The following is a 225472-nucleotide window of genomic DNA, read 5'->3' on the forward strand; positions in this document are numbered from 1 at the left end:
CAAGATACTATATCTATTCAGATAATTACTTTTTTTAAAATCCTTTTTTTTTAAACAAGAACTATAAAAAAATGCCTGAAGCACTACATTACCTTTCCCACTTTCCTAATGGCATCTCCTCAAAGCTCATGGGATGATGGCCTGTAATTCAGTAAACAGGAGAACGTTGTTCTGGCCCCTATATGTACCTGAGTGCTCCTGCAAAAAAGATGCAACTTAATGACTACTTTTCTTTTCTAAAAAAGCACACTGCACATTTTCTTTTGCTTCATAGCTGTAAGAGACCTTTCACAAAGGCAGTTTCTCTCAAGTCATTTATTTCCTTGCAAAATACAACCTACAACATAAAATACAAACCAGCATGTTTTCCTCTAATCCCCTTCAGCTATCTGACTATTTAATACTACTGTAAAGTAGGTGTGAAAATTTCAGATGGAAAACAAGAGTTAGTTGGATCACACCCCCTTCAAATACCTCAATTCTTTTGCCGTAGAAAAACTTAATAGGGATTCAGAGGTTTGGTTTGGTGCGTTTTGTTGGGTTTTTTTAAAGTTCATAGGAACTATAATATCAGAAGACAGAGTAAATGCTCCAACCTAAGATAAGGATCTTCTACGAGCTCCCCCTGGGGAATGCATGACTGCGGAGTTAGTATCATTTGCCAGCAGGACAGTGATCTCATTTCAGTGACCTTGTTCTATCAGCACCAGTGACGACTTACTATGGCAAAGCATCTAATATATAACACGTAAACTCTGTGAAGTGCTTTCTAAAATGTCAAGTGCCCCTCCGCCAATTTACAAGCTATTATTTTATAGATGCTGTATTATAAAAGTGTTATGAAGTTATGTTATAAGCAGTTAATCATGCCTTTGCTACAGGCTGAATCTGTAAGAGGTGACCAAGCAACAGGCTCTTATGGGATGCCTATTTGGGATAGATCAAACTAATTTTTCTAATGCACCTGGCCAGTATTTTATGTCAGAGAAATGACAAGCTGTTGGACTCAACAGCTGTAGTGCTGATGGTTCAAGAGCCAGCTAAGTGGGTAAATTTTCAGACCGGGAGAAGAAAGGGGATGGCAAGAGGAATACAGGCATTACGTACTTGGTTATACTTTGCCTCCTCTTATACTATAATGACCATGGGATGGAGACAGGGTGTTTAAAAGTCTTTTATATTTACTCAACGCATTCATAACTTCCCTGCTGGAAGCGGATAGTCATTGTGGTACTAGAGGAATAACAGCAGAAACGCCATTCAGCATGAAGGGGCTCAGATCTATCTCCAGTAAGTTTCTCTACACACATTTCAACACTTGCTTTACAGGAGGGTGTGATGATTTACACATTATTCTTAAATAGAGGAAGTTTCAATGGCAGATTAGTAACATAAACTGACAAGCTATATGTGCCAGTCAACAATGCACAGCAGAGCTGTTGCTGTCTTTGGACTATAACAGTTGCCATGTAAAAAATACTCCATTTTTCATTATTAAAAAAATGCAGTATCCGAAGTCAGTAAGAGACCATGAGTAGGTATTGTGTAGATTTTACACACTCAGCTGACTTCAACTGTTAACAGCTTTAAAAACAGAAGAATAAAACCCCAAGTTTGTGAATGTCTGACAACAAACTGTGTAATCCCGGCGCATCGTTGTTAGTGTTGCTAAATCTGGTCTTGATACCACAGTGTCAACATCCATCAGGTGCAACCGCCACATGTCGCTTCAGTTGTTCTGTGGCTTTCTGTGGAAGTACGTGCAGATCTTCCTCATGGAAACTGAAGTGGTTGCAGCCTAGGAAGAAAAAAAAACCCAAATCAACAAGAAAAGTTTCTAGGTTAACAGTTCATAGGCTGCAGGAGTCTTACAGTCTCCCCTCCATCATTACTCCAGTTTGTTTAGCTTCCCAAGTAAGATAGTAAATGAAAGGTTCTTTACTGTAGACTGTCTCACAGATAAGAGGCTTACTACCTACAGGAAACACTGGCTAAAACCTAGGGTTGTCTTACTTGCCATAGAACAAGCACTCTGGCTGCAGTTTCAGCTTCCCTACAGCAGATAAGAGCTGCAGATTTCCAAGATGTAGCAGATCAACAAATGCTGCTGGTATTCCAGACACCTCCTCAGGCTTTGAGTACAACACAGGGGTATCCTGAAATCTGAGCTAGAGCATATTGGGCAGGAAAGGTTCTATAGTAATCCCTCTCCAGGGCAAATCTTTGTCTTGTGTTTCAACAAGTACAGCATAAAGCCCAAGTAGTTGTAGGTTTCCTGTAACCAAGATTTCTTGGTGCAACCGCAATATGAAGAGAGAGATCAGCTGCTACGCGCAACTTAAGGACTGGTGGCTTGTCCACTTCATATCTGACAGCAGTGCTGGAAGAGGGGAAATCGGGTAAGAAATGAGATACCAAATAAGCCTTAATGATGGCAAAAAATTCTAGCATCCGATATTCATTTGAGAGTACCACTAAAATTTGATGATTGAAAATTTACTTAACATTTACTGAAACAAGACTCAGTCAAAGACACTGTATGACTTGGAGTCCATCTTCAGAGACGAGTCAAGTTTGGTTTGTTTAAAAAAATGTAATTATCATTTCTCAGTTTGCATGTTAAACCCTCCTGCCCTCATGCCACCTTTTTTGGCTGCTTTATTAGCTTATCTTTCAGATCCTAGGATGAGCTCTGTGCCAGGCTTCTTGCACATCAAAAGTAGGATTATGTAGGTCAAATCCTGCCCTCTGACTCTTTTACAATTCCTTTGTTTTCTGCTAGTTTTCAGTTGAAGGAACTGAAGGCATTATTTAGCCCCATGGTTTTAACATGGGTAACAAATTCTTTTGCTACCTGGGCTAGAATAGAATTTACCTTTTTCTTCCAATGCTAATGTGGCTTTCCAGTAACATAAACAGGCAGATGTGATGGTGAACACATAAACAGTAAATCTGCCAGGAAAGGTGCTGTCATTACTGTGCTTCTCAGAGTAGAGCCGGATTTCAGATGACGGCTACATCCTTCGAACACCCAGCTGGGGACTGCGAGGATCTCTGAGCCGCTGTGTGCCCTAAGTCCCTTTAAAATGAGGGACACTACCATCCTAAAAATTCTGTTCCTGCACGGAGGGTATTAATTGATAACAGCATCAATGTATCTGGCTTATTAGGCCAGAAAGCATCCCTTTTGTCCATAATCAAAGCGATCAGATAATTCTTTGAATGCCCGAGCAGGAGAGAACAAACAAGGGGAGAGTGGCGGCTAGGGATAACTTCTTTCATAACAACTGTCACTGACCATCCTACTTACAGTTTTCGGCGAAGTGGCTGCTGCCACAGCCTCTCGTCGTTTGCCACCAGGACTGCAAGATGATGGGGGGCTGTTTGATGCGCTCTGGCTGCCAGCTCTGCCAGTCCGTAGCTTCTCTCCCAGAGCAGACAACCAATTTTTTCTTTCAGGTGAACTATTCTCTTTATCTACTACCTCAGTGTCTTTCCCACATGGAGATCTAAAAAGATGGGGGGGAGTCTGGACACCTGATGGATTAACATGGTTTCCAGGGAAGGAAGGCTCTTTTGGGCTGCAGCTGGAGCCTTCACGGTCGTTATCCAAGTCAGCCAGGCTGAGAGAGCCTTCATCACAAGCTTTTTGGTCTGCAGCCAAGTGACATAAATTCAGCTTGGATTTCTTAGCTGCATAGTCCAGTTCAGTCACACAGCTACAGTCCTGCAGACAGTTCTGCCCTGCATCGTCCTCCTTGCTGCAGTCAAGCCTTCTCTTGGCACGCTTTTCAAACGGCAAGTGTGGGGCTTTAGGAGAGCAAGCAGCTTCCAGGAGACCTTGGGTGACTTCTGCCAGGGCTTTTCTGGGAGAAGGAGCCTTTTTCCCCACTTCTGGAGGAGAAGAGCACGGAGTCCTTGTAACCCAATGCTTAATGGACATTTTGGAGGAAGGGATCAGTTTGGGAGAAGCGCATGGACTGGCTCCACTCCGCTTGGCTGGGGTGCAGGCTGTGGCCATCTGGGTTTTGAGAGTGCTTGTTGGAGTGTTTGTAGACAGGGGAAGGTCTCCAGAATAAACGGGAGCACAGGCAGCCGGCCGTGGTGAGGAAATGCACGGGCTGCCCACTGTGAAGGCCTTGGCAGGAGTACTCTGTGGGCTGGCTGGCGGTCCTGATAGGGGAGAAACAAGTAGTCTGATGAGGAACACAGAACAGCAGATTAAAGACAGCCCTTTTATAAACACCCCTTCCAACTAGGAGAGGAATTCAGTGCTGACCCTGTTTCTCAGACATACTCTTTTGAAGTAAGAGGTTGTATAAATCCCTCCAATTTCAGTTAAACTGATACAAGTCCTATGTAAAATCCTATATCGTATTGATGAGTATAATACAGCATGTTTGTGTAACGTCTGATGTCTATCCCTTCTTTAATGAGCACTCTTATGTGAGCTACGGCCAAGGGACTGACGGACAGACAAAACAATCTTGAATCTTCCAAGGTTATCTATCCCTGCTGGAAGCCTTGCAGTGGCTCGCTCCAGACAGCTCCGTACGGAGACGCTGCCTGAGAGCAAGGCTGGTCCCCACCTGCACTCCCACCTTTAAGGGTTGCGTAAGTCAGTTGAGGGACAAAGGTACAGTAAGCAAGTCCCACAGCTAATTACAATACCAAGGAAGCCACATGCTATAATGCCCTACCATATGAATAATGCTCCTAGTCAGGTGTTAATAGTTGCATATTTTAAAGATTAAAAAAAAAAAAAGAAAAGAAAAGAGTGAGAACAGGAAAGGACATACTTTCATTCTCTTGCCTTTTTGCTGAATGATTTTCTGCGATGCTATATTAGTATGAAGACGGTAGTTATTTACCACACCCAGGGAAATGTGAGAAATTCTTCACCTCCTGAACAAGGACTTAAATTCCAAACAAAAAATCTGTCACTGTAGTAAGTTATTTCTTTAAAACAAACAATTCCCAAACAGATACTTCACAGTGGCTTTTGAGCTCACTAGCCGAGAGGTAACCTTTAAAAGGTAACCGCTTTTAAAAAAGAGGTTATGAATACCCAGCTTCTTAAAACAGTAGTCACAGGTAGGGGCATAAAGACCTCACTAGTAACAGTGGGAATCATATATAGCAAAGACCTTGCAGCGATATTAGAGGGGGATTTTTAGTTATTTTTTTTTTATTTCTGGCACCCTCCAACAGAGAACACATTAGCAGGTTTGTTAGATGCCTGCTTTCTCATTCATCTAACTTGCGGTGATGCAATTAAATAGGATAGCACCTTAGTTATTCTATGCATTTCCACTGCTGAGCACAAAAGATCTAAATATTTTCTGTATACCAGGGGTTTAATCTGAACTCTTAATTCTCACCGTTAGCACTGTACTATAAAGCACTTCATTAGAACAATGAGAAGTCTAGTGTGCATAACCTGCCATTTTCTTTAGGACGCTGGGCTGTCTCACAAATAACATGTCGAGTGAGTACCTATGTGACTCTGATTATATACCACACTAAGCCTCTTTTGATCCTCCTTTTACTGCATTACCTAGTATCCAAAATACAAGTATTGGTGAATCAGAGCAAAATGAAATAGGATCCTGTATTAACTGATCTCACTACAAATCACTCTAACACACAAAACAGAGTTAAAGGCTCCTTTCCTGATAAAATATGCTACTTCATAACAACTTGCTTCAATCTGGACTAAGAGAGAGTAACGGCCAAGATTGGTTCTCTTAATCTTTACTTTAATGAGCACTCACAAGACAAAAATATCTGAGCAGGGGAATTAGTTGCGCTTAAAAATCCAAGCTCCTAGAGGTAGAAGTAGCAAACTCAGCCATTCTTGATCCCTAATGACCATCTACAAATTCATACAGCAGAAATATTGCATGACTAGCTGGGTATGAACACTCTCAATCTGAGTCCAATCTGAAAGTTACACTGTGGAGACACTGGATACAGGAATAAAAGCTATCCTGAGAGTTGGGTGGGTGTCACAGCAAGAAGCAAACCCAAACTTGAGATAAAGAATACGAAGATTGGGCTTTTTGGTAAGACTCCATGCATTATTCAAGCTTCTACTAAGCCAGTTCCAAGCTGTTTGCATTTATGCTGCCATTGCATGTAGTACAATACCGTAAATACCTGCAGTCAACCTGCATAACACCAAAGCAGGTTATTTCAGATGTTTCCTACCTTCTCTGCTACAAATCTTCTAGACTGATATTATCAGTCTCCAGATTTAAGAGACATAAATTGTCCATGCACAGGCCTGCTCCAGAAATGTGGTTACACAAAAACATAGAGAAAGTAGTGCAACTTAGGGAAACCACAAAAATAATTCCTAAAGAAAAGGAAACTGTGTTTGGTACGCTTGACGATATAGGTCAACAGTCAATACACAATCTCAGTCTCACAATTTGTTCCACATAAATGGGTGGGGAGCTACCTAGATCTCATCCCAGCAGGTCTGAAATAGTACTTAGCTTGCAGCTCTCAATCAGTCTCTGCAGGTAACTCCTACATTCTAACAGCACGTGCTTTGTGTTCAAGAGCCAAGGTCAGCAGGAAGCCTGCTGTTGTGTTTGCAGTGTCTGTGTACTTCCTCTTCCCTCCTGTGTTACTCTAATGCAGCAAGAGCAAGTAGAAGTCACTTATTTTTCTAGTATAATTGCCACAGTTGAATTGTAAAGTTTTGTTGTACAAGCTACTTTAGGTTTCAGGTTTCTGGACTAGACCTATGCTTACTTCTCTTTTCCTGAATCTAGTACACAAAAGTGATTTTTGAGCCCTCTCAGAAGCAGAGTGTGTGCACACACAAACACCATTTACCAGCTACGGAGCAGACCTGGCACTCTCCCTGCTATTGTTCTGCAAACTTCCTGCAAGACTGTTACTCCCTGGCAAAAGGTTAGAGGTAATGTTATCCCATTAGTGGGATTTGCAGACCTTCAGCCTTTCTTTGTGTTAGCCAAGGTGAAATTCATTTGGAGGGTGGCTAGAGAAGATAGGTAGAACACAGGAAGTCACACCAGCAGCTGCTGGGAAGCTATTGTATTCTTAGTTTCGGAGCTACTCTATGGTGAAGCTCATCTTATTTCACTTTTTTGGGGGGGGTGTTCTCCTTTCACCTACTCTACTGCAACAAAATGCAGGTTTCAGACAACTCGAAGTAGTGCTATGATCCGCGGCTCCTTTCTTGTGGTTCTAGGATACTGCCCAGTGAGTAGCTTCTCTACAGAGCCCAGATCTGCTCACTAGCTTGTGAGAGCAAGCTGCATAGCTGGTCTGATTGCCTAGGCTTTATAGAAAGGTATCGCATTTGTTACTAGCCTTAACATGTGAATAGATGAACACTGGTTCATCTGGTTAATTCTGGAACATTATGATCACATCGCGATTGACTACATGCATTTTTGAAGTACTTTCACTACGTGGCATTTGTCTGTATAGACGGTCAGTACCACTGTATGAAGCTGAAGAAAGAGATGTAATATTGATAGCAGCAGCAAAGAAATCTGTGCAGAATTTAACTACTGGGCAGGAGGAAACACTTCAGAGTTCCAAGGCTCTATATGTGCCGTCAGCCCTTTACATCAGCTGCACTAGCAAACTGGAAAAAGCATATGATCTTACTGCTCTCAGTTATTAATTGATATAAAAAAACCTGTGACTTGTTGCTACAGTGCGTGCACACGTGACATCTCCTTTGGCTGTTCAATCATTGAACCCTGCTGGTATCCACTGAAGATCTGGCTGCCCAACAAGCTGTATCAATGAATATTTGCCTTGCAGTCTGGTCACATAGACTTTGGCATCCTCGTAAGGTTTTTCAGCCAGCTTGTCTTGTTGGTGGCAGAAATATTTACAAGTAGAAGTATTTGTCTGGCTATATCAATTATGGCCTAATATGAAAAAAATAGAAGACTAATAAGGCAAGCCAAAGGCTTTTCTTGGTACAGAGAACAGCCAAAATTCAGAAGCCATGCTGCAGAGCAAGGTGTCTCAGCGCAGGGGCCTTACCTACTGCACGTTGTTCTGGTTTCTTCTGAGTGACCCAGCCCACCAAGTTGATTTTGTTGAATGCTGTTTTCTTCTCCTCAGGATGACGCCGTAAGCGCCAAATCCTCACAGTGTTGTCATCAGAGCACGTGGCAATCTACAATATAAATTAGGTTCTTGGAATAACCAGGGCACATCCTGTGGATCACTGGCCACATGAACTGGAACAGCCACACCCGACACTCCACGCCAGTATGAATGAGGGTGCAGCCTGGTTGAGGGGGGACAAGATTTTCCCATAAAACAAACAAAACAACTCAACTCTGATTGATTACTGTGCCAGACAGCAATATTTGCTTTAAAGCGGGCAAGGCTGCCGCCTTCGTGTCTTTCTGCTAGAGAAACCACAGTCACCAGTAACTGTTTGCCTTGCATAGCTCTGTAACAGGCGGCGGTCTGCTCAGGAAGGGCCAGGGCATATTTTGAGATTTCAGTCACTCCATAGACAAAAGCGGCCATGCCGCTTTTTGCACCTGCATCTAGGTCTGTCTCTGTTACTTGGGACTTTTTCTGCTTGGGGACAAACATTTGCAACACACTGAGAAGGTGACATTGGAAGGCTGTTGCATTGGCCTTCAGCGCTATCTCTTCAGAGTCAGATGTCAGCAGTAGCTGGCAGAGAAACCAACTCTGCTAGAAACATTGGAATAGATTCCCGCCGCAGCATCACGCGCTCCTAAAGGATCTGTGGAATCTCATCTGAAGAAGCAGCAGAACCCACCCAGCCCACATTTTATGGCTCTCTCTGGGCAGATTAACTGGTGACTCACGTGGGAATCAGCATCAACAAAAAGGAAATGCTGTGGCCAAAGTTCATAGTAATCTGGATGGGAAAGTGCCTCTATGCTGACCTCTGTGACACCAATATTGTCCCTACAGAAAGCAACTTTGCCTCTCAAATCCCTCCAGGCAGCTTCCTGACCTGTCTTAGCACCGCATTTTCCACTTTTCTTCATGCTTCGGCGTCTGTACAGTGTCTGACTATTTCTTACCTGTGTCAGTAACGATTTTAAAGGCTGTATTGGTCTGCATTTCCAACACAGCATGATCAGGATGCTGGGCTACCTCTAGGTCACAGATTGCATCTAAAATGCTAGTTCTCATATTTTTGTGCATCTTACACAACTAGAACAATTCATCCTGTTTACCTGCAAGACTCCCAGTGTCCTGCACTGCAAAGCTTTTCTGAGACCCAGTGCTGTAGTGCAAGCCAGGGAAAGTGGCTGACATGCTTAATACCGTGGGATGAAAATACTGGCTATTATTAGGACACTGGCTGGGAGTTTTCAGGGTTTTCTCATTTTGAGCTAGGCCAATCATTTGAATCAACCTCCTACTGCAGTTCTCTTCCTTTTAGTGATAGCCGGTGCACTGTATGTTTTTGGGTGAACACACAAATATGTCATAAAACCAGCGCAGATTTTGAAAAAAGGTCACAATGAAAAGAGACCACATGTTTTTTAAAGGGCATTCAAAACTTCTTGCCACTCTGTACAGTAGACTAGCAGATGTATCAATGGTCAGACAGGTAAGGAAGCTGTAAGCATGGAACCACAAAACAAGCTTATGGCTTATGAAAGCCCTGATTAAATGGTTTCACAGTTTTGTCTCTTACAGGTAGTGTCACAAGCCCTCATCAGGAGAGGTTCTTGTTTATTTGCAATTTCTTAGGTCTTATCAAATAGCCTAAAATATTTCAAAATGATGAAAAAGTTCTGATACATTGTACTCATGTGACAAGCATTGGTTTACTGCCCCCCTGAATGAACATTTTTACAAACGATTGACTAAAAATTTCCACCAAAATAAACAAATACTGACACAATTTTGAAAAGCAGATGTCGCTACATCACGTGTATTGTTTCACAGGAAAGAGAATTTTCCAGAAAACAAACCTTAGTGAAGTCTGAAGGAGACCAAGCAATGGAGGTAACTTCTTGAGAGTGACCAACGAGTATCCGTGGAGGAAGGCTGGGCTCAGAAACCTTAAAAATTCCACAAAAAAACATGTATTCAATCAAAAGCCTAATATATCATGAAGACCCCACAGCCCACCTGTGAAGCATCTTCCCTATATGAGATGAATAAATCAAATGCTCTTAGCCTGTTATCATGAGGCAACAACTGATGGAGCCCTAAGAATCAGTTCATGTTTCATTTCTAGAGGTGAAGCAGCTGGTCAGCACTGAGATGAAGTGACTTGCCTGGAAACACTTGTTCAATTCCTGCTATACACAGGATTTCTGCCTCCAGAGTTGTGAGCCCAAAACACGACACAAGCATTTTACTATATTAAGCACCTCTACCTGTTCTAGGTAAGATGCGTAGAAGTTTGGGAAGCTCATACTTTGAATCAGGATAGGCAAATATGTTCTGCTGCTGTTTTACAAACTTCCCATCACAGGTCAATGGTTTATTAAAAAAATAAAACCACCACCACCAAAATCCTATAGATGAACCTTCACTGGCTTCAGAACTGGCATTTGTGTGGCTGTACCTCCTCCAACCAAGCAGCTGGACCAGAGACCCCCTTAAGAGTTCATAAAAAAGCTCCCTAAATCACTCATGCTCAATAAATGATGTCCATTTCTCTTATACGCTTCATAAAAATCTTCCTCCTGTTCTACAGTATTACTACTAATCTTTGATTGCAGCTCACATAAGTGACAGATACAACTGAAGCTAGCAGTAAGTGGCCCAAGGAAGAAAACACACGTGCATACACACATACAGACATTATATCCAAGTTTTGCATGCTTTCAGCAGGCAATCCTTTCTGGAGCTATGAGTCACCGTTGTTGACGTGACATCATAAGGGGGATTTATCAAGGACATTTGCATAAATGACTAAGTGAATGAACAGATCCTTTATGGCATGGGAAAAGGAGTAGCCATTACATATGGATCTCAAAGGAAGATGCAAGACATTGGGGAAGGCTTCTGATCTACACACAAGTTTTTCTCTTGCGGATTACCTCCTACAACAGCCTGCAAAACTGCAATTGAATATTCAGCTTCAGATCTTAAAGTTGTCCTGATACAAACAGGTTCGTCTTAATAGGCTGCTTTTTTTTTTTCCTGGCATAGCAGAGGCAATCACTTGACTAAATATCCACTAAATGCCTCAGCCAGATTATTCCCTTCTTTGCCAAAACATGCAATACCATGGAAACTTAATCCCTATTTAGGGAATAAACAGGAGATCTTGGTGCAGAGAACACCTTTGTCTACATTCAATAACGGTCTTGCTATACACACATAACAGGCACAACAGCGGTCCAGTAGCCACTGATTGATGAAAGGAAGGCAGAGGAAGAGAGTTATTCTTGCTGGTACACAATGGTTTTAACTATACTAATGTAAACTAAACCAACTACACCCAACTTAAATTACTGTGAACTAAAGGAGGATGCATAGTTATAGCTGTGTCCGCTGTGTTTGGCAGAAGACAGTCGGCCAGGCTGCGCATGTTAAGTCGGGATTAGCCACAGCACATGCTGCTTTTTGCCTGATTTGACAGGATATTGGTCGGGAAGTTAGAGCTATTGTGGAAAGGTTAAAAAGAGAAACCTAGGAAATGGGACTTTATTAGTTACTCTACTCACTGAAACAGCTGTTGTATCCATCTTCAAGTTCCGCGTAAAATGGTGTATATAGTTTTACACACCATATGATACAGAAGCACTTAAATTCCAATGCTGGGGCAGACCAAAGGGTGACTTAATACAGTCACCTTGGAGTGGTCCGTACCAAAGGAATAAAAGGGCAATGGAAGTATACGCCTTTAAAGGATTTTTTTTTATTACCAGGAAGGTATCTCAGCTAGGTACCATCTTTGTTGAGAGAAACCTCTCTGCTCTCTGGCTTTTATAATCTTAGCGTTGTTCAAGAGTCAGTTCATTAATCAACGTACTAGTAATTAGAAAAAAACCAAGCAAAACCAACACAATAAAGCAAGTGTTCATTGCCTGGAAGTGCTTTATATAAGGAAACAGACTGAAACAGCATCCTCATCAGCAATAACTTCTAGCCATAGTGTTCCCTGGGAATTGCTGACCCAAACACAGCTTAGCACTGCTGCAAAAGTTTCTCAAAGAAATAATCTGAGTGAACAAGGTCTTGCTCTGCCTTTCATTTCTCAACAAGGTCTTCCTCTGCCTTTCATTCCTCTCGAGATATGGAAAGCTAGCACTCTTCATTATATTCTGTCCAACATTACCTGTTAATTGCTCGTGCAATATCTAACCATGTTTTTTCCACAGCATAATAAGTCCTCATTCCAGGAAAGGTACATATGGTTCAGAGTCAGTAAAATCTGCCAACATTTACAACAAATTAAGAAGCCTCTGGATATGACAGATCTCGAAAGAGACAGTTTTGCTCAAAGTCACACTTTCTAACATGACTATGGGATTAAAATAAAAGTAATCATCGTATGATTTATTTAATAAATATGCAATATGATCTGTCACTCAGATGTGACAGCAACAGAAGCCTTCTGTATCCAAATGCATTTTAAATGTGCTTAGATGCTTAAACTTTGAGATGTCACAACACTCTTGAATGCTCTCAACCCGGTCCCAGCCTATGTTCCAAGAAAGTGTCAAAACACACGAATGCAGGATGCGCAGCTCAAGTTTGCACAGGTATTTTTGCTGAACTCACACAGAACATGAGGAAGGTTAAAATTAAACCACTTGGCATGGGAGCAGCCATGCTACCCCACTCCTGCTACTACTGAGTAAGCAACCTAGCTGCTTACAAGTGTTCTCAAATCAAGGAGACTACATGCTCAAACCACAGCCTCAGCAGGCTGACCCTCCGCTCTGAAACGTTTCTATTTTACTTTCAAACTCATTGTGAATGGGGTAAACAAGTCAGCATTCCCTAAAAATTACCCCAAAACTGAAATATGCAGTCACCTGTGGTTTCTGTCTATTCTACTTCAATAAAAAGTCTACTCTGTTCTCATATGTCTGTCAAGTATGGAGAAGAGAACTTGAAGCATGCCTTATTCTGAGGTCTCTGCTATTAACTTGGTGACATTTGCATTTCCTACACGTCAGTGCAAGATGCCAAGTGACGAAGCCTCTTGGCTGTCAGGCAGTGCTTTGGAATTTTGCTGAAGGCTCTGGCTGAGCCCTCGCTGTAATACAAAGGCTTTAACTACTGTAAATTAAGCATGAGAAAAAGCTATGTCTGAAGCAAGAGCTGGAAAAAGGGGAGGTGGAGGGAGAGAGTGCCCTTTAAAACAATTAAATTATTAGGTTTCTGCTAATGCGCACCATTGCTAAATATGAACTGAGAACTGTCTGTCTACTTGTCATAGCTGGCTGAATCAACAGGATTGAAAGAGGATTTTAATGCCCATTAAAACCAGATTAAGATCAGCAACTTGCAATAAGCAGCAGTGATGAGAGACGTATTGATGGCAGGAGGTTAGCTCTGTTTTACATTAAACAGTTACATCCAGCCTTGACAGCAACAAACACACTCCGGGCACAATGTGCCAGGAGCCAACCCCACGCTGCTCTGAGTAGGAGTGGGAGGTAGGGAGTGTCCTACGCGAACATGAAAAGCAAATGAAACGGAAGAGCGGAGCAGCTCCGGGGTTGCACGCCTGGGTCTCTCCCAGGGGCCTCACCTTCCAGATGTAGGCGTTGCAGTCGCTCGAGCCACTGACCAGGAACTGGTCGTCGGGGCTGGTGCTGGATTTGACGTAAAAGGTTGAATTCTGGTGCCCGCTGAAAACGGCCACTGAGAAGAGAAGGGAGAAGAAAATAAAAAGAAAATAAGAGCCCCACTCAATGCACAGTCAGTTGCGCAAGGAGGGCTGATCCTACAGGCTTTTCCTGCCCAGCCACACATCCTCTGGAGAAAGTGGTTGCACTGCTCCTTTGCTATGGGGCTCCCGCTTGGAAGTTTTTATTAAACTACAGCCCTTTAGGCTTCCCAAATGAAGCAACAGCCCTCTCCACAGCATTAGGAAGCAGTGGCAGTTTCATTAAAGCTTTAGCTTTACCCCTATCACAAGCTGGCCGAGACATCACCTGGGCTGCCCCACTACTCTGGGTTAAGGTTGCTTGTCTCTTCCTCCCTCCATCGCGTCTCCAGAGCCCCTACATTAGCAAGGCACTTGCTTCTCCTTCCTCCTGCTGCCAGCATCCTTATTTCACCAACAAAACTTGCATCGTGTCAGCCACGGTCACTAGCTGCCCGTATTTAAAGCCGCAGTAGTGTTTGCTAAAGCCTTGAAACCATCAACCTGAATGGCTGCTGTCCCCACTATTGCGAGGGCCCAAAGAGCCGGCAGCCAGCACAAAAGCCGAGTGTGGATCTAGAGCACTCGGCCACACCACGTCCCCTCCTCTCATCGGGGCAGAAAGGGCCAGTTTCACGATGTAGAAGGAAACCCCCGCTACCAGCCCTGTTTTAATAGTGGTTTTGGCAAAGGAGGTGACCCACAGACCAGAGGGACCCGTGGCTGCCTTTGGTGGTCTTCGAAAAGTTGCGAGACCCCAAAATTAATTTTTACCCACAGCTCCCTCAGCACAGTGGCAAGTCCCTTCCTAAGCCAGACCTGCCAGCAAGTCCCATTACAGCGAAGATTTCCTCACGTCCCCCTGCAGACTACAGCGGCCTCCATACTGGGTAAGAGCGGTGGCAACTGGGATGAAAGCCATGGAGCCAGGAGAGCGGCACCGACCGGCGGGCAGGCGCTGCCCTCTGCGGGAACAGCAGCACGCCGAGAGGCCGCACAAATTTCATCCAGCCGGATTAACGGAGATCGCTCGCCGGGCTTTATCGGCCGCACACAGAAGGCAAGAGCTCCATGAGGAGGCCAAGGGTGGAATGCCCTCTGCTTTGGAGAGAGCCGTCTCCTGCCGGGGGGGCAGGCTGGTGAGTGCATTTCCACAGCTCAGCGGTGGCACCCGGGGTTAACCTCAACAACCGTCCTATTAATATTTACTACTAGCACCGCTTCTCGACTCTGGAAGCATTCCCACCCACCAGACTGCCTTCCTGAAGAGCAAACAGAAGGACACATTGTGCATTTAACTTCAATTAACCGAGAGACCGAGAAAAAGGCAATGGAAACTAAATCATGTGTCTGGCTGGAATGCATCTAACAAGTTTTGCAGCTTTCTGAGAAGCGGCCGCTGGCCTATGACAAAGCAGCTTAGTGCACCGAAGGCCGTGGGCCATTTTGTCAACGTAAAGGTCACCGATGCAGAGCTGAAGGCATCTAAAAAGCTGAAGCACCTCTACAACATGCTGGGGATGCTTTCTCACAGAAGTTGTGGTGGAAGCTAAAATTAAAAGATACCTTAAAATATCTGAATACAACATTATCAGGTGATCACTTTGCATGGATTCGCATCCAAGAGTTTGAAAAATCACTTCTGCCAGTAAACAGAAGATTCAGACTTGCTTCAGGTGGGTAGCAGCTGGACACTAGCCATTCCTCACCAGGTAACTAGAGTCAACATGCAAACTACTCTTAATCTCTGACTGGGTGAATCAGTATCTGCACTTATGTAATTTTTTTGCGATTAATCTTATATGGATGGCTTAACACAAAATAGGAACAGCCCTCGTAACAGGTGCCTTCTCTCCCGAGTACCTTGAGACATAAGAGCATGGAATAGGTTTCTTAAGCGTTCAAGCTGGCCTCTATCTCTCTAAGTCATAGGGAGAAACTCACCCTATGCAGCTATTTCCACAGATATGCTTACCTGGAGTGGTCCTTGAACTTGTCATATTGAACATGTAGATACTGTCATCAGTGCAATTAGCAAACAGATTAGCACCAGTGGAATCCAAAACCAGGCTAGAATATCCTATAGACAAAAAGAGAAATGCTTCATAAGAAATAACACCACAAAAAACATATTGGAAAACAGGCATTCTCACAGAAATGCCTAGAGAGGGAAATTTAGAAAGGATCTCTATCACATATGAGATTGTCATTGGAAATTTTATTTGTTTGACAGAGCACTTGCTGGTGAAGGAAGGTTTCTAGAATAACATCTACATTTTCTCATGAGGACTCAGGGTGATATTTAGGGAGGAATCTCACCTTCAGAGCAGGTGAGTGATTTATGTGGTAGTTTCAAATGGGTAACAGGAACAACCAATTGTAAAAGCAGAGATTAAAAATAAATACAGAATCACGGAATGAATCACAGAATGGTAGGGTTGGAAGGCATTTCTGGAGATCATCTAGTCCAACCCCCCTGCCAGAGCAGGGTCACCTAGAGCAGGTTGCACAGGAACGCATCCAGGCGGGTTTTGAATGTCTCCAGAGACGGAGACTCCCCCACCTCTCTGGGCAGCCTGTGCCAGTGCTCTGCCACCCTCAAAGTAAAGATGTTCCTCCTCACGTTTAGGTGGAACTTCCTATGCTCAAGTTTATGCCCGTTACCTCTTGTCCTGTTGCTGGGCACCACTGAAAAGAGCCTGGCCCCATCCTCCTGACACCCACCCTTTAAGTATTTATAAGCATTGATAAGATCCCCCCTCATCAAACTCTCATGCTTTGGTGGAATATGCCATTTTCTGATTTGCTAGTGACTTAGGTTCAAGAAAAATCTTTCCCTACAAGCAAATTATTTCACAACCAGCTCCTCGAGGATTTCCCTCTTGTTCTTGGGAATGACACTGACCATTACCACGTCAAGATAATTGATTAGACAAGTCATCAGGAATTACTGTGTTGCATCAGAGCATTGTAAGGCATTAAGATACAAAGAAGCACAGAGCAAAATGAACAAGAGCACTATTGTTTTTGATAACAAACAGCTTCAAGTATTGCTTGACTCTGAAGGTTATAATGTAAAAACCCAGTCTGGTCTGTTGTCTTTGCAAGATACAATGCAAAGGAAGAGTTCAATCTGATTACTCATGCATCAAAATGACTAGCTAATTTCTATCTCCAGAGCTCTAGTATTCCCTCATCTCCATTTACGAAAATGCACTGCTGAAGATTTTGCGAGTTTTTATCATTGGTGCAATGGTAAAAAAGTGGGGCACTTCAACTTGAAAATTTGGTATTGGCAATCAAAATACCCTGCTGAGCTTGTCAGTCTTATAAATTATTGGCTAAAAAGGTAAGAGATGGAACTGTCAGTATTTCTTAATTCACTTTGCACTTTAACAAATACATTCTCCAATAACTTACCAAGTTTGCGAGTACTGGTCCCTGGGTAGCAAAAAGACTTGAAAGGCACCGGGTCCTGACGGTAAGCAGTATAGTTCTTGCGCAAGTCCCATACTTTGATCACACTGAAACAGAAAAGCACAAGTGTCTTCAACTTCAAAATTTCTTTTGCAATGCTGCTAGGGCCTTCTAAGAGCACGGGAAGATAGGTTGCTCATTGCTGCGGTGCGTCCAGCGCTGAGGAACACAACTGAGCAGAAGTAGAGCAGAGATGTGCTGAAAGCAAAACAATTGCTCTGCTGCATATGGATGAGGAAGCAGCACTGTCTTCTGTAACTAACACAAGATACAACAAGAGCCTGCAAAGTCAACTTTCTTCAACTAGTAAATGGAAATACAACGATGCCTTTATACTCCTGACTTGTACTTTTAAAAATGAAGTCCTTCGAGTTTTTTGTTGCTCTCCAGGAGCAAGCCTCTCTCATGAGCCATAGGCAGGAGAGTCAATCTTATCTGCCTCAGAAAGGCTCTGACCACATGGAGCCTGCTGAAGAATCAAGTCCTGAGCGGGTAATCTCCATCCTAATCAATGAGTTTGCTTGAGCTCCAAGATGCTGCAATGGTTCTGGCACCTAAAAGAATGCACCTTTTGTAACTCAAGGCAATATTTTCTCAAGCACACCTACGCATCGGCACCAACCACCCACTTGCATCCCAAAACAGCTCACTGTCTAACAATAGTCTGTTTATTCGTGGTCCTATATTGTACTCTTCGCTGGGTAAAAAACTGGCTGGATGGCCGTGCCCAGAGAGTGGTGGTAAATGGAGTTAAATCCTGTTGGTGTCCGGTCACAAGTGGTGTCCCCCAGGGCTCGGTGCTGGGGCCAGTTCTCTTTAATATCTTTATCAATGATCTGGATGAGGGGATCGAATGCACCCTCAGTAAGTTCGCAGACGACACTAAACTAGGCGGGCATGTTGATCTGCTTGAGGGTAGGTTGGCTCTGCAGAGGGATCTGGACAGGCTGGACCGATGGGCTGAGACCAATGGTATGAGGTTCAACAAGGCCAAGTGCCGGGTCCTGCACTTGGGTCACAACAACCCCATGCAGCGCTACAGGATTGGGGCAGAGTGGCTCGAAAGCTGCCTGGCAGAAAAGGACCTGGGGGTGTTGGTGGACAGCCGGCTGAATATGAGCCAGCAGTGTGCCCAGGTGGCCAAGGCGGCCAACAGCATCCTGGCCTGTATCAGGAATAGTGTGGTGAGCCGGACTAGGGAAGTGATCATCCCCCTGTACTCGGCACTGGTGAGGCCCCACCTCGAGTACTGTGTTCAGTTTTGGGCCCCTCGCTACAAGAGGGACATTGAGGTGTTGGAGCATGTCCAGAGAAGGGCTACAAAGCTGGTGAGGGGTCTGGAGGACAAACCTTATGAAGAACGACTGAGGGAGCTGGGGTTGTTTAGCCTGGAGAAGAGGAGGCTGACGGGAGACCTCATCACCCTCTACAACTACCTGAAAGGAGGTTGCAGAGAGATGGGGGCTGACCTCTTCTCCCTGGTGACAAGTGATAGGACGAGGGGAAACGGGTTCAAGTTACATCAGGGGAGGTTTAGATTGGATATTAGGAAACATTTTTTCACTGAAAGGGTTATTAAACAGTGGAATAGGCTGCCCAGGGAGGTGGTGGATTCACCATCCCTGGAGGTGTTTAAAAAAAGGGTAGATGGGGCACTGAGGGACATGGTTTAGAACTGGCTTTTGTCAGGGTAGGTTAAAGGTTGGACTCGATGATCTTAAAGGTCCCTTCCAACCTCAACAATTCTATGATTCTATGATTCTATCAGTCCATGAGGATAGAGAGAGATGATAAGAACTGCCCCATACCTAAGACAGTAAAAACAAGTATTTACTACATATGCACAATTTGTCCCAGCGCTGCAATCTCCAGTAAGGAAGAAAAGCATCATTCAGCTTTGCCAAATCAAGCTGGGAGCGTAGCTCTGCTGATTCTACCTAACAGTAACTCTGGCCTTGTAGGCCACTGAGTGATCTTAAAAAAAAATAATAATCTCCCAATCTCTTTGTGCCACTAAGAACACACAGAAGAGACAGAAAAGCAGGCATCCTCCCTCCTTACCCATCAACAGCTCCTGCAGAGATAAGAGTATGCTCATCCTGAAGCAGCACCACAGTTACACTCTGCTGGAAATCCTTAAAAAGAAAAAAAAATATTTTATTTTCTTACAAGGTCAGCAAGATCTTGCTGCTTTGTTCAAGGCCAAGCGAATACCAAGAAAACCTCCTCCTAGCCAGGCAGGAGAACCTGGAAATACCAGATGCCATTTAGGACACAACAATCCTTGGAACACTCCCACCAGTGAAATTGCCGTTGAGCGGTTAGTGTTTGGGAAGCAGTTTGAGATTATACCTTTCAGGTCAGAGATAAGAGAGCTGCCTTCATCACAAGGTTTAATAAATTAAATAAGACCAGGTTTTACTCCAGTAAGGCAGTAATTTGTGTAGTCAAATCAGTGGGGGAAAAAAAAAAAGAAAAAAAAATACAACCCTCCCTATCTCCCCCCTCAAAAAACGGAATGCTGGCCTCTCCTTTCCTCTCTGGAAAAAAAAAAGATGTATTTTCACATGGCATTTACACAAAGATGGCTTTGGCGGCATGTGGGTTGTTAGACAACTAAACAATGTCTAAAATTAGCTGTGACAAGTGACCATGACACAGAAACCTATCTCTGCAAAGATAAATGGAAGTATTTACCACATTCAAGCCAAATATTTCTCATGATAATTACTTAGGAAGACTTCTATGAATAACAATTGTCCTCAGAAGAGAGGCCTACGTTTCGTTTGTTCCCCAGATACCTACCACCAAGGGAGCAAGTCCTCTTAGGTTCTGCCTCTTCTTCTTTGGTTTGGAAGGAGTCTGCTTGTCAACCACATTGTGTGCTCCACTGATTTGATTCACCTGCCTATAAAATCCATCTGAAAGAAATCAAAGACATCTCGATTAATAGTTTCTATGCAATTTTGCTATCACTTGAATAAAACAGGCATCAGCTTGGAATACATCCTAGAAAGTGACTGAGACTAACCTTTAAAATCATTGATGTATTCTGAAAACAAAAATTGTTAGTTACATATGAAAACAATGAGAAGAACACAGTAGAAAACAGAAGCACATATTACAAAATATTACAGAGGACATTAAAACTAAAACTGGTCTAGGCAGGCTGCCTTTGCAAATCATTACCCTTCGGTCTGGTCTTCAGCATGCGTCCTGGTGTGGAGCATTTAATCCATCTCATCCTGAGCAGAACTGCACTCACAGGAAGGCTTCCAGTGCTTTTCTACTCCATTTTATAATTTTCTATTTAGCCTTTTGTCTGGTATTTCTCACTTTATGAAACTTACTGCTTTACTAAAGTAAAGTGACTTTTCTACTCTTTTTCCTATACCTTCCACTTCAGTCGTGTGGAGCCTCCCTTTTCCCCCACTTGACAGTTTGAAGAACCAGGGAACCTGAGACTGATGGAAGAACACGACATGTTCTGGCAGCATAGGCCAGGAAACTGCTGGGATAGAGCAGGGAACTGGGAGAAGGCATAAGGGCATGACCTGACTGGGGAAGGAAAAGCTCCAGGAAACAGAAAGAGAGGAGCAGAATGAGCTCACCCTCCATTTAATATGTCTTCCCACAATATATTCAGTTGCTCCCAGCACTCACAAGCTCCTTTGCTCCTGCACTTTCTGCCTGCATTCCTACTGTCGCAGGAGCCTTCCCAGCTTTGCTTCATCCCTCTGGATGGTTCTGATCTAAGCACTCTCACCCAGCCCATCTATCGCCATGCTGTTCCACACAGGGATGTATTCTGTACTCCCTTATCTCCTTGCCAATATAAAGAGTATTATCAGGCCAGCACGTATATCATGCTGCAAATCTGAGACTGTTAGAAAGTGGGAAAATGTATTATACATAGAAGAAATACCTATTCCATCCTTTTACTGTACTAAAGCAGTACACTCTTATCTGACAATCCTCCTCTTCTTATTGAAATGTTGCCTATATCGTAATTGAAAGCATTTCCAACAAGTACATCTGAGTACTATTTTTACACAAGATACTGAGCTTTTTTGATACGTATCTGAAAGTTCAGTTACCTTTCTTGTTGCATCTGGTATCCCAAACCATGATGTTTCCATCTCTGCCTCCAGTACAGAATACAGCTGAGAGAAAGAAAAGGAGTGCTATTAGCTTCCGAAAGTGTTCATTTAATTTGTGTGCCTCTAGCTCTTCTGCCCCAAAACTTGGGATATCAGTCCTAGAAACACGAAAATCATTGTTCTGCCATGCTTTTTGACTAGTTTCCTTACTCTTCCTAGTCTTTTTTCACTACTACTCTAGAGAAACCAGCTTATGAAAAGAGTATTTACACACTTATGTATGGAAGTAGGTATCATATCTTAAACTTGCCCAAGGCCAGAAGTGTGCAGATGTTAGCATCAGGTCACCGTGAAGTTCCAACAAGTTAGTTTTGCTTCACTGGCTGGGTTGCTGCTCAGTCGGCCTCTGCTATTTGTAACTGTCAGTTTCCAAAGCCTTTTTTATCCCCAAAAGTACCAATGTGACAGGGGGAAAGAGGGAGGAAAAACCAGACAACAGGGAATATCAACATTTACCTTTATCAAATCTAGAAAAAGCAACCGACTTGAGGCTACACTGGTGACCTTTGCATATGCCAAGAAGCTCGCCGGCTCTCACATCCCACACCTTGGCTGTCTGATCTCCTGAAGCAGTGACCTTCAGAGGAAAAAATAAAAAGCTTTAGTCATTTTCTGCACACAGTTTCCAAAGCATTAAAAATAAAGTCAGATGGCAAAAGACTGCTTACAATCCTGTGTTCCCCTGGTACCCAGGCAAGGTCAAATACAGCATTTGAGTGAGCCTGCCATTCTAACAAGAAAACAAAAGCCAAGATTAGTTCAGTGCATCACAGCATATTTTGCAGAACACTAAAGAACATCAGACACTGAAATCAAAACCTGCCAACAGCTCGCCTTGGGCAACACAGAACAATTCACTTACTACTGCTGTTGTAAGAGCACACTCCTGCTGCTGCTTTGTAAAGAAGACTCAGCAAAGATATGAAATATCCTCAGCAAAGGATTTAAGTCCTGACCACATTTATGTTTAAATGCCTTGTAAAAAGCTTTCTTTGATTCCAGTAAGTTACATACTTGTCACATCAACTGCAGATCACATTCTATATAACATTTACCCTTAAAGATGAGTTTGCTGGTGGTTTGAGCTTCAGTATCATACAGTCTAACGAATCCTTCTTCATTTGCAACTGCCAGTACGTGCTCCAAATTTGGGGCTGAAAAGAAATTGAAACGTATTTGTGTATTATGTAGCTGATTCATAATCGTGACCCTGCTCTTTGTGAAGGGCCACAGACACTTTAAATAGGGCACACAGCAAATAGATAGCTGTGAAATGAACAGTATTTACATAGCAATTTAAGCGTTCAAAATGCAGAAATATTGGCAAGCATTTTTTCTAGATGTTCCATTCAGGAATGGGCAATCAAATGGCTCCAGGAGGAACTTTTGAGGTCATGGCCTCTTTTACCAGCTGTAATAGTTCTCTAATTACAGTTTTCTGTACCTATACTACCTGTCCTCTACAATCTCCAGTACCTTTTATGGATCTCAGTTGGAAAAGCCGGAAGCTGCCTTGGAGAAAGGTACAAGCTCATACCAAAAATAGTATGACAAATGAAAGAATTTTGTCCTAAAGATTCAGGAACTTCCATGCTTTCTTCACTCATCACATATTTTTCCTGGGGAAACCCTACATGTCTAGTGACGTGCATCAACCTCTTTGATTTCTACATCCTATTCTCCATCCTGTTATATCTTTTATATATTTTGAACAAGGCCCAATTTTTCAACTATGTAGCCGAGCACTGTCACCAAGAGGACATACCTTGAAACAAAGCCGAAACAAAGAGACACTAAAATAAATGCTTTGCAGTTACTTCTTGCAGGGAATATTTTCCACCAGTACATCTAGGAGCACCATGATCCAACTTATATCACATCTGGGTGCAAGTACACTATTATCAGCTCACTTTAAACCAAGAAACTCTGAAGCCAAATCATGAGATATATTTAAAAAAAAACAAAACACAAAGAAACAACTGACAGCGGTGCCCACACCCCGGCACCTAAAAGGGCCTTTGGGAAGGTGACTTAAACATCAGGAAGACATTTTTCACTGTGAGGGTGGTGAGACACTGGAACAGGTTGCCCAGGGAAGCTGTGGATGCCCCATCCCTGGAAGTGTTCAAGGCCAGGCTGGATGGGGCTTTGAGCAGCCTGGTCTAGTGGGAGGTGTCCCTGCCCATGGCAGGGGGGTTGGAACGAGATATCTTTAAGGTCCCTTCCGACCCAAACCATTCTGTGATTCTATGACTTTACCTGCAGAAAAGGTGCAGCCGAAAGGAGGGACCGGCATTCCCGTTTCCCCGTAGGACAGGTGGTCATCGTCGTGGCTGCACTGGTAGCTATCCAAGAGGTGCTCCAAGGGAAGTGGCGAGGACCGACCTACAAGGAGACAGACGGGCCGTCACCTTTCCAGGTACCCCCACAGCGCCTGTGGAGGCGCCGGAGTGGCGGGGGGCACCGGGACCACTGCTACGGCGGTCCCGCTGCCCGGCGGCGGTGCGGTTCGGGACGGGGGTAGCGGTGCGGCCGCGGTACTCACGGGGCGGCGCGGCCGTGGCCGAGGAGCGGCGGAGCAGCGCGCGGCACAGCATGGTCAAGAACGCCTAACGCGCGCGCGGGCCCGGCTCGTAGCACCAACTCCCGCCACCGACCGACCCGCCAAACCGGCCGCCGGCTCCTCATTGGTCAGCAGGCGCCCGGTTGTGCCGCGCCCTCTCCTTCTGATTGGGTGGCGCGCAGAGAGGGCAGGGCCTCCCGGGCCACACCCACCCCCACGGCGGTCGTGGTTCAGCGGCGCGCGGCGCCTGCGCACGCATCCCCCTGGGGCTGAGGCGGCGGGCGGGCCACTGCGCGTGCGCGGCGGCCGGTGCGGGGCGGGGAGCGGCGCTGAGGGAGGCCGGCATGGCTGCCAGCGCCAAGTCCTTCCTGGCCGATGCGGGCTATGGCGAGCAGGAGCTGGACGCCAACTCTGCCCTCATGGAGCTGGACAAAGGTGAGGGCGGGCGGACTCGAGGTTGTGGCCCGTCTGGGGAGCGGGGCCGGAGCTGCTCCTACGGCCGTTGGCGCCCGCTCTGCGTTCCCGCCGCCGCTCTGTGGGGGCCGGTCCCGTCCCGTCCCGTCCCGTCCTTGGGTCCCCAGCGGCCGGGGGGTGTGTTTGGTACCGCGTTACCGCTAGCGGGGGGTGGAGGAAGGACTTGGTTTTGGAGGAGTGTCGATTTCCCCAGTAATTATGGTTGTTTTGTTTAGGCCTCAGGTCTGGCAAACTCGGGGAGCAGTGCGAAGCCGTCGTTCGTTTTCCCAGGCTCTTCCAGAAATATCCTTTCCCCATTCTCATTAATTCAGCTTTCCTCAAGCTAGCTGATGTTTTCAGGGTGGGGTAAGTAGCATCAGCCAGTTTCTATCCATTCGCTGGTCCGTAGTGATGGCCTGTGCCTTGGTATGTGGCTGCATCGGAGCCTGGGCAATCGCAGGGTTTTTCTGCTTGCCTGACAGTACCACAGTGGTACCTGCTCTATTGAGGGTGACTTATGCTTGAGTGAATCTTGCTTTCACCGTCTTTAGTGGGCTTAAGTGGCTGTGAGTGATCAGTGACACTGTTCCTTTCCACCTGTCCTGATTTGAGGATTCACTTGCTGACTGGATTAATTTCACTGGGGTAAATTCTGCTCTGTAGACATGTTCAAATTCATAATTAATAAATAGAAGAATGGTCATACGTGCATTTTCCATCTCTTAAAGAATGTTAATAAAGCCCAAAGTATAGCTTTTTCCAAGTGCCTGATTTTTAAGCGATGCAAGTGGTGGAATTGGAGCTACTTTGTAATAGCTTACAAAGTTGCCCGTTGCTTTTGTGGAATCTTCACTGTTGGCTCCAGGAAGGAAAAGAAAGTCACTCACACCTGGCAATGGCAATTACACTTTTCTGTCTTAGTCCTGGACATACTTTTCTAGCAGAATTACATCTGTAAGTGTGCACAAAAGAGGCATTTTCTTATACTCCTTCTCACTGGTGTCAACAGGTTCATTTCCGTGGAATTGGGCCTAAATTTGACACTACCTGTACTAGAAATAAAACAATATTGTGTTAATGGTCTCTTTTTTACTATATCAGTCTACTTAAATATAACGATTCTAAAGTATAGGCCTTTCCTTGTTTTAATTTACTCTTGGAAGTTGTTGTGTTTTGTTTTTCAAATAATTTCGTGCTTAAAGTGATTCACTTTGTATTATAAAACGGCCTGATAAGGAAATGTGTGTGTCTCCTAACAGAAACAACTTCCTGAGGCTGTGTGTCCTGAAAGTTACTCAGCAGAGTGAGAAGCACCTGGAGAAGATCCTAAATGTGGATGAGTTTGTCAAAAGAGTTTTCTCAGTAATTCATAGCAATGATCCGGTTGCTCGGGCTATTACGCTTCGGTATGTATTACAAAAATTAACCTTACTTACTTCAGATCTCTATCTAATCATTAGTATGCTAGTCTGGAATAACAGAATCTGCAACTACTGTGAATGAAATGTAGGAGGTGTCTTATACATTGCTCATAGAGTTTAAAGCGAAGACGTCTGTCTTTAAAGGGGGTGAACAATAAGGATCCATGATCAAAAGAACAATGTTATTAACCACTTATGATGGTGATAGTTTTGTGGATGGATGGCTCTGGGCAAAACAGAATTTACAGTGTTGAAATTTTGTGTGCTCAAGAGAAGAAAAATAAACCTGTTGTATGCATAACACAGACAGTAGCTATATGCAGTGTATCATATGGCGTCTATCATATATTTAGATCAGGACCAAAGGGAAAGTGCTTCCTTATATGTCAAAATATTTTTTGTTAACTTGTAACCAAAATTTATGTGAATCTTGTTAATGCTTGCTGCTGTTTTTCATTTATTGTTGTCCTAGAAATTTACTGCTTGTTGGTCTCTGATCAGTAACTTCTAAGGAAGTGCTATTGTATTATTGATTGCTTTGGACTTCCTGGGAATCAAATGGGGGAAAAAAAAAAATTAAGCTATCTTTAATGTCATTGTCCTGCTGCTTTGATGCCTGTATCTCTAATGCTGTCTGTTATGATCGTCTTAACTGCATCTTCCAACACCTGTGCAAGTGAATTCAAATGTGAAGAGAGCTCTCTTCTTTCTCCCTCTGTATTTTTTTCTTCTATCCATCTAGAACTCCTACTGATTTCACTATCGGAAGATGGGAGGCATTAACAGGGGTTTATTTAATTAGCTCAAACAGCCATTTCTTTCTTCTTTTGGTATTTTTTTTGAGATTATGCGTTCATGCTCTGGTGTCTCAGAAATCTGTACATACAGCATAAATACATGTTTTCTTGTAGTTCCACTTCAGTATTCTAACATAAGGTTGCAGCTGTTGACTGGTATTGAGGGCTATCTTTACAGTCTGCTAGAAGACCCAGGAATCTGCCCAGTTTGAAAAAACACTTAAATTACTAATCAATTCACAGGATGCATCAAGTGAACCAACAGCCATTTTAACCTTTCAGCAGTTCTAGTTGAAAATCTTCAGTTGATTTGTTTTTGACCTTCTTAAATACTGTCAGTAATAAAGAGCATGCTGAAAGATCTGCAAAAACAAAACTGTCTGTCTGTGGAATTCTATTGTTAGATAACTGTGTGTAAATATTTGCATAGAATTCTTGCTAAAATTGCTGTCGGTGTAAACCCTGCATTCGTTCTTCTTTTAATTGGATTATGCTAAATATGTCTGAAACACATCTTTGAGATAATCTTAGCAAAGTATAAATTGATTTACTCCTTTTTTAGCAGTTAGTTACACAAAAGGTATTGCATTATTCCCAGTAATAACCTCATCTCACATCAGTGAAAGATCTTAGAAATAAATGGTGAAAGTCAGATATTTGTTTGCTTTTATCATGGTAACACTCTAGAAATTTTGCTTTCTTAGCACATGGTTAAAATTTATGACTGTTCAGACATTTGTCACTCACTTCTGCAGTCTTAATTGGGAAGAGGTATAGAAAGGGTGGAAACAGCTTTCTAAATGCCTTTTTTATCTCTGTAGACTGTCACACTTCTGAATGTATATCCCTTGATGTGTACTTCATGTGTGTCTGAAAATACACTGCTAAAATGTAGTGAAGGCTATCTGTTGTATTGATACCAGAGCTTGAACATAAAAGCGTCTTAAAAATACTTGTTCCCAGTGCCATAGTGCACTCTTAATTTTATAAGAGTTCTTGGTAAGTTTCTCACTGTGCCCAATGTGTAATAAATTCTTTTATTAAACCACTGACATAACCCACATGACAAAATTTGTTACTTTTTAATTACTTGCCTACTTTGAGTGTTTGTTTCTGTAAGAGACATGGAAGAGCACATTTATATAAAAATAGGATTTTGACCAGTCCTTTTACATTTCTATTTGGTTTTATCTTGCATTTCTTCATGATCATTGTTCTTGCTGATTTTAGTGTGATTTATTTTTGTAGGATGTTGGGCAGCATGGCATCTATTATTCCAGAAAGGAAGAATGCCCATCACAGTATTCGTCAGAGTTTGGATTCCCATGATAATGTGGAAGTTGAAGCTGCTATATTTGCTGCTGCCAACTTTTCTGCACAATCAAAGTAAGATGTAATTTTTTTGAGTTTTTAATATTACAGAGAATGGAAACTCCATTGACGCTGGCATTCAAAAACCTTAATATTTCCTTCTGTAGTGCTAACCACATTTATATGTGATTTATAGCAAAACATTTAATTATGTGCAATAACAGTATTGTAAAGAAATTTGAATACAAGTTTAACAGATTTTTTTTTTTTCTAGAACAGTAATGGAAAGCGCATAAATCTGGGAATGCAAAGTGTAATAGCAGCTTTAATCAAGAATTATTTTACAGACACTTACGTTAGGGAACAAAATGTAATGTTTATCACTTTGGTGCGCTTTTGAAAGCTTCCGTTTTATCATTTGATCATGCCCATGTGCAGGGGTTCTAAAATGACTTAGGTTTTCGCAAGTACTCTTTTGTGAAAGTTTTTATTGTTAAAACACAATGTTTGGTAGTTCGGATGATTTTTATTTTTAATTATATATTTATTTATTTCTCATTTCACCTGGTATTTTGTCTTTTCTCTACAGGGATTTTGCTGCTGGAATATGCAATAAGATCAGTGAGATGATTCAAGGTACATATGTATATTGTACCATAAAAGGGAAAAGCTCTAATTTCTCTGAGAATTCTTTATTAGCCTTGTGCAAATGTCCGATATCAGAATGCTGTTGCCCTTATCCTCAAATGATTCTAGTTTTTAAATTAGCTAACCAATAAGCTGATGTCTGGCTCTTGTGTCCTCTTAAAAATCTTAAGTTCTCAAAACACTTCTTTGGTAAAGAATAAAAGCTCATCTATAGTACGGTGAATAAACTTACATAGACTATCACAGGTTGCTTCAGGTGACTTAATATGTGTGTTACCTTCAACGAAGCATGGAGCAACCTTCTCAAAGAACCATGGAAGTCCTTCATACTGCTTTCGTTATGCTGCTAGCTAGTAGATGAGTTATTTGATGCTAACGCAGTTGTCTGCACAATCTTAATTTCAGCAGTGGTAGCAATGCAGACGTATTACATGTCTCACTAGTGCCAAAACACAGTACAAAGGACTTACACTCTGCCTGTGTTTCTCTTCCTTGTTGAAGGCCTGGCCACACCTGTGGACTTGAAATTGAAGCTGATCCCTATTCTACAGCACATGCATCATGATGCTAGCCTAGCCTCCAGCTCCCGGCAGCTGCTTCAGCAGCTGGTAACATCCTATCCCTCTACCAAGATGGTCATTGTTACTCTGCACACTTTTACTCTGCTTGCTGCTTCTTCTTTGGTTGATATTCCTAAACAGGTAATCCTTCCTAATTCATTCCTTCAACTTAAAGTACAAAGTACACTTAAAAAAACTAAGGTTCTAGCTTATGCCAAAAATAAATTATGATGGATATGCTAGGATGGTTGCTTCTATGTGCTATAGAGAAAGAATACCCTGAAAACTGCTGCTGCTTTCACTTTTCTTTTTTTAACCTCTCTGGCCTTTTTTCCAGATAACCCCATCAAGCGCAGAAACCCTTCTTTACAGATCATAACCTGCCTTTCTTTAAATCAACTAGGATCAATCGGCATTTAGGAAAGCAAACACTCCGATGTTTCTGAAAACATTTCATCTTACCTGTTGAACCTAGGGTTCACTTCTCACTGCTGTATATTCTTTTGGGTTGTGGGTGTGCCTTTTGTCTTCCTTGCATGCAACCAAATGAATATTTCAGTAGCATAGAGTGCATTTAAAAATCTATTTGTTGAAGAACTCTGAGGAATTTGAATCTGTTGCTATAATTTAGGACTATAAACCAAGTTGTGGGGAAAAAAAAAACTAATGCTTTTACGTTCTGATAATGTGCTTTATGGACGTGATTTGTATAACAGGTCTGAACACAGTGGCCTTTCAGATTCAACTAACTAATTCTTGTGAAGCAGTCATGAAAATCTATTTGCTTCCTTTCAATTCTGCACAGCTGTAGAAGGCTGGTGTCTGTTACTGTTAGACTAATAGCATTGATCTGTCTGAAACTTCTTTTTGGCATGGCTGATTTCTGTATTTCAGAGAATGCTTTTGACAGTATTGAATCTAAACTGACTGAAGCAACATTAGAACACTTTATGTGCTTTTTATTTTGTTTTTTTTTTTTTTAAGACTGTAAGTATGGTGATTTAGGCTGTATTTCTGCAACACAACAGCCAATGCTGCTTAAAAGTGATGTAGCCAGGGTGGGGATGGAGAGCAAAATCGTGATTGGCACATTCATACTTCTTTTTCATGGGCTGACTATTCCATCTCTGTAAATTTGCAGGAAATGAACAGAACAAGCAACATGCAGTTAAATGTCACTTAACTGGAGATAAATGCCTCGGAGGGGCTTGGTAACGGGTGATTTTGTTTGGTCAGGTTTTTGGGGTTGTTTTTGGCAACTACTGAGACATACAAGGTATGTTTGCGTTGCTGTCCGTTAATTGCAGGTCACGCAAACACCCAAATTTGTACCAAAAGCCCTGAATACTTGCTAGTAGCATAATCACAGCAATATAAGGTGTTTACTGAGCTTCTTAGGGATGTTTTATGGTATTTCTGTGAGTGCCAAAACAGGTCTCAAGGCTTGTTAGGTATGCACAGTGATGTAGAGAAGGGTGCATGAACAAGGAGAGCAGGGTGGTAGAAATCAGCTGTCGGACTGTTTTAGCTTGCCGTAGCATCGCAGCCTAAGTTAGGGGCTTTTCCATGTGGCAGGCAATTGGACAGATAAGGCAAGCTTAGTTTTGGCTGAGTATGCTCAAAATTTCTTCATGAAACTTTGGAAAAGACTTCCTTCTAGTTGCATCTCTCTCAAACAAGCAATTTACTTTGTTGCAGATCCAGCTTTTGTTGCAATACTTGAAGAACGACCCCAGGAAGGCTGTGAAGAGACTTGCCATCCAAGATTTAAAGTTGTTGGCCAACAAGACACCACATACGTGGAGCAGAGAAAATATTCAGGTTTATACGTTTTTTTTAAGCTAAAGTTTCATAATAAAACTTTGCAATTAGTTGTAGAATTCTTTCCAGGAGAACAATTTGGGAGGTAGAGGAAGGTTACTTCCTCTACCCTTAAGTTAGGTTACTCTGCCAAGCAGAGTAGCCAAATATTAATGAACAGTTCATAGAATATCTTGAGTTGGATGACTTGACCCATAAGGATCAAAGCTGAAGTATTACACCTGAGGAAAGGCTCGTGTCATGTAGTAGGCCTTTTTACAGTAAGGAAATAACTTCTCCATCTGACAAACTAACCTAAGATTATAGAGATGAGAGCTGAATGGTTACATTAACCTCATGATACTGAGTACGAATTAGTGCTCTCAGGTAACATAAAGAGTCTCTGGAATTTGTCAAAGCATGTTATCCAGCCAGGTATACCTGAAAGGACAAATGTAACTTTGACTTAATTTGTTAGGATTAATGGCTCAATTTCAATAGTGTCCTTGTGGCACCTGTTGTATGAATGAGACCCTAAAAGGTGTTTATAGTGCATCCGTATTATTTGGGGAAACAGATGTTATAGCGTGGATAGGATTGCTGCTTTCTTCCAGTCACAATTGCCTATCAACACTTCTTTCCCCTTGTCTTTCCCTTTTTCTGATAGAAATGACCATCGAAGATAACTTCAGCTTAGATTAAGATTCTAAAGGGAAAGTGAATATTTCAGAAACTTAATGTCACAGGCTTATAGCTCTACTTTTCTGGGTCTTTTTTCTTTGTTTTTGCTGGTTTTGGAAGCTACTTTTGCTATATGCTGTTGGAGCATAAGACAGCTGGGAGGAAGAACTGTGGATTTTTTGATGTTGGAACTACACCAGTTAGAACAAAATTAATTGACTGCTTGCTGAATGGCACGCAGAAGTAAGGAGAGTCTTTCTGACTTCTGAAAAGTCAACATTTTGACTCTTTCCATATATTTAAACAACTTGGTAATGTTTATTCAAGAGGGACTGCAACAGACTCCTTTTCTCACAGCAAAACCTGCTTCTTGTATCTTTTTACCAACATGAGTTTCAGCAGTGTTAACTGTTTCAGCATTTTGGGTCTGTCTGTGTAGGTCACATAGGAGGCTTGGTCTTTGAATTGTGGAGACTTCACTAATTTCTAGACATCAGCTTTAGAAGCTATTGCTGTTGATGCTTAGAGCAGTCCTCCTATGGACTGTGAAGGCAACAAGCCATCTGCGATCCATCCTGCTAATTCTTCTGTGCTCCTGGCATTCTTCACGGTTACAGTTTCAAATATGCTCTGAGTGGTGATCTAATAGCACTGGAGTAAAACATCAGTGTCTTGGGAGACATCAAGACTCATTTCCAACCCCTATTATTGTATCTTCGTTGTATCTTCTCTCTGTTGATGCCATGCTATTCAGTAGATCAGCAAAATACTACATTGGTGCAAATTGCAAATTTATTTGTGAATTTAACCCTTACACCATGCAAGAACATATGTATGCCTGATAAGAACAGTATTTGGGGCTTTTATTTCTTCTGTGGAACTAATTCTATGTTGTTTTTCTTTATTCAGCTTTGGCACTCTCTGAGGCAGAATATACTTACATTTTCCATTTCTGTCTCCTATCGCTTTCTCTCATGTTGACTAAAAAAGCCTCCAAACCCAATGAATGAATAAATTGTGGACAGTGTTGGCATAATGAATCCAAGAGAAATGTGCATTTTAGGAGTTATTCCAATCTAAATGTGTTAAGGCCTGAGAAGGTCTGGCAAAAGGCACAAAAGTAGGACAGGAGCTCTACTATAAATGACTTTAAAAAATAAAATAAGCTTTAAGATGTTTATCATGAAACTTAAACTGTATTCTGTTGGACATCTGGACTGTTGAAGGAAATCACACGTGAAACTTTGGTCTTCAGAGATGTATACTTACATAAACTCCTGCAGATTGTTATAAGGCAAAATAATCAGTATACCTCTAAGACTGGACCACTGTCTTAAATTCTTTTGCAATATTTGATCAATGAGACCTGCTAATATTTTTGCCGCTTATTTTTAATTAATAAATGACTTACAATTGGTGTTTTGTAGCATACGAGACCCACTGTCAGTTTCCTGTAAGCCATGTCCTCAGTCTAGTAAACCAGATGCTTCAAGACATGACTTCTAACTTTTTATTTCAGTATAGTGTTTTCCGTGGAAAAAATGTTGACTCTAAAAACTTCTCACAGACAAGTGCAACTAAACGTTTAATACAGATAACTCATGGGACTCCCTTCCCTCTGTGTCTCTTCTCCTGCTAATCTTCAGGCACTCTGTGAATCTGCTCTCCATACTCCTTATGACAGCTTGAAACTGGGCATGCTATCTGTTCTTTCCACGTTATCAGGGACCATTGCCATTAAACAGTACTTCAGCAGCGCGCCAGGTAAGAAAACTAGATTAGGTTATTATCTTTAGCATTTCTAATGGCTTGGCTATCTACTGATAATCAGTTTCATCTAAACACTTTGTAGCATATTCTGAAACTATTTTTGAATGTCAGAACACTAGCTGAGAGTCAGGCTGTGTTCATTGTATGTAAAAAAAAAAAAAAAAAAAAACCCAAAAATAAAAACCACCCAAAAAACCCTGTATACCCATTAATAGTCATGGTCTAAGATTTTTCTGAATTTTGTGGGTAATGCCATATGAAAGGTGTTTTCACCTTTGTCTTGAACTTTTCTTCATTTTATGAAGAAACGTAATGCCTCTCAGATGGCTGACCTGCATCCTGCTTAAGGTGCTTTGAAACCATGGATTTGCATAGTTTTTGAGTAGTGTGGAAACTTAGTGGTGTGAGAGTGGGCTGGTGTGTTACCCTGGCACAGTGAAGTTACGCCACCCTTGTGGGAATGACCTGCTTCAGTAACAGGTGAACCTGTCTGCCTTGTGACTATATTCTGGAGAAATTTTAGACATTTTAAAGTGATTCAAGGTGTCTTGTTCTTGAAATGATGATCGTACTGCCTTTCTTTTTTCTACTTGAAAGTCAGACTGCCCTAATGACTATTAGAAGCCCAACTACATGGGCTGCAGAAATGGAGAAAAACAGTACATCCTCTTCGGTCATTCTGGCACGTCTTAATAATTAATATGCTCACCAGCTCTTTTTAATCAGATATAATGTTTCTTAAGGCAATATTTCTCTGAGACCCTGAAATATCAGACAAAATATTCTTTCTCAATGTCTGCATAATTTGTATAGTGCTCAGGAATGGAGGGAGAGCCTCTGTGTGTGGAGAAAGAAAGATATGTTTTCATCCTATCTTTTAAACATATATTAAAAAAAAAAATCCTAAGTCAATACAAGTTTTTTGCAGAAACGTACTTGAAAAGATCTGTGGTGTAATTATGGACTGTGATGTTTTATGTCCTGTTTGCCTTGTCTTTATTTAGGAACAGCAGCTACGACTGCAAAATCATTTGATTTAGTAAAGCTAGCACAGGAGTGCTGTTACCATAATAACCGTGGCATTGCAGCTCATGGTGTGCAAATTCTGACTAATATATCAGCCTCTTGTCAGGAAAAAGGTAAGTGGAAGCAAGGACAAAGAAATGTTTCTGTTTACAGTCACGCTGATGCGCTTAACGTGTTAACTGGTCTTGTCTGTGAACCTGTCTGTAAATCTGTCTGATCCTTCATGCTCATTAGGGAGAATGGGGACTGTAATCTAGTAGAAAATATTCTGTATGATTTTATGAATGGTTGGGAAGATTCCATCTTCGTCAAATTTTGAGAAAATTACCAGGCACAGCAGAACGTGTGCTAAATAAATGCTTGTCTTACCTTTGCTATAAGACTAGTGAATTGTTTGTCAACCTTTGAAAACTCTTTGCACAGAGTCCGTTGTAAAAGAATAACAGGGTATTTAGAAGTTTTAGTCCAGAGATTAATGCACGCTTTACAAAAGTCACAGTTGGTGTGACTGCTGAGTAGTTACCTGAGACATTGAATGGCAGAATTGTTTCTAATCAAAATAAGGTAAGGCAGAAGTATTAGGAAGATACTTACCTGTCATGACTGCAACACCAGTGCAAGCATTACACCCATTATGATCAGAAAAGGTAACAGGGAACTAACTTACTCTGGTTTTCTTTTCTTAGATCTTTTGCCTTTGGAGCAAGATGCAGTTTTTGGCTTAGAAGCTCTTCTTGTTCTTTGTAGTCAAGATGACAGTCCAGGAGCTCAGGCAACCTTAAAGGTGACATTACTGTTATCTTCCCTTAGCAGAGCTGTAACTTATAGTAATAGCTTGTATAACGAAAGGCTAGTGTGCACCAGATCCCTTCTGGTGGAAGCATAACGTACTGGAAGGAAATGAAGATTTCTGTATGTTTTGCCTATTATCAGAGTTCAGAGTGGTAGAGAAACTGAGCAGAACTATAGTGCAACTCCTCTCAGCTCTAGAGTAAGTTGATAGTTTCAGGGAAATAAATAAAATGCATCCCTCTGAGGAACAGCTGTAATAAAACATGAACTTGAACATGGGATGGAGGTGTCTGGAGGATGAAGACAATCTTGGAGAGAACCTGTTTTTTGGAGATGGGGATGCAATGTACCTAATTACAGTGCTTTTGTAAACTATTATTTTTATTTTCCCACTTCATAAGCTGCATAACCAGTAATTTTATCTAGTTATTTACCTGTAAAGGCTGGTGGTATGAGAAAGAATAATATCGTTTATTGAAATTGTGATATGTTTTTGTGCTGTGAGCTCAGGGACAGAGGCTTGGGCTCTTAGAAAAATCTCATCTTTTGTAGGGTACCTGGTTCTGAAAATACCAGATCTTCTATATTTCTGCAATCATACTTGCAGATAAGTGCGTCTGACTTTTTTATTTTTCAGTAGACATTGTGTTTATTGTAACTGTTGATTGTGTGAATTGCAGATCACGTTAACTTGTATGGTGAAGCTGGTCAAGTGCCGTCCTCACCTGAGCCAGTCGGTAGTTGAATCCCTGCTGACCCAGCTGCACAGTGCCCAGGACGCTGCTCGGATTCTCATGTGCCACTGTTTGGCAGCTATTGCCATGCAGCTGCCTGTCCTAGCAGATGGGATGCTAGGAGACCTAATGGACCTCTATAAATTAATTGGACGATCTGCCACAGATAAAAAACAGGAACTCTTGGTAAGACCTCCTCTGGGTGAATGGCCCTTTTGAACTACTGTGGATGGATTTTATTTAAAAAGGCAGCTAGGCCGTTTGCTATGTTCAAGCTGATGTGCCAGTCTATAGCCACTATTTTCAGTTTTGCTGTAACTTCTTACTACATATGTCAGTGTTCAATGTCGAAATCATGTCTCACAGATGGACCTGAACTATTGTATTTCATTAGATTTTCCAGCAGATGGCACTGCTTAGACAAACCTAGCTATCAAAATTATTGGAGTATTGGTAAAATAATGGTTCTATGAAAAACAAAATGGCAGGTAGCTCAATTTATGTATGATAATCTGATGCACATGACTTTTAATATTCTGTAAGAGATAAAAATGTTTTTATCGCATCAATTTGGAAATGAATTTGAATTTTTAGAAAGCATCCTGTTAATTCACTTGGAGGATTTGAAATATCTTAGTTAAGCCACAGTAAAGATTTTTTTAAATAAAAGTGACTTTCATCTACAAGAAATACTTGGGTCGCCATAACTATTTAAAAGATAGAAGACTGAGAAAAATTCCTCAGTTAAAATGTATGTGTAATCTTCTATGTAGCTTTGAGTCCAAAATCTAGATAATTTCTGGTAGTTTAGGAAACACAATTTTTTTCTTGTTTTGTTTAGTTCCTAAGATATAACCTTCTTCCTCACCCTTCTACTCTTTATTAGGTTTCTCTTGCCACAGTGATATTTGTTTCCAGTCAGAAAGCTTTATCTTCAGAAGTCAAAACTGTTATCAAACAGCAGCTTGAGAATGCTTCCAATGGATGGACAGCCTACAGGATAGCCAGGCAGGCTTCCAGAATGGTAAGTGAAAATACCTGGAGGAAAAAGGTTTGGTGTGGTTGGAAGGATGCTAGTGATTTCTTTGAACTGGACAAAGGAAGTAAGGGAAATGGGACTTTGGAGAGGAAGTTAATTGGGGGGCAAAGAACCCATATCATTTTCCCTTTTAATTCCCTGGAATGCCTATTCATATATATATGCCATTTAGGGCAGTCATCCCGTCAGGATAGTCTTTTATTTGTCTTTTTGAAGTATTTGAGAAGGAAGAAAGTAATGACCTGATACTTTCTTGAGCACGTGCATAATCTGCATCATCTAGCTGTTCTTTAGAAGGTGATATAGGCCATCCTGATGCGTGCTTATCTTTCTTCAGTGTGAAGAAAGGAAGAAAATACTGTTTCCCTCTTTTCCTTCAGTAAAGTCACAGCTGGGGTTAGAATTATGTAGAAACCCTAGTACAAGATGCTGGGGTAAAAGTAAATTTTCATATTTGTTTCTCATCTTGTTGAATTACCTTGTGTAAATAAATACTATACTTTATACAGGCTGATATTTCCATAAAATAAGTATTTGTGGGTTTATTTATTGATGGGATTTTCATGATCAAATGATTGGAAGGAGTTTCACTGTTTCTATTTTTAAAGTAAGAGTAGTTCTGGAGATGTTATTGTTCTCTTGTTTGTATTTGTTTCATAGAAAGACACAGCCTTCTTTCATGTCCCCTCTTAGAAACAGTCTTGTCGTTACAGGGCAACCATGACATGGCCAGAGAACTGTATCAAAGCCTGCTGACTCAAGTGGCTTCAGAACACTTCTACTTCTGGCTGAACAGTTTGAAGGAGTTCTCTCATGCAGAACAGTGTCTGACAGGTTTGCAGGAGGACAACTACAGCTCAGCGCTTTCTTGCATTGCTGAAGCTTTAAAATCCTATCACAAAGGAATAGCATCGCTGACGGTTAGCACAGATCTTCTACTTTAGTGATGATGTTTCTGTATACTGCAGCAGGTCTGTTTGGTTTCTGTTCTTAAACCTCTGAAAAGTTTTTAAAGATGTCTGACATCTGCCAGACTGCAGGGAAGAGACAGTTGTAACACACTGCACCTTCAGAGGCAAGATCCTGTAGCTGAGATAAGTGTGATTAGCTAGACTTCTTTTTTTTTTTTTCTTTTCTTCCCCTACCACTTCCTTCCTTCAAATCATATATGTGACAGATCTTTTTAAAAGTTACAGTACTTAAAATTTTCCTCTCCTTGTCTTGGCTGAGTAAACACTATTGTAATAGTGAAGCCTGAGAATTTGTCTAAATTGGCTGCTATCTTCTTGAGATATGGAGAAGGATTTAATTGCCTTCCTCTGCTGCTGAGTTCATGTTGCCTTGTATTTGACAATGTGATCTATGGAATCCTAACAACAAGGCAATTTAGTAGGAGGAGGGAGGACAATTCAATCTCATCAAAACAGCAGAATTCAGATGGTACCTTCTTTTACGCAGATACTTTCTGCTTCTCTGACGTGGTGAAAATAGCAAGAAGCCGTGTGATGTCTGTGAATGTAAACAAAAACAAGCATTAATGAATATGGACCTTCAGTTCTTATTGTGAAGTTCCTTCTTAACAAAAGACAATCCAGCTCCACACAATATTTAATTTCATATTTTAGTTTCCATGAAGAAACCTTTACGTAGAGTTTTCTGTATGTCTTTTGAATGAAGCTGAGGGTTTTGGTTGGTTGTAGTTTGTTTTTTTTAGTTACTGGAATTGTCAGTGTCATGACAATTCAGATATTTATTAATAAACTGTCTCTGAATATGCAGGAAGGATGCCTGAGAGAAAGCTCCATTGTCACTGAAGTATTTGTCTTTAACTTGTTGACTGAGTGAATAAGCCTTTTAGTTCAACATTGCAAGATGTCTCTAATGTCTAGAAGACTTTGAGAGAGGGACCTCATCTAATTAGATGTTAATATTTAATACAGTCAGGAAAATAACTTGCTTAAATAGGTCATTCTGTGAGTCAGTAATTTAATTAGCCTTTCCCTGGAGTTTGGGGTTTTTCTGTTGAAGGATTCCTGTCCTCATCTCCTCTGCTGACTTTATTTTGGGCATGTTGCACATAAGTATTGCACCCAAAAAAAGCACTTCCTTGTGAGTTGTTGTGGTCCAGAGGAGTAGTACAAGTTTCAGAGGGCTAGAGAAGAGGAAATTGGGTTCTATTGCAGGCTGTTGATGACTTGTTGCATCACTCTAGACAAATTCCTAACCATGCTTGAGTGTATCAGCTGTAAAAGGAGCCAATTGCTGCTTCCAGCTACAGAACTCAGCATCTCAAAGGGGAGCAAAGTGCCATAAAGTACATGACAGTCTTACTACTGAAGACTTCTGCTGTCTCTTCCCTCTGACTTCAGCTTTACCGTTGCTGCTGTTTCAGTGTAGAGCATGACTCAGCGCTGTTGGTACCGCAGAGCATTAGTGCGTATGGTGAACCCTGTGTAGCTGTCCACTTTGTAGCTGGAAGACACTGTGCCAATAAATCCGTTGCAGATGTTCAGTCAGCCCAGTTTAGCAATGATGAAATATTCAGACAGTACCTGATCTTGTCAGAAAATTTCTCAATTCCTTCTTGATAGGCATGTAGCTGTCTTGCATTGCTGTATGCAAAATGTTCTTTCAAGTCCCATTATTTGATGGGGGTGGCGGGCAGGGACTTGTCATAGAGCATGTCAGCCACAGTCCCCATCTGTCTCGCTGTGTACTTGCTTGTATAGTTAGCAAAGGTTTTGAATAGGACCTGCTCTTTCTGGCACAGAACGTGCATCTCATTGGGAGCATTGTACTTATTTTTCACTGCTGGTAATCTAGAGAAGATTCAGAACTTGAACAAAGCACTAATCACGGAATCACGGAATCTTCAGAGTTGGAAGGGACCTCTAGAGATCATCTAGTCCAACTCCCCTGCTAGAGCAGGATTGTCTAAAGCACATCCCTCAGGGCTGCATCCAGGCGGGTCTTGAAAATCTCCAGAGAAGGGGACTCCACAACCTCCCTGGGCAGCCTGTTCCAGTGCTCTGTCACCCTCACTGTAAAGAAGTTTTTCCGTGTATTTGAACGGAACTTCCTGTGTTCTAATATAATCATTGATTAAGTATCACTAATTCCAGATATGTTGGTAACAAGTGGTAGTGTTTGAAGAACTTGGCTGAGCCAAAGAACTCTTTATGTCACTGTCAAAAAAGAATTGTAACTCATTTATTGCCCATGTGTATAGGGGCAGCAGATAGGGTAAACTGCAGTATTAATGAGACCAGCTTGTATTTCCATTTACAAGAATCAAGCCAAATTTGTGCTACAAAAAATGTCGGGGTTTTCTGATAGAAGTACTGGTACTTTACTCTGTAAAAGCATGTAGTCTCTGTAGAGCAATTACAGTGCAGAAAGATCTCTTCCATAGAGGGTTTTCTGAAACCACCCTTGCAGAATAAACAGAACAATTTCAATTCAAAGGGGATTTTTTTTTTTTTTTATGCCCTTGAATGAAGAAGGGAAATCAAAGTGGGGCTGAGGGGCTCAAGTGATGAAATAGATTTCAGCCAAAGAAATAAGACTATCTCAGTAGTTTAAAGTGGTTGCAGTTGGCTGATGTTTTCCTCACTTTAGTGAATAGTGGGCCAGTTCTCAAGATGATGTGACGTTTTGTGAGAAAACTAGTTTGCTGCCTTCCTGCCGGCAAAGACACAGTTCTTGCTAAGGTTTTGGGATGGTTTATAACTTCTTACTTCCAGAAGTGACCTTTTCTGTTGAGGAATAAGAAGCACTGGAGAAGACACGCATGAGTTTAACATACTTCTATTCTCTGAGTAAGAGAAGGTCCCAGTACTTTGTTTTGCAGGTGTCTTTTTCCCCCTAAAGAAAAAAGTGTACTCTTCTCAAAATTCAACAGTATAAGAAAAATAAGTATTGCATTTTTGGCTTAACTAGTATCAAATCTCGAGTGCTGCAGTTTACTGCCTTCTTGGTGTCCTAAGCTGTCACAGATGCTTCTACATGTCAGATAAGCTCTCAGGGAGGCAAAGTTTCACAGAACCATTTTTTCTAAATAATGTCTACCCTTCTGGAGTTCTGTTATTTACTGTTCTTAGCTGTCACTGAACTGTGTCTCTGCCTTTATCAAATGCAAGGTTCAGTGCCTTCATAATGTTCCTGTCTGTTTCAGAGTTCCAAAAAAATCAAAGGTTATCACCCCTTCCTCTTGCTGCGGGTAACTTTAGCTGATTCTTTCTCTTCTGGCTGATGCAGAGAATCCCTTTTTCAGTCTTTTGTGTTTCTATTTGCCTTCCAATTCAGTGTGCTCTCTCTTATGGTAAGGACTGTCTGGAGTAATGTCCTTTGAAGCCTAATAGCTTGGCCTTGGAAAAAGATGAAATAGGTGCCCTAATAGCGTTGTAACAGCTTAAGTCACACTTGTTACAAGGGTGATACACTTGAAATATGGCTTAGTAATTACCTAACTTCTGTATGATTTATATTCAATATGATTTAAATTGTTAAATGTAGTTTTAAAAAAGCAGCTTTTAGGATTGAACTGAAGGGTTCAGTTGTCTGATGAGACAGTTCAGTGACATTGCAAAGTTGGTTTATCATGTTTGCTTTTGACCTAGATTGCCAACATTCCTATTACTGTGTTTCAGGCTGCTAGTACGCCACTTAATCCTCTGAGCTTTCAGTGTGGATTTGTGAAACTCAGGATTGACCTTCTGCAAGCTTTTTCTCAACTTATTTGTACCTGCAACAGCCTAAAAACAAGTCCACCACCAGCTATTGCCACAACGATTGCTATGACGTCAGGAAATGATCTCCAAAGGTGTGGACGCATCTCCAACCAGGCATGTGTTCTTGTGTTTATGTGTTGGTATGTGTTTGTGTGTTTGATTGATATGAATTTTGCTTCTCAGCAAATATATCTGACAAAAGAAATGAGAATTGGTAGTGAAAAGTTTTGCGAAATAGTGGGCCTTGGTTTTCACCTGTAGCTATAAAAATGTCTGCCTGTAGCAGGCCATATTTTGAAGTTGAGCATGTATGTATGTTTTCTCATGCATTCATGCACACAGCTTCCAAGGATGTTCATGTAGCAAGCCACTCGGTACACTGAAACTTGCAGGAAGACCTTTCACACCTTGTTTTGGAACACCTCAGGTACTATGGTTATACTAAGGAAGAACATATACTTTAGGATTGTACTGCAATTCCTTTTGGTGAGTGTCGGCAACTGACTTGATGCTGTACAGAACACCAAGATGGTCCGCTTCTAAAATACGTGTAGCCTGCAAGATGGAATCAGTGGGTAGTCTTTGAAAGACAGAGCAGTTTTGTGTACCAGTAGGGGTGGGGGAGGTTGTTGGTGGGTTTTTTGGTTTTGCTATTGGTGTTTTGGTTTTTTTTAAACTCAAGGAGGTATGTTGGTGCTGTGTTACAGGAAAAATATCTGTTTAATGCATGGATAATAGTTTGTCACTCTGATTTTTATCTGTGTGAAGAAGCGAGAAGTTTATGTATTTTTTCCAGAGTATGTAGTCTTACCCCTTCAGTGTTGTGTGTGTATAGTGTAGTGGTTTTCTGGATGTGTGGGGTTTTGCTTTGCTTTGATTTTTTGACTAGTAACATTGTCTTTGTAGATGAAACACTCAATGGAGGAATTCCGAAACCTGGCTACACGGTATGGAGATCTGTATCAGTCATCTTTTGATGCAGACTCAGCAACTCTAAGGAATGTAGAACTGTATCCTTTTAAAGTCTTAGAATTTGTCCACTTCTTGTGTGGACAGCATGAAGCTTAAGAATCCTCTTTTCTTTGAAGACTGGCACAAAGTCATTTTGAAGCAGTTAGTAGCATAAAAATTAGGTACCAATTGCTTAAAACCTATTTGGAAATAAACATTGCTATACTATTGTTTGGAATTACTTTATGAACAAATTATGACACAAAAATTGCAACAGCATAAAACTTGGGATTTTCGTAGTTCTTGCTCTGTTTACTAAGGGAGTAATAACTGCAGGATTACTTCACAAAAGCTAGAGAAAAAGGAAAAGTGCCAGTAAATATGTTGCATTTCTTGTTTTAAGTGCCAACTTTGTAAGTCTTAACTCCTTAATATTAATATCAGACAACAGCAGAGCTGCCTGTTGATTTCACATGCAATAGAAGCTCTGATTTTGGATCCAGAATCTGCAAGGTAGCTTTGATATTTAACTTTCTACTCACTTGCTATTTATTTCTGATTCCTTGGGGCTTTAAGCCTAGGAATTCAAAGAATGTTCCGAAAGTTTCTCAGTAGACCCTTCTAATTCTACTCTGGGCAGGCTTGAGGACCTGTTGCTGCTGTGGTATACCTGGTAGGCCAGGGATTGTGTTTCAGGTTCTGCGTTTTATACTGATTTTCCTCTTGAGAGCTCTACACTGGACTTCTCTTCAATATAGACTTGCATTAAAATAAAACAAACGAGTTTTAATCTCTTTTTTTAGCCACCTATTTTAACTTGTGTCACTCTGTGTTAGCTCCCATACCTACTGTTCCCACTTGTAAGTGCATATTAGCTTCCTTCAGAGTCCTGAAAATATATGCACTAAATTAGTTTAAACTTCTAATGTAAATCCATCACCTCTGGCTCTATTTAACAGTGAACTTAGACATACTAAAAAAATCACATTGACATACCTATAAACTGAATCACTGTAAAACTTCCAGGCTGAGATTAAATGGAAGATAATGTGGATAAACATCTTTTTAAATGTGTAATTTTTGTAACTGGAAATAAAAGTGAACATCCTACGTGACTGTCCTGTTCATCGGGAATTAAGCATTGTTTAGAAGATATATTAATCATACTTGTGAAAAGTATGAAGCTGTGGACTTCAAAACATTAGGTGTCTAGGAGATGGAATTGTATTCAAAGCGTGAGATTATAAACTTCCAGATTTAGTCTTAAGTCTGTCATTCTTTCTTTTCCTTGAGTTGTGAGACTTTTAAAAACATTATAAACACTGCTGGCTTAAATAAAAGCCAGGGGAATTAAACACTGCAGGCTTAAACAAAAGCTAGGGGAATTAAGCATGCTGAGTCTGTTAGGTTTCTAACTGCTTCAGGTGAGAGAGGGTGGGGACAGAAAGTGGTGGATAAGCTGTAGTTCAGAAAGAGCTTAAATGTAAAGGGCAAGTCTTACAATGAAAAAATAATAAAGAAATAGTAAACCGTTTGAAAGACGTAGTTATTTCTTAATGGATTTGAAGTTGTAACAGAGGATGGTCTTGTTGGGCCTGTTTGTGAGTGAGCCTCACAGATTACAATGAAGAAAATATCGTAGACACGATGAAAAGTTTTATTTTTTTTAGTTTCCAGGAATATAGCTCGAATGGAACAGCACATGTTGAGAGTGAATATGAAAGAAGAATGATGTCTGTATTTAATCATGTACTGGAAGAAGTGGAATCACTCAACAGGAAGTATGCTCCTGTGTCTTACTTGGCAAGTAACAGTTTTAAATGTATATTCTGCAGACAGAGGTTCCAAAAACTTCACAACTCCATATCTATGGTGGTCAGCAAACTGAAGAGCACACAGTTAATTAACATAACCTCTTACTGGCACAAATGGTCTCTACAGAGACTGGCTACTTCAAAAAAACTTCAACAAAGGTTTTGCTAAGATATCTGTATCCACACTCTCGTTCAAATACCGAAGCGCATTCTTTTTGTTAACACTGTTGTCATGAAGGAATTCTTCCCCTACCACACACAGTGCTGGAGCGTCCAGCACTAGCCTAGCTTTGGTCACTGAGCTGTTGGCAGTTAATACTGTGTTTTGTGAGTATAGCGTTTCTCTTATCAATGCAGGTCATCAGAGAACACAATGTAAAGTGTGCTGAATGCAAACAGTGAGCTGATAAATGTACTGCTTTACAGGGCTAGCATGGTTTCGTCTTTTTCTGTTAGTGAACATCATAAAGCTGAAGTGCATGTTGATGGGAACAATGTAGTTCATTTTTCAGTTGTCATGGCTCGCATCTATTTGCCTTGCTTCTAAATTCAGCAGTCCTTACCAATTCCAAAGAGAATAGAAGAATGAGTTGTGTAAAACATAGCAAAGGTAAACCCTGTAAACTTAGTTGTCACTGGCTCTGTACAAATGGACTTCAATAGTGCTGCCTTTGCTCATCTGAGCCAGGAGGACGGTATAGCGCAGTGGGGAAAGGCAGAGTAGTCAAGAGGCTTAAAACTTAATTGTTGCATTGCATGAAGTTGTGGTAGATGCCGATCTTTTTTGCTTGGAGAGAATTGTTGTTTATTTAATAGAGAGCTTGTGTGTGAGGGTTTTGTGCTGCTGACTCTAACACTAGGACTGAAAGTATTTGGGTTTTTTTTTTCTTGGCCTCCTTGTTCTTTACGGAGCAGAATACCTTCTCCATAAAGGGCAGAACATAAACAGAGAGGCTGACTGTAGTCACCGTCATCATAGTGGCTGTTATTCTATGAATGTTTCTGGACTTCTATTGGAAATTAGCACAGTTTCAGTACCTCAAGTGCATGTCTCTTTCCTGTGCTGTGAATTATTTTTATTTTTTTTCCTCAACTGTTTTGGCTCTGTTTTTTTACAGCATACAGCTTGTCTGAGCAATGCTGTCATTGCACTGTTGAAGGTACCCCTTTCATTTCAAAGGTACTTTTTTCAAAAGCTGCAGTCTACAAGTATTAAGGTAAGTACTGCTCGAAAGTACTGCTAAAATTTCTCTTTAGAGTCTACTTCATGAGAAAAGCCTTACTGAAGGCACAAAGCTGAACGTTTTTAATGAAGATACTTAACCGCAAATAGCATCTGGGTTTATTTGTTAGGAATAACTTGAATAATGTGTACATACAGTCATTAAGAACCACTAGGCTATGACTTAGGCAAGTAAGATTCAGTTCTTTGATTGCAAAGCCTTGAAGATAAAATCTAACTGGAGTTTTTGCTGATTCTGATTCTGCGAAGCTAAATAATAATCTAGTCCTGGGAAGGCAACTTTTATAAACTTGTATTGTTTTTCCTTTTCCTTTAAAAAGCAATGTTTACTATCTTGGAAAAAAAATGTAATATTTATCAGCTGACTGACTAAGAATGGCTTTATGTGACCTTCAGTGGTGTGGCGTTTTGTGTTTGGTGGGTTGGTTTTTTTGGTTTTTTTTGCTCAAGTGCTCCTTTTCTGGGAAAAGTGAAAGCCTTAAGATTTTTAATATTTATTCTCTATTGCACTTTACTTTGTTCAGGTTAATATACTTACCTGTGGCTATTTTGTTGAAGATTGTTTCCACTTCTTTTGAAGAAGTACAATTAATGAAATTGATATAAAGACCACATCTGGTATTGCTGATGATGCTTATTATTATAATATTAAGTTCTGTGTTTCTATTTGCTGGTTTCCCTACCAAACACCTCCTTGAAAAATTTTCTATAAGAAGGTGATCTGTTTCATCCTTGAGTTGTGTTTGCTTTTCTGGAGACATAAAATTACATCTTGGTCGGTTTTCTTCTGTTTCAGCTTGCTCTATCCCCGTCTCCGAGGAACCCAGCAGAACCCATTGCAGTACAGAACAATCAGCAATTGGCCCTAAAGGTGGAAGGAGTGGTTCAGCATGGATCTAAACCAGGCCTTTTCCGTAAAATCCAGTCTGTCTGTCTAAACGTCTCTTCAGTGCTGCAGAGCAAATCTGGACAAGACTATAAGGTATGGATAGAATAGAGCCAGAAGGAGTCTTAAGCTTTTGTGCTATATTTTCCTGCTCTTTTGTTTGGTTCTGGCTAGCAGAATTTTCAGGTGGAAATGAATAAGTTTTTCTGTAATCCGCTCACTCTTGACAGTTGACACTCTAGCACTGGCCAGAGCCAGGCATAGTGCATGGAAGGGATCTGGGATTTTTAAGCCTGCTGTATGCTGATATGCTTTTAGTAACAGCTTTTCTTCCAAACAAAAGCAGCTTTGTGATGTTCAGAACAAGTCATTAGGAATGTGCTTGAGATCAGGAAAATTCAGCCTAGGTATGTATCATATGAAACTCCACAGGGGGGAAAAAAAGGCAGGAGTAGATTATTCTCTACCACATAATCTCTAGAACTTCTTTATTCTCATTTCAAGGGGATTTTTTTGTTTGCTTATGGAAATCATGAGGACAGGCTGTCCAAATTAAATAGCACCTGAGGAGAGACATATTAAATTCAAGTCAGCAGTGTTATCAAAGATTGCATATCTGAAGTTCAGGTTCTGTTAATGTGTGACATCTAGTGAAAGACCTGTTTTGGTGAGTTTGGGGTTGGTTTTTTGTTTGTTTGTTTTGTTGTTTTGGGTTTTTTTTGAGAGGGGAAAAAGTCAGTTGCCTCTAAAAGAAGAATAGGACTAGGAAGTATGTAATGTTTGTGTGATTCATATTACTCTATGGAAAACTAGAACCTCAGGGAGAAACAGGCTTGTTAGCCACCTTGCTTCTGTGAATAGATACACAAATAATTAATTCATCGATGAAAAAGCATGTCAAACTGGCTCAAACATGCCTATGGATTGGTTTAGGAAAATTGAGTACAAAGATTTTTCTCTATTTTTTTTTTTCCTCCAAATAGAGAGCAGAAAACTTATTTTAACAGGTTTATATAAAATGGCATTTTAACCTTCCATGTGTTCTCAGATTCCTATTGACAACATGACCAATGAAATGGAGCAGAGGGTGGAACCACACAACGACTACTTCAGCACTCAGTTTCTGTTAAACTTTGTGATACTTGGCACCCACAATATCACAGTAGAGTCCTCCGTAATAGATTCAAATGGTATTGTCTGGAAAACTGGGCCTAAAACAACTATTTTTGTTAAATCTCTTGAGGATCCATACTCCCAGCAGGTTCGTCTTCAGCAACAGCAAGGACAGCCACCATCACAGCAGCAACAGCAAAGAACAGCATACTTGCGGTTTTAATTCCCAGAAGTCACTCTATCCCTATCAATGGTATTACAGTTTTTCTTGGACACTTTTTTGAAACACCTACAAATTTTAACCTTCTCCTAGAAAGTCTCAGATGCTAATTTGTTGCCTTTTAAACTACCTGGAGTAAATTTTGAACTTGATTCAGCAGAGGCAACTCTGTTCAAATTTGGAGTTGTGTTTTTAATATAAGAACTTCTACCTGATCTCTTCATTTCTGTTTACAAACCTCTCGTAGTAGGCTCCAGAAATTCTGATAGCAGGGGATACTAAGAGCTCTTTGGCTAGTACTTTCTGTGCTTTCTTTTTTGAAGCACATAAGTTCTAATGTTAGGCTTACAGGACATTGGTAAACACTTGGGCTAGTTATACAGAACTGAGTGTAATATCAAGTCTGTATCTTTTAATGTGAAGGAATTGGCAGGAATATCCACAGATTTTTTTCTCCTGTAATTTTAATAGCAACTTCCAGTATTTGGCTGGTATATGTGTTTTTATTACAATTCATCAGCACTACTTAATGCATGCATCTGAAAGAAAAAAGTTGCGGTTCGCTTGTCATACCTAGACGTTGTAGAGAGAGGAGACTGCTTGAGGGGTTGTGTCTGGGGAGTCTTACAAGAGGCAGAATTTTACAGGTGGGAACAATAACTTTTTCTCAGATGATATAGAAAAGATTACTACGTTGTTTTTAAATCTTCATGTATTTGTATTTTGGAAGGCTTTGGTTTTTTGCTCATCTTATAGGGAAGTTAACTTGCAAGTTGTCATTTGTTTTAATTGCTTTTTTTTTTTTAAAAAGTAATTTTATATACCAAAATTTTGTAATCTTGTGTACTCTGACCAATTAATCTTAATTGTTACTTTTACTAACTAACTTGAAGGAGAATTTTTCCAATACTAGAAATTGGTCCAGAATAATTTTGGAAATATGCCGCTTCATACATAGTTTTCATGCTTCCTTTGAGACGTAAAAGGCTGAACTCTGCCTGTGTCTGGACTCCCAGGCAATAGATCACATAACATGTCCTTCACCTGGTCCTCATAAATAATCTCTGCTTATTACTGTGCAGGAAAGTAGGACCCACTTGAATGGGGAGGAGGGAAGAATGGTACTTCTTACAGACTCCATTTTGTAAATAGTTTAATCTCTCTCATTGCAGCAGAAATTTTCATTGTTATTTTCTCAGTAAATTCCTAAGATACTGTTATTTCTTCAAGTTAATTTCACTGTAGAAGCTGACGAGAGCTTGCAGATTCTGCTTGCCTTATATGCAGAGAATATGATAATGAATTGTTATAAGCCTAAGTTTCTTTGGCATAGCTGGATGAAGAATTGTTTTCACTGTGTTTTCCCATAATAGTTGCTTAAGAAATCAACTTTCTTCCTCTTGGATTAAGATTAACCAAAAAAAAAAAAAAGACATGATCATGGTAGATTTCATAATATCTTGGTCAGGCTATAATCCTAAGCAGAAAAGATAATTGTGATGCAAGGTTGAAATAGAAGACTCATAAAATTCACCATCATCCTTCTTAACTCTGATTTTTATTTCGTGCATGAGAGAGAAACTACCACTACCCTTCAAGCTGGCTGAGGAAGGTGGTGGTTTCTGTCCCCACTTTTATGGTTATACACTTAGTTTCGTGTGTGCGTATATGCGTACAGCTATATGTGCACACATGCATACATATACGTATAGCTATGTATAGTTACATGGTCCAGAAAGATTCACCTAGTATTGTACATGCAGTCTGTCAGATTGAAGATCTGAACTGTTTGCGGTTGGTTGGGTTTTTCAATAAAGTTATAGATCAGTGTCTTAACCACAAACCCTCCTTATTGTAATGCAAAAAGAAAAAAAAAAAAAAGGACTGAGGTCAAACTATTTATTTTTATTTTTTTTTATCCTACATAATGAATGTGTGATTCTTGCTCTGTTATTGACCAAGTTGCTGGAAACCTGTGATGGCAGCATTCCAAAACAACTCAGAAATGAAATGAAATTTCCACACCGGGGAGCAGACTTTTCTCGTAAGTCACATGATGTTCACAGTGCACAGCGAAACTTATGAGAAGTCTAGTAGAAATAAACTTATCTAGGGAAAGCCCTGACTTGGCCTTTGGCTTAATTGTCTGCGAGCCACTAAGATTAACCCTGCTGCAGTTGAAAAAATTGTCCTTCCTCCAGAAGAGTTTGTTCACCTGATCTGTGAGGCCTCTAGAACTCCAGGAACTTGTATCACTTTTGGAGCCAGGCAAATAATAACTGAAGTCTGGAAATCTGTATAGGAGATTGTGGGGTGACAGTAAATGTCTTCTGGAAAATGGCAAGTAGTAATTATTGGAAATTAGCTTGTACAGGAAGGTGGCTTGCTGTGCAAGTGTCTGAATTTCTAACAGACCGAAGGGTTTCTCATGCTGGTTCATTTGCAGGTTAGTTATATGTGTGTGCTGATCAGGAAAGACCCTGGACCTGTTACTAAGCTGTCCTTTTACGTAAGCATGGTGTTTTACTGTATGTGGAGGTTTGTAGTTACGATATTCTTTGGGTCTTTGTTTTGTTTGTTTTCAAACACTCTGTGTTTTTATTCCTAATACACTGTGAAATTCACTTGGCAAACAGGAACCAAGATTTTCATAGAAATCAATGACTCAAAATACCCAAAGAGAAGTGAGGAAGGGTGTTACAGTTACAGCAACGTACAAAAAGCTGCTGTTGGAGCTATCAGCCGTGACTGTGATCCTTGACTATTAATAGAAGCAGGGAGGTTATCTTGCTTGAATCCTGCATTCTGTTTCTGGTGCCCGTACTTGAAGATGTGCAACAAAAAAAATTAGAAAGTACTTCTATGATATGAACCCAGGTTAAATCTCCTTAGTGTTTCTGCATAAACAAAGCAGTAACTTGATCGCTATGCATAGTTGCACACTGATAATGAAAGAAAATTCAGATCTTTTTTTCACTTGCTGGCAAAAGAAAGAAAATATTCACTAGCTAGACATTGGTCTTGAGGCTGCTAAGAATTCAAACAACAAAAAGGCTTATGCAGGCAGCTACGTCATTATCTTGTATTAATGATTAAGATATGCTTTCATCTAGCTTTGATAAATTCTTGGGCTGGGGAAGGGTGGAGATGATCAAATTAAGATGACCAGAGGTATTCATAATACGTGCAGTTCTGCATTAAGGCAATAGCAATTGCTGCTTAGGCTCTAGAATTTAAACGGACTTCTCTGTGGATGATGTAGCCAGTTACTCTCAGAAGTACTTACTACTCAACGTTCTTGTGAACCTGTGCTCAGACATACCAGAAAGTGTCATTTCTAGATTCCTGCCTGATCTCTTGCTGAAGGCAATGTGGAACTCAACAAGGGGTAAAGAAGGAATTTCCCCTGTCAAATTCTGCCTTCCTCTGGAATTTAGAGTGTGATCTCCTGCTAAAGTCATTTAAGTGTGTTTCATAAGTGATTCCCTGAAGTTGCACTTGTCCTGGGTATTCATGGCATCTTAGACTTACCTTCCCATTTTTGTTTCCCTGGCTATGCACTCATTTTACCCAAGGACTGAAATGCCTTAATTTAGCTAAGGTTTTTATATTTAATAGTGGATATATGTATATCTTTGACTTAAATCCTGTGAAACTGTACAGGAATTGGATGGGTCTAGAAGCAGGTTCAATGGTCCTTTAAACATATACATAAACTTTTAAAATTATTTTCTTTAGTGAAGACACAACTTCAGTTTAAAAAAGAAAAACAAACACAAAAACAACTTATTGAAGGAATTGATAGGATTTGAATGAATTATATTGCATTCAGAAAATCTCTTCTGAATGATGTTCAGTGTGCATGTATATAGAGAAAGAGAGATATCGTACAACACAGTATGGCAGCATCTTGCCTTCGAAGTAGCTATATTACTTTTCTGGCTGTCATCTTCCTTCTGGCCTACAGTGCTTTGCTGTCTCCTTGGTCAGCGTATTTACACATATGCCCTTCTCATACTTAGCAGCATCTTCTCAAAACAATCTGTTCCTTTTGTGGCAGTGCAGGTGTAGTCAGGTATCTGCGTTGCCCAAAGCAAGACAGGGAGGAAAAGCAAAGGAGGGTAGAGGGGGTGACTTTATAGCCCTCACAAAGCAGTTCTGAGTTGAGTAGGGCCCAGGAACTGGTAGTTTTCTGCTCGGCTGCTGTATCCCAGCGTCCAGCACTATTGGAGCTGCTTTTGCTTCACCCACATAGATGCCTTCAAGGATGCAACCCTATATGCTAAGTAAAAGGTGACCCATCCAGAACCTTGGCCTATTAACCTCCAAAGCAGAGAGAGTGATAGAGACAAAAGCAGTTTTTGAAAGCAAGGGAAAAACAAGTGTTACACTACTTCTCTTACAAGATATATTACGTGGTGTTGCAGTTACCTTCTCCCCACGTGAATTTTTTAAGCCAGGTGCTGTTTTGTGTTACTGGGAAACAAGTCTATCTTAGTGGTGACCCTAGATGGCTCCTGGATTCTTTGTACTCCAAGGGACATCTGCCTGACAAACAGCAGCTGCTCAAACTTGCTATTGAAATCACAGATTACATGTATTTCAGCAAGCAGTCATCCCAGTTGTTCTGCAAGCTTCAGAAAGTTGCTCGACTCTGCTGATTGTCAGCATAGTGCTGAGAAATAGGAAGTATCTTCTTGGTGTTCTCATTTGCTTTTAGGATAAAGTCTTTATCTACCTCTTGCTTGCCCACCTCAAAGCAATGCTATCAAAATTAAGGACAGCTTGGCTGTATGTTAATGGAGTTTCCAGTTAACCTCAGCCTCCTGATCTAAGGATCTTAGACAAGGTAAGAGCAGCATTCAGTGAATTTTGAGAGAAAAATCTTTCTCAGGCTAGAAAGAGCCTGTGGCAATGTATTAAACTCTTTGGTCTACTGGACACCTAGTTGTAGTAAAAAGCTGATTTTTCTTTTTGTCAGTGCTGAACTAGTGACCCAGTAGAGCAGTCAAGGACATACTGCAGTTCTTCAATTGTATAGAAATAAAACTTAGACTATAGCCACTTCACAGCCTTAAAAATCACACACCCCTTTTTTTTTTTTTTCCCAACGGATAGAAATTCTTACATTCACATTCCCTCAGATTTAAGTTTGATGGGGTTTTCAAGAAGTCTTTTAAAACTGATTAATAAAAGCAATTGTTTGTAGTCTTTTATGGCTATCAGTGGTGAGTAAAAACCTCCAAAGAAGATAAAAAAGACTCGTGTGGGTTGGCTGATTTAAAATCCCTTTGCTCAACAGTTTAAGTCTGTGACTTGCTGGCAGTCCATCTTATAGATTCCTTCCTTGCTTATTAGAAGTACTACGTTTAGGAATGCAGTTAATTTGAAATTAATAGCTGTCCATGCTTAACACACAGCTTCTAACTTCAGGGCAGAAACAATAAGTAGCAGTTAAACTACAAGAGACTGTGATAAATATAAACGGAATGGTGTGTGGATGGGTGAACTCTGACAAAGATAAGTGAATCTTCAGGGTACAGTTCCATCCTTCACTTAACGCAGTCTAGTTGTGTGGTGTTGCTGAAAGGGGCTCTCTGCTGCTTATTCCTGCCTCCGTCTTTGCTCTTTGCATCATATCACGAGTTTATCCCGTTAAAATAGTTTCATTTTGCTAGGGTGTTTTTTCAGCTGAATCAGCAGGCTTGTCTTAGCGGACTGTGCAGCAACTTGATCAACAGAGCCAGTACAAGGAAGGTGTACAAGGAAGCTAGTACAAGGGTAATAATCAACTGTTGGACTGCCTGACCATGCATCTGTGGTATATTTCTGTGTTTAACACAAGTCTGGAGGGAACAATCTGTTCATGTACATCTGAACTGTGGCATTTCTGCATGGCCAGTTTTGAGAGGGCAGAGATCACTTCAGTAGTTACCAGGCAGCTGCCTGGCCTTCCCATCTGCCATGAGTCACCAGCCACGAGTGAGGCAGCAGAAAGGAAGAAATGCCCTTGTGGAGCAGTGGATGAGGCCAAGCCTGCAATGAGTTGTCAGTCTTTGCTCCGGAGCGTGTGGGGTGTGCTTGTCTATGTCCTGATTTGCCAGCAATGCAATGCATATGGGTAGTAGCTCACAGTTGTGAGCGATGACAGCTGTCTCACTTGCCTTGTTTCACAAAATCCTAAAGTGTGTGGATGTCAAGGTTCTGATTTCACATTAGCTTTTAGTTGTACTGGTATTATTCCTACATTGAAGACTGAAATTTTGGCTAAAGCCAGGCTTTTGTGACTTAAATCCTCTGGCACTAGTTTCACAGGTATGTATTTGCAGAAATTGGTCTGTGCAAATTACAATGTTCAAACTAGATCATTGTCCACTGAGTAAAGTGGAAAAGCAACATGGATGGAGACCTCTCAGAGCTAGTCACCCAGCTCAGATAGGAAATTCCAGAAGATGTAATAATTCACAAAAGAATGTTGTCTGACCTCTTCAGAAGGTCTCTTTCCCTCATTTCATGAGGGAGGAGCAGAAGCTATTGTAATTAATTATGCTAATTGTTGTACCTCATTTAGTGAAGCCATCACTCTGACACGTTTTTTCCTAAGCAGTGTGAATTGATCCTGTCTGCAATGGACAAACTCTGATAGCTTATTTCCTTTGTGTCTCTCTGTATGTCACCAGTAAAGAATTGATGGGCATTTTCATCCTTTCAGAGGCAAAGATTATTACCTGACAGTCTTCTGTGTCCTGTGAGAGAGATGCAGAACCTTTCCTTGTTTCGCCTGTTGTAAGGGTTTGCGTGTTAGTGCGGACAAGTCTCTGTAAGTCGGGTAGTAATTTTGGAGAGGATTAATTCTGAGTGCATCTGGATAGTACAGCCCACACAATGGATCCCCTAGAGAGATTTGTATTTCTGTTAGCATGCGTACAGTAGGTTAAGAACAAAAATATAATTGATTTTTTTACTTTTGGGGTGAGTGGGCTGATACAGGTGAAATATAAGGATAGCTTGATGGCTGTAGGTTTAGTTGTCTTCCTGATATTTTGGCCTGACCCTAAGAAAGACATCTTGTTATTGTATGTTGTTTTTTCCCATTTAAAAAACCAAAACCCTAATTCCTTATACTTTGCTGCTCAGAGTTTTAGAAATTCAATGTTGTGCTATGGAAGTACCAAACACTAAGCTGTTGTTTTTGTGAAAGGATATTTTTTCTTTTTGTGTAGGAAAAAGGAGGTCCCAACCTATGATTATTAAGTGTGTTGCAATACCTACAGTAGTACAATGTGGCAAGATAATGAAACCAGAGCAGAACGTGCATGGCAATAATGCTTTTGGGAAAAACTATTTTTAAATGCCATGCTGATGAATCAGTCTTTCTCCCTCTTGCATTTTGTTTGTTTGGGGTTTTTTTTTCCCCCTCAACAAAAACCAGTGGTGCAGAACAGGTACTCGTGTCTAAGTCTGTCCTTTAATGATATGAGTGTGCTAAATGGCAGATGGGAATGTTGATGATTCACTGGATATATTTATGTATATACGTAAACACTACCTCACTGGAAAACAGCTTACAGAGAGGGATAGGGTAACTTTAAAATTTGTTTTCAGCATGGCCCGTTCTGTAGTATAAACATAGTGAGCTCTTGCTGTGACAAGACAGATGGGAGAGCCCTCTGTGATGCCTGCCTCATCACCTGAAATGTGCCTTTCTGCTTCTCTTGGGCTTTCTGGGCACTGCCTGTACCGTCACGGCTAATAGCAGCATTTAAGGGCTAATAATCTACTGTCAGGTCAGCCACTGTTTACCTGTGTTATAATGTAGTTTTTCTGATTCATGAGTTCTCACCTATGTCTGGCCACTTCTGGCAGAGATGAGAATGTCCTTTGATATGAAGAGCTGCTGGGACCTTGACAGCCTCTTCCTGCTGTAAATCTTAGACTGCTTCCAGCGGCTCCAAGGCAGCCCAGGGAGAAGCTGGCATTGGCCACCCCACATACTCTGCTGTGCAATCTGAATAAATTAAAACATGCCACTTATAATCTCTTGAGGTTTTACTTTCAGCTGCTTCTCCACAATCATGATAGGTATAAATCATATTTTGCATAATCTCATTCCTCATTTTTATTTTTAGCACTTGACTCCAGGAAGTGTGGCTTTAAAAAAAAAAAAAAAAAAAACAAGAACCAAATGTTCAGTAAAATCTGTCCTACTGACAATATTGTTAGACAATTCAATTTGCTTTGATTTGGCTTTCAAATGCCCAGTCTTGCTGGGCTGTGCCTGATATATTTAGCCATTCAAGGTGTAAAGGAACAGCAGAATAGGAAATTAATAGAAGTCTTACAAGCCAGATGTGTTCCGCTCAAACCTGTAGAAAAGGAAGTCTGGGCAGGAGGTGGGGAGCACTTGTGTGAGTGAGACTTGTAAACTGACAAAAGTTGATTGCAAGTTAGCAATTTAAAAATGTATTGCTGTAATTACCACCTGGTTTATTTTCTCACCTACACCTTTTGGAAGAGAAACTCAACACCCTCTGATTGTGCTCATAGAAATGATTGCAACTAATAAAGTTACATATTCAGTAAACTAGAGTTTTGAAATATTGAGATCACAGGGAATAAAAATATAACTCATTTTGACCTTTACCTTCAAGGACAGACTCTGACAGTTTTCTAAAGAAGCTATGGAGCCTGGGTTAGTCACAGCAGTTTAGCTGTTTGAGCACTGATTCATTTGCGCCAGTCCTTAGTACTAGCTGTGGTGTTGGTAATGAAAAATTGATGGCTGAAATTACAGAAGGACAGAGACGGAAAGGGCCTTTTCCAGCAGGAGAGCAGCAATCTACAGCTGTGCTGCCTGAGACATAATTTGTTTGCCAGTGATTTGGTTACTTGACAGTCTAGATGGATTCAAAAGCCATTCACAGCAATCAGATTTCTAAAGAGAATGTAGACAAAAGTTTCCTTCTATGTAGGATAAATCCTGTTAATGCTGTTGTGCGGTTGACACAGGGCACAGGATGTCTGCTATAGTCTGTATTGGACTTCTGTTAAAGTGAGGTATATAATTCATGCTCAGCAGAGGCAGTTGGGACCATGACTCATTTGTGCCACTCTAAAATATTAAAACTTCCAGGCCACTTCAATTACAAGCCTGGCAGGACATACAACCTGATACAGTGAAATATTTACCTGTGTTATCCAGGCAATGGCAAAGAAGACAGTCACTGCAAAGAATGCTACTTGTGATTAAGGATGCCATTATATAAATTGTTTCTTTAATTATTTTGACTATCTAGGAGTAGCAACTGCTACTCTGAAGAGTGGTGGAAGATAAGAGAAACTGGACAGATTTATACTTCTGTAATAGCAAAGATTAAAGATGAATTCTAAAAGAACTTGAAAAGGATCTTGAGGTATTTGAGTTTCTGGGGAAGGGGAGAGATACTAACAGTGCATTTAATAAATACACTCAAATAGTATATGTTAAGTATGACACTACTGATTAAAGACTAATTTAAGTGTTCTTGATGATCAAGTCTAATGTAACAGAATTAGTACTTCTAAATTGCTAAAACTAGAATCTTGTTCCTAAGCATCCTTTTTAATCTAGCTTGTAGCAATAGCTGGAATTTATATGCTTGTGTGCTTATTCGTGTGGTTTGTTTTTTTTTTAATGTCCAATCCAATAGCATCGTATCACAAATTCAAAATTTGATTTTTTGCGTTTATGTAGGTAGCTCTGTTGAACTCTGTTTGCAGGCAACAGATGTACTTAGGAGTAGCCTTAATCTGGAACTGAATGCATGCAAATGGCTCTGTATGTGAAACTATAGACTGGACTGAAAAATCTGTGTATTCCAGCTTGTGTTTCCCTGCATAATGAAGTCACTGACTAGCACGATCAGATTCTATAGAAGTTGTCTTGGTGTATATACAATACCTAGGTTCACACGAACTATTTCTAATCAGTAATTCATATTGTTTATCTTGCATAATGGAAGGATATAAATGAATGTTCATTTGTGCACGTTGTGATGACCTTTGTAGAAACCCTGCAGGATTTTTATACAGTTCAACTGAAATTCAATGTGAACCAGATCAGCTGTTAACAGGCTTGGTAGGATCCCAGCAACGTAGCTCATAGGATGAAGAGCTCTGTGAACAAGTGCAGAGAGACCTGGAAAGAAATGGTTAATTAAGCAGTGATTCTACTGAAAAGCTGTGGTAATAGCTGAAAAATACAGGCTTTCAACTAAAATAGCAAATATATAGGTTTTTCTGTGGCCCTTAACATTTTCCTATCAGAACAGAATATTAATACATTGTATTTTGTAAGGCTATTTCATTTGTCATCTGTTTTTAAAGATAGTCACCAGAGACACTCTGAGGTTTTGGCAGCTGCTGATCTCTGGACTACAGGATTGCAAGACTCAAGTTGCAAATCAATGTTTTTATCTTTTTGTTTTGATCATGAAGTCAAATAGTGGTGTTTTCTAAGGCCTCTGGCAAATACTGGTGAAGAATGACTGCTTCTGGGTGTGTTCGTTAAAGCAGTGATTTGCAAATCTTCCTGACTTCTGCAGTGGTTTGGGCTTCTCCAGAGTGTATTATGTAGCATATTTGAGCAATCTTATGTAAACACTTGATTTCCTACAATCTGTTAACATCATTCTTCAAATTCACAAGGGGATTTCTACTCAGTTGTGGCCTTATCCAGCTGCTACCTTGCACCTTTTCATCCATCTCCTCAAGACATAGTCCATAGCTTCTAATAGGTCATCCTGTACAACAGTGTTTGCACCCAGTCCTTCCAAATATACCTGGTGATTCTTTTTGTCATTCCCTTAAATTATCTTTGCAAAAGTTGTGATAGTTAAGAATTTATGTTGAAGAAGGAAGAGAGCAGAGAGAGCTAGGAAATAATGTGCATGTGTGTGGTGGGGTCACCCTTGCTGCTTTACAGTGAGCGACAGCCTCTGCTTGACCAGGCTGTGTTAGGGCTGCTTTCTTCCATGTTTGCACTTCAGTAGGAAAATTTAGTGGCCAGGAGCAAGTGTTAAGGTGGTTGGCAGTGTATCAGAGATGTAAGTGTATTTCCTCACCTGGAATGTGAGCCTTTCTGCTATAGATTGGGACACGCATACCTTATCCTTGCTTGCAGTCCTAGCTTCTGCCTCTGCTGTGGAGCCTAGGGAATGTTTTTGTGGCCTCATGTAATGACTGCTGTTGGTTTGGGTTTTGGATATTTTGGGTTTGTTTTGGTTTTTGTTTGGGTTTAGTGTTTTTGCTTGTTTTTTTTTTTTGTACCCCATCCTTAGGGGAGAGGTGATCAATATCTAAGGTATGTAACAACTCCTATACTACCTCCACTTGGAGACAGAAGTTACCACAATAACAGTGTGTGTTGTAGGGAGTGGAATGTGCAATACCATTTGCAATACTCCAAATTACTGGCCTCCACCCCAGTTTGAGACGGCAATAGCTGATGTGGGACTAGAAGGTGTCAAGCCTCTGCTTCCACTCCCTGCCTTCAGGAAAAGAAACAGTTTATAGCTGGGCATGGTAGATCCTCCTGCAGATTCCCATGTCCAAGACACTGCTGTAGCTACAGTTGCTCCCTACTAGGCTGAGATCACCTAGCTGGTGATCTCAGGCACGAAGATAGTCTAGAATTAAAGTACCACCCCATCGCGTGTCCTTTTTCTTCACCACTCAAGCTTGAGAATCCTTACTAACAAGCTGTAACAAATCCAACACAATTTGTTCAACTGCTGGATTTTATTTTTGTGTTTAGTAGCTTTGCTTTAATAAGGGTCTAACTCCAGTCATCATTGAGTATTAACTCAAAAAAAGAGGATGCTAGGCTAGTTTCAGGAGGCAAGAATCCCCTGGAATACACAAGTACAGAAAAAAAGAACATTGAATAGTAGGTTAAGCGCCCAAGCCTACACTCCATTGTATCTAACTATTTCTCCAGCATGTTACTGGTTTGATCCTTACTTACAGTTTGCCAATCAAGACATGTTTTATGACAAGATAACTTCTTACTTAGTATTTTTTTCATGTTCTTGCTCTGACTGGAACTTTTTGCTTCTCTATAAACTTTTGGCCTAAAAGGTTTGAATTAATGTCTTCTCTTTAGACAGATGCTGCCATTTAGAAGTGTTATCTAAAAGTCATGCAATTAAATCTTGACCCAAATTAAGTCAGTACAAAGTTCTCACAGCTCAGTGTGATAAGCAGTTATGGTTCTATGATACTGAATTTGCTGTGATGTATAATTTTACCACTCAGCATTAACACAAGGCCCATCTTGTTTGATAATTTTCCAGAACCTCAACGCATTTGTCTGTTTCCTCTTCTCCCACGGCCCCCCCTCCCCCAAAGAAAAAAATCTAATTATAGTGGCTTTCACTGCTGTCTGACAGTCTTGACAATTATTAGTGGAAGCAAGCAGAAAGACCTGAGTTATACCAATAACCAGACTTCATTTACCAGTCTCACAACTTCATTTAACTACCATTTTTTACCCCTTGAAGCTGGGGATGCATCGCTATCTAAACAATGTGGTAAGTGTCCTGGGGTGAGTATGCTGCAGGTACTACATCCTGCCCAAATATGTTGTCAGACCACATTGTGCTCTTCTGTCACCTCCTGCTCCGGGCCCTTTTGGCCCCAGCTTCCATTCAAAACCTTGGGGCTATAGAGTGCTAAGAGGTGAAAGCTGGGACTTTGGCGAAACTGTTGCATTTGAGACAGTAGGCATAAAACACTGGTAGTTTGGATCAGCCACAGCTTGGACCAAGTGGGATCGACAAAGTTGTGTATGTGTCCAAAGGAGCTCAGTGAAACTGTGACTGTTGAGGGCAGAGTATTCATATACGGGGGGAAAAAGGGATAATAGCTTAGCAGATGTTTGAAAGGGTTTTTAATTTTCCCTTTGCATCATTTGTGTGTAGTAAAGGGAGTTTCTGTTGTGGTTTTACGTTCTTTAATAATTTTTTCCTAGGATTAGTAGATTAATAAATTTAAGCAAAAGTAGCATTATAGTTACATCTTGATCATTTTGAAACCTTAGTTTTGTTTCCCTCCAGCTTTTTGTTATGAGACTTTGGCTGAGCAAATCAAGCTATGTAATCCCTCGTGGCCTGGCTGGATTCATCCACGCCATTAGGATCACTTTTCTTAGCCGCAGTTAACAATGGTGTAATGGCTTTTATAACATTTTATTAAGTTGAAATGCATCAATAGCACTAATGATAAACAATTGTGGTATTTTAGGAAGAATAATTTCCAGCACTTAGTGCCCATGCCAACCTGCAGACCTTCTGGGCAGCACTTGACCCCATGGCATGAAAATACAGAGTATTTGTCCCCTACAGACATGCTTGTGCTGTGGCACAGACTTAAGGAAACTGGTCTTGGGTGTCCGTAGTAAGAAGCATTACTTTCATCTCTCTGGATTAAAGTTCCTCTTTGACCGCGGATGACTGTTTCTTAAGTCTTTGCTACTGGCTAGTCTAAATCAGGATAAAGTGGCCTGGCTTGGATTTGCTGTGGGGAGGATGGGAAGGGGCCTTCTTGTTGATGCCAGTCATATGATATGGCACTTGTAATGCAGCCTTCTCCCTTCCTCTCCCTCTGATGCACATTGGGACTGTCCCTGGCTTAGGATGATAAACTTAATGTGAAACTACAACTAAGATGTATAAATGCTTTGTGGAATTCAACCTCCTCCTACATCTTTAGAGCCTTTTTTCCATAAGAGGAAAAAAAAACTAAAAGGCAGGCTACCTTTTAATGCCTAACTAATAGCGCTATCTAACTTAATTAATGATTACTGATTAACCAATGCCAACAGTAAGTTTAAATGAACTTCTCTCAAGGAAATGATTAATTGCTGTTAACAATGGATGACACTATTCTACTACATTCAGTGGAGAGACAGCAGTCGTGTTTTTCAGGCATGAAGCAAGCAGGTAGTGAGACTGCAGAGGATGTGGGTGAATGTGCAGCTTAAATGCAAATTATGATGCGACTTCTCCTTTTGGATTTCCCAGTGTTGCGCTATTTCTTCAGCCAGTTTCAGCTTGTTGTGCAAAAACTGCATAACTAGCTTGCAGCATGGACGTATTCATCATTACCTTCTTTCGGTAACCAAGTTGAACACAGTCTTGAGGAAGTGAAGCAATAAGAGTTGCAAAGCTGCGTATGGCACTGTGAGACGAGGGGTTTGTGTGCTGTATTAAATAATGCTAAATTGGGGAAGATGAAGTGGTTTTTTTTTTAAATAGACCTCGGTCCTGATGAAATTTCAGTGATGGTATTTATTTTACAATACCTGCTTCCTAGAAATGCTCAGTGGACCTTGGATCAGACCTGGTTACTTTGTCGCCAGTTCTTCAGCCAGCTCAAATGGGACGGATCTTTGCACTTTGCACAGTGCTGTTTGAAGTTACTGGAATTCAGCACATGGACAAATAGACTCCCCCACAAAGGCAGCTGTCTTTGTTACATTGGACTCTTTACTTTCTTTTTCAACTAAAAAACCTACCACTTTTCTGAAACATCAGTATTAATTTTAGCTTGTAATGATATAGAATCCAACAAACGTAAGAAGGATAAAGTAGTCTGAATACCTCTTTAATTTTATAAAAAGCTATTCCCTAGGTATTTAAGTGTGAGAATCATCTTAACAGTGATAAGTATTTATTTAGTTCTCTTGTATTTGTGGTTTGATACACAAACATTGACTGGATGTTGATAAGAGTTTACCAAAACCCAAGTCAGTCAGTCTGGTAAATTTTGACTTGAAATGAACTTGAATGAGTTTGAAGAAAATAGGAGCTTCATCTGATGACTGACCTCACAGCATGGGATCTTTATGATCAGGACCGTGCAGTGTAGTGCTTAATTTGCCAGTACAGATGGAGAAGAATATTAGAGATTATTTCAGTGCAGTCAAGTCCCTGTTTTTACTACATTACTTTTTTTAAAATGGCTAATCGCAAAACAGTGTGATAGATAGAAAATGTTAGGAGTTCCATCTGCCCAAAGACAGGTTGTCTTCCTCTCTGTGTTTGTACTACGCTTACCTATGCAAACTTTATGGGCTTATGAAAGTCTTGCAAAGTGCAAGCTTATAGATAATCAGCCTATCGTCATTGCCTGAAGTAATATGATTCTGTAGATATGATTAAACTAAATCAATTTGTCAAGGATAAAAGATTTCATAACCAAGCTAACACAGAGGTTAAAGATTCAGTAAGTACTTGGAGTAACTCTAGAGCTCCTTTCTTTCAAAAAAAAAAAAAAAACCACAAACCCAAACAAGCCCCAGATAAACTAAAAGCAAACCCTCAGCTCAAACTTACCCTGATGGCAGTAGCGTCAATGGGTGAAAAACACCCATGTAACTGAGATGAGAACCCAGCTTTGTTGTGCTCTACTTAAACCTCTCATTGATTGACACACACAGTATGGCAGAAACACATTACGTGCAGTAACGAATGAAAGTGCTGCTTGCTGACCATCTGGTCGCATTGCGGTGTATCTGTTATCCATCTTTAATAAGAGGTCTCTGTCAAAGTCTTCGATTTAGTTTTAATGAGAAATTAAACACCTCAAAACATCTGAATTATTCATCTCTCAGTTACAGGCATTGGTGTAGGAAAACCTAGTGTGGTATGAAATAGCATTGTAATAGCAGGAACAACAAGGGGGTTTTGTGTTAGAAGATCTATATATTAGGCTATTGTAATGTTGAGAGTCAAATCAAAATGTGTATTTAGTTGAAACAAACAAAAAGTCACAAATCTGAGATTCAAGGCATTGTCCCTCTATGGTTAATACAAACGTCTTGCTTATCTTATATCCTTATGAAAATCGTATCCAGAAAAGGGAACTTCAAGTTAACTTCTGCATCTCTAAGGAGAGAGATTGAAATATCTATTCTGTTTTTTCACCTTTCTTACAAATGGTGAAGGCCATGAACAAACATGAGCGTGCTGTTCTTATCCAGCTCCAAACTTCCTTGATTTGATCTTGTTATGCTGTAGAAAGAGTAAGTACATTCAGATGTGAATCTACCCAAATTCTTTTTGTGAGATTAGGATAGCCTTGACTGAAGCATCATATGGCTTGGACCCCCCTGTAACTTATAATTAGAATCTCTTTAGATTCCTTGTGCTAGAAGTAGTACAGATACTGGTTATCACACTGCCTTTATGCTACAAAGGAAATAAATATGGCCAAAAATAGTTAAAAACAATCCTTTGACAAATCATAAATAACAGAGTACTTCTTAATTTTAAAACATAATCTCCACCTGAAAACGTTTATGAACTATCACTTTATTTATGTGTCCATACCCAGCAAATCTATTTTGACACTGCCTTGGCCTCAGGAAACCATTGGAAAACACATGATAATTAAGAATTAGCTATCAAATGAGACAAAAATACATTCCTGTAGAGAGCACCTAACTATGTTGGCCAATTAAATTGAGCGGCAGTAACCCAACAGATGAGCTCAATCTAAAGTGCAGAGCAGAGAGAGTGTAGTACACGCATTCTTGAGGCTTCTCACTGTATATAGATCTATTTTGCTGCAGGACTTACTAGATGGAGTGATGGAACTGTAGCCAGACCCAGCATTAGATATGAGTGGTCCTCTTTCTTCCCCAGTAGCACATTTGATAATGTGTACTTGTACTGATTTAGCACAGCTGTGTCTTCCATGTCATATGGCCTCCTTGGCTATGGCTCGCGTTGCTCTCCGCAGAAGCTGTGTTTTGAATTTTAATTTTTACTTTATCTTGGACAGAATTTCAAGCATTGCGCTGGAGTGGAATGTGAGGGGTTGTTTCCTCACTGGAGTCAGAGTTTGTTCTTCTGTCCGTGTCTAACTATATAAAATTCCCTAGACCAAAATTACAAATGTAATAATACCTGGTTATAAAATATTTACTTGGTCTCATTTAGGGTTACAAAAATTTTGGAATTAAATATTAACTCAAAGAACTAAGTAGCGCTCCAACTTGCATAATATTTAATGATTCCTGATTTAAAAAAAGCAAAACAAAACAAAAAACCCCCCCACAAACAGATCGGGGGTTGACCAACATGACACTACTACTTCAATACTGTTTTTATTTACTCAGAAGAAATACCTTCTGTTTGTTTAATCTCTCTTACCCTAGCAATAACTTTTTGGTTTATTTTGTTGTGTATTTACATAGATTGTTTAAAACCAGGGAATCTTCTTTGCCACGTTCTCGCAGGAAAAAAGCTCTCATCCAAGAGCTTAAAATATTAGAGAAAATGAGCAAAACTGACAACTCTGTATGCTAGAACCACAGGAACTGGCAATGCTGGCTTGTCCGTAGATGCCTGATCTTGGTGAGGGGTACTGGATGTGGGCTGTGGAGCGGGGGGCAAGGGAAGGGAAGGGAGCTTGTTAGGGGGCTGAGCCCTGTGTCAGGTCACTTAAAGCCTTTTTACATAAATACAGGAACGTAACAAGTGTTAAAAGTCAATACCACAATTGACTTCCATTTTAACGGCTCCTTCATGTTACCCTGAAGTGTCCTTAAAAGAACTAAGATGCATGTAAAAACATCTTTGACCAAAAGGTCAAGTAGTCTGACAACATTTACTTCCCGGAAAAAAAAAAAATCAGAAAAGGAGACTGGCTTGCGTTTTGCATTTTGTGTGTGATAAATGGATGTGAGTTGTCAAAAGGAACTCATGTATCTAAAAGATTACTGAAAGCAGAGCTTTTAAAAAGCGTGGTCTACTGTTGGATGAGTAAGAGAAAGGATGTTAAGAACAGCTTGCTGCTGAAGATCAAGGGACTTTAAGAAACGTGTTTCCTCCATTCCTTCTGAGGATACAGCTGGCAAAGACAGAGTGAATGATGCTGCCCTTTAAATTTAAGAATTTATGTGGACAATGGAGGTGATTTTGCCTCCCATACAGAGGACGTAATGGAAGCTAATGTTACAGAGTATTTTGGGATGTTTAACTGTTGTTATGAAAATTAATGAAATATTCAATGTTCTGAAGACAGCAATGCAAAAATCCTCCACACCAGGGTATTTGACACTCTGTAAAGCAGCTCAGAATTGGAGGTTAAAGTTTAATGATATCGTTTGTTTTTTTTAAAGGGCCCACAACTTCGTGCCTTTTGTTTATTTTTTTTTTTTCCTTAACAGTGCTTTTCCCTTTCTTTATTGCAGCCTATAGAAAACATAGTTGTTAAGTTCTTCTTGGCACTTCTTTAAACTGTTATTTTTCCAAGTCCAATGCTAACTACTTAATTCACCTGAGATACTTTCTGGATTTATGCTCCCTTGAGTATCTGCCCTATTTCATGTTCTGTATCTTCCAGCAGTCTGTGCTCTGCACATGCTCCCATCTTTGTAGTTCCTCGTGGCAGTTTTGTCTACTTTCATCTTTTTTGTCATGCTACTATTTTTTTTTATAAAATCTTATACAATTTCCCAAGTAGCAAGCTGCTCTGAGAGGTTAGAAACAGTAGTTTTCCGCTCTGTAGCGTTTCTGAGATTTCTCAGGCTATTTTCTTGTCTTTGTTCTCTGTATGACAGGCCTTTATGATTTTTTAAAGGCAATTTTGGTTTTAGTGTCCTCAACACCACAAGTGCATCTTCCTAACCCTTTTTTCCTCCCACCATATGGCATCTGTGACTTCAGTTTGCTACAAGGCAAGCAAGCAGGGAAAGCCTATTGAACCTGGTGGGGACGAATGAGCAGCTTTTTATTTCCCAATCTTTGACCCAGACAGAGGTTCAAAAGCATTCCAAACTTGCTGTTTCTGAACTCCAGAAACAAATCTTTTCCTTGGTTCAGTGTTTACAGCTTTGAACCTGGATTTCATTACGGTTATCCCTGCCTCTGTGACTCGCGGACTGCTTGAATGCCTGCAGTGCATTCCCTCCTCGCAGCTACGCTTGCAGGCAGCTGAAATGCTATGGCAAACCCGGAATGCAAATATGTGCCATTGAACAGCGGCGTATGAGAATGATGGTGGCTAATCGCTTCTTCAAGGGTACCCAGAGACAAAAAAATGTTACTGTCTTCAAAAGTCTCTCAAGGAGCTTATCACTAAAACCTGACTTGAATCTTGCTGCCAGGTAAGAGTGATCAGATCCAGCCTGTGTTAAGTTCAGAATCTTCCAGACTGTGCAGCTCCCTTGCAGTAACCTATATGCTGTTTAGGATAACTTTTTAAAGTAACTCAATGTAACTGGTGTGTTAGTTTACTACTGTGTAGCATCCCTACCTCAGTAATACAATAATTTTCCTTCTTACAGGCAGGAATAAGCCTAACCTCGTTTTTCTGTGGTTTTGGTCTGTAGGTTTTTTTGGAGGTCAGTGGGAGACAACTCCAATATTTAATCACCTGCTCCAGCAATCCTTGACATCAGTCAATCACCTAATATTACCAATATTAGTATCTGTATCTACCAGTTAATAAGCATATTAAAATGTATTTTTACAATGAGCAGTAGTGACATCCCTGTCAGTAGGTTCGCGAGGCTGAAAAGACATAGGTACAGGGAGGTATTCAGTCAAAAAAAAAAAAGTAAACTTTAGAGAAATAGTTGAAAAGGCCACAAATTGAGAGTTGCTTATATTAATCTTTTGCCTTTTTTTGCATTTATAATAGTAAAATGACAAACAACATATAATGAAAGCTCATGAAGCTCAGAGATTGAGGAATTGTTTGCAGAAATAAGAACTGGAAAAAAAAAATCAAACCCAAAAAGCAGTTGTTCAGCTGCTGAGCTTCAGTGTTATCAGTTATTGACCAAACGAAAAAGGATGGAAAAAAAAGATTTCTACTGCTTAGTTGTTTCCATCTTTTTGTTTGCAATAATGGCACATATATACACATACATGTTACTTTATACTAGAGAGGATTCTTCAGAGGCTCATACTGGATGACAGACGGCAGGGGCTTCTCAAGATCCATACGGGATATTTTGTTGTGCACACTCCCTAGGACTTGGGTCGTCCATGTGAAGGCCAGGAAATGAGGAATAGGAGTGGGTCTTTGCGACCAGCTCATTCAGCAAAATGCTAAACCACAGTTTCCTAAGCTTTAAGGCAGTTGCTCTGACAAAGAATGCTTTGTACGCCTGCTTCCCCATGTGCAATGCCCTTCTGCAATATAAATTGCCTAATTCATTATTTGTCTAACATAATTTCTGCAGTCCCTCATTTTGATGTATCAGATTTGAGAATACTATTACAAATTGTACAGTGTGAATAAAATTATTAAGAGATATATAAGAAATCTTATAAAAATGAATTATAATTAATGTTTTTCATCTTGGGATAACATAAAAACAAGGCTTCATTTTGCTGTTGGGATGTAAAAATTAAAATGTAACTTTAATTATGGCCTAAAAGTTGTCCTTTTTCTACCTGAGGATTTTGGAGCAAAGTTTTGCTGAGAATAAGTTCAAGTGTATGCCCAGAGTTATTCTCATGAGATACAAAAGGGAAAAAAAACCAAAACAACAGAACAAACCCCAGGTCTTACTGAAGCTGGTAACACTTCAGAGCAGCTCCAGCTGACTCCATAATGATTAGAGCGCAACTGTCAGATTTAACCTAGTAATAAAAATAACATAGACAGAAAAACACCCTGACTTGGAAACATTTATGCAAGATGTGTCCTTTTTGTCAAGAAGGTCAGCGGTTTTGTTGTGTTTTGTTTTACTGAAATAGAACAAGATGGCATTATTTGGTTGTTTGCGTTTTTAAATTGTCAAATTAAATTTATCTGCAATAACAACTTTGTTTTCTTCCTGGAATGGAGGTTGGGATTTAATTTCGTTGATGGTACAGTCATCTCTGAAGACACATTGTCTAGGAAACAGTGGGCTAGCTTTACTCATGGCATAGTTTGTATGTGAAAGTGGTATGTTTTTCCATCTAAGTATTACAGTTTTTAAAAGGTGGGCTGACTGCGCTCTTCCCTGGCCTGTACAGGGGTTATAGAGAAGACAGGAGCAGGCTTGTGTCTGACAGGCACAGTGAACGAGCGAGAGGCAACAGTCCTGTATCGCCACAACGGATGATGCAGTTACACAGAAGGCAAATATTCCTCACACCGGAGTGTTTTTTGTGGGGGTGCAGGTCGTCGGGAGGGGGCTGTGGGGTCTCCCCCCTCGGCTGTCTCCAGGCCTGCCCTGAGTGGGAGCGGGGCTCAAGCCAAGTGTCGCTGCAGCGCAATGGCAGGTCTCCGATGGGCTTCTCTGGAAGTAGAAGATTGCATTTCCAGATACAGGACAGGGATGAAAGGCAGAATTAAAAAATTGATCTATAAAAAACCTGTGAAAGCGGCGTAACGGCTACAGGGACAAAACGTGTTGTTGATGTCCGGGGCAGGAGAGTCTCTGGTGGTGCTGAGGGACCTGTGACTTCACCTAACTTTAACTAAAAAGTCCTGCAAAGGGGGATTAAACCAGCTGGTCGCCGAAGGGTCCGGCCACACCGTGCTGTTCCCCAGCATCGCCCCGCCAGCCTTCGGGACGGGAGGAGAACCCCCGGGGGGCGGCCTCAGGGCCAGCCCCCTCCGCGGAGCGGGGAAGCCCGCGGGCCGGCTCGGCAGGCGCTGCTGGAGCCGTGAGGAGCCGCCAGCCGGGCAGCGGTGCCCGCCCCGCTCTTCTCCGCTCTACCGAGCGCGTATGCCGGGGCGGGGGGCGCAGCCGCCCGCGCTCTCCGGCGGGGGGCGGCGCTCGCTGCAGCGCCGCCCCGCTTCTCGGCAGCGGGCGGGCGGTCACGGCGGACACGCAGCCGGCGGGGGCGGGGAGCGCGGCCCCAGCGGCCGGCATGAACCGCCGGCGGCCCGCGGCGGGGACGGAGGCGGCGGTGCCGAGGTACAGACCCTGCGCGGGCCGGGCCGGGCCGGGCCGGGCTCCCGCCCCCAACAGGTGCAAGGTCCTCCCCCCCTCGCCCGCGGCACCCGCCTGTCCTTGCGGGGCCGGGGTTCGGCGCGGTCCCGCCCGCGGAGCGCCGAGGCGGGCAGGGAGGGGACGGGTAAGGGAAGGGAGGGGAAGGGGTGGCAGGCCTGGCTCGGCAGCCGGCGCGGGAGAACCGAGGTGAACCCGCGGTCTGCGCCTGCCCGCCCGGCCCGGCGCTCCCGCCTCCCCGCCCGCCGGCCCCCGCGCTCACGCCGCCCGCCCCCCTCTCTCCGCAGGGAGCCGCAGGGCGAGTAACGCTGCCGCGGCCGGGCCAGCCACCTCCGGGTCCATGAGCTGCCGCCAGCCGCCGCCGCTGCCAGCCGGGACTGCTGCCGCCAGCGCCGGGCCCAGCTCCCCCAGCCCCGCCGCCGCTTCCGCCGCCGCTCCGCCGCCCTGCCGGAGGTGAGTCCCGCGGCCGGGCCCGCCGCCGCCCGCTCCCCTCAGCGCCGCCCGCGGGCCCCGGTTCCTGTCAGCCGCTCCGTGGCGGGGGGAGAAGCCGCTGGCAGCCGCGTTGGCGCCCTCGATCTTTTTTTGGTGGTGTTGGTGGGGGGAAGATGGAGGCCGGTCGGGACCGCGCGGGTGTCCCCCTCAGGGGAGCTGCGGGCCGGGGTCCCCCGGACCCCGCTGAGGGGAGGCGGCGGCTGGAGGGTCGCGCCGCTTCCTTCGTTCCCCCCACGATGGAGTGGGGTGGTTTCCTCTCCCAGTGACTAACGGCGGAGGCAGGAGCTGGGTCTGGCGGGCGGGCGAGCGGGCAGGCGGGCACACTCGCCTCGGCTGGCCCGACTCGGAAAGCGCTACCTGTGCCTTGTTTTTCCTCTCCCCGCAGGACGGTCCCGCGCCCTCCGCTGTGAAGAGAGGATGGCCGTGACTCTAGAGCAGGCCCGGCGGGTGGGCTATACCTGCCTGAAAGCACTCCTCAGGTTCGCTTTTATGGTCGCCAATAACCTGGTGGCTATTCCGTCCTACGTCTTGTATTTAATTGTGCTGCAGCCGCTCCGAGTGTTGGATAGTAAAAGCTTCTGGTATATCGAAGGAGTGTTATTTAAGTGGCTTTTAGCTATGGTGGCTTCCTGGGGCTGGTGGGCAGGATATACAGGTAAGAACGTCTTGTTAATTTAAAAAGTACAAATATAAAGATGTAAATAAGTGTTAAAACATAGATGTTTTAGCATGGGGATGTGTAGGGGAATATGTGGATATAGTGGATACGTGGGATGTTTTTCTTCTAGGTTTCTTATACAGATGCTTTGTATGTCTGGATTAAGATGCTGAGTGTACTGAAATGTTTCTTTAAATAGTAGGTACAAACTTATTATGCGTTAAGTAAGAGTTTCTCAGTCAGTATTTTGGCTTAGTATAATCAGAAACATGACTTTTCCTATGTATCTTCGTCACTTTGTTTTAGCGTTACATGAACAAGGTACATCCACTCAAAAGCGAGTTGATTTGTACTGTGCCTGTAGTCAATAGAGCCAAACTTTTCTTTAAGTCTATGCATCTCTCTATCATCTCTGCTTAAAAGCTATCAGGACACAAAGCTAAGAAGTTTGACATGAAGCTGATGTCAGAAGAGTAGGTCTTCTATTCCCTGCAACAGCGACTGTCTTTTCTCTCCATTCTGAAGCAGCTGAAACAGAGAGAACCTCTTTCATACGAATAGCGATACACAATGTTTCTCAACTGTATGGCTCTTCATTTACTGTTAGCAGAACTAATTACAGAATCCGTAGGGTTTTTCCCCTCTGCATGCTTGCTTTGCAGTTATTATTGAACTTTTGCTTTTTAGTATTCATAGGCTCATCAAGGTGATAGACTGAACTGAAATATTAAGGAAGGCTCTAGTCTTGTCCTCGAATGCACTGATTTTCATCCTGGCTACTGCACTTTGTGCAAGGAAGCAGCCATTAAGTCTTTGTATGTGCTTAGACCTTGGAAAGGGGAGGAAATTATTCTACTGAGTGCAAAATATGAACAGCCCTCCTAAAATTCTTTCCCTCTCTTCTGCCCAGGCTGCATCCGCGGGTCTTGTCCATGTAAACAAGGAAAAAAAGGAATGGCAGCACACAGCTCTGGAGTCTGGTCAGACTCCTGATTAGTCAGAAAGTCAGTGTTCACCCAGATGGAGTGCTCTTTTTGTTAGGCTACAAGAGCTGAAGCCTCTGTGATAATGTGCCTTTTGGTACCTTCTCATGTGCCTTTCCGAGATGCACAAAGTTTCTGTGGATACTCTAGGTGAGCTTCCCGTTCTTCTTAAGGAGATGGTGGCAGCAGCAAGCTAGATTCTGGTCTGTTGGGCTAGAACTGTCGCACCATTGCACTGCTTCAAAATTGCCTTGCCTCGTACAGCTCAAGCTTTTCCAGACACGCTGTTTTAAAAACCTTTTTATACGTTTGTATTTGCTCGTTAAAAGAAGTCCACATAGTATTTGCAGTGGCAGGTATATTTTTAAAAATCTGCTTTATGCCTTAAAGCAGAAAGGCCTTCCAGAAGGAAGGATTGACGTTCAAGGTGTCGTGTGTATTATTAATTGAAAGTGGGAAATTTTATGGGCATAATGGTAATGTTAAAGTCATACAGCATATGACCCCAGGGATTCGCTGTGTATATTGAACATGCTAGTTAAAATTCGAGCCATTGTCCCATGATGATATGGTTGTCAATTTTTGAAAGCAGTTTCCTTGGGATAGTTTTACTGCTGACTGCAGAACTGTGTGGTTTCTTTTGCCTATTGCTTGGAAAGTGGTCTTAGCATGATCTGCATACCGTAGAGTCTTCCTGAAGCATCTGTTGATTGGCGTTGCTGATGTACCTTGACAATTTGAAAATCCTTTGTTTTACAGTCTTGAAATGTCTTAGTATGTTTGTTTAAAGTATTGTTTACAAACAGCTACACAGAAGTGTTTTCTGGGATGGTGTATGGGTAAGGAGGCCCTTCTTTTCGCTTTTCACTATAAAGCATGGCTTTTGTGGAGGATTTTAAGCAAATGCTTGTATGAAGTCTCATTTTAAATATATTTTATTTGATATGAAGACATACTGAAAGCTATAAAATAGCAAGAATAGCTTCTTTCTTTTTTCACCCTCATTAATGGTCCTCACCACATGCAGAATGAACCTGGAAACCATATCTTTTTCGCTTCAACATATGTAGTACCGAAGTAATTTATTTGTGTGTTTCCAGATTGATAGATTTACAAAATACTATTGCTAGGTCCCCTTTTTTTGTAGAGTGCAACATAATTTGGAACTGAAATACTACTTTATTAGAGTTGTTGTCTAAGGCTTGGCAGTGGTGCATCTGAAAGAGACATTACTCCAGAATTCTTTCGTTTTCAATTCCAAAAACTAACTCAAAGATAGGCTTCAATGTGTTCCATCTTTGCAAAAGTAAATACAAGATAGTAGGTATGTATGGGTACGTTGAGAAGATTAAGGATTTTTCTCTTGAGTAGCAGAGCAGTTGGTGAGATGTTTGGGTTCTTTTGGTTTTTCTTTTTGATTGAGAGGGTGATCAGCTAAATAAGTTTACTTGTCTTTTAATTGGAGGTAGTGTTCTGCTTCAGGTGTGTTGAAGGTGTGTTTCAGTTTTTTTAATTTATTTACTTTTTCCCCTTCCAAGCTTGTATCATCTGTTGGGTGAGAAGTGACACAAACCATTTGTAATTAGGGACTTAAACTCAGCCTGCAAAGTAGATTCAGGATGGACTTTTTTTTTTCCCCCCTCTATAAATTTGTACATGTAGGAGAGAGTTCAACACCCAGTGAAGAAAATATGATGAGTGCTAGATTTTCCTTGCAGGCTTTGCTGCTGTTGCATAATTGTTGGTATGTTTTATTGAATAAAGCTGGAAGAGCTGAGGAAAATTCATGAACTAGGTCTGCCCTTCTACTCCCCACCCCCGCATAAACCTGTGTTTTTGTGCTAGGATCCTAGAGGATTTGTTACAGAAATTACATGATCTGTGTCTATATCAGCAGCTCTAATCTGTGTTTTTTGATAAACGTAGGTGTTTCTGTTTGCAGATGCACTTGATGTTACGTAAAGAGATAGTGTATAACTGGACAAGCAAAATAAAGAAAGGAATGGGAAGAGAAATTGTAAAGGTCACTCTCTTTCCCCTAATCTTAAGATGCGAGTATGAGAGAGAACTTAGATATAATTGGTTGCCTTTGATTTTTAAAGGGCACAGTATGATAAATATCTATGTTGTTCTCTTGAACTCCATAGTGTTTCTTACGAAAAGGAAAACTGAGTGCCTTTTTATGAAGAACATTCAGATGGTCTAGTAACATTATTTTATTTTTATGTGCTTTCAGAAAGGCTTTCTTATAACTCTTCTAAGCCTTTTTTTTTTTTTAAGGCTTTATCTGTAAACGTACTGCTCTCGTTGTAGGAGCTGTTCGGTTAGGACACTGGGAATCTGCATATTAGTGTGATTTGAAAGGCACCTTTGAATAACACTTACAAATATTTTTCTGCATTTGTTGGAAGATGCGTTCTAAAAAAAGCAAACTCGAGAGTGCTTGATCCTTTGTTGGCAAGTACCTTTTTTTCCCTATACTATAATTTGTCATTTAATATACAAGTAACCCAGAAACCACTAAACAGTGCAGTAGATGTAATGGGAGGGAGATGGAGCATATTGTGGTGGTGAATTTCTGATGACCTTCTGCTCACCTACAAAGCTAGTTTCAAAGCAGCAGTCTTCTAGATTTGAACTTCTTTGGACAAGTAACTATTGCAGATCAAAGTTTAATACCCCTAAAAATAGGACTGTTAGAGAAAAGCTTCATTTGCTTAAATACACTTAGACAAACTGTTTTATTGTGTGCTCCTGCCATCTAAATGCAGAAGTTAGCGTTAGCCTGTGCTAGCGTTGTTGCAGTATTGCACTTAAAAGTCTCTAGGACAGCAGAGTAATTGGTTAGCGATGTGTTCCTGATGCTCGTAATACTAATCTTGTGCTTCGCTCTGCTCTGCACATACTCCAGCACTGAAGAGGACAGCTTGACAAAACCTTCTGTTTCATCCTCTTGCCAACACACACAGTCTTGCAGTAAGGTTGGACAGGTTGGTGTGCTGATGAAAGGAAGAGTAATACACTTCTGTTAAGACCTACCAAAAAAGTCTTAGTGGTGTGAGTATGCTTGCTGGTATAATGATGCAGTGCTTAATAAAAAGTGGACTAATCCTATGGTATTGCCAGTTACTGTTCTGCGTCAGATGGGAAGGCGACATTTAAATAGTGTCTGTAAGAATATTCTGGTTTTGTCAAGTGAGGAGAATTTCCCACTCTTTATTCTTTGTTATTTAGAAAAGTAGAGTAAAATTGACATTTGGATTTTTAGTTGTGTCCCCCCTCTTCTCCCCTCAAGTGATTTAAAATTTATTGGCTAATTTGTATGTATGATTAAGTAGTGACCACTCTATAATGTTTTCAACAGTCATACTGGGCTTTTTTTCTCTAATTCAAAATCTTCTTTGTTTCTGTTTCATCAATCAACAGCCTCAACTCCTCTAGCCTTCTAAAAACACGAATATTTTCGTTTTCCAGAACTGTAAAAGACACAGGTGGAGTTGCTGTGACAACACTTCCTTGGTGCAGCCAGCGTGTGCTGTCTGTGCTGCTTCTCATGACAAGTTGGCCCCTCTCCTTGGGCAGGAAGTACAGCAGAAGCTGGAGAGCATCAGATGAGATGATAAAGTAAATTTTTTTTTGCCCCGAATAAGGCAGGAGGTGTTATTTCAGGAGACCTATCTATGTCTCTGATCCTGCCATTGTTTTCTACCCTCGTTTCGTTCCTACAGTGTTTTGTTTAGTTCTTTTTTTTAACTGGCAATATTTCATTTTCGGTACTGGTCACTACTCTTAGGACTGGGCAAGGAGGGCCATGGGGGAAACAACTCGTGTTTAAGAGGTCAGGCAGTGTGTGAAATGGAGAAACAAAATTGTTCTTGTTTTGCGTTTTCTCTGAGCATGCAAAAATACCTAATGTGACTTTTAGATATTCGATTTGGATAGCAGTAGATTCCGATGGCCGCATGCCACACAGGAACTTATAGTTTATGCTATGGCTATGTGTTGAGTTTCTAGGTAATCCATGGCTTAAATGCAGCTTTCTCTGATGAGTATGATTTATGAGTAGGTTATGCTGAGATCAAGCAGGGATCTTTGATTGTATTTTGCTGCTTGTAAGAGGAGGTTTGTGTGTAATTTGTGAGCTGTCTTGATAAGAAAAGGTCAGAGCTGAATGAGTCAGGGACATTGGAGCTTTTTCTACCATGGCCTCAGAGCAAAGGCTCATTGTGCCTTTGCGTAAGAGGAGGTGAGGAGTACAGTGAACTCACTGTCAACTTCTTTGTGCACGTGATGTGTCTGTTTGTAAAGAGTGCTATACAGTGACCCTTGTACTGTTTTAATAATATGTAAAATCACACCATCTCTCCTTTTTAGGGCCTGAGTTAAAGGCTTTACCATACTTTGTAGTTCATCTAGTGTCAGCAGCATATCAAAAGCAGTAAAGCTTATCTTTCATTTTCCTATCGTATCGTTTAACTATAAAGGATCATTCCAAAAGATTAGGTATTGAAATGCTCTCTGAATTTTATTTTTAGAAAGCTACTGCCCTCTGGTACAAAACTTAGAGTGAAAGCACACATTTTTTTTTTGCTAGTGGTATTTTGTTGTTTGTTGCTATTTTCATTTTTTTTTTTTTTATTTTAAGAGTGGGTTGGCCTCTGCTCCTATTCCTCCTGCTCTGGATGATACAAGAACTATTGCAAGCATACCAAATCTGTCACATCTGCCTAAGGATAGTAAAGATGAAATTATTGAGGAATACCTATACAGAAAGGTGTGATTATTTACTCCTAAGTCCGGGAATGGCTGTGGGATGCTTCTGAATTAACTTATGTGCTAATAGCCAAAGGAGGACAAAGTTTTGGGAATTCTGGGTTCTGTTCCTGCTTATGGCTTGCTTATGGCGGAGTTTGCTATTTTTAGGATCTGTTTTCATCCCTCCTAGTTCTTCTGGGCCTTTGTTTTTAGCGTATCTATTCACACTAGTCATCTTACTTCTCCCTTCGTTGCTGGTCAAGTGCCTGAAAGGATGTGACTAAGAATACCTGAGAGAGATGTGTCTGTTCTCTGTACTTTTTCTTGTTCTTTTTCTTGATGGTAGGTTTTTAGGAACCAGGTGAAATAATTACAGGAAAGCTTTTGTCCAGCTCTGATTTGGAGAAGCAAAATCTTAGGGAGTTAAATTCTTTGTCCACAAATTCTTTGCAGAGTGTATGAAGGAGGAATTTTTTTCCACTTCTACAGTGTGATCATGTCTGTATTGGAACATGTCAGAGATGCAATTTCTCATTCTCATTTAATGTAACTGCTCTAAAGCATAGAAATTTTAGAGCTTTTCAAGGAAACTGGTAAAAAAAATCAGATGTTTAAAGTGGATAAAACCTATTTTCTGTGTCATTTTGTTCTGGGAAATTACTTTTTTAGAATGAAACTCAAAACAGATGAACAGAATACATCGCTTTCCCTTTCTCTGTTGCATGTGAGTGAGGGACAGAGAAGTCTTGCCAAAGGTTAGTTTGGCAAGGATTTAAGCAGCTGAAAACAGGATCTCAAAAATGGAAGAGTTGTGCAACCTTAATTAGACAGGGTAGTTAGTAAATCCTTTATGGAATATAAGCTTAGTGGTGTAACTTTCCAGTGTGAACTGAGCCAAAATACAGCTCCAAGATATGTAATCTGCTTGCGTTTATTACAGTGGAATATAAACTCTAATGCTTAAGTGACATGTCAAATGCGGGATTGCGTAGGCATGTAATTGCGCTGCTGTTGCAGTCACCACAGTTTAGATAATAGTCCAGCCATTTGTATATGCAGTTACTGAAATAAATAAGTCTAATATGTTTGCATTCCTAAAAATGTTCCATGACACCAGAAAGGGATTCTGCATGGGAGGCTGCATTTATTTATTTTTTTTTCCTCTTTTTTTTTTTTTTTTCCCCTCTCCCCCCACAAGCATTTCATGCAGGGAGTGCCACTGAAGAAAGCCAGTCCCAGCCTTTCAGATTTATCCTACCACCGCTGCTTCAGTTTTGTTGGCCAAATATTTTAATGGTTATGTGATGGCCTGGATCATGGCCCTGATCCACACTAAAACTACCCGCCCCCCTTTTTTTTGCTGGGTGACTTACAAAACACAGTCCCTAACACGGTTCATTTTGTGGGTGTGGTAAAAGAAGAAGGTGAGTACAAATTGCAAACAGAAAGAGGAAGGAGCTGCTTCTTTTGGTGACAGTACCAGCATTAATGTATTGGTTGAACTACTGCCTATGGTCCCAATTCAAGAGAGCACTCCAGTGCAGGATAGGGCTCTAGTACGTGAATAAAATGTCACTGAAGTACACTTCTTCACCCTTTCTTACTGTTTTGTTAACTGGTTAGTGTTGTTTAGACTGGAAACGTGCCTTCTGCAAAGTTCCTTTATAGAAGAAAACTAAGCCTAGTGTGAGAACAAAGGATTATCATGAACTGAAAACTGGTCGATAAAGGAATAAAAAGACCAATGTTCATTTTGGTGAAAAGTTAGCAGTGGGGTTCCTCTGAAGTTTTGTGTGCATACTGTTTGAGTTTGTCAGCTACAGAGACAATTGTAAAGAACTTCAAAAGTACTTAAGATGTATGAATAGCCAACAAAATGCAGTTGTTGTTTGGTGTTGAACAGTCCAAAGTAATAAAAGTTTAAGTAAAGTAGCAGTTTAGGAAAGAGATTAGTATCATGGCGGAGAGCTTAGGGAAAGTTTTGGCTCGCTGTACAACTATACATTCTATTATAAAATATGCAAAGAACAAGATGGAGAATAACATTAAAAATATCAGTGGTTCAACTTCACACTTTGCTGGTTTTGTCTCAGTTATTTTAAAGGTATTGAAGAACTAAGAAGGGGCTATAAGAGAATCAGCAGCTGCATTAGTGCAAGCCGAAATCGAATCAGAACAATTTCATTTACAGCTGAGCTTGAATCAGAACCGAACTGGCCAACTCGGTGATTCTTCCTGGGCAGAATAGAGTAGAAGAGATGCAATCTCCCTGCCTCTGTGTAAAGAAGGGGACTTCTAGTGTCATTGGAAGGTAGAAAATTAAAGTGTTTAAGATTTAATAAGACAGCAGTGCCTGGGGTTTTTGTCTGTTTGTTTTTTTTTTTCTTAAATGCTTTCATTAGGTCTTTTCACAAATATTTACTTTGCAGGATAGTGTCAATGGTGTTACTTCTTTTGAGTCATACAACATAATCTGAAAACTTTTTTTTTTAAATGCTGTAGTTCTAAAAGGTAAGGAATTGTCCTTATTGAAGGAGTCTAATAGTTTAAACTAGCTTAAAGATTTACCTCAGTTTTGTAATTTAAGTAAAGGGGGAGAGGAAAGATTAATAGCTTTATTTCTGCTTCTCACTTATGTAGAATTAAAAATAGAAATGGTGTTCTAAAAGCAAGGGCTAGCATTGCTGCTGTTTGGGAGGACATGGGTTCTGGAAGGTTGATTCATTAGGACAATGGCATGAGTGCTTGTGGGTGTGGTTTTTACTTGTTTTCTAGCATCTTGAAGTTACAAGCACGTGCAATTTCTGTGAGAGTCTGTGATGTCCTTGTTTGCTTGCCAGAACTGGGCCGGGGGGGCGGGGGGAAGAGTATTAAGAATATGTGGTTTTGGTTAATTTAAGCATCAGTTACATTTGAGTGTGGTGTTTAGGAGGGGCCGTTGAACACTATTTTAATGTAATTTGGTGACTTGGATATTTTATTATCTATGTAGATAAATGTGACAGTGTGTTAAGCATAGTTTCCTGCTGGGATTGAGCTACTTGTTTAACAGCTATTCTTTCTGTCACCCCTCCCACACTTCTGATTTGCCTCCTTGCAGATCTGTCTGCGATTGACCAGATGGTTCAGATTTCAGTCATAATGGTGCTCTCATGAGTTTTGTTAAAATTGGCAGCTGAGCGGAGGAGAGAGAGACCTAAGTTAATACCTCAGCTGAGGGTAGCGCAGGCAGATTTTGGCCATTGTACGTCTTGTTTGACATCTCCTGCATGTCCAACCAGTGCATCAATGGTTTTGGGCTTGCCACAATGCCAGCATATCTCGTCCAGCCTGTTGAGGAGAAGGAGGCTAGACAACATGTTTTTGGGAAACCAGGCTTTGTTACTTCTGCTGCTTCTGGAACAATGTGTTAATCTGGCGATGGCAGACAGCGTATGAAGCAGCATCCTTTCCTTTAGATGATGTTTAGTCCACCTTGCTTATCGTAGCCTTTTAGATCCAAAAGGATAAGGTGGTAAAAGAACTTATAACTATTGTGGTTTTTGTCCCCACCCCTGAAAAAGTAGAGAGTACTCTCTACTAAAAGTAAAGTTAAACTAAATGCTGATTCTAATTAGCCACTGAGTTTTGCTGCTGACTTTCATGGTACCAGTATGTCGCTCTGTGTGCTTCAGCACAGGAGCAGACCTTACAGAGCTCTGGGGAGGAAACCAGAGGGAATAGAGGTTTTATAGATTTAGAGGAAAATATAGAAGAGAGAAAAAGACCACATAGCTTCTAGGCAAGGGCAGGAACCGTACCTATTGGGGGTGTCCAGCCTGGATAGTAAGACTTTCTACTTTGTATATAAAACGGGAGTTGGCATAGCCTCCTAAAAGGAGGACTGGAAGGGCATCAACCTAGCTGAAACTCTCAAGAAAGAACAGTGATGCTCAAATGACTGTAGGCAGGGCAGAGCCAAGAGAAAGTCAGTTATGAATCTGACCCAAGGGCATGTAGAAATGTGATGCTCGAGGTGTATTTGGGGAGACCTGTGAGAGAGCAACAGTGTGGGTGGTAAGCAGTGTGAGAGTCTGTCAAGAAGGGTTCTGTACCACCGTGTAGCACACGTGAGGGTATTACGTTAGAAAGGTGGCCTTTTGAGTTTTGTACCTGAACCTGGTCTATTTTGATATGCATAAATATATTTACAGATGGCCTGGCAAAACTCCAACTCTGGTAACTGCCAATTTCCTTTCCAAATGCTTTCTTCTTTCATATCCATTTTTATTTTCTGTGCTTGTCTCTGGCATAAAATTCAGCTGTTGTTCCTCTAGCAACAGCTTTACTTGGAAATAAATATAACTGTAGCCTGTGTATACACTAGTATAACATGAAGAACCTATGAACATTTGTAAAAATGCTTTCAGATGAAGGTATAGTTAATATAAATGTCTGCTAAGCCTCTTGCATGTAATGAATTACATGAAAAAAAACCCAGATTAATTTTTTTTTTTTTAATTTGGGACTCTTCTGTTTTTATCATCAAACCTAATACTTCAGTCTTCTAACCTAGTAACGTAGGAAGGGAATATGACCAGAGCAAAGCACAGGTAATTCTATTGTCTTGGATGTGTTTAAAGATCATTTGATGTCTACCTTGGGCTTCTGGAGTTTGACAAGATTTTTACAGGCTGGAGAACCACTTTTGTCCCTCATCTATTTCAGAGGGAGAAAATGCTAAAACATGCTTTTTTTCTTTTTTTTTTTTTTTTTTTTTCCCTTTATTGCTTACATTTTCTGTGAATGTTTAACAGCCTACTAAACTTTAAAAGCTAAAATGCGGAGCGGAGCTCACGTAACCGTGAGCGGCGTCTCTATGTGTCACTGTAGGAAGGCTAAGGGTTATTTGGGTGGCTGCTGTGGTGAAGAAAGAGCCATAGCAGGTGGTCTGCTCCTTTCTTTGCCAGTCCTGTTACCACCCTTTCCTGATACTTTGCAAAAACAACGTGGTAAATCTGAGTGTCTGGTAACTCGCTGGGTTTGCTATGAGGCAGGGTAAAGAAACAAGAGAGGAAAGTACGGAGGATTTGGTTGGATAGGGAGAATTTGATGTTTGAAGTGTATTGACCAAAGCTCTTACTCTGTGGGAGTGCAAGACTTTTGTAGCCTGAATAAATTTATTTTTGCCTAGTTTTCTTTTTATCTGAGGAAAGAGTAATTTGTAACACTTCCGGCAAGTGCTTCATAAGTAAGCCAAGGCACTGGCAGCCACAGATCATGACAAGTTACATGTAAAGTGCTTGCAGCGCCTATTACTGCCCACAGACTCAAGAGTATTCGCATTAATCATTTAATTGGAATTTTGAGATTCATAATATCTTCTTGCATTCGTGGCAGGCTTGCTGTGTTTGAAATGGGGAGATCCGTTTCCACAGTCTCTTCCACAACTCTGTTGTTCAACCCCTTTATGGGTGCTCTCCAGAGAAACTGCTCTGCAGTGAAGTACTATTTTTAATTAAGTACTCTGAATTCTGTTGTTCTCTTTTTGTTTCCCCAACACTTGTCTGCTGCCTTTTTTACCATTTGTTCCAAATGTATAGAAAAACTTTTTGATCTGAGATGTCGAATTTTTTTTTAATTTGAGGAGGGAGAGGAGAGGGGAAAAGAAGCTTCGATTACTGTCACTGCAGCAGCATATTTCAAAACCGGGACTTGGGTATTTCATTGAAAAGTGCATGGAATATTAGTCTGTATGCTGAGGGTGAAGGGTAGGTATTGGAGCCGGCCATTCAGAATGTTTAAATAAATTTGTTTCTATTGAGTCAGACCATTTTATGTCAGTAAAAAGTACTACTGAAACTCCCAGTAAGACTGTCAGCCACAAATCCAAGGTATTTTTTGCAGTTGTCAGCAGGTGTAAGAGGATTATTTGTTTTGTAATAGTAACAGATGCCAGGGAGCTGAACTTTTTTTAAAATTAGGAACGGTAAACTTTCTGCTGCTGCTTTGAGGTAGATCAGCTAGTGTAATCTAATGAGGGAGGCAAGTTTTTTCCTGCTAATTGCTTAATTTGTGACAGTCTGAGGGTGCCATTAAAGGCGTTGCTTCTGATTTTATGATAATGGACTTCTGCTTACTGGCAACCTGAAACGTGGCCACACGCTTAATTCTTAAGTGTTGCTGAACTGGTATAGGATAACCTGGGGTAAATTTAAATATGGTAAGATGCTTTGTTGGCTTGAATCGTTTGCTGTGTCATACTAGAAAAAGTAGTAGCTTAAGTTCCCAGCTAGAATTAGTGTCATATACTTTCCAGCATGCTTTTCAAACTTACTGTGGCCTCTTTTTTTTTTTTTTAATAATGGGGCTTCCATGAACAGAAACATAAAACTGAATATAGGAATTTGCTGTTACTTTAATTTGCATCATTAGCTTCTTATTGGTTTAGGATTAAATTATTTTGATTAAATTAATGGTAACTGAACATTGTTTCCCCCCTGACCCTTATAAAATCCATTGTTTGAAAAAATACGAACATCATATCTAAAAAATCCAAGGGGAAATTTTTCTACAGTTCTTGTTCATGTTGTAAATTCTTTTTTTGTAAAGACTGTTGCTTGTAGTGTGGGTGAGAAGTTTATTGAAGTCCTTGAAACCTAACAGTGCAAACACTTAAGGCTTCTTTAAAAGGTTTGTCCTTCTGCTTCCTTGTATCTGTAACCAGTTATTTTTTGATTCTTTGCATGCCTTTCATTGTTAACTTTTCCTCTCCACACTGCAACTTAAATGCCCAGTGACTTGGTTCTGTTTTGTGGTACAAGGCAGCACTAACCCACTGGAACTGGAGGGTGGTGCAGAGGTATATAGGAGGAGGAAAGAGCAATGCTGCAGCTGTTTGATTAGTAATCAGTTTTATTGCTTGAGGATATTGATTTTTAGATTATGCTACTTCTGCAATCTCAAAATACACTGTTTGAATATGTATTTCTGTTCTTGTGCTCAGTAGCTCTGTTTTTTCTGCCCAGAGTTAACTGAGTTGAAGAGGTTTGAATGGTCAATGTCTCTGAAGTGTAGAGAAGCTCCTCATTTCTGAGGTCGCTGTAGGGAGATGGTGAATAAATGTGCAGAATGGTCTCTTGTCTTTCTCATGTAGGCGGTTTAACAGAGATAATCTAAAAGTAAAGGGTTTTCCAAATATATCCAGGACTACTTTTAAATGGTGATTATTTGTACTGTGTCATGAGCTGGGCTGAAAAATCTCATCTGTATGACGAGACAGATCAACAGCATTTTGTGGTAACTTAGGCAAGACCTGAAGACTATGAAGAGGTAACTGAAATTGATTTAGATAAGCATAAGGTAAACGACCAGAGCTGGGACACAGGGGTGGTCTTACCACATTGAGAATCTTGATTTCCAGTAATAGTATTGGTTTTCTTGACTCAGACCTTCAGCCAGTGATTGAAGTAATGCAGTTTGTTTCCATTAGGAGGAAAAATTGATGAAGATCTGGTGGTTTTTTGAATCAATGTGACTAATTGAAAGGGTATATGCAAAATCTTGTTTTTCTGAGCCCGGTTGGGTTTGAACACTGAGAACATGGTTTCGTTGCTCAGTGGTGTAATTTTGTTTTGGGGTTTTTTTAACATAACACATCTTCTGAAAAGCATAGTCTCGGTTCTTACCTGTGTTTTCTCTGGCGGGTTTTCTTGGTACGTACCCTTTTGGCTGTAACTCTTGCCTGCGCCCAGTCCTGGTGGTACAGTTCTAGAGCTGAGTAGCTGAATGCTTCAGGGCTGATCAAGCCTTTTCACTGTGCTATTTAATTAAGGTTGGTGTGTAGGGAGAGGTGAATGCAAACTCTCACTTGGAGTTTTAGGCAAGTTCCACATCTTGTTTAAAGAAGTAATGTTTGCTTACTTCCAGCCCTATTACGGTTTTCTGGTTCCTATATTTCATAAACCTCAAGGCACTTCAGAGAATTTCATGGGTACCAGAAAACCCTTGATTAGTTACCTCTCTAGCTATGATATGTGCACTAGAATAATATGCTTTATCATCTTCCTATGAGAAATTGCTCTCTTCCTTTCTGCAATCCGGTGACAATTTTCTGCATTCTGCATGTCTTTTACCTGAAAGACCTTTTTGTATAGTGCTCTGAAAAGTTTATGGTCCCAAAATATACAGTAACTTAAAACTTGCAGTTAAAAATGGAAATGAGACTTCCAACTCATGTCTTTCATTGCTAGCTAGCATCTCTGGTCCCTTATGCAGTAGGTAGTAACTAAATTCTGTTGAGTTCTTCTGCTGTCCCCGGAAAGTCTTGATACTCTATGGCCTTGGGAATTTGTTGTAAAATTGCTGAATATGTCATGTTATTTCTCCAGCTATGTTTTTTGGGAAAAACATCCCAAAAGCTTCGAGGTGCTCTGGTTTCCTTGGAACCAAATTGAAACCAAATAGGAATCTTCCCATCTACAAATCTTAAAAGGAGGGGAAATGGCCATCTCTTCCTGGGCAGATCATTGCTATATGCCACCAGTTACTTGCTCTTTAAAGCCACGCTTTCAACTGGCGTGACTTGGAAATCTAGATTAAGTAGGAGCAGAATCTTCCATATGGCTAGAACTGTGGCTTTCCAAATATCTCACTTTTTTTTAAAGAGCTAAATGAGCAATTTTTGCAGAACTTTGTTGTAATAGAGCTTGCTTCCTCTTAAATGAGAGTGAAAAGTTTGTGCAGTCTTAATCAGGAGTTCATTTTGGGCAGTTCAACAGTTATCACAGAATGTACTTAAACTCTTTGTACAAGTTCCTTCAAGTCTTGTGTATTCCTGTCAGGAAGCAATAAGGACTCAAATCTGTCCTGCAAAAGCAAAAAATCTAGTGTGGGTTGCATCTACTTATTTACCTATTTATGATAATAGATTATTCTTATATTTATTTCTTTACAGCCATCAGACTCTGCTCGTGTCTTATTTTCTTCTTGAAACAGAATGACAGATTTTTCCCCAGTTCTTTATATGAAGGCATGCTGCTGTCTTGTGGGTGCATATTTTTTTTTCAGTGGAGTCTTTGTCCAGTTTTCCCGGTATTCATATTATTCTGGGCTACACCGTGCAGACTCTATTTCTTTCTTTATATTTCATATAAAGAAGAAAGTTTGATTCCTAATAGAAGGTTCTGTGGTGTTGCAGCCTGCAGCTCTGCATAAGTGGCTGAACAGTTAAATGGAAATTGTGTGAGTGCTGTGGCCCTGTACGGTGGCGTGTTGATTATTAGTTTGTTTTAGCCAGCTTGCACTACACCAACTAGTTTGCATCAAGATTCTCAGAGTTAACAGCTGAGGCTGCAAAGCAGATTTCAGCCATTCCCTGTGCTTTGGAAGAGGTAGTCCTCTCTCTGGAGGAAATAGGACTGCTATTTCACAAGTAATTTGCTTTGCATAGGCCATTAACCTAATGGGATTTTTCACACAGTTGGTTTGGATATACTGTTTTTTGGTGTTGGTTGCACAATCTGAAAAGTATCCCTTCACTTAGGGCTGTGAATCTGGGTGTATAGTCAGAGCATTTTCTCCCCTGGAACCTGGTTGGGTAGATTTGCTTTTATCCTTTACCTGTTGTTTTTTTTTAAGGCTGTATGATACAGTAGCTGTGCTTTTTGAGCCACCTTAACAGCTGAGGGAAGTGAAGTACCTTATGAATGACTCTTTGGCATCACAGGGAATTTCACATCTGGAAAGACAAGCAACAGGACCAAATTAGTAATGCATACCACTGCCAGTGACTCAAAAGGAAACTGTAGCAATAGTATTGTAGTTTGCGATACTGCCCCTGGGTAGATTCTGCTGCCTAGGCAGTTGACTCTGCAAAACATCTCAGGTTATTATTATGATGCAGTACTTCAACTGTGACAGGGTGGAGGGGAAAAATATTTTCTTCAATTTGCTTTCCTCAAACAAATCCAAAGCCCGCTAAAAATCAAACAGCTGTCACCCCATCCCTGCGTAAATAGTGATTCTGTAGTGTCTGTGGCACATGGCTACAAAATTTTTATAACAAGGATGTTTACTCTTCTCTTTTGTACTTAACCTTACAGGGAAAAGGAGAAAAGAGGGGGGTTGCATGTTTTTAACATGTTCTAATGTTCTTTAAAAGAACAAATGTCTGTTTGCTATGCTCTAAAGACTACAACATGCCTAACAAGTTTGTTTGTTTTAAAAAGAAATTCATAGCAATTTCGAAGGTAACTTAGGTGACTTGTGCTGGTTACGCTTTGCATGTTGGGCCAACTGGACTTGCCTAGCAGGTCTTCCAGCGTAGCAGACCACAGTTCCATAAGGACTTATTCTGGTCCAACTGGTGCTTGCTGCCCCATCATCCCATCTTCTTCTGATAGCTCTGATTGTGCTGGATTGCCCCTTCTTTCACACACACCCCCCAACACAGATGCTCACATAACGTTGCAGTGGCTCTCTTTTGCTTCTCAAGTATTAAAGCAACTAATTTGGAAAAATAAGAAATATCTTACATAAAGATAGTAGGGGAAATAATTGAGGCCTCCCCACTTTACATGTTAGGGTTTTTTTTGTTTACTTGTTACTACTCTAAGCTTTACATTTTATGTTTAAGTAGGTGTCAGTAGCTATATCTGTGTTTTAAGTAGTAGTTTGAATCTCTTGGTGTTTGAGTAACTAAAAGCTTGACTTCAGTGTAGCTGCTTGCGTGCTTCATGTTTGTCATGCAGACAAAACAATCTCATAGAATCTTCATGGTTGGAAAGGACCTTTGAGATCAAGTCCAATCATACACACACAAAAAACCCCCCTACAATCTCTGGCACTAGAGCATGCCCTGAAGTGGCAAATCTGGATGTTTCTTAAATACCTCCAGGGATGGTGACTCAACCACCTCCCTGGGCAGGCTGTTCCAGTGCCTGACCACTCTTTCAGTAAAGTAATTCTTCCTAATATCTAATCTAAACCTCCCCTGCCGCAACTTCCGACCATTTCCTCTGGTGCTGTCGTTATTCACCTGGGAGAATTGGCCAACACCCACCTCTCTCCAACCTCCTTTCAGGTAGTTGTAGAGGGCAATGAGGTCTCCCCTCAGACTCCTCCTCTTCAAGCTAAACATGCCCAGCTCCCTCAGCCTCTCCTCATATGACTTGGTCTTCAGACCCCTCACCAGCCTGGTACCTCTGGACAGCCTCTCCTCTGGACATGCTCCAGCACTTCAGTGTTCCTCAATAGAGGGACAATCTCAATAGAGTAGTTTAATTTGCTGTAATATTTTGTAATATAGCTAAAGATACAGGTAAATATAAATGAAGATCTCGAGATGATAGCAGTGAACACAGTGGCTTATTCTGGCTAAAATGCATTGTTGCCTCAAGTTTGTGGTGTTGGTCACCGGTCCCACTTTTTTAACTGAATGTGATGATCCCAAGTGAATCATATTCTGCTGCTTCTATATTAAGGTTTGAACTATCCTTCAAATTTATGTCCGCTGCAGTTCTGCAGCAGTAAGACAGGAAAACCTTGTCAGTTTGTGTTTGCAACATGTGCTTTGTGACTGTAAAGGCTGGTCCTTTTCATGCCGCAGGATGAAATTGTAGCTTTTGTTGTAGTTGAAAGTATCCACTAAGAAAGAATTCTGTTAACACTGCATTTTTCCTCCTGGTGTCAGGCTGTATGTAGATCATAGAACCACAGAATTTAGGTCGAAGGGACCTCTGAGGATCATGTAATTCAACCCCCTGCTCAAAGCAAGGTCAGTTAGAGCAGGTTGTGCAGGTACATGTCCAGTCAGGTTTTGAATAGCTCCAAGGATGGACACTCCATAACCTCACTGGGCAACCTACGCCAACATTTCACCATTCTTACAGTAAAAACTTTTTTGTTTTCTTTCTTTTTTTCCTTGTGTTGAAGTGGGATATCCTATATTTCAATTTGTGCCTGTTGCCTCTCAGCCTGTCACTGTATACTGCAGGAAAGAGTCTGGCTAGGTCATCTTTACTCCTTTCCCTGCACCCCCATCAGATATGGGTAAGATTCTCCCATGGAGCCTTTTCTTCTCCAGGCTGAACAGCCCCAGCTCCCTCAACCTTTCCTCATATGAAAGGTGCTCCAATCCCTTAATCATCTTAGTGGCCCTTTGTTAGATTCACTTCAGTAAGTCTGCATCTCATATTGTAGTGGAGAACCCAGAGCTGGACCCAGTGTTCCAGATGTGGCCTTCCCAGTGCTGAGCGGAGGACTATTTCCCTCCACCTGCTGGCAATGCTTTTCCTACTGCAGCCCTGGATACTGTTTGCCATGCCATGAGGATGCATTTCTGGCTTGTGGTCAGCTTGTCCACCAGGACCTCAGGGCCTTTTCTGCAGAGCCACTCCCCAGGTGTGGGACTCTGCAGTTCCCCTTGGTGAACTCCCTGAAGTTCCTGTTGACTCATTTCTCCAGCCTGCCCGCATCCCTCTGAATGGCAGCACAATCAGATGGTATATCAGCCACTCCTCTGGCTTGTGCGTTGTCTGTGGACTTGCTGCAAACTTGCAGAGCGTGCACTCAGACCTGTCGTTGAGCCTGATAATGAGGATGTCAAACAATACTGGTCCCAGTATTAATGCTGGGGTACACTCCTAGGAACTGGCCTCCAGCTGGACTCTGTGCTGCTTCCTACAGTTTTTCTTCTTAAAGCTCAAGTCCTACTGTTGACATACTGAATTTCAGACTCCCTTATCCCTTTTTTGTGCTCTAAATGACTTTTCTCCTTTCCTCCTATTTTATTTCTCATTCTTTTCAGATATATATAGAGGGGAGGATGCAGAGAAGGTGGAGTTACTGAATGCCTTCTTTGCCTCAGTCTTTACTGCTGAGGCCGGGCCTCAGGAATCCCAGATCCTGGAGGTAAGAGAGAGTCTGGAGAAAGGAAGACTTTCCCTTGGTTGAGGAGGATCAGGTTAGAGATCATTTAGGCAAAATCGATACTCACAAATCCATGGGCCGTGATGGGATGCACCCATGAGTGCTGAGGGAGGTGGCAGATGTTATTGTGAAGCTACTCTCTATCGTCTTTAAAAGGTCATGGAGAATAGGAGAGGTGCCTGAGGACTGGAGGAAAGCCAGTATCTATCCTGCCTTCAAAAAGGGCAAGAAGGAGGAGCTGGGAAACAGTCAGCCTCACCTCCATCCCTGGGAGGGTGATGGAACAGCTCATTCTGGATGTCATCTCTAAGCATGTAAAGGAAGAGAAGACTACCGGGAGTGGTCAACAGGGATTTACCAAAGGGAAATCATGCTTGACAAACCTGATAGCCATCTATGATGGCATGACTGGCTGGGTAGATGAGGTGAGAGCAGCGTATGTTGTCTGCCTTGACTTCAACAAGGCTTTTGATGCTGTCTCCCATGACATCCTCGTAGGTAAGCTTAGGAAGTGTGGGTTGGATGAGTGGACAGTGAGGTGGATTGAGAACTGGCTGAATGGCAGAGCTAAGAGGCTTATGATCAGTGGCGCAGAGTCCTGTTGGAGGCCTGTAACTAGCGGTGTTCCCCAGGAGCCAGTACTGGGTCTGGTCGTCTTCAGCATATCATCAATGACCTGGATGAGGGGATAGAGCGCACCCTCAGCAAGTTTGCTGATGACACAAAGCTGGGGGGGGCGGCTGACACACCAGAGGGCTGTGCCGCCATCCAGTGAGACCTGGACAGGCTGGAGAGTTGGGCAAAGAGGAACCTTATGAAATTCAATAAGGGCAAGTGTAGGGTGCTGCACCTGGGGAGGAATAACCCCATGCACCAGTACAGGTTAGAGGCTGACCTGCTGGAGAGCAGCTCTGCTGCAGAGAAGGACATGGGAGTTCTGGTGGACAGCCAGTTGACCGTGAGGCAGCAATGTGCCCTTGTTGCCAAGAAGGCCAATGGTATCCTGGGGTGCATAAAAAACAGTGTGGCTAGCAGATCAAGGGAGGTTATATTTCCCTTCTGCTCTGCCCTGGTGAGGCCACATCTGGAGTACTGTGTCTAGTTCTGGGCTCCCTGGTTCAAGAAAGACAAGGAACTGCTGGAGAGAGTCCAGCGGGGGGCTACGAAGACGATCAAGGGACTGGAGCACCTCTCTTGTGAGGAAAGGCTGAGAGACCTGTGTCTGTTTAGCTGGAGAAGAGAAGACCAAGAGGGATCTCATCAATGCTTGCAAATATCTAAAGGGCAGGTGTCAAGAAGATGGGGCCAGACTCTTCTCAGTGGTGCCCAGTAACAGGACAAGGGGCAATGGGCAGAAACTGGAACATAGAAAATTCCATCTCAACATGACAGAAAACTTCTTTACTTTGAGGATGACAGAGCACTGGAATAGGCTGCCCAAAGAGGTTGTGGAGTCACCTTCTCTGGAGATTTTCAAAACCTACCTGGATGTGTTCCTGTCCAACATGCTCCAGGTGACCCTGCTTTGGTAGGGGCGTTGGACTAGATGATCTCCAAAGGTCCCTTTCAACCCCTTTCAATTGTGTGATTCTGTGGGAGGCCTGCCTCTTGAACCCAGGAAGAAACTGCTTCTCCAGCTCCAGATGGGAATTTCTGTGAAAATACCTGTAATTTTTAAAGGGAGGGGGAAAAGCCATGGTGCTTTTGTTGAGTTGTTCCTGTCTGTCAGTGTTTGATGTGTCAGACCCTGTTTGTCAGCTCTGTTCCCGCTTGGTTAGTTGCTCCGCAGTAGTGATGGGGCAGATGAGTATGTGTAAAGTACTGTAGTAACCTGCTGAGTTTAAGTTATTAAAAATACAGAGCTGCAGCCAACTGTTCTTTGCTTGAAAGGGTGATAAAGGGCAACAATAACAGCAAACTCTGCATTTGTAGCATTTTTTAGTTACCCAGCTGCACTGATATATTTTTTTTTTATCAGAGAGAAGAAACACTCTTTCCTCTTCTCACTGCTATTCTGTAGCACTTAACCTTTTATAACAATTCAAGCACATTTCTCTTTCTAATGGGGTTGTATTCTGAAATTTCCTCTGTTTTCAAGGTAATTTTTCTTTTGAATTCCAGAAAAGCCAATCTGTTTTTAATAAAATTACCTTACAGATATAACTTTCTTTGAACTTGAGATGTGTTTTGCATTGTAGCCATACTTAAAATACTGTAGTTTTGATAGTACAGTACAATGAATATGACTTTTAAAACTGTGGTATCAAATTATACCACTTTGATTTTGGACTACCTTCTCCTTAAGAGTAAACATCACTGTTACCGGTGAAACCACAAGAGTTTGACTCTTGTGTTTTAAAAAAAAATGAAAAGATTGTTCTGTGAATTTAGTATATAAAGTCATGTGCTTGAGTGGTGAGAATCCTTTCTCACTTGTAAAAATCATCCTTGTAAAGAAAGAGACTAAAATGTAGGACCTGCAGCCTCATCTGACAAAAAGAGTCTATTTATGCAAATGCTGCACCTTTTTGCATTGAATGGGGTGTTTACATCGTTGTTGCTGACCTGAGGTTGAATGACAGAAAAGTGCAAACTGGTGGAAAGACTTTTACGTCTTGATTATTCTCCTTAAAATTTTCAAATTCCTAATATCTGTCTAGGGAGCAAAAAACATATGTGGACCAAAATTTCTTGGGACATTTTTTCATACAAGCAAACTTGTGGCCCTGTGATTGTTGAAACAGATTTCTTGACACATAAAATTGCAGTGTCTTAGTAAGCTGCAGGTCTTGTCTTTGCTCCGTGTAACGACTTAGCTGAGATCCTTCTATTCGGAGTATCTTCAATACTTGTTTTATGGAAAAGTTTCTCTTCTTCTGTCACTTACGGTGTTAGCTTTTCGGTCATCCCCAGAGTGTTTAGAAGCTTTTAGCTGGCAAGAGGTAAAAATTAATCTTTGGTTTATATACACCTCTTTTCGGTTTATGGTTATCTTAAAGACAGTCCTGTAAACTTTGTATCTTTATTTGGTGATATTGGAAATACACATTTTTGAACATAGGTTGACTGTGTGTTTCCACAATGTAACTAGAAATGATCAAAATGGTACTGAATATGAACTGAAGTTAATCTGGAGTATGTTTACTGTTGGTTCAGATTCCTCTGTCTTTTTAGGATGTTGGTGACTGTGTGCTTCTAAGTAATTTTTTTATGCATACTTTGAAACTGCTTAGGATTGTTTTTAGCTGTCAAGCCTGACTATTTGATTGTCAGTATCCCTTAATAACCTTTACTTCTTGTTCTGATGTTTCATTTCCTAAGTGTGTTAAAAATGTAAAAAAGTATTCTTTCATGGTGAGAAAAAAATTGCGAGACTGCCACACTGCTTTGCTTCTCCTTCTAGGCTTCAAACAAACTGATTATTTTTTTTTTCCTGGCCATTATAACATGTGCAGTATGTAAGGTATTAGAGCTTTAGGATATTAGTTCATGAATGCATTGAGGTTCCTGTGGGTAGTTAATACTTAATGTGTTTTATCTGTCACCGGGGAGGAATGTGCTGTACAGCTTTGCTCCTTCTGTGAGTGGTCTGACTCATGAGCTTGAAGTACTTCAAAAGGATTTCAGTGCTCCATCCCATTCTTCAGGCTTGCAGTTGCTTTTCTAATAATAGAAGCAGCAAAACAGACAGTGGAGTTGCTTCTCGGCTGCTACAGTTTGTTACCAGTGTAGTCATGAAAGCTGACATCAATCGTAGTCTTCACGTTTCACAGTCCACATTTGCCTGTGTGGCTACGAACACCGTGTCTCTTGTACTGCTCCTTGCAGTCAGTAACCACCGTATACAACCGGGGTTCCCGTTTGGATGATGAGAACTATGAGCTGTGGGATGCCAGTGCCTCTACAATTCAAGCTGTGTTGTGGGAGCGGCATAAAATAGCTGTTGGAGACCTCCAGCAAAAGGTGCGGAGGGTATGTCCAGTGAAAGATGTATCTTAAATCTTACAGGAACACATTAAAACTATTCCTTAAATATCTGTGGTGAGCATAGCTTGTGTATCCTGACACAATTTGTGAGCGTTAAAAGCTTTCTTATCCTATAAACTGCTTGCCTAGCACAATTGCAAAGAGGTGAAGCGCTTGAAATTATACTGCCTGTACTGAAGTCAGTAGAAGTTTGCTTCACTGAAGGTGAGCTAAGGTTTCGCTTTTATTGATTCTCAGTCACCTATGGGTAAAAGGAGCCCTCTCTTCAGCCACAAGCATCATCTCTTGTGCCAGTGAATTATAGAACTCAAGCAGACTGTACCCATGAGGTCATGAACATGCACTCCAGGAAAATTTAAGTCGGTCTTCAGAAGTAGTCATTGCTAGGGCCTAATTCCCAAAGGAATTGCTGTGCTTTAGGAAAAACGTGGTTCTTGGGTTGGTTAGAAAGATGAGAGAGCCAGGGAATCTCTGTTGTAACTGTCTCCCTGTTTTTAACACCTCTTACTGTCGGTTAATTGAAGTAAGCGTGTGGATTGACTTAGGGCATAAATACTGTGACAGCGGAAGTCCTCTTCTCCACAAAGCACATCTGTCTGTAAACTGCAGAAAGAGAGGATGGAAGCTAAGAAGAACGGAACTGAAAGCGAAAGGAAATGTGCGTTGTTTCCTACAATGAAGCTTAGAGATGTGCAAAATGGTTTGTCACAGAAGAATGAAGATGGTGACTGTGACATCTTAAACCCAGCCTTGGTTTACTAACGTGTCCTGTAGGAACAACCTCCCTTTACTTGCAGGCTTCTCTTCCCCAGCTGCTGCTTCTTCTCTGACTTCTCTATGACAAGCATTTTTCTTGGTGGAAATAAAAGGAAAAATTTGCGAATGCAGGTCAGTTTATTAGCATTATAAAAGTCTGAATCAAATTAGCTGTAAAAGAGGCATTTTTTGGTATTAAAATCTTGTTTGAAACTGTATTTTTTCAACCTTAAGATGTGTATATTGTAATAGCATTGAAATTGACAATACTTTTGTTAGTAAGGGTACATTCTTTAATAAGAAAAGAAAGATGACAAGTTAAGTGAAGCTGTGTTTCATGAGATAAGATGTTGTATGCATGTTCTTTCCCTCCTTTTCTGGACTGTACTTTTGTTGATGATTGGTATGTCTTGTGTGTACTTCAGGACAATATATGAAGGTTTCCTTGGCAGTAGGAATTCTGGAAGGAATGGGTGGGATAGGAAGAGCAATTTTTCTCTTTCCAATAGTGCATGTCTGATTTTACATAGGTGTATTTAAATACCTTGTAACCTTAAAACACGCACTTAATAAATGTAAAAAAGCCTATCTGTATGTTGATTTGCTTAGTCCGTTGTTTGTTTTCTATTTTTTCACTGTAGGCAACCAGTTCACAGAGACAAATGCCTTTAGCCTTTTTGTTAAAGGGGAAAAAAAACCTTTAATGTGTCTTTTTTTTTTTTAATGCGATCTAGGCATGCTAAGTAATATTTAACTTCTGGCATCACTTCTGGGATTTCTTAATCCCAGCTATCAAAGAATCCCATCTGTAAAGGAGAGACAAATGAGTTTAACAACTGTACATAGCTACTCTACCTGAAACATGCTTCGACGAGCCATTTGTGAGTAACAGTAAATCAGGGTTGCAACTTGCCAGGTACAAATGCTTGAGGAGGAATGTTTAAAACATAGAAACCTGGTTGTCATGAGTGACAGTCACTATTGAATACCTAATAATAACGTTCCTTCTTTTAGAAAGCAGGGTGGCTTTTGAGGAAGCAGAGGAGGCTGTCCATTAATAATGCTCTTTGTTACTGAAGGCTTCCAAGCAATTGACAAAAGGTGGTACTGTTCAGTTCTAAGTGTTGCCAACCTGCAACTTCTTGGAACAGGTTTTCTTGAAGTCTTGCCTCATGGATGCAAGTGATGACAACTGATCAGAAGAAAAATAAACTAAGGCGTGGGAAGTTCTGGAGTAAAAGTTCTCAACTTCTCCAGTTCCTAGAGAAAGTTGTGAATATTGTGTGTAGACTCAAATCTAAACGGCAAATAAAATGGATATCCAAATCAATTATGCGTTTACATATATCATAGCTTTCAGGTGCTTTATGGAGCTATTTTATGGTTTGGGGTTTTTAATAATTGTGATTAGAACACTTAAAGAGTTTCCCTGACCTTGCCATAAAGCATCAGTCTTTTCATGTTTTTTATTTATGGGATTAATGTGGTAGCTTTTAGATTTGGATGGTGCTAGTGTGAGAATTGCATCTGGTTCCTTCACTGCCCATTTCCTAATGGCTGTTGAAATTTCTGGCAGGAGGCTTTTATTATTCTTTTTTTGCTTTCCAGTTCAATGGAGAAATAAGAAGTTAAAACTCAATACATAATACATTTTGAAATAATATCCCCAGGTATTCATTAGAACTTAAGTTGTTAAGATGCTGATAAAATTTATGCTGATTCATAGAGCGCACGCTTTAGTGAAACTGTGAACTATAATGAAGAAGAGCCTGTCAGAAATATCAGAACTTTTTTTTTTAAGTTTTAAAATGTAGTATGCGAAATGAAGTCGTTCATATTAATTGCTAGGCAATTTCACAGAATACTAGACTGCCATTCTTGCCAGGTATATTCAAAAGTATAAAATAAATCTACTGAATTGTTAGCTAGCTCAGTAGTCATTTGCTCAGCCTAATGATATACTGCAGTTAAAGTGCTTGAATATTTATTCATAGCATCGCTTACATGCACACAGTTATGTTAAGGACATGATTACAAAGAAGCCACATGTTCTGAGAACTCTCAATAGCTACATTTAGGTGTGTAATAGTTCAGTAAAAACGTGGAAAAAAACCTCGTATTGCTTTTCTTCTTTAAGTTCTGCAAGGATTAGCTCATAAAAAGCTCAGTTTGCAGCTCATTATATGAAATATTTTCTTGATGTTTTAGGGATCTGTGTACATCTTGGACTTCTTTTTATAAGAGAAGGATAAATCCTTCTGTCTTAATGGTGCATGCAATTGCAAGTAACCTTGTCTTCATCCTTTCCTGGAGAAGCCTTTTGCTTACAACACTAAGTCACAAATTAAGTTATCTTTTAACAGCTAAGCCACTTCTGTCTCGATCTTGTGGGTAAAAGATGTCATTACAAATCGGGTTTTTCCTTGGTACCGAGTTTACTGTGAATTCAAATTACCATGTTAAACTGATTTCCTGCTCTTGCTTTCCTTTACGTTATTCCACTGTGTTAAACTGCACTTGGAGAAATCTAACTACTGCGAGGCTGTAGACACAGAACCGGTGTCCTTCTAAAATGTGCCCTGGCAATAGAAGGAAGCCGTGGAGGAATGTTTGCTGGTTTTCAGGCCCCTGAGTGACAAATACTTGTCTCTGAACTGTTTTTTGTCTTGTTAAAGTGGAGCAAAGCAGTCTTCCTGGTTCTGCTGCCTTGCAGCTTGAGGTTTGGATTTGAATGTTTCCAACTGCAGTGGAGGAATGTAATAGCACAAGTATGTCTTAAAGCAAAAGGTGCTCCTTTTGAAAACTTCAATGTGGTGAGAAAATGGAAGACAAGCGTTTACTTCCCCCCACTGAATTTAAAAGGACACTGTGAACTTAAAATTCTAGATATCTGAGGGCTTTTTTTCTTCTTTAAAAAATTGCCGTAATGGCAGTGGTTTTTCTGCACGCTTCTGTGGTTTGCTGTTCCGTTTCCGATCCAGAAATGCTCTGTGAAGGACTTGCACAAACTGATTTTTTTCTCCTTGATAATCAGGTCAATCAATTGACCATAAAGCGTTATTAAGCACAAGAGACAGCCTTATTGCCTGAGGAGAAATGACAGAGGGTAAAGAAACTAGAGGATGTCCAGCTGAATCTCTGTGATTTAATAACTTACTACCTGTCAGTCGAGCCGCAGAAGTTGAGCTATTAGCCTGGCCAGTTGATAGATAAAATGAATTGAGTAAATCAATTAAAGAATTAAATCAAACTTCTTTTTTTTACCTTGCCTTTGTAGTGGGATAACAGAGTGCACCTTTTTACTGCTTCTCAGCTGGAACTTGTTAGTGCATCGTAAGCTGGTTGTGTGTTTGTACCCTCTATTGTCTTTATCAAGAGCAGGTAAAATACTGTAGGTAACAGCAGAAGCTTTTTTTTTCCCTGTTTTTCTTTGACTGGGACCTGTCTGAAAGCTTCAAAGTCAGACGTTAGTCTTCACCTAGTATGCTAAAAATATAGGGTTTTTTTCTAGCAAATTAAGCTTTATAAGTTCTCCTCTTTAGTTGTTCTCAATTGCATGCTGCTTCTCATGGCTTACATTTTTTTAGTCATTAACTTTATTTTAATTCTTCAGAAAGTTAGATCTGTGAAACATTTTTGAAGATTAAAAATAGTTTATTTTTAAACTGCTCTGCAGTAGAAATGATTAGTAGTATAAATTGGTATGTTCCAGGGAAGTATCTATAGTAAAGTAACCCATATTTTTTCTCTGAGTGGTCTAGAAATAAAATAATTTTATTTGGAAATAATCAGCTACTTGTGAGAAACCTCTTTTTACAAATGCTTAATGTATTTAGTACTTAGTTTTTATTACTTTTGGAAAGCCACGGTTCAGTAAGACTTTTGTATATTGGCTGTTTAATAAAGAGACTGAAGTAATAATTTCAAAATCTGTACACGGTTGATTCATTTCCCTTTAGAACAATTCTCTTTTCACTTTAGTTTTTTGCCTTGTGGGGTACCGCTATAGCGTTAAGTGTGAAATACTTGATAAGGAAGGTGCAGTCAACTAGGACTGGCATGTCCAAGCGTTTTCCAGCTTCCGTGGAATTAGAGAGGACACTGTAGGGAATTTGCACATAATCAAGGAGGAGGGATAAAGGGGATCTTGCAAGTTCATTTGGAAAAAAAAATGAGAAAGGATCTGTGCTTAGCTTGCCCAGGGAAAGAAGGGAAAGGATGTTGAACATTATGGAATGAATAGTCCTCCCCAGCTTCATATCTCTAGTCTGATTCTATCTACTTGTGACCAAATACAGCATTTTATTTTTTTACTTTGTGTTCAAGTCTCAATTCAGTACTAATTTGGGAGCTGTCAGAAAGTAATAGAAGTGCCAGTTTTCAAAGGTGTGATGCTAATTGGATTTCTGCAAGGAAGGGAAGCTGTGCATGCGTTATTGCTTCTTGTCTTCAGCGTGTAGCCTATTGCTTTTGCATCAGTTAAATCACTGCTTAAAAGACAGATAGTAGTAAAGTAATTAATTGTCCTTTGATGAGAGTTGTTCACTGCCTGGAGACCTGTTAATAACAGTACTGAAGATTCAGTAGTGGAGGTGAAATATTTCCTTTGATGTCAGAAATGAAAAATAATAGCCAGTAAGAACCACTTAGGATACCGAAGACACACAGAAAAATAATCATCTCCCACATGCATGCGCAGTCCATCTTACTTTTCCTTTTGACCTTCATAGAGCTACTCTGCCTCCCCATCCTTTCCCTTTTCCCCTTTCCCTTAAACCGCCCTTTTATTGAAGAGGGCCAAACTCTACTCACTTGTCTCTCTGCCCCGATAACAGCGTTAGACGTATTCTGGTCTTTAATTTACCACAGGCTTTTTCTAGTTTTTCATCCTGTGATCTTCTTTGGGAGACAGTCTTCTCTTTCTCTATTTATTACTTTGTGATGATAGACCATAGCAATTTTAACTCCTTTTCCTTACCTCAGGATATATTTTCTAGTCAGTGTAAATGTTGGATGATCAACAGCTGTAGCTTCCTCCTGACATAATTCTTACCACTGGAGTATCTGGTCTCTGGTCAAAAAAATAGCCTGTGATAGTTTCTGTTATCTGAACAGCATTTTCTGAACCCACTTTCTTGCCTGTAGCTAACTTGTTTGGATTTGAATTACTGAGTTTGTTTAATATAGCACTTTATACCTAATGATCCAGCTACAGGCTTTTTGTTTTGCTTTTACTGGAGTGGTTTAATAATAGTAAGTGTAGAAATGAAACAAACTTGCTAAATTAAAAAAAAAAAAAAGGCATCAAAAAATCATTTTTGACAATGTGATTTTTTTTTTAATCTAATGAGGTGAGACAGTTGAATTTGAAAGCTGGGTCAAAAGCTTATGTAATTTTGAGACCCTAAATATAGAATGGTGTAATGACACAAAAAGATCAATCTCTATGCATATGTTCTGGTAGAGTATTTTTGTTTTGTTCATATTCTGCGCATGCAATTTAAAACTAAGCTGGATACCCTCTGCTTGGAAAAATGGTCTTGCTAATATTCCTATCTTATGCTAGGTGCCAATTTAAATTGACATGTGGCATGTAGGTTTCTTTATTATAATTGTCTGGGTGAGGGGTCTTTGGGGTTTTTGTTTTGTTGATAGTAAAATTTCCATGTGGTCATTGTAAAATTTACCTTTTTATTTATTGTATTTTTTTTAATAGTAGTGGAATGGGGTGATGATGTTAAAGCAGTATCAGAAGATGAAGCCATGGTGCTGGTGAACCATCAAGCAACGGGTGATGTCTGCACTCTGATGATGTGCCTTCAGGACAAAGGCACGGTAGGCTACAACCGGGGAGTGGGGTAGCTTCTGTGTGTGCCATCTGTTACCTTGGGTGTGCTTGCATCTGTGTGCGCTACTGATGACTGACTTCTGTGCGTTAATCCACCAAATAGTCTCAAGGCGCTGAATAGGAAGCTTTTTGTTTAGATTTGGTTTAATGTGACAGCCAGTAGCTTGGAGCAGGCTTTAGACCATAAACGTTGCCTTTGAAGAAGGTCAAATATGAGCTGAGTCAGTGTGCATCCAGTCTAGATTAACACGGAGGGAAGCAGATCTTCTTGCAGGTAATCATGTACTTGACTTTTTCCACCCTCACCTCATGGCCTTGTGCAACTGATGCCAACTTTGCTCAAACCAATACAGGTCTAGCTGCTTGGTTATGACTTTATTCCAGCATGGAATTTTTCTCAAAGTTAGAAGCAAGTTGTGTATGGGATTTTGGTAGGAGTTCAGAAACTGAAAGTGACTTCCCTATGAGGCATGTCCAAGCTAAGATAGCTAGCTAAGGTCAAAATTGCTCGAGCTATTATTTCACAAACTCTTAAGCATTTCTTGGTGAGAAGTGCAACTAATGCCAATTGTTTCATGCATTGTTGATCAGAAACAGCAAAATTAGCACTAGGGAGTCTAGTGCTAGAAACTAGAGTATGGGATCTAAATAGGAAATTAAATTTATGTGCAAAGCAGGAGGAAGGGGGTATGTATGATTAGGCTGCAAAGGGTGGGAGACATACCTGGCAAGCTGAAAAAAATACATCGGCTGTGTCTGAGTGTTCTCTTCTTTCTTGTGACCATACGATGAAGAAACAAGGAAAACAACAACTGCTTTTTGTTGCACTGTTTTTCTTAGTGTATATTAATATAGATTGACTATACACTGTATATACACCAGTGATTTAATATTTGTTGGGAAACTTTCCCAAATCTTCCTTATGACAGCAGAGCTGATTTAAAAAAAAAAAAAAAAGGAAAGTATGAAAATGCCACTCAAGATTGAGCAAAGACTGATTTCTTTCTCCTGTAGCCTAGAGAAAGCTGTGTTTTAAAAATACTTTAAATTCCTTTAATTTCTTTTGGAATTGAGAAAGCTAGGTATATATGGTATTCTGCACTGTACCCCACTGAATGGAATGACAGAATAAACACTCTTTAATTTCCTTCATCAGAATTATGCATAGGACAACCTTGTGATAACGATATGACTGTGAGGGTATAGTCCTGTGGATATGTATTGCGTATAATCTTGATTATGGTTGTCCCAGATGTTTTCAATATTGTAAAGCTTCTTTGACTCATATGTGTATACTATTGTATATATAAATCTAAGCCACATTTATACTGTGTGACTTCATAGCTAAAAACTTTCAGCCAAGACAGTAAGTTTTAGTGTATGTAGAAGACGCTAAAAATGGAGGAAGGTATTGAGCTGGCAAATTGAAACTGTTAGGTTTGCGGGTTTTCAGAAAAGCAAAACATCCCTAAAATCACTATTTTTCCCCTTAAATAATTGCAGTCATTGCTGTTGGAATCTACATATCCTGAGACTAGTATGGCTTTAATGTTTTTAGTTAATAAAGAAATAAAAAAAGTATTAGCTTCAACACATGCTTAAATATAGCATGAGTAGTACAAAGAGGTAAAAATAATGAGAAAGATCAGGATAGTTTATCCTTGATAGAACTTGCTGAATCAGGTGTTTTTAAATGGCATGCTTCATATTTCTGAACAGAAGAGAATTGTCTTTACTGTGAGTGACTGTAAAACCACTGGAGGAAAAATACCCACAAAACCTACCTGTCCAAAATAAATCATTGTACAATAGGCGACTATTTAAATTAGGCAATTTTCTTTAAACACAGTTTAAACTTGACATGGAGTCCTTCACAACCTTGATATTCATCTGTTAGTAACAAAATAGTAATTTCCAAGAATTGTTTTTATTTTGTTTAGGATGGTTAAGCTGCACAAATTCCTAAACGCTTTACCACTTGGACAACACTTTTTAGCTCTCAAAAGTATTTTGGGAAGGTGAAAGGCTCGCTTCCATTTCACACAGAAGAGCATACAAAGAAGTAAAACAGCTTTCCAAAGGCAGCCTCTCAGCGGTGATGGTGTCGTGGCAGAACTAGGAAGACCTTCCTCCTGTGGCAATCCAAAATTTCTTTTGCTTGCTTTTGCCAGCTAATACAGCCTGAAACCAGATGTAATCTGCAAACACTTACTGTTTAATGCTGCTTTTTAAAAAATGTTAATTTAAGACCTCAGAATTGTTCCATTTAATATTTTTCTGTGTAGTGAGGTAGAATACTGAAACATCCTTGCAATTTGACAATGTTTCCCAAGTGCCATGTAAGGAACTGTGGTATTTTTTTTCTAGTATTTTATAACTTCTTATATACAAATAATAGTGTAGCCTATCTGTTTTAAGCAAATTTAATCTCACTAAGCAGTAAGCTAAAAATACGTGTGTTAAGATGTTTCTTGTCGCTCAGATTCACTTATGTGAATAAGGAAGACACGTTCTCTTAATCAGGGAAGTGGAACTTAGCTAAAAGTTATAATTTTAATGGAAGGACTGGATTGGTGTTGTTTGACTGATACATGTTACGACAAGCCACAGAGAGTGAGGTTTCAGCTGAATCAGAAGTGACTTAATAACACTTTTTATATAGTTCAAGAAATTGTTCCAATTTGTGAAAGTAAGTGTTAAGGTAGCTGAGGTCTCATAAACATTAAACGTTATGTATTTAACAAAGAGAAGTAGGTTAAAGTGCTCCTATTACTGCTTTCTTACTGAATTAGGACTGATAAATGGGGCTATTTTTTCTGATCTAGAGCAGAAAGCAAAGCCAGGAAGGATGCAGTGGAGAGGAGAGCATAGAGCGTGCAGCTGTTTGAGTGGAAGTTTCAAGACATGCATTCCCAGGTTTCATTGTTAAGTTAGAGGTGCTTGAAAGATGAAAGTCAGTCTATTCAGGTTGCTTTGTTATGGAATCTAGTTAGAGTGAAATGAAAGTGGGCTTGTGAATAAGAGGCACCTAGATTTTTTTTTTTTGTAAAATTGGTAAAAGCTTTTTCTACATTCTGAACATATTTAAGCAGGAAGGATGAAGCAAAAAGGACCTAAAATGGCATCCAAAAATTCTTTCAATCTTTAAACAACTATGAATCTGTGCTCAAAACACTTCTGAATGTCTGTGCTTAAACCTCCTTGAAATGCAAGAGACTGATCTGATAAGCGTTGTTTCCTTCCTGAGGATACTAAATGGAAGAGCCACCACTGGTATCTTGCAGTGTCCTCTGTTCTGTCCTTGGCAGCAGAACAGAATGAATATTCATTAATCTAGTTTGCCTTTTGATTTGATTTAAATGAGATAATTGTGTCCTATTCCTTGAACTCCTTCTTTTTGGTTTTAAGTTTTAGAGTGTGTGTATATATATTCATTATTTCACACCTAAAAATATTTCCTCTTTGTACTTCTTACGACTGCTTAGGCTTATAGGCAGATTTGTAATCACTGAGCTCTGGAGTTTGCCTCTCTGTAGCCCACTTGCAGCAAACTGCCTGTATGTTTTGTCTCAGTTATAACTTGCGTGTCACATTGATCTTGGACACAATTCCATCACTCCTTCTCAAAAAGACTGAGGAAGTCCAGGGATGCTGGTTAGAAGCCCTGTGTAATCTAAAACATGGTGAGGTGGACTTCAGACTGAAGAGCAGTGATCAGCTTTCAGGATAAACCTACTGTCATCTAAAAAGAAAGACAATAAGAAGTGGTATGGGAGGAGAGAAGCAGTAGCGTTGCTCAGCAAGAGTTCCTCCTCCAGGATTGCCATAGAACATCTAGGGACCAATGTTGACTCTTCAAAAGACACAAACCTTTTCTTCTCAGGGAAGCAGATTATTAAGCTTGCTTACCTTCTCTGGTTGGCTTAACTTCTGCTTGATATAATAGAACGATAATTGTCAAAATGCCAAACTAGTAGATGAATACTGGCAGTCATGTGGGTACTGCTGCCAGGCTAGATCATCATCAGTGGAATTTTTGTGGTGTTTTTGTCAAAGGATATGGTTCTGTACACTAGCCTGTCGCCTTTGGGCTGGTGCACGGGCATGAATTTATGATGTAGTGCCCTGAAGAGCAATAACACCTCTCAGTGCTGCTTTTTTTAACTCTTGTCCTTAGGGCAGACCTTTTCTTCCAGTTGTTTTGGTTTTTTTTTTTCCCTCTTCCCTAAGGCTTTCTAATTTACTGAAATGGAAAGAATGTCCATCTCTGCATAGAAGAATTTTTGCTTTAAGATCCTCTATTTTATTTGGTTTTATTTGATTGAGTGCACCCTCAGCAAGTTTGCTGATGACACCAAGCTGTGTGGTGCGGTCGACACGCTGGAGGGAAGGGATGCCATCCAGAGGGACCTTGACAGGCTTGAGAGGTGGGCCTCTGCAAACCTCATGAAGTTCAACAATGCTAAGCGCAAGGTCCTGCACCTGGGTCAGAGTGATCCCAAGCACAAATACAGGCTGGGCAGAGAATGGCTTGAGAGTAGCCCTACCAAGAAGGACTTGGGGGTGTTGTTTGATGAGAAGCTCAACATGAGCCAGCAATGTGTGCTCGCAGCCCAGAAAGCCAACCACATCCTGGGCTGCATCAAAAGAAGGGTGGCCAGCAGGTCGGGGGAGGTGATTCTGCCCCTCTGCTCCACTCTCATGAGGTCCCACCTGGAGTACTGTGTCCAGCTCTGGGCCCCCCAACATAAGCAGGACATGGACCTGTTGTAATGAGTCGAGAGGAGAGCCCCAAAGATGCTCAAAGGGATGAAGCACCTCTCCTGTTAGGACAGGCTGAGAGAGTTGGGGTTGTTCAAGCCTAGAGAAGAGAAGGCTCTGGGGAGACCTTATAGCAGCCTTCCAGTAGCTGAAGGGCGCCTACAGGAAGGATGGGGAGGAACTCTTTATCAGGGAGTGTAGCAACAGGATGCAAGGGGTAATGGTTTTGAAACTGAAAGAGGGGGAGATTTAGCTTAGATATTAGGAAGAAATTCTTGACTGTGAGGGTGGTGAGACACTGGAACAGGCTGCCCAGAGAAGTTGTGGTTGCCCCATCCCTGGAAGTGTTCAAGGCCAGGCTGGATGGGGCTTTGAGCAGCCTGGTCTAGTGGGAGGTGTCCCTGCCCATGGCAGGGGGTCAGAACTAGATGATCTTTAAGGTCCCTTCCAACCTAAACCATTCTCTGATTCTGTGGTTCTATTTAACACAGGCCAGGGGATAGCTGTATGAGAAACCATTTCACCAGTATTAGTCTCAAGTGCGGAGTTATATCTAGGAAATAATTTTTCGTTTATCACTCACAAATACATAGTGTGTCTCTGTTCCCTTGGATGTGTAGCATCAAGTAAGTAACACCACTGGCAGACAGGAAAGGATACTAGCATGTCACTGACATGAAATGGATGCTTGTTTCCAAAGCAAAACCTTTCATATCTTTGAGAGCTGTCCTTTTCTCTCAGACATGGTTTCCTTTTCCACTTCCAGTGATGCTAGAGGGTCTAGAACTGGGCGCTCTTGCATTATCCAAGAACTTCAAATAGAAAGCTTGCTAGTATTAAAAAAAAAAAACCAAACCACAAAAGCTAAGGTGTTCTTAATGCTCTCTTAGGCAAGGATAGCTAACTTCTAAATGTGACATTTGGATTTCATTGGAAGATGAGCTATATGTCTATGGCAGTAAAGTATCTTACACATTCTTTGGCAGGTATGATTTTTCAAGTGTGTAAAAACTTCACTTTGCTGAGCATCCATCTGCAGTTGTTTAAGGATAAGAAACAGGGTATGTGACAGTTATCTTTCTCCAAATATATAACCTGGGATTCATTTATAGCTTCTGTGGTCAAAAGGGAAAATAGGTAATTGGAGCACTCCAAGGCATAATTAGATTTCTTTGGAAGAAAGACTTACTGATGCATGCAATTCTAGATACAAATTGCAAATTATCGAGCTGCTTTTACAAAACAGAATTCATGCATGAAATATGATCTGCTTCTTTCTACAAATTCCGTGTAGGCATGTGAAGATGTGAAAAAGGGTAAAAGCCACCATCTTTTACTGTATCAAACTATTTTGTTAGAAGTATTGTTGAAGGCATGGATGTGGATTCGGAGTATTTCAGTAACTGTGCAAACCTCTGATGTTTGGAGAGAAGCGTAGAGTATGCTTTAGCAGTAGATGTAATCAACTAGTGCACAAATAATACACTGTATTTTCTAGAGGACATCTTTATTTCTTAGACTGCTTTCTTTCTGTCTTTGCCTGAAATTATGTATCTTGGACAACTGAAAGATGCCAAGCAGAAGGTTCAAAAAGTGATCTTCTGACTACCAGAGAAACGTCATGGTTGTCCATATGCTTTTTTGATAGTGATAGATGGAAGAGTAGTGTGTTACATGACTTTAAGATTCATTGAACTTGAATCAGTCTTACAAGGTGTGGCCTTGTAACAGAGGGAAGCGTAAAGGCAGGTAGCCTCATGTACAATTAAGAGCATGTAAGAGACACTGGATTTCAGTTTTGGAGAGCCGACACCTACCCCTCTCACAATCTCCATGTAGGAACTACAGAGGTGAAAGGCCTTGGGAGAGAAGAAGCTTTTCCCTTCTGTTATTTACCTCTTCTGGAGTAATTCTATTTTAAATCTCAAAGGACTGAACAGATACCGTATCTGCCTTCACTGTCCTGTAAGAAGTGATAGTCAAAGTGAATGTAACAACTCAACTTCTATTTTTGCCTCTCACCGTGCTTCTTGGCTGGGACTAGGAGCATGACTTAATGAAATTCTCAGGGATGCACGTGGCTGCTCTGGCATGAGACAAATCGGTAGTGGTATGTGGGCTGTACATAGGTCTCAGCGAATGCTGCTATTCAAAGATAGAGAGAGCCTATATGGAGCACATGCATATCAGAAGCGCAGCAACACCATGATCTCATCCCCAAAATCGCTGAGTAGAAAAAAAAAAAAAGGAAACATTTTTTTGTTGTAGACATAAACCAGTTAGAGATTTCAAACACAGATCTGTATTGGTTTGTGTACTTTAACAAACACTGGGAATGGTTTTAATTTGCAACTGGCTTAAAATTGTGGTGGTATCTCAATAAGAAGCATTACACTACCTGTGTGAAAAGATGGAGTAGAAATTACTGTAGCATATGGCTAATAGTGTAGAACTGCATATTATATTATAAAAAGGCAGCTATTTAATCCTGCTGTTGATAGAGAAGTGTAGCACCTGTGCTGCTTTATACTATGGGGCATAAAGGACTTTATTCCATATATTTGCTAGTTTCATTGCTGTTGTGAGGGTGACAAGAATGTGACCAGTATATAGGTAATTCTCTGCACTTGACATTTACTAAACTTTTTTTTTAACTTTTCAGGTTGTTCGTCAAATGATGTGGCTGATGGATCATATTTTTAAGTATACAAACTTTGGCATTGTGTCTCTAATCCATGGAGACTTTTTTATAAGACAGGTAAATGGAAACACGTAATAGTGCTTTGATTTATCCTTGGTTTTGGAATGTTGTGGTGTTATGGGACTTACTCATTACCTCCTGGATGGCTTGCAGGATGAAATAACTATGTTGTAATGTGTGTATTTGGGTAGAGCTTTCTTCTGAAACTGTTTGTTTTTTTTCCAGGCTTCTCTTATTATTTGCCTAGACATGAGTGTTTACGGAACCCAGTTATGATGGGAGCCTTTTTATGAGAGGTCTACAAGCAAAGTACATGGGCAGTCCTTTTTGTCTCTCTGCTTCTGACTGCCCATTGTTGGAGCCTGGCTGCTTCCCTTAGTGACCTTGAAGTTGTGCAATGAGTCTGGTTAGGTCACTCTTCTGACTGTCAAAGTTTTAGATAAGGAAAGGCAGGACCATCCCTTTTGGTGGTGACGTGGTAGCAGACCAGTTTAAGGTGATGATGGACCTGCATAAATAGTAATTAACTGATTCTTGAAGGTTAATTATTATTTGAGCATCAGGAAAGAATGTGTGTTAAGCCCAGCATCTCACATGTTAAGGAGTGAAAACCTCAGATTATTTCTTACATTTTGGGGGTTTTGTTGTTTGGTAGCTGTTGTTCAAACTGCACTCTAAAAGTAGAAATTTCGAAATAGTACAATAAGCTTGAACCTGCTGCCAGTTATGTAAACTGTGTTATCCAGCATACACATTTCTTTCCTCTCCTTATTTTTATTTGTCTGGACTTAAAATGTATGGCCAGACAGAGAGAATGAATGAGTTTTCACTTTACAGAGAAGGAAAAGCTAATTTACTCAGAATGAAATAAAGAAATACTTAATCACAGCTATACACAGCTAAAGTGAGATTTCTCACTAAGACTAGAGGCGTGGTTAGAACACCTCAAGGAAAATTAGATTCTCTAGAGATACAACTCTGTACTGTGAATGTATGGGAAGGAACAGAGTTTGACGCTTTGTAAACTATAAATCTATTTCAGTAGTTAAAATTCACAAGATACATATTTTGAGGTACACGTGGCTGTCAGCTTGTTAATTGTAATTTCTGGATATGGTGTTGCAATTCCAGTTACAAAACCAATTTATTACTGAGCTGCAAACACTAAGGCTTTTCTTCATTTTTGTAAAGTGGCTGAGATATGCAACATCACAAATCAAATGATGTCATCATAAGTCTTAAATATAAACCAATTAAAAATAAAATGTTTCTTGGCTGTTAACTAGCCTTTGGATGTAGCAAAAACACTTAAGGTGAGTGAGTAATGATCCTTTGCCTAACTATAGAAGGGCCCTAGTAATATTTGGATGAGTAAATACTTCATTTTTTCCCCCTGTAAAATAATGTAATTTGATCATGGTACAATACATCCTATTTGTTAAAAACATACATTAGCTGCATTTTCATGAGCAGCAGCAATGGCGGTTTTAGGAGTGCTTCTGAAGTCTGCTAGAGGTTGACTAGTGTTTTCCCTTCTCCCATTGAAAAGTATATTGGAAACAGAGACTGTCAATTACTTGCCATTTTGGTGATGCAAAGTGCATGGCATCCTGAAGAATTTGTCAGCAGCCTGCTGCTGCCAGTTTTCTTTCCTCTAAAGGAAGGAAGACTGAGCCTGTTCCCTGTGGTGGTGATCAACTATCCATGGTCTTCAAGAATTGGTTGTATTAAGGAGCTGCTTCTGCTTCTGTATGACTTACCTTCTCTTCTTTCTGGACAGTATGTTAATTGCATTTTATCTTCCAGAACTCTTCAGTATTCCACTAGTAACGGTTGCTTTTAAACACTCCTCTTTCCCATTAGTCTAGTAGATTTTTCTGTATCACAGCAGCATCTTAAACCTCACGGTATTTGCTGAACAGCAATTTATGCACCAGTTGTATTCATTAGGTTTGGTTTGGTTTTGGAGAGTTCTAATATCTAACATGTGAAAAGGTTATCATTCACTGCTGTTTTTTTAACTACTGTGCTGTCCTGGAGTCCTGTGATCTGGTGGGAAAGGACTGTTTTAACTGAGGAACTTCTATGTTGCTCTTTAATTGCATTAATATGAGCAGGCAGAGCTTTTTCCTTCCCTTTCATGAGGTAAGTTGGAAGTAATTGCAATCATGAGATTTCAAAATCTAGCAGAAACACTTTCACAAAACTTGTCTTCAATAAAATATTGTTTCTTGTTGTCTTCCACTCAACCCCACTCTTTCCCTCTTCCCTGCCAAAAAAACACCAACCACCAAAGTGTGGAAGGTTTGTAGCAGTTTTGTTGACATTTCAGAGAATTAAAATCACCTCTGCTGAGGGAAGCTTAAATTTTGGACTGCTGTGTCTTTAGAGTGATTTGGCAAAGTCACTTTGAAGCACTCAGAAATAACAATCGATGTCAATTAATTCCTATGAAAATTTGGGTAGCTTGCTCTTGCTGTGTGTGGAAGCGGGAAAAGATTGTTGTTGAAGATACTGACGATATTTCTGCAGTAATTAAGGACAAATCTTACTGTCTTAAATGAAAAAGTTGTGCTAATACATCAAAGAGGAGAAATGAATGAAGGTTGGTTGTTTTTATTTTTTTCCGCATCCCCTTCGTCTTTCAGGTTTAATTATCACCTGGCTATATCCTATATATAGCTAATTATCAAACTAGAAGCTGGTGTCATACAATACCTAGTCTAGGGCATTTCGGTTTTATTGTTGTAGGCTTTCTTTAAGTTCACACAAATAAAATCACTTCCGACTCAACAGTTTCCCCTAGGGGAAGGAAACCTGCAAACATCATAGCCCAGTACATTTTATATTTTTATTTCTTTTTTCTTCTCAAACAATAAGTGTTTCCATCAGTGTGCTGATGCAGCGCAGGTTTGGGAGAAATCTGTGGTTCTACTGTGGTAGCTGAACTCAAATGTGGTCTCAAGTTCCAGCTATGTCTTCTGGTAACCTCTGCTATTCTAATATGGGATGAGGGGACAGGTGTGTAGAAGATACGTACATAAAGCAAAGATACTGTGTGGCTTGAAGAAATTACTGATGATATGTGGACCTCCAAATCGTAGCTTGACTCCTAGACTGTCTTTGCAGACTTCAGTTTAGAAAATTCAACTTGGGACCCAGTAACAATTAGAGAATTCTGTAAATACATCCTCCTGTTATGTGGAGTTCCTGTTTACAGCGTGGATATCACTCTTGCAGAGAAGTCATCAAATCAGGAGCTTCATCCTCAATTTCAAGGGCTTTTTTTTCAGCCTTTCTGTAAAGTGGCATTAACTCAACCACCAGTGGGTACTCTGGGAACAGTGTTTTGTGTTGTCATAGAGGCTTATTTGTATCTCTGAAAAGAGAGAGAAATTATAGAAATGTAATAATTATCTGTCTTAATGTTGTCTCTTTTAAGCATTCATTTTATTTAGGTAATGTTTTATCCTTATAGGGAAGAGCACACCGTGACCAGCAGCTTGTGTTACTCAAGGAGCATCTAGAAAAATATTACAGGAGCCGTAATCGGAAATGGATTGTTTTATTTCCAGAGGGTGGCTTCCTTAGGAAAAGGAGAGAAACAAGCCAGGCATTTGCCAAGAAAAACAATTTGCCATTTCTTAAACATGTCACCCTGCCGAGACTCGGGGCAACACAAGTCATTCTGAAAACGCTTGTAGCGCCGCAAGAAAATGGAACTCCAGCAGGTGGAGACGCTGTGATAAAAGGTAAAGACTGCTTCACTCTTGTGGATAAAAAGCAAATTGAATGTCCAGGATTAGAGGTTGACCTGCTGGAAAGCACCTCTGTAGAGAGGGACCTGGGAGTCTAGGTGGACAGGAAGTTGACCATGAGGCAGCAATGTGCCCTTGTGGCCAAGAAGGCCAGTGGTCTCCTGGGGCGCATAAAAAAAAGAGCATGGCCAGCAGGTTGAGGGAGGTCATCCTCCACCTCTACTCCACCCTGGTGAGGCCACATCTGGAGTACTGTGTCCAGCTCTGTGACCCCCAGTTCAAGAAGGACAGGGAACTGCTGGAGAGAGTCTAGCGGGGGAGCTACAAAGATGATCAAGGGACTGGAGCACCTCTCTTGTGAGGAAAGGCTGATAGACCTGGGTCTGTTTAGCTGGGGAAGAGAAGACTGAGAAGGGGATCTTATCAATGCTTATAAGTACCTAAAGGACAAGTGTGAAGAGGATGGGGTCAAACTCTTCTCCGTGGTGTGTGGTGACAGGACAAGGGGCTGCCCAGAGAAGTTGTGGAGTCTCCTTCTGGAGATATTCAAAACCTGCCTGGATGCGTTCCTGTCCAGCCTGCTGTAGGTGAACCAGCTTTGTCAAGGGGGTTGGACTAGATGATCTCTGGTGGTCCCTTCCAACCCCTACAATTTTGTGATTCTGTGAAGATCTCAGTTAAGCAAAACATCTTGTGTTGAATTGGTCTCTTTAAATGTCCAATACATCCATAATGCACTGTCATATTTATATAAAAGTTTTCATATTTGCTTTTAGTTCTACTAAGTTTATTTTTTTATGATGAGAAACTCAAAAAAAGAAAACCTTAGTTTTCTACACAGTGTGGCTGCATGAATGTTTGTCATGATGGGTAGAGCAGATACTGGGATGAGCACCCAGAGTGGACAAGAAGGTGTGCTGCTCCTTTCAGCATGATTGCTGGTTTGCTCTGGTTTATGGTAGTATGTAACTATAGTAAAAGAGTTTCTGGAATATGCAGACTATAATCAAATTTTTATTCCTGGCTTTAACAGTTTCTTTGCATCCAGTACCGTATGCTTCATTCCTCTTCTAGAACTATTTTCTGTTGAGTTCTTCTATCCTCTACAGATTTTTATGATGACTCTCCCCATTGTTGCTGGAGGTAACTGTCACTGATGACTAGATATGAAGGATTGTTTTGGCTGTCTTATGTTAGAAGAGTTATAAGGGAATAAGAATATTCCTGCAGCATTATTGTTCTGGGACACCTGGACTGTAGGCAGAGTATAGGTGGGATATAAGTAATGCCTGTAATTATGGGACTTGGTGCTTTTAGTCTCTCAATTTTTAAAATTAACTTCTTGGTATGTTCAGAGAATGGGGTTAGATCTTACTTAACCTAGTTGTGGATTTCTGTTACTTATTATAGAAACAACGGATTGGGAGTTTGTGGTGGTTTCTCACTGATGGGTGGTGCTGGTATTTTTGTAGCCAAATTATTATAATCGTTTAGCAGTCTGAACCAAAGATGCATCCTAATGAAGCCACATATGCAGATGACTTCCATTTTTTTTCTGTGCTGAAGTTCAAATTTCAGGTTTAGCATAGAAATTGCTTACAGATTTTTAGTTTTGAAGTTAATCTTGTCAACATAGGAAATGAATGGAGATGAAGTTCTTGGAGGAGTGGAGGGAAGATTTTACATGAACTGAAAATCAAGCTGTGGAATGTATCAGAATTATGTCCTTTCAGGCTACATTCGGAAGAGAAAGGCTGAAGAAAGTCCTTGTTGTCTTACAAGATTTTAGGTTTAATATGGAAACTGAATACCCTAGTCCTTGTTAAAAGTTATGTTTTTTTAAGAAGAAAAGTTTGGCCTGTTCCTGTTCTATTTATTTCCGTCTCAAAGGCAAAAAGGTATGAAAAGTAAATAGTTCCCCAAATGTGAATTACAGGCCTTCTAGTTCTGGAAGGGGACCAAAAGCACTCATCAAATTGCAATTTTATATTTCCATACTCTTAGATTGCCGTCAGCTTAGCTGAACATCAAACCTGACTGCATTGTTTTGTTTTGTTTTTGTTGTTTGAGCAGTATGATTCAGACTCTGGAGAAATGAGCATTTGATAGCAGTTGCCCTAACTGAGTACTAAAATAAAGGAATTTTCTCAGAAGTACAATGGAACAACATCTGTCCATCCTACTCAAACGACAGAAGGAAAGATAAATAGGCAACAACAGGAAAGAAATGTGTGGGTTTAGCACTATTGTTCTTTCAGAGTAACGGGCATGAAAACATAATGAGAGGGATGAAATAGAGAAGTGAAAGTAATTTTTATATGCTAGGAAAGAGTAACATTTGATACATATGGAGCTGAGGTATTTTAAGTCCTCTCCTCTCTTAAGCTCACAAAAATGTCTCTAGCACGGTAAAACTTCCCTTTCAGAGATGCATGAAAGGTTAATTATTGATTTATATCTTGTATAAAAAACTCTTCCTCTAATCTTCTGCCTTCCAAATGCCTTTAATGAGTTCTTGCCACTTCAGAAATTTCTTGAAGAATGTTTGTTCAGTTAAATGAAATATAGTTGAATAAATTGGTAAGGTTATATTATAAAGTTAGAAGCCAAAAAAGTTAGTGATCATCTTTACTTTTTATCTCTCTTTCCCTTTTTTTAACCACATGAAAAAAAAAAAAAGCTCAGTGGAATCAAACTTGTCTGTATCCTCTTTGGGTTACCATTGTTGACTTGTGCGTGCTAGAACTAGATGTAGTATATACAGTAAAGGTTTTGCCGGTGTCTTGCATAGAGATTGCGTATAAACTTTTTTTACGTTATTACTGTGGTCCTTTGCTTGGGAAGCGGCTTGGGTGTCAGTAGCATCTCGCTTGAACTTCATGGTTCACTGAAAACATTTTTCCTCTGCGCTGCTGCTTCTTGTGCTCTATACGCTCTTATTTAACAATGCTAATGGTGTCCTGGGTTACCAAATTATTCATTGTACTATAATAAGCTTTCTTCTCCATTATTTATCATTCTCTCAATCTTATTGTTAGTGCCAAGCTTGACTGATAATGACGGGAGTTCACCTCCCTCCCCCACCAGATTTTAGTTAAATTGGTTTAAGAGTGTCTCCTCCTCATCAAAAATTATGTCCCCTTCCTGTTGAGTTTCCTGGGTAGCTATGTTATGATGCGTCATGATACACAGTTGTGGTGTCCTTGAGTGCTGTCACTTCATTAGTACTTAATTTATTTATGATTATCCTTGTAGCTTTTATACCACTGTAGATTTTATACCATTCTACTTTCTAAGCTGGGATGGCGTATAATACTGATTGAAAGAAAAGATGACAAAATCAACAGTAATAAAAGATGTTTCATTCTTAATATACTGCTATGCCGCGCCCTAATTTGGTACAAACCAAGTTGCATACAGTTGTTTTATCATGTCACCCCCCCACTCCCCACTAACTTGCTTTTGTACATCACATGTCATTGGAGTTACAGCCTTCAAATGGTGGTTGAAGAATTGCGCAATAGCTAAATGCTCCATCATCGGTCCTTCTTCCATAAGGTCTCTAACCTGCTTTCTGTCATCCCTCTGGTAGAGGTGGGTTTGTGTTGTGGAGTGCGAGATTCAGTAGCCTCCACAAAATTTCAGTGGCCTTAATTATGATATTAGTATTCTTAATATCCTGTCTCTTTTTCAGTTTATTTTTGCACTAGTTATGAATTTCCCACAGTTTATTACCTGGTTCTTCCTCTGTAAATTGACAGGAAGAACAAATGTTCCTGAGCTAGACGATCAATACGATTTGATTATTCTTGTACTTAAACTGATCAGTTGCTTTTCCAAGGCCAAGCAGCCTCTGTTTTCTTAATTTCTTCCTCCTATTAGTTTTCCAAGCCTTCTTTCTTATTTAAAGTCCCAAGTACTAGCCTTCATCAGGGTGAAATTTAACTTACTGCTGGTAAATACTAAATTTAATGACTAAAGTAGTTGTTGTTTTTGCTGCCTTTTGAAATGAAATAATGCAATTTTATTCCTAGATAAATAGAAGGATCGAAAAACATATAGGAAAGGGTAGCACTGTCACTCGATGGCTTGAGTGCTTTTGAAGCTAGAAAGTACAAACACTGTATTTAAGTGGTGTCTGTCCCTGAAAAGATGGTGTAAGTTAATTCTGGTGTGTGGTGAAAGCATCCCTCTGGGCAGATGTGCCGTGCCCCCCGAACAGAGCACTGCTGCCAGCGCCTGCCTTCCAGGAGGAACAGAAATACGGGCAGCATAAAAATACTTGATGCATAGACAGCATCACCTTAACCCTGTAGGGACTGATGGCGGGGGGAGCAGGGGGAATGGGGAGATGTTATTTTATGGTTTTTGTTTAGTTTAATTTTTTAATGGAATGCTTAGTCTCTGACATAGGTGCAAGTACAATATTTCTTTAGTTAATAAGAACTGATCTTCTTGTGAGTTTTAGAAGTAGCAAAAAGTTCTAAATGTTCTAAACAGCTGGCATTTCAAAGGAGTTCGGAGCAATTGTTCACTGCAGATATGTTTTCCAGGGCTTATTTTTGATCAAGCTTCCTCTAGTATGTACTTTTAATTCTGCTTTATTTTACCATGCAGCATTTTTTTGTCTGATAAGAGGTTGCTGTGAGCTTGGTCAGAGCCATATTGAAATCTTATCATACTGTTTTCAAATGCAGCACAGTACATTCAGTTCTGATGCTTTTTCTCAGAGAATTCAATTTTCCCTTCTGCAGAGCTGGACACTGGACTTCATAATTGATATTTTTTTTAAATCAAACTTTTTGATTCACTATTATATGAGGAATGTGACTTTGATAACATGTGGGAAGGTTTTTTCTGATCCTGGAAAAGGGGCTTCTTGGTTTTGTTCCAGGTGATCTGTTAAGGAGAGATCTTGGGATAATAAGTAAGATGTTCAGTCTGAGAGCTAATCTTTGGGAAAAGATTTAATTTTAAGGTCAGTGGTCACACAAGGACAAGTGGAGGACAAGCAGCAAGAACGCATTGCTGTGCTGGGGGAGGCAAGAGCCTCCTTTGGCTGGGTTGAGAGTGATGTAAGTGTTCAGGAAGCCACACCTGAATACTAGTGAATGGTAGTAAATATTTTCTTTTTCAAGTGGAAGCTGTGGTCCTCAGGTTCACGCCTGGCTGGTGCATTCTTTTCCACTCCGGATGTAATCTGGCAGTATCGCACACTATCCAGAGCTCGGCTGGAGGCGAGGTTTCCTGCTGTAACCTGTCTTTATAACTTGCTCTTTTTGTCAGTGGTAAACACTGACGGTCTGCTGGCAGGTTTGAAAAGTCCTGCGTGTAGTCAAATCCAGCTTTTAGCATTGGTTGAGAGTAACCCCAGGGTGGACACAGAGGGGAGGAAGACAAGCTCTGAACCCCACAAAATTTGTGGTTGTAGACAGTCAGGTATCTGCTGTGAGAGGACCATAGAGGATGACGGAGCACTGAATGTCTTGAAGACGCTGATGGTGAGCTGCTTCATAACTAAATATGAAGCAACTTACTATCACTAATCCACAGCTAGAATGAAAATAAGGAAGAAAACAGTTATGAAGATTTACCTCTGCTGGTGGTTAAAAAAAAAAAAAGCAACAACCAGCAAGTTATGAGACTGTCTAAGTTTTATTTTGATTTTTTTTTTTTGTCTAGGCCATAAAGCTACTGTTAGGTGTGATTGTTCAATCTTGCCTTAGCACTCATAAGGCAAGTATGTACCATTCATACTGAGGTACATTATTGCGATGTGGCTTGGACACAACTGTGTAGGACAGATGCCTGCAGGCCTGTTTTGAACATCTATGTCCTGTTTAAAAAGAATCAGACTGCTAACATTTTGAGGCAATTTGAGAAATCAAAATCGTCCACCTGTGCTGAAAGTGGCAAGCAGACTGGCACTACAGAAGGAAAACTAGTCCTTGGAGAGATCAGCTTAAATTTGGTCTTCTGCTGAAGTCGCTGGCAGCCTGGCTGTTCAATCCCATAGCAGGTGCTAGAAATGAAGGATTAGGGTGTCTTTTAATGGTAGGTAGAAAGTTCAAAAGGGTTTGGCTGTCAGAAACATCCTGTGGCTGTGTTGGCCAAGCCAAACTTGGCAAGAGAAGTTCTTGAACAGGTATATGCAACTCCCTTTTTTTTTTTTTTTTTTTTTTTTTTTTTTTTTTTTTTAAGCTACAAATGCCAGAGCTGAGATTCACACCCTATTGTAACTAATGCAGCAATCTTTCTGTTCTGAGTTCCTGTTAGTGTGCTCCATTTTAAAAATAACAGCGTTTATTCCTGTTCAAAGGTCTGCTTAGGCTTGAAGGCAGCATCCTTGGGCATACTGAGGTCCTACCCCTTTGTGTTGTCTGCAATTGTCTGTTTCTTTTTAGGTTTCAGGATCTGTTAGAGCTTCATGGCTTAAAAACAGACAGGGCACAACACAGTATAAACCCCCAAAAGGACAGCAAGATTTACTTCAAAATTAATTTTCTGAAATCCTTGGTGACTTCGGGTTTTTTGGCAGTGTGAGATCTTGGATGATTATATAAGGCTTATTTTAAACCAGAGCATGCAGAAATATGCCTGTGACTGTGATTTGATAGCATGTCTTGGTAATTCCACATGGAGGTAGCTGCCGCTGAGACCTGCTGGCTCTAAAGGAGGATCTATGGAGGCTGACGTTACCTTCAGAATTTATTTCTTCTTCTAACCTGGGGGTCCTGATGGGCTGTCAGAGGCAGATTTTTCTCCCCACCGTGTCCTGGAAGGGGCTGGAGGTGAGTTTGGAGCAGGTCTGAGGAATCCATGCAGCAACTGCTCCACAAAAGCAGAATGTAGGAAATCAGCACATGAGAGGACTGCAGGAGTCTTCCCGTAATGGAGTTTGAACCATTATCCACTGAAAGGACCGTTTGAAATACTATCTAAATATTTAATAAATTATTTAAAAACAGTTGTACTGTAAATAATAAGTTAATGTGCCCATATTCATCTGGCAATTTTTAATTGCAATTAATGATCCCTGTTGCTTACTCACTTAGACAATTTACTTGTCTTTATCCGTTCTTACTTTACATCTGGGAAAATAATAAATTGAATGGCTTTGTTCTGAAATCCATTTCTAAATGAAAACTTCTGTGGATTTACTATTAATTTCATATTGGCTTTTCTCTAATACGCTGCTACTTTTAAAATGAAGGACTCTGTAGTTAGTGCTTTTCTTAAGAGAGACTTGACAAGCGCTCTGTCATGATGCTGGCAAGCCTGGAGCCTCTAATGGGACCTCGTGTTCTCATTTCACGTGTCTGTCAGGGTTTTAAAATACTGTTATTTCCAGAAGGTGACACTGGATGTTTCAGGTTGACTTGCGTAGCTTGCACTTGGTGAAAGTTTGGAATGGCACATTGCATGCTACTAATAACTCTATAACCTAAATATTACAAAATACTGTCTAGCCTTATTCAGGTAGTGGATTTGCATTGGTAATGAAGCAGTACACCACCGTTGTTGAGTAGACACCATGAAAACACTAGCGGCTTGTTAAAACAGTTGATAGATATATGTGATAGCATTGCTGTAACTGTCTTCTCACACTTAATTAAATTAAATGCAAATTAAATGCAGGTAGAAACTCACAAGTCAGTCCTTGCACGTATGTTCTAGTTTTTGTTAATAACTGTGGCTTTTAGGGTGCACCTCAGACTGTTTGTTGCAGATTTCTTCGTGTGTGTGGTAGCTCTTCCTTAAAATCTGAGTGGCAATTCTAGGCAAGACTAAACATCTGTCTAGCCTGACATCTTGTCGATGATTCCAAGTGGATATCAGAGGAAGAACGTGAACAGAGCAAACATGCATCGTAATTCTCCTGCATACTCTCCTAGCTTCTGACTGTTTCCAGTGTGGTAGGTTTCCCAAGCCAGATGGGGGTTTCTGCCTGTTCAGTTAACCCTCCAATGGATTTCTGCCATGTGCTTTTCCAGTTCCCTCTTGAACCCAACTCTTGGCATCCTTAATGTCCTTTGGCAAGGGATTCCCCACAGTTTTATTCCCCTTGTCATTGTTTAACCCCAGCTGGCAACTGAGCACCACACAGCCACTCGCTCACTCCCTTCTTTCATCACTATCTCAGGTATAGGCTTGAAGAATCTTGTACTTTGTACTAAGACCTGACACCTCTTACATGCTTCTGCCCACAGGTGGCTGTTTTTAGTCGTCAGTTTTTCAATCCTCTAAGATATTGCTGAGTATGATGTCAGCGTGTTACCACACTAGTGTATTAAGCATTAAGTAAGCGTATTACTATAGTAGCCCAAGCATAACATGACCTCAGGTACAAGGTAGCTCCAGTTCCCACAGAATAGATATAAAAGTGACAAGCTAAACTCAAAGCGCTGTCTTGGCAACGTGCCCCTCCTTCCTGGTTTGCTTTCCAGTTCTGCTGCTCTCCCTCTTCGCAAACCTATGAACTGAAGACATGCCATAGAGACGTCATGGCTAGGTTGATATCTGACCTTGACTATTGCTGGTAGTAACCTATGTTCAGATTTAAAATTGACTCTCCTGAACGGTCTTCATAGCAAATATTTTCCCCTCCTTTGATCCTTTTTTCAGTTTCTAAATATGCTGAGCAGTGTATGAACACGTACTGTTATCAGTCTTTCTGGAACCTTGTGGATACAATCTCCTCTCAATTGTGAAAACTGACCTTCTTCTATTCATTGCTTTGTTGTCTATAATACATCAAGTGGTGTATTTCCTCTTAATCACATAACTCAGGTTTTTTAAGAACCTTTGCGGGATTTTTTTAAAAATGTCTTTGAAAATCTAACTGCACTGTATGACATAAATCACCTTTATCCCCTTGCCCTAACGTAGTAGTGAGGCTGGTTACCCAAAGGGATCTGCATGGCAGTTGTTTCATCAGTGATCCGCAACTGTGACCTCTAACAAAGACCCAGTTGTAAATGTGCTTAAAGTGCAAACCAAGAAAGTTGGATTTTATTTTTGAAGCTTTCCTTTTGGCAAATAGGGGAAAGTACCTAACATTTGAGCCAACATTTTATGTGACTATACTCATACCTACTGAGTGAACTTGTTCTATTCTGTGTACTACAACATGTAAGAAAACAGAAATAACTGTGGAAGTAAAATCTTGGTCTAGCTGAAGTTTGTAAGAGTATTTCTGTGTTCTGTAATGAAATCTGGATTTTATTTTCGGCTGTCTTATTTTATTTGTGCCTCCTACCTTATGAAATATTATAAAAATGGAACAACTCTCAAATCAGTGACATGCACTTTCTGATTACTTTTAATATCATGTTTCTTTTTGTTCCTAGAGAGCAAATCAAAAGGCCTCCAGTGGGTGATAGATACAACCATTGCATATCCCAAAGGTGAACCTATAGACATACAAACTTGGATTCTTGGTTACCGACAACCAACGGTTACACATGTACATTACAGGTAGGAAATAAACCTTCTACTCTTACATTCAACTAAAATACTGGAAAACAAGTGTTCACAAATTAGCATCATGTTTCAGGATATAGGAAATCAGTAGCAATGTCTCTTTTATGTGTGTCTCTCACAGGTGGGCAACACATATTATCTAAACACAACTTTCTGTTCAAAAGTTCAGCGACTATTCCGTATCTGAGCACATGTAAATTTTTAATCTCCTGTGGCTGAATATAGTCATTAGGTATGTATTTGATGGCTAGGTCATCTTTTCCACTTCAGTGTTAAGGTGCTGGTAAACCCACCTTGACTGACCTTTTTTTTTTTTTTTTTAATAAACAAATTAAAAATCACAGTGTTATTAAACAACAGGTTTCCTGAGATATTTAACTTTCTGATGAAGAAATATCAGCTTTTTCACTCAAAGCATACTCTTAATTGTTGAGCAGAGCAACACTGGAAATAGTAGCAAATCTCACTAACTCCTAGAGTGGGATACTATTAAAATTTTTCTCCTCAGCAGTTCTTTGTCTCAAGACCTAAACTAATGAAGAAATAAGTTGCGTTTTGCTTTTAGTTTCTAGTTAATTGCAAGTCTGAAATCTCCGGAAATATTTTAAAACTCTTCCTACACCAAATAAGTTGATTGCATTTTATCCCCAAATTGCGTTATTTTGCCTTAATTCCTGTTTGCTGATTTGGGGAGCTTTTCGGCTTTTACACTAAGCTTTCAGATACCCTTGTGCGGATCCCCTGGGTGGCAGTTTAACTGGGAATGACCTTCTCCAGCATCACTGCTGTGTCAGTGTTGTGTGATGCAGAGTACAGGCTGCTCACTGGAGCTCCTTTCCACAGCCATGTTTAAATTTGTCCCTGCTTTTTATAGAAATCTGCCTTCAAGTTTTTCCGAAGGTGAACATACTTACACCCTAATTTATGTAAGATATCATAATATCTATTGTGCTTTATTCAGGTCACCTTAGTACTCTCTCAGATCTCTAGGATAATTGCAAGTTGAATGTAATTAGAATTTTTCTAAAGAGCATTTCCAAAAATACTTCCTTTAAAAAAGAGAAAGTTCTCTTAAGTTGAATTAACTTCCTGCTTCTAAATGCGTACATTTAAAACCTGTTTTTGGGCACAAGCATAAAGATGATGTAACCTTCCTTGCATTGAACTTGAATGCTACAGTTCTTGTAGTACTAAAATTCTAAGAAAAAATATTAGAAATTGTTTATTTTAGGTGTTTTCTTCCACAGGGTTTAAATCACTGGTTTAGACAGGGGCAAGCCTCGCTATTTTTTTTTTTTATTACTATTATTTTTTAAATAACCTCTAGTTGTTTTGGCTGACCCTGTAAAACATTTGAGGTATGCCCCAAATGGAAACTAATGCAGCGGCATGTCTCTGAAGGCTGAGAGCTGCATGTAATACCTCTGAAATGAGAACCGAGTGTCTTGGTTTTAACTGGAGCTTTGGCTAACTTTCCAGTCCTGGCAATTCTTAAATTGGCACGTCAAGTTTAGGCACGTGTCCTCTGGACTGTAAGGACATTAGTTGGATGCAGGGTAGCCATTTTTAAAGGTGCGTTTAACAAAGTCCCGCTCTGACAGCGGGCGGTAGCAGCAAAGGCGCAGGAAGGCAACGCGGGCACCATCCCGCTGCACATAAGCACACTGTGGCTGTAACATGTTCTGAGCAGGCGTCTCGTCTGGATCGCTCTTTTGGGGGGGGCTGATGGACCTGGCCTTCATGAACTTCTACCATTTTTAACCTGCTTATACTTGGTCTTCTACAACTTCCCTTGACACAACGTGTAGCTGTTCTGGAGGGTGGCGACCAGGACTGCTTCCTTTTTGCTTGTGTTAAGTTCTCCAGCCGATGCCTTCAGCGGGTGTACCCTGTTTCCCATGTCCTGCCAGTAGCGAATGAATCATTCCCCAGGAACGCTCTCTGTGACCTGAGATTTTACAGCGCTTTCTCATATCCTGCCTCAGCTGTCCCTGTCCCCCTCCCAGCCCAACAAGTCTTCATCTATTTGGTGTCTCCTTACACAAAAGTCTGTCTTGTTACTTTTGTCTGTGCCATTTCTGGCTCTGCTATAACTAGTTTGTGAGTTGACTGACATCCTGAATTCCCCACAGTCACTTCAGGATCGCTTACCAGAGTAATAATAGCTAATCTCAGAGGCTGTGGCAGTGTATGTGTAGCTGCTGGTGCTTTTTCCTTCCCCAGTGTTCGTTGCCTTGCATGTACTGGTATTTAATTTCATCGGCAACTATTGTCACGTCCTTCTGCAACTCTTCTCTTTGCCTACCCAGAATAATTCTATACCAAAAAAGTCATATTGTTTTTGTATCCTTTTTTCCAGATTTAGCGTATCATCTAGCAATGCTACGCTAAGACCTTTTAATGTATCTGGAATTAGAGCTCTAGTTTGGAACAAATATGATAAATTTTCACCTTTGGTGTTTTTGACAATAAAATTTATTTTTAGATATTTTTTATTAGCTTTAAAAATATTTTTCTGTTTTAAGTAAAGGATACATTTATCCATGGCAGGATTAGCAGAGAGCAACTGAACAGCATGTGGACATGAATTTACTCATGTTGCATCATCCTTTTCTGTTGCTTATACGGAAATTCTCCTGTTGAATTCCCTTCAGGGCATTAAAGCAACTTCTTTTTATTATTATTATTTTTTTCCCAGATCACCTGATTTTACTCATTAGGGGTTATTTTTTTAGCAGAATGCTGTGATGTGATGGGCACATTCAGAGTTTTGACAACTTTAAATCATTTATTGATGATTTGAACAGAGGTGCTGGTACCACTGAAGAAGGTACCTGTGAAGATGGAGTACATGCTTGGAAAACTAGGGCTGGCAGACAGGGAAGAGTAGGAACAACCGTTCTCTCCCGGAGGGTTTTCTGGTGTTAAATTAAACCTTTCAGCTCTCCCGTCACTTTATTGAACCTTCTCCAGGATTGGGAAGCCAGATAATTGAGGTCCAATGGGCTGACATCAATCTCTTAGAGCTTATTTTTGAAATTATAGGTATGGTCAGCAGAAAACTGTCTCGCAGGAGCTCTGCATGCGTGCCTCCGAGGTAGTGTCCTCACTTGGCTGAAAATACAGCAATGTCTCAAGCCTATTTCTCTGTCAGATCTTAATCAGGAGCCGTTCTGGAAAAACACCAAACCCCTTTATGCTGGTTAAACAGCGCATGCTACGAACAGCTGTACTTTGTGCCCAGCCAGCTCATCCTTGCCATGTCAGCCTCCTTCCTCTCGTCCCTGGCACTTCTGTTCGGAAATGCAGAGCTACCTTTTAACGTGCTGAAAAGTGTCCTGGGAGGTTCCTGTGCGGTGTTGCTCCCTGAGAGCTGGTCAAGCCACAGGGCGGAGGATGATACACCAGACCTGTGTAGCTGTAAGGCGTGACCAGGAAACCTACTATTTCTTCATGTTCATCTTCCATGTGGAAACCAAAACATTGCTGTAACAGAGTCATTAGAGTATCAGGGGTTGTCAGCTGGGAACGCCAGGGCGTGTTCTGCAGGTCACAAATTCAAGGTCGTTCTTCAGTAATTCATAATTTTGGTAACAATTAGGTATTAACTACTCTTTGTCGTTAACAGTGTAGGCAAAGATTAAATCAGTGACTGAGGTTTGAAAAGGCCTGTGCTGTGTTGAGCTCTGAGATGTCCCTTGTAAGGTTGCTGCATTTCTTTTAACTCTTTGAAACAAACCCAGTTAGCAAAGGAAAACCCAAGGTACAGCAGACTCCATCTTTAAAAAGATGGAAGTGTCAGAACTGCCTTCCAAAGATGGAAAATGTCAGAGGTGTTTCTATTTTTCTGCGTTTGACACAGATGTCCCCTCATGCTTTCATGAAATTATGTCCAGATTGTTGTTACTCTCCCCTTTTCCTTCACTTAGTGCAATTAAATTTGCTCGTTGTTTGTAATTTGGCATGTTTTAGGAGATTACATTTGAAATAAATTTTAAGGGTAATTTTTAAATAACTGGGGAGACAGGAAGTTCTGCATGAGTCTGTGTGCTCTGGCGCACTGGTTTCTCATCTATCGTTTCTTTTAACTGAGTTATAGCAAAAAAAAAATAAAATAAAATGCCCCTTTGGAAAAAGTAAAGAATAGTTTTGACCAGATGCCATCTTTACTGTATGAAAGGAGAATCAGGATTTAAACATGCTTTTCCCCTTTCGGAGTAGTCCAGAGTGAGGAATTGATGTATGACAGCAGCAGGGGAAAAAAGCAACATTTTCTGTGCTACTCAAAATGCAGCAGAGGAGACCGCGGAGCCTCTTTTGTTCTGGTCGCCCAGTCAGACCTTTCTGCTGCTCCCCTTGGTCACAACCCATCTCTTTCTACCTTACCATCTTTCAAATCTGATGTTTTCCTTTTCTCATAGCCTGTTGTGTTACCGCAGGATTATTGCTTTTTCACCCTACTTAGGGAGCAACAGAGGAGCGTAGAGGACACAGCAGCCAGCCTTATGTTTTCATTTTCAGATGCTTTTCTAGCTGGTGGAAATGGCAGAGAAGGATCAGTTTAATCCAATAATCTTTTTTTGTTTGAAAGCTCAATTTTGATAATGAGTTGAACCTTGCTTTCCAAACTTCAGTTTTCAGTACAAATGACACGTTTTTCAGAAGTTCATAATTAGGCTGAGCTGTGGCCTGACTTCCCTCAGGATGTCAAAAGAAACTTTCCTAGAAAAAAGAACAATTATCAAGTTTCAGATTCTTCAAAACACAAAGGTGTGAGAATTTACCCCTTCTAACTATCGAGTAATTTTTTGACCCTGACAGACTTGTCTCGGAACTCATTGGAAAGTGCTGAAAAACTGGGTTTGCTCTCTGCAACATAATTAGGTATTTTCCTTGAGTACGGACTTCTTCCAAGTCAAGTAGTGCTGGGATTTTTGGGGGGAAATTTCAACCCATCTGTTAAAGGAGTAAGCACCGAGGGCGGGGGGACGGGGGGGAAAGCGGGGGGGGGGCTGGAAGGTGCAAGGCTTTTCTAACTAGAGGCATCACTATGAGACCTGCCTTTTCATGAGTCTGTTGGAAAGGTTTGTTTCCTCTTCTCAGAACAGTTTAGCTTTATGCTGGGGTCATTTTGTGATGTGCGTTGACCACAAATCCAGACTTACTGCAGTTACACTCAGCAGAAATAAGCTGTGTGTTTTGGTGTCTCTGCAGCAAGACCGCAACCTGGCTACTATTCTCAGCTCCCACCGTTTCCCCACAGTGAGTTGAGTTTTGGGATTATTTCTTTTCTTCTTACACCAGCCACTTCTGGCGTCTAACTGCCTTAGTGTTACTCATCTGGTCTCCAAGTTTGCCTTATAGTAAGATTTCCCGTGTGCTGCAGTTTGGTTGTCAAAACCCAAGAGTTAAAAGCCAAAAAAACCCTGGGTATGAAGTTTGTTCGATGCTTAGCTTCCCCTCAATCAAGAATGGCATGGGGTTGGGTGTTTTTTTTCGCATTAGCTTCCCGCTGGGGCATGCCCTTGTATGACCGTATCCCACGTTCGCACTGTGTGATGGTGATTGTGGTGTGGAGGCCCTGAAGTCAGAGCCAGCCGGCGTCACCTCCGCTGCAGAGGCTGACTGCGTTTATGCTGCATGAAAGTGCCACGCTATTTCCAGCCAACTCAGCTGTCTTTGTGCCATAATGCGGATGAGTACGATGTCACCTTTCTTCCTCATACCAGTTTTTGTACTGTGCTGCCATTGAAACAAGCTTTCAGCTACTGAGGAAGTTCTTTTTTTGTGTGTCTACGTTAATACAGATTTATTGAAATAGACGAGACTCCTAGCTATAAATAAGATGGCGTACATTGTGGTTGCTGAATGAGTTTTACAGAAATGTCTATGAAGGGCATCCAGTTAGGCTGTATATTTAATACGCTTTTTTACGCAAGTAACTTATTTTTGGTCATGCCTGAGATCTACCAGCAACCTCCATCATGCTGACTTTATTTTAAAAGTTGTTGAAACAGCAAATAATACTAAGATTTAGAAAGAGTAGGGGGTAATAAAGAACTTTTAATTCAGGGTAGGACAGATTATGAATGACTGTTAGTACGTAAAGGTGGTACTTGCGAACTTTAAAATTTTAATACAGAATCGGAGGTGGTTTCTCCACTAAAGACCATTTAAAAGAGATTAGATGTTTCTGAAAATGCTGTATTTCTGAAAATTATTTGGTATCTTTTGAGAAATGGCCTATCAGTAGGTAAGTCTCCACCATTTCTTATATATGCCAACATGTCTTTGGCAGTTACATCTCCTTTTTTTTTAAAATCCTTTCTTCTTTCCTGGACTGTCATTTATGCTAACGTATCCTGGTTTGGGACATAGATACACATTTGTGTAGTTGTTTAGGAAAGTTGCTGTCCCTCAGTTAGCTACGTGGAGTATCCCGTGGCCGTTGTCACCTCGCAGCTGCAGATAGGTAACCTCCAGCTAGAAGATAACGCTTTGTTACTGAGACAGCTTTCCAGACTCCCATCGGGGTATGTCTTTACTTCCACCACTGCTTTTAACTTCTCAGGGTGCAGCCAGTGGTGGCTTTTGCTGAAGTGTAGCCCCTTCCTCACTTCCCCCTGATGATAGCAAAGCAGCTGTTCCCGTGATGAGAAATGAGAGGAGGTATTTCCATTCCGCTTGAATTTCCTGGTCAAATTATCTTATCCGGTGCTATTAAATTCCTTGTTTGCCACACCAGGAACAGAGATACTCTTATTTTTATGCAAGGAAAGGTTATTTTTGTCCAAAAGCTAGAAAGATTCAAGTTCCCAAGAGCATCTAGAAGCTTCAGATACTACATGTTGACTTGTTCCTTGTCAGAACAGTTCTGTGTAGTGGTAACATTTTATTTTCCTGAGGAGATCAGCAAACTGTTCGATTTTAGTGTGGCGTTCCTGATGCTGGATACCAAAGGTGGGGTAGAGCCAAGATGAAGCTTATGCTGTGACCACACTGACAACTGTTTCCATATCTCATTGAAAAGAAGAAACTATTTCCTGCATCTTTTAATGCTAGACCTGTCAGACCTCGCAGCCGATGGTTGGGCATGATCCTGCTCCAGTCAGAGCAATGGCTTTCCGCCGTTGTTTTGGATGGCCTCCCGTGTAGACAATTTTGTAACAGAGATTTTCTTGGGTACCTTTCCTAAACACAGTCTTCTTAGAAGGTGTTCTTTTAAATCATAGATGCCAACTGAGACATCGGATGGGCTGAGAACGATGGTATCGGCAGGTTGTGGATGCCCCATCCCTGGAAGTGTTCAAGGCCAGGCTGGATGGGGCTTTGAGCAGCCTGGTCTAGTGGGAGGTGTCCCTGCCCATGGCAGGGGGGTTGGAACTGGATGATCTTTAAGGTCCCTTCCAACACGAACCATTCTATGATGCTATGTTTAGTATAAATACAAGGAGGTTTAGCTTCACCTCATTTAGTTCGGGAAGGGCTTGTCTCCAACGTTTAAGGATTTTTTTTAAACATCTCTAATTTAGCTCAGTCGTTAATAAGAATGTTCCGCTTGTAAAAATAACTCTGGATAATCTTAAAAGTATGTTTGAAAATGCTTCCAAATACGCTAGCACTTACCGTTGCTAAATTGTGACAGCCAGTGTAGCATTATTGGAAAATCAGTTGTTTTTCGCTCTGCTTTAACATTCATTCAAACTGGCTGTAAAAGCAATTGCTTCTTGAACTTTTAGGAAGTGGGGTTTATATCCAGAGATTCGAGTACTCTGGTACTGTATTGATTCATACAAGAGCCTGGATGGGCTCAAGCAGGAAGGCGGTGTGATGCATTCCATTAGTCTCTCCCAATATTGGTATCAGTTACGCTACTTTGCTACTCCATTAAAGTGCCAGCTCATAAATTGTTTCTAATGAGTGTCTTGTAATATCTTGTGATAGTGTTTTCAGACTGGAAGGTACATTCTTGGGAAAATAGCAGGCTTAACTAGGTTATTGAGCTGTAGAGTTGTTACCCATTAGATAACCGAGAAGTGAAGATGGAGGTGAAGGATATCTGCAGCTTACAATGGAAACTGTGTATGAAGCCAAGTAATCCTAGACTTCTGTCCTGAGCCCACACACGTGCTCTGTTAGTTCTGAACCATCTTTAAACTTGCGTAAGCAAACATCTGTCCTTCGGGAATACACTGTGAAACACAATATTCCGTTGCTGAGTCCTTTTATCTCTTTGCAGAAGAGAGTAAAAATAGTGCTTGGCAACTGGGTTGTGTTTGGGGACAGAGAGTAAGTCTTCCTTAGTGTTATATACTCAACAAAAATGGTCCTTTCTCTGTGGGTGTGGTTTTTATTTGCCTCTGTGTGGTTTAATCTTAATCTGCTGTACAATGTCTGGGCTTCACAATAAAATAGTTATTTATTAACTTTTCTTATCATTGTTCTTAATGTGCACGCTGAGGACTTGAGCTATTTACTGGACCACCAACTATTTCATAATATTTGTCTTTGGCCAAAGACTTTTCTTCAAACTATATTTTACCTGAGATAACAGTTGCTAATTTCTGGTTTCTGAGACTGGCGTTTCTACAGCTAGAAGACATAGGTAGAATTGCTGCAAGAGGTACAGAAATACGAGTTCATGTTGATGCCATGGTTGGAAAACAAAATTGTTCATCTCCTTATATTGAAGTTATCTCTGTATACAGAAGCACTGTTATTTTTAATTCGCTCATTAGGGCAATGCTTTGCTGCTTTTCTCCTCCACTTACAGCTTATTTTTCCATGCACCAAGCTGGAGAGAGGAGGTACAAGTGAATTGGCAACAAAGCAAACATGTTGAAAACGGTAACAGCAACAAAAACATTCTTCAGAAGCATCTTATTTCTTTAGTCTGTCATTCCCGTATCTGTTCAGACAGTTCCCACGTGATTGTGGTGTTACTTCAAGTTCTTTTCAGTATACTCATTCAAGACTGTTTAAAAAGAGATGAAAAATCCACTGATGAAAATAGAAGCATGGCATGGATGACAGGGTAAATGGGAGCTCACCTGAAAAGAGGAAGCTATAGTAAAGGTTTCACATTTCAGACTATGAATTTTTCAGGCCAGCCTGATACAGAAATCTCTTCTGCATTGGCCTCCCAGCGAAACACAGCAGATATGTAAGTTCTTGTCTATATCAAAAGGCACTTACGGTCTACTGAGGAGATTTCACCATTACTGCAAGACTTGAAATTCTGTTTAGAAAAAAATCCAGTGAGGGATGGTGGATTATTTGGGGGTTTCTGTATGTATGTATCTCAGTGAATTCTGCCCTGGATATCTGATTTCCTAAGTGGACCTAGTATTCTGTGTAGGAGTATCACTGGTAATTCTTCCATTGGGGTTTTTAAAATAGAGCAGCAATATATTTGAGCATACTTACACGGTCAGTTTTCAGTGTAAAACCTGCTGTAGAAATTTCAGACAAAGAAATTTCAGGCATCCTTTGAAAAGCACGGAGGACTTGTTTTCTGATACAGAAAAGCTATTGGTACTTGGTGATGTCGTTACGTGGCTTCTGCCTCTTGAAGAACTGTTTCTTCAAAACTGTGAATGAGCCTTCTCAATCTTTTATTTCTTTCTGTTTCGGTGCATGAACTTCATTGCTTCTTGGTTTGTATTTTTTTAAGGATAGTAGTACAGTGTGGTGGTATTTAATTAAGAAAAAAAAAAGACAGCAACTTAATAGCTTTTATCTGTTTTATCTGCTGTACTACAGCATTTGATAGAAGCTAATAATGCCCGTGTCTTTTGTGTGCATCTGACTGGTGACCTGGCGTATTCCGGTTTTGTATCCTTAATGCCCGCGTGATCTGTGAATCGGAGAGAGAACGAACCATGCAGTTAGATTTATGCCAAACTCTTCTTCTCTATGTTTTGGGGTGGGCTGGGGCAGAAGGGAAGACTTGTTCTTCACATAGAGAATGCATTTTCTAGGTTGACTTTGTTTGTTTCTTTGGTAGGATTTTTCCAGTTAAAGACGTACCTGCAGAGCCTGAAGCTCTTACACACTGGCTATATCAACGATTCATTGAAAAGGAGGATCTCTTGACACATTTCTATGAAACAGGTAGGATGATATTTAGCAAAGAGAATGGTCCTTTTCTTACAAGGAGCTCAAAATAATTTAAGAACGCGTGTACGTTCTTCACACGAATACAGTAGATGTAATTATTAATACTAAAAGGGATTAAATAAGACTCTTGTGTGAGGCAGGTTATTTTATCTGCTTGGTGTGGCTATTTAGCATGTTCCTCTGGGGCTTGTACCGTTAGAGAAAACTGATCTCGGTCATCTCTGCAGGTCTAACCCAGAACAGTAGTCCTCTTCTGTTTCCTGTTCAGCTGAACAGAAAGATGCTATGATGGAAGGATCTGTAAGAATTACAGACAGCATAAAGTCCTGATCTGCAGCCCGGTGCTGTCAGTACTGACCTCCTGGCAGAGAGGTGCTGAGGATCACTTCCATCATAATGTACCTTTGGTGTCAACGGAGCAGAGGAATCTAAACAAATTTAGGGCCTTAATAACATTACTGAAGGGATACTGGCAAACACGTGATTTAAAATATCGGGTAAATACTTGGAAACCGTAGCTGGAGAAGTGTTTCCTCAAGGCTCTTTTTTTTCCATCCAGTTGATACTGAAGTATGTTATCTGCCCTCCAGCAGGGGTGGGTGTGTGTTCAGAATACGAAACAGAGGAATTCAGCATCAGAAAAAAAAAGAAAATCCAGAGAGGAAAAAATAGAGTTTTATTTAGACATACAGGAAAGGAAGTTTATCAAACATAGACTGAGTGGGAAGACTCCAGATGAAATAGCGCAACTTGTCTCTCAAGAAAATTAATCTGTTCATTACAAAGTAGCACAGTTGTTGAGGGGGGGAAAAATATTCAGTCTCTTGAATCAACTGAGTTTTACATTTCAGAGTGAGTATGTTAAACATAGATGTTACTTCTGTTAGACGATTTATTGCAAAGACTGTGTTAATTCAGCTTCGAGTGCTTAATTGATTGATGCTAGTGCTTAAAAAGATTAGTAGAATTCTTTAACAACCCAGAGTTGTATTTTGCTTTATGAAATACCACTGTCACTCATCCATCATCGATGGCAAAAGCCAGACCCTGCTATGTGAATTGCATCCCAATGCATATATTGGACTTTATTAGACAAATAAGTTTGTGAATCTACATAAAACTACAAGTGTAGTCGATAGGAGGTAAGGAATTCTTGTTATTGAGACATAATTTCACAAACAACATTAAAATAAATCATACCCAAAAAATCTAACTAGACCTGAATTTCAGAGAGTATAATGAATATAATCAGATTTATTCATTGAAATGCGCTTCCAAAATAGGATAATTGGTTATAATTTGCCAATGTAATCAGTATGAATTAATAAGACATATTTTAAATGTAAATGCTATGACATAGTACCTTATTAGGCATAAATTAGCATAATTTAAAGTTACTGCCATTTATGCCAGTTGAGAACTTGCTTGCATTGCTTTTTGTTGGCTTACTGCAAAAGTGCTGCCACAGTTTTTTGAAACCCCCTGGAGAAGTCCTGAGGCCTGATCTGAGGGGAATCCCTGATGCTGCTCCAGAGCTCGCTTTGTATTGGCGGTTACGTTATCTAAAGCTGGTGTGCTTTTAAGACTAAGGGCTGTTTCGGCTTTTTTATTTTTTAATTTTTTTGGAATACACACTACTTAGGAACTTGTCTTAGTTCATAAAGCTTACTTCGTGAAGCTGGAGTAACATTTAATGCTACGTGAAACTTTAAAAATTTGTATTGACAATGTCATTGGTAGAGGAATACATTTTTTTGGGCATATTTTTATTTGGGAAGTAGAAGAAACAAAGCCTAAAACACCTTTTTCCTTTTTGCTGTATTCCTAAGTGTTCAGAACTTTAATGGAACTGGGGAAAGCCTGTAATATTAGGCTTCTTAAAATTAAACAAAAAAAATCTATCCTCCTAAAATTTTAATATGAAACTGTCCCATCCTTTCTTACAGGTGCATTTTACACATTTCATCTATAAAATTAAAAATGTTTACAGTTAATACCTGTAGGTATAAACAACACCGACTCCTATTTTAGCAGCTAGTGGAAAGCTTGTATTGACATGTTCATGATTTCTCTGAAGTCCTCAGCAGGATGAACTTGAACACTGTAGTAACAGAAATGAGATCACATTTAGCAGATTGAAAGCGCTTGGAGACTAATTAAAAAAAGAGGAGCTTATCGGTTTGGAAATGAGTACCGTATACTGAAGTCATCATGCTCCTCGTTCACTCTGATCATAAGCCAACTGGTGAGATGTAACTAGAACAGTAAGCGATGTCGTCCTACAGGGCAACAGGAGAGGGCTTTCACCAGTTCTACGGAAATAGTCTTCATTGTACCAAGTCTGAAACCTCATCCGGAAATTCTGCGTACAGGTCCATCATCCCCGTTCACGAAGTATGAATTGAACCGGGAAGAGGGGCAGATAATAGGTGCTAAGATGATTAAGGGGAAGGAGGAGTCGTTTCTGTGAAGGACAACTAAAAGCGCTTGGCTTGTCTCAGCTGTGAAAGTGCAGGATACTTTTCTCTGTAAGACACAAGTTGGCTTGGGAGAGGGGGAAGAGGCCGTCGCTGTCGGTACCAAGGAGAAAGGAAAGTTACTGAAACCAAAGGTCGGTGTTGGTACAGAAAAACAAATGGGCCGCGGAAGAACAAACGTAGCATAGAGTGGACAAATAGAAGCTTAGCAGTGAGAATTACCGGGGAATAAATGGTGTGGTGAATCTGCCCTTGCGTGAAAATAGGTATCAGTGAGAGGAGGATGGGACTCATCAAGGGGTTTTTTTAGGGTATGTGTTGTTTTTTGTTTTTTGTTTTTTTTTTTAATCTAAGAGCATTCATTCAGGAAGAAAAGCTTTGTCTTAAATGCTTGATTGCAGTTCCTCCCGTGATTGCAAATGCGAAGCATAGAGATAAGTTGCTGATGGTATCTAATTGCCCAAATTGTGTGGTTTCTAAGATTAAAAATTGACACTGCTGTATCTTTACTCTTTGAATCATTCATCTCTTGTTCTTCTATTAGAAGTCATGACTCCCTAATGCTGCAGCAAGTACATCATCTTCTCTGGCATATTTAGAGTTTTTATATCCACTGTTCAGGATTAACAACAACAGAAGTGGTTCATATCATCGAGGCTTTGTGTATCTCAGTAAAATGCAATGCAAATTATTTAATATACTGATGTAAATATATGCAAACAATTTGCTTATGATCATAAAGCTCTGATGTATTCAGACACATTTAATTTAGTGTTCTAAGTCAGGAAAAAAAAAGAAAAAAAAAAACAAAATAGGAAAAATGAATTTTTTAATTGTGTCAGCTGTATGTCCTGCCAGTCTTTCTCAGCTAAACAGGCATTTCAGTAGAATCTTTCTGGAAGACTGCGTGGCAAATTACAGTCGATATGACCGACTGGCCAATGCATGTTCAAACAACGTGTAGAAACGGTTGTTTTTTAAAAAAAAGAAAAAAGTGCGTGTGTATATTTATATTTGCAAGAGGAACCTTGAGAATACGTGTGTTGCTTCTTCACAGTATATAAAATCATTATCAAGCAGCTGTAAAGTTTAATGTGGAATCCATTCAATTTGATCATACAGGCGCTAATAAAACTTCCAAAATAGCCCAGAACACTTAGTTGACAGTCAGATCTCCCTGCAAAGGTTGAATACAATGAGGATAGGTGTTTTTAAGGAATGCTTTGAAGTTTATCCTTAAAGTTTGTATCCAAATGAAATGAAAATTGTTCTTAATAATTAAGATAAGGGTTGTTTTTTTTTATTTTCTTGAATTCCGGAGAATCTTTTGGAAGTTTAACAGCATAATACAGAAGTAACCGATTAATCGTTTGTGGGCACCGTTGCTGGGACAAGTGGTGATGGTAAAGAATTGTGCTTTCAGGCTATCGTTCCTGCTGCAGAAGCATGAAACGTGTTTTCTTTTCTCTTTTAGGAGCTTTTCCTCCACTGCAGGGTCAAACAAAAGCTATTTCTCGGGAGATGACCCTCAGTAACCTGTGGCTAGTCGGCATACAATCACTTGCATTTTTGTCAGGCGGTATGTGGTACTGCATCTTTCAGTATTTTTATCATTGCCTATTTTAAACGTGGAATGGGACCTGAGGACACAATGGGAATCCAGGCTCTTGCAAACGAGTGTCTTGTTGTATGTGCAAATGTGAATATTCAAGAGTAAAGGAAAATACTGGACGGACTCTTCCCTCTCTTTGGGGAAATTTTAAACTCCACTAAAAGTGAAGATCAGTAACATAGTGACCTGATGATGTATTATTTTAAGAATTGTCTGTATTTTTAAAAAATGTATACTCTCACCCACACTTAAGCAAATTCAGCATTTGGACAAAAGGTGCAATCGTACAACCACCGTAGAAGAATGTCTGTGACAAGAAAGCTCTGTCACCACAAGTATTTCTTGGCATCGTAGTTAGAGCTCAGAAAATTCAGCAACTTGTCTCTTCAGTAGTCTGTACAGCATTGGTGTGGTTAGAGATTCCTCATTTGCACAACTCGTACTTTCTTGCAACTCATTGTGCTGGAGTCAAAGATACTCGACAGAGCTGGTGGCGGTATCTTTGCGGCTACGCGCGTCAGCAGTTGTTGTTGTATTAGGCACATTGATCTAAAACCAGGACCCAAGTAAGATCCAGCGTCAGGTGTGTTTTTGTGAGGAATCAGTCCTCAAAAAAGCATTGCAGCATCGTAGTGTGATTAGAAGCTGCCCACGTCTAATGAATCAGCCCATCTCTGCTGTGGTCTTACCATCAGCTCTCTGAATTCCGTGTGCTACCAGTATCTCGTATGATGAAGAAGCTTGGAAAATACAAAGTCACGTGGTTAATTTTCCCGTTCTGTTCAGAATGCATCTCAATGGTCATTATCAGTTTTCGAAATGCACTCTTAAAAGTGAAAATACCGTGAAGGAAAGACATAAAGCTTAGGGTTTATTTGTCCCACGTTGGAAGCCAGAGCAATTCTAGCTGTTTCTGAAGGGCTGCTGGTGCTGCTGGTGATTTTTAGCCACCTTTGTATTTTGTATACTGCAGTCCAACCAAGGTGACCTTTGAGTGGTTTATAGAGGCCTTTTTCTCCCCGCTAGTTCCAAGAGTGCTAAATATACTCGTGGGAGAGTTTAAATAATTCAATGCCAACCATCTTAATGTTTTGCTAAGGAGTAATAGAAGAAAAACTAGTTTCTTAAAAAATAGGTATAATTGTTATCATAAATCTATAGGAAGATACTACTGCAAAAAAAAAAAAAAGTATGGCAAATACTCTGAATAACCACATGGAGGGGAGTATTAATTAGCTCACCACTGTGCTAAAATCTTACTGGAAGAAGGATGAGTTGAATTGAAGGGCAAAGTGGAACACTTTCGGACGTGTACCATAGGATACTTTTGAAAGGATGTCTGTGATGTACGGTCTTTCTTCTGGCAGGTCTAGTTGGCATTGTGTTTATGTGATTATACACAGATTTGAGAAAGCTGTTCCTAAAATAAAACTAATCTCTCTAAATACAAGCACGGTAGCCAGAACTTCAGCTGTTGGCACGCTGCCTTTTACAGAGTAATTTTACTGAGAACAAAGTAAGCCCTCAGTAGTTTTGGCTCCCAGTTAGTAATATCGATCCCCCTTCTCTCTCCCTCTCCTGCTACGTGCATCACAGCGGGTGGTGTGCCGGATACAAAACCCAGCCAGTGTTCCCTTTGTGGGGCGCCTAAGAGCACACCAAAATAGGAGGCCGTGCCAATTTGCCCGACTTAATGGAAAAATACCTAGACAAATACACCACCCCTGTCTCCCCAAAAGCAGTGGTTTCATCCTAAGGTGGCTCCGTGGGATGGTTGCAACGTGATCCACCATAGTAAGTTCCCCCAAACTACAAGTCCCCTCGCTGACTTCACAGAACCACTGCAGGTGGGAGGCAATGGATGGTGCTTGCCTCCAGCTTCAGGTTTTGGGTAAGATGCTGTTTCTAAGTCCCATCTCTTTACACACCTGAATTCTGGTGTAACGTAAAAGCCATTTAAAAAGAGACATGCCCTGAAAGGGAGGCAGTCGTGGGAGCGTGTTCTGTTCTTTTCCCGTTGGTCTTGCTGAAGTACAGCTGATGGAATGAATGTATTTATTGTGCCGTTTGACAGGAGGGTGTTGGGGCAGCCCAGTGCCGTTACCGTGTAAGCGGTTATGTCTGCAGCACATGGGCCTAAATGGACTCTCAAAATTGCAAAATGCAGATGAGAAGCTACTCATTTCTGTCCTCCGCCAGGTGGTTTGATGAGAGCCACAGAGATGCCCATAGTACAGCTGGTTTTATTTTAAGCTAGGACAGACTAGAGCGATATAAAAAGGGAAATTTATATAAGCAGATTGCACAGCAGTAACTCGCATCAGGAGGTTGTTCTTTATAGACCCTGTGAACTCCACATTGTTTTTTCAAATGCAGTATATTTATTTTTTTTCCAGTGGATTGCAGTCAATAGTGAGTGCTCACACGCTGCCTAAAGAAACTAGTAATGCGCAATAATGTTTCAGATAATCACTTGATTTATCTGGTCCTGTTCATTTTCAGTTTGTTCCTCTGTAGTTCTTACTATTGTGAGATGTTTGTTTTCAAGCACTGATAGTTGTTTTGGTAGGGTGAGTAAATAGCATTAGGTCTTAGGCTTCTTTCCTGCCTGCACTGGAAAACGTGAAGCGCGGCTGATGTCGTGCCTCCGTACGGCTGAGATGCTGTAGATGACAGTGGAATGAAACTGTTGTTAAACTCCAGAGTACGCTCCCGGCATGAACTTGGATGCTGCTTCATGAAAGAGAATAGATTGGATACAAGCAGTTTTTCTGTGAAGGGAAAAACGTAAAATGTATACGATATATAGGAAATTCTGTGCTATAAAATGCCATGCGGTCAAGACTGTTTGGAGCTCAGCCAGGCTAGTTTGGAAAACCTCAATTCCTGTTGGTTGCAGGTCGGTTCTACCTTCTGGCAGTGGGGCCAGCGTTAGAGATGTAGTGGGCGTTTTGCTGCGCCATCCAGGGGCTTCCTCTTCTGAAGAGTTCAAAGTACGTTTGGTAGAAAATGATCTTAATGAACCATCATACAGTTGATCACAAAATGGTTAATTGATATAACTTCGAATTTATGTTAGGAGAAGTATAATGGAAGAATGTATAAAGCGACACAGAATGAAAAACTTCGAGTAAAAATGCCAGCTGAAAGCTGTTGCATGCAGAAGTGAGAACAGAGCAATTTAAGTGTATTGCGAATAAAGATGGTTCTCTGCCAGGGTTGCACACAAAACATCTGTACCTTCCTATGTTTAGTTGTTCACAAACAAGTCGTTACGATTGAAACGATGTAAGTCCTAGTGGTTTAGCATTACTGCTCTTTGAATGCCCTTACACGAAGAGTAGCTGCCCATTCACAAGGAGCAGTGTTTTCTTCAGTGCCCTTCGGTGAGTGCGCCTTCCTTACGGATTCTCTCGTATTTTATGTATGGTTCTATCGAGCTTTTCAAAAACGATGTCTCTTGCAGGAGGGATTTATTTTTTTTAATTATTTTTTAAGTGGCTCTCATCAGATTTTGAAAAGCAAGATTTCAATTTACCGTGCTCGCTGGAAAATCAAAAGCTTCCTTCTCCCTCCTCCAGCCCCGGCATCAAAAATAAGCTGCATCTTCTTATTGCGGTAAAAATACGATGATCACTGTGGTACTGTTCATTATTCACTTGTTTTGCAAATGATGTAACTTTTTTTTTTGTCTGACACTGCCATAAAGTGCTGTTAACGTTTTTCACCTGTTTGTACAAGATACTGCAGATACCGATCACTGTGTGTGACAGGAATGAACTGCTCCACTTTGCCTTGACATAAAATTCTGGGACCAAAGGTACTTAAAACTGGGATTTCCAAAAACGTGAGACCGGGGTCAGGTGCATTCTCTTGATAGCTGGAGATTTTGTAGTGATCTGATATAATCACACAAAATAATTACGCATTGGGGGGTACTGTATTCTTTGGAAATAACGGAGCCATATGAAATAAAGGGTTATTTTGCGAAATTGCATATTTGATAGTTTTTACACTTTTTTTAAAAAAAGAGAACAATTGGAAGAGCAAAATTGAAAGCATACTCTGGTTTAAAATGTCTGCATACATCATGAACACTTCTGAGCAGCTTTATTTTTTTCTGGAAAAACTGTAGACTACCTGGCTGTGATACAAAAGAAGTCTTTAAAAGTATTCTATGCATTTTAAAGTTAAACCTTTTCTTTTCTCATTGGATAATGAAGTAATTATACACTGAACAACTGTCCTATTAAAGTGAGTGAGTTCCTTAAAATTACTCTACGATGGTGTTCATTTTGTATGGTAAAAATGAGTTTTCTTGATAACAGTTACTTTCACCTGCAATTTTCTCCTTCCCTCCCGTGTTACCTGCATTTCTGTGTTTTGTATGATAAAATGGATGCAGAAGCCTGTAGTGACTCTCGGTGAAAAGGGCTGGTCGTGTTTGGAGTTGTTTTACTGAATTTATTTCACTGGATTTTTTTATCAAGTCTTTCCAGCAGCCAAGATGTCTTTCAGAAATGTAGACAGATACCAGAAGGAGCATTTCTCTACAGAGATTATTAGGTGTCTTTTCCCATTTTTTTTTTTTTTTGTGTGGCAAAAATAAAGTTGATTTTTTTCAAGATCACTTCATGTGCTTCTAATCCTTAATCACACGAGATTATTTTCTTTGATGGTTGTATTTATTGTGCTTATATCTAATAGATACACAATCTCTATTGTGCTTACCACGAACACAACAAATAGTAAAATAACCGTTTGGTTCGCTATACAGCTGCAGTGTTAATTTGTTGGTAGATAACGTTGCTTATTAGAGCTCTCATCAGGACGGACACGGAGACAAACGTTTCTATGCCAGAAGGGGTGAGGGGAGGAGCGGAGCAGTTGGGAGGAAAGGGGGCAGCAGCTTCTGCAGCCCTCGCTCGCTCCAGCTCCTGCTGGGAACTCTGCCGGCGCTCAGGCTCCAGAGCTTCTCCGCAGGTCGCTGCGTAGCCATGATTCCCCTTGAGGTGTCGTGAGAGCTGAGGGCACACCAAGAGCAGAACCTTGGGCCCTCATCGACCCTGGGCTGCCACCGTCCGAGAATGATGTGAATCCAGCCTTTGGGGCAGCAAGGCTGTGATCGTTCTGTACATACGTGTATTTTTTAATGGAGTGGGCTGTTTTCACACAACTTCAGCTAGGCAAAGCAATGTCAAGTGGAACAGCGCCGTTCATTCTGTGGCTCTGGCGTCTCGGGCTAACCATCGCTCTTAGCTCCCCGCCACCTTTTGTGTTCACTGCTGGTGCGTAATACTGCAACGTACAGCGCGGGAGAAAAGGAACTCCTTGGAGCATAGTAAGACATCTTGCACAATTTCCAAAACAGCGCCGTGGTTGTAGTTACATCTACCTCTTTGTTTCCCTTCTGGGTTTTGTCTTGTTTTTCCGTGTGGTGTTTTCCTGTGAGAGGTGGGGGGGAATTGGGGAGGGAGAAAGTGGGAGGGAAAACTTGAAATGGGGAGGGAAAACAGAAACTGGAGGGGGATCCAGTGCTTACCAGCTGTGTTGTCATATTGAAAAAGCCATTGTTTTTAATTCCTGCCTAGTGTGAAATGTTTGTTTAAAAAAAAAAAAAAATCCTTCCTGCTGGAAAGAAAAATGTATTTTTAAAAGAAAAAAAAAATCCCTCTTTTGGCTATGAAAATGTCAGCTGTTTGAGTTGTGACCCTATCATGACATGCTGATCAGCTATAAATAAATTTTTATCTCTCAGGACTCTACCTTGTATTTTATTCTTCTTGTAACCATCGCAGATTTTCTGAAAGGATGCTCTGCATTTTTAAGTATTACTAATTTCAGCTGAGGCAGCAGATGAAAAGAGGTAAGTGAATGTCATGTGTGCACGCTCCCCTTTACACAGAAACATCTCTTGTTGATTGGAAGAAATAAAATGCCCTCTGTGACATGTACTGGGAGGCTTGCTGCAGGTTAGCTCAGGGCACGGGGGAGTTGCTGCAGTTGGTTCCAGTTCAGGTGTTTCTCTCCCTCTGCCCCTCCCGGCCCCTCCGAGACCTGTGCTGAGCTTTGAATACACTCTAAGATAGCGCGCTTGGCCCATGGGGCGCACAGAGCGAGTACGTAACTTTCCAGTTGATTGTAAATGGGCAGCTTCTTTTAAAAGGAGTTGCAGTGACGGGCAGAGCTGTAAGAATGGGGCTCGTGAGGGACCGGGAGTCTGAAGTGTGGGCAGAAGTGGTCAGACCTGTGGGCCTGAGATGGTCAGACACGTTACGTGCCGTATTTACCTTTATTTTCGAGATCACAGTATGTCCTCCTGAAAGAAAGGCTTTCTTGTTAATATCTTTATATAGCTAGAATCTGTTAGTACTTAAATTTCCCAGCTGTCCTTAGGTTCTCTGTGGAATAAGGATGAGGTCTCCTCGGTTGGTTGTCCTTCCCAGTGTCAGTCTGGTTTTGGACCGAGTTAGCCAGTTGGTTTGTTTAAGACTTCTCCATGAGGTTGGAGAAGTGATACATCAGGAACTTCAGAGCAGCTAGTGCCGGCATCTAGTATGGCTGAATAAAGGCTCCTTATATTTTTACTTTAAAAAAAGTGGAATTTGTTATAAATGATATTGCACAGGTATTGAAGGCCGACAAGAATGGATAGTTGGTCTACAAGCATTAAAGATGGCAAGGAGCTCACTGGATTTTGATGTACATGTTCTTAATTTTACCTGGAAAAATTGGGAAAGTTCCAAAAAAGTGGATGTTGTGACAGTGATAAATAAGATCAAACTCAAGGTCTGTGCAAGGAGTAAATAATAAGCTAACCTCAGTAAGGCCGGTCAGCGTGGCTTTGGGAAAAAGCAACACTGGCTTTGCTGAACAAAACTACAAGACTAAAGTTGATGAGATGGCAAATTGAGGTTTTGTTGTCTCACTTGAGAATCTGAAGGAGAAAAACTATAAAAGGTCAATTTATACTAAATTGCTTTTGAAGAGAAAATTTTCCATTTGCAGTTAAGTAGTATAATTCTGCAGATCTGTTAACAATGTACAATATTTTCATAAAGCATAGGCAATAAAATACAATTTCTCTTATTCTGCCAAGTTGTTATTTATCAGGACAAATCACGTCACTTAGTAAAGTGTGTTTGACAGTAAGCATCATAACAGAGGCGAAAGGAAGGACATCTAGCCATAAGAACAGATGAAGAGTCTATCAGGAAGAGAAATTATCCCAGAAGACAGTGACACCAAAAGGAATTGAGAAACTCTGGCAACTGATGGCTGCGTATGAGCTTCCATTGTACATAAATACATACGAATAAGTAAAAGGGCAGATTTGACCCTTGGAGCAGATACGCCAAGTAGGAGCAGAGGGCAGTAGGATTTCTGTCTGCAGCATTAGCGAGGCAATATATTGAATATTGACTCAAAATGGCTAGGCAAGATGGAAAAGTTTCTACACCGCTCTTTCCCTCCCCACAGTGTCCTTGTTTCTAGGCGTGGCTGCCTGGCTGAGTTGAATTAAATACTGTTCAGTCCCTTAGTAAAGTTTCCTTCACCTCGGGGCAAGGGGGTGGCGGGCTGCTCACTGCTGCTTCCAGCTGTCCTGTCTTCGGTGGAACTGCACATGCCCAGCTTTGAGCTGTGGCTCGAACTCATCTGCTTGCTACACCCTGCACCTTCTTTATTTTTCCCTCGCCCTACATTCTTGATTGTTTTTTAGGGAAAAATCATTCCCCTTCATCCACTGGCTCTCCCCTCAGGGGCAGCAGACTCCGTCACACAAGAGGTCAGAAGGTGAAACTTCAGATTCAGATGCAGTGACGTTAAACACTGCTGCTGATTAACTTCTGTCACACCCTCACCTACCAGCAGCAAGTCCAGTCCGCAGGCCCCTTTCCTGTTTCCTTCATCTCCGTTCCTGGGGAGGAGGTGATGGGTACAGCAGCACCGTGAAACCCCCAGCCTGCCACTGCTTTCCCCGAGGGTGAAGCTGCTGGGTTGTCTTCTCCCTCCACACTTTTGAAAACACTGAAGATGCTTTTGTTTTTCTTGGTTTTGTTGTTGTGTTCCTTCCTCGCCGTGTTTCCCTTAGGCTGACACGCTGGGTCTTACTCACCAGCAAGCATCTGAAGAGGAGAAACCCAGAGCTAGTAGTTGGGAGCAGCCCCTCGGCACCTGCATCTCGAAGTGCAGGAGATAGTTACGCATCCTTCTGAAAAAGAAAGAAAACTCCCTCCACTGGACGAGGCAGTAATTTTCCTGAAATGAAAATGGCAAACTTAAAATCTGTGGAACAGAACTGATACCTTGGGAGGGTTTTTGCCACTGCTTTGACTTACCACTCCCTTGCAGCTGGTAAAAGCAGCGGAACATTTTATGCAGAGTGCTCTGCTCTGTTACACCCCAGGCCATGACTTATGGGGCGTACGCTTGACCAGCACAATTTTAAGAGCCTTCAGAGCTCTTAAAACTCATATGCTATAATTAGGGTGGGGTTGTTTTTCCAGAAAGTTTCTTAATCAAAACTGATGACAAAAATAAGTATAAATATAATTTTAATACAACAGTAGAGTCTTAAAACTAAGCTTGGTTAATTGTCCACAAGCCTGCAGTAATATTTGCTGAAACAACGTCGATTAACCAGTGCTGGATTAATTTCTGGCAAATAAATTTTCTCCCACTTCTGTTTGTTCCGATACTGAGTATTGATTCCTTTGTCACTTAAAGTTGTAGCTGATGGGCTTTGTGGTAACGCTGGTAAGGTGTGGTGTGTGTTTTATGTTGTTGTTACCTAAGGTTCAGAACAGTAGTATGTTTTGCAGACAACGAAGTATCTGGCCAGCAGACAGAAGAAGGTGTACGGGAGGACAATCTCCAAAGGCTGGCTCTAACACCTACTACCCCATGCCCCTTGCACAAGTCTCTCGCTTGTGCTGAGAGAAGGATCTAGAGCAAGATGGATTTTTAGCACCAGTCATTGAATAACCTTATGCACGCACGCAGACACAAAATGAAGTGACACTGACCCAACCCCTAGAAGCCCCAGAAAGAGCCGATGATTAAAGGTACGAAGGTAATCTGGAAAAACTTATTTTAGCGGAAGAATAAAGTCTAGTCTGCTTAGTTTATCCAAGGGTAAGTAAAATACAGTTCTGTTATGTACAAGTACTTGGCAGGTGCTACCAGTTGTAGACTCCAGTACGGAGGAAAAGATGGAAGATGCAGCGGTTCAGCACAGAATGCAGCCGAATTCAGAATGAGGAGGGCGGAAGCCCCAGCTTGGGTATGTGTTCGGTTCTCCATCAGTCAAGTCTTGAAATCAAAACTGTTCTCTTAAATATTTTATTACAGAACTGAAATAGAAGTAGGTACTGTTTAGCCTAATTACAGGGGCAGGTTGTGACCTACATTATGCAGGTAACTAGACTAGATAATTGTCATGATGGTTTTTGGCCTGAAATTCTATGAAGCTTGTAATTTTATTAGTAGCTAGACGGCCAATTCTTTTTTTAGGCTTTTAACTTCTCAACAAAACGTTTCTGTTTTCTGCTCCAGGCTTACAAAGACCCTGATTCTGCAAGAAATAGCAACAAATCCAATACTGATTTTTCAGACTACTCAATAATTTTCATATTTGGAGTGACTATTAAGATGCCTGCCTTCATTATGTAAACACGGGTGATGGGAGGAGCTGCACAGAGAATCAGGCCCCAGATACATCTGAGCCATTATCCTCACACCCAGAATAGCCAGGACAACTGCCTCGGGGAAAATTGTAAGGATCCCTGGAGCGGACAAGCATTGAATAACCTTGCTATATATAGGAATTTTCTTCCTAACCCTTCCATTAGAAGCTGGCTTATGTCCTGGCCCACTGAAATTTATATCCCTGTTTTGTTTTCCGTTTAGTTTCCCTCCTCAGTGTTGGTTTCGTTTTGTTGTCCCGATACATTTTTGAGCTTGGGGAGGTTAATGAGTCCTGCAGGCCACTTATAAGCTCTTTCAAAAGTCCCCTTTTGTTTCAGAAAAAGCTTCATTCATTATAAATGTTCTTTCTTTGCATTGGTTGTTCCTTCCCCCTTGCGTTATGAGAGGTTTAAACAAAAAAAAAGCATCCCTGATGTAGCTTTTTTTCTCTGCCTCTCTTGGTTTTATGTATCTCAGTCTACCACGACTGAGAATTTTTTTGAACTATTTAAATTTCTGTTGTCATTCTGGTAGATCCGTCACCTGCATAGTTAAGCTCCTTCTGCTTTTTATTATAACATTCAGAGAATTGATTGTCCTAGCAGTATAATTTAAATACTTATTTAAATACAGCTTGATGGTGAGAGGGTTAGATTTGTTAATGGATTTACCATTAGTGATTTCCTGACTCCAGTGAAACATATATAAATCACACAGTAAATATGTTAGCAGCTACAGCAAAAAAAATCTACTGCCAATAGGTTTTAATTTCCTGCACAAAAATACACACATTTAATTTTATTGCATGGTGAAGAAGACTAAAAAGATAAAGCTGTTCCATAAGGTAAAATGAGCAAAGAGGGAGTTTACTTCCTTCATCCTAGTCGGTCGTTCTTTAAAAAAAACAAAACAAAAAACAGTCAAATGATGTTAATAAGCTTCTGCTGGTATCTCCCTGAAATCTCTGAGACACAAGCAGTTGTTTGTAGAAACCAACATGCTGCTACCCAGAACCAGAGCCACCGGTCGAGAGCTCTTTGGGGAGCAGCTCCATCTCCCTAAAGGATCTATGAAAAGCCAGCCTCTGATTTGTTTTGTGGCCCTTTAATTTATTATATGAAAACAAAGCCAAAATATTCAGTTAAGCCAAAGTATGAGGATGTGGAAAAACTGCTGGGTATTACTATGCAAAAAACTCCTGGCCTTTGTTTTCTGGTTTGCCTGTATCTCTCCAGCACTTGGTTGTGTAAGGAGGTATTATATATGCTGTGTATGGTAACGCAGGCAGCACGGCAAACCTGAGCGTGTTAAGGGTAGATATCACAAGGTCAGAAGTGCCAATTGCCCTAATTAGTGCAATCCCGACTAAGAACAGTTACATGACTTTATTTTTAATGAGCACGAGGATTATGGGAATTTAGATAGAACAATAATCTATTTTTATCTCATATGTTGTAAGCTCAGAAGATGAGTCAGGAATAAGCTGCATTGTAAGAAAGGTTAGAGCCGTGGCTAAGCGAACACAACTGCAGCTGAACAAAACTGTGTGAACAAAAAGTGCAATGTTTTGCAGCGCTGCACGGAATTCTCCGGGTTAGGGCAATAACCCTTCCTTGATAACGAAAGCATGTGTTACCGTGACAAGGTAATGTACACGTCTGGCACCCACCTAGGAAATTTAGTATAACAAGATTTGGTTTTAATACTTCAATGTTTGCAAGTCAGGAGGGAAAGAAAATACACTTTGCTAACAGTTAATTATACTTATTTTTTCCAATTGTTGCATCATCTGCTATTGAAGGTTAAGAAGGCTAAAACTGTTAAAAGGAGAAAAAAAAAGCAACAACAAAAAAGGAGCTGTAGAAAATTGCAGCTTTTCAACTGATCAGTCGTCTTCTATGTCATAATCTGGTTTATTGTTTTAACTTTCTCAGAGATTCTTTAAAGACAGCTGATGTTTGCGAGGAATAAGAGATGCCCGATCTATAAATTGGTCAATTACATTGTTATTACTGTATATGGCACTTAATTAATGCCCCAAGGCAGCACAACAGAGCAGTTTCATGGGCTACAGGCTGAAAGTAAACCAGAAGAAACTGAAAGAATAAGGCTCCTGTGCCTAAACCTGACAGCTGACTAGGTTGTGCTACAACTGAGAATCCATTTCTGGCTCTTGGTAACGTGTTCTATTGTGCTTGGGGTTGCACTGATTTTTAATTATGATTCTTATAAAATAATTAAAAATTATTAAATAATTTTAAAGCATTGTGCTTTTGTGAAGGGACTAAATGTTTTTAATTACAAATGTTTTATTTAACATCCATATCTTCCAGAATCGGGACACAAGATAGCGCATAGACTTTCTTCCCAGAAAGACATTTCAAATATTTCAATATAAAATATTTCAATTTAAAATTTCAACTATTTCAAATAAAAACCAAAAACAAACAAAACAACCCCACCTCACAGTTCTCTGAAATAGGAGCCTATGTTCTTAAATCACTGCTGTCAATATATGCCTTGAAGATGAAGTTGGGTGTCAGTTACTCCAGACCTGTTACTGTGATGATAACTGTTACTTAAGACTAATTTAATGAGCAAGCAGTAAGGTACATGCAGGAGTCCTGAGTATGTGTTTCCACAGGGAGTAGGAGTTGACTTCCACATTTATGCAAAAATACTGTTCTATGTATGGAAAAGCTCCGCACTGATATTTGCTTACTTTCTTTCCTGCCTTGTGCACTGACTGCTAGTAATTAAATCAAACATGATAGATGGTATCTCCTTTTTTCCAAGAAGACATTTGCATTTCTGAAAAGCTGGAGGCAGAAAAAATATAATCAGTGGGAAAGTGTCATGGTTTAACACCAGTTGGCAACTAGGACCATGCAGCTGCTTGCTCGCTTCTCCCCCCTCCCCAGTGGGATAGAGAGAAGAATTGGAAAAATAAGGAAAACTCGTGGGTTGGGCTAAACACAGTTTGATAGGTAAAGCAAAAGCCGCGCACACAAGCAAAACAGAACAAGGAATTCATTCCCTGCTTCCCATGGGCAGGCAGGTGTTCAGCCACCTCCAGAAAAGCAGGGCTCCATCATGCATAATGATGACTTGGGAAGACAAATGCCATCACTCCAAACATCCCCCCCTTCCTTCTTCTCCCCCCAGATTTATATGCTGAGCATGACGTCACATGGCATGGAATATCCCTTTGGTTGGCTGGGGTCAGCTGTCCCAGCTGTGTTCCCTCACAGCTTCTTGCACCCCGCCTCTTGAACATGTGATTCTAAAAACTGGAGGACTCTGGTAGGTCCCTGTATTCCAGTACATTTTTCCAGGGGGTTTTAAAAATAATGAAGCGCACCCACACTATGCTACATGAGCTGGTTGAATCATTTGTAATACAAGCATTGGTGTGGACAAAAATATTTTCTAGTGGTTAATCTTAGCTGGGAAAGTAGGGTGAATCCTGGTATCCTATAGGGATTTATAGTAACAGTTGATAATTTAGTCTTTTTTAGATATTACCTTTTCAGATAAGACACAGACCAGGAGTTTTCCTATATCAGTATGTGGCATTAACGTAAGCAAAAGTTAAACTACGTCTGATTTGAATTGTGCTGCCCTTTCCCCAGTCCAGCAAATCCCCACGGTACTAAAAATTGGATGATTTAACATTTGGATTGCTATTTCATGCCCAGCATCCTGTTCTAGGTTGAAAACAAGAAGCTTGAGAGCACATGGAGAAACTAAAGTTTAGCAGGAAGGATAAAATGATGGTTTCAGCTGTGGGCTGCTTGCTGGATATTGTTTGTTCTTCATACTCCAAACGAAGAGTTGCCACAAACATAATTGCACAGGCCAGTCTGTGGGAGAGTCTTGACTTTTGGCAAAGTACACAATTTCTTTAAGATGATAATTGTCTCTGCTAAACACTTCCCAAATGTAAAATCCTTCTGGAAATTATCTGCTGCAGCTAGAGAGAAACCTGCTATTTCTATCCAATTTTCCTTTGAAGGTTGGAGAACGTTTCTAAAAGATCAGCTTGTAGCCACCAGCTGCACCTGGATTGCTCAACCCCATGCTATCTGAATAGTGCAGAACGACAGTATTACCTCCCCTGCTGTGGTTCTGCAGAGGCTCCTTCCGGACACTGAGTATCTTTCTTCCAATTTGCATCATCAGTGGAAGTTTCCAATGCTGAAACATTAGAGTCCTTCATCCCCTCCAAAAGGAGATGTAGAAATAAGAGGATTATTACATCTGTGCTGAGATTTTTGAACTGGACATGCTTGTTACTTTAAAAGATCTTTCAAACTGGTTGCTGTCGTTAGTTTTTACTGGTGATGTAGCAGGTTACTAATTATGTTACATTCACCTATCTGTGGCAGATACCTAACTGCTAAACTGGCTATCAGCCACATTTACTAGAAAAGCTCAGGCTTCTGTGACATTGGCTTAGCAACCCTGTGCTTGCTATGCTGGCCCAAATAGGAATTTCTCAGACCAATAGCCGTGGGATCTTGAGTTTGTGCCTAAGCACTGACTGAGAGATTTTACAATCAATGTTTTAGCTAAATAGCCAACGAGAAGCTGCAATCTTACTAGCCTGACTCTTTCCCTGCCCACGTGCCATCCCAGAGCTGGGGAAAAACTCTGCTGACAACGTTCTCTCTGGATCATTAGCTAGGTAATGGCTCTTACTGAAGCCTGATGAGAGGAGAAAGCTCATTTACTTATCTCAGGACTGGACTATAAAACACAGAAAGTAAAGAGATGGTTAGTAGCTCTATTCAGCCATGTCACATACCTACAAGAAAGACTTAGGAGGATATTTAGAGATTGCAATTTGCTTTAACATTTGCATAAAAGTGGAAAGAAAAGGCAGTAAGTGCATGTGTGGCAAAATTAAAAAGAAGAGTGCCATTTACAGCTGCTTAGTTTAAAGTGATGAGTAAACATGATGTGACAGATACCTTACATTACACCGGACTGGAAAGTCTTTTCTTCCAGCTTCATTAAAACATTAACTTTTATGGTTTTATTTTCAGTGACTAGGTATCTAGGACTAGCACTATTTATGTATAGAAGAAATGTTAGGGTTAGCAAATAGGTGGAGGTTTAAATCCTGGTTTATATAGTGTAATGGCTTTTTCTCAACAGACATGTTGGGGAGGGAATGAATTTCAAAGTAAATGCCTGAGGCTAAAGTTGGGACACCCAGTGGCCTAATTGGGGCGAGATGCTCCATGGAAGAGTGCTGCTTAAACGCAATTGGTTTCGGCGCCCATTCAAACGTGATTTCTCAAACCAAGTCAAGTCTATGTCACTGGGTAGTGTTTAAAACCCAATCTGCAGTTAGCTCCTCGTGCAGCGTGCAGACAGTGAAAAGCAGCCTCTGAAGCTGCCTGTTCATAGCAGCGCCTCTCCGATCTGCCGTCCTGGCTTGCCCCAGCTTTCCCGCTGGATGGGAGCACTAAGGTGCACCAGTTGTATTGTTGTAAGCAGTACCTTGAATATGTAGACCAGTTTCTCCCTTTTCTCTCCTACACCTATTACTGCAGAGGTAACACCCTGAGTTAAGAGTTATTATAATGGTAAAATAGCCTGCTCTGACAAATTGTATCAAGCTTCGAAAACAGACTAGCATAACCAAATCTCGTTCTTACTTTTAGGGAGAATGAGAACAATGTCTTAAGAAAACCAGGTTACCTGCTCCTTGGACCCATTCACGGTGGTGTCTGTTCCTATCTCTGACGCGATGTGTTAACAGGAACATTGATCCCTAGAAGCGTACGCCTCTCATCCTTGTTGACTAATGCACACTAACAGACAGTGTGGATGAAGCATTGTTATGTAATTGTGCTTGTGTTGCAGACATTGAACCCCCCATGACATAACAGATCCTGTATTAAAGACAGAAGGAGCTTTATCCTAAGTATTATTGCTAATGTGAACAGACCTAAACATGAGCAGATGCACTGCTGCTACGTGCAATGTTATGACACTATGACATTAATAATTTTCAGTTTAAAAAAACACATATTGTTTAATTTGTTCATAGAGAAAATCAGATCTTTGGGTTCTGAAGATTTTGTAGTTTAACACCTGTGGTGTTATAAAGCCAATATTAGATAATTGCAAGGTGTACATTAAGCAACATATTTTGACCTTGACTACTCAGACCTCAATTATTCAACCCTTCTGGTTATTATAAAAGGGGTCAGGTCCTACAATGTCTACTAATTAAAATTAAAAATGAAAATGTTCCCAATTTTTCTGAAACCTCAAAACACATTTAGTATACCAACAGAGAGAAAGAGATTAAAAATGTGGAAGCGGGGGGAGGGAGAAGAAAAGGAAGGACCCAATTCATCAAAATACTATTGATTTTGACGCTGTAATGTTGGAGACCATTTCAATATTTTAAACATCACATGAAGCCATGTGGTCAGTCCACTGGATTGGCCTTGGAAGAGACTTGGAAGCCATGCCCCTCTGGCCTACCAAATGACTTTGCCACCCTGTGCTTTTGTGTTCTGCACTGAATAACACTGACAAAAACCTTATGCCCACCCAAACCAAAACCAGATGTTTTCTGCCAGCACGATATGCTGAATTATCTTGTTGATAGATCAAACAAGCACCAGATTCTATGATTCTGTCTAAAGTGAAACTACAGAGGCTAGGTAACAGGCCAGTGTTTCCCCCGGCTGTCACCAGTATGACTTTCACCTCGGAAACGCAGGACTAACAACTCCATTTCAAGTGAGCTTTAAACTTGGGTCCTGCACCTTATGGTATGTCTTCTAGGCTTCCTCTTTCCTTGTGCACATCCCATGCAACCACAAACTGTGTCCTCAGAGCCTCAAGACACTGATACCTTATTTTCACTCAAAATTACAAGTTATCTTGGATGATCACTCCAGTACGCCAGTACTATTCAATCAATGAATATTAGAGGACATTGCTATTTTTTACAAGTAGTTGAATCACAGACAGCTAAAGCAGCAATCTTCATCTGAATTTTTCATTTTAAAAATGAAACCTTTCATGGAGCTGACTAGCTGCCTGTGTGAGCCAACAGGGGACAGGATTGATTGATTTCACAGGGACTGGGCAGAATTCAGTGCTCTGTACCACTGAGAAGCACAGAGCAAATGGTCACGCTGTTACTGAAGTCATGGAATTAAAGCTGTTGGTTTAGAACACTGCAGGCCAGTGCATCTTAAGCAGAAGGATTCGGAACCGTTTCTCATTAGTCAGGAGTCACATAATAACTATATGGTATGTTTTTCCATTAAAGACATTAGGAAAGGCCTATTGGGAAAAGAAATGTATCTTACTAGACTGAATAGTAAAAGATACTGTCTCTTCCTACAATCTTGCTTGAGTCATATCCGTGTAGTTGCAATCATCTATAGAAAGTTAAGAATCCATTTTTAGATTCTTTGACGCAATACACAGCAGCAAAACAAGCATGAAGCTTCCAGGAAGTGTGCTGCAGGGTATATCTAAGCTGAACATGTAAGGAAGCGATTGAAAGGCAATTTCTACTAGACACATTAATGTAAGAGAAATAAGAAATTATAGTGGTTTGTACCCCCAAAAGTTCACAATAGAAGTCTAACTTCCACTTAAATCGTACCCTTGCTCCTTTGTTTCTGAGATGAGTCATTGATCACATCCAACTAGACACTAACCTATCACTTAACTTCCTTAAACAACATTTGTACGTTAAGGAAGTTGTAGAGAGGTGGGGGTCGGGCTCTTCTCACAAGTAACAGCTGACAGGACAAGAGGAAGCGGCCTCAAGTTGTGCCAGGGGAGGTTTAGACTGGATATTAGGAAAAATTTTTACACTGAAAGGGCTATTAAGCATTGGAACAGGCAGCCCAGGGAAGTGGTTGAGGCACCATCCCTGGAGGTATTTAAAAGATGCTTAGAGATATAGTTTAGTGCTGTTTTTTGTCAGAGTTAGGTTGATGGTTGGACTAGATGATCTGAAAGGTCCCTTCCAACCTAGGCAATTCTATGATTCTATGATTCTATTAATTGCGATAACTAACAATTGCTGTGGCACTTCCACAGTAACACTACTCCCTTCTGGCGTACATACAGTTCTAGGCCTTCCTGGGTCTACCTGTTGGCTTAGGTAAAAGCATACTCAGAAAAAAACCTGAACTTACCCATGACCTTCCTGTCAGTGCTAACATTGTAAACACATATGCACTACACTATAATTCTCCTAAAGAGTAGGATGCATTAAAATAACTATTTGGCCTGCCTGCAGTTAGCCAGGCCAAAGAACAGGCTGCTTCTTGTACGCTTACCTAATTTTTTTCATCAGCCTGTGGCTTAATGGAATACTGATCTTAAGATCAAAAAGCTAGATTCATTTGTAACAAAGGACAGCTCTAAAATTAGGCTCAATACTTTTTTCAAGGCATTAGAAATGTAGTTTAACTATATATGACATTTTTCATTGTCAAATTTATAGACAAAATTACGTTCCCTACCTGTTCCATCATATTAGCAATTTGTAATAAATTATGCTATAGGAATGTTGGATTATCCCAAAACTAAAAGGTTTTTAAATCTGTAATGATTATACTAAGATATGACATTATTAATGCTTATCTAGCACATGAAAAAGGATTCAGCCCTGTCATGACATCATAGGGAAATTATCTTTAAAACATGAAAATGCCTTTAGAGTATTGTATTGCATTTTATTGTCATAAAACAGAAGGTTGTGTGGGAGTCTTGATGTTGCATTTCCATCCCACACATTAGGGATGGGAGAAACATCCCCTGTTTCCTAGGGAGAGATGATTTTTGTGGTTGATCCATCTGTTGTTCCCCAGCCCCACAGCTTTCAGGCCTATTGGCCGTACTCAGCTGCATTTAAATCATGTCTAAGTCTCAAATGTGATCCTAAGGGGTTTTTTATGGAAAAATTGATAGCCACACAGAGGGCAGAATCCCCAGCTTAATGACCCCCATGAGAAAAAAGTAGGCATAACAGAGGCATTTTATATAACCTGGTCAGCTGGCCAATCTGTGGATGGCTGCACAGTAACTGCAGCGTGTGCTGTCTATGCCCAGTGGGCATTTCAGGCGAATGTGCAGCACAGAGCTACTGTTCTGGGGTGGGAAGCAGAGTTTAGGAGACAAAGAACTCAAATCTGTAGGAATCCAGCATTCATTGGCTCTGTTGCTCATAGAACAGCTTGAGAGGATTTATCTTCTACATTTCTTTGCGGAATAACTCTTGGCTTGTGCAATAAATTACTACAGGATAAATGTATGAGAATATTAATAATGAAAGCATCTTGCTCTTCTATGCTGCAACCCATCAAAAGATCAAAATCTCAGTCACTACCTGTCTCCTGTGAAGTTGGCAGCAGTGCTCATTTCATTCCAGAGAAACAGAAGTGACACACAGCCACTGCGTATGACTTGCTCGTGGCCGCACAGGAAAACCAACAGTTTTCAGTAAAAACAAGCCTCACCATTTTTAACAGCAGCATGTGGATGACTGACACTCCTGTTGTCCTTGTTTAAAGGAAAGGAAGGACTTATTCAAAACTGGAGCTAGATGACTGTATTCTGGTTGTAGTCTACTGAAGTAATTGCTACCTGGAAGTACCAAATATGTTGCTTGTTAGACCAAGCAGGCGATTCTGTTATTCTTGTAGAAGTCATGTTTATAAAAGGCCCCTGAAATCATCTTGTTTCCTGAAGCTTTTCAAGCATTGTACTTAAACTGAATTTTACACATGATGTCTTTTTATTGTAGTCACTGTGATGATACAGGGCTAGTTACTAAAATAAGCCCACACTAGCTATTCAGAGTGAAGTCAAAGATGAGGCACCTATTGACTTGAACAGAGCTCAGACTTTCTGTTAATACCTTAGTACAGCATTAAGTCCTGACTTTACAGTAAATTCATCTGTTAAGATATTAAAAGTTATGGAAATTTCTTTTACCAGCTGGACAGCAACCTGTCCATGCTGCATGTAAAAAATATTAATAGCCCTAAAATGTTTTCTGAGCTAAGAGGAGGCTATCAGGGCAATTAGTTAGGAGCAGACTGGGCTGAGCCCTATTCTCCCCAACCTTCTTGCCTGCCTTTCCCTTGCTTGTAATGCCTGTCCTCACACTCCCACGTCTTGGCATTCTTGCCATGTTCAGGTTTCTTCAGTGACCAGCTCCAGCATCAGTCTTTAGCTTGGCTCTCCACAGGAAGGTCGCCAACTCATTACGTACAGCAGGTTGGGATCAAGGAGAGACCATGTCTGAGAAACTGGCAGCGAGCCTAGAGCAGCTCTGTGCTATGCTTTCTGTGGCTATTTGTAGAAGAGGGGGGTAGAAGTAGAATACATCTCTGCTGGGTTGGGGTATCTGGCATAGGAGGAGCCAAGCTCACACAAGGCAGGTTGAAATCACATTTCTTTTTAGGAAGGGGGAGAGGAGACAAGTGAAGTGAGGCTGTTTTGAGTGGGGTATAAGGGGACTGCAGATTGGTCTTCTCCACCCTAGGCTATTCATTATTTCAAGACTTTGCCCTCATTCTCAGGGTTGCAAGACCTAAATTATTGTGTGTGTATTAATACATCAAATCATTGTAGACAGGGAGAGGATCTGTTTTTATGATTATATTAGCCTCAATGCTGTTCATTCTACATCTACATCGATACCAGTGTTAGAAAAGAAAGGAACTGCGTATATTTTAAATTTAACCTGTACTGTTTTTCCTAGCTATGTACACAGAATGCATCCTCTCCCTGACAGTTTGTTTTGGGCATTGCTAGTGGAAAAAGAGACAGAAAGAAAAGAAAAAGTTTTCCTGTTTCCTAAAGGAAACAGCCTTAAATGTCCTGTGATTTGAGCAAGGTGTTGGACCACATGATCTCCAAAAATCCCTTCCAGCCAGAACTAGTCTATGACTCTATGCCCATCTCCTGTTTAGAAGGAAATGTCACGTCCCGTGGACCTGTGTGTGTTATGCACTTTGTAGCCCCATACTGATTGTTTTCTATCTCCAAGCTAGAGCTGCAGTTTTGTGGGACTTTAGGGCTCTTGTACGCACAGAGGCTGTCAAGCCCAAAGTTGCTGCTATGCGTAGACTGCAGCGTATATGCATATGCATTGCATATGGGGTTGTCCACTGTTCAGAAATTCCTTGTAACACCAAAACTTGAGGGGGAGGTGTGAAATGAGGACAGGATGACAATGTCCATAGCAGAAATACCTCACAGTAATAGTTGTCATCTCCATTACTGTCAAATTAATTCTGAATTGCTGCCCATCGTACACTGTTCAGCTTGAGGGAAGTGAAATGGTGGCTTTGTTTCTGTGGCAGAAATGAGAGTAGTTCAGCCCTCTGAGGAGCCTTGCAGAGTGGCAACGGAAATGTCAAATATCATTTGGTCAAAGAGTAATTTTAAAGTTCTCTGAGGAACAGTCCTTGCTCTATATACTTTATCTCCACTACATATATAGAACAGAGAAACAGAAGGAGCTTTTTATTTAGGAAGTATCAGCTTTCAGACACAGCTGGGGACATTTAGAGTTGAGGCTACATTTGGCCTGAGACTTAAGTTTTACAGACAAAGTCTGCACCTTCAAACAGCTATACTTCAGTTTGAGAGCAGAAATAAGCAGTAGATGGGACAACGGACTGAAATTCAGTATTAGCAGGCTCAATTTCAATAAGTAACTTGGTATGTGACATTAGGCAAGTCCACTAGGCACTATGAACACTCCTTGTCTAATCCAGCACAATGAGAATAAGTGCAGCAGACCTCTTAGTCCAAACTATCTCAATATTTCAACTCTTAGACAAAATCTAGGCATGTGTTTAGGCACTCTGATAAATGAGACTGCATTTCAATGAGTGTTAGGTATCTCAATAAATGAAAGAACATCTATTTAGATACCTAGCTAGAATCAAAATACCCCAAAGAGGTTTGCTTCTACCTTTGTAGAGTACATATTATGTCTAGAAAAAGGGAAAGACAATCATATGCTGAAAACAAGGGAAACTGATCCCTCCGTGGACCTTAATCAGTTTCCCCCTAGATGTCTGCCTCTCTATCAAGTTGCTGGTTCATTTAAGTTTTTTCTTCCCTCACTTGAAGATCTACGTGAGCTCTTCTTGGATCCTCCACCATATCAAATTGAAATTTGGTGGAAACATACTGAAGGAGAAAATGTGAAAGTGCAGTGCAAGTTCTGCCTCTAAGAGACAGCTGAAGGTCTTGAGAAAGAAGCTAATGGTGCTGAATGAGTTTAATGTGATGGTCTTGTGCAGAAAGCACTATGAAGCTGAGTGCTACCAGACCTGTATGTTAATATGAGCACCATCTTAGATGTATGGAGTGTGAGATAATGATTAGGCCTTCTGGTCTGTGATGCTACTGGTGTAATGTACTGAGAGAATTAAATGTTTGAGAGTCATATCCTTCGGGTGATTACACAAAACCTGCATTATTCTCTGGGGTCAAGCAACTGCTATTGTTGCTTAAGGCTTCACAGATTAATGGTCATCTTCCATCTTGCAAAGTGACCTTAAAACTGCGGTCAAAAAGGAACTTAGAAATTATGTTGACAGTCTGCGCTAATTACTCTGTTTGTGTGCAAGTAGGTACAAGTAGTTTGCTACCTATGCATTCTATATGCCTGGCCAAAAACAATGCAAGACTATCAGCAGGAGCTGGTGAGAAAACAGCTAACTGGAGCCCAGGTGCAACTGGTAGGGTCACCTCAAGGACAGAGCACGGTGTTTAGAGACTGTGGACTTTGCTCTCTCCCTTGCTTTCTTCCTTGCGCTCATAATTGTGGCTGTGTGGCTCCCTGTGGCGAGAGGGAGAATCACTTTTTCTGTGGTGAGCAACTCTGGAGAAGATTTTATTCGTGGGGTCACTTTGACATAATTCTAGGAGGTGGTATTGTAACTTTTGGCTGTTAAATGCTTCAGTCTATTCCATATAAAGCTTTGGAGCATGACTAATAAATGTAATAATCACCTCTAGCAGAGAACACATTAACTGCCTGAACTCTCAGGACTTAGATCAGAGAGAACAAGTTGGAATACGCTGAGAAATTGAATTAGCAGATTCTCAGGATGGCAGACAGTAAGGGACTTCATGCACTCATGTGTGCTAAGGGATAAGCTCTGTGCCCCGGGGATCCAGGCAAAGCTGCTGTCTTCTCTGGGATTACACCATGTGGGTACTTCCCTGAGGACAAAAGGGAATGTGCTCTGAAGCACTCTGGAGCCCTGTATTTATTCAAACTAATATTCTGTGAATCAAATGATCTAATTAACTAAACATGCATTTGCCCACAAAAATGTTATGTTATTTTTAGCTAACATTGCAAACCTACATTAGGGTCGCTTCTTTTTCTCACTGAAACTCTGCACGTATTTTCTACAAAATTCCCCTATTTTTCTCATTTAAATCATCAGTAACCTGTGTGGCTGCTCTTGAATTTCAATCCTCAGAGCCTGCCATGTCTCTTCATCTTTTTTAATTATGAGATTAGCTTCTAACAGAAAGATAGACAGAAGTAACCGGGCTCTTTGAAACAGGTTGTAACCACAATACAGGTACAAGTAAAGTTTTCTTTCTGTTTTCAAGTAGGAAAAGAGAGGGCAATTACAGATCAATGTGAACCATAAAATTACATTCCAATTTGGATTTTTATTACAGATTTCCAGGCTTCAGACTGAGGTTGAGATGACACTGAAATCACCAAAATGGAAACAAATAAAATAGTCTCAGATTCTGCGCTTCAGCCCCTCCAAAACTGCATAAGGCATCGCAGAAATCAGATTTCACGTTCAAAGAGAGAAGATCTCAATGGTCTTAAGTATTTGTCCGTTGCATACCACAATAACTGTTATCATCTTAATTTGCCAGCCTTGGGGACTGTGGACTGCCTGAGGTGTCAGCAGCCACTACTCTAAACTGTTTCTTTTATGCTGTAGCCACTAACAATATATCGCCATACTGTGGAACTTCCCTGCAACAGTTTGTACCATTCTCAGTTTCCAGAAGGATGATATCAACCTGGAAGAAAAAAAACATGATCAAAGGCTGCACAGATGGTTCTGTAACAGCTGATAGGTAGCTGCAGCTGCTGATGAGTATTTTGGAGGTGACAGACAGCAAGGGCAAAGAAGAATTACAGCCAGCATTTAAAGGGACTCTGCCAGGCCACAAAATAATCCTGATGAAAGAAATGCTTAAAAACTTTTCCAGCACTGAGATTTCTTATATGGGAATAAATTACACAAAAAGCAGGGACATCTCTCTCTCTCTCTCTCTCTCTCTTTTTTTTTTTTTTTAAGACAATTTAAAACTGTGCTGTGCAGTAGCTTTCAGAAAATGTAACCCTGGGAATAGAAATCTCTTAAGTGTCTTGCACAAGCTATTCGCTGTGTGCTGCTGTGAACAATTACAGAATTACCTTCTGTTGTAACATGGTACATGTAGTGTCTTGTAGGAAAGAGCTCCGGTTGTAACAAGTAATAACCACAGTTCCTATCAAGTTGACCTTTGACAGGGTACCAGTCATATATCACTGCAAAGTGCAGAAGGGGCTTACTATGGAGGCTGTTTGACGCAGCAGGTAGATCTTCAGGGTCCTTTAAGAAAAGCCTTGGCAGGCACCGTGAGGCTAAATCCATCAGCTAGTGACTCTGTTCATACCCAGGAGTGCTCCTGGGTCGAGGCCTGGTCAGTCAGGCTGGCACCACAAGATGAAAGCGTGTCCAGCAGCTTAGAATGGTGTCCAAAGCATCATGACATGTGCAGCAGAAGCTCAGAAGCTTGCAGCTACCTGGAGTCCTCCAGGAAGTGTTACACAACCATGGTCTGAGCCTGCAGGTTGCACCTCTTTGCTATACTACAACATATAAAACCTCAGCCATGCAGCTCTCACGTTTTCTGCTGCAATGCATGTCAACAGCAGCAGGAGGTAGGCTATGTACCACCCGGACATGCCAAACAGCCAGACTATCCCAAATTATTTAATGTATGATTAGACAGTTGTAATGAAAGATCAAGTGTGGTTTTGGTCTTGGATATGTGTGCAAAAAAATGAAGTTTGTAAAACATGAGAACCTAGGGTCTCTGATTAATACAGCAGTCAGAGAGACATTCTCTTGGACCTTGACATATGCAAGACAATGGCCTTCCCCATAACCCCAGCAGGTTGACAGAGTGACTGTCAGGTTGAAGGACAAGAGGTTTCTGAGCACAAAGGTGTCCTTAAAGAATGAAAGGGCTACTGTTGCTCTACCTCCAGAAGCCTGCCATCCAGCAGAGATTTTTAAGGCAATTTGGCCTTTCAGCAGCCTGAGCTGGCCAGCCATCAGAAGATATCTACGCAGACAGCATCTTTCACACAGAAGATGTTTCACCAGCTTGAAGGTTTTCATGATAGGCCTTGGGGTCTTTCAGGTAGGTGAGTCATTCCATCAACTTTCATCTGTCTTGGGAGGAGATGGAGGAATTCCTCCCCAGAAACAATCTCTGAACTCTGAGACAGCATTATGGAGTGGGAGTGAAACAACGGTAAGCCACTTTTCATGCTTCCTAGTCATCCTTAGCAGTGGGTTTAGCATGGGATATGACAACCAGACATGATTCTGAGATGATGCTCTCAAACATTAAGCAATGAATGACAAAGACTGATGTTGGTTTAGGATGCTGTTTTAGGAGCTCATCCTCACTCCAAACTTCACACAGTCATTCCTGATGCATTTAGCCTCGTTAGACAGTTCTGCTGTTTTTATAGGTGCCCTTGCTCTGTTTGAGGGTCCGCTCCATGCACAGACAATTGAAGTTTGCTAACTGCAGTGAATATGTCCCTATTTGACATTTTACTTAAGCACTCTAAGCTGCCTCTAATTTCTGATGGTGTAGTCCAGCCTTTCCAGGAAAGCCTGACAATAGATATTTTTATTTGGATATAAAACTACCCTGTGGTGCAGTGACTTTTTTTTCCCCTGTGATCTGTAACAGGGCTGAGGGCAAATAATCCTACTGAATAGGTAATCCCCCAGAAAGTGGTATCAGTCCTGAGTACAGATCTTTCATGCAGCAGGTTCCCCCTCTGGTCCTGGATATTTCCAGGTAGGCTTTGACATTTTCTATCATTGTATTTGCTGAGTGCCAAGCTAACACTCCTCTGAACATGACAGGAACAGCTTCATTGACCTGGAAAACTATGACTTGTTTCTTCTCTTCCCCTTGGAAGATTAATCTTGAACTTCTGACGCCTGCCACCAGCAGCTAAGTCTCACTGTTTGGCAAGCTGTGGTGGGTAGCATGAGTCATAGCACTATGACCTTAGTGCTATGCCTGCTTGATGCCTATGGCTATATAGAAATTGCAAAAGTTCTCCCATCTACGATCATAGGTGTCCTTAGATTGCCCACTGAAGAATGACAGCATTCTGAGCCTGATTTCCCCGTCCTAGACTCACACCCCTTCTCTGCAGTGAGCTTAATGTATGTCTCAGCAACACATCAGTGTGGGCTCTGAGAAGATAAATCAGGCCGTTGCTACAGGATGGCATTCAGGATCATGGGTGAAGTACGGAAAAGTCAATTACACTGTGAGTAGTGGAAAATCCTACATTAAAGGGCTGTGCTGGTTTGAAGAAACAGCCCAACTGACTCCCACTGAAGACAACCAAATTTTTGGTTGCACAAGAAATATATATACTTTTGTTTTGAAATGCTCCTTCTCAAGGTATTTCTATATGAACAAAATCTGAAGAACAGGACAAGATTTCATAACCATATTGGCTGTATCAGTCCTGCAATAGCTAGCTTCCTGTTTTCTCCAATTAACCTGAATGTATTATGTCTGTCTTTTTCATAATGAGTTCCACTCAGAATTTGTGCTCCCTAGGCAAGAGGTCATATTACTGTCATTAAGTCTCTTCCTGGAAGCCTCCTACAGAAATAAGGCTTAAAAATTGTGAGGAAAAAAGTAAGGTGATCACCCTTCTCTTCAAAGACTTATGTCTAACCACTATATTTGTTGATTGTTTCAAATAAGGACAGCTGAAAATATTTAAAGATATTTAAGCATGAAAGGAAAATTTGTTCAACTGTATCTGTCAGGTGCCAAGTATTCTACAGGCATCTAAAATAGATGGGCCCTGCCTTACCTGAAGGATATGCTGAGGCGGTGAGTTCTTTAAATGGTTCTATTCAGACATGTTATTTCCCTTCTGTGATTTCCACTGATGGTAGTGGGCCTCCTCTACAAGCCTTACTGATCACCTCTTGCTTGCTCATAAAGTTTAAGCCAGAAAGACACATGCTTTCATCTAGTTTAACTTCCTGACTAGAAGATTTCACCCTGCTATTATGGATAGAACTTAATAATTTGTATATGGTTAAAGTTTATCTTTCAAAAAGAAACACTGTCCTGATTTCTAAACATATAAAAATCAGAGAATCTCTACCCACCCTAGCTGTCTGCTCCTAAGGTTACTTGCTCTCTCAGCTAAAAATCTCTAATTTGTCTGACTTCACCATCTGAAAATCAGTTCATGCTATGAATTTCTCCATTAGTCTAAAGAGCTTGTAAGTACCAGGTGTTTTCTCCACATGAAAGCACTTATTCACTATAATCACCTTATTGTAATATAAGTAGGACTGGATTTTAGTTTGGTTTCAGAATAATACATGACAGATTAAAAAAACATGTAGTTCAGTAAGCAGTGGAGCTAATTAAGTTTGTTTTCCTGTGGATTTGTATCTCATAGATTCTCTGGTGTCTCAAGAGCACACATTAGTCACAGGTTTTCCGAGCAGTGAACCCATTCATCATCATCTATATGTATTCTCTGGTCTAATAATATAGTTGAGCACTTCAGGATATTTCTTCTCCCTCTGATGAGTTATTTTCTTGGAACTTGTAGGAGTGGAGGGGATATAGAGACTGACAGAAATATATAGGTGATATAGAATCATAGAATGGTTCAGGTTGGAAGGGACCTTAAAGATCATCCAGTTCCAACCCCCCTGCCATGGGCAGGGACACCTCCCACTAGACCAGGCTGCTCAAAGCCCCATCCAGCCTGGCCTTGAACACTTCCAGGGATGGGGCATCCACAGCTTCTCTGGGCAACCTGTTCCAGTGCCTCACCACCCTCACAGTAAACAATTTCTTCCTAATATCTAATCTAATTTTACCCTGATCAGTTAAGTTCCATTTCCATAGGGAACCAGACAAAAAGTCAGTTCTATGCAAAGTAAACACTGTCTTTTAAACCTTTGCTGTGGTAAATGCCACTCCAGGTGGTTGCATTTGAACTGTCTTGTTTTCAAAATATTTTTTTTGTCATCGTCATTGGGAAACCCACATATCAGGATCCCCACTAAGGCAATGGGTGTTACAGTTGCGCAGCAGCTCCAAAATGCAAATCTTTCCTGTTGAAAATCAGGCAGCCAGTTTCTTGTAATTTGAGCTTAGGGACAACCAGGAAGTTCTGTACCATATGGTATCAGAATATTTGTATTCTGCCAAAAATTTCTGTATCCCCATCCTCTGCTCCAACCACATGGCCTTTTTTCCTTAACAGTCAATTACATCAGATATAACTGATATTCTTGGCACAGGAATTTATTCATCTCATCAAAGCAAAGCATTGTTATGAGGTTTCTGCATATTTCTACAGGGTGCTACAGCACGTAATGTACTTGTACTGTCAAGAGTCCCAACAGTGACAGGTGCCACCCATTAAAACACTGCCACAACTGTTTATGGATCTTGCTGCATGGAAAATGCTGTCTTTAACCCATCTATCTAATGCACTTGTAACCTTTAACATTACAAAATCTGACTGTGTATTATGGGCAGTACCCAAATAAAACCAGATATTGTAATCTGAGATCAGTATGGTATGTAATTGATTCCTTCAGTATCTGCTACACAAAAATATCTGAAACAGGTATTCTACTTGTAATAGAAACTAAAGTTTTCTCTTCTCCATTTACTACTAAATAAGCAACATATAGGACTGATGAGGACTAAATGAGGACTAAACTCTGTCTTTGTCTAAACAGAATAGGAATAGGGGTGGCACTGTGTCCCTGATGGCAGTCAGTTTTAAAAATTTTGTGAGTACATGCTTCAGCCAAAAGAAGTGTGGTGTGAATGAAGCTAGAGAGGGCTTGGCTGTCCTCCAAGCTTAAAAGCTGAGTTATCAAGTCCTTGCAGAAGCTGTTGTGCCATTAAAGAGTGCCCCAAAGTATACCGAAGCCTTCCATTTGAAGGCTTTCCAGGCATGGTGGCTTGTAAGGCAGGAAGTATTTAGCAGCAACTGCACGCTATCTTACTGCCTTACCACCTTCTGAGTGTACAGAAAGAGACTGGATTCAGAGTACGTCTGAACTGCATGACATTTTGCAGGTGCGATGACCTGGGAGAGAACGTGGAAGAGATTTTGCAATCATTATTAGCGATATCACTTTAACGTTTAATGTGATTTCTGTGCATTTTTCTCCTACAGGAGAAATAAGGCAGAGGAACATCTATTATTTTTATCATAGCATGGGTCTATAGACATGGGGGTTTAGAGAAATAATGACTGGCCTGGTCATGAAAATATCTGGGACACTAATGGTGCATGTAGATTTGGTGATGGCCATACTTGAAAACATTTCTCCCAATATATCTGAAGGGACTGTAAGTACAAATAAATTGATGTAAAAACATTTGAGACTGACTGTTCCACAATAAGAAACCCTAATATTGTTGCTTTTTAAAAAACTAGGCAGCTCAAGTCAGCAAAATATTTACTTATTGTATCACTTAAAGCATTTTTTGTCGAATATTTTGAGAAGTGCTACCTATAAACTCTAATCTGGAAGGTAAGTATTTCCTTTCAAAACAGGAGAAATTGAGGCATAGATCCTAAACTTGCCTGCTTTCCCAGGAATGAGTTAGCAAGCGAGCCCAGAGATCACAGCTTGCCATACTAGAATTCTTGCTTAGAGACAATTCCCATTGTTCAGATTTTGATGAACCTGGGATTTAAGGTTACTTTGGAATTTCACTTTTGAAGTTCTATGCACCTCAGGAAATTGGTCTCTTAATCAGTTTAAATAGTGGTCTTAAAGATCAATTCAAGCACTTTCTGTTCTTAAGGTAAATGGATACTATTTTGAAAATTAGCATATATATAATAGATAGGACTGTTAGTTTCATTTTAAGAAACAGAGCTACGCAATTAGATACTTTCAAAATGTCCGGCCATGTATTGTATTTAAATATTCCTTTACAGAATACAAGGAATGGATAAAGCAAATCTGGAGTTACTAGAATTCATATGCTCCCCTCTCTGAATGCAAAAACGTGTCTTTTCTACTCTCTTCAGTCTCCTCCTCACTAATTCCCATGCTGTTAGCTTTTTGGTTTCTTCAGTACGTCATGTAAAAACTTAACCTGCTGCTGAATTCATTTCATGGGGGTTTATGTTCTCCTCATTTTAATGGTTTGTAATACAAAACCATAAAGGTACAGCTGCTGCTTACCTTTAGGTAAAGGTACAGCTACTCCCTTATTGAAGCTTGCCTGCTGCACGCGTTGCTTTTGGAGTCTAACTTGGCTTTGAATTCTAACATTATAAAAATGAAAAGTAGCATGATCTTAAGCACTATAATTAATGTTTCTAAATTTTGTTCCTTTGCTGTCCTGTCCACAGCTGTGTTGTGCAGAATTTCTTCAATTAACATGTTCTTTGTTTCCCTCCCAAACCAATATAGGAAAAATACTAGGAAATTTTACCCTCTGGTACTTTTTAGGCAGTGCTTCTGTCTAATATTTTGTAAATCCTAGATATTAATTTCGACATCAAAGTCAGCAACTAGAAAATTAGGAAAAAAATGGCGTCATCTGTGTACAGTAGTCCTGGGTAAATGTAAAATTCTGTGCATGGACCAAATGAGAGAAGGTGAGAAAAAACCCCACCAATGTGCATAAAGACAAGTAAGGACAAATGCAACTGAATATTAAAAAACCAAAACTATTTATATGGTGAAAATTAACTAAAATAAACCACCCATGTCTCAGTCACTTCAGTATTTATAATTTCTCTTGTCATTTAAAAGCATTCTTAAAATCCTTTACCTTGCTAACATTAGATACTCGATTCCTGCTTTTTTGCTAGAAGACTGTGGCACATTTCTGAGATCCTGGAATATAAGTTTACAGGTCTTTCACCTCCTTGAAGAGAAAGAACAAAATTTTTCTCAGGTATTTTTCTAAAGTGCAGTTATTTTTCATTATTCATCCTCTTTCTGTGCTTATTTTCAGTACTTTTCCTATTGTTCTTCTTTTCTGTTTCTGAACCTGTACTTTCATGCAATTTTCTCTGATTGGCTAACAAAAAAAGTTGCCAGAAACATAATTTAATTTGCTACAGTGCTTTACAATGGCTTTTTGCTATTAATCTGCATAATTATACTGTTGGACTCTTACAGCAAAGTGTTAGCCATTTATTTTTACTTATTTCCATGTGCAAAAGGAAAATATCTAAGAGAAATATCAAATTACCTACAATATTATTTATCTTCAGCATTTAATATTTTGTCAGATAACTAGGCCCTGGAATAAGGGAAAAGGTACTCCTGACAGCACAAATGTCAGATGTCAAAAACATTGACAAACTTTGGCAGAGAACTACAGAATAATTTTTGTGCGTGTGTGTGTATGTATTAAGTTGTGGGAAATCATTAGCGAAATCTGATGTAAAAAAAAAAAGCAGGATATTTCTAATATTATAAATAGGTTGTTGAAAACTATTTGGTAGGTTTCAAAGATCTGAAGTCAGCACATGTATTTTCAAGACTGGAAATCTCAGAGTTGCTCCTGAACTAGAGATCAGAGTTGAAAAATAGAATGCCTGACAAAAGGGGCCTCCACTTCAAACTTGATGCATATTTTTGTAATCATTAGACTCTGGGTTCTCTTATATGGCCAGCGTGAAAATCCGAAAGAAAGAAAATGGAGTGCTTACTGAAAATTTTAATGACCACTTTTAGAAATACATTTTTCTCAAAATTACCTACCTCTTAAAAAATAACTATAATCAGAAGTAAAATGACTGTGCTACTGGTTTTTAGAGCATGACATTTTGACATTTCTCTGATTCAAACCAACATTTCTAAAGAAGCTTTCAAGATAGTCCCTAGACGAAACACAGTATTGAAAACCTACTCTATCTCTTTTGAAATATAAATAGAAAGACTCCCATTGATAACAGTGGGAATGCATGATGACCTTTTGCTAATTTGAAAGTACAGAAGTTTGAAACTGAGATATTTGAAACCAGAAACAAAGCTTACAGCCTGAATAATATGTACTGTACTTTTTGTCATTTTTCTTGCATAATGCCATAATTTATTTATTATGCTGAAGGTGTACATGAGGATTTTCTTTTAAGGTAATTAAAATCAGTGATAAAAATGAACCATCTAGAACACCCTGCTACTCCCTAACAACAAAACTAAGATGTCTTTACACTGTATAATTCATTTGCTCATTTTCCCCTGTAATGAATAGAAAGTATCTACAGATAGAAAGCTATAGTATTTTTATAATGGATAACAGGAGCTTTTGTGCCTCCTGATGATGAAAGTAAAGGCTTAGATAGATTTTTTCTAAAGACTAAGACTACAAGAATATTTCATAAATATATTCCATAATAGCATGGCACCTATGCCCCTCAAACCTTTCCTAAAGCCTGAAACTAAATGGGGAAATTACTGAGGTGATGTGGAGATGCAATACGAGAAACGACTGTGTCCTACTGCTGAATTTCTAGGTCAACAAATACAACTGTTCCCTTTTGCACCTGATTCGGGTGTTATACAAGTGTGCTTAAATTTCTTGCTGAAGAACTAGGAGTACTTGTTTCAGTCATAGCCACTTTCACATGGCGTGAGATTAAACTGAATCTCCAACTGCACTCTGGTATCACTTCAGAATTACCCTAAATGATGCTAGTAAATACACTACATGCCTCTTAAAATTTCTCTAATGTCATTTTAGTATATTGTGATATTATTTAATGTCATTTCATATAACCATAATAATTATTGGTTCAACTTTTGGATATGGACCCATGCATTCCTGTTTTCAAATTTACCTTTTAAGCCATTACATTATTGCGTTTATTTTCAAACGCTGTTTGTGTGTGGTATAACACCAGTGTTCGCATGTGGTGTAACAGTACAGATGCCATGACTTTTGGAGTTTTAAATTCATGATTTCTTGAAGAATCATGAGGAATTTCCCTCATTGGTTTTCAAGGACATTTTTCCAGAACAATCTTCTATTATTTTAAATAACTTGAGTTTTTTCAACATTTCTCAGTATTAAAAAGCTCAGTATGGTAAGTATTGGTATCTGTTCAACAGCCCTAAATACCTCTTCAATACCCGTAGGTATTTCAGGAAAGGCTGTAATTTATTCTTATTTTTACTAGAAAAAAAAGTCTCATCCTGAGGAGCTACGGGTGCCTTACTTATTTACACCTACACGCATGGTGCTTTATCCAGGTGCCGACCGATCCCGTTTGGGACAGCGCTGACACGGGGGTGGCCAGGGGAAGACCAGGGCCTGTCCTACCGCAAAAGCGGGCCTGGGTCTGCCGCTGGGAGGCTTGGGGCGGCGCCCACCCCCCGCTGTAGTTAAGAGGGGAACCCCAGGAGTCCGTTTGCCGACAATTTCAGAGCTTTTTCTCCTCAGAATACCTGAGCGAAATGAAACCACAAGCTACCGAGCTGGCGGAACGCCGAGAGGCCGCCTAGGTGCCTCACCCGGTCTCACGGGGAAGGACGGACACCCGCTACCCGCCGAACCCTGGGAAATCGCCTTCCCGGGAAGGGACTACCCATCTCCGGAGAGGCCTACCGGGTGGCCCCCGCCGGCAGCCCCGCCCGCGGGGTGGCCCTCTCAGCCCCGGCCCGGCGAGGCGTGAGGCAGCACCGCCCAGCTCTCGCGATGGCTCCCCGACGCCGTCGCCCGGCGGCCGTTAACGGCCGCAAGCTGGCAGCGCGCTGTTTACGACGGCGTAGCCAATGGGAAGGCGGGGCGCGCGGGCGAGGCCGCGCAGCCCGGCCAATGGGAGGGTGGGGCGGTGCGTTTAAACCTGCGCCGGGGGTAGCGAAGGTCGCTGCCCCTGAGGAGGTCGTGGCGGTGGAGCCGCCATGCCCGGCCGTCCCGACGACTACGAGGTGCTGCTTACCATCGGCGCCGGCTCCTACGGCAGGTGCCGCAAGGTGCGCCGCAAGGCCGACGGCAAGGTGAGGCGGCGGCGGTTGCTGTGGGGTCGGCGACGGTTGCGTGCCCATAGCGGTGCCGTTGCCGTCGGTTTGAGCTGGGTGCTGGCGGCTCTCTGAGATAACCGAGTGGCTGTGAAAGCCCCCGTTCCCCCAGCAGAGCTCCGGCTTGTGTATAAGTCACTCCCTAAAGTGATTTCCCCCCCCCGCCCCTAGATCTTGGTATGGAAAGAGCTCGACTATGGATCGATGACAGAGGCTGAGAAGCAAATGCTTGTTTCGGAAGTGAATTTGCTTCGTGAGCTGAGGCACCCGAATATCGTCCGGTATTACGATCGCATCATCGACAGAAGCAGCACGACCCTGTACATCGTGATGGAGTACTGCGATGGTGGCGACCTGGCGAGCTTAATCGCAAGGTGCACAAAAGAAAGGCACGTGAAATCTGTTTGTGGCAATTTTGGAGTTCCTAGTGTGAAGTATTTGGGGCAAAGGCATGTGAAATCTGTTTGTGGCAATTTTGGAGTTCCTGAAGTATTTGGGGCAATCAAAAGACAAGTGAAATGTATATTTTCTCAATAACTTCTGGACAACTTCACACTTAATCCTTTGGATCCAACAACTCTTTTAAAATATTTGAGGCTTTGTACAAAATTACAACACTGATGGGAGTTGTGCTAATGAATGCACCAACCAATTTAATGTTTATGTTGAAATAGTAAAAAAAACGAGCTGACTTAATGAGGCTGAAGCTGTTGAAGGGTTTCTGAGTGCAATGCTGTGCATGGGGTTGAAAACATAAACCAGCAAGTCAGTTCTTGCAGACAGGTAGCTTGATCTGTCGGTTCTTCTGGCTTGCCCATCAGTAAAACCACTTGCACCCTATTTGTTGTTCCAACACCAAAATACATGAAAGGAAAAAGCGATTTTGAACATGATGTTAAAAGCTACTTTATGTGCATGCATATAAAGCTTGTGGAGACACCAAGTTGATAAGACTTTATCTTGGTCTAATCTTAGACTTAGTAGACTACGTCTTAAGTATAATATTAATTTTCACATTCTCAGGTTAAACAAGTACATGACACCACATGTGTTATTTTGAGAATAACCTAAAATGGTACTGCAGCTGCCCCTGAACATCAGTGTTTTCACTTGGGGAAGGTTATATTAAAAATCAGTCCTGTCTTGACATTATTGTATGTTCCTCGTCATAAACAGCTGATAAGATACTGTTATCATAAGTGATCAAAGGGACAGATCTCATCACAAAAGCATCAAATTGATATTTGTGTTGTAAGTAATAGAAATGCTGCATATTTGTTAGACTCTCTGGGGGAGGAAGGGAGTCTGCAACCGAAGTCTAGATGCCTTCAACATATTTGGAGTGATTTTTTTTTTTAAGTTTCCATTTTAAAAACAGCATATGTAGATGCCTGTTGCTGTTAGTGTTCTACACAGATGTTGATTCAGTGATGTTTTACAATAGTAGTATTAAAAAAAGTTACAGAACTAAGATTGGCAGTAACTACTTAAACTTATGTATGCTTGGAGAATACGTTTATTAAATAATTTGTTCATATTTCAGGCATTACTTGGAAGAAAGCTTTATTCTCAGAGTATTGACTCAATTGACATTGGCCTTGAAGGAATGTCACAGACGGAGTGATGGTGCAGTGACTGTGCATCGTGACCTAAAACCAGCAAATGTCTTTCTAGATGGCAAGCAGAACGTGAAACTTGGAGATTTTGGACTGGCTAGAATATTGCACCATGACACGAGCTTTGCCAAAACATTTGTTGGAACGCCATATTATATGTCTCCGGTAAGACCTCCCTTCTGTGCCTTATCTTCTCTTTTCTCTTTTTCATAGAGTGTATATGTTCTGGAGACAAGGTTATTTTGAAGTAATTTTCATATCCTTTCTTATCCACACCATCACTGCCTTCTAATTAAAGTTGTTCTTCACTGTATAAGTTTTGATATGTTCTTGGAATATTAGAGACATGTTGGAGTATATTGTTCCTGAAAAGGAACAGGGAAACTAGAGCGCTTTTATGTTTCATAGTGTTAAGTAAAGAGCTTATTTAATTACCTCTTATGCTAGGATTTTAATTTGTAGTGGAAACAAGCAAGAATGAGTTATTTCCCTGATATGGTGCATTTTTTGTGGGAAAGATTAATATTGACTGAAATATGGAGTTGTATCTAGTGAAGACTGGTGCAACATTTCAGTCTTCTACAGTGTAGTACTGCCATAACTTGCTAAAATACTGCTAGTAAGAGTAGCTGTGGAGATTAACTGAGATGGGATCTTAAAAGTAACCCCAGTAAGTAGTTGTTTAATTGAGGTTTGAACAGTAGCTGATGATCCTGCAACAGTAGAGCAATGTTTTAGTTAATGATCCTAAGATTGTGCTCTTTCTTTAGGAACAAATGAACCACATGTCATACAATGAAAAATCCGACATCTGGTCTCTAGGATGTCTCCTGTATGAGTTATGTGCTCTCTCGTAAGTATAGTAGTGTGGTAATGAATGTGGAAATGTAGCTATTAATGCATGTATGATTATATTTTGTATAGATGAAAGCTTAAAGGTTTCAGAGACTAGTCCTAGACTTTTATTTCTGTATTGGTCTTCACATTAGGTAGTCAAGGCAAACCTTTGATTGCAGCTTTATTCTTAGTCTGATACTTATTTAATCAAAATAAGTCTTGTAAAACTAGTGAAAGAATCAAAGAAAAATGTTCTTCTTCAGACCTCCATTTAGAGCTTACAACCAAAAGGAGCTGGCAGAAAAGATAAGGGAAGGGAAGTTCAGGCGAATACCATATCGTTACTCAGAGCAGTTGAATGAACTTCTCAAAGAGATGCTGAATGTAAAGGTAAGAATCAATTACTTATTTTTTCCACCTATAATTTGAACTAGTACTGAAATATGAGTTTTTCTTCTCAGATAAGAAACAAACTGATCTGAAGTAGTGGTTGCTATTACCTTGTCACTGGCAATATCACTAGTAGAGGAAGGAGGGAGGAATTGTGTTTTGAGCCTATTAAATAAAGGCAGCAGCTTAAGTGTTATGCCAGGTTCACAGGATGAAAAAGACTGTTTCAGTATTGGCTTATACAGAATTTCCTAACAGCATGCCTAATAAGGTCTTATAACTTCACAGTTAAACTGGTTCCACTATGTTTGGAAGTTGGAAGGGTTTGTTTTGTCTTCATTTTGGATTTTGCTTTATATGGCTAATGTATAACTCGTCCCCCATGGCTGGCATGGGGGTGTTAAGAAGAATACTGCAAGGGACAATAAAGCTGTAACGAGAACCCAAGTCTCCAACAGGTATGGATGCTTCAGGAATCAAGAGACAGGTAGATATGCAGTGTGTTAGATCCAGAACCTACTGACAGTTGCCTCTGTAGGCTCAGCACCCCATTCTGGCTCTGAAAAGAGTGCCTGGGCTGGGAGAGCCAGACTTACACCTTCTGGAGCTGAAGGCTGGTAGCAGCCTCCTCCCTCAGCTTTTGTCATCTGGTTGTGCTACCCCTTCCTAACTCCATTTTTCTCTGACTTCTCCTTCACTGTATAGCACCTCAGCTGGTTTCTACCTGCAGTGGGTCTTGCTTGGGAATCCCTGGCCTTAATATTTCTTAGTTACAGATGGAACCTGTTGGTAATGCCTTTCCCTTAGGATTATTGCCGACCTTCTGTTGAAGATATTCTGCAGCACCCCTTGATAGCAGACTTGGTGACAGAAGAACAAAGACAAAATTCTGACAAAAGAGGCCGGAGATCATGGGATGCAGAAAGGCTGCAGCATTCGGATGCTGCAGTGAATGAGCTGAAATGGAAGGAACAACAATTACAGGAGCGAGAACAAGCCATTAAAGAGAGAGAGCGACGTTTGGAGCGTATGATATTCCACTTTGGGATGGGGGTGGCAATGGGATTCTGATTCAAAAGAATGTGTGGAAGAAGGAACGGTAGACAGTTTTCAAAACCCTCATTTTAATGCACTAGGATGTTTTAGTCCTTCATTCACTACTAGAATTTTGTCTAAAGACTAAAACAAGAATGCTTGGGTTTACTCATCTATGCTTTCTTCTAAGTTCTTGTTTTAAGTTGCTAAGATATAATTGGCAGTTTGGATATAGAAGTCTGGTTTGGGAAGATTATTAAACATGAGTGGCAATTAGGAAAGTATACAGAAAAATAGGGTCTAAATATATTGTTCTGCACTGTAGGTTGCTTTTCACTTACTCTGTAAGTTAACATTGGCAATATGAATGTGTAACGTAAGGTGAGCCTGGTGTTGGAGCAAAATATACTGGAGTAAGCTGTCAACTGCTGCTTTTATAAAAGCTGCACCCTACAGGTAGCTTACCTGTGAAACTGTATAGATGGCTGGTGCTCAGGTGTTGGGATTTCCAGCCCACATAAAATACCTCTTTGCATATGCAGTAGGCTCTATAATACAGATTTTAACCATATACATTATTTTCTGAGCTTGAATAACAGCTGCTGCTGTTGTAAATAGGGTGTTTAGTCATAGCTGAGTTAGAGCATCTCGTATCTAAATATTTATATGTGGTGTCATGTGTGCCATGAGTTAATGCGCAGAATAGAAAACTGCTATAGCTTCATTGTTGCAGATATGTCAGAGTTTCTGGGAGTGGGGGAGCATTCCTGGCACTTCAGAGCACTTGTCCAGTGCTTTATCAGTGCATTGATAAATGTGTATCTACACAGCAGTTATCTTTGTTTAGAGCCATAGAAGCAGAAATATGGGTGTATCTGACAGGCTATATTACCGCTGTCTTTTTCTGCAAGAAAATCCATCATGCACAATCACTCTAACTTTAGCATTTACATCTTAACACTGCATACTACCATATTTCTACTTCCAGAGAGAGAACGGGAACTCTGTATCCGAGAGAGACTGGCAGAGGACAAACTTGCTAGGTATCTTACTAACCTATAATTGCCTAGATTAGAAATTCTATAATCTTTCAACAAAAAGCTTAAACCTCTCTTTTCCAAACAGAGCAGAAAACTTGATGAGGAACTACAATCTCTACAAACAGCAGAGGATGTTAGCTTGTGCAGATGGTCCAGGTATGAAAATATGCAAGGAGCCACTTGCACTGATAAATGTGGGCTGGTATGACCAGAAGAACGCCCCTGATGCTCAACATGCTGTACCTAGTTCCATTGTATCAATACAAACACCAGTTATCTCTGCATGGTTCAGAAGAGACTTTTGATTTTTCTACTTTGTGAAAGGACTTGATGACAGTCAACCATGAGTACGATTTACCACTGTCAGCAATGCAGTCTTGTGCTGTTTTAAAAGTTAGGTTCTTGTGGTAAGCTAAGGGAAGTGCTGACTTGTAACCCAAACTCTTCTCAGAGCTGTACTTATTTTACTGGATGTCTCTTTATAGACCTTTGACTTAATTAATTTTAATAAAATTGCACTTCTAATTGCTTCAGTTTTAGTTCAACCTTCCAAAAACTTCAAGGTGGGAAACAAATTTGTTGCAAGTGACCCAGCTGTGACTGGTGCATCACATAAGCTCTGAAGAATACAAACTGCTCCAGTTAACTCACTGGAGTGGGGAAAAAAAAACAATAATAAAAAAAAAACAAACCCAGCCAGCTTTGAGAATGTGCTATAATGCTTCCTGACTACCTGTAGTCCAATCTGTTTTATAGTAATTATTACCCTGTAAGTATTTGACACTCAGTTTGGCCTTGGTTGTTCAGTCCTCGCTATTGTAAGAGATGGTATCGTCTGTTCATTGCACCCATCTTTTAATAGTAAAAATGATTCAAATATCTAAATGCATTTTGAAATATGATAGGATATTAAATGGCTGGGTGCTAAGTAGTACTCTAGAACAAAGAAATGCGAGCAAGGAGCAACAATCTTCTCATTCATTTTTGATCAGGTAAAGCAAGGCAAGCATGTCAATGCCTCTAATACAAATAAAACTGAAGTGCCTCACACAGCAGGAAAGAACACACCAGAAGTTAGTGGTACTTAAGCTATTTCTAACATTCCTGTCAGTTTTGAGAATTCCGCCTGTCTCTCAACATATTGCCTGACTTTAATACATCAAAGAATACAAAATTAAGAATAAACTTGCCTTGGGCTTTCTGATACTGCTTCTAATACTGGATGACTGAAGGTAAATGAGCTTCAGCATTTGCCTTTGTTCTCTTCTGCATCTCCTACCCCTTTACGTGCTATTTTAACATTAATGGGGTATTAATTTTTGAAGATGAACAGAACCACTTTGAGTAGTTAATACCTCAAGACAGACAATGCAGAACAGTGAATATAGTTATCACATAGGAAGTTCCACCTAAACATGAGGAGGAACTTCTTTACTTTGAGGGTGGCAGAGCACTGGAACAGGCTGCCCAGAGAGGTGGGGGAGTCTCCAACTCTGGAGACATTCAAAACCCGCCTGGACGCGTCCCTGTGCAACCTGCTCTGGGTGACCCTGCTCTGGCAGGGGGGTTGGACTAGATGATCTCCAGAGGTGCCTTCCAACCCCTGTCATTCTGTGAGACTGACTGAATCTTGCAGTATCTGTAGATCAATTGATTAAACTTTGTCGAAGTGTTTACTACTCTTACACTTCATTCCATGGTACTCTTGTAATATTGTTTCTAAAATTCTCTCTGTTCTGTTACGAGTATTTCTCCAATATGGTACCAGGATCACTTACTTACATTTGAATGCTCGAATATCACTGTATTTTTCACAACTGGATTGTATCTCATACCTCTTAAATCAAAGTCAGTTGTGTGCTTCACTTCACAGTATAATAGAATACCAAAAATCCTGGTTTTTAAGACAGCGTCCTAGACACAACCCTATTTTTGCCGGGATTTTCTGATTCTTAGGGAAGGATTTAATGTTAAAACAGATACAGCCTACTGATATGAAACTACAAAATACTGAAACATGCACTGGCCTCTGCACTTTGGTCCTTCTCCTGTTTTTGTGCTTATTGCGTCCTTGCTCTAGCCTAATGAATTGAAAATTAAGGCTTCAGCAGCATTAAGATTAGGATAGACAGGCCTTTGATTAAAAAAATTAAAAAATAATAAAAATCATATGTTAAGTTGAGCCTTGTGAAGTTGGTTCTTATGGGAGACAACTTGGTTGTTTTAATAGCTTTTGATGGTAGTTTTAAACATTAAAAACAAAACAAATTAACTGCCTTTTGATTGTGGCAGTTCTATACAGCTGAAGCATAGCTATACTATGAAAATTCCCATTCTGAAAGCTGCAGTGAAAGTAACTCTTTAATTTTTAATGCACTTAAACTCCTTATTCATCAAGTCAGAGCATAGTTTGTACCCTAATGAGTTAATACAAGGATAGAGTTGGAACAATGTGGGTAATGTAGAAAGACCACTGGTCAGGCTGGGTCTGCCCCTTCTATGAGGAAAAGACAAGGTTTTTCTGTAGCTGAGAGCCTAATTCTCCCTTTCCCTCTGGAACTGGATTATGTTATTGTATAATTTCTGTCCTTCAGAAGAAACTCCATGTCTTTTCCCTTATGTCAACTAATATTTCCTTAGGTGTTGTGAGGTGCACCCTAGAAACTACAATGGCATATATCCTTTTACCACAATCATTTAAAAGCCATGTTTTCAATTTTTCCTCATAAGAAAAGAAGAATTGTTGCGATGGACTGAGATGCATTTAATTAGATCACTTAAAGCCATAGGTAGAAAGCAAAATGGGTAACAGTGTTAAAAGACCTGAGTAATTAACGTGGAAAGATGCACTAATTCAGTACTTATCTTTTAATTTCTTAAGATAATGCAGTCCTCCCCTTTTCTACAACCAAGAAGAAAGTACACTTTGATGGAAGTGAAGAGAATGCTCCTCCTGTTAATCTGGAAAACTTTCCCCTTTCTAAAGGGAAATGCTCTGATCTCAAAAAACGCCTATATGCTGCAAATCTACGGGCTCAAGCACTGTCTGAACTGGAAAAAAACTATCAACTAAAGAGCAGACAAATCTTGGGCATGCGCTGAAACTGTAACGGATGTAAAGTATTTAACTTTTAGAAGTTGATTAAATGTATGGGAAGATACTTGTACCTCCCTCTTTTAAGCTGGAACCTACTGACAATTAATTTTAACAATTGTTATACAAACTCTTGGTCTATGATAGGTAGTTCATGATAAAGGCATAAGAGATTATATTATGAAAACAGGCAGTTTTGATACCAAATCAAACAAACTGAATTAACTGTATTATTAAAGAAAAAATATTTTGGTCCTCTTTCGGTTTATCATACATTACTCTTATGAAAATATAAAGAGTGAACATTGTAAAACAGGTTATTTTAAATCCGGTGTGAAAAACTTTTCAGATGAAAAATGTACAGAGATTTACAGTCCGTAGGTTAAAATGACGCTGTATGTAATGTACAGTGTTTGATAGAAGAAGTGTTGATATTTTGTATATGTGGAAAAACAGTGGCTTTTTGTCTGCATTTGTAAATATTTTTTAGCTATCAAAAGAATCATAGAATGTGTTGGGTTGGAAGGGACTTTTAAAGGTCATCTAGTCCAACCCCCCTGCAGTAAGCAGGGACATCTTTAACTAGATCAGATTGCTCAGAGATTTTATGCTGTCTCTTCCTACCATGTAGGTAACCTATCAAAGCAGGCTACTTCAGTTGAATGTCTTTGACTAATGAGCAGGATGGGTCAGTGCAGCATAATTGCTGAGTTTATCCTCCTTTCTGTCTGGGCAGCTGAATGGCTTGTCCATCAGCTCCTGAAAGGCCTGCTTTGGGGCATACATTTGAAATAACACCTTCTTTGGTTTGCCTTGAAACTGTTATAAACTCATCCCCTGAGACTGCCGTCCTGGATGGGACACCATCCAGGGCATTAGCACCTGTGTTTGGGGAGAGGCAATTCTAGTTTGAATAGCAAATCCTTATTTTCTTGAAGCTCATGAGGTATCTCCATCTTTCCGTTCACAATTCTCTGCCAGAGTAGGAGTTTCTCATGGTGTAAGTGTCATGAACTAACGCAGACTCATTAATTTAAAAAAAATCATTTGGAACTCTAATGTCTGACATATATTTTATATAAAGAATTTCTGTCTCTGGGTTGAAATGCCGTAAAACACACATTCTTAGAAAACAGCTGATTTTTAAAACATTTGCTTTCTTATTGGGCTATGAACGTTATCTAAGGAGGTATTCTAGATGTTTTTTACTTGAAAAAAGAGAATCTTACTTGAAACATCAATTTAATGTGGCATATTTGCTGATAGACAAGCACTTGTGTTACCAAACAATAGTTCTGCTCTAGCGGGTTCCTAACCACCCAGCAGAGCTTATCATATTTGCTTGCACAGTGGTTAGTGTTTTCATCACAACCTTTGCTTAAAAGAATTAGTCAATTTGGTTTGCTAGTCTAAAACTACCGCTATTCTGGTGGTCATTACCCAGCGCCAGGTGTGGTCGGCAATGTCTGGCAGGTATGCACAGCCAAAGTAGCTGTGCCGTATGGATCAGTGCAGCTTTCCTGCTGCATTCTTTCATACTGTTGGAAGATTCTCACATGTATTTGGAGGGTGAATCCCTGCTTTCTCACCATGTTTGTGCATTCAGGTTTTTCTGTTCTGTGTCTCAACCCAGATCTGCAATGCAGTTCTACTGGCATTCATGTGGAGCTTTATTGTATAGCCTATAAACTAGCAAAGGGTAGAATAGGCAGTATTCATCTAACCTGAAAAAATATGTAGGATGCGAGAATTTTATTGTATGCTTTGTCATCTGCAAAATGCAGGTACCAATTAGTGAAAGGAAGAAGCCAAGCAACCAAGAAAATAAATCAGTAATTAATGATTCAAGAAAGCCTGTATTGTGGAACAGCTGGTGTTTGCAAATGCTTTTCTTTTAAGAAGACCAAACTAAGAAAATGGCTTGAGAGTCTGTTTTTTCTCTTGGAACATATAGATGGAACAAATAATTTCTGCATTTAAAAGTAAAATACCTTCAGAGCAGTACCTGCAGCTTTCCTCTTCCTTTAATTCTCTAGTGACCTCAAGATGGCACTGTTGCCCTGTAATTGTGGGGAATTTACTTTAGTCTATTGGTACATACATACAAAATTTAAGATCGGATTTAAATATATTTTTTACCTGTTTTGTTTCAGAAAACCATAAGCGTGTTGCTGCAAGATGCTGACTTTCTTAGGCTACAGATGCTTTCGTACTTGCTGGTGCAATTAATTATAATTATCTCCAATTTGCTATTTTGCATCTTTTATGCATGTTTTATAAAAAAAAGTTGAATCAAAGTTCTAGTTAACAATTACATTATTATGAAGAAGTAGTGCTACGGAGAATGCAAACTGTATCAATCACAATGGCAGTAATAAATGCGAACAGCTTAAGTTACAGCTGTAGCATTGAGCCATTTAAACTGCATTACAACGTCTTCTTGAAGTATTATCACTCTAATATGATAAATGCAGTGTTTCTTGAGATTTTTGAAATAAGAGCTTCCTCGTGTGTCAAAACAGGGGAAGGTATCCTTGAGATGGTTTTCTCTCAATCTCTCAGGATTTTTGCTTAGGAATCAAATTCACATTTTTCTACAAAGGCATAGTTGTTTTTCCCAGAGCACATGTGTAGCATTGGAATCACATTCAGGATGTAATTTTCAAATATATTCAGGAAAATCATCACATTTATGGGAATAGCAACTGTTTACACAGTGCTTGCAACTCATTGCCATCAAGCTGATGGGTATACTTTTCTCTTAAAAGTGACCGTAAATTTGTACATGTGTATATGGTACAGCTTCAGCCTTACAGGGTGATCATAATGATATACACTGTTGAATGTTGTGAGATAAATTCATTAATATTTAAGAGAGATAGCAGGAATTTTAATAATATGCATAGCTGTGGACACACAAATGATATACAGAAGTCACCTCTGAAGTTAGACAAGTTTTATATGCATAGAATATAATTTAGTTCAAGGATAGACTGGAGGGGAAGCTGCATCATCTTTGAAAAATGTGGACCAGATCCCTGATTTTCAGCCTTCGTCTGTGACCTAAATCAAGACCCTGTCCCGTGCCTCAGGTTCCCATCTGTTCCAGGGTCGTCACAGGGGGGTGCTCAGAGACAGCACTGATATCCTGTACAGGTCTTCTGCACGTGGGGCAGATTTTCCTGGCAGTGCTGTAACCACTTTGGTCTCCTACTTTGGGCAGCTGTGCATGCACTAGGGAATGGAATTTACTGGTAAATTAGAGGTGAGTTACCAAAGTAATTTATTTAACCATTAGCTGGCTCCAGTGTCCCCTCTGCAGCCAGTTGACCAGGCCATTCCATGTGACTACAGTGCTTAAACGGTGAAAGTGCTGGCTAGCTGGGCAGATAAAATGCTTAGAGGAAATCAGGCTTAAATAGAGGACCATCAAGCTTCTTCCAAAAAAAAAATAATAATCAATAGGTCATTTAATCCATACCATATCATTGATGAGGCGGAGAGAAGAAATCCCTCTGGAACAATCATAAAATACTTTATCATAGGGAATTTCACATTTCCCCCTCACTGTCGGTCAGTAACCCAGGAGGAAGTGATCTGCTCCCAATAACGGCACAAACCGGTTCCCAGGCCCTCACTGCAAGACTCCATCTCCTGCAGTTTCCCGCAGGTACGAGAAACAGTGCGGAGCAGAAGCTCGCTGCTATTGCTCTTGTCCTCATCCGAAAAACAGAGATCACTCTTCGCTTCTGCTGCTCATCATCCTAGCGCCTGTGTGTTCCTCTTGCCACACTGATAAAGATGAAGTCCATTTCCCGGTAAGCAATGCTTCTAGCATTCATGGTCCAAAATACGGTTGGACCCAGTAATGGTACAGTGACAGCCTTTGGGCCGTGTCTCTGTCTTACTCTTCCCCTGGGTAATTAGCGTGAAGCCAGAGGAATCCTAGTAGCTATAAAGCTGGCGTGTCGGGTGTAGAAGCCGCAGCCTGGGAGCCTGCTTAATAGGTACTTCAGCACCATGGAAGACTTTGGCCTAATTAAGGCTACACACAGTATAATCCACATCGGGTATTAGAAGTGAGTTTTATTTATATATTTACCTTAAAAGTTAGCTGGAAGTTAAATATTAATCTTTACAACTTTAAAAAGCTCCCCAGACTGGTGCCGTAAGGCCACATACTGTTATACTGCTTTTCCATTTAATCGTGCTTTCAGACAGACCAGCAATGCTGAGAAGTTACTACACTAGAGGCAGCAGCGCCTTTATCTGACATATTATTTTGAAGGCAAAGTGCACTTCAGAGGCTCAGCTGCCATGAAAGGATGAAGCTTTGTTGAAAAGAAAATCCTCTGTATGCTACAAAATGGACTCATGCCAGAGTTTCATGATATAAAGGGAAAAGAAATACTACGGAGACATCTAGAATTAGCTAGCTCCAGATAGTGTTATTTTTCAATGTAGGATCTTTCTGGGTAAGAAAACATAACATGTTTATGAAAACTTTTGGCTAATTAACTTTCATTTTTGACTGGTTTAATTTTTGACTGATGGATGATGCTTGTTGCTGAGCTACCTGGTTCAAGCAGAGGTAACTGGGCCCAGTTATTACTGCACTGTTCTCTACTGTGAATATATTATGGGTCTCAATGCACTATTTCCACTTCCTTGGCAACTGAAAGTCCGACTTGGGCATGACATACAGGGAGTAATAGCCAATAATGCAGCTTCCACTATCAACTCTCGTATGTAGTTTTTTTGTGGTAAAGTTAATGCAACATGCAGATTTAGGAGGAATATGGCAGGCATTTAGTGGGTGCTTGAATACTTGGATAGAGCTATCATTATTATTTTTTCCATTATTCATACAAGTCTGAAAAACTTTTTTTATTTGCAAAGATAGCTGCTAAATACTTTTTTACTGTTTAATCAGCTCTTTTAGCAGGTCCTGCTCTTGCAAGGTCAGCGGAAGCAAGCTTATACATAATACAAATTTTTGCACATGTTTGTGTCAGTCAAAGTCCCAAGGACACAACAGAAGACCAGTAAAGCCAACGACAAGCTTTCCTTCAAATTCAGTGAACCCTTGGCTGGACTTCAACTTCATTAGCATTAGATATACTAGACATTTGTAAATACTTACACTTGTTTGCTATTTGGGGAGGAAGAGCATTGACAAAGGCACGGCAGGAACAAACGATCCATCTTCCTCAACAGAAGTGAAGACAAGCCACTTCAGGTAGAGCTCTCCATCTGGGCTTCTACCAAATCGAACTTTCCTTGACAAGAATTGCATCAATAGCCCTCTGGCAAGCTTGGACAGACCTCGCCGTAGGTGTATGTGCTGTTGGGGAACAGTGAATGCATTATTTTTTTTCTTCTCGTAATGCGTTTTATCATCCAATTGCAAATAGAAGCAGTAGTGTCCACCTGACCTCTCAGCTCTTCCTAGACCATCCAGTGACCCCAGAGCTAGACGGCTATTTAGGTCATCCAGGAAGTTTAGAAAAATCCTTCCTGACAAATGCAAGTGTTAAAGTTGCTGCCTGACTTGGGTGCTAATTGCCATGTAAAGCCTTTTCTGACTACTACTAATCAATCTTTAGATGCCACTAGGGAAAGATAATATGGACTTTCTGAGACCGGGATGATAACATAAACAAAGCCATCGGGGCAAATGGCAGATCATGACAGATAATGATTTCCTGAGAGGTAAAGCAAATACCTCCTATGGCAATGATCCACGCAATTAGCTTGTACTGGATTATAAGCACTTTGTGGTTGTAGCTAAAAGCAGGAGGAAGCATTAGCATTAAAGAAAATGATATCATCAAGGAAGTATTCAGTTGATTGGAAAAATAACATATTTTCATGAGAACTATTACAGAATTACCTTTAAGGCACATTTTTAAATATTTCTCCCCAGGTGAACTGAAAGCTAGGAAAATCTCACCATTGTGCCAGTTTCTTTCTAGAGGGAAAAGTGTGATCAGAGAACTGCGCCGCATGACGCACTCAAAGGGATCCGCCTGCCTTTAAGGCAGGCTGGGGCCTCACTCTCAGCAGGCGTAAGATCATTTTTCACCAATCTTAGTCAACTTCAGCAATGTGATGGGCACAGATCAGCAATGTGATGAATACGGGTGAGCGACCAAGAATGCCTCACTATGCAATGAGTAAAATTCCCTGCTCTAAATTTCCCACTCTTTTTCAAAGCCAAATGCCTGTCTCGGTGCTTGAGGTCTCAAGATGAAACTGGAGGCTACAGGGGGACCCCAGTGCTGTGCAAAGCCACATGCAGTGGAGCTCCATGTGTCCTCAAAAGGGCAAAGGGCATGAAACTGTATTTTCTAGTTACTGATCTTAAGTAAGGGACTGAAATGTGGACCCTGCATTGCCTAAATGCAGGGAATTTCCCTAGGCAGAGCCCTGGAAACTGTTTCAGAGGCTTAGAATGGAATTTGTGTATGAACAACCACAGCCTTCACTAGTGCGTGTTTTTAACCTCCTTCCACGTTCATTTTGCCGTTTCACGTTCTGGCTAAAAGAAACTATGACAGACTCATCTCGTAACTGCTGCTAATTTGCACTTGCTGCTGGCATGGCTGTGGGTGCAAACCAGACGGTTAAGCATTGGCAAGAAGCAGTGAGTTAATCACGGCCTTGGAAGCGTGGTCCTCTGCTTGTGCTCCAGGGAATGAGCTCAACCGAATGGCAAAGCCCCACCAGGGAACTCAGCCTTGGGTTTGTGCCAGGCAGTAACCATGAGGTTTGTTTTCAAATCTGGCTCTGCAGTAACTTCTTACATAAAATCCTAGAGCCTGGCTCAAATTGACCAGATGTTCTAATGGTCACTTTCTTTTTTAATCCTGTTTTTTTTTTTACAGTTTAGATTCCATCTTCAAAGCCACTTTCTGTAAGAGAAATAGCACTTGCTAGAGAGGTCAATTCTAAGCTCAGCATTGTTGCAATGATGTGCAGTGTTTGCAAGTGGCCTGTCATATCTGCATTGTCTCGGTTGCACGCAAAACTCTCTGCAAGAAATGGGAGTTGTTTCTAAAGGCTTGCTCCAGGTCCTGCCCCTGCACCCCTTACCAAGCTCTTTCTTCACATCTTCACCTTGGGCAAACTGCCAACTTTCTCCAAAAAAAAAAAAGAAAAAAAAAGAAAAAAAAGAATCACCTTTATAAAGTGGGATTGAAGAAATTACTATGCTGTGGTGAAGTACTTTCAGATCTGTACATGCTGAATAATGCTATTTAACTCTTCATAACTTGGGAGTTATTAGTAGACATGTAACGATATACTGTATGTAACCCATTGGCATTGGTACAGAGCTGGAGAAAAGCTCTGTATGTTTTGCATGGATTTATTATTGTTGTTATCATACAAACATGTACTACCAAAGACGCTGTCAACTTTAGTCCTAATCCAGTATCGCACAGTACCAGGCTGTGAAAGAATTTTTTTTAGCGATCCTACAGTAAAATCACCAATTGTTCTCTTACAGAAAATCAGAAGCATCAACAAGAAAAGCACAGAATGAAATCAAATCTTTGCAATGGTAAGGACAGCTTTCAGCATATGCAAACACAGGATTATCTTCTACTCTTCTTTTTAGTAACCAAACACAAAACAATGAGCCTCTTCCCGCTTGTACAGGCTCATTCTCCCTGGTGACTTGGCCTGGAAGAAGAGTAGCTGCTCACTTCTTTAATGCCAGGAGAACTCCTTATCAGGCTGTAAATCATCCTGTCCTGTTTCAGCCTCAGCAGTGCTGAGAGCCAGGACATGTACCCAGGCTCGGCACCGCATGTCCCTAACTGCATGCAACACATTTAAGACCCCTGGCTACCAGCGAGGTCCTTTCCTGCCCTTGGTAAATAATAAATAATAAAAAATGCATGAGAAGAATACTAGACATTTCCCAACCTGGGAGTTATTCTAAGGAAATCTGCATTTGCAAAGGGACTTGCATTACCTGGCAATGAGGTTTTGGGTTTGTTTTAAGCACGTAGCTAGTAGAAACAAACCCACGCCGATATATTGTCTTTGCACAGCTATTGTGACCTCCACAACACCCCAGTGCAGGCCACTCGGTAAACTGGAAATCTCTCTGTGGCAACATCTACCCTTCTAATTTCATTACTTAAATTAATACCGGCCTTCTGATTGGCAGCCCAGTAGCCTGACTTCCTCCCTTCACAGGCGGGGAAGTTTGCTCTGAATTACCGGGGTGAGCCTGTCTCCAAACGCACTCGGTGCCCTGCTTTCTCATCCAGGTTGCTCAGAGCTGTGTCACTCTTGCTTATTTGTCTTAGGAAGTGGCTACTTCTTCAAAAAAAGAGGAAGGATAATTTTAGGTAATTTTATATAGATTACTGAGGAGGTATCAAATGATAATTATTTGATATATTTTCCCCTTTTTTTATTTTGTCTGAGCTTATCGTCCTTTGCCACAGGAGTGAGAGTGGCTGTTTAAACAACAGCAGTTTATTTACAGCTGCTTGGGGTTTCGTCGTCACTTGTCTGGGATGGTAGAAATGTTAACCCTAATTCAGCATTGTTGGAAGCAAAGGATTTCCATGTAATTGCCTTTGCAAGGTACGTGTTAGGAATAAGAATTCTCATTTGGGACCCATTTCACACTCACTTCTTCCTCTGTAAGTTATGGGGAAACTTTTTTGCAAAATTTGGGCCAAATATAATAATAAAAAGGCCACTGATGTCTTCAGCTGTTGTTCTAGGGTCATCTCTTTGCAGCATATTGCTCCTGGATTTTCTCTCATGTTGATCCTCATTGATTTTTTATTTATCTACTTCTGAAACATTCCCAATATCTGGACACGAGTGATCGTGGCTGCACTTGCCAGCAGACACTGGCAGTCAGGGGACAGCCAGGCTGCAGGGCTAAGATACTGAGGAATGAGACGGCTTCCCCAGGACCTGAAACCCTTCCATCACTGCTGGCTAGATTTCAAAAACACACTAGGCAATTTAAGCAGGAGACTTTGATGTGAGAACCTCTGAGTCAGGGTTTAAAGTCATATCAACAATTCCTAATGACCAACCTTTGAGCAATAACTTGAGAATATCTTCTTGCGATTATCTGTAACTTTTTCTTTCATCACCCTTAGAGCACCTCTGAAGGACAGGGGATTCCCAAAGAAACCTGTCCTTCTTGGCAAAATGTGCCCTACTAACAACTATCCGACTAAGAACTACCCTACTAAAAGCTACAGATAAATGCATTTCTCCCACTCTCCCGCTGATGAGTCTTTTAATTTGCAGGCCTGGGTGACATCAGAAGGATGATGGTGTGGGTGCTCAGCTGCTCTGGGAGACATCTACCATCCGTCAGACACTGATGAACCGAGAGGTTTGCAAAGAACCAAGGAAAGTGGCTGAAGTACACAGAGCTAGGGTAAGTTTATTAGGCTTTGCCCTTCGACTGTAAATGCAGGAGGAGCCACCGATGCGGGAGCCATCGATGCTATTGTGGCCTGGGTTGTGTGTAAAGTCCTGCCACGTTGATTTAGAGTGTTTATTTGTTTCCAAATCTCTTTCCCCACCATCCCTCATTTCTGCTCTCCCCAGGGATGATTCAGTGGAATAAAGCCACATGAGTATAGCACCCATCCAGCAAAAACACTTGAGGACAGACTTTAAACTAAGCAAGTATTTTATTACTTCCTGAAGAAGAATGTTTTTATAAAGTGATACCATTATATCTATTACAAATAATATGTCTTATAATAAGTTATTTTAGCTAAAGAGAAACCTGTAGAAACTGCCCCCATTGCCTAACAATTGAGTGAGGCTGGCAGAAGGAAGCAAGAAGTTTGAATTTAGTAGAAATAACTGCCTATGATTTGCTTTTGATTTTTTTCCCTCTTGCTGTCTTTGCTCCTTCTTACCTGTCTGATCCATTTCCTTTGTAGTTTTCAGTCACATGGGTTTTTTTTACTGGAACAAACAAAGCCCAGAATATTACATTGTTTGTTTGACCACTGTGCTAGTCCCCAGCATCAGACAGCCAACAGTGTCTTCCCGGGACTTAGGGAAGCAGGCATCCCTGCTCTTAACCGTCCTCCTGAACGAACTGCATCTGCTCTCTGTGTGTGTGTGCGTGCACGTGTGTACACTAAACTGAGGATGCCTCCAGCAGTCCCTCCATCAGAGAGAAGAGGACCACGTCTGCAATTGCCAAGACTGTATGCAAACAGATGCCTGTGCATGCTTTATGCTACAGCTGTGGCCATTTGAAATTTCCCAAACTGAGACCATCTTGCAAATACAACTACTTCCCCTTTTCATTTTAAGGGCAACGACCCTGAGAATTGTTGAGAGGGCTGAAGAACTCGCTGATCTCACTGAAACTGCCAGGGGAGGTAGATAGCAGCACAGGAATCAGCAGACTAAATGCAGGCCAGTATTTACCTTGGGTATCTGGGTATTCCTTTGATGTAAAAGGAGTATTGTATTCTCCTTAGTGCTTTGCCACAGAAGCACTTCTCCAGCAGTAAAACCCAAAAAAAGCAGGTTCAATTATTAGCTGCTTTGCCACCTCGATGGCTTCAGCAGGCTGTGTGCAGACTTTGCAGATAATGGCATTTAGGCACACTCAAAGGCTTCACAGGCAGTCTTGAAAGGAAAAACTGGAGGCGAACATTCCCCTGAAAGGCTCCATCTCTCCCCGATAAACAGCTGTACGGGAGTGAGTACAAGGAGCCGGTTGCAGTGCTGCTGCTCCTGACAGCTTGCTGCGGGCAAGAGGGTCCCTGAGCACACGTGCCATCCCGGCAGCCCAGAGGGATGGATCCATGCAGGGTTCCCTCGCTGGGTGGAGCGGATACTATGGAAACATGAAACTGAGCCACCTCCAAGTTCGGGGTTAGGCTGAGGCACATCAGTCAGAAGATATGGCACCGAGCTCCACGCTCTGTAACCAGTTGCAGCTCCTTTCACTGGCTGCAGCCCTGCCTTTTGGGCAACCCTGAGGAGGCTGAATGTGGTAAGGGATCAACACTCACTTTTTTACCCACGGCTGGATTAAGTGACATGCAGGCTGTTGGGTTTTGGCTGCCAGAGAGGGATGTCCGTGTGCAGGACCAGTGTTATCATCCCAAGCAGCACAAACAGGCTGTGTGACACAGTTACAGCAGGTGAGGGAGAGACTCAGGAGGTCAGGAGGACACTGGTATGTGGGGCTAGGATGAGTCACCTCCACAAAGAGAAGACTCAGCCCTGCTACATGCCCTGGTGGCACTGCCAGACTGCCCAGATGCCCCGGCTGCTAGGTCAGGCCAGAGTCAACGCCAGGAAGCCATCGCATGTGACCATGGTGAATTATAATGCCAGAGATCACGCAGCTCCTCCTCTCCTTCCCGTAACACTTCCCAGCCTACGCCTCGCCTGCATGCCACCGTATCGAACATTTCAGGAGGGGCCGATTCCAGGTTCACCCACACAAAGTGTCCTGGAGGGCAATCCACTGTACGGTTGCCTCCCTGACGATGTCAGCCCAGCCTGTTACGACTCCTTAGGGAAACATGAACACATGAATGCTCTCAACTGCCTCTCTGTGTGCTTATAAAGGCTGCGATCAAGTCTCCAGGAATCTGAAATATCATGTGGGAAACGTTTTTTTCCTGTTTAGGATTAGACGTAAAGGTGTTGGCTATCATTATTAACAAGCATAGAAGCTCTGAAGACCAGTGTGAAAAAGATCTACCAATTCATTGATTTTCAACAGTTAGTGCCTATAGTGATTTTATATCACTACAGTGATATGAAATGCAAATACCAGTGCATTAACAACTCTGGTGTGCTGTGATGATGCTCATCAAATAAGCATATATTTTGCTTATTTACATATTCCCTTTTTTACAAGGAGAGTATCTTCCTATAGGGAAATATCCAAGAAGAGACAGGCTCTGGTTTATCTAATTCGCAAAGGCGCAAAGTATGTTTATTATAGGTGGATAATAAAAAGCTGAATAAGTATATTCCTAGAACTTTAGTTGGCACTGTTCACTGTCCTAAGGTTATATACAGTTTAACTGCAGGTTTTTGCACAAGAGCTTGACATATGGCAAGAAAAAGACCTTTATCCCTACTGTTAACTAACCAGATAATATACATTGTTAGTCAATAAGGGAGATGGAGCACATATTTCACAAACAGATTACTTGGAAACTTGATGGATGAGTCCTTCCTGGGACAGCCACAGTAACTGCTGTATTTAAGATTTGCTTTGTCATCTTAGCAGTGGTAGAAATGAGTTCCCTCCACTGGCTCTGCAGCTGCTGTGGCACATCATTTAATCCGCCCATGATTATGTGAACTTCTCTTTTCCCAAGCATTAAGACAAAAACATCTGGCTAGATATAAAGCAGGTCAACACAAATAAAGCTTTTAAGAAGCAATGTTCACAGTCGCTATTTCGCTATGGAAATAGCCATTCAGGATGAACTGTATAGAATGAGCTTGTGAGAGATTTAGATGAAGGTTTTTTGAAAACTCATGCCTGAAGTGAGGCTGCTCCATGCTTAATCGCCTACATAAATGACCTGCTTTCCAAGAGCAACCACCACTCCTGTTTGCTTCTGAGGGAACTGTTGGCTTCCCAGGACTAATTATTTCAAAGCACCTCCTCTATGGCTGGGAATTTTAGCTTGGAGATACAGCTTTGAACATCACATTTCTAGTATATTGGTATAAGCAAGTATTAGCAGGACAGGCCACTGGATTGTACTCTTCCTTCTGACATTATTCAGTTTGTGGCATTGAAGAACTCACTTAACTCATGCTTTAATGTACAAATAAGAAAAACCTTTGCCTTATAATGGGCAGAACCAACACTTGGAGGCAGGAGTCACCTCGTTAGCTGTTGACCTGATCTCTGAGCTATTCACACCAGGCTTTCTTTAAAGTCAACAACAGAAATGGGCATTCTAAGGTTGCGATTCATCTAATCAAGTACATACTATCATAGGAGGAGATAAATCACATTGCAGGCTCCACTGACAAAGCTGATTAGATCTCCACTGACTTTAAAGAGAGACTCGTGATCTGAAGATGTTTGTGTGTCAGCTACAGATTCCCAGGCATGAATCCCTCCCTTATTGTCCAGTTGAGACTGTGGTTTCACGATCAGTATCCGCAACTATGGGCTGTTGCCAGTATACGGTCACACACTTTTCCCTGCCCTAATCACATGGTCCATGTGACAGCTCTAGGAGTCCTGCAGCCCTAGGTAAATAGGATTAACTTGCTGAACTGGCTGAAAACTAACGCTGAAGGAAAAGATTTTGGTTTTGGTTGCACTGGCAGGCAGAGCTGATGGCCCTCATGGCATCACATGACCTAACTGCTACATGTGAGGCCTGGTTTGGGCAGGAATGTAATTTCTGAACAGGAAATGTGACTGCCCTTTTTGGCATCAGCTTCTAGTTGTACTGGCTTAAGTTGACCACAAAATGGCCTCCATTGAAGGCAGTTATGAAAATTAATAGATTTAGTTACAGAACATAAGGTCAACACGTTTATGCTTACTGTCTTGGGATACAATTTGACAAACATCAAATACAATTGATCCTTGAAAAGAAAAGCAGTGATGAGACATAGCACAGACCTTCATGTCTCCCTCCTCCTGTGAGGGCCACGTTTGGTGCCTGGGGAAAGAAGCAGTCTCCAGCAGGTCTCGGAGTGGCCATCGCAGCATGTTCCAAATCACAGCATCAGCTCTGTGGAGAGACAATGTTAAATGGTCAGGACTGAAAAAAATGTTACTTCTATTCTGGGCAAAGATTCTTTTCAAACAGGTCCCAAAATGGTTACCTGCAGAAAATGTTTATGGTGGTTACAAACTTGCTTTTAGTAGATGGCATTGAACATATGGCACCATTTGCTAGAATGGCATCTTTCTAAATACCTGCACCTTAGAAAGGGCAGTCTTTGTCGTGAGCTTGGCTAAAGGCTGATGAACAGCTATCAACAGCACCTACAGACCTAGATGGGATCTAATGAAAATACTTCAGGCAGCAACATAAATGGTGGGTTTACACCATTTTTACACAGATATATCCATTTGTGTAATAAAGGAAAATTCACCCATCTCAAGCTGATACAATTAGTATCGCACATATACATATATGGTAAAATGATGAGCATGTTAGACCATGAAAAAGACTTTGTGCCATCAAGGCAGAGGGATGCAGCTCTTGCCTGGTGTGTGTTGTGGCAGCAAGAGCAGCAGAGATGGGTGGGTAGACGAGCTGGCTGGAAATACCAGGTGCACCAGGGTTGCCTGCTGAGGACGAGCCCAAGGTTGCCCACCAGATCAGACCTGCCGGTGCTGGGGCAAAATGGGAGCCCATGAACGCACGTTGCACAGGGGCTCCCGTGCCCGAGCGTGCCCTGCTAGCCCGGTGCCACCAGGTTGTTTGCCAGGCCGCAGCGCAGAAAGGCTAGGATGTGCCATATCCTGTGCTCATGGCTGTTCCACCAACCACCCTGTAAGTTCACAGCCAGCGTGACGGCTTCCATTCCAATTTGCCTGGGGATCTTCCTCTTCTGAGCCAACACTGTTCTCGTACTAAGTTCTTACATCGCCAAGTTAGGCCCTGGGACTGAAATCAGATCTTTGCACAGTGTGCCCTTGATGTCACTGAGCTCCCAGGAGACACGGAGGTGTGCTAGCGTGGCCCCATTTCTCAGGGCAACACGTGCCATTATAGGGCATTTGCGACAGCGTTGCACAGAGGTGATCTGCAGCCTCACACGATTCAAAGCTGCACTTGTTGAAACTCGTTTTGAACTGGCTTTTCAAATGCCAGAACACGTACGCTTATGATTTCCCTACAGTATTAGCTGCTCTTGTAGGGACTTCTAGGGACTTATCTCGAAGGACCTGAGTGACCTTCTTCCAGCAAGAGACCCTTACAAATCCTACACCAACGAAATCCAGCATCCTACAGCGACAGTGGAAATCCCTGCCCCCAAATAACCAACTTCGATGCCAGAAAATGCTGTATGTTCTCTGACAGGGCCTGATATTGTAGGTAGGTGGAGCAGGCACCGCAGTGATAAGCAGACATCTCTCTCAGTGTTTGTCCCTGGCAAATACGCATTGATTCACTGATATTCGTTCCACAGGTTCAAGAGAATTGGCTCAAATTAGAGACAGCAATCTCATGTTAGCAACCAATCAGCTGCAAAGACAATCTTTCATTCCACAAATTCCATATTTACAGAATTTTCCCATCCCTGCTGAATCACTATTTTTCCAGCAGAGCGCTGCACTGTGTGCAAAAGTGAATAACACCACATTTTTTCTGACCTTTTTTTCCTTTAATGATTAATATAACGGTGATTTTTCCAGTAGGATCCACTCGAGCATTGGCTGCATAAGGTATTAGCTCTAACACCTTAGTAGTATTAACTTAACAGCTGATTAGAGCAACAATTTTGCCTGCCTACTTGTGAACTTCAAGAAAATACAGGTTGTACCAGAAGCAGACAAAGTGGTAACCAAAACAGCCAGGAAATGCTCTTCAGTCTACCAAAAAAACCCCAAAAAGCATGTTTATTAAAAACACTTATAGATTGGCTGTGCGGTTAATTGTGCCAGAAGTTATGAAGAGGCTGCAGGCTGCCAAACGAACGGACTGATAGCAAGAAAACAAAATACCTAACCTAGAAATGAAAGATCAAAACTGGACATGAAAAAGGCAAACTTTTAAAGCCATTGTTTCTTTATTAGGGAGAAAAGATTTTGCAAGGGAAAGAAGTGGGTTCTTTAATCTGCTTTGCAAGTTTCAGAAGAAATATAACGGATGATAGACCAAACCCCACATCTTCTCTGGAGCTCTGCCACTGATTTCCAAAAAGCCCAGATTTCACAGGCACAGTAACCAGGTAGAAGAAGAAATCTCTTTATAGAGCAAGAGCGCTTTTCATTTCCTATCTTTATGCCAATTACAGCTATAGCCCTTCTTCACAAGTCACAAGCAAAAGCATGTAAGCACATGCTTAACTCGCCCCTGCTCAAAGGCGGCCTTTTAATTAACTGCAAACACATGTTTAAGTCCTTTCCTTGATAAAGCTGCTTTCCTGAATCAGGATATAACACTGAATTTGATGCGGAGCTATGTGAGCAGTAATGCTCACTTTTCATTTGTATTGTTTCTCATTACCAGGAACAAACTTGTTTACGCAGGTAACTGAACGGTGACTGCTTCTGTTCGCTTTGGTGTTGCTGACTGGACCTAATTTGAAGAAACCTCGTAAGGACAGCTAACAGAGAGAGAGACATCGCCTGCAAGAAACGCAGCCTCAAATGAACACGGACAGCCTTGAAGTGGAACAGACAGATGGAGTCATGTTTGCCAGAGTCCCACAAGCCTTTATTAAAAGCAGACAGGTCTGATGACTGCACAGAAAGGGAAGAAGTTAGGTGTTCAAAGGAGGCAGTGTGCCCTGTATATGTGACTGCATGAGCGGTTTATAGGCAGGGTTTCTCCTTTTCCAAGTGGAAGGGCACAGAGTGATGAAGTCTCGCCACTCGCCAACTCGCACAGAAATTCAAAGGAAAAAGCAGTGACTTTATTTACTCAGCAAACATGCTGACTAATAGCGAATCTCCCAACCAAAGTCCTATTCTTCCCGCAGCGCTCAGCTCACTTAAGGGAGCTCGGCAGCACTCGGTGCGAAACATTTTACCTCCGAACAGGCGAGATGCAGCAGCTTCCCGTTCAGCCTTTCCCTAGCTTGTCACCCAGCTCTGGGGCGGTATGAAGCTGCATACCAGAGATTCAGAGTTACTTCTCCCCTCAGAACATGGAGCATTTACGGTAAGTAAACAGATTTGGAGACAAGTCCTTCCACATGTGCGGGCCGGAAGCGAAGCCGAGAGAGAATCGGGTGAGTCACGAACAATGCCTGGAAGCCAGAAAAAAACCCCAAAACAACAAAAAAATCTGGAGTCCTCCCTACTTTGAAGACATAGTATTCTCCTCAAAAGCATGAGCAGGAACAAAATGTTCTCCTGTAACACACCATTTATGGCTTCATTAGGTACCTTTATCAGCCACCTTCCCATTAATCTTAAGATTTATAATGTTGCCAAATGGACAGCCCTAAATTTAGGAACCCTGTTCCTCTTGGATGCTGATGTACGGTAATACAATAGGAATGCCTGGGAACAGCAGTGCAAACCACACTGGTTTACAAAAAAGAGTGTGGGGAAGAGGTAGCGCCGTGAACTCTTGTGTGGTCCAGCTGCCAGTCTGCGCCCCACATGTCCGGCAGCGGGACTGGGCTGCCACAGGGCATTATTCACCAAAGTCCCTGTATTTGAAGCTAATGAAGACAACGGTGGCTGCTGCGTCCCACAGGACGAAACTATACGCCCAGCCCTCTTCGTCAGGGAGCAGCACAAGGCCTGAGGAACCATTCCTGCCTGGGAAGAAACCATGGCCTCCCACTCTCCCGAGGCATATGGTCCATGTCATGTGGCTTTTGGCCCCAAGGAGAATTCAATGTTCAGCCTGGTATAGTAGGAAGAGAAGCTATCCCTGGACAAGGGCAGGAGCACGAACATACCATCCTGTAAGGGGAAGACAGCAGCAAATTGACCTGTTTTATGGTACCTTTGTGCAGATTAGTAGGTCTTGTGGTGAAGAAATGTTAAAAGGATCACAAGTTGATCTAGACATTGTTTACATACCAAAAAAGAAGCCAAAAAGCCATAACTCCCCACCTGTAAGTCAGTCAAAGCTCTTGACACAGTTTATGTTCAATGCTGATTAAGTTTTATTCATAAGGGTGGTACCGATACTGCTATCCTGTTTATTTCTCAGGAGGGAACTGAGTACTTTTAATCAAGAAAAGCACGACAACATCACGGTGGCAACCAGCCTACACCCAGTTTCAGCGATTCCTGAAGTCCAGCCAATGAGAGACATTAAACTCCTCGTCCTCCCTTCCTTCCTAGCTAGATTCCATTGGATTAACACCAATGATAATTCTTTCCCTGTAAAATGATAACCCGCCCCACCTGCAGGAATTAAAAAAGGCTTGAGCTGTACCAGTTTCTTTGACCCATACATCCTAATTTGGGTAATTCTTCCTCATTAACTAATGGCCTTGTGTGGGGGTGAGGAGAGGACATTGGCATGTTCCTTTTCAGTATAATCGCTGGTCAGCTTCCTGATTATTTACAACTTATTAAATGATAGCATGGCACATGGGAAGCCAAGTAGATGAGGAGAATGTTGGAGCAATCTAATTACTGACTATCTTACAGTGCTCTTTACGATGGTCATTAAAGCATTCCATACGGGTTCCTACCACTGAACTAAAAACACAGCAGGCCCAGATTTTGACATATGAACAATCTCACAGAAAACAGGGCTTGGGGTCACAGGTCAGTACAGCAGTGCCCAAGCCGTGTCTGCAACGTAAAGAGCATAACACTGCGGCGTAAGGGGAGGGGGTGGCACGCACGGATTAGAAGAGACAGGCAAGGCAGATGTGGACTCGCTGGGACCCTGCTGAGCTCAGGGGAAGCCTGTCCTGAACTACTGGGCCCAGCTGCGCTTGTTGGTAACTCTTTTCTTGTGGTAGCGTGAACCTTCTGCCATTTTACTAATGGAATGAGACTAGCTGTCCAGCTCCAGGACCCTGAATCGTGATCCTTTGGAAACTCCAAGGATTGCAACAGGCTTTTGCATTCTTGCTAGATCTTCCGTTTCAGGGCATCAGTTTTCTTACCGTCTCTACATATTCATACACCTCTATAGCTACAAATAGCTCTGGTTTCCTCTCTCTCCGTTTTCCACATATGGAATATTCTTGGGCACTCTCTTGCTGCCATGTTTGTTGGCTCCCTGGAACACAGCAGGCAAAGTGAGAGGTCAACTCTGCCTTTTTTGTAATTTTTGTGATTTTTTTTTTTTTCTCTTGTGATTACATTTCTGTGATTTTTTTTCTCGATGTCTCGGAATACTTCCTTTCCCTTTCCTTCTTTAACTACAAGTTTAATAAAACAAACAGTACCTAGGGGATGACTTCTTAGTGTTTATCTATTTTTGTTATATTACAGCTTTTCAAAACTTTCTAAGGCAAAATTACTTTCTTTTTCTCTCCGATTTTTTTTTTTTTTTAAACTGCTCATCAGTCCTTACGGCCTTACCGCTCATCCCACTGCCCTCGGCGGCACCCACAGGAGAGAATTAATTGACAGAAATCCCCCTGCAAAAAAGGCCAAGCCTCAGACGAACCCGGGAGCGCGGGCCGGGGGCCAGGAGCAGCCGTGGGGGATGTGCTGTGGCGTGTGCGGTAGCTGCGAAACGGCCCCGCGGCGGTGCCAGCTGGGCACGGTGCCGGTGGCCGGTCCCCCCCGCCTCCCCCGCCGCCGGGGCGGAGGGCCGGCGTCTGGGCAACGGCCATTCCCGGTGCCCCCACAGCCGCGACGCCGGCTCCCGTTTGTAACCCGGCAGGACACCCCTCCCCAGGGAAAGCCAGGCCCGCGTGACGTCACAAAGGCCCACCACCCCAACGCGTGACGTCACAAACCCCCGCGCGACCCGACCCGACCCGACCCGACCCGACCCGACCGCGCAGCGGGGCCTTCGCCCGCCCGCCCCGGCCCGCAGGGGGAGCCCCGCCCCCGGGCGCGCACCGTGCCGGGGCCGTGTGAAGCGCACCTTTTGCACGAGTCCCGCTGGCCGGGGGGCGGGGCTTGCGGGTCGGCGGGCGGGGGGGGGGAATACCGACGGGCTCAGCCAATCGGAACTGCAGCTGCCGGAACGTCACGCGCGGCCCCGCCCCCCTCCCCCGGCCCGGCCCGGCGGGGCGGCCGAAGGGCGGTACCGGGAGGGGGCGGGGCCGCCTGTCGCGAGGGCGCGCGGGCCAATGGGAAGCGTGGCGGGGGGCGGTGGCGGGCGGGCACGGCCGGGCGGCGGGGGGGCGGCGGCCAATGGGGCGCGGGCGGGGAGGCGTGTCCGTGCCGGCTCGGGTTCCGTGTGGAAAGAGTGAGGGGGCTCGGGTGCAAAGTTTGCTCGCCCAGCGCCTGCGGAGGGAGCGGCGGTGGCCGGGCCGCCGGCGGCGGGGAAAGGGGCCGCGCTCGCCCTCGGGGCTCCGCCGCACCGACCCGCCGGCCGCTCTCCTCGCCTCTCCGCCGGGGTTGGGTCGGGTGGTGCCGGGCCGGCAGCCGGTGCCCCGGCGCGATGTGCGGGGGGATGGCGGCGAAGGGGCCCGGCGGGCCGCGGTGGTGGCAGAACCGGCGGGCGCGGCTGCTGTGCATGCTGGCCCTCACCTTCCTCTTCTTCGTGGTGGAGGTGGTGGTGAGCCGGGTCACGTCGTCGCTGGCCATGCTCTCCGACTCCTTCCACATGCTCTCCGATGTCATGGCCCTGGTCGTGGCGCTGGTGGCCGTGCGCTTCGCCCAGCGCACCCGGGCCACCAAGAAGAACACCTTCGGGTGGGTGCGGGCCGAGGTGATGGGCGCCCTGGTCAACGCCGTCTTCCTCACCGCCCTCTGCTTCACCATCCTGCTGGAGGCCATCGAGCGCTTCACGGAGCCCCATGAGATCCAGAAGCCACTGGTGGTCATCGGCGTGGGGGTGGCGGGGCTCATCATCAACCTGCTGGGGCTCTGCCTCTTCAACCACCACGGCGTCGGTGGCCACGGCCATTCCCATGGCCACGGACACTCGCACGGCAGCCGGCAGCACCCCCGCAGCGGCCCCAAGCCCGAGCAGCCGCCCGGGGACGGGGAGGCTGCGCTGCACCGGGAGGAGACCAGCACCTTGGTGGAGAACTGCAGCAGCTCCAACGGAGTCAGCCAGGACAAGCTAGGTAAGTCCTCCAGCTCCTCTGTCCCATCCCAGCATAGAGGTGTCAGGAAAGCAGGAGAGGTCCCTTCCCCGAGGAAGGTGGTGGGCATCCAGGTCCCGCCGGGTGCAAGCTTCGTGGGGACCAGCCGTCCTTCCTCCTCAGTCCTCCTTCCTCCTGGGGACAAGGCAAGAAATTTTCTTAGTGGTGACGTCGGGCACACGGCCGTTGCACCTCTACCGCACGCCTTTCCTTCAAGTGCTAAAAGAAGTGCTCCAAGTTGCGTGTTTGTCTTGCAGACAGGTCAGAGTGTGAAAGAGTCTTAGGGTAAAGCGGTTCTGCCTTGGAAAAAGTTGGTGCTGGTAGAGAAGGCACATGACAAGTGTTCTTTGCCTAGCAACACAAGCTGTCACAAGACATTGCCCTAATGCCTCTGAACTGGCTGCACATCAAATAGAGCGCAGCTCAACACCTTGGTCCTGACAGCCACATCTCTCAGTTGGGCCAGTTACTAGCTACCTGAGAAGCTCATCGAAATCTGTACGTAACATACTGAAGTATATTCCATTGCAGCAGTGTTGTACTTCTTCGTGTCATCCGTATTAGTAGGAACAAGTCTTGGAAGTTACCAATCAGAGCCGTGGGAGTCGTGCGATAGGCACTGAATGCGGAGCTCGCTGGTGTCAGAGTACATGCGTGGTTTCTTTTGAATTAGTTTTCTTCAGCTTTCTAAAGCATGCACCTTCCCACTCACTTGCACATAGAGATAAATTTACAATCTTCCCTTCCCAGTTGCGATCAAACTGTCTCTTTTGTGGGAGGGAATTTCTTGGTTGTTGTTTTTTTTTCGTTTGTTTGGGGTTTTTTTTGGTAAATGGATCCAGAAACCCGGATAGTTTATTTTGAAGTCAGTTGGTCAATGCTGAGTACTGCGTGCTGGCAGAGTGAAAGGTGCGTAATTAATTGCCGTTTCTCTGCTTTAGTCATATGGCATCTGTGTTACCAGGAGGAAGGGGTGTCAAGTCTTCAGAACCCATGTCTCTCCTTTATTTTCAGGGCAACATCAGGAGACCGCTGTTTCAGCTTAAATTCAGCTGTAATTGAGCAGAGTGAACTTTGCTACAGTTTCGGTTTTAATGTGGTCAGAGGTTCTAATACACCTTTAAGAAACTTAGCAGAGTCTCTCTGTCTCTTTCTCTTCTCTATGTTTTGAAAACTCCATGTTGGTTTTGAAAAGACAGGTTTTGCAAGAGGACAGGAAAGTTCCTCTGATTATAGCATACCATTTTCTTGACCACATAATAAGCTCTTAATGTTGGTTTAGTTCCAACAAAGGTATCCTAATAATTAGTTTCAAACAATGTAAAATTCCTTTAACCGTTGATCTGGTAGATATCTTGGCTTGTGAATTGTTCTTGCATGGTGAAACATGGTGAAAAGTTGTGCTTTTAGTCAAGTTTTGGACTAGTTCTAGACAAAGAGATTCATTTACAGCATGGAGTAAAATGTATACTGTTTTGAGCTAATTTGTCTGGAATTTCTTATGGATGTCCTTCTGGCAATAACAAATAATTTGTTGTGGGTATTTAGCTGGTAATAGGGCATAATTTTGGTCACAGTGAAACTTTGAGAGAAGTTTGTATTTCCTTCTATGCCCAGTCATGATTATGTAATGGATGCAGTTATTCATAGCTTACCCATGGAAATGTTAGAGGTAGAAGCGCTTGGAGACTTGTGAGAAATGGTAAGATGCGTAGGTGAAGACTCGGGAGGTGTCTGGGAGTGGTACTGTGCCTTCACTGGAAATTACAGAGAGGGGTAAGCCCTGATTTCTGAAGGTGGAAGTGGAAAGCTAGTGATAGCCTTAGGGGCTAGTCCTGTGCAGGTATCTTTGTGCATATTCTTTACGTGAACTTAGCAGTTTATAGTTAGATTTAAATGAGCGTAGTTCCAGTGGACACATTTTAACCTTTTGCCATTAAAAAATCTCAAGAGCTTTTTGGAACCCTGTTTCCTGTTACCCACCCTGATGGGCAGGTCTGCTGACTTCCCAGATCGTCTTTTCTACGAGTACTTGGTACGCAGCAGAGTATCAGAAAAGTTCCTCTTTCCTTGCTCTCATCGTGGACTCTGAGGTCTGAACTCTGTAACTTGAGATATTTTCCTCTAATTTATTGGTTTCTCTGGAAAGTTTCAGGTCCCATATTCCACGACTCCCAGAAGTTGTGTGGAAAACGTAGCTGGAGCTTTAGGACAGAAGTGTGATGCTCAGGGTTATGAGCCTGGGGCTTGGAACTGACCTGCTCAGGCACCTTCGTAGGAGCCCACCCTTTCTTCAGAGAGGGAAGAACTTGTAGACACTTGATGATTACGGAATCGCAGTCATGAGAGCAGAGTGGCAGAAGCTGCAGGTCATACTAACATGTTAATGTTTACAAAGCTCTGAACTGAAGAACCGTGGAAGCAGTCAGAGCTCCCTGTTTCAGTTTGTTGGGCCAGGGCCAGTGCCTGTTACGTTGCTTTAACACTGGAAATCTAAAGAAGAACTTTAGAAGAAAAGGAGGTTAATCATGTAAAATACTTTCAATTTTGAACACTGGAAGATGTTTTTCTTTCAAAAACCATCTTCTTTGTAATGATGTGTGCATTCACTTCTATATAGCTAGTTAAGTGTGATGGAGTGGTAGTATCACAGACGGTTTTGTCAAAGAAGGGCACTGAAATGTTCATTTATGCGTTGCACAGTCCATGACGTACAGCGTTGGGCATTAACAGTTATATATCATTTAACAGCTGTATGCCACTTAAAAAACTTATTTTTACTACTTTTCAAAATGTGTTCTGAAATATAAATAACACTAGTCCCTAGCCTCTGAGAGCTTCAGTGATAACTTACGCTGTCCTGTAGTCAATACTGCTGATAAATTCTGCCGTTTAGACCTAAAAGCTCAGATCACTGTATCTCACAGTTCTGCTGTCTCCTCCATGCGCCATCTCAGAAAAACTTTCTTTTCCCTGAATTCAGAATTCTTTTCGAAATGAACTGCTAAACCTGAGAAGTGGTGACTATAAAGCAGTATCCATACAGCTTTTGAGCTACTGGCCTCACAAATTTTAATGTAGAATAGCAACGCAGTCCTATGGTTTAAGGGAGATTCTAGCAATGGGATGAGCCTTCTGGCTTTTCAAAAGAGGGAACAAATGTAAGTTACTTAGCTATGTAACCATCTTTTTTTATATATGCTCTGTAATTCTGCATTTTGTTTAAGAAATGAATGGTGAGTAGTCAAATGGTTAAACAGTTTTTTCAGTAAAATAAATTAAAGTATGGTCATCTTCATACTTTACCACTATAGCTTTTAAGCTCCCTGTAGAAAGCCTTCTTAGACTTAGATCACTTACTGGGACAACTGAATATTTCTAAGCCCAAGAAAATGTGGCTAAGTGTTATGGCTAGAGTGAATTGCTTTTCAGTTTTGTACTTAATGTGGCAAGCTTAATGTTCGTTATTATTTTATATGGAATTATAGTAATGTGTAGTATTACAGCATATGCCTAATCATTTTACTGTTTTCTTGCCAGGTGATATGAAAGACGACATGACAGACCTACAAGTGAATGGGAACGCTGGTCATTATCCCCTGGACGTAGAGGAGGTTGAAGAAGACTCTAGTGCACAGCTTAACATGCGTGGAGTTTTTCTGCATGTTTTTGGAGATGCCTTAGGTTCAGTTATTGTGGTAGTGAATGCCTTGCTCTTTTATGGGTTGTGGAATCCATGCCGCAAAGACGAGCCCTGCTTTAATCCATGTGTCAATAATCATTGCATGGAAAATGCTACTTTATCCCAAACACTTGGCAGAGAAAACAAGTCCGAGCAGGAGAGCATTACGGTGGCTGGTCCGTGCTGGTTGCTGTATTTAGATCCCGTCCTTTGTTTGATCATGGTTTGTATACTCCTTTACACAACCTACCCGTTACTTAGGGAGTCAGCCCTTATACTTCTGCAGACTGTTCCCAAACAAATAGATGTTCATTCTTTGAACTCAAAGTTACGTACCCTTGATGGAGTCGAAGCAGTCCATGAATTACACATTTGGCAGCTGGCAGGCAGTAGGATCATTGGCACTGCTCACATAAAGTGTCCTGACCCTTCCACATACATGATGGTGGCAAAGCGCATAAAGGAGATCTTTCATGATGAAGGGATTCACGCAACTACCATTCAGCCTGAGTTTGCCAGTGTTGGCTCTGAATCGGGGAGAGGGAAATGTGAGTTTCCTTGCAGGACTCAGTGTGCTTTGAAGCAGTGTTGCGGAACAGGAGAAGATAATACTACAAAGAAGACAGAAAAATCTTCGTCAATTAGTATTTCTTGTTCAGAAGTTGTCATTGAATTTCCAAAAACTAGGAGGACTAAGTCGGAGAGTATCCCTTCAGTTAAGCTAGAGGCAAACGCCGATCAAAGCGAGCAGTTCGAATCATCTTTGTAACTCCCCGAATGGTGCTACCTGAGTTTTGGTGACTTTGACAACAGCTATATTGCAAGAGGAAGGGACAGACGTTTGAGATGCAATTTTGCCAAGTAGTGTAATTGCTGAAGTCCTTGTTCTTGTCATATTGCTAAATCTAGAATGCTTGTTTTAAAGAACATAATGTCACTGTCATGATACAATGTGTTAGTGTTGACTTCGTACTGAGACAGACAGAAAGTGCACCAGTGCTGTAACAACTTCAGAAAACCAGTTCCAACATTTCAGCGGGGACACTTTTTGCTGTGCTTCAAGTTAAAATATTTTTTTTCCGGTGAAAAGGTATTTGAGGGATAAGCATGTAGGAACTCAATTTGTGTTACAGATTTCTTGGACCTACTCTTTCCTTTAATATTTGATTTGTAGATATTTTAATATATTGTTTATTTAGAAGCCCTAAGGAAACCAAAGTTCATAGAATGTTTTTAAAGATATAACTACTTAAAACTGGAAGCCACTTTGCAGTTTCACGTATTTTTCTTAAACCTATATAATAATAAATGTGAAGGCTTTTCTAATGAATTTGTCCAATAGCGTATTTTAAAGAGGACATCATGTGATTGTTAGAAGCTGTCCCCACTTCTTCTGGTAAGGTAGCGAGGCAATTGAAATCAACTGCTTGTGAAAATATCAGATGTGAAAGGGTTTTTTTTCTATCAGAATGGAGGTTCAAGCAACCATGTACTGCTCTGTGATCAAGACGTGAGACTGACTGATAAAGTAACACATACTTTCATATTTTATGGATTTTCTGGTGTTTTTCCTTATTTCCAAGTTGTATCTGGTCATAGAAGTCTTTGATGTTTAAAGAGTCCTTGACTCACAGTGCTATGAATGAAGAGCTGGAGCGTCATTTTTAACTGATTCTCGATTTACTAAGATGAAAGAATTAGTTATGTCAATAAGTGCTCTGTCAGGGAAAGTCTGCCAAGCACCAGCAGTATAATTCGTGCTTTTAAGCATGGACAGTAGCCTCTGTAACTAACAAGTAATTCAGTGGCGCGTTTTGCTTGTAGTTGAGCCTGTCTATAAGGACTTGCAGTGACTGCAGTCCTGGTCCCTGCCGCGTCCTCAGCAGCCTTTAGGAAGCGGGAAGGAAGACTTCTGAGGAAGCGGGGCAGGGAGCAGGGTTTCATTCATGGTATTTCACACTTTGAGATTTTTGTGTGTCACGTAATTTCACTTACTAAGTATCCGAATCTACGGTTTAAAATGTTAACTCAGTTAATTGACATCTGGCTCTAAAGAAGCTGTTACAGTACGCTGCCAACTTACACCTTAACAGAGGAGAAACTGGTCTATGGACTCTGAATTTGGCAGAGACTAGATGAGGGTTGAAGATAAAACATACAAGAAATCTAATCTAAAACCCTGACCCTTTCAATCCACCCTCAAGTTATGTGTGGGAAACAATGTCGCGTGAATTAATTGACTGCTCCTATGCTCAAAACTGGAAAACAACTCAGATCTTCCGTTGTTTGCTCTATGACTCTGGACATGATAAACACTCTGCCTCGGTTTCCCTGTCTTAAAATGGGGATAATACCTACCTCACAGGGGTGTTGTGAGGCTTAATTCTTGTGCGAAGAGCTCTGAGATCTGTTACTGGAAGGCACTGGAAGGAGTATAAGATGCTAAACTACATGGTATTTACTTCTTCTACAAATGTATTGCAATACCTGGGCACAACAGAGGGAACTGAGGATAGTTTTGGCCTTATGAAATTCTTTGATGCTGTGGTTTTCAGGTTTTTAACAGTATTTAAATGTAGAAATTTTTTTTTTTTAAAAGAATGTTTTGTTAGCGAAGGGAATGTAGCTTTGCCTCCAGATACAGAATGCCTCGCTAGTTTGCATCTCTAGTGTGTGTCTACTATGATAATTGCTCCGAAGTAGTTAAGAATAGTCTGCTGCTCGTCGGACCTGGGTTGGCCCAGGTCGTGTCAGTGGTCTTACCCAAATTCTCAGCAGAGCATTGCAGTCAACTCTCGATTATCCATGGGTGGGTTACCAGTGTTGTATATTAACTGTGCAGTCTACGGGGCCAGACCGGTCCGGTGTCGCACGCCAATGCCTTGGCCAAATGCGATGTGCCAAAGCGTTGGGAAAGTAAAGGAGCTGAGTCCCGTTTGGCACGAGCCCGCTGTCAGAGGGTTCGTTAGCTTGGGTGCAGGGCAGCACCCTGCAGTTATTTTGCCTCTTGGCTGCTCAGGTGCGTCCAGAGGAAGCTGCGGTGCGTGGATGGGTCGGTTCAGCTTTGTGCTAGCTTGGGGGGTGTTGGTGCTTCACAGCCATCAGCATCGCTCGCCTTTTTTCTGTGTTTATGCTTGTTGTATAGTCTCATAAACTAACTTAAATATGTCAATATAGTATTTATATGTGTTTTTGTTTTGTCTGAATTATCTTAACTCTTTCTCCTGTTACCTGTATATGATCTAGAGTTGACTGTTAAATGAGATCTTGTATGAGACTACGTTTGCAAAATATGCTACCACTGCTAGTATACTACAAAGTATTAACCAAGTAAATTTTGAAATGAACAAAGTACTATTTTTTTGGAAATGTGTATCCTTGCTTTTTGTGGTAAACTTTTCACTAATTATTTTGCTCACTAGTTTAAAATTGGTCTCAGTCATTAATACGAATTCTTGAGGTCCTGCTGTATATCACTAATGCACCATAGAACTACTGCTCTCTAGTTTATTTTAAAAAGAAAACCCAAGACGAACCATAGCAGCACTGAGAAGCCTGACTGATTTCTCTTCTGTTGCTCTTCTAAAAAAAGAGCAGCTATTGAGTCTTGACAGTTGCCACCATTGGTTAAGCAGCTCAGTAAATGCATCTGAATAGATGGAGTTGTAGTCACTAATTCCACTGTAACTATTTAATCTTTTTTTTTTTGTGCCAGAAGTCTTATTTTTCTATTTCTGTGTCCATTGCAGGCAATGGCTAGCTTAAAAGACAAAAAGCTCTCCCCCACATTATTTTTATTATCAGGACAGGGTGCAGATGTGATGATGATGACGATGATGGGGGCAGAAAAGGGGAGTTGCGTAGCCTCTCTGTCATGTGCCGTGTTGCATGGGCAGCACTGAAAGGGGCCCTTTAGTCTCTTTAGCCCTCGATGGCAAATTCCCTGAAAGCATATAAGTCAGGTCAAGGTGGTGGCTGTACAGCAGCAGGAACACAATTCTTGTGTTTGTTCTGGCTGTATGAGACCCGGCTGCAGCCTGCTAGCTTGCGCTATAACTTGATTTTTTTTTCAACCGGATCTATCTGTGGTTACACAGACTTGATTTCTTCTGAAGATCACAAATCCAGAATACTGGGAGCATTCAAAAACACTGCGAAGTCACCTTTTTTTTTTCTTTTTTTTTTTTTTTTTTTCCACGAAGCATGAAACTAGTGAATCTCATGTAAGTGAACACTGCAGTGGTGGGGAGCTAATTGTATTGTGTATCACATTCCTGAATTTTTAAAATAAAAAAAATATGGAACACTGATTTTAAGGAAAAATAAGTTTGTATTTCAGTGTCTAGATTGTTTATGCTTCTGATTAAATGTGTCAGAGATGTACCAAACATCAGGGGGGGAAATACTTTACGCTTAGTACACGTCTCATCCAGAAACATGCTATTTTAGAATCCCTTTCTAGATTGTATCTGCACCTAAGGGTGCAGCGCAGAACTAATTCAGACACTCAGTGGACTTGCCACAGTACCCTGAAGCTTTATTTTTTAGCAGAGTAAATCGCTTTTGTGGAACCCCTTATAGTTTTAGCTCAATTGCTTTCGACACCCACTCTAGGCTTTTGGTAATATCTGTTATTGCTGCGTCATGGTATTCGGTATGGACATACACATAGTTAGTAAAAGACAAAACCAGCCCCAACTTGTGACTCCCCAAAAGTCATGGCAAGAGCTTAGTCCTGTAAATTTCTGTATTCACGAATAGTTTCATCCGGCTGACGAGTAGTTACTTGCATGCAAGGAATTATTTGCGAGAGTGAGTCCGAAGCTGCTGCCAGAACAGCCTGGCTTTTGAAGAACGACTGAAAGTACCTAGATTCTATGATGTATTCAAATCTGGAGTACTGTGGTGTTCCTAAATTTGCTGCAGAAATACTATTGGTGTGCTGTAGTTCCAGGATTTATTCCTTTTCCCTGTTCTCCAAAAAGAAAGAAAAAAAAGCTGGCTGATTTTCCTAGGAGTTGTTAACAAGTTTAGCTAAATTGACGTTGCTGTTTGCTCCTGGAATTGGGCTGTCTGAATTTATTAAACGCTGCCTAGTGGAGTTTGGGGAGGAGGGATAAAGATTCTTGCCATTCTCCTCCCCTACCCCCTGCTTTGACTGCACTTTCTAATCTCTTCAGCTATGGAGAGACCGGGGGGGACGGAGGGGGTGAATTTTGTAGCTAGATGTTCTGAGTTCCACGTGGAGGGAATGGGAAATCCTGCTAACTATATTTAAAAGCATATAAATATGCTCTGACTATTTTAGTTTCGTAGCACAGCGTCAGTTACACCCTCTTTAGGTATGCGTTTAGTAACTTTGGGCTTTTCTTTCTCTGCTGGACGCAAAGTGGTGGATGCTCCATTTGCCTGAGCTAAAGCCGGGCTTGACAGTTTTCCAAATCAAACGTAGCCTTGCTGATAACAGGAGGTCTGATTATTCCTTATGACCTTTGCTTTGTGTGGTTAGCTTCCTGTGAGGTACATGGCCACGTTTTAGCAGGCTCACATTTATATTTTTTTGTGTTCACCATGTTTTCGAAGTAGTTGAAGAGCAAAACCACGATACTGAAAAATGTCTTTCATCCAAAAAGCACATGGGATTTATGTGGCTTTTTTTTTTTTTTTTTCATGTCCTGGATCCTACTTCTGAGCAATGTTGAAATATAATTTCAACACTAACATAGCTAGCGTTCATTGAAGATATTTTTGCCTTCTTTTAAAATAAATGATAATGTGTTTTCGTTTGTTTTGTGGTTTGGGTTTTTTTTTAATTTGATTATTTGGGTTTTTTTGTTAAAGTCCTGAGAAAATAAATGGAGCTCTTGAATGACAAATACTTTTAGTTGGGATTTCTTTCTCAGGTCAGTTCCTAGGAAGAAATCTGACTAGTAGAAATGCACTGTCACCATCTCGCAGAACCTCAGAAACACATACAAAGAGCACAAGTAGAAAAAGAGGTTAATAAATGGGTCGTGAAGTGATGGCCTCCAACTGTCTGGATCCCAGGTGCAATTAAAAGAATAGTTGCTCAATTCTAGTATCATGTGAAGAGTGAATTACACAAAATGCATTTTTTTTCCTGCATTTTTTTTTCTAAGAAAAACAGCCTTCGAAAAGCATTAAGAAAATCTTCCTGTCCTGTTAGTTGGCCGTGGTTAAAGATGTAACACAGGGGTCAATAAGGTAGGCTTCCTAGTAGATGTCTGTACTGTTCTATTTAGTGTTTTTGGAAGATAGTTACTTTAGAGCAGAAGATGCTTTGGTGTTTTTCAGCTTCGTGTTTTTCAATTCAGACGTGCTGCCGTTTGTAAGGTTTGTGGGGAAGAAAGTACTGACTGCAGAAAAAGACAGAGCTGCCAGCAAGAACACTGAGGAGGGCAGGAGCGTTCGTAATACCTGCCCGGAGCTGTTCCTGAGCTCGCAGTGATGAGTTCGTTTTGGAGCCCTTCACTGGTGCAGCTTCAGCAGCTGCTTTTTTTCTGCTTCAAGAGGGAAAAGTGATTCCCTGTTATTGGTTAGATACGCAGGAGGGTATCTTCGGTTGGACTGAAAGCGTTGCACGTGAGCTTGAGTTTTGCCCTTTTCCAAAGCCGCTTCTGTCGCACCATGAAAAGGTGTGATTTAAACTTAATACGAACACCCTTTATGAGATATGCTAGTATGGGATGGGAATTTTTAATTAATAGGACGGGAAGGGAAGCTTCAGGTCTACAGCCTACTTTTACTTTTACACATACCTTTACCCACACCATTCCTAGACCTCCTGCCCCAGATGGTTGCCTGACCACCTCAAGGACCAGATCTAGCTCCCAGGACAACTTCTTGCTGCTTTGGCATCGGAGCAGCTGATGCCAGAGGGAAAGGGCAGGATTCACAGGGGGCGAAGCTGTGTCTCACTCCAGGCAGGCGACCACTTTCAGCAGGAACCTTCTCCTCAGCCTGATCCATGCTAGCATCCCAAACCTGGCGTGAAACCCTTGCCACCAAAACTTTGGTTAGCATTTTTATATATGTGTTCTGTGTTATCTTTTTTTTTTTTTTTTTTTCCCTTTCTGTGACACCACAAACTTTAAAGTAGTGCTCAGGCCAAATTGTAATCCCCCCCTCCTGTCGCCCAAGCTCCATTTCTAGTCGTGGCGTTGGGTAGGCATCCCAGCGTTGGTGGGCATCCCAGCGTTTCCCTCACACCAGCTAGTGCAGCTAAGAATAGCCGTGGCGATGCTGTGGAACAGGATGTGCAACCTGCTGGGTTTCCTGCGTTTGTGCTGGTGCTGCTGGCCTGGGATGAAGCCTACCCACCTCCGTCTTCCCTTCTAGCGCTGCTGGAGTCACTAGGTGGATTTGTTAGATTTAATTTGCTGGATTAGGTTTGCCGTGGGTCGGCCTGCACTTGTTTTGGTTGCGTTCCGCAGAATAGGCAAAAACCCCAGCTGAGCGAGATACTGACTTGCTGCCCGTCTTTGTTGCTTCAGAGTACGGTTCCCGAGTGCAAGCGGCTGCTGCCGGCCCGCGGCGGCCCGTGGCAGGAGAGGGCTGCAGCCCTGGATTCAGCTTTTGCTGGGTGGTTGGATGTTACCGTGTCATCCTTCTCGCGGAGGGTGCCGCTCAGCAGGTGCGTGCGCGGGAGGAGCACAGCGCGGGTGAGCCCCAGCAGGTCGCTGGGGCATTGGCGCTCACCTGATCCCAGTGCTCATACCCCAGTTAGGAGCGAACAACACTCCTGCAGATAAACGCTGCACGGATTGCCATACCCGCGAGATTTTTGCAGTAGGCAGCACTGGCTGGAGACGCAGCCCATCATTCTTGTCTTAGGGTCCTCTAGGCCTCTCCCCAAGTCAGTTGCAGACAAGCTTGTTTTCCCTCGAGAAAGGGATTATGTGAATTAACAAAATTTGGATGATAATTTTAATTCATTTTTTTGTGGCCACGTAGTGACTACTATAGAGATGGGGCTAATTCTGATGGGGGTGATTCTGCGTGCTTCCAGCTGAGTGTAAGGAGGGGCTGGGTTAAAATACCAGGTAAAATCTAGGCAGAAGCAGTTCGACTTCTAAACATCCATAGCAGCAGAGGTCTTAGACTTCTATGTCATGCTGCTTTGAAGGGATCCGCTCTTCTCACATTGCTGTTCAAAAAAAAAAAAAAGAAAGGAAGAATTGTGTTTAATTATCACAAGAATTATCAGCCAGCCTTGGTAACTGTGTTTCCAGTATGTCTGAAAATCTCCCTGCGTATAGCAGGTACCCAGGAGAGACTGAGTGAGCTGGCATGCTGTTGCTAAAAAGGAGGTGTTTGGTACATATGCTTCAGTTTGGAAGTGGAATGACACTTGGCACCATCATGTCCCAGTTGTCTTTTTTCTGAAGGAGTAGGAAAACTACTGAGCTAAACATCAAGTCAAGCAGCGTGGGCAGAGCTCCCGTGTCAGGACCGCGCTGACACCATGGTCACAGCGTGACATCGCTAGCCCTATGTGAAAAGCTCAGAGCATCACCCAAGCCCTGTATATTATTCAAAACCTCAGTAACATTTGCTAAAAACTGCATGGTTTTTTTTTGGTTTTTTGTGTTTTTTTTTTCCCCCTTAACAGATCCAGAGAAGTTTAGCCACCCAGTTTAAACATTTCACTACCAATTTAGAAGGTGAGCTGGAAGGCTTTGGACCCTGGTGTGTAATTCACCTGCGTTGCAACAGTGTGTGCTGCTCTGGAAAAAAAAAAGGTGCCATTGAACCCAGAGTTTGAATGCCATTGCCCTTGTGTGCCCTTTCTAAAAGTATCTCCGAAAGCGAGGTAATGTCAAAATCATGTTTCTCTACTGCAAGCTGTTTGGATACCAAAGTCTACAGCTTCTGCAGTAGCCCTTCTGTCAACAAGAGGGTGGCTGCCTCACTTGCAGCGCTCCCGGTCACAGATGCAGCGCGGGACCAGCATCTGTGGTGCTCTTCATTGCTGGCCTCTACCCAGACAGTTATCTTAGCTGTTACTGCACGTTTGGGACTTTCGCAACAATTAATGTGAGATGGAAAAAGAAGGGGACAGGCACCGGAGTTCTTTATGGGTTTTTTTAAGAATGGAAAATTTGAGCCATGATATTTTTGCCAAAACTTCTTTCGGCTCTAGTAGTACCGGGAAGGCGGATCGCTTCCCCCATGGTGGTCACTCTGATTAGCAGAGAGAAAATGCAATTGTAGCATCAATGGAGAAAGATGAGCAATGGAGTGTGTATGGGTTTTGCTTTTGGACTGGTTATAATTTTTTTCCCACTGCATCTGTTTTGATGGGAGTAATGATGTTCTTTGGTCTTCCTCCGTAGCTCTGCAGTGTTTAACAGCTTGTTACTGTGAGACCTACGTGTGACGTCTGTGGAAATCAAAGTTAGTGAAAGACACGGGAAAAAAATGCTTAAACAGATTCCAGCTAAAACTGAGACCTTAATCTTTCCGAGACTGAGAAGGCAGCCAGCACAACCTCAGCTGTTACATCAGGAAAGGGTAGTGCCAAGTACCAAGCTTAGCACGCCCCTATAAAAATGGTGCAGGAAATCAGGTAACAGTAGTTTTGTTTCCTACCTGAGCATATGAGAAGTGGCCTACATCACGAGACTGCAGCTTGGCAAAAAGTATTGCCTTTGCACGGAGGCTTTGTTGTTGGCAATGGTTAAAACCCTGACAGAGCAGTATTTCTCCAAATGACTTAAGGTAAAGTCAAATGTAGAGAGTCCTTATGCAATATGGAGTTCCCCTTTCGAAACAGCGGTTTGGAGGGAAAAAGTCATTGGTCTGGGCTAGGACAAAAATTGCTTAAACAAGATAAACAAGGGTGGACTACTGTGATCGTTCCCTTCCCCTTTATCTCTAAACCTTAACCTTAAATTACAAATCTGAGGTTAACGCAGTGCAGTGCATCTGCAACTACTGAAAACAGCTACCTTTTAATAGATCTTATTTATTTCAATGACGATGAAGGTTTGAAAGTCCCTCTAGGTAACAGAAATATTTCTATGCTTTTAAAGTTCAAATGCAAGTATTTTTAAATATTATTAAGAATGTTTTCAAATTAAATAATTAGTTCTCCCGATAAAGCGTTTCATAATCAAGAAAATTATTTACTAATTCTGTATCCTTGTTTCTAATCCAAGTAGTTCACAGAACGTAGAAATAAACTTAATTTTCACAAAGCTGCCCAATTTTGGGGGGGCATGGTATTTTTAAAATATCAGCTAGAAAGAAAGGAGGATTCAGTCATAAAATCTGAGCTAACTACACAATCTTGGTGGCAGGTCACTCGCCACTAAGAAATACTTGAGCGCTGTGCAGAGCTCTGACTGGCTGTAGAACGTGTTGTGAGAACAGGGACCACAGACATAAAATAGGGTGGAAAAATCTTTGCTTAACCTTCACAAAGAAGAAACTACTTCAGTGATACATAAGAAAAGGTATCTATTCCTAAGTTGCATTTTTGCTTGTATTTTACATGGCGTCCTGCAAAACTAACCCTTCATGATGCTGGTCATGTGATGACTTTATTCCAGAAGTACCAGATTAGGTCCTGTCCTATGCCATGGTTTATCCAGGCAGTGAAAGTACGGTAGGGATGAGTGGAGGGCATGATAGATGCATCTCTGGACTGTACATCACTCAGCTACTCCTTGGAGTACGTGCATTCCTTCTTCTAAACAATGTGGAAGCATGTTTGGGGTTTTACCCAGATCTGATCATCCTGGATTTCCAGCAACTTTGTTCTGACAGGTTCTTTTTGAAGGAGAATATCTCTTAACCAAACTGGCTTCAGAGTGTCTTGCCACGACAGTGCCCTTAGGTGCCATGTGCGGGCTGGCTGAGACAGTGACGCTGTATTTTCCTGTGCTCGTAAGAATGAAAGACTCCGAACCAAGTTACGGAGTGGATGGAGAGTATTAAAGACCTGGAAATCTGCAAGAATGTGCTGAAGATGAGGCTAGATTAATCCTCAAGACCGTTAGCCTTTGTTAAGAAAGGTGGGTTTGGGATCTTTTACTTAAATTTGATTAATCCCAAACAGAGCTGCTCATATTTAGAGGAAGAAAAGCTTTGGATTCAATGAGATTTCACCGAGGCGCTTTTTGGTAGGTCTCAGATGTTTACTAAGTAAATTGGGTAGGATGGTAATGATTGTTACAGAACCCCTTAGAGCATGTTTTCCATCTCCTAGCATCCGTGATAAGTAGATTATGAATCTAAGAGCCTGCCCTGGTACAGTGTTGGGAACTCTGACAGAGGTGAAAACTGCTCTCTGTTCATAGCCCACATGGGGCTCTGACCTCTGTCATACTTTTCATCCATCAACCGTCACTAGATAGTATTTAAAGAAATATGAAGTACTCTCTGAGACTAGAAAATGAGACCGTAGCAGTAACTTTGTAGTAACCGTGATTCTCTCAAATGAGTGCTCTTATTTGTCTCCATATGGACTTCAGTTTCCCAAAAAATCTGAAATTTCAAATTAAGGCTGACCTCGGAAATAGGGATTGTAGAAATCTCACGGACAGCCAGCCGGACTACAGCCATGCTAGGGAAAGAAGCCATCTTCCCTTTGACTGCACCCCAAGCAGACCCGGCCGAGGCATGGAAGCCCAGCATTCCTCCTGGGAGAAGCCCATAGTGCCGCTGGTTAATCCCTGCTGTACTGCACCGGTCTGGGGGCCGCAGCACACCGGAGAAGCGAGGGCACCGCTGCCCTGAGCTGGGCCATGTGTGGGCCAGATAACCTGTGCTCTGAGCAACTCCTGTCGCAAAGCGCCCATCTAATGACAAAAGCACGTACAACGCTGCCCCTCAATGTTTAAAACTCAGACTCTGTATAGGAAAGGCCTCCAAATCAAGGCTACGTATGGCATAGGTATAAAGGGAGCGACGGGCTGGTGGAAACGGCACCGCCAGTTATGTAGCAACTCTGATATTGGGCTCCCAGTCCAGTTACTCCTGGGATTAATGCCACTGCTGAGTTTAGATCTGACAAATGTGTCTTAAAACTCAGTTTATGCAGAAATGGCTGCTCAGACCCGGTTACTTCTCCTTTCCTTGTGCAGGTGGCTTTTCTAGGTTGTCTGCTTTTTCCACGATGACTTCTAGGCACTGCTTGGGCAGGGGTTGTCCCCTCCCAGCATAGCACTGAGCATGGAGGTAGGCGTCCTCCAGGCAGGGCCGCCGGATGCTTCCTGATCTGGTAACGGGGAAAAACACCCACCACGAGAGAGTTCGCAGCGCTTCACTAAATAAGTAATAGATACTAAAGTCTCCAGGACTTTGGAGCCACACGGACTCTGACTTTTCGTGCAACACTATATAGTGTTTAGGTAAAAGGTTAAAACGATACTTACTCTAAAAGAAACCTATACCGTAACATGGAGGCAGAAGACAAACAGAATTAGTACTGCTTTCTTCTTTAATAGGAGTCAAGCTGAGATGGAGAAGGAGAGTTTATAAATGTTTTCTGTTTTGTTTTTTTCCTTTCGCACTTTGCATGACTTCTTGTTAGAAGGCTGGAAACAGGCTTCTGTTAACTCTGGGTTATTAAAAAACCAAAGAGCAGTCTTGGAAGTCTTGGAAAGAAATTGGGGTCTGAGAACACAGCAGGGTAATGGGAAACTTAATAAATATCCTGTTGTTATAACATCTGTCATTTTAGCATTAACAAGCTCATGACTTTAGCTGTTGTATGATCACAGCTCCACTCTGCAGATTAAGGGAAAGGCTGTTAGACCTTTCAAGTAAAAGCTTTCTGCACGGCAGGATGCTTTAACCTCTTGTATCCTGAAGCTATTTAGCTAAAGCAGCCTGAAAGCGATATTGAGACAGACTCCTGTGCGGGTCAATTAGGAGGGATACAGAAGCAGTTAGGCTCAAGGGTTTCCCTCATTTTGTTTTCTTTGATGTCCAGAAGAGCCAGAAAAAAAAACAAAACACAAAACCAAAATAATGTGAGTTGTTTTTTGTTTTTTGGTTTTGTTTTGTTTTAATTTTGATTTGGCCATACTTCGGCTCTCTTAAAGGTTGTAGAGAGGAGATTTAAGGGACTGTCTTATTAAATGAATAAACATCACTGGAGCAAAACTACAGTAGATATCCATTGCTTTTACGGCAGTAAATGTATACCAACCGCAAACACAGAGTGGTATTTTGGTTCAGTTAAAACAGGGCTATGTAGGACCAGAACAACTGTACAAATACTGAACTCCATATAGCATCTCTCGCCACCTGTTTCTGTGATTTCTTTAGCCTGTTGACTCATATTTTTCTTTTCTGGAAGCTAAGGAAAATGCCTGCTACGCTGAAAATGCTCCTGGTTTGGTTTTAATCTCAGACACTTTCATCCAAAGCATGGTCATAATGTTTCTGACTTCTTTATTTTTTGCTTTTATGTGTCAGGTGGTGAAATGAGAGCCCTCCATGAACTGTATGCTGCAAAGATACAACATCACCCACTGGCTACACAGCTTCTTCTGCAGGGAGGAGCAGAGGGGCTGAAAGAAAGAGGTTGTCCTGGTGCTCAGGAGAAGTCCATAGCATGTTGGGTGCAGCAAGAGCTGGAGTTTTAGAAGAGACCTATGGCCATCTTGTCCCAGAGCGCTCTGTTGTCTTCCCTCATTGTCCTCCATTGTCGTCCTCCCTCAGGGCGAGGAAGCACCATGTCCAGCTCACAGCTGCCTCCAGGACCCGTGTCAGTCTACAGAAGTATCGGTGGACCGCATGTCTCATAGGATGTAAGGACAAACCACCATGCTCACATGCTTCTTTGATGCTTCTGAAAAGCCCAGAGGCATCAGTTTGCACTCCCAAGTGCTTCCAAGCCCCTGCGTACTGTAGGAGCCTAGGTCCCAAGTGATTTTTCGTAGGATTTAGGCTCCTTAATGTATGTTTGGTATGTTAAGGCTCCTTAAAGCATGTTTGTTTGCTTTAAACAGGATTAAGATTGTCTTGGAAATGCTACTATTCTGTTTGGGGAAAAAAACATACAAAGGAGTAAGGCCAGGTGTACAGAAGAAATCCTATCTCGTGTGGCATGACTGGAAAGCACAGTCGTGATCTGGGGCACTGGGGCACACAAAGCCCTTGCTCAGGTCATTAATGTGCAGCGGGTTTAGTTTGTGTGCTTTCAACTTCTATTCCTTTTAATGACGTTAAAGCAAGAGCAGGAACCTACATCCTCCCCCCAGATTTTGAAAATGCCAGCACAAACCGTTCAGTAGCTGCTGGTGGTTTCACTGCAGTGACAGATTGAGGAGGGAGGGGGGAAGCCTTTTTTTTTTTTACTAGTTTAACTTCCTGAAATATTTAAAAAAAGCACTGACTCCAAACCACCTTTCATTTTTAAATACTTTTCCCTTTTGTCAGTGAGTTCAAATTCTTGCAACACTTTGAGTAGAACAAACGTTTGGACCCCAGTAGCGTTTGCTAAAGACTTTCACAGCTGCTAACATGCTAGAAAATCAATTATTTGCATGGGGGTAATTAGAACCCATCGAAGAATGAGAGAAATGAATCCCAACGATGAAGCTCAATGGTAGCGCTAAAATCTTGCAATTAAACTGTGCTGTAGGATTATGCGTATTAGCACATGAATTACTCTTTAAATTATGAACGTTGAACCAAATTATTATCTGCAGCTTCTGGGAAGGGATAATCAGGTTAGGCTGGCAAAATACAATACTTTACTTTTGCAAAATACAAATAGAAGTACAGCTTGCTGAAAGCACAACTAATTGTTCCCCACGACTGCATCGTCAGGTTAAACCACATTTCTTCTTTTTGAAATATGGGTGGCATGTTACGCTTTTTTCCCTTTAAAACCGAAAGAATAGTCAAAACCTTGAGGAACACCTACCAGATTCCCAGAGACTGGCTGCAAAAAACCTACGGAGGTGCTAATTTATGTCCTTCTCACTCCAGCAAAGAGGGTGCTGGGAAGATCAGAGGCCTGCTGGGTGGCAGGGAGCATGGATGTGCGGGGATGTTGCCCTCTGATGCCAGCACGGGCATCGCTGCTGCTGTGCCTGGGCTTGTGGAAGCCAGCTGCCTCCAGAGGAGATACACCGCTGCAATCCTCCTGCGCGGCTGCGCAAGGCTGCACATGGCTGCGATCACCTTGCACAGCTGCAATCCTTAACGCACAGCTGCAATCCTCGTGCACAGCTGTGCCGGGGTGGCCCTGGGCAGGTGCGGGGGGATTGATTAGAGGGGCTTGGCACAGAGGGGAAGCCCCACACTTATCTCCCAAAGCAGCCCGGCGCCACCCTGCCTCTCCCCTGGGCAGCGGGGAAGCCCCGGGACCTCTGCTCTTGGGCTTGAGCAGACTCTGGCCAGCAGCGGTGTGACACCTTGCCGGCCTCCATGTACAGCAGCAATTTACTGAGCCCTCCACCATAGCTCACTCGCGCAGGAAGTTTTAGCCCAGCACCCTGCCCCACGCTGGTGACCGACTAGGGCATTGCCCGCAGGATCAGTCCCGCCTTCTCCTGCTGGTGGGTCCCTATCTGGGGGACACTGGTCCAGAAGACACCGTCCCCCCTGGCACCGCTCCTTCTGAGCACAGCCTGTGGTGGAAACCAGGACAAGGAGTTTTGTGGCAAATGGAGCGACGGCGAGGCTTGCCGCAGGGCCGCTGCGCAGCCCCCATGATGTGAGCCATTGCCTTCGTGCTATAAAGTGCAATTTGCCAAAATGAAACCGCTCCAGCCGCATGCACCCGACCGCAGCGCCTGAGCAGCGCTGAAATCGCCGCCACCGCAAGAGAACGGGTGGACGTCATTAGCAGGGAAATTCGTCTTTTACAGGAGCCACAACGGGCCATTAGCTTTTAACCAGGTTTTTAGGGGTGGGAAACAGCTTTCCTGTTGGGCAAAACCTTAACAAGGAAATAACTGGCTCCAAACATCCAGGGGCGGCGGGGAGTTCAGAGCCGAGTTAGCTCTGAACTCCGCAGCTTGAGCTCCTTGGTACAATGCAGCCGGCTCCCGCGTGCGGAGGAGCCGGTGGCGGAGCTGCAGGGAGCTGCCCTTATTTATTTGTTCCTACCGCACGGGCTGAGACACGGGCTGTGTTTTATGTTCCTCTGCAGGAAGGTGATAAAGTGCCTGAGAGCCGCTGGAAGCTATTCACCAATAAATTCAAAGGGAAAGGCCATTTCTCGTGCCTTGGAAGGAGAGTTGAGGGATGCTGGAAGGCAGAGAAGACCGAAACGGCGTGTCGCACAGCAGCGTGGCAGGAGGCACCGGAGCAAAGTTTCTGGTTCGTTTCGTTGCTTCTTTTTTTTTGTTTGGTTTTTTTTCCCTCAATGATTTTTACTCTGCCTGTGGGTAGGCAATCAATATCTCTTTGCCTCCAATAAATATTCTGGGCTTTTAAATGATGATGTATTCCAGGGCGAAACAAATTAAGTGTGTGATTGCTGCCCTCTTGTACTCAAACTAATTCTGTGGGTCTAAATGGAAACTCGGAGAGAGATTCCTGAACCGGGCTCTCTGGTGGTGGCGGATTTGAACAGGGGGAAAAGCATCAAGTCTGGCTTCAGCTTGACGCCGATCCCTCTTCTTTCACTGAGCAGAGACTGGGGTGAACTGTGCAAGCAGCATCGCAGGCTGAATCCATTGGGAAGGTGCACATGGTTGAGCATCGGCCTGCCCAGAGCACTGCAGCGCCTTTGTTTGCCTTGGTGGGTGTCTGTGGAGCTGGGTACGGATTCAACCACCTGGCCTGGGAAGCATAGGCAGGGCTGAGCAGCAGTGGCCCAAACGCCAGCCCTTGGGGTGCCACACCGACAGTGACTTCAGCTTTGACCTGTTGGTGCAGTGACTGGTCAGGGAGCATCCCCTGAGGACCCACTATTAAAAGCCACCTTTCCCTTCAACACTCATCCCAGAGAACCTGGTGGAAACATGTCTGGAGCCCTGAAAAGTCTGCCTTGGCTGTGACAGCTACTGATCCCGTCCCCCACGTGTCCAAGGGAGAGCAGATCAGCTTAATTAAGCACTGGGGAAGCAATATGATATGCTTCTTAAGCGGAGTTGGATGATTTGGTGCAAATAAATTTTTTATAGGATACATTATTCTCTTTGGTTTCCTGTGCTGTTTTGCTGAGGTGGTAGAGGGACCATGTAGCGATTGTCCCTGCATTTCTTTTGTGGCGCCTCTGCTGCTTAAACCCTGCAGCAGAGAGACTTTATGGGACAGCTCAGGAAATACTTGACTCTGTTTCCCAACTTCTGCTACAACAAGAGCTGTTGCTTTGCAGGATTAAGACGACTGTGGAAGATGGAGGGCAAAGACACTGGGCGTCTTTGCCAGGAGCAGGTATTGCACAGTAAAACACAGCCAGCCCAGAGCAGGCGGATGCTTCACGTCGGGTGACTGGCAGCCCCGCTCGCTTATCACCCACAGCCATCACCGCTGGGTCCTGGCCTCCCTGTGGACGGTCTTCTCTCTCCCTCCCTTCTTCTTTGGGGGGAGGGTGCTGCCGTTTTAATAGTGGCAATCGTGGACTAACTGTGCATTAATCCTCATCAGCTTGTATGTGCCTACGGGCAACACGTGATGGGCCTTGACATTTGCCATCCAGAAAATGAAGTCCTCCCAGTTTGAGGGCACCCTGTCCTGGCTTTGTACCAAAGCTGTTCATATCCACAGCTGTTTCATTTCAATAAACTAACAACAACCCCTGCAAAGCCTGTGTATCAGCAAAAGGCTCTCCACAGCTGCAAGTGTCAGCAAAACAGGAGCTAATGCAGGGGGGCGAGTGCCGAGGCAGTCTCAGCCCTCGCCCTGGTAAGTCTTAAGCAGCATTTGCCTGAAGGGCTTCGACTCTGTCCCAGCTCTCCTCTACCGTGCTTGTGGTTGAGTTATCACCTGGGAGAGGAGGGAGCAGCGTCAGACCAGGCTCCACAAATAATCACCAAAGTCTTTACTCATTCTTTCTCTCCAAGGAGAAGCCCTTGGATGCCAGAGGAGGCCAGAGGAATGATTCGGGTCTTCCGCCGCAACAGGAACCAGCTCCGAAAAAATCTGCATTGGTGTCTGGGGGGAATATTTGGAGCGTCAGGGCTCGGTCTGCTGCTTCTCGTAGAAATCAGCAGGAATTTTGTCACATGCTTCTCTGGCCCCATTCTGCTCCCGTGACTGGCAACGCCTGCTAAGGAAAAGCGGGCATTGGTGGGGAGGGTATTTGAAATGGGGGTGCTGGGGAGGGGGCAGGCTGCCTGCTGGGGTGTCCTGTGGCCTGAGTCCCCCTGTAGCACTGAGGTCTGTTGTTCATTTTTCTTCCCCTTGGGTTTTGCTCAAGGGAGCCCATGTGTTTGGTGCTGGCCAGTGTGCAGTGCGCGCAGCTTGGGGCTCCAGGGCCGAGGATGAACCAGGGAGATAAGCTGTCTGTGAGCATAAACGTGCCTCTAGCCGTGCACACCTTGTAGGAAAAAGGAGAATTTCTGAAAAGGATATGCCGAGAGAGGGGCTGGGCAGTGCATGCCTTGTTTCTCACCTTCTTTCCAGCAGCACCCACTGCTGAGTCCTTTTGGAGGCAGGCTACAGATTGAAAGACCCGTCAGACTCAGTGTGGCAGTTCCTAGGTAACAAAAAATACAAGGATTTATGAACTGAGGAACGTGGGATACTTCTGATCCTGTGCAAACAGAAGAAACGCCCTCCTTTGGGGCTAAGCCCTGAGATCTTCCAATGGCCGGGGCACTTGTGGCTTTTTTCTTGCAGCACCTGTATGTGAGTGCCCTGATATTCATCCATGTACCGTGAGATTTGAAAAACATACTCCACAAGCCAGTGTGCTGTTGAAGAAATGGTAGTATAGGCAATTTTTCTATCCTCCAGCACGGTTTGGAGCATAATTCCCACGGGCTGCAGTGAAACTTCCAGGCAGGTGAGGTGGCGGAGCCAGGGGAGGTCTTGCAAGGTGCTGCTCAGCGCTGCTGCCGCAGCGAACGCCGTGAGCAGCCGATGACTCGGGTGTCTGCTATATTCCCTAATGAAAGGCCGAAGGATCTGGCGTCTTTGTATTAATCACTGCAAACCCAGCTGTCCACTGTTAGTATCTTCCCAGGGTTTTGTGTATCTTGGCATGTTTAGGTAACCAAACGGTATTTTGTGTGCTCTGCTGAGAAAAAACACTGGTAGCGGACTCCTAGGAGGCAGCACCATGGGCTGAGTGAAAACTGCAGGGCTGTTCTGTGTTACAGTCATTGCAAAGGGAAAAGCCCAGGACCTCTGCGCCGTTGCCATACGCTGCGCCGTATTTCGAAATGAGCCTGACATGGATGAGCAATAAGAGCTGGAATGGTTGAACAAACAGATCCACAGCCAAGCAAAGTCTGTTTCCACCGTGCCCTGTGGAGTTTCTGTGAGCACGGCAGCCCACGGGGTGCTTTAGTCAGTGAGCTGCAGCGTTCCTGCTAATTTAGCGTACTAACACTCAGCACATCCCTGAGAGGCCCTAAGGAATGAGCTGCATCTATTGCAGCCGAGGGCAGCCGCATCCTTTCGCTTGCTACGCAGCTCTTTTCATGGTACCTTTTATGTCTGGTCCGAGATGGAGAGAAGCACCTGAGCAGCGGGGATTTTACACCGTGACCCCAGTCTTCACGCTCCCTCTTTGACCTGGGTGCTTTTAGACCAGGTATGCAGCTCTGCCCACAGCCTGGGCGCCTACCTCAAGGTCTAACTGCCTGCACTGCCTACCACTTTTATTTGCACAAGTTTTCTAAAGTGTCATAGTGGTCAAACTTGATGGATTGCCTGCCTGAAGTAGCTGGATAATCAGATGAAGCGTTTATTTGGGCCTATCAATTCCTACTTGTGTCCTATATTTTAATTGCTGAGTTCAGCTTGCAAACTGTTTTGGGGAACTCTCATTGGTATTCCCTGTTCCTGAAGTGAAAACCACTTTGTCCATACATTTCCTGCTTTCCTGTGTAAAGGAAAATAGGATTTGATGTTTGAGCAAATAGAATGTAAAGCACTATCCAGCAGGTCAGATTAATGGGGGGTGCTTCCTGTTGATGGGCAAGAATAGGAAGAAATTCTTTACTGTGAGGGTGGTGAGGCACTGGAACAGGTTGCCCAGAGAAGCTGTGGATGCCCCATCCCTGGAAGTGTTCAAGGCCAGGCTGGATGGGGCTTTGAGCAGCCTGGTCTAGTGGGAGGTGTCCCTGCCCATGGCAGGGGGGTTGGAACGAGATGGTCTTTAAGGTGCCTTCCAACCCAAACCATTCTATGATTCTATAATGTAATTCTGTTTGGTTTTCTTAGGTTTTTGTGATATTCTCTTACTGTGAGAAATGAGCACAGCCAAGAAGCAATGAAGACATGGCTTAGCTATGAAGGGGAAGTAAAAAAGGCTAACAACCCAGGAAAAATACACTGCAAATGCAGAGCTGCTTTTCAGGCTGACTCCCCTGAGCTGTGTGCTCGCTGGGGTGCTCAAAGGCAGGCTTGTGGTTTCCTTAAAAGGCACCCACACAGATTTCGTTTCCCTGCAATGCGTGTGCATGACCCTACGGTATTTCTGGCAAGTCCCCATCACGTCCCTGCCAGCAGCTGCCTGTGCGAAACATGACAGTCGGATGTGCCACCAGCCTGGGGAGCCTGAAGTTTTCCTAAGGCACAAGCCCATGGATATTGAGGGAACGGTCAGGAAGCGACATCCCAGAAAATAGTCTTAAACAGAGTTAGACTCAGGGTTGGCATTTCTCTCCTCTCCCAAAATCATCAGATGCAATTGCAGGTGCTGATGGGCTCGCCAGCATCGCATGTCACAGAGCTGGTTGAGAGGGGACCCGGCGCTGCCGTTGAGCTAACGGCAGCACAGCAGGCATCTCCTCTTCTCCTCCTGCTGCCAGAGAGGCGGGTAATTACCATATCCATTTTAGAAATGAAGAAACTAACGCATGCATAGGCGCAACGGTAGAGTTTTAAGAATATGTGGGCGTCTGAGATGCAAATGCTTTGGGAAACACCACGTTGCGCCTGATTTGCATCCGTAGGCATCCAAACACATGTACTGATCTGACCCAGAGGGCCACGTGCAAGGGCGCAGGGAGCACGAGCAGCGGCATAGGGAGGGCTCCCTCACCCCCTCACTGGGGATCCCTCACTCCCTCACTGGGGATCCCTCGCTCCTCACGGTGCCTGGGCCGGTCACTCCCCTGCCTTTGGATCCGCTCCAGGGAAAAGTGTTCCTGGGTTCCCCTGAATGGCAGTGATGGCGGGATGGGATGGAACAGGATGGTGTTTCCCTCTTAATCCTGCAAGAGAAACCTGCATTGGCAGCCTCACTGTCCTCCCAGCTTCTCCTCCATGCTAGCTTTTCTATTTCAAATAGAAATCTAATTGAAAACTCAGCAGATTCATTTTGCTTCAGGAGTAGAAAACCTGTTGGTTTTGCCTGCCTGAATATTGCCCTGGCCTGGGCTGGATGCTGTGTGTCACTTGCCCAGCGCTGTCAGTGCTCCTGGGCAGGAGGCAGAACCGATGCCCCACGCTCACCTCTCCCAGTCCCCATAGGACTTTGGACACTCCTCTTTATAATGATGTCGGGGATGTTGAAAGCTATCACCCAAGTTGAACTGCAAAAGAGTGAGGGAGGTTACCTCAGTGGAAAAATAGATATAATTATCTGCAATAGACTCAGTAACTGTGTACGCAATCATTTCCTCCTTAGGACCTTGGTACACTTGAGAAGAGAAACTTCCTGGTTTCTGTGCAAAGAGTGTCATCATGATTTATTGTTAATGAACCATCCCGTTCCTAACCTTCATTTTCCAGTTTTCAGTACACCTGCGGCATCACTTGCCCTAGAAAAACAGCCAGAGTCCAGCTCAGATTTTTTTGGGAGCTTTGAGTGACGATTTTATTAAAGGTGAAGAAGCACTTTTCCAGCTGCAGCCAAAGGCTTTTCCTTTCTTTCTGAGTCCAACCAGTGGGTTTCCTGATTTTGTCATGGCTCTGAAGTCCACCTGCAGGCATCTGCTCGACTGTTTCTGTTGGAGTGTGGTCCTGCTGTTTTCCCAGAGGGCATCTAGTTGGGTAGCCGGGTCTGGCCCTCCCTTAGCAGTGCCCTTTCCATGTGCTTTCCCACTTTCTTTTTCTATATGAGCAAAGAAACAAAGGTCTTTGCTCCCATTGCTGGGACTTGTATTTATCCTTATGTGACAGCAAAGGTAAGGTTGCAAAATATTGGGTGTTTTTTCCAAAGTCTTTACCCTAATGGTGATAAAACTATTCCAGTTGGCTTCCCTGTGTGGCATGACCTTGGTATTTGAACGAGGGTATCCTTTCACCCATGGCCACTTGCACTGGTCCACTTTTCAAGGTCCAAAATGCAAGCCTTTTTTTCACAAGTAATACTAATATGTGTTGTTTTTTTAAAAAAAAAATAAATCAATCAATCAAACAAAAAAACAACTAAAACGCCCAAAAAACAACCAGAAAGAAAACCAGAGGAAAAAAATCAATTCCATTTTCCTTTTCAGAAAAAAAGTATGAAAACACATACGTAAGCAATATGATGGAAAAACACAGCCTTCGTGTGGGACAGGCTTCTGCAGCTGAAATGCCAAATTCTGTATTAGTCTGAACTACTGCCAATCATCTGCTAACCAAAAATATTTGGTCATTTCCACAGCTGACTCTAGTTTTTTTACAGCCCTCCCCTGCAACTGGCTGGGGACTAAAAGCAGTAGGAGCCCAGGAGGAGGCAGGTTTGGGGAAGAGGCACGAGTGTCACGGTAGCGGTGCCATAGGTGTGTGAGGAACACCGTGCAGAAGAAGCAAGAGCGACGGGCACCGCTGCAAATGCCTGCTTGGGCAAGACTGATGATGTGTGAGCCTCACGCCGGCACAGAGGATGAAATGAAAGGACCCCATGGAGAAACTGGAAATTGCCAGAGAGGCTGACGTTCAACTGGGCTGTGGGATCAATGGGGGAGCTCTTGAGAAATGTGTGCTGTGACCTCTGACATTTCATCCCTTATCGGGTTTGAGCCAGTGTCTTTTGCGGCACAGTTATGTGGTGAGGCAAGGTGGTTTTGGTGATAATAACTATTTTATTCTAGTGACCTTGTTTTTCTTGGATGTCTTGGCTTGGACCTTTTGCTATTGCTAATAGGTGTGCTGGGGAACAACGCTGCAATGCTAAGAAGATGCCAATTAGAAAACCAGCGAGGTCATTTCACACCACTTTCCTGAACTCTTCGCCTGGGCTTCTCCAACCCTTAAAAGCAAATTACAAGTATGCTTAAATACTTACTCCCCGGGGCACTGGCCCTTTTGAAGGCTACTTGTCCTGCAGGAGCCAGTGCCCATTGTGCAGTGGTTCAGTGCCACTTTGGGAGGGTCCAGGGGAACTGGCATTTACCTCTCCATTCACAGTGGCTGGTATACAGAGGTAGCTGGGCACGATGAACTGCATCCTGGGAACACCCAGGGAGCCTTGGGTCAGGATGGCCCTCGCATCTCTCAGGTCCCTGCTGCAGGCTAGAGGCCACAATGGAGCTGG

General features: G+C 41.6%; 5 protein-coding genes and 1 long non-coding RNA gene across 10 annotated transcripts; 5 read left to right on the top strand and 1 right to left on the bottom strand.

The window, feature by feature from the left end:
• Positions 1-1664: 1664 nt before the first annotated feature.
• Positions 1665-23785, bottom strand: DTL (denticleless E3 ubiquitin protein ligase homolog). The gene is made up of 14 exons (XM_063330974.1): positions 23734-23785; positions 22530-22628; positions 22143-22204; positions 21931-22051; positions 21412-21477; positions 20120-20235; positions 19376-19449; positions 17258-17361; positions 15813-15917; positions 13721-13833; positions 9972-10061; positions 8047-8173; positions 3311-4173; positions 1665-1798 (listed from the first exon to the last, which is right to left on the bottom strand). The coding sequence occupies exons 1-14, from the start codon at positions 23768-23770 to the stop codon at positions 1730-1732; spliced, it is 2046 nt and encodes a 681-aa protein (XP_063187044.1). The 5' UTR covers positions 23771-23785; the 3' UTR covers positions 1665-1729.
• Positions 23786-24360: 575 nt separating this feature from the next.
• INTS7 (integrator complex subunit 7) lies at positions 24361-68832 on the top strand. Its single transcript, XM_063328503.1, has 21 exons — positions 24361-24472; positions 24727-24856; positions 25750-25896; positions 27957-28094; positions 28609-28655; positions 29169-29368; positions 30926-31048; positions 33355-33472; positions 34483-34617; positions 35191-35288; positions 35977-36216; positions 36917-37054; positions 37783-37989; positions 41719-41913; positions 42706-42809; positions 43195-43263; positions 44421-44553; positions 45683-45781; positions 46604-46789; positions 47742-48059; positions 67405-68832. The coding sequence occupies exons 1-20, from the start codon at positions 24382-24384 to the stop codon at positions 48027-48029; spliced, it is 2886 nt and encodes a 961-aa protein (XP_063184573.1). The 5' UTR covers positions 24361-24381; the 3' UTR covers positions 48030-48059; positions 67405-68832.
• LPGAT1 (lysophosphatidylglycerol acyltransferase 1) lies at positions 65489-139898 on the top strand. Of its 4 annotated transcripts, none has more exons than XM_063328507.1 (9): positions 65489-67179; positions 70257-70422; positions 70847-71116; positions 100226-100344; positions 107781-107876; positions 111298-111571; positions 120928-121054; positions 131067-131173; positions 135131-139898. In XM_063328507.1, the coding sequence occupies exons 3-9, from the start codon at positions 70879-70881 to the stop codon at positions 135280-135282; spliced, it is 1113 nt and encodes a 370-aa protein (XP_063184577.1). In that variant the 5' UTR covers positions 65489-67179; positions 70257-70422; positions 70847-70878; the 3' UTR covers positions 135283-139898. The 4 variants fall into 4 exon arrangements, with proteins under 4 accessions (XP_063184577.1, XP_063184574.1, XP_063184576.1 ...); XM_063328504.1 differs by lacking the exon at positions 65489-67179 and adding an exon at positions 69790-69936; XM_063328506.1 differs by lacking the exon at positions 65489-67179 and adding an exon at positions 69813-69990.
• A 29258-nt stretch (positions 139899-169156) lies between these two features.
• Positions 169157-177589, top strand: NEK2 (NIMA related kinase 2). Its single transcript, XM_063330975.1, has 9 exons — positions 169157-169299; positions 169492-169709; positions 170864-171101; positions 171707-171789; positions 172037-172163; positions 172971-173190; positions 174187-174241; positions 174324-174394; positions 177120-177589. Exons 1-9 carry the CDS (start codon positions 169204-169206, stop codon positions 177338-177340), a joined length of 1329 nt encoding a protein of 442 aa, XP_063187045.1. The 5' UTR covers positions 169157-169203; the 3' UTR covers positions 177341-177589.
• A 19766-nt stretch (positions 177590-197355) lies between these two features.
• Positions 197356-205069, top strand: SLC30A1 (solute carrier family 30 member 1). Its single transcript, XM_063328510.1, has 2 exons — positions 197356-198197; positions 201756-205069. Exons 1-2 carry the CDS (start codon positions 197567-197569, stop codon positions 202664-202666), a joined length of 1542 nt encoding a protein of 513 aa, XP_063184580.1. The 5' UTR covers positions 197356-197566; the 3' UTR covers positions 202667-205069.
• Positions 205070-217248: 12179 nt separating this feature from the next.
• LOC134513804 (uncharacterized) lies at positions 217249-219613 on the top strand. Of its 2 annotated transcripts, none has more exons than XR_010070514.1 (3): positions 217249-217439; positions 218036-218205; positions 219209-219613. It is a non-coding gene; the product is annotated as an uncharacterized LOC134513804 (long non-coding RNA). The 2 variants fall into 2 exon arrangements; XR_010070515.1 differs by lacking the exon at positions 219209-219613 and adding an exon at positions 218522-218971.
• The last annotated feature ends 5859 nt before the right edge of the window (positions 219614-225472 follow it).

The sequence above is a fragment of the Chroicocephalus ridibundus genome, chromosome 3 (genome assembly GCF_963924245.1).
Source record: "Chroicocephalus ridibundus chromosome 3, bChrRid1.1, whole genome shotgun sequence".
Taxonomy (NCBI): Eukaryota; Metazoa; Chordata; class Aves; order Charadriiformes; family Laridae; genus Chroicocephalus; species Chroicocephalus ridibundus.

Bases quoted from the DNA above. Each gene is read 5' to 3' on its own strand.
- NEK2 (XM_063330975.1), top strand. From the start codon at position 169,204: ATGCCCGGCCGTCCCGACGACTACGAGGTGCTGCTTACCATCGGCGCC. The intron at 169,300-169,491 runs GTGAGGCGGCGG...CCCCGCCCCTAG, and splicing joins GCCGCAAGGCCGACGGCAAG to ATCTTGGTATGGAAAGAGCT. The intron at 173,191-174,186 runs GTATGATATTCC...TTCTACTTCCAG, and splicing joins GAGAGAGCGACGTTTGGAGC to AGAGAGAACGGGAACTCTGT.
- LPGAT1 (XM_063328507.1), top strand. From the start codon at position 70,879: ATGGCCGTGACTCTAGAGCAGGCCCGGCGGGTGGGCTATACCTGCCTG. The intron at 100,345-107,780 runs GTAGGCTACAAC...TTAACTTTTCAG, and splicing joins GCCTTCAGGACAAAGGCACG to GTTGTTCGTCAAATGATGTG. The intron at 107,877-111,297 runs GTAAATGGAAAC...TTATCCTTATAG, and splicing joins GAGACTTTTTTATAAGACAG to GGAAGAGCACACCGTGACCA.
- DTL (XM_063330974.1), bottom strand. From the start codon at position 23,770: ATGCCGGTCCCTCCTTTCGGCTGCACCTTTTCTGCAG. The intron at 13,834-15,812 runs GTAAGCATATCT...TTCTCTTCTCAG, and splicing joins AAGTTCAAGGACCACTCCAG to TGGCCGTTTTCAGCGGGCAC. The intron at 1,799-3,310 runs GTAAGTAGGATG...TTTTCTTCCTAG, and splicing joins CAGCCACTTCGCCGAAAACT to GCTGCAACCACTTCAGTTTC.
- SLC30A1 (XM_063328510.1), top strand. From the start codon at position 197,567: ATGTGCGGGGGGATGGCGGCGAAGGGGCCCGGCGGGCCGCGGTGGTGG. The intron at 198,198-201,755 runs GTAAGTCCTCCA...TTTTCTTGCCAG, and splicing joins AGTCAGCCAGGACAAGCTAG to GTGATATGAAAGACGACATG.
- INTS7 (XM_063328503.1), top strand. From the start codon at position 24,382: ATGGCTGCCAGCGCCAAGTCCTTCCTGGCCGATGCGGGCTATGGCGAG. The intron at 24,857-25,749 runs GTAAGTAGCATC...GTCTCCTAACAG, and splicing joins GCTGATGTTTTCAGGGTGGG to AAACAACTTCCTGAGGCTGT. The intron at 44,554-45,682 runs GCAAGTAACAGT...GTTTTTTTACAG, and splicing joins ATGCTCCTGTGTCTTACTTG to CATACAGCTTGTCTGAGCAA.